At 46.5% G+C, this 242,308-nt stretch overlaps 1 protein-coding gene across 1 annotated transcript; it reads right to left on the bottom strand.

Annotated features, from left to right (window-relative positions):
- Nucleotides 1-61,557: 61,557 nt before the first annotated feature.
- On the bottom strand, nucleotides 61,558-221,345 carry LOC145343339 (growth hormone receptor-like). Its single transcript, XM_080189559.1, has 13 exons — nucleotides 221,324-221,345; nucleotides 212,884-212,971; nucleotides 143,997-144,114; nucleotides 140,717-140,871; nucleotides 136,089-136,267; nucleotides 128,245-128,407; nucleotides 123,580-123,709; nucleotides 107,541-107,710; nucleotides 100,579-100,757; nucleotides 96,543-96,696; nucleotides 92,534-92,624; nucleotides 68,017-68,086; nucleotides 61,558-64,523 (listed from the first exon to the last, which is right to left on the bottom strand). The coding sequence occupies exons 2-13, from the start codon at nucleotides 212,951-212,953 to the stop codon at nucleotides 63,552-63,554; spliced, it is 2,451 nt and encodes an 816-aa protein (XP_080045685.1). The 5' UTR covers nucleotides 212,954-212,971; nucleotides 221,324-221,345; the 3' UTR covers nucleotides 61,558-63,551.
- Nucleotides 221,346-242,308: the final 20,963 nt, after the last annotated feature.

Raw genomic sequence — 242,308 nt, 5'->3', positions numbered from 1 at the left:
TTTGGCCCATATCCCTCAGTACCCATCTTACCCATGTAACTATTTAAATGCTTTTTAAAAGACAAAATTGTACCTGCCTCTACTACTACCTCTGACAGCTTGTTCCAGACACTCACTACTCTCCGTGTTAAAAAATTGTCCCTCTGGACACTTCTGTAGCTCTCCCCTCTCACTTAAACCTATGCCCCCTAGTTTTAAATTCCCCAACTTTTTGGAAAAGATAATGACTATCTAGCTGATCTGTGTCCCTCATTATTTTACAGATCTCTATAAGATCACCTCCCACCTCCTATGCTCCAGAGAAAAAAGTCTCAGCCTATCTGACCTCTCTTTATAACTCAATCCATCAAGTCCTGGTAGCATCCGAGTAAATCTTTTCTGCACTCTTTCTAGTTTAATAATATCCTTTCTATAATAGGGTGACCAGAACTGCACACAGTATTCCAAATGTGGCCTTACCAATGTCATGTACAACTTTAATAAGGCATTCCAACTCCTGTATTCAATGTTCTGACCAATGAAACTAAGCATGCCGAATGCCTTCTTCACCACCCTGTCCACCTATGACTCCACTTTCAAGGAGCTATAAACATGTATCTCTAGACCTCTTTGTTCTGCAATTCTTCCCAATGCCCTACCATTAACTGAGTAAGTCCTGCCCTGGTTCAATCTACCAAAATGCATCACCTCGCATTTGTCTAAATTAAACTCCATCTGCTATTTGTCAGCCCACTGGCCCAACTGATCAAGATCCCGTTGCAATTGGAGATAGCTTTCTTCACTGCCCACTATGCCAATAATCATAGTGTCATCTGCAAACTTACTAACCATGCCTCCTATATTCTCATCCAAATCATTAATATAAATGATAAATAACAGTGGACCCAGCACTGATCCGTGAGGCACACGCTGGTCACAGGCCTCCAGTTTGAAAAACAATTCTCTGCAACCACCCTTTGGCTTCTGTCAAGAATTTGTATCCATTTAGATACCTCACCCTGGATCCCGTGAAATTTAACTTTATGCAACAACCTATGATACGGTACCTTGTCTAAAGTCCATGTAGACAACATCAACCGCACTGCCCTCATCTACCTTCTTGGTTACCCCTTTAAAAACCTCAATCAAATTTGTGAGACATGATTTTCCACTCCATGCTATCCCTAATCTGTACTTGCGTCTCTAAATGCCTGTACATCCTAACTCTCAAAATACCTTCCAACAGTGTACCCACCACATATGTGAGGCTCACTGGCCTGTAGTTCCCAGGCTTTTCCCTGCAGCCCTTTTTAAACAAAGGCACAACATTTGCCGCTCTCCAATCTTCACGCACGTCACCCGTGGCTATAGATGATTCAAATATCTCAGCTAGGGGATCCACAATTTCCTCCCACAATGTCCTGGGATACACTTCATCAGGTCCCAGGGATTTATCTACCTTGATGCGCTTTAATACTTCCAGCATCTCCTTCTCTGTAATATGTACGCTCTTCAGGACATCACTATTTATTTCCCCAAGTTCCCTAACATCCATGCTTTTCTCAACAGTAAATATTGATGAGAAATATTCATTTAGGATCTCACCCATCTCTTGTGGATCTGCACATAGATGACCTTTTTGATCCTCAAAACGCCCTACTCTCTCCCTTATTAGTCTTTTGCCCTTTCTGTATTTGTGGAAGCTCTTTGGATTCTCCTTTGTCTTATCTGCCAAAACAATCTCCTGTCCCCTTTCTGCCCTCCTGATTTCTCTCTTAACTCTACTCCTATAGCCCCTATACTCTTCAAGGGATTCACTTGATTCTGCTGCCTATGCATGTCATGTGCCTCTTTCTTCTTCTTGATAAGGGCCTCTATATCCTGAGTCATCCAGGGTTCCCTACTTCTGCCAGCCTTGCCCTTCACTCTAAGAGGACTGTGCCTATCCCAGGTTTTCTCTTTCCCCCTCTTTCTCTATCCCACCCTATTATAGAAAGGATATTATTAAACTAGAAAGTGTGCAAAAAAGATTTACCGGGACTTGATGGTTTGAATTATGTGAGGCTGGATCGACTGGGACTTTTTCTCTGGAGCGTAGGAGGCTGACGGGTGATCTTATAGAGGTCTATAAAATAATGAGGGGCACAGATCAGCTAGATAGTCAATATATTTTCCCAAAGGTAGGAGAGCTTAAAATTAGAGGCCATTGGTTTAAGGTGAGAGGGGATGGATACAGAAGGGTCCAAAGGGACAATTTTTACACAGAGGGTGGTGAGTGTCTGAACAAGCTGCCAGAGATAGCAGTAGAGGTGGGTACAATTTTGTCTTTTAAAAAGCATTTTGAGTTACATGGGTATAGAGGGATATGGGTCAAATGCAGGCAAGGGGCTATCTTTGGGGTTTAAAAAAAAGGGACATGGACAAGTCGGGCTGAAGGATCTGTTTCCATGCTGTAAAGTTCTACGACTCTATCCCGGGTTTTCTCTCTCTCTAACCCGGGTTTTCTCACTCTCTCTTTATCCCAGGTTTTTTCACTCTCTCTTTCCTGGGTTTTCTCACTCTCTCTCTATTCCAGTTTTTTTTCTCTCTCTCTCTATCCTGGATCTTCTCACTCTCTCTATCCTGGTTTTCTCTCTCTCTCTATCCCAGGTTTTCTCACTCTCTCTCTCTGTCTCAGGTTTTCTCTCTCACTCTCTCTCTATCCTGGGTTTTCTCTCACTCTCTCTATCCTGGGTTTTCTCTCACTCTCTCTATCCTGGGTTTTCTTTCACTCTCTCTCTCTATCCCGGGTTTTCTTTCACTCTCTCTCTCTATCCCGGGTTTTCTCTCTCACTCTTTCTCTATCCTGGGTTTACACTCTCACTCTTTCTCTCTATCCCGGGTTTCCTCTCTCTCTATCCAGGGTTTTCTTTCTCTCACTCTCTCTATCCAAGGTTTTCTCTTACTCTCTCTCTCTATCGCGGGTTTTCTCTCACTCTCTCTATCCTGGGTTTTCTCTCACACTCTCTCTATCCCAGGTTTTCTCTCTCTCTATCCCAGGTTTTCTCTCACACTCTTTCTATCCCGGGTTTTCTCTCACACTCTTTCTCTCTCTATCGCGGGTTTTCTCTCTCTCACTCTCTTTATACCGGGTTTTCTCTCACTCTCTCTATACCAGGTTTTCTCTCTCTATCCTAGGTTTCCTCTTGCTCACTCTGTCTCTCTCTATCCCGGGTTTTCTCTCTCTGTCCCGGGTTTTCTCTCACACTCTTGCTCTATCCCGGGTTCTCTCTCTCTATCCTGGGTTTTCTCACTCTATCCCGGGTTTTCTCTCACTCTATCCCGGGTTTTCTCTCACTCTATCCCGGGTTTTCTCTCACTCTCTATCCTGGGTTTTCTATCACACTTTTGCTCTATCTGGGGTTTTCTCTCTCTATCCCGGGTTTTCTCTCACTCTTTCTCTCTCTATCCCGGGTTTTCTCTCTCTTACTCTCTCTATCCCGGCTTTTCTCTCTCTCTATCCCGGGTTTTCTCTCTCTCTATCCCGGGTTTTCTCTCTCTCTATCCCGGGTTTTCTCTCTCACTCTATCCCGGGTTTTCTCTCTCTCTATCCCGGGTTTTCTCGCTCACTCTCTCTATCCCGGGTTTTCTCTCTCTCTCTCTATCCCGGGTTTTCTCTCTCTATCCCGGGTTTTCTCTCACACTCTCTCTATCCCGGGTTTTCTCTCTCTCTCTATCCCGGCTTTTCTCTCTCACTCTCTCTATCCCGGCTTTTCTCTCTCTCTCTATCCCGGCTTTTCTCTCTCTATCCCGGCTTTTCTCTCTCACTCTCTCTATCCCGGGTTTTCTCTCACACTCTCTCTATCCCGGCTTTTCTCTCTCTATCCCGGGTTTTCTCTCTCACTCTCTCTATCCCGGCTTTTCTCTCTCTCTCTATCCCGGCTTTTCTCTCTCTATCCCGGCTTTTCTCTCTCACTCTCTCTATCCCGGGTTTTTTCTCTCTATCCCGGGTTTTCTCTCTCACTCTCTCTATCCCGGCTTTTCTCTCTCTCTCTATCCCGGCTTTTCTCTCTCACTCTCTCTATCCCGGGTTTTTTCTCTCTATCCCGGGTTTTCTCTCTCACTCTCTCTATCCCGGCTTTTCTCTCTCTCTCTATCCCGGCTTTTCTCTCTCACTCTCTCTATCCCGGGTTTTTTCTCTCTCTCTATCCCGGCTTTTCTCTCTCTCTCTATCCCGGGTTTTTTCTCTCTCTCTATCCCGGCTTTTCTCTCTCTCTCTATCCCGGGTTTTTTCTCTCTCTCTCTATCCCGGCTTTTCTCTCTCACTCTCTCTATCCCGGGTTTTTTCTCTCTCTCTATCCCGGCTTTTCTCGCGTCGTAAAACTCTTCCCGCCAAAAAGTTGACCGTTGGAGCAAACCAAACCGGGAAATGGGGGTGTGCGGAATTGGAATAATATAAGTAAAAACTGTCGGTACGGTTTCTGAGTGATATTAAAACTCATATATGTCTGATTTTATTACATTAATAGAATCTGTTCTGCAGAATGCTTTAAGAAGTCTCACAGCACCAGGTTAAAGTGGGAGAGGTTTATTTAATAATAAACCCCTTAAGGACTTTGTTGGACTTTAACCTGGTGTTGTGAGACTTCTTACTGTGTTTACCCCAGTCCATCGCCGGCATCTCCACACCATCCACTGCAGAATGCTTTCCACATGGGAACATGATCACTTTCCCACACCCTCTACAAGCTCATTTCCCCCCTCCCGGTGAAATGGTGCGAGCCGGATTCAAGGGCGCCTTCAGGCTGAAGGGAATGGCCGCTTCATCTGTTGCTGCTGTCCCCTCCCGGGTGTGAGACACCCCACCCCCAACACCCACTCGCCCCCTAACACCCCCCACCCCCAGCAACCATCCCCAATACCCCCAGCAACCAACCCCAATACTCACCCCCAGCACCCAACTCCAACACCCAGTCACTCCCAACACCCACCTATCCCCCAACACCCACCCAACCCCAACACCCACCCATCCCCAACACCCCACTCACCCAACACCCTCCCACCCCCAGCACCCACCCCCAACCTCAACACCCATCCCCCCAATACCCATCCCCCAAACACCCACCCCCAATACCTACCCCCCAGCACCCACCTCCCCAACACCCACCCCCCCAACACCCATCCCCTACCCCCCAGCACCCACCTCCCCAAACCCAACACCCACTCACCCATTTCCACTGCAGGAAGCATAAATAACATGCTCCTGTCTACATCAACGGGGATGAAGTAGAAAGTATCGAGAGCTTCTGGTTTTTAGATGTCCAGAATATCAACAACCTGTCCTGGTTCCCCCCCCCCCCCATGCCACCACTAAAGTTAAGAAAGCCCCACCAATGCCTCTACTTTCTCAGGAGGGTAAGGAAGTTCGGCATGTCTGCTATGACTCTCACCAACTTTTACAGATGCACCATAGAAAGCATTCTTTCTGGTTGTATCATAGCTTGGTATGACTCCTGCTCTGCCCAAGGCCACAAGGAACTACAAAAGGTCGTGAACGAAGCTCAGTTCATCACTCAAACCAGCCTCCCATCCATTGAGTCTGTCTCCATTTCCCTCTGCCTCGGGAAAAGCAGCCAGCATAATTAAGGACCCTATGCACCCAGGACATTCTCTCTTCCACCTTCCGTCGGGAAAACGATACAAAAGTCAGAGGTCACATACCAACCAACTCAAGAACAGCTTCTTCCCTGCTGTTGTCAGACTTTTGAATGGACCTACCATATATTAATCTGATCTTTTTTCTCATCCTATCGGTAGCTGCAATACTACATTCTACACTCAATTCTTTCCTTATTCCAATGTACTCTGTGAATGGTAAGTTTTATATGTATAGCGTGCAAGAAACAATATTTTTCACTGAATATGAATCAAATGGAGCCAACCTAAGCATGAAGACACCCAGATTGTGGAACAGTTCCTGTTACGTATAACGTCTAATATGGACTAATAAAAGAGCATGAGGTAAGGTTCACCATGGTAGGCTTCTGCAGAAAATGCAGATGTATGGGATTGTGGGTAATCTAGGAAGTTGGATCAGGAATTGGCTATCAGATAGGAGACAGAGGGTGGTGGTGGATGGTACATATTCATCATGGAGTACAGTTACGAGTGGTGTGCCTCAGGGATCTGTTTTGGGGCCACTGTTGTTTGTAATTTTTATTAATGATCTGGATGAGGGTATAGTTGGGTGGATTAGTAAATTTGCTGATGACACCAAAGTTGGAGGTGTGGTAGATTGTGAGGAAGGGTGTCATAGTCTGCAGGGAGACTTAGATAGGTTGCAGAGCTGGGCCGAGAGGTGGCGGATGGAATTTAATGCGGAGAAGTGTGAGGTAATTCACTTTGGTAGGAGCAACAGATGTGTCGAGTATAGGGCTAACGGGAGGACTTTGAATAGTGTGGATGAACAGAGGGATCTAGGTGTGTGTGTACATAGATCCCTGAAAGTTGGGAATCAAGTAGATAAGGTTGTTAAGAAGGCGTACGGTGTCTTGGCGTTTATTGGTAGGGGGATTGAATTTAGGAGTCGCAGTGTAATGTTGCAACTGTACACTACTCTAGTGCGGCCGCACTTGGAGTACTGTGTGCAGTTCTGGTCCCCGCATTACAAGAAGGATGTGGAGGCGTTGGAGAGGGTGCAGAGGAGGTTTACTAGGATGTTGCCTGGTATGGTGGGGAGGTCCTATGAGGAGAGACTGAGGGATTTAGGGTTGTTTTCGTTGGAAAGAAGGCGGCTAAGAGGGGATCTTATTGAAACATATAAGATGATTAGAGGTTTAGATAGGGTGGATAGTGATAGCCTTTTTCCTCGGATGGAGAAAGCTAGCACGAGGGGGCATGGCTTTAAATTAAGGGGGGGTAGCTACAGGACGGATGTCAGGGGTAGGTTCTTTACCCAGCGGGTGGTGAGGGATTGGAATGCCCTGCCTGCTGCAGTTGTAAATGCGTCTAGTTTGGGGGCGTTTAAGAGATCTCTGGATAGGTTTATGGACGAAAAGGGATTGGTATAGGCTAGTGGGTCATTGTTTTTGTAACTGGTCGGCGCAACATCGTGGGCCGAAGGGCCTGTTCTGCGCTGTAATGTTCTATGTTCTATGTTCTATGTAAGTGGATGTAAACAAACTGGAATGTTCATTAACATATCCTTCAGCACAGTCAGCATAAAACTGGCTTGACAAGCATCACACTGGGTAGAGCGTGTGTCTTGGGTCACCTGACCCATTCTATTAAAGGTGCATACCCCAACAAACATAAAGGTTTGCCCCTTCCTGAATTTCTTTGCCTTCCCTCCATTTGGGCCATCAGACTTCATTGGTTATTTGCCACCACTTCTCTCCTCCAGCTGCATCAGGTCAAAAGTGGTCCTCAATCAAACATCAAATATGCTGGGGATCACTGGGCTGTTGCATGAAGTGTGTTACTATGATCGGCCCTAGCACGAAGCAACCTCAGCACAGAGCAACCCCAGCACAGAGCAACCCCAACACGGAGCAACTCCAGCATGGAGCAGCCCCAACACGGAGCAACCGCAGCATGGAACAGCCTCAGCATGGAGCAGCCCCAGCACGGACAGCCCTAGCACAGAGCAACTCCAGCATAGAGCAGCCCCCAGTGAGGAGCAGTCCCCAACGAGGTGCACACCCAGTGAGGAGCAGTCCCCAGCGAGGGGCAGTTTCGAACAAGGAGCAGTCCCCAGTGAGAAGCAGCCCCCAACGAGGAGCAGTCCCCAGTGAGGAGCAGCCCCCAGTGAGGAGCAGCCCACTGCGAGGAGCAGCCCCCAGTGAGGAGCAGCCCACTGCGAGGAGCAGCCCCCAGTGAGGAGCAGCCCACTGCGAGGAGCAGCCCCCAGTGAGGAGCAGCCCACTGCGAGGAGCAGTCTCCAATGAGGAGCAGTCCCCAGCGAGGAGCAGTCCTCAGCATGGAGCTAGATGGGAACTTGACAGGTTGATCAGATTGGAGGGAAGTAAAACTGGTAATAGGAAGTAAAAATGCAAGTGAAATTAGAAGGCAGGTGAATCGAAGTCAAATATGATCAGAATGTGGAATAATGTTAAGCCAACTTTAGGACACACTACCCAAATGCACACTGCATTCACAATAAGGTAGGTGTTTTGAAGGCTCAAATAGAGATAAATGGGCATAGTTTAATAGCCTTTATGGAGGTATATTTTCAGGGTGACAAAAGAGAGGTATTGGAATAGTGGTCTTGTCACTGGACAAGGAATCTAGAGACCCAGTGTAATACCCTGAGGAACCAGGTTCAAATCCCACCATGGCAGATGTTGAAAATGGAAGAAAAGTAGAATTAAAAGTATGAGGATGATCATGAAATTAATATTTTAGTTTCTTAAAAATCCTTTTGTTTAATGAATTTGTTGGATTTCTATGAGGATGTGACTAATGTGGTAGACAGAAGGGAACCAGTGGATGTGTTTTTAGATTTCCAGAAGGCGTTTGATAAAGTGCCTCACAAAAGGTTGCTGCAAAAGGTTAGGGTGCACGGAGTAGGGGGTAAGGTGTTAGTGTGGATTGAGGATTGGTTGTCTAACAGGAAGCAGAGAGTTGGAATCAATGGGTAGTGGAGTGCCACAGGGATCGGTGCTGGGGCCTCAACTGTTTACCATTTACATAGACGGTCTGGAGGAGTGGGCTGAGTGTAGGGTAACAAAGTTTGCTGATGACACGAAGATGAGTGGAATAGTGAATTGCGTGGAAGGTGCGGAAAGTTTGCAGAGAGATCTGGATAGGCTAAGCGAACAAAGAACAACACAGCACGGGAAACAGGCCCTTCGGCCCAACGAGACCGCGCCGCCATCTTAACAATGTGTTTTTCCTCCTCCACCCTTGACCCATGTTTATGCTTATGGTACACCCATTGGAAACCAGATTAAGGGGAGAATAATTTAGGGACAATTTGTTACACCAATCCACCTAAGAGCACATCTTTGGGGTGTGGGAGGAAACCGGAGCACCCAGAGGAAACCCGCGCAACCACAGGGAGAGTGTGCAAATTCCCACAGACACTGGCCCAAATCCATGTATCTGCACAGCAAACAGTGATAGTCACTGAGCTGTCATGGTGCCCATCTGCTGGTCCAGTTTCAAGCGTACACAAACGATGCAAAGTACTAGGCTACTCTTGAAACATCCAAGAGCAGCCCACGCACGACCCACCGTGTGTATGCCCCTCGTTAGACAACAAGGTGGACCGACGCACCTGCGGAGTAAAAGTGAGTGGGAGAGGACCTGGCAGATGGAGTATAACGTTAGCAAATGTGAGGTTATCTACTTTGGTAGAAATAATAGTAGGAGGGATTATTATTTAAAGTGTGAAAAGCTGCAGCATGCTACTGTGTAGAGGGACCTGGGGGTCCTTGTGCACGAATCGCAAAAACCCAGTCTGCAGGTGCAGCAGGTGATCAAGAAGGTGAATGGAATGTTGGCCTTTATAGCGAGAGGGATAGAATATAAGCATAGGGAGGTCTTGCTGCAACTGTACAGGGCACTGGTGAGGCCACAACTGGTGTACTGTGTGCAGTTTTGGTCCCCTTATTTGTGAAAGGATATATTGGCCTTGGAGGGAGTACAGAGAAGGTTCACCAGGCTGATACCGGAGATGAGGGGGTTAGCCTATGAAGAGAGATTGAATAGACTGGGTCTATACTCGTTAGAGTTTAGAAGGCTGAGAGGGGAGCTTATAGACACTTATAAGATAACGAAGGGGCTAAATAGGGTAGAGGTAGAGAGATTCTTCCTGCTTAGAAAGGACAACAGGACTAGAGAGCACAGCCTCAAGATAAGGGCGGGGGCAGTTTAGAACGGAGTTGAGGAGGAACTTCTTCACTCAAAGGGTGGTGAATCTCTGGAATTCTCTGCCCGTTGAAGTGGTGGAGGCTGCCTCGCTAAATATATTTAAGACGCGGGTAGATATGTTTTTGGTAGGCAAGGGGATTAAGGGTTATGGGGAGAAAGCGGGGAAGTGGAACTGATCCACTTCAGATCAGCCATGATCTTATTGAATGGCGGGGCAGGCTCGAAGGGCTAAGTGGCCTACTCCTGCTCCTATTTCTTATGTTCTTTTATGTTCTTGATCTATGGGCACCTTGTGTGGAACAAGTTTATTTGTAGCAAAAGCCTCAAGCTTTCGGGACAGCCTGTCCCTTCGTCAAATGGCTGGGAGTTCTGATCGTAAAAATGACACAAAGACACAAACTCAATTTACATGCATAATGATTGGAATGTGAGTCTTTACAGCTTATCAATTCTTAAAGGTACAGACAATGTGAGTGGAAAGAGCTTTAAGCACAGGTTAAAGAGATATGTATTGTCTCCAGACAGGAAAGTTAGTGAGATTTTGCAAGTCCAGGCAAGTTGTGGGGGTTACAGATAGTGTGACATGAACCCAAGATCCCGGTTGAGGCCGTTCTCATGTGTGTGGAACTTGGCTATCAGTTTCTGTTCAGCAACTCTGCGCTGTCGTGTGTCCTGAAGGCCGCTTTGGAAAACACTTACCCAAAGATCAGAGGCTGAATGCCCATGACCGCTGAAGTGTTCCTCAACAGGAAGAGAACAGTCTTGCCTGGTGATTGTGAATCGGTGTTCATTCATCCGTTGTCTTAACGTCTGCATGCTCTCCCGAATGTACCAAGCCTCGGGACATCCTTTCCTGCAGTGTATCAGGCAGACAACATTGGCCGAGTTGCAAGAGTATGTACCGTGTACCTGGTGGATGGTGTTCTCATGTGAGATGTTGGCATCCTTATCGATGATCTGGCACGTCTTACAGAGGTTGCTGTGGCAGGGTTGTGTGGTGTTGTGGTCATTGTTCTCCTGAAGGCTGGGTAGTTTGCTGCGAACAATGGTCTGTTTGAGGTTGCATGGTTGTTTGAAGGTAAGAAGGGCTGTGGGGTTGGCCTTGGCAAGATGTTTGTCTTCATCAGTGAAATGTTGAAGACTCCGGAGAAGATGTCGTAGCCTGTCCACTCCAGGGAAGTACTGGACGACGAAGGGTACTCTGTCCACCATGTCCCGTGTTCATCTTCTGAGGAGTTTGGTGCGGTTTTTGGCTGTGGCACGTCGGAACTGTCGATTGATGAGTCGAGCACCATATCCTGTTCTTATGAGCGCATCTTTCAGCATCTGGAGGTGTCTGTTGCGATCCTCCTCATCTGAGCAGATCCTGTGTATACGGAGGGCTTGTCCATAGGGGATGGCTTATTTAACGTGTTTAGGGTGGAAGCTGGAGAAGTGGAGCATTGTGAGGTTATCCGTGGGCTTGCAGTACAGTGAGGTGCTGAGGTGACTGTTCTTAATGGAGATGCGTGTGTCCAAGAATGTAACCGATTCCAGAGAGTAGTCCATGGTGAGTCTGATGTTGGGATGGAACTTGTTGATGTCATCATATAGTTGTTTCAGTGGTCGTTCGCCATGACCCAGAGAAAGAAAATGTCATCGATGTATCTAGTGTATAGCATCGGTTGAAGGTCCTGTGCAGTGAAGAAGTCTTGTTCAATCCTGTGCATGAAGATGTTGGCATATTGAGGTGCGAATTTGGTCCCCATGGCTGTTCCATGTGTTTGGATGAAGAACTGGTTGTTGAAGATGAAGACATTGTGGTCCAGGATGATGCGAATGAGTTGTAAAATTGCATCTGGAAACTCGCAGTTGTCGGCATTGAGTACTGAGGTAGTTGCAGGAATGCCATCGTCATGGGGGACGTTCGTGTGGAGAGTCGAGATATCCATTGTGGCGAGGAGTGCTCCTGGTTTAACTGCTCCATATGTGCTGAGTTTATGTAGGAAGTCTGTAGTGTCGTGACAAAAACTGGGGGTTCTTTGAACAATGGGTTTCAGGATGCCCTCGACATAGCCGGATAGGTTCTTGCACAGGGTCCCATTGCCCGATACGATGGTTTATTTGCTTTGTGTATCTTTGGGAGGCAGTAGAGATCTCCAACGCAGGGAGTACGTGGGATGAGAGCATGGAGGGTGCTCTGAAGCTCCAGATCAAAGGTCTTGATCAGAGTGTTGAGTTGACGAGTGTGTTCTTTGGTCAGATCTGCAGGTAACTGTCTGTAGTGTTCCTCGTTGTTCAGCTGTCAGTACACTTCTTTGCAGTAATCCATTCTGTTCAGTATGATGATGGCCCCTCCTTTGTCTGCTGGTTTGATGACAATATCGCGGTGGTCTTGAGAGGGCAGATGGTGTTGCGTTGTGCTTGGGTGATGTTCGGGGTTGTCTTGTGAGTGCGGTTAATGAATCTGGTGTTGATGCACCTCCTGATGGCTTGGGTATACAGGTCAAGTCGAGGGCAGTGGCCTTCCAGAGGAGTCCAATTGGACTCCTTCCTCTTCGGTCGCTGCACTGCAGATCTCTGTGTCAGCTGTTCCAGTTCCGGTTCACTGACTGTCTGATTGTGTTCACTGTTGGCCTCTTGGGGTTTGTGGAAAAATTCCCGCAGCCTCATTGGCCTGATGAATTCCTCTGGGCCTGCTGCAAGACCGATGGGGTCCATTTTTGTGGTGGGGCAGAAATTGAGCCCTCGGCTGAGAACGTCAACTTCATCTGGTTGAAGTGTGTAGTCTGACAAGTTGACAATGGACTTCTCTGCGGTGGTGCTGTTTTCTACTGAAGTACCGGGGGAGGCTTTGTTGTTGCTGATGGTGATGCTGAGTTTCTCAAGTTTCCTGTTTTTGGTGTGCTTTTTGTGTGTTTTTGAGTTTGTGTCTTTGTGTCATTTTTACGATCAGAACTCCCAGCCACCTGACGAAGGAACAGGATGTCCCAAAAGCTTGAGGCTTTTGCTACAAATAAACCTTGTTCGGACTTTAAACTGGTGTTGTAGGATTTCTTTGTGTTTTACCCCAGTCCAACGTCGGCATCTCCACACCTTGTGTGGCACAGGGCAGGGAAGGAGGAGGACCTCCTCATGAACCTGCTCTTGGGATTGCCATTAACAGGTCCAGGCACCAGGCGATCAAGGGGTTCATCTGACCTGCCCCTCTACCGTAGCTAATTCACAGCTGGGTGCCCCTGAAGAGGGAACATGCGTATCCATGGGCACCATCAAGAAACTGAGGTGTGCTATCCATCCTCTTAATCACATTTTGATTTAATGTATTAAATTTCATTTGTGATTTGTATTTGTTTTGGTCAGTTCCTGTTTAAGGGGCTACCTTTCTTGATTTCTCCCACAATTTATTTAGTTTAGTTGAATTGCTTAACTCACAAGAGTTGGAGGTATGGTTTCAGGGTGACAAAGGGAAGGTGATGCTAAAAATGGTCAATGCTGCCTTGACGTCAAGGGTAGTCCTTTCACAGCTTCTCTGACATTCATCTTTTTTTGTCCGTGTTTGAACTATGGCTGTAATGAGGTCAGGAGCTGACTGACACTGGCAGAACCCAAACTGAGCATCTACGAGCAAGCTGTTGTTGAATGAATGCTGCTTGACAGCACTGTTCATGGCCCCTTCCGTCACTTTATTATGAGCAGGAATAGTCTGATGGGGTGATAATTGGCCAGATTGGATTTGTCCTGCTGTTTGCATATATGACATACCTGGGCACAATTCCACAAAGCTGGATTGATGCCACTTTTGTAGCTATACTGCCGCATCTAGCTTAAGGGTGCAGCTAGTTCTGGAGCATAAGTTTCCAGTATTTTTGCTGCAATGATATAAGGGCCCATAGCCTTTTTAGTTTGTTAGAAACCAAACCAGAAACTCCAAGGTATATTATGAATATAGCCTAGACTCTAACTCTTTAAGATTTTGGCATCAGGGATTTTGGCATCTGCTCCAGGTATGATTCAGTTGACCCACTAGGAAGCTTTTATCAAAACAAACTTTTAATAGCATAGGTAAAATGTAACAAAAAATTCATGTAACTTTTACCAATTGGAAATACATTAACATGTAATGGCTAGCACGAGGGGACATAGCTTTAAATTGAGGAGTGATAGATATAGGACAGATGTCAAAGGTAGGTTCTTTACTCAGAGAGTAGTAAGGGCGTGGAATGCTCTGCCTGCAATAGTAGTAGACTCACCAACATTAAGGCTGTTTAAATGATCACTGGATAAACATATGGATGATATTGAAATAGTGTAGGTTAGATGGGCTTTAGATTGGTTTCACAGGCCAGTGCAACATTGAGGGCCGAAAGGTCTGTACTGTGCTGTAATTTTCTATATTCTATGACAAGTTATAATTTTTAACAGCCAGCTATCACATAGTTCTAATGTAAGCAGCCCCAGAGACATAAATCCCTTCTTCAGAACCAGTTAGCACGAAAAAGAGATATACTGATGTGGGTGCTAGATTTCCAATCTTTTAACACCTCTGGACCGAGATCCAGACAGGATCCTGTCTTCTGACTCTCATACAGTCACCCCCAAAACAGCAGCATCTCAGAGAAAAAGACTTATTTCCTGATAGATTCCAGTCTCCAACTCTAGAGAGAGAAAGACATGGTGAAAGCGACCGCTCTCTAAAGATCTCAAGCAGCAGACTGCCCTTGATTTCACTGTATAAGCCTAGCTTCACCCAGTCACCTGATTTTTCTCTGTCAATCAACCTAGTCAACTCCTACACTGTAAATCCCCAGGAGAAAATACTAAAGTAACAGAACAGCTTTAGTTCAGATTAAAACCAACATTCTCGCAATTAGGAACAATTATGCTGCTGCAGTAACTACAGGGCTGCCGGGAACAGATCCAGAGGCATCAGCGTTAATAAAACAAATGACAGAAATAGATCCTTCACATGAAACCTGACTCAAATACATTTCTTAACAACACTGTATCGTGACAAGTACCTTCAACCATTTCTTTATATCACCTGGAGTGAATTGGATTGGCTGAAGACTGATATCTATGGTGCTGCAGACCTCAGGAGGAGGTTGGGATGGATAATCCACTCAGCACTTCTGGCTGAAAATGGCTACAAATGCTTCAGCCTTATTTTTTGCATTGATGTGCTCAGCTCCCCCATCATTGAGGGTGAGGATATTTGTGAAGCCTCCTTCTCTTATTTCTTATTCAATTGGCCACTACTGTTCACAGCTGGATGTGGTAGGACTACAAAGATCAGATCTGATCTGTTGTTTGTTGGATCATTCAACTCTGTCTATTGCATTCTGCTTTCACTGTTTGGCATGTAAGTAGTCCTGTCTTGCAACTTCACCAGGTTGACACCTCATTTTTACATTTGCCTGGTGTTGCTCCTGGCATGTCTTCCTTCACTCTTCATAGCATGGCCAATTAACGCGACTGCACATCTTTGGACAAAAGGTATTTGTTTCAGTATGGTGGTAGTGCCATAACATGGTGGAGAATACCCTTAATATGAATGAGAGCCTTCATCTCTATGCAGTGGTCACTATATTCTTCCTCGCAGGCAGTCCCTTGGAGTCAAGGATGGTTTGTTTCCACACTAAAAATGAGTTCTCAGGTGACTGAAGAGTACGAAGTGACCTACATTCTGGGTCACAGGTGGGGCAGAGGTGGGTGGAGGAGCAGCTGGTTAGGTGCCCGAATTGCCATGCACTCCTTTCGCTGTTGATGCTTGACTTTATCTTGCTGTCGGCGATAAAACTTGAGGTGTTTAGCTCTTTCCCAGATGCTTTCTTTCCACTTTGGGCAATAGAATCCTAGAATCACACAATGCAGAAGATGCCCTTCAAACTGTTAAGTCAGTACCATCGCACAAGAAAACACCTGACTTCCCACCTATCTATTTATTAGCACTTGGCCCATAGCCCTGCATGGTATGACATGCCAAGTGCTTATCCAAATACTTTATAAAGGATGTGAGGCAACTCACCTCTACCACCCTCCCGGGCAGCACATTCCAGTCCGTCACCATCCTCTGGCTAAAAAGGTTTTTCCTCACACCTCTCCGAAACCTCCTGCTCCTCACCTTAAACCTATTTCCCCTTGTGACTGACCCTTCAACTAAGGGGAACAGCTGTTCCCTATCCACACTGTCCATGCCCCTCACAATCTTGTACACCTCAATCAGGTCATCCCTCAGCATTCTCTGCTCAAATAAAAACAACCCAAGCCTATCCAACCTTTCTCCATAACTTAAATGTTCCATCTCAGGCAGCATACTAGTGAATCTCCTCTGCACCCACTCCAGTGCAATCTTGGCCTCGGGATTCCCACAAGTCAGTGAGAATGCACTTTTTTAGAACACTTGGGAGTCTCCTGTCAGGCATGCTTCCACATCCTTCTTATAGTGAGGTGACCAAAACTGAATACAATATTCCAAATGTGGTCTCACCAAGGTCCAGTATCGTTGCAGCATAACCCCACGGCTCCTAAACTCAAATCCCCTGTTAATAAATGCTAACACACCATAAGCCTTCTTCATAGCTCTATCCACTTGAGTGGCAACCTTCAGAGATCTGTGGATATGAACCCGAAGACCTCTTTGCTCCTCCATATTCCTCAGAACTCTGCCATTGACCCTGTAATCTTTATTAATGTTTGTAATCTTTATTAATGATCTGGATGAGGGTATAGTTGGGTGGATTAGTAAGTTTGCTGATGACACCAAAGTCGGAGGTGTGGTAGATTGTGAGGAAGGGTGTCGAAGTTTGCAGGGTGACTTGGACAGGTTGCAGAGCTGGGCCGCGAGGTGGCGGATGGAGTTTAATGCGGAGAAGTGTGAGGTAATCCATTTCGGTAGGAATAACAGATGTGTTGAGTATAGGGCTAACGGGAGGACTTTGAATAGAGTGGAGGAGCAGAGGGATCTAGGTGTATGTGTACATAGATCCCTGAAAGTTGGGAATCAAGTAGATAAGGTTGTTAAGAAGGCGTACAGTGTCTTGGCGTTTATTGGTAGGGGGATTGAATTTAGGAGTCGCAGCGTCATGTTGCAACTGTACACAACTCTGGTGCGGCCGCACTTGGAATACTGTGTGCAGTTCTGGTCCCCACATTACAGGAAGGATGTGGAGGCTTTGGAGAGGGTGCAGAGGAGGTTTACCAGGATGTTGCCTGGTATGCAGGGGAGGTCCTATGAGGAGAGACTGAGGGATTTGGGGTTGTTTTCACTGGAAAGAAGGCGGCTAAGAGGGGATCTTATAGAAACATATAAGATGATTAGAGGTTTAGATAGGGTGGATGGTGATAGCCTGTTTCCTCGGATGGAGAAAGCTAGCACGAGGGGACATGGCTTTAAATTAAGGGGGGGTAGTTATAGGACAGATGTCAGGGGCAGGTTCTTTACCCAGAGGGTGGTGAGGGACTGGAATGCCCTGCCTGCTGCAGTTGTAAATGCGCCTAGTTTGGGGGCGTTTAAGAGATTGGTGGATAGGTTTATGGACGAAAAGGGATTGGTTTAGATTAGTGGGTCAATGTTTTTTTTTAAAAATAAGACTGGTCGGCGCAACATTGTGGGCCGAGGGGCCTGTTCCGCGCTGTGGTGTTCTATGTGGTGTTCTATGTAATCCACATTCAAGTTTGTCCTACCAAAATGAATCACCTCACACTTATCAGGATTAAACTCCATCTGCCAATTTTCTGCCCAGCTCTGCATCCTATCAATGCCTCTTTGCAGCCTGCAAGGGCCCTCCACCAATCTTGGTGTCATGGGCAAATTTACTAATCCACCCTTCAGCCCCCTTTTCCCAGTCATTGATAAAAATCACAAATAGCAGAGGACCCAGCACTGATCCCTGTGGTACACCGCTGGTAACTGGCCTCCAGTATGAAAATTTTCCTTCCACCCCCACCCTCTGTCTTCTATAAGACAGACAGTTACTTATCCAATCGGCCAAATTTCCTTCTATCCCACACCTCCATACCTTCATGAGCCTACCATGGGAAACCTTATCAAACACCATACTAAAATCCATGTATACGACATCAACTGCTCTACCTTCATCTACACACTTAGTTACCTCCTCAAAGAATTCAATCAAATTTGTGAGGCAGGACTTACCCCTCACAAAACTGTGCTGACTATCCCAGATTAAACTCCATCTTTCCAAATCATCATAAATCCGATCTCTCAGGACCCTTTCCATTAACGTACCAACCACCGAAGTAAGACTAACTGGCCTATAATTACCAGGGTCATTCCTATTTCCTTTCTTGAAGAGAGGAACAACTCATGCGATGTGGGTCTTATTGACAAGGTCAACATTTATTGTCTATCCCTTATTGCTCTTCAACCGAGTGGCAGTTAACAGTGAACCACATTGCTGTGCTCTGGAGTCACATTTTGTCCAGGCCAGGGAAGGATAGCAGATTTCCTTCTCTAAACAACATTATGAACCAGATCAGTTTTCACAAAAATCCACAATGCTTTTGTGATCACCATTACTGAGATTCACTTCTAGATCCCATCTTCTAGATGGGCTTTAGATTGGTTTCACAGGTCAGTGCAACATTGAGGGCCGAAAGGTCTGTACTGTGCTGTAATTTTTTATATTCTATGACAAGTTATAATTTTTAACAGCCAGCTATCGCATAGTTCTAATGTAAGCAGCCCCAGAGACATAAATCCCTTCTTCAGAACCAGTTAGCACCAAAAAGAGATATACTGATGTGGGTGCTAGATTTATTAATTGAATTTTTAAGTATCACCTGACTTTCTGAATTACCAGTCCCGTGACATTGCCATTATATCATTGCAATCCCCCCCTTCCCCACCATCCTTTGTTTTGTGTCCTTAGCCCTATAACTCCCTTGCCCTCTCTGTCGATTTTGCTTGTAAGCTCATTCATGAAATCAAGTTTTACCACCTTTTCAGAAAGACCATTCCAGACCCTCAGAAACAAATTTGTTTCATGTCTCCTTCACATTGTTTTCTAATAGTTCTGTATCTATGACCTCCAGTTATTGATCCAGAATGGAGAATAACAATACTTGTTATTCTATCATAACCTCTTATCTTGAAAATCTGTATTAGGTCACGACTACAGTGTCTCTTTGGAGTTTTTTGTGCTATAGTTAAAGTTCTCTGTCTCATCAGACACAATGATAGACAGGAACTAAAAAATGCTATTTCTGAAAATTGAAAGATCTGATATGAAGGTAAGCAGGGAATGTTCTGTCAATGAGGGTTTATTTTACTGGACCTATTATTGTTCCAATCCTAAAAATCCTTACGTTTTATCCAAACTAAGGACTAGTAATTTTAATAGAATTTTTTTTTGGCTCTAGGTTCACTCAACTCATTCCTGGGATGAGGCTCCCATCTTATGAAGAAAAGTTGAACAGGTTGGACCTCTATCCATTGGAGGTGAGCTTACTAAAAAATATAAGAGAGGATTTCATATGGTAGATATCAGGAGGATATTTCCACTTGTGGGAGAGACTGGAATTAGGGGGCACCATTTAAGAATAAGAGATCTACTGTTTGAGATGAAAATGAGGAGAAATTTTTGCTCTCAAAGCGTTGTTAGCATGTGGAATTCTCTTCCCCAGAAAGCAGTGAAGGCTGGGCCATTAAATGTATTCACGGCAGAGTTGGACAGATTATTGATAGACAAGGGAATCGATGGATATATTGAGCAGATGGCAATGATCTTATTAAATGGCAGAGTAGCCCTGAAGGGCTGAACTTTTATTATTCATTCGTGGGACATGGGCCTCACTGACTGGCCAGCATTTATTGCCCATCCCTAGTTCCCGAGGACAATTGAGAGTGTTTTGGCTCTAGAGTCACATGTTGACCAGACCAAATAAGGATGGCACACCTACTCCTACTGCTAAGTCCTATGTTGCCATGGTGAAAACCCATTTCTGTAGTTAACAAGATATCAACTATCATGCCTTCCAAAAGGTGCAGAAATCAATGAGCTTAACTGCTCACAAGATATTCAACCAATATTGTGCGAGAGCCTGTACTTTCAAAGACCTCGCTGGTCACATGAAGACTCTGTCTTGTCGCCCAAAACATAGCTTAATGAGTAAGTTTAAGTAAGTTTCTTTATTTGTCATCCTTGCAATCATTCAACCAATGGAACTCTACCATTAACTGAAACAATAGGACAAACAGTTATTTTTTCAGTTTCTAGACAGGCAGTTGCTGCTGCTGTATGTGATGCCAATCATGTCAGATGAACAAACTGGACCTGCTCAACTATTTTATTGCAGTCACTGATATCTTCCACAAAGATTCGGCTTGTCTGTTTTGGCTGCTAAATTGATGAACGCCTTAAATTTTTTTCTGCTTCTAGAGAGCGTCTTATTTGGATTCTGGACTACAGATGGGCGCCTCCTAAGCCTTTTTCTCTCTGAAGGTGTTTTTGGCATCAACTCAGGTTCTGCACTAAAGTCATTGATGAACATCTTTTTGGCCTCCTCCTGGATTTCTTTCAGCCATATTTCATTTGATTTAAAACCTTCGATGACCATATTGAGTTTCTCACCAAAACACTTCCGCATGTTTTCAGTATCTACTGACATGATTGCTATTCTTGAAATCATGGCATCCTCCTGACTCCCCAAAGCCTGTCCAACCATCTACAAGGCACAGATCAGGAGTGTTGATGCCAAAGATCTGGTATGGAGCTCCAAGCTGCCACGGGGAATCGAGCCTGGGTCCCTGGCACTGTGAGGCAGCAGTGCTAACCACTGTGCCACCACGCTGCCCCTACCGTTTAAGATAAAGAAAATGAGATGAGAATAATGATCTGGGATAAGTTCAGCAGGAGGGACAATTTGAATTGGGGCGGGGGTGGTGGAGTTAGTGTGATGATCAGAATCAACATAGTGGAGATATAACCAAGTGCCCATCAGAAGGCAGTCTCCAGAATGCCATATGCTGCAATCAGTCACTCATGCATTTTGGAGGCTCAAAGGTGTTGGGTCACCTGTTTGCATAGACAAAGATCACAATACCTGAATTTATACTCACGAATCTTCCACCATCCTAAGCTCCCATCTATGTTACAGGTGTATGAATTTTGAGACCATGGATCATGTGAGACGATGTTCTAATTTTGATGGCATTATAAAAATGCCCTAGTATTCTTTGTTTCTGGAGTGAATTTCTCCTGTTCTCTTTTACAGAAACCTTGTTGACGAAGTACCAGTGAAAGTAGGGTACTATAGACCTAGCCACCTGAATGGATATTATGATTCTGTTTTTCTCTAACATTGATCACCCTGCTAATAAGACAGGAACTATAAGTGCTGCCATTGATCTGTAATGAAAATGTGACTTCGGTGTTCATTGGTTTCATTAGGAAGGTTGTTTGTTATTACAGCAAAGTATTTGAAGCACCTTGATCTTCAGTTTGGTTACTCATGGGGCAGAATTTTACAATTTGGAGGTGGACAGATGTCCCTCCTGATTCAACATTAAATCAGATTTGATGACATTGGGTTAGGTTCGTGATGGATTTCGAAGTAATGGGAGACAAATGAGCCCAAAAGTGAAAGCCTTCCCACTTTCTTTTAAGGAAGGTTGACTCAAAGGGATACCGGATGTAATAAAAGCAAGAACAAGTGAGGAGGCCAGTGAGGAATAGGTTGCAGCTGAGTCTGCAGGAGAGTCCAAAATGTGTAAGTTAGGTGGATTAGCCATTCACGGAGTTACGAGGATAGGGTAGAGGGGAGAGCCTGGGTGGGCCTGGGTAAAATGCTCTTTCAGACAGTTGAAGCAGACTTGATGAGCCAACCACCTCCAAAACTGTGGAGAGATCAGTGAATTTATCCACTGTGGTTGATTTTGTTGCTGAGGAAGTAAAGAGAAGTGAGGAAGTGAGAGAACCGCTGAGAAGCGGGGCTTGAACAAGGAAGGTTGATTAGAGGATAGAAACCATGGGAGTACTCCAGAAGAGACCCTACCAGAGGGGGGAAGGAGGAGGGGGAAAAGAGGAGGGGGAAAGGAGCGTTTAAAGTTTTTTAAAGTTAAATTTTTACAATTTTATATTATTGTCACAAGTAGGCTAACATTTACACGGCAATGAAGTTACTGTGAAAATCCCCTAGCCGCAACACTCCAATGCCTATTTAGATACAGTGAGGGAGAATTTAACATGGTCAATGCACCTAACCACCACATTTTTGTAGTGCGGAAGGAAACCAGTGCACCCAGAAGAAACCCACACAGACATGGGGAGAATGTACAGGTTCCGCACAGATAGTGACCTCCTCTTCATGCCCCCCTCCTCCTCATCTGCTTCCCCCTCCTTTTCTTCCCCCGGCTCTTTCCTCCCGTGGCACCTGGCACTGTGGTTAGCACTGCTGCCTCACAGCGCCAGGGACCTGGGTTCAAAGAGGGGGGCAAGAAGAGGAGGAGGGAAAGAGGAGGGCTGCAACCTGGAGGCATCAGCACAAATATCCTGATGATGCTGAAGGCCAGCAAAGGGAGAACAGCAGCTTTGCTTCAAGACAAGAACCTATCCTGAGGACTATCCAATGTATGAGAAATAGGAACAGGAGGAGGCCATTCAGCGCTTTGAGCTCATTCTACCATTTAATAACTTTCTAGCTGATCTATCTCTCCATTTCAACACCATTTTCCTGCATTATCACAGTAATTCTTCATGTTTTTAATATTGTAATAATCTCACAAAGGCCCGTTTTTCTGTCACCAATCACTTGTTTATTTACCGTGGTAATCAAGTGCCTTCAACAGCTGCAGCATTCAGATAAGACCCAAGTCTATCGACTGCCAACAAAGTGGAACTTGCTGGTTTTAAACCCTCCTCACCTCCGCTGCTTCTTCCATTTAGGGTGAGCCTCCACTCATCTAATAGGGTAGCTCATACTCATCGAGGTCCATGGGAAGATGATCCCCCGTGACCAACATAACATATATGCAAAAATTTAATGATCTCTGTCTTGAACATACTCAACAACTGAATCCCCACAGCCATCTGAGACAGAGAATTCCAAAGATTCATCACCATTTGTTCTGAGTGAATAAATTTCTCATTGCAGTCCTCAAGGGCCTTCCCCTTATTCTGCGATGGCCCTCTTGTTTAAGACTTCCTGTAGTCAGGGGAAAGATCTTTCCTGCATCAACCCCTTGAACCGTGTAAGAATTTTAGATGTTTGAATAAAATCATCTTTCATTCTTCTAAACACCAAAGAATAAAAGACCAGTCTCTTCAACCTCACCTCCTAGGACAATTCTGACATTCCTGGAATTAATTTAGTGAACTTCCATTGCACTTGCTCCATGGCAAATATATAATTCCTTCAATAAGGAGTCCAAATCTGCACATAATACTCTAGGTGCTGCCTCACCAAAGCTCTATATATTTGCAGTAAGACATCTTTACTATTGTATTTCTGGCCACAGTATCATACTTTCTGTACCCCCGACAGGTATTGCGTCATGGTGCAGGGGGAGCTTAAAACAACAGACAGGATTCCTTCTGGGATTCTGCCTGTGCTGACCCAGATGCAATTTTATGGTGAGGCAGACAAGATTTCGAAAGGAAGCCCGCCCTTGCCCCTGTTAAGACCGTTGGGTAGTACAGTGCTAGGGACCCAAGTTTGATTCCGGCCTTGGGTAGCTGCCTGTGTGGAGTTTGCATGTTCTGTCTGTGTCTGTGTGGGTTTCCTCTGAGTGCTCCGGTTTCCTCCCACAGTCCAAAGGTGTGTAGGTTAGTCATGGTCCATGTGTAGGAGTGACACAGAGTGGGTAGTGGGGGAGGCGGTAGCAGGGGAGGTGACCCTGGGTGCAGACTCTATGGGCTGCTGGCCTCCTTCTGCACGGTAGGGACTCTAAGAGTACCTTTCCCTGCTTAGCCTCAGTTTTTAGGCTGGCAGGTGTCTGACGACTGAAGATATGAAACTTAAAAAGTCTCACCTTCGATCTTGAGTGGGAATAGAGGATGAGTGCCTCAATCAGAAAACCCCTTTAGACTTGGAGCACCCAGCCCTGAGGGACTGGGATCTCCTCCCCGACCATCTGCACCCTGGCTTACAGTCTCATACCTTGGACCCCAAGAGTTTTGTGACTCCCCAAGGCATCCACTACCTTCCCCTCCAAAGAAAATCCCTACTTACTAGAGGTGTGGTCCTGGGACTTGTACCTCTTCCAACCATTGCAGCACTGTGTCTGGGCTGGCTGGATAGCTGTTGGCCAGTCTGATTGGTTGACAACTCTCTGAGTTGGGACTTTTGTCCGCAGTTGGATGGAAGTCCTGTATGCTGTTAGACAGAGTCAACAGAGTGTGAAATGGCAAGGACCCTATTAGAGTTGGCAGGGAAAAGATCCCCACTCACTCTCAGGATGACAGGCACTGAATGCTCATCATCCTGAACATTCAGCCCTCTGCTTTTCCTACCAAAGTGGATAACCTCACATTTCTCCAAGTTGTATTCTTAGGAGTACAGGGAAAAGATAGATAATCTGGTGAATTGGTGCGACGACAATAATCTCTCCCTCAATGTCAACAAAATAAAGCAGATAGATACCAACTTTAGGAAGGGTAGTGGGGGACTTGCCCTTTCTCCATCAAAAGTTAAAGTATATTTATTAGTCACAAGTAAGGCTTACGTTAACACTGTAATGAAGTTACTGGGAAATTCCTCGAGTTGCCACGCTGTGGTGCCTGTTCGGGTCAATGCGCCCAACCCAAGTCGGTAATTGAACCCAGGTGCCTGGTGCTGCAGTTAGAACTGCTGCCTCACAGCGTCAGGGCCTGGGTTCGATTGGGTCACTGTCTGTGTGGAATCTGCACATTATCCCCGTGTCTGTGCGGGCTTCCTCCAGATGCTCTGGTTTCCTCCCATAGTCCGAAAGACATGCTGGTTAGATACATTGGCCATGCTAAATTCTCCCCCAGTGTACCCGAACAGGTGCCGGAGTATGGAGACTAGGGGATTTTCACAGTAACTTCATTTTAGTGTTAATGTAAGCCTACATGTGACACTAATAAATAAACTAAAACAGATCACCAGCAACGTATCCTAGTCCTTCCACACCAATGCTATAGTTAAGAAAGCCGACCGATGCCTCTACTTTCTCAGAAAACTAAGGAAATTTGGCATGTCTACTATGACTCTCACCAATTTTTACAGAGGCCACATAGAAAGCATCCTTTCACAGCTTAGTACAGCTCCTACTCTGTCCAAGACCTCAAGAAATTACAAAGGGGTGTGAACGTAGCCCAGTTATTCACGGAAACCAGCCTCCCATTCATTGACTGCCTCTACACTTCCTACTGTTTCAGAGAAACAGCCAGCGTAATCAAGAACCTTATGCACACCGGATATACTCTCTTCCATCCTTTTCCATTGGGAAAAATATACAAACGGCTGAGAACAACCGACTCAAGAACAGCTTCTTCCCTGCTGCTATCAGACTTTTGAATAGACCTAAATTGTATTAAATTGATCTTTCTCTTCACTCTCGCTATAACTGTAATACTACATTCTGCAGCCTCTCCTTTCCTTCTCCCCTGTGTACTCTATGAACGGTATGCTTTGTCTATACAGCATGCAGGAGCAATATTTTTCACTGTACCCCAATACAATGATAAATCAAATCAAGTCACTCTATAGTAGTGATCATCATCTGTGCATCCTGCTGCTGGTTGCGCGGTAACCTGGAAGTTATCATGATGACTGTATCCACAGGTACACCCAAATGCCACAGATCTTTTTGCACCCTGCTCAACAGACTGGCTGTTTGATGGGAGACCAGGGATATCTGTTAAAGAGATGTCTTTAGCATCCACAATTAGGTGGAGGAGAGGTACAATGTCAGCCATGCCTCCAACCATAGGTCTGCTCAAGATGTGGTTTTGTTGTCTTAACTTTCCTTTTACAGCCTTGCACTATGCCAAAGATTGTTTTGCTCTGATTACAGCAGCCCTCTTGAATTTAGCTTTCCTTCTGTTAGTGCATCTTTCTTCCCTCTGACCTTCTCCAAAAGTCCCCTTTTGTGCAGACTGACACTGCCAGTGACCCTTCAAACCTCCTGCAAGCAGTATCTTCCTGTCTGGAGCCTACTCCCGTCACTGCCTCCAATTCTGCTCTTGCCTGTCTGCTGCTGTGATTCCTACTGGCTGACCATTAATTGGCCAGTCAGTATGTGATTACAGTTGGAAATTGGGGCTGGAAACAGAAGTTCCATTCTTAACTGTCCATTAGACCTGCACACACATTGCTAAAGCTGCCCATAGAATCATAGAATGGTTACAGAGTAAAAGGAGGTTACTTGATCCATTGTATCCGTGCCAGATCTCAGCGAGTATCACTCCCTCATTCTACCCCCTAACCTTGCAAGCTTTTTCTCTTCAAGTACTTAACCAATTCCCTATTGAAAGCTCGAATTAACTTTGTTTCCACTACCCTCTCAGACAGTACATTCCACATCTCAACTACTCGCTGCATAAAAAGATTTTCCTCATTCACCATTGGCTCTTTAGTGTTTAAAAATTAGGGGTCACCATGATGAGAATTTTCTTTCTCTCTGAGTGTTGTGTGACTTTGGATCACTCTGGGCCCAATTTTACCATCATATTGCACCCGTTGTTGGGCACAAAAACTTGGAAAAATCGGATGTGAGGCGAGTAGCGCGATCCATGCCCGCCGCGGCATCCGTTCTCCCTTTACCAAGGCCCAAAAATGGCCACGATTAGGACCATTCCCAAAATGGGTGTGACAGCCATTTAAATGCATTTGCATGCATTTAAGTTGACTGAATTGCAGGTAATTATAGGCTGGTGAGCCTTACGCCAGTGGTAGGGAAATTATTGGAGAGGATTATGGAACATAGAACGCTACAGCACAGATTCTTCGAGACAGGATTTATTCCCACTTGGAAATATTTCTCATATTAATGAGAAGCAAAATGGTTTTGTGAAGGGGAGGTCACGTCTCACTAATTTAATTGAGTTTTTCAAGGAAGTAACGAAGATGATTGATGAAGGTGGGGCAGTGATGTCGGCTACATGGACTTCAGTAAGGCCTTGACAAGGTCCCTCATGGCTGACTGGTGCAGAAGATGAAATCGCATGGGATCAGAGATGAGCTGGCAATGTGGATACAAAACTGGCTCGGTCAAAGAAGACAGAGAGTAACAGCGGAAGGGTGTGTTTCTAAATGGAGGGCTATGACAAGTAGCGTTCCTCAGGGATCAGTGCTGCGACCTTTGCTGTTTGTAATATATCTAAATGATTTGGAGAAAATGTAACTGGTTTGATTAATAAGTTTGTGGACAACACAAAGTTTGGTAGATTTGCGGATAGTGATGAGGACCATCAAAGGATCCAGTAGGACATAGATAGGTTGGAGGCTTGCTTGTAGAGATGGCAGATGGGGTTTAATCTGGACAAATGTGAGGTAATGCATTTTGGAAGGCCTAATACAGATTGGAAATATACAGTAAATGGCAGAACCCTTAAAAGTATTGATAGGCAGAGGGATCTGGGTGTACATGTACACAGGTCACTGAAAGTGGCAACACGGGTGGAGAAGGTAGTCAAGAAGGCATACGGCATGCTTGCTTCATCGGCCGGGGCACTGAGTTTAAAAATTGGCAAGTCATGTTGCAGTTTTATAGAATCTTAGTTAGGCCACATTTGGAATGTAGTGTTCAATTCTGGTCACCACACTACCAGAAGGATGTGGAGGCTTTGGAGAGGGTACAGAAAAGATTTATCACAATGTTGACTGGTATGGAGGGCATGAGCTATGAAGAGAGGCTGGAGAAACTTGGTTTTTCCCACTGGAATGACGGAGGTTGAGGGCTGACCTGATAGAAGTCTACAAGATTATGAGGAGCATGGACAGAGTGGATAGTTTTTCCCGGGGTGAAAAAGTCAATTACTAGGGTGCATAGATTTAAGATGCGAGGGGCAAGGTTTAAAGGAGATCGATGAGGCAAGTTTTTTACACAGAGGGTGGTGGGTGCCTGGAACTTGCTGCCAGGGGAAGTAGTGGAAGCAGATACGATGATGACTTTTAAGGGGCGTCTGGACAGATACATGAATAGGATGGGAATAAAGGAATATAGTCTCTGGAAGAGTAGGGAGTTTTAGTTCATTCAGGCAGCATTTTTGGTGCAGGCTTGGCGGGCTGAAGGGTCTGTTCCTGTGCTGTAATTTTCTTTGTTCTTTGTTTGAATGGGCTGCACGCCCAAACTTACTGGCACTTGCCCCTTTACCACTGCGATTGCCCATCCAGAATCGGTGCAAAACAGACATGCTCCTTAGAAGTCTGATTCAGATGTTCCAGTTAACAAGTGCTTAGCACCCAATGGCTCTCTGCTTGAGATCATTGGGGAGGGTGGGGGAGATGGTGAGTCCGCTGCCACTCTGCTTGAGATCAATAGGGGGGTGAGGGGGGGGGTCCGCTGCCACTCTGCCTGACATCAGTGGGGGTGAAAGTGGTTCCACTGCCACTCTGCCTGACATCATCTGTGGATCTTTAAGGAGATCTTTCTTGGTGCTCAGCAGAAATTTATTCCGATGGTTAAAAAGGATCGTAGGAGGAGAGATAATCAGCCGTGGATAACAAAGGAGGTAAAGGAGAGTATTAAATTAGAAGCTGATGCGTTTAGAGTGGCTAAGAGTAGTGGGCGAGAAGAGAATTGGGAGAGGTTTAAATATCAACAAAGAATGACAAAGAAGTTGATAAAGGAAGGATAAACTAAGAAGCTGGGCTAGCGCTAAATATAAAAAAGGATAGTAAGAGTTTTTATAAATATATAAAAAGGAGAAGGCTGGCTAGGGTGAATGTTGGACCCTTAGAGGATGAGAGGGGGGATTTAGTGGTGGGGGATGAGGAAATGGCTGAGGCCTTGAACAACTTTTTTGCTTCGGTCTTCACGGAGGAGGACGCGAATAGTTTGCCGGGTGTTAACGATGGAAAGATGGTAGGAGTGGAGGGCCTGAATGAGATCATTGTTACTAGAGAGGCAGTGCTCGACAGACTAGAGGGACTGATGGTGGACAAGTCCCCAGGACCGGATGGAATGCATCCAAGGGTTCTGAAAGAAATGGCGGAGGTGATAGTGGATGCCTTGGTGATTATTTTCCAAACGTCGCTGGATTCCGGGGAAGTGCCGGAAGATTGGAAAACGACTAATGTTACGCCGCTGTTTAAAAAGGATAGCAGACAAAAGGCAGGGAATTATAGGCCGTTCAGTTTAACGTCTGTTGTAGGAAAAATGCTTGAATCCGTAATCAATGAGAAAATTGCGAGGCATCTTGAGAAGAATTGTTTGATAGAGCAGATGCAGCATGGTTTCATTAAGGGGAAGTCGTGTCTGACGAATTTATTGGAATTCTATGAGGATGTGTCTAGAGCGGTAGACAGAAGGGAACCGGTGGATGTGGTGTTTCTCGATTTTCAGAAGGTGTTTGATAAGGTGCCGCACAAAAGGTTGTTACAGAAGGTTAGGGGGCATGGAGTTGGGGGTAGGGTGTTAGCGTGGATAGGGGATTGGCTGTCAAATAGGAGGCAGAGAGTGGGTGTCAATGGATGCTATTCGGATTGGCAGTTGGTGACTAGTGGAGTGCCCCAGGGATCGGTGCTGGGGCCTCAGCTATTTACCATTTATATAGATGATCTGGAGGAGGGAACCGAGTGTAAGGTGTCGAAATTTGCTGATGACACAAAGATTGTGTGGAGGGTGTGGAAAGTCTGCAGAGGGATCTAGATAGGCTGAGCGAGTGGGCGAGGACTTAGCAGATGGAATACAATGTTGGCAAGTGTGAGGTTATCCACTTTGGTAGGAATAATGGTAGGAAGGACTACTACTTACAGGGCGAAAAGCTGCAGCATGCTTCGGTGCAGAGGGACCTGGGGGTCCTTGTGCATGAGTCGCAAAAGCCCAGCCTACAGGTGCAGCAGGTGGTCAGGAAGGCAAATGGGATGCTGGCCTTCATAGCGAGGGGGATTGAATATATAAGTAGGGAGGTCTTGCTGCAACTGTACAGGGCGCTGGTGAGGCTGCAGCTGGAGTACTGTGTGCCGTTTTGGTCGCCGCACCTGCGCAAGGATATTTTGGCCTTGGAGGGAGTGCAGAGGAGGTTCACTAGGCTGATACCAGAGTTGAGGGGGTTTAGCTATGAGGAGAGGCTGAATAGACTGGGCTTGTACTCGTTAGCGTTTAGAAGGATGAGGGGAGATCTCATTGAGACATATAAGATGATGAAAGGGATGGATAGGGTAGAGGTGGAGAGGTTCTTCCCGCTCAGAAAGGACAGCAGGACTAGAGGGCACAGCCTCAAGATAAAGGGGGGACTGTTTAGAACGGAGTTGAGGAGGAACTTCTTCACTCAAAGGGTGGTGAATCTCTGGAATTCTCTGCCCGTTGAAGTGGTTGAGGCTTCCTCGCTAAATATATTTAAGACACGGGCAGATAGGTTTTTGGTAGGCAAGGGGATTAAGGGTTATGGGGAGAAAGCGGGAAAGTGGAACTGAGCCACTTCAGATCAGCCATGATCTTGTTGAATGGCGGAGCAGGCTCGAGGGGCTAGATGGCCTACTCCTGCTCCTATTTCTTATGTTCTTATGTTCTTATTATGAAAGGCGGTCCACTGCCACTCTGCCTGAGATTGGTGGGGGAAAGGGGAGGAGGAGCCCACAATCAGTCTGGGTAGCGGGGGGGGGCGGGGGGATAAGGGGGTCAGTAATTTTGTGGGGGTGGGACAATGTCTGTGGGTGTCAGGGGACAGGCATTATCCAGCCTGGGAGGGACGTGGCAAGGGAACAGAATTCGATCACTTTTTCTCTGCGCGTGCACAGTTGGAGGCACCGATCAGAGCTGCAGGATTTCGGGTGCGTTTAGCCCCACCCACAGGCTTGTGCAATGCGATTCCGAATCGCTGATATTTTTGCAAGAAGAGTGCACATGAGAGCACCTGAGGACAGGTCTAAAAGTCGGATCTGAAACAGTCCCAGTTTTAAGACCGCCCTGCAATTAGAATCAAAATGGTGAAATAGAGCCCTCTGTCTCAGAAGACGGTGGGAGCGGGGTCACTGAATATTTTTCAGGTGGAGGTTGATAGATTCTTATTAGGCTGGGGATCAAAGGTTATCAGGGTTGGATGGGAATATAGAATTCAAAACACTAACAAATCGGCTATGATCTTAATGAATGGCAGAGCACACCCAAGGGGATGGATGGCCAACTTCTGCTCCTCATATGGGGTGGAATAGTCTAGCTCTGCTCCTATTCTTTATATAAGATTCTTTGAATTTATGAAATTTGAGAGCCAAATATGATATGAATATCTAAGGAAAAAGAAAAAAATAGAAACTATCAAAAAGAATAAGAGCGACAAGGGAATCAGGAATTACCAGGGTCACCATGATCTTATTAAATAGTGGAGCAGGCTCAAAGGGCCAAATGGTCTACCACTGATCTCATTTCTAACTTTGTTATGTTCTTATGAGAGGGAAAAAGAAATAGCTGTGGCTTCAATATTGCATTTGATGCATGTAACAGATCAAGATTTCTGCCTCTATGCACAATTAAACACAAGAAGTGTATACCGTCTTGCAAAACAAGTTGCCTCAATTCCTTTTGAAAATTCCAAGTAAGCCAAAGTCCATTGTACACAAGAGAAAAAAGAAGTTAGCTTTGACATGGTGATTAGCTGCTCTTTAAACCTCCTCAAACTAATACTTGCAATGGGGAAAATTCTCAGGAATATCTGTTTGCAAAACATTCTCAATAGTAAGGAGCATAGAGAGTAAAAGGAATGATGTGTTTGAGTGAAGAAAAACATGATTCATAAATCGATCAAATTAATTAAGCATAAGTAAATAATTCCTTTTTTTATCATTAGGATTTAAACACTTAAATCAGGACAACACTAATTCACTATCGAATGTGCAGCTGGTATAGATATAAAACCAGAAAGTCTTCAAAATATATTTGATTGTCCGATCTCAGTGAGCTTGACAAGATGGGAACTTCAGCATCTCTGAACTGAGGAACTGCAGAAATCTAATCAATCCTTATAAATCTCTACTATAAAATGCAGGTATTCATAAATAAGGAGCACAGCAGCTGTGATGTTTCCCAATGTTTAAAGATAATCAGTTGAACAAGAAACATCATTTGGTTACTGGCAATCAAGGTGCTATTTGGAACAAGACTGATGAAAATTGTTCGTGCTGTTGAGCATCACCATGAACCATCATTGAAGTTGAACGTACATTTTCTCATCATTGACAGTCCCTTTTGTTGATGATGATTCTTTCTTGTGGATGACAGGCATAAGCGATATACCAGTCTTAACTGTGGTTAGCTAAAGGTTTACGAGCCCATCTTGATTTTGCAGACTCTCCTACAGTGAGGGCATTATCCGTTGTTGGTCAATAGCAGTGATGGCAGATTTTTGGCTTAAGTAGTTGCCCTCCTGTTCTGACTCCTTCACTGTTTTATCTCAGTGGCTATCTCAGTTTTTGTTGCTATTTATACAATTTTGAAGACAGGTTGCAATTTTCGTCATGAGTGAAGATCTTTTTGCCATGTGTTGATGTTAATGAAGCAGATCTTCATGGAGGCTTTCAGGTTGTTCATTGAATGTTTCCTTTGGGCCCTGTGTGACCAAACTCCCTTGTATGGCCCCAGAGTTGAGCACCAGTCTGGACAGTCTTGAGTCAAGCCTTGTTTTTCTCAGCTGATTAGCAGAGCCTCCTATCCTTACCATTTCTGTACCTTTAAGGATGCAGATGTTTGTTCTTTTGTTTTCCCACTTGATTCATAAGATCCTTCTAAGGACCATTGATGATGTTGTTCTTGGGTCGAGATTTTCTGTCCCCTGCAGCAAGATTTCCAGTGGTGGAAGCAGCTTGTTATTGGCTGACAGTGGGATCTTTAGCCCTGCTGAAGTGAATGCCCATTTGCACTGCTCGCTGACCGTGTTGCCAGGGAACCTGCCACAAGGAGGTCACCCTTGACAGGACCGGAGGATCCCACCAGCAGTGTCTATATGTTTGTCATACTTTCAGCACCTAAGAGAAATGAGAAGAGTACAATTGCCTGAATGAACTTGAGTTCAGTGTTGAGTCAGGAATCATGATTCTCAAAACTTTGAGTATATCATTTACAATTGCTGGAACTAGCACATTGGACTAACCCCATCATCAATGTCAGTAATCAAGATATAGAACAAAGAACAAAGAAAATTACAGCACAGGAACAGACCCTTCAGCCCTCCAAGCCTGCACCGAGCATGCTACCTGACTGAATTAAAACCCCCTACTCTTCCAGGGACCATATCCCTCTATTCCCATCCTTTTCATATATTTGTCAAGACGCTCCTTAAAAGTCACTGCCGTATCTGCTTCCACTACCTTCCCTGGCAATGGGATGAAGGCACCCACCACTCTCTGTGTAAAAAATCTGCCTTGTGCATCTTGTTTAAACCTTGCCCCTTGTACTTTAAACCTGTGGCCCCTAGTAATTGACTCTTCCACCCTGGGAAAAAGCTTCTGACTATCCACTCTGTCCATGCCTCTCATAATCTTGTAGACTTCTATGAAGTTGCCCCTCAACCTCCGTTGTTCTAGTGAGAACAAAGAACCCTACAGTACAGAAAGAGGCCCTTCGGCCCATCGAGTCTGCACCGAACACAATCCCACCCAGGCCTACCCCCATATCCCTACATATTATGCCCACTTATCCCTCTAACCTACGCATCCCTGGGCACTAAGGGGCAATTTCTAACCTGCACATCTTTGGACTGTGGGAGGAAACCGGAGTACCTGGAGGAAACCCACGCAGACACGAGAAGAACGTACAAACTCCACACAGACAGTGACTTGAGCTGGGAATGGAACCCAGGACCCTGGAGCTATGAAGCAGCAATGCTAACCACTGTGCTACCGTGCCGCCAAAGATACCTATAGATATATCTAAATGATAATGCAAATTCTAATTTAAATGTAAATGCAATTTGGTAGCTGTGGATTAGTTGGGAGCACTCCAACTCTGAGTTAGAAGGTTGCGAGTTCAACTTTCTGTGTTTAAAACCCATTCCAGTCCTCAAGCACAGAAATCAAAGTTGATACTCCAGTGGAGTGCTGAACTGTCAGTAGGTCAGTACTGAGGGAGTGCCGCAATGTCAGAGGGTCAGTGCTGAGGGAGTGCTGCACTGCCAGATGGTCAGTGCTGAGGGAGTGCCGCACTGCCAAAGGGTCAGTGCTGAGGGAGTATAGCCCTGTCAGAGGGTCAGTGCTGAGGAAGTGCCGCACTGTCAGAGGGTCAGTACTGAGGGAGTGCTGCACTGTTAGAGGGTCAGTGCTGAGGGGGTGCCGCACTGTCAGAGGGTCAGTGCTGAGGGAGTGCCGCACTGTCAGAGGGTCAGTACTGAGGGAGTGCTGCACTGTCAGAGGGTAAGTACTGACGGAGTGCCGCACTGTTAGAGGGTAAGTACTGAGGGAGTGCCGCACTGTCAGAGGGTCAGTACTGAGGGAGTGCCGCACTGTCAGAGGGTCAATACTGAGGGACTGCTGCACTGTCAGAGGGTCAGTACTGAGGGAGTGCCGCACTGTCAGAGGGTCAGTGCTGAGGGAGTGCCGCACTGTCAGAGGGTCAGTGCTGAGGGAGTGCCACACTGTCAGAGGGTCAGTACTGAGGGAATGCTGCACTGTCAGAGGGTAAGTACTGACGGAGTGCCGCACTGTTAGAGGGTAAGTACTGAGGGAGTGCCGCACTGTCAGAGGGTCAGTACTGAGGGAGTGCCGCACTGTCAGAGGGTCAATACTGAGGGACTGCTGCACTGTCAGAGGGTCAGTACTGAGGGAGTGCCGCACTGTCAGAGGGTCAGTGCTGAGGGAGTGCCGCACTGTCAGAGGGTCAGTGCTGAGGGAGTGCCACACTGTCAGGGGGTCAGTACTGAGGGAGTGCCGCACTGTCAGAGGGTCAGTGCTGAGGGTGTGCTGCACTGTCAGAGGGTCAGTGCTGAGGGAGTGCCGCACTGTCAGAGGGTCAGTGCTGAGGGTGTGCTGTACTGTTTGAGGTCAGTACATTGCTTGAGGGAGTTTGCTATGTTCAGACCGTTGTGTTATAACAGTAATGTCATATCAGAAGTACTCTCTTGGGTGTGAAGCAATTTTGAATGTCTTGAAAACATAAGAGGTGCGATAGAAATGCAAGTTCTTTCTTTGCTCACTCTGCAGTTGAATGAGTAGACTTTCATCATTTAATACATAATGGTATTGAAAAGCTATTCCATGAATATAGGATTTGAAATGTCAGGATGAATGCAAAATTGAAAAGATGAAGAAAAGTGTAATAATAATGTTCTTTGCCATGGAGACAAATTAGAAAAAGAAATCTTTCTGTTCTGACTAGATGTCACTGTAATCTTTGCACACAATTCAACCTTTATACATTGAAACTGATTTCAGCTTGAATTGCAGCTTTGAAATGAGGTAAGGTACATTACGAAGAAAACTGATCCATCTAATGGATCCTTTCTGTGTCAAATCACAAGGGAATTACTTTTCTTGATGGTTTAACTTGATTGCTAGACTCCCACTGAAACACATTTATCCAACCCTGCCACTGTTCAATCAATTTAGAATATGGACCCAGTTGGTTTTTTTATAGGACATTTGTGGGACATGCGTAGTCACTGGTTGGGCAGCACTTATTGCCCATCCCTACTTGCCCTTGAATGGCAGTTGAGAGTCAACCACATTGTTTGGCTCTAGACTCATGTGTGGGCCAGACCAAGTAAGGGCGGCAGATTTCCTTTCCTAAAGGACATTAATGAACCAGATGGAGAAAGAGTTGTTCCCTTGGAAAGTAGAGAGTCGAAAGCTGTGCCCCAGTTCTCTGATACCTCCATGGGGAATGTGAGGACAGGAGATACAGTTCCCGAACAATGTGAGAAAGAAGCTGTCTGAGAAAAGAAAGCCAACAGGGATTTCTCAAGGAAAAATCATAGTTTATTATTTCTGCAATTTTGATGATATGTTTATGACCATGCGGACAAATTGCACTCCAACTCCATTTTCAAGTTTGCTGATGACACTACTGTAGTAAGTTGGATCTCAAACAAGAATAAGACAGAGTACAGAAAGATAGAGAATCTGGTGAAATGCTACGATGGCAATAATCTCTCCCTCAATGCCAATTGGAGATAGTCATCGATTTCAGGATGCATGGTGGAGGACGTACCCCTGTCTACATCAAAAGTGATGAAGAGGAAATGGTCGAGAGTTTCATGTTTCTAGGTGTACAGATCACCAACAACCTGTCCTAGTCCCCCCATGCCGATACCACAGCTAAGAAAGCCCACCAACACCTCAACTTTCTCAGGAGACTAAGGAAATTTGGCATGTCCACGACAACGCTCACCAATTTTTACAGATGCACCTTAGACAGCATCCCTCCCGGATATATCACAGCTTAGTGTCACTCCTGTTCTCACCAAGATAGCAAGAAACTACAAAGCGCTGTGAACATTGACCAGTCCTTGATGCAAACCAGCCTTCCATCCATTGACTCCATCTACACTTTCCGCTGCCTCGGAAAAGCAGCCAGCACAACCAAGGACTCTGCGTACCCCAGACATAATTTTTTCCACCTCTTCCATCAGGAAAAAGATACAAAAGTCTGAGATCATGTACCAACTGACTCAAGAATAACTTCTCCCCAGCTGCCTTCCGACTTACCATACATTAAACTGATCTTTCTCTGCACCCTAAATTTGACTGTAACACTATATTCTGCACCATCTCCTTTTCTTCTCCCCTATGTACTCTATGAATGGTACGTTTTGTATAGGGTGCAAGAAACAGTACTTTTCACTGTATCCCAATATATGTGATAATAAATCAAATCAAAAGGTTAATGAGGGACATGCGGTTGATATGGTATTCATGAACTTCCGAAAGATATTTGATACAGTGCTACACAAAAGCTTTGTGAGCTAAGTCATAGTCATGCAAAAAAGAGTGAGAAGGATGTAGAAGAACAAATCTGCAGGGAAATTACAGAGAGATGCAAACATGATAGAGTAGTTTTAATGGGAGACTAGAATGACCCAAATGTAGACTGGGACAGTGGTAGCGTAAAGGGCGGAGAGAGGTAAAAGTTTCTAGAAACTTTTACCTCTCTCCGCCCTTTACGCTTAGGTTGTCTTCAGGAAAATCTTCTACTTTTATTAGTGTCATAAGTAAGCTTACATTAACACTGCAATGAAATTACTGTGAAAATCCCCTAGTCGCCACACTCTGGTGTCTGTTCGGATACACTGAAGGAGAATTTAGCGTGGCCAATGCGCCTAACCAGCACATTTTTCAGACTGTGGGAGGAAAATGAACACCCAGAGGAAACCCACACAGATACGGGGAGAACGAACAGAGTCCAGACAGGCAATGACCCAAGCCAGGGATTGAGTCCGCATCCCTGGTGCCGTGAGGTAGCAGTACTAATCACTGTGCCACTGTGCTGCCCTACAGTAGTATGTGTCGAGACCAATGAGAAAAGATGCACTGTTGAACCTGATTCTTGGAAATGCGGTGACCCAAGTAGATCAAGGATCAATGGGGGAACATTTAGGAGACAGTGACCATTGTACTGTAAGGTTTAGGATGATGATAGAAAAGGATAATAAGCAATTCAAAGGAAAAGTAATTAATTGGGGGGATCCAACTTCAATGGGGGTTGCATTTCGATTAAGGGGAGTATCATGGCAGTAGTCAGAAATGAAATAACTTAGGGATCGTCCAGTGATGCTTTGTGGGTGGAGCTAAAAACAAGAAGGAGATGGTGACCTCATCAGGGTTGTACTATAGGCCCCCAAATAGTCAACGAGAATTAGAAGAACAAATATGCAGGGAGACTGGGGAGATTTGCAGGAGTAATAGGGTTGTCATAGTTGGAATTTTTAATTTTCCTATCATAGACTGGGACTGCCATAGTGTTAAGGGCTTAGATTGAGTGGAATTTGTTATGGTGTTCAGGAAAATTTCTTCAGGCAGTATGTGGAAGTCCTACTCGGGAAAGGGCAAAACTTGACCTACTCTTGGGAAATAGGGCAGGGCAAGTGACTGAGGTGACGGTGGGGGACTTCTTTGGGACCAGTGACCATAATTCTATTAATGTTAAAATTGTTATAGAAAGGGACAAAACTGGAGCACAGGTGCAATTTCTAAATTGGGGCAAGATTATTTCTGATGGAATTAGGCAGGAGCTTGCAAGGATTGATTGGAGTAGCTTGTTTGAGGGTAAAAGGATCTCCGGCAAGTGGGATGTCTTCAAAAGTGAAATAGCTAGAGTTCAGGGTCTGTATGTTCCTGTTAGAGTGAAGGGCAAAGCTGGCAGGAGTAGGGAACCCTGGTTGGTAAAACATTGAAGTTTTGACCAGGAAATAGAAGGAGGCATGGCTCAGGTGCAAGCAGCTAGGATCAAGGGATTCCCTGGAGGTGTACAGGGGATATAGGAGTTTACTGAAGAAGGAAATTAGGAGGGCAAAAAGGGGGCATGAAATAGCTTTGGCTGAGAGGATTAAGGTGAATCCAAAGGGATTCTTTAAATATATTAAAAGAAAAAGAATAATTAGAGAGAGAATAGGACCCCTCACTTTGAACACACATTTTGTAGAACAGCAGGAGATGGGCGAGGTTCTCAATGAGTATTGTTTACCGTCAAGAAAGACATGAAGACTTGGGAAAGTTAGTGGCAGTATATTGGGACAGTTCACATTACAGTAGAGGAGGTGATGGATGTATTAACATATATGAAGGTGGATAAATCTCCTAGCCCTGTACACGTATATCAAAGAACTCTGCATGAGGCTGGAGAAGAAATTGCGAGAGCCCTGGCTTGAGATATTTGCATCATCTTTAGATGAGGTACCAGGAGACCGGAGGGTAGCAAATGTTGTGCCTTTATTTAAGAAGGGCTGCAAAGAAAAGCCTGGGAATTATAAACCGGTAAGCCTAACATCTGTGGTGGGTAAGTTACTAGAGAGGATTCTGAGGCATAAGATATACAGGCATTTGGAAAGATGGGGTTTGACTAGGAGTAATCAGTATGGCTTTGTGCATGGGAGATCAAATTTGTTAGAGTTCTTTGATGAAGTGACTAGGAAGGTTGATGAGGGCAGGCTGGTAAACGTAGTTTATATGGATTTCAGTAAGTCCTTTGATAATATTCCACATAGTAGGCTGCTCTGGAAGGATAGATCACATGGAATCCAGGGAGAGCTGGCAAATTCGATATACAATTGGCATGATAGCAGGAAGCAGAGGGTTATGGTGGAAGGATGCTTGTTGGACTGGAGGCCTGTGATGCACAGTGTGCCTCAGGAGTCAGTGCTGGGTCCATTGCTGTTTGTTATCTATATCAACGATTTGGAGGAGAATATACAAGGCATGATCAGTAAATTGATTTGATTTGATTTATAATTGTCAGACCTATTAGCAGCCAGTGAAAAGTATTGTTTCTTGCGCTCCATACAGATGAAGCATACCATTCATAGAGAAGAAAAGGAGATTATATTTAAGTCACAGGTAGATAGATTTCTGATAGACAAGGGAATTAAGGGTTATGGGGAGAAAGTGGGAAAGTGGAACTGATTCACTTCAGATCAGCCATGATCTTATTGAATGGTGGGGCAGGCTCGAAGGGCTGGATGGCCTACTGCTGCTCCTATTTCTTATGCTCTTATGTATCTTATGCGAGAGTGCAAAATGTAGTGTAATGGTCATAGCTAGGGTGTAGTGAAAGATCAATTTAATGCAAGGTAGGTCTATTCAAAAGTCTGACAGCAGCAAGGAAGAAGCTGTTCTTGAGTTGGTTGGTATGTGAGCTCAGACTTTTGTATCTTTTTCCTGACGGAAGAAGGTGGAAGAGAGAACGTCCGGGGTGCGTGGGATCCTTAATTATGTTGGCTGCTTTGCCGAGGCAGCAGGAAGTGTAGAATAAATCAATGGATGGGAGGCAGTTTGCGTGAAAGATTGGGCTACATTCACAACCTTTTGTAGTTTCTTGTGGTCTTGGGCAAAGCAGGAGCCATACCAAGCTGTGATACAACCAGAAACAATGCTTTCTATGGTGCATCTGTAAAAATTTGTGAGAGTCGTAGCTGGCATACTAAATTTCCTTTGTCTTCTGAGAAAGTAGAGGTGTTGATACTCAGCTAATGGTAGGATGTTGGGGAGAGTTACAGAACAAAGAGATCTATGGGAGCAGAGTGCTTCAGTACATCAGGAGTGGTGAATGTTACTGAATATTATGCAATCATCAATAAACATACAAACCTCTGACGTTATGAAGGAAGATCATTGGTAAAGATGGTTGGGCTTAGTATGTAGCCTGAGGAACTCTTGCAGTGATATCTTGGCATTGAGATGATTGATCTTCAACAACTACAATTAGAGAAAATGTTGGCTTATTGTAATATCACTGGACAGGTAATCCAGAAATCCAGTTATGAAGTCATTGATTCAAATGGCAGACGGTGGAATTTAAGCTAAATTAATAAAAATCTGGAATTGACAGATAGTGTCAGAGTGATAGTGACCATCCAACTATCATTGATTGTTGTAAAAAAAAATTCATTTATCCCCTTTAGGAAGGAAATCTGTCATCCTTACTTGGTCTGCCCTATATGTGACTCCAGAACCACAGCGAAGAGACTGATTGTTAACCGCCCTCTGAAATGGCTTTGCAAGCCTCTCAGCTCAGGGACAATTGGGGATGGGTAACAGATGCTGGCCTTGTCATGGGATGCCCACATCCCATGAATGAATGAATAAAACATCTTCCCTTGTCCAAGGTGTGACTCCAATATTTGGCGAGTTTGCCTCAATATCCATTAACTCCAGTTTTGCTAGGGCTCCTTGATATCATACTCACTCAAATGCTGCCTTGATGTCAAGGGCTGTCACTCACACCTCAATCTCTTTGTCCATGTTTGGATCAAAACAGTAATCAGGTCTGAAGGTGAGTGGCCCTGACAAGACACAAACTGAAAATAGGTGAGCAGATTACTGCAAAGTGCAACTTGATAGCATTGTCAAGACTCCCATCACTTTGCTGATATTCAAGAATAGACAGGTGGGATAATAATTGATCAGTTGGATTTGTCCTGTTTTTATGTCCACAAGAAATATAGGACCACACGGCTAATTGAGCCTGTTCTGCCATCCTGAGTGATCATGAGTGATCTTGGGCTCCAATTCCACTTTCCTGCCCAGTCCTCATATTCCTTAATTCTTTAAAGTGATCAAAACTCTGTCTTCCCAGCCTTAAATGTATTCAATAATGGAGCATCCACAACCCTCTGGAGTCAGGAATTCCAAAAATTCATTTACATTTGAGTGAAGTAATTTTTTATCTCAGTCCTAAATGATCAGCCCCTTATTTTGAGACTTTTAGATTCTTCAATCAGTGGAACCAATCTCAGCGTTCACCCTATCAAATCCCTTCAGAATTTTATACGTTTCAGTGAGATTGCCCCTCATTCTTCTAAACTCCAGAGATTATAGACCAATCTGCTCAGCCTCTCATCAAAGGCACCAATTTAATGAATTTTCGTTGAACTGCCTCCAATGTAAGTATATCCTTTCTTAAATGTGGAGACCAAAACTGCAAGCAGTATTCAAATGTGGTCTCACCAAACCCGGTAAACTGCAACAAGACTTAATTTTTCCTGCAGTCCAATCCCCTCGCAATCAGGTTAACATGCTATTTCACTTTCTAATTGCTTGCTGCATGTATACGCTAGCTTTTTAAATTTCTTGTGCCAGCACACCCAAGTCTCTCTGCGGCTGTGTTCACTGCTAGGTACACCTGGAAAGACATCATTAAGGCTTTCCATGCCCGATAGGCAACAAAGGGACTGAGGTGTGTTATCACATCTTAATCACATCTTAATTTGTTGTTTTAAGTCTCTTTTGAGATTCTGTTTACTTTGACACAGTAGCCTTTAAGGAATTGCATTTTCTCACCTTTTAAAAAGCGTTCTGCTTTTTTTAAAATTCTTACAAACAAAATGAATAACTTCACATTTCTCTACATTATACTCTGCCAACTTGTTGCCCACTCACTTAACCTATCTCTATCTCTTTGCAGCCTCTCCATTCTCCCACAGCTTACCATTCCACCTAGCTTGACAGCATCAATACAAATTTCAATACATTATTCTCTGTCTCTTCACCTTAGTCATCAATATTGATTATAAATAGCTGAGGCCACAGCACTGATCTTGCAGCACTTCACTAATCACTGTGTACCAACTTGAAAATATCTCATTTATGCCCACCCTCCGCACCCTGTCCATTAACCAATCCTCTATCCATGCTAATAATAATAAGTCCAGGAAGTACTTGTTTGGAAGGTGCTGTCAAAGGAACCTTGGTGAGTTTCTGTAGTACATTTGTTAGACGGTAATATGGCTGCCACTGTGCATCAATGGTGGAGGGCGTGAATGTTTGTGGAAGTGGTGCCAGTCAAGCAGGCTGCTTTATCCTGGCTGGTGTTAAACTTCTTGAGTGTTATTGGAGCTACACTTATTCAGGCAAGCAGTCCATCACACTCCAGACATGGAGACTTTGGGGGAGAAGGGGAGATGGTGGGGGTGTGGTCAGGCGGTGAGTTACATGCCACAAAATTCCTAGCTTCTGACCTGCTCTGGTAACCACAGTATTTATATGGCTAGTTTAGTCTCTGGTCAAGGGTAACCCACCAGATGTTGATAGTGGGGAATTCAGTGAGTGATGGTAATGACATCATGTCAAAGGACAATTGTAGGATTCTCTCTTGTTAGAAGTGGTCGTTGCCTGGCACTTATATTACATGAATGTTACTTGTCACTTATCAGTCTAAGCCTGAATGTTGCCCAGGTCTTGCTGCATTGGGACATGGACTGCTTCAGTATCTAAGGAGTCACAAATGCTTCTGAGTATTGTGCAATCAGTGAACATTTCCACTTCTGACCTTCTGATGGAAGGGAGGTCATTGGTGAAGATGGTTGGGCCTCGGACAGTACCTTCAGGAGCTCCTGCAGTATTATGCTGGAGCTGAGGTGATTGACCTCAAACCACCACAACTATCTTCCTTTGCACCAGGTATGACTCCAGCAAGTTGAGGGTTCCCATTGTCTTCAGTTTTGTTAGGAATCCTTACTTGGTCAAATGCTGGTGATGTGAAGGGCTGTCACTCATCTCACCGCTTCAGTTCAGCTTTTTGATCCATGTTTGGACCATGACTAATGAGTTCAAGAGCTAAGTGGGCCTGGCAGAACCCAAACTGGGCATCAGTGAGCAGATTATTGTTGGCTCCCCGTGTTTGTATTCCACACCTCTATTTATTAAACCAAAGTTTCCAGATGCTTTGCTAAATGCTCACTTAAAAATTGCCACCTCCAAAGGTTGATGCATATGAACCCTCAAGTCCCTCTGTCCCTGCACACTCTTTAGAACATGCCATTTAGTCTATATTGCCCCATAATGGAGGGTAGTCAAGGACCCGGTTTCGATTCCTGGCCTCGGGTCACTGCCTGTGTGGAATTTGCACGTCCTCCCAGTGTCTGCATGGGTTTCCTTCAGGTGCTCCATTTTCCTCTCACAATCCAAGATGTGCAGGTTAAGTGGATTGGCCCACGCTAAATTCTCCCTCGGTGTAACTGAATAGGTGCTGATGTGTGGCAACGAGAGGATTTTCACAGTAATTTCATTGTAGTGTTAATGGAAACCTACTTGTGACTAATAAATAAACTTTGAACTTTAGTTGGATCATTTAATTGGATCATGTGGTAAACACATTGACGAAGGAAGAGCAGTAGATGTGGTTTTTCTGGACTTCAGCAAGGTGTGCGATAAGGTCCCCCATGCAGGGCTTATTGAAAAATTGAGGGGGCATGGGATCCAAGGAGACATTGCCTTGTGGATCCAGAACTAGCTTGCCCACAGAAAGCAGAGAGTGGTTGTAGATGGGTCTTTTTCTGCATGGAGGTCGGTCACCAGTAGAATGCCCCAGGGATCTGTTCTGGGACCCTTGCTCTTTGTGTTTTTTATAAATTACCTGGATGAGGATGTGGAGGGATGGCTTGGTAAGTTTGCCAATGACACAAAGGTTGGAGGTGTTGTGGATAGTTTGGAGGGATGTCAGAAGTTGCAACGCAACATAGATAGGATGCAAGACTGGGCGGAGAAGTGGTAGATGGACTTCAACCCAGACAAGTATGTGGTGGTTCATTTTGGCAGGTCAAATGGGATGACGGAATATAATTTTAGGGGAAGACTCTTGGCAGTGTGGAAGATCAGAAGGATCTTGGGGCCCGGGTTTGTAGGATGCTCAATAGAGATGTGGTTAAGAAGGCATATGGTGTACTGGCCTTCATCAAGCGAGGAATTGAGTATAGGAGTCGGGAGATAATGCTGCAGCTGTATAAGACCCTGGTCAGACCCCACTTGGAGTACTGTGCTCAATTCTGGTCACCTCATTACAGGAAGGATGTGGAAGCCATAGAAAGGATGCAGAGGAGATTTACAAGGATGTTGCCTGGATTATGTGGCATGCCTTATGAGGATAGGTTGAGGGAGCTCAGTCTTTTCTCCTCAGAGAGACGAAGGATGAGAGGTGACCTGATAGAGATGTATAAGATGTTGAGAGGTATTGATCACGTGGATTCTCGAAAGCTTTTTCCCAGGACTGAAATGGCTGCCACAAGAGGACACAGGTTTAGGGTGCTGGGGATTAGGTACAGAGGAGGACAGGGGTAAGTTTTTCACTCAGAGGATGGTAGGTGCGTGGAATCGACTGCTGGCGGTGGTGGTGGAGGTGGATTTGATAGGGTCTTTTAAGAGACTTTTGGATAAGTACATGGGACTTAGTAAGATAGAGGGTTATAGGTAAGCCTAGTAGGTAGGGATATGTTCGGTGCAACTTGTGGGCCGAAGGGCCTGTTTGTGCTGTAGTTTTTCTATGTTCTATTTTTAAATTGCTCTGCTAAAATCTCTGTGCAGGGATGATGGGCAGATGATTTGACTGTTGATTCTTGATTGCTTGTTTTTATTTTCACTTATTATTCTTTATATATGTTATAAAGACTTGTTGGGGTTTTATGAAAGTGATGGACCTGAATTGCTGTTCTGCTTCTAGTTTCTTACCTCACTTTCCAGCTCAGGTTGGGTAAGAACTGTGTAGAACAGTGTGCTCTGGAATCCTTCAGGTGAGGGCTGGAAAGTCAGGTAAGGAAAGCTTGCCCTATCTTCATCACAATAGCTGCCATAAAGCAACTAATTCCAACCACCTTCAGAAGCCAGGGAGAAAGTATGATTGGGGTGTTTGAGAAGTGGGGGACGACATCGTGGGTGGGGGGAAGGGGAGGGGCTGGGAGGGTGTTCAGTCAGTTGGGAAGTCAATGGCAAGATAGTTTGGGGTGGGGTGGTCAGTTGGATGAGAGGGGTGGGGTTCAGTGGTGTGTGTGTGTGTGTGTGTGTGTGTCGGGGTGTGGGGGGTGGGCGTCAGAGTGGGGTTGGGTTCCTCCGTACATCTTTGGGGTGCCACCTCAGTTATGACACCCTGGGTCATGGCAGTAACAGACATTTAAATTTCTTTTCATTTATTCACAGATATGGGTATCGCTGGCTGGGCCAGCATTTGTTGCCCATCCTTAATTGCACTTAAACTGAGTGTTTCACTCAGCCATTTCAGAGGGTATTTAAGAGTTGACCACATTGCTGTGGAACTGGAGTCCGGTGTAGACCAGGCCAGGTAAGGACTGCAGATTTCCTTCCCTAAAGGTCATTAGTGAACCAGATAGGTTTTTACATCAATGGTTTCATGGTCATCATTAGACCTTTTGATTCCAGATTTTTATTGAATTGTGGGATTTGAACCCTTCTCGCTAAAGCATTATCCCAGGTTTCTGAATTAATAGTTCAGTGACGATACCACTACACCACCATCTCTTTCTCATCAATGTGCAATGCGACACACAATTTCAAGTGTGTTGCTTCGTGTCATGTCTACGTGATACAGGTGGTGTAGCAGACACATACTAGAAACTAAATTTTTACCCACATACCATCAAATCCTTATTCCCTGATCACTGTTTATTATGATTATGCAAATACCATAATGCTCAAATGCTACTTTCGGGAAAGACTTCCATTTCAAGAGCACATGTCACAACTTCAGGATTCCCAAAGCCCCTTTCAGCAAATGAAGTAATTTTGAAATGTTGTAATTTAGGAAACACATGGCAATTTGCGCACAGCAAGATCTCACAAACAGCAGGTTTACAATCAATTCATACATTTGCAACCTGTTCAATAAACTGTTCAGATTTGTGTTAAAGTCACTGTGGAAAGCACTGTATCCATTGCCATCACCTCTCTACCCTAAACCTTCACTGCTTGATGCATTCCATTCATTCTTCTTAACCCAAATCTGGATTAGAAAGTGAACTTTGAACTAAAAAACAAACACTGAGCAGGCTGCTTGAAATGTTGATATGACGAGTTGACTGATAATCAGTAAAAACCATGCAAAATTGCCAATGAGCTGCCCGGCCTCTCCTCCCCTGCAGCATAATCCACACACTGGACACTGTAGAGCTTCATTGAACCAGACATACTGAAATGATCTTTTTCCTCAGAATGAGAAAGTAAATGCAAATTTCAGGAACCTGGATCAAATTTGTTGATGTTAAATTTGCTTAAGGATCTCTGGAAACTGCAAATTAAAATAAGCATAAATCATTCCATGCTTCAAACAACAGGATCCACTGGGTTTCTAAAAATGTGAAACTTGGCAGTAGATTGTTAGCACTGATTGCATTCAGAACTGCAATAATAATGTGTGGAACGTTTAGTAACAGGATTTAGTATTTAAGTTATAGATTTGATTCTGGAGATTGCCAGCCAACTAACAAAGACTTTTATTGCTGTAGTGGAAATGAATTCATTGAATTCATTGAAGAACATTGACAGAGATGTTCACGAGGGGACTGGACAGAGTAGATAGGGAGAAGCTGTTCCCAGTCGTAAAAGGGTCAAGAACGAAGTGATTTGCAAAAAAAGCAATACAGTGAGAGAAAAACGTTATTCGCAGTGAATGGTTTGGGTCTGGAATGTTCTGCCTAGAGGTGTAGTGGAAGCAGTTTCAATCGAGGCACTCAAAAGGACATGAGTTGATTATTTAAATAGAAGTCATGATGTGGATATGCCGGCGTTGGACTGGGGTAAACACAGTAAAAAGTCTGACAACACCAGGTTTAAGTCCAACCGATTTATTTGATAGTAAACTCACTAGCTTTCGAGGTTTCCCTCTTCTTCAGGTGAATGGAGAACTCCATTCACCTGAAGAAGAGGGAAACCTCAAAAGCTAGTGAGTTTACTATCAAATAAATCGGTTGGACTTAAACCTGGTGTTGTCAGACTTTTTACTGTATTTGAATAGAAACAGGGGGAAAGGCTGTGGAGTGGAACTAAGTCATGATGCTCCTTTGGAGTGCTTGTAAAGACATGATGGGCTGAATGGTCTTCTTCTGCATCCTAACAATTCTGTGATTTGTGAACATTTAGATTAAATGATATATAAAATAAAAATGAAGCTGTTGTGAAATGTCCTTACTCTTGTGTTTAAAAGCATTTTTCTTCAAGTCAGGCTCCTCAATCATTTGGCATTAAAGGGGCAGTCATGGCCTCAAAATGGGGCCAGTGACCTGGCCACTCCTGCCTTTCTTGGATAATATTTTTGATATCAGTAGCCATCCTGTTTCTACTACTACACAATTGATTTGGAGCCAATTAAAAATGTGTGACAGGTAAAGAGTAGCAGAATGGTTTAGAAGAATGAGGGGAGATCTCATTGAGACGTATAAGATGATGAATGGGATGGATAGGATAGAGGTGGAGAGACTCTTCCCGCTCAAAAAAGACAGTAGGACTAGGGGGCACAGCCTCAAGATAAAGGGGAGGCGGTTTAGAACGGAGTTGAGGAGGAACTTCTTCACTCAAAGGGTGGTGAATCTCTGGAATTCTCTGCCCGTTGAAGTGGTGGAGGCTGCCTCGCTAAATATTTTTAAGAAGCGGGTTGATGGGTTTTTGATAAGAGAAGGGATTGAGGGTTATGGGGAGAGGGCGGGAAAGTGGAACTGAGCCACGACAGATCAGCCATGATCTTATTGAATGGCGGGGCAGGCTCGAAGGGCTAGATGGCCTACTCCTGCTCCTATTTCTTATGTTCTTATAAGGCTTTGCAGCAGGAGCATGTATTAAGGGAAGGCAGAAGGGCCAACATTGACATTGGGTGGCACGGTGACACAGTGGTTAGCGCCGCTGCCTCACAGCGCCAGGGACCTGGGATCAATTCCAACCTTGGGTGACTGTCTATCTGAAGTTTGCAGTTTCTCCCCTTGCCTGCGTGGGTTTCCTCTAGTGCTCTGGTTTCCTTCCACAGTCCAAAGATTTGTGGGTCAGGTTGATTGGCCAAGCTAAATTGCCCCTTGGTGTCAGGGGGATTAGCAGAGTAAATACGTGGGGTCAGGGGATAGGGCCTGGGTGAGATTGTGGTCACTGTAGACTCGATGGGCCAAATGCTCTCCTTCTGCACTGTAGGGATTCTATGATTCTATGACCCCTGCTCTTGTAAGGAGCTTGGGTAAACATAATCAACCTTGGCAGCTTGTAACAACCGTGTTACAGCCACAGAATCCTTGAGCATCAGGTTCCTTGGGAAGTGGCTATTTTGAACCCAAACAGATTATCACTACTGCAATGGGCACAAGAAACTACATTGGAAAGTATGTTAGGCAGATTGTAAAAGATGTGTCTGCCTTTGCTAGGCCATGAAGTCATGTTAAAGTGATGTGCTAAGTGTGATACAGGGGGCTTTATTCACCTGGTTGTACTTGCTCCAGCCAGCAGGAAAACTGGAATGTTTCCCTCTGGCATTATCAGCTCCTGCCAGGTGGGATTCAGCCACCTTTAGCATTTAGAAATACTTGGAACACACTGGCCAGCCCAGCTTGATAGAGATCTCAGCAATGAGAGACAGCCCTCCACACGCTCCCCCCTACAATGGACATGGCCACTGACCGGGGGTGGGGGGGAGGGGGGGGGGGGCACCCCAATACCTTGCAACAGAGGGGCGTCCTTCACCCACCCCACCACTAAAAGTCTGGGTCCACCCACAACACCACATAGGCATGGGGATGACGTTACCCGCGCCCCCCCCACCCCTTCCAGCCAGAGACCTCACCCTGCCACCTCCACAAGTGAGACACTCCGTGATGTGATCCCCTCAGGCCCTCTCTTCATGCCCTGCCAACTTTGCAGTGCCTCTTGGCACCTTGCAGTGACATCTCGATCTGGCACCTTGAACTTGGAGGGAGTGGCAGGGAAGTAAGTGTTGTGCCCTTGTGCCCTCTGCTGCTGCCAGGCTGCAGAGGGAGGGCCCTCCAAGGGACTGGTGGGGGGGGGGGGGGGGGGTGGGTGGTGTGGGGAGGGGGTTGGTGGTTGGGTGAGCTTGGCTTGGAAGAAAGCAGTTGACTTTGGGACTGTCCCCTGTGATGGGGGTCTAGTGGCTGAACATGGAAAGTGGTGTTCACTCTCAGGATGGTGATTTCAAGCATCATCTGGTAACTATATTCATCATTTCTCTGCCCTTGAAAACCTTTGAGGTGCAAGCCAAGAATAGCAGTAGGTTTGCTGTCTGTAGAAGGGGTTCAGAAACCCCTGGAATTTTGAAGACTATTAAAACAAGATATTGTCTGCATAGACACACATATAATCATTGGTAGAGAATTTTGATTAAGTATTGTAGATTTAAAAAGTATTTTGAAATGTCTTATAAACTTGAGCCAAAATGCAGCCTGCCCTAAAGCATAATAGGAACCAAGCAGAACTAGACAGGCCACATTCTTTGGAAACAATAAGGTATAGAATTTATTCTCAATTATCAGTAAGAGACCCTGCAACAATAAGTTGCCACGGTTTTGAAATGAATGGAGGTATTTATCTTCTAATTGCAGTGAAAAGAAGTAGTCAGCTTCGACTGACAAGGTGTATCCAGCAGACTGAGAAATGACTCCCTTTCCGTTTCTATGGTTTGCAGCTGATGAGAGCAATCCTTGAACCTACCGATTTTGCATAGGTAAGGTTGTTAGGCAATGGGGGAAGAACTTCCAGGTCCAGTTACCAATTAATTCCCAATTCTGCTAGAAGATAGAATGCTATTGGCCAAGGTAAATGATGTGTATAAATGCAATTGGAACATCCAGTTTGATGACAGGTTGGACAGAAAAAATGAGCCTTCGAAAAAGTATATCGGTTTTGCACAGGTACGGTAATGTCAGAGAGAAGTTGGATTCTTCTGGCTGTATCTTTCCCAATGCTTCTTGGTCAATAAAAAAATGTCTTTAACTGCATACTGTCTTTTCTAAATCTTTGTATTAGCTGAGTTCAGCTCAATACATGACACCAGAGGGAAGCCCCCAAAAATCCCCTTACCCTGATTTTGCCCTGAAGCCTGACTCAACAGGCTGTTGGAATTTCCTCCAGTGACTGGTGGGTCTAGTGATTCCTAGCCAGGAAGCGTCCAATGATGAATTCCCAAATAAGACCAGTCATATTGGCAGTTTAATCATGGAGGGTTAACTATCTCAGCTCCAACTGTTTTCATATCCCAATCCTGGAGGAACATCAGTGCAAAATGGAAGGAGGATCAGCTTGCTGTTTGTGGGAGTTTGCTGTGCATAAATTGACTGTTTTTGTCCAAGATTACAATCGTCATTACACTTCAAAAGTACTTCATTGGCTGTAAAGCACATTGAGACATCCTGTGGTTGTGAAAAATACTATTATCTATGCAAGTCTTTCCTTTGTTACCCCAAACATGCTGTATCTTCACCTGTTGCCATTTTGATGAGGGCAGATCATGCAAGTGTCAGCCATTTCAGGCCCTATTTTACCGTTTTGATTCTAAGTGCTAAGCGGACTTGAAACTGGGAGTGTTTCAGATCTGACTTTTACACCCATTCTCAGGCACTCCCCCATACATACGCTGCCTGAAAAGATATCAGCAATTCCGAATTGCGCTGCAGAAGCCTGTGGACGGGGCTTAATGCATCCGAAACCTTGCAGCTCCGATCGGCACCTCCAACTGTGCATGCGTAGAAAAGAGATAGAACGCGGCTCCCCGGCCAGTTAATGCCTCCTCCTGACCCCCGCAGACATTGCCCCACCCCCCCCAACAGTAATGACCCCCTTATCCCCCCCCCAACCCCCTGCCAGCCAGACTGATTGCAGCCCCCTTCCCCCTCACTGATCTCAGGCAGAGTGGCAGTGGACCAACCCCCCCCCCCGCCGATCTCAGGCAGAGTGGCAGCTGACCCCCACCACTGCCCCCTCCGGATTTCAAGCAGAAAGCTGTCAGTCAGTCGACACCTACCTCCTCACTAACTGGAAGGCCCAAATCGGACTTTTGTGAAGCATGTCTGCTTTGCGCTGATTCTGGATGGGCGAACACGGTGGTAAAGGGGGAAATGCCGGTAAGGTTAGTGTGCAGCCCATTAAGTCAATTTAAATGCATGCGAATACATTTAAATGGCCATTGTGCCTGTTTTGGGTGCGGTCCTGATTGCAGCTATTTTTGGGCCTTGGTAAATGGGAACCAGCATGGAGGCGAGCGCAGATCGCGCTACTCGCCTCACACCCGACTTTACCAACTTTCTGTGCCTGAAAATGGACTCAACTTGATGATAAAATCGAGCCCTCCCAGTGTCAAGAGCACCCAGCACTGAGAATCAAAATAGTAAAATAGGGCCTTTCATCAACATATTTAAATCAAGCAATGAAGGGCGTAACCAGCATGAGAGCAGCACTCCCTCTGAACCATATAGAGGAGTGCTTCCCCCAGCCCAGCAAGGATCTCTCCAGCCGTCCCTCCTTTGGTTATGGGCTCTCTCTTCCAGCCCCACTCCATATTAACTGCATCCCCCAAAATCCCCTTGATGTCCTCCTTTTCTCCTCCCTGGAGACCAACTCTGAGCATTCCAGCTCATAACTAACTTGGCTGGTCACCTGGCATGAAACTGAATCACAAAACCATAGCATGGACCTCTGGTGAATCTAGAAGGGCCATCAAGTCCCTACAGGTTTAGTCATTTTTTATTATTGCTTTGAGTTTCCCACCTTACATTCCAATAAATCTCAGTGTCATTATACTTGCCAGTTAAATTTATTTGCTTCTCCCTCTGTTTTCTACTCTCCTGAAAGTGCTGACCCATGTTCCTGATGTACCTCATTAAAACAACAACTCTTTCACATATAGCCCTAAACTGTCAATGTTAGTAAGCTCATTATCCAAATATAGGGTAACTGAATCCTTACCTGCCCTTATTCAACAATGGCAAATTTTGAATTACTGGTTGCTGCTTATGAGTGTAAAACCCATACTCAACAGGCACAAAAATGTTAACATTGGATGCCGCTGGCTTTCAGATGAGATTATAAAACATTGGACAGGATTTTCCTCCACCTCCGTGGCACGTTTCACAGCAGCTCACTGGCAGCAGGATCTTATGGTCCTGCTGTTGTCAACAGGGTTTTCCGTTGAACGTACACCTTGCTGCCGGGAAACCCAGGGTGTGGTGTTGGTCAGACTGTTAGATCGTAAACCGCAGCAAGATTTCCGTGTATGTGTGTCAAAGATCACACAGCACTGTTGGGAGAACAGGATGGTCTCAGTAAAACTCCTGCTGCAACCAGCATACTTGTTTGATTGTTTGGGATTTTGTAGTGGACAGATTCAATAGGACCAATGCTCCCCGGGGCAGCATGGTGGCACAGTGATTAGCACTGTTGCCTCATAGCACCAGTGACCTGGTTTAATTCCGTTTGGGTCAATGTCTGCATGGAATCTGCACGCTCTCCCCGTGTCTGCATGGGTTTCCTCCGGTGCTCCGGGTTCCTCCCACATGCTAAAAGACGTGTTGGTTAGGTGCATTGACCCGAACAGGCGCCAGATTGTGGCGACTAGGGGAATTTCACAGTAACTTCATTGCAGTATTAATGTAAGCCTTCAATGTGACCTTAACCTTATCTTCTGTGCTGTAGGGATTCTATGATTCTGAGTTTGTGTTGGGAAGTGGTGCATTTTCATATTAGCTCAGTCATAGCATTTTTGATTAGCACAGTTTTAGTTTTTAATCATCATTTACTTACAGCAAATCAGGGCAATGCAATCCAAGAGTTTTACAAAACCAGAAGCTGTGCATACATAGATTCAGCACTTTTCAAAATAGAACATGCAGCTTTTCTGGATTAGAAACTGGTAATATAATCCATTATATACGTCACAAAATGTTGATATTTGTACTCTTGAATCTTCTTTACATTTACTTATTAAAATACAAAATTAGGATAGAGAAAAACATTCAGATTTCTACTTTGAGCAAACAAGGGCTGATAGTTTGACTTGCTTTAATTTTATCCTCCCCTTGACTTATAAAATTTAGCAGCTGTTGTACTCTGTAAACAAAAGCCTTAAATTGTTTGGTCAAAGAGAGATGGAAATTGGCGAGAATGTAGAAGGTGATGGATGGGTGAAGTAAGGCAGTTGGAAGGAGTCAGATGGTGATAAAAGGAAACACGCAAAAGATCTCCAGCATTAGTGCTGACTGGCTAGTGTAGAATTTGGCTTTAAAGATAAAAACCACACACATCTTAAAAAATCTCCCTCAAATATTTTTCCCATTGTCCAACTTGAAAGAAAACTGTTCATGAGACATAACTTATTTTAGTCTTACAAATCAGTTTATTTTTCAATTCTGTGTGGAGCAATCTCAATATCTGTTGCTAAGATTTACTCAGAATCTAAGATGCCAGAATATTCCAAACCACAAGAATCTATTCTGAACTGTAGGTGAAGCCCTGAGCAGCAAGGTCGTGCTACTGTGTGCAGCTAGCAGAGGCAGTGAGGTTCAGAAATCAGGCCACCATTCATCAAGCATTTTCCACAGCTTATTTTTCCAAATTACACAAAACCTATTGATTTGAAGATGCTATCAGTTATGTTAACTGGAGAGTTTTCTGGTCAGCAATATTGCAGAAGGCAATGGCAAACCACTGTAGTACTTTGTCAAACGTAACCATGGACCAATCCATTATAAGTCCATGTTCACCAATGCCCTCATAGGGCAAGGTCCCTGACGGAGGAAGTTCTGCTATGTTCCCATGGGTTGGGATTAAATTGCTGAGAATTATTTGATATTCTTAATTTCAAACCACGAATAGCAGCATGTTAAACTCCCTCACAGATCAGTTTATTTTCTTTATTTTTGTAAAGGTGAAGGATATTAGTCCTTGGGACAGCACAGTGTCAACATCAAGCATTCCCAGGTGAGGTAAAGCATGAGGAGGTACCAGAAATGTGCCTTTCACAGACCAGACATTTTCCTACTGCTGTAGCTTCTCAGAGTAAAAGTAACAGGTTAGATTCACATTGGGGCAGTTTGTGCTCTGCTCAAGACATTACTTCAAAACTCCAGAATTCTTTCACAGAAGATCCTTACAGCGAGTGGATAAGACCACTACCTCCAGTCTGGAGTGATATAAACTCAGAAGGTCAGAGATCAGTCTAACCCAGAGCATTACCCAAAGCCCTTCTTAAAAATCAGGGGCTTCTCTGATTCCATGTAGATTAGAGGAGAACAAGTTGCTAAATTCTCTGGGCAGCCTTACTATGTCTTATCAACAACATGAGGTACACTTGCTGCAGTAATATAAAAGCAAATACTGTGGATGCTGGAAATCTGAAATAAAAACAAAAAATGCTGAAAAAACTCAGAGCTCCTCTGTAGAAGCATTAACTTGAAACATTAAGTCTGTTTTTCTCTCCACAGATGCTGCCAGACCTAAGGTTTTCCAGCACTTTCTGTTTTTATTACACTTAGTGCAGTTTTCCTTAATCTCAACAAGTTTGCTACAGGATACAAGATAAATCTGAAACATGAGCATGACTTTATTACAAATTGGTGAATTACTGCATACTGAATTAAAAAAAATAAGTTATGTTGCATGAATATATCCCATTTAATGATGGGATGTATTCTATATATAATCTTGTTACCTGTACATCTCTAAAGGCAAAGATAGAAGATTGATTTCACAAAATGTTGAAAATAGAAGATTGATTTTATAAAGTGCTGAAGGTTTTTTAAGACAAAGTGTTCTGTACGCAGCAAAAATAATACTCTCAGCGTTAGAGTCTCTAGACTCAGACATGTGTTGCCATGTTATCATGGAAACAAGGGCACTTCCTGTTACTCAGCAACAAAAAAAGATGCAGTTGATAGCCTTGACTTCCCCTGTATTTTGGAACTGGTGAAGGCTGGAATTCTCCGGTCTTGCACGCCTACAACTGCTGTCAGCGAGAATGGAGAATTTGGCGATTAGCCAAATCTCCATTCACAACAACCAGATCAGAGAATCCCAGCCGCAAACAAGTTCGGAGAATCCAGCCTGTTATTTCTTTGACTGTTCAAAGTCACACTCCATCAAATAAAGATTGTTGCCAGACTCTAGTGGTAGAATTTGGAAGGTAAAGTCACATTGGGAGCGAGCTTCATATTTAGGTTGCAGTTCCTCCATTAGTGATATGATGCAGAATATTAAAGGAACGATCCATTAGAATGGTATAGTGTGGAATGTGTTTGACTATCCTGCTATATGCTATATTGAAACAAAATACCTTAAGGGAGATGGGATATGCCTGAAGCTAGCATTGGCAGTGAGCAATGGGAGACCCAACCTGTCAAGCATAGGATATGTAGGACCTCAGGCAGCCCATAAAGGGGAGATGGTGCAGGAAGAAGACATGGCAGTAATGGATTGAGGCCCTCTAATAAAAAAAAATCTATCTTCATAACAAATGACCCTGAGATTACATTGGAGCTCATGTCTATAGTTTGGGAAAGAATAAATAAATGACTATAGTATGTTTTCAATTCTTGTAAAGTTTGCAGTTACCCTGCACCAATATTCAGCCGGAGGAAAGACTGCAAGACCCACAATTTGGTTCAGTATTTTGCATAGACTATTTTACTCAAAACAGATGGGAAGTGGGTGTCTATCTAGAACACTCTTCAAAAAGCTGAGCTCCCACCATAAAATGAGACAATGCATCTCCTCATCCCCCCAACATTACATTAATAGAAAAGGTACACTGCAATATGAAACAACAATATACACTGCTTCAGCTCCAAAATACTGGGTATGAAGTTCTGGCTATTGTCTACAACCTGTTTTCATAAAGTATCAGTTTCTACAATTCCGTTTTCAAATATAATGATTTCTTGCAACTAAGAACAAGGGCCTAGTGAAACCAGGCCTATTGGCACTCGTGAATAGTTTAATTTTTGAGAACTGAAGAATGGCTTTATGCAAAGAAATGAACTGTCATCCCTCAGAGCAATAACTTGGATGGAAAATAAAACTTGTTTAACCCTTTTAGGATGTTAAACAAATACTGTAAGGTTAATCAGGACCATGGTTATGTACACATTCTATACATGCTCTACATTGTCTGTTTAAACCACACACATTCAGTGGAATTCACAGTATACAACAAAACACAGGTATATATTCATTTTTAAGGTAGTGTTTTCAGTTTGACAAAATGTTGGAATATTTTGTGGAAATTGGCGTTGGATATTATAGAGTCCCTAAGGAGGGGGGAAGTAAAATCAACCTCCCGGTCCTGATTCCTACCTACAGCTGGAATTGCAACAGAAGCGGAAATGGTGGGTTCAGCATGTTCTCTATGTCAAATAACCTGCATTCAGTTTGTACAAATTTTCTTTTGAAGAACAGCCACTTGAATTAGACTGTGAGTCACGTACACCCATGAAACTGTACCCAAGCACAAGTCAGTGAGAGTTGAGTTAGTGAGAGAAATTACACAGTATCTTTTTTCGGTTTAGTGTCACCTAGAACCAATTACTTCAGCAAACAATATAGAAATATAAATTATTTTTTGTCACAGTGGTGTATTAAAATCAGGGTAAGATTGCACCCTCCAATCAATATTAGTCACCTGATTTGAGTGCACAGTTCTTTGCACATTTTTGTAATGAACAATCCCAAAACAGATCAGGCAAACAATCTCCAAGAGATGATCTCACTGCAAAGTATGGAAGTAAAGCCTGATATGAAGCAATAGTTCCCGTCCTTTAAAACGTTCTGAAGCAGCAGGAATGGGGAGACAGAGAAAATCCCCAGAAATACAGCCTCGTAAGAAATGAGAGACTACCAGATGTCTCCAGACCTCCTTAACTTTTAACATTCTACACCATCATCAAATACATTGGAAATATAGCTCATTATCATTCTTTCTTTTATACATGCTAGTTTCAAGCCTCATGTAATATGCTTAGGCATATAGTGTGCATTCTGTGGGTATCAATTTACTGTGTAGCTCTGACTAACATCTTGATGACAATTGAGCAAACGTCTTCACCTCTGATTAAGATAATAAACACGTTATAATTGTACAAACTAACTGAAAACACTTCTGGTATTTAAAGAAAATTAGACACAGAAGACTACCTACTATAACTACCTAGACAATCCGTCATTCTCAATTGTGATAATTTGTCTCCTATCATCCAGAAGGGCATCAGTAATTAGTGTACAATGATAAATACTGAGAAGCTGATAACACAATCGCTGCTGAATGACTGAAGTCAGTATTAAATTGGCACATTCAGATACTAGTTTCATTGTCCTCAGTAATCTAACAATTAGAGACTTATGATTGATTAACTGCAACTAAGTTTGGTTTGTTGGTATTTTTCACTTTGACTGAGATGGCATCTGGTGGCTTCCTGAAACATGTTCACGTTGGTAACACAGTACGCTGGCGTATGTTTTTCTCAATCCATTTGACTGAGAAACAGAATGGACACACATTGACACTGCATTATGCAGGAGTATCCCAGTGAGTGAACACCGTTGAACTTTCTAGTCCCCAGAAGCACTATTACCTACAAAAGCTGTCACAAATCCAAGATGACCAGCAAAAATATCAAGCTGAACTCTGGGCAGGGCTATAAGAAGCATTTCGGCATGTGACAATACGGAGTACCATATGAATTGGTTGTGTTAGGCTGTTGCACATTGTGTTTTTAACATTGATTAATGGGGAATGTCTTCAGCCTGCCATTGTTATAATGTGTATCTCAAATAGAACTATGAAATAGAGTGAGTCAGAAAGCAATCAGTGTCCAAGTCTGTTCAGCTAACTGAAGAAGTGTGCGATCCCAACTGGTACTATCAAACAGAACAAATCAATATGGTTGAATGATGCTGCCCTAGACAGCAGCTATATGTTTAAAAAGAACCAGTCTCCATCGTGTTGTTAGTACTTCTCTACCCTCTAACCATTAAGAACTGATAAAAGGAACATTTTGAGCTATGCTGAAGCATTTCTCATGAGCATTCCTTGTGAGCCATGTGGTTATATGGTGCTCAAGCCTTTGTTTTAAAGTTAGGTGTGCATTTACAAGTTGTATGTTTAAAGTTTTCTGAATTTGTTGTCCTGGTGTGAAGGTTCACCTGCCAGGTGAATCTTTCACCATGGAAGGCTTCTGCAGAAAATGCAGATGTATGGGATTGAGGGTGATTTAGATAATTGGATCAGGAATTGGCTGGCGGATAGGAGACAGAGGGTGGTGGTTGATGGTAAGTATTCGTCATGGAGTTCAGTTACGAGTGGTGTGCCTCAGGGATCTGTTTTGGGGCCACTGCTGTTTGTAATTTTTATAAATGATCTGGATGAGGGTATAGTTGGGTGGATTAGTAAATTTGCTGATGACACCAAAGTCGGAGGTGTGGTAGATAGTGAGGAAGGGTGTCTTAGTTTACAGGGAGACTTGGACAAGTTGCAGAGCTGGGCCGAGAGGTGGCGGATGGAGTTTAATGCAGAAAAGTGTGAGGTAATTCACTTTGACAGGAATAACAGATGTGTAGAGTATAGGGCTAACGGTAGGACTCTGAATAGTGTGGATGAACAGAGGGATCTAGGTGTATGTGTACATAGATCCCTGAAAGTTGGGAATCAAGTAGATAGGGTTGTTAGGAAGGCATACGGCGTCTTGGTGTTTATTGGTAGGGGGATTGAATTTAGGAGCCACAGCGTCATGTTGCAACTGTACAAAACTCTGGTGCGGCCGCACTTGGAGTATTGTGTGCAGTTCTGGTCCCCACATTATAGGAAGGACGTGGAGGCTTTGGAGAGGGTGCAGAGGAGGTTTACCAGGATGTTGCCTGGTATGGAGGGGAGGTCCTATGAGGAGAGACTGAGGGATTTGAGGTTGTTTTCGTTAGAAAGAAGGCGGCTAAGAGGGGACCTTATTGAAACATATAAGATGATTAGAGGTTTAGATAGGGTGGACAGTGATAGCCTTTTTCCTCGGATGGAGAAAGCTAGCACGAGGGGGCATAGCTTTAAATTAAGGGGTGGTAGTTATAGGATGGATGTCAGGGGTAGGTTCTTTACCCAGAGGATGGTGAGGGATTGGAATGCCCTGCCTGCTGCAGTTGTAAATGCGACTAGTTTGGGGGCGTTTAAGAGATCCGTGGATAGGTTTATGGATGGAAAGGGTTTGGTTTAGGTTAGAGGGTCATTGCTTTTTAACTGGTCGGCGCAACATCGTGGGCCGAAGGGCCTGTTCTGCGCTGTAATGTTCTATGTTCTATGTTCTAGGTGCACACATCAAACATACTGCTTACTTTTTAATTACAGGCAGCTGGTAAATTTTTTTATTCATTCGTGGGACATTGCTGGCTGCCCATCCCTATTTGCCTTGAGAAGGTGGTGGTGAGCTGTCTTCTCAAAATGTTAATACAGCTGAGTGGCTTGCTGGGCCATTTCAGAGGGCAGTTGAGTCAACCACATTGCTGTGGCTCTGGAGTCACATGTAGGCCAGATCAGGTAAGATAACAGATTTCCTTCCCTTAAAGACACTAGTGAATCAGGTGGGTTTTTTCAACAATAGTTTCATGGTCATCATTCGATTTTTAATTCCAGATTTCTTTACTTCAAATTCCACCATCTGCCTTGGTGGGATTCTAACCTGGGTCCTCAAAGCATTAGCTGAGTTTCTGGATTAACAGAATAGCGATAATACCACTAGGTCATCGCCTCCCCTATGGGAACATTTTCCAGGATTTTCTGGGGTGGCACGGTGGCACAGTGATTAGCACTGCTACCTCACAGCGCCAGGGACCTGGGTTCGATTCGTAGCTTGGGTGACTAGCTCTGTCAGGTTTGCACATTGTCCCCATGTCTGCATGGGTTTCCTCCGGGTGCTCAGGTTTCCTCCCACAGTCCAAAAGATATGCTGGTTAGGTGCATTGACCCAAAAAGACGCCACACTATGGCGACTAGAGGAACTTTACAGTAACTTCACTGCAGTGTTAATGTAAGCCTTACTTGTGACTAATAAATAAACTTTACTTTTATTTTACTTTAGGTTTACCGGTGAGAGAGTGAGGCACTGTCAAAATCATGTATGCAGAGAGAATGGTTCCTTAGTTTAAGGATCTGAGCATTCATTTAAGATCTGGGGTTTCTTGATTGTCTTGTATCATGCTGGAAGAGAGCTGCTAGTACAGACTCACTTATCTATTGACTTCCCTATACATACTGGGTATGGGTTGGGCAGTTATTTCACACCATGCTGACGTGCTAACAGAATAGTTGGTAATCTCCCAAAAATAATTGTACCTGCCTACATTTCAGTGTGGGCTGTAGGAAATTGGAGAGTAACTTTTCTTTTACATTCATTCATGAGATGTGGGCATCACTGATAGTGTCACTGACAAAGCCAGAATTTATTGTCTGTCTCTAAATCATTATAACCAAGGGTCAGTCTTAATCTTCAGTTTGATTCACATTTTCCAGGGAGATAATTATATGCTACATTTGATTTGGAAAATAAACTTTTATTCAAAGTGTTTCACAATTACTGTACTTCTGAAAAAGCACTTCTTACTGTCCCTGAGGATTGTTTAAGATGAGATATTTAATATTGTATAATATTGTTTCAGCCCTAATGCTTTCTGGTTGGCATAGGGTTACTTAATATAGATATGTGGAATGGAAAGATATATATATATAATAAATATATATTATAGATTCCCTGCAAAAAGATAAAGAAATATTGACTAACATAGTAACTATCAGTAACTAAGATGGGATTGAAGAGTGTAAGTACACGGTGCTTATAATATCACTTCTCTTCAACTGGGCCTGTAACACATTTACTGTTCCCTATGTCTCTGTGTTTGGCAGACTCGGCTGCTGTTTTAATGGTATTTTCCAACTAATATGTCTGAGGTGTGTGGGATTATTCTAAGTTGGGAAGGGTGGGGGCAATGGCACCATCCAGCATCCATTGTGAAGGTGAAAGGATCACTCATCAAAGTAGCATGATCAATGTTGAAAGTTCCCACATGGACCATATTTATTCTGTATGTTAATTCTGTGGTAAGGATGTTGGCAACACTCCTGAAAGTGATGGTCATGCTTTAAAATCTGTCAATGAAATTTCAAGTAACTTTTTTAAAAATCCCTTTCAGGTGCATGTTCATCAAGGTTTTGTTACAAGTCTAAGATTGTTTGTGAGGATTTATGTAAGAGGAATATAAACAAAAAGTGAGTCAGTGATTATACAAGTATTTTCATCTGTGTAAATCCTTTGGGATGTGTAGTTGCTTTGGCTACAGAAATTACAATCAACTTACAACTTCCAGAGAACAAACAACAAATCTCACTACTAACTAGTCTTCCTTATCATCTATTTGCAAAAGTGCATTGTTCACAATTACTATAAAAGAATTTACATTCTGTATATGATTCTAGATTTATATATTCAACTCATCATAAAGATAGTAAAAAATGTTTGATTCAATTTTATGTATTATTAGGCCACGTGATGTCTCCCCCATGAATACTTCCTCATCTGCAGTGACTAACTGAAAAAAATCCAGGGAGTTTAAACAAAATTCTTATCTTACTCCATAAAACTGTTTCTAATTCATCACTTGACTTTCTCTCTGAACTTCTATCAATTTTTAGTGAATTTTACCAATGAGACCACAGTTTAAACTGTGGAATTGATCTGTAACGATCCTCCCTCACCCCCACACCGCAATCCCGCCCCATTAAAATAGAAGTTTCAAATTAATCCCTTAGTTTACAAGCACCCATGGTCTGAGAAAATTTATTTTCACATTATAGTAAAAAAAGTCAGGTTTTTTACCAACACAAAGCACTGTTTGATTGTTCAGCTAAGTGTCTTGTAACCAAAGCAATCCCACAGCAGATAACAATGGGATCAACTTCCAACAAGCCTGTGAACCCACTGCATTGTGTTCCCATTCTGAATCTCCAGTCTCTACATTTAGGATGGAGTTACCTGCCCTGTAGTGTATGTAACTGAGTGTATGTGTGATAAAGTGGGGAGGGAACATAGCCCTCATGAAGGTGAATGCAATGTCCATATTTGTATTTGAGAACCTTTGGTGGGCATCTGTTTTACTTGAATCCCATAGTGATAGGACACAAAGTTTTCTCCTATTGCTTCTCAGTACACAGCATTGGTGGTACATGAGTGACCGTGTCAGACAGGGTTTCTGTGTATTGGAAGTTTAGGTGATGCCAAATTCTGTAACTCTCAGTAGAGACACTCAGAAACTCCCAACTTACCTCTTACACTATGGGCAGGATTTGCTGAGTCCTCCTGTTGGCAGGATCTTCCCGGCCTGTCAAAGTCAACCCCTGCAGCAGGTTCCCCAGTGACTGGACAGGAGAGCTACATAAAAATCCATGGACTTTGGTGGGAGCAAAAGATCTTGCTGACCAATAGCTCACTGTGTCCATCTTGGGAAAAACCACCTTGGGACAATCGGAAAATCCTATGTGGCTTTCTATCATATCGCAGTGAACGAAAGAGTTTTGTCAAATGAATTTCCCCTCTGTGAAATGTTCAGTTCTCCCCTCTAAGGACCCGAATGGTTACACTCATTAAAGGTTTTCACAATAGTGAGATTAGTTTGGTTGCTGAAACCCCCTATTTAAGGCATGACTGCTGTTTGCAATCCTGTCTGACTAAAGTGAGAAGAGTACTGCTGCTCTTCATGAACCTCAGCATCTCCTTTGGTACAAATGGTGATGCAGCCATTGTAAGCGTTCTGGATATTGGCTCTTCCCAATTCTTTTTGGACACAGTTTCGAGGAAGCAAAACAGTTATTGACTCTGGAAATTTGCAGGATTACAGACATTTCCGAGTGTTTCAAAACAATGGGTTATTGAGGAACAGTGTTTCGAGCTTTATCGACAGGGAGCACTTTTCCAATCATATTCACCTCCTTTCAACATGGGTCTGGTTTAACTTTATAAAAATACATGGTTTTGATCTCACTCTAACAAATATAGCTGACATTCTAAAATAATTCTTAGTCTTAATTTATCAATCATAATATTTCATAATGGTTGTACCGTTTTGCATATTTTGGGGAATATAATTCTTAAATCATTGTACGCAAAGTCTATGTGACACCACTGTCAGCAGATCACAATGGTGCAGTCTATACTTCATGGCTAAAGTTAGGGTATGACATTCCCAAGTTGTTCAGGCATCAGGTATCCAGCTAAGGTGGGTTGACTCTTGCTAGGCAGCACATTTGGGTTCAACAGTAGGCTTTGCTGAGAGCCCACAATGTGTATTGAGGTATAGTCTGGAACGGGGATTGTTGGCTGCCTTGTGTTTTCTGTTTGTTTACAAGAACCAACTGTGACATTTGCAAGGCTTTCTGCGGTGAAATAACTGCTTAGATTAAGATTTTCCTCTGTATCTGGTCCGCTCGCTTTGCTCAAGTCGATGGCACAGAACTGCTTTGCATCGACTTCTGATGTGTAGGCATTGTCTGATGGTTTGGTTTTCTGATTTGCCTTTGGGTCCAGTGAGGTTTCTTTGGCCAGGGATACCTGCAGTTTGTTCTGCTGCCCTGGGGAAAGGAGGACACCCCCTGAAGGGGTGATGTCACTTACCTGTGCATAAAAGTCCATTTTCCCAAATGAACTCTGATTGCTGAGTTGACTGTGTAGAGGTGGTTGATTGAGCCCATTTTTAGTTACTGTTGACAATCCTTTGTCTGTGGTACCCAGTTGCATTTTACTGCACTCACAGTCCTCACTGTTTGGTTCCAGGCTCCATTTGGCATCTGTACCTGAAATACTTAAAGGAACTCCAATATCATTCTCGATGTGTTCTTTTCTTTCATTGCCTTCCGGCTGGAGGCTGCTTAATTCACCTTGTCTGCCAATGGTGACTTCCTCAGAACCTTCTGGTTCATAACAACTGTCGCGGCCAGAGTCATCGTCCTTGATACTCAGACAGTTATCAGACTTCAGGTGGTCTTGGCCAAGGAGTCTGTCTGTGTCTGCCACTTCTGCCTTTCCATCTGGATCATCAAGATCTATGTCAATGAATTCTACCCAGGGGTCATCAATATAAGGGTCAGACTTGTAGCTCAGGTGATTTGCAAAAATTGAGTTCACTTCATCTATTTTACCTTTCTGTAATAAAAAATAAATATAATGAAATATCAAGAAATATTCAGAACACATTGATCAAAATAAAAGCAGCAAGGAATAGAAATTTATGGCAGTTCTGTCAGCCTTGGAGAAAGGACAGATAAATGTTTCATATAAAAAAGATTTGTGACAATAGCATTCACCTGAACATTGATGAAGCTATTTTCAGATGCTATTTTACATTACTACTAATATACAATTTCAACAAAACAAATGGTATATTTAATTTTTATCATGTTTTCCTCATCTGGTGCAACACCATGTGTGTTTCTACACTCCCCATGTGCGACAGCGTGTTTCTACACTCCCAGCGTGCCTCACCGTGTTTCTACACTCCCGGCGTGCCTCACCGTGTTTCTACACTCCCGGCGTGCCTCACCGTGTTTCTACACTCCCGGCGTGCCTCACCGTGTTTCTACACTCCCGGCGTGCCTCACCGTGTTTCTACACTCCCGGCGTGCCTCACCGTGTTTCTACACTCCCGGCGTGCCTCACCGTGTTTCTACACTCCCGGCGTGCCTCACCGTGTTTCTACACTCCCGGCGTGCCTCACCGTGTTTCTACACTCCCGGCGTGCCTCACCGTGTTTCTACACTCCCGGCGTGCCTCACCGTGTTTCTACACTCCCGGCGTGCCTCACCGTGTTTCTACACTCCCGGCGTGCCTCACCGTGTTTCTACACTCCCGGCGTGCCTCACCGTGTTTCTACACTCCCGGCGTGCCTCACCGTGTTTCTACACTCCCGGCGTGCGTCACCGTGTTTCTACACTCCCGGCGTGCGTCACCGTGTTTCTACACTCCCGGCGTGCCTCACCGTGTTTCTACACTCCCGGCGTGCGTCACCGTGTTTCTACACTCCCGGCGTGCGTCACCGTGTTTCTACACTCCCGGCGTGCGTCACCGTGTTTCTACACTCCCGGCGTGCGTCACCGTGTTTCTACACTCCCGGCGTGCGTCACCGTGTTTCTACACTCCCGGCGTGCGTCACCGTGTTTCTACACTCCCGGCGTGCCTCACCGTGTTTCTACACTCCCGGCGTGCGTCACCGTGTTTCTACACTCCCGGCGTGCGTCACCGTGTTTCTACACTCCCGGCGTGCGTCACCGTGTTTCTACACTCCCGGCGTGCCTCACCGTGTTTCTACACTCCCGGCGTGCCTCACCGTGTTTCTACACTCCCGGCGTGCCTCACCGTGTTGCTACACTCCCGGCGTGCGTCACCGTGTTTCTACACTCCCGGCGTGCGTCACCGTGTTTCTACACTCCCGGCGTGCCTCACCGTGTTTCTACACTCCCGGCGTGCCTCACCGTGTTTCTACACTCCCGGCGTGCGTCACCGTGTTTCTACACTCCCGGCGTGCGTCACCGTGTTTCTACACTCCCGGCGTGCCTCACCGTGTTTCTACACTCCCGGCGTGCCTCACCGTGTTTCTACACTCCCGGCGTGCGTCACCGTGTTTCTACACTCCCGGCGTGCCTCACCGTGTTTCTACACTCCCGGCGTGCGTCACCGTGTTTCTACACTCCCGGCGTGCATCACCGTGTTTCTACACTCCCAGCGTGCCTCACCATGTTGCTACACTCCCGGCGTGCCTCACCGTGTTTCTACACTCCCAGCGTGCTTCACCGTGTTTCTACACTCCCGGCGTGCGTCACCGTGTTTCTACACTCCCGGCGTGCGTCACCGTGTTTCTACACTCCCGGCGTGCGTCACCGTGTTTCTACACTCCCGGCGTGCCTCACCGTGTTTCTACACTCCCGGCGTGCCTCACCGTGTTTCTACACTCCCGGCGTGCGTCACCGTGTTTCTACACTCCCGGCGTGCCTCACCGTGTTTCTACACTCCCGGCGTGCGTCACCGTGTTTCTACACTCCCGGCGTGCGTCACCGTGTTTCTACACTCCCGGCGTGCCTCACCGTGTTTCTACACTCCCGGCGTGCGTCACCGTGTTTCTACACTCCCGGCGTGCCTCACCGTGTTTCTACACTCCCGGCGTGCCTCACCGTGTTTCTACACTCCCGGCGTGCGTCACCGTGTTTCTACACTCCCGGCGTGCCTCACCGTGTTTCTACACTCCCGGCGTGCTTCACCGTGTTTCTACACTCCCGGCGTGCCTCCCCGTGTTTCTACACTCCCGGCGTGCCTCCCCGTGTTTCTACACTCCCGGCGTGCCTCACCGTGTTTCTACACTCCCGGCGTGCCTCCCCGTGTTTCTACACTCCCGGCGTGCCTCACCGTGTTTCTACACTCCCGGCGTGCCTCACCGTGTTTCTACACTCCCGGCGTGCCTCACCGTGTTTCTACACTCCCGGCGTGCCTCACCGTGTTTCTACACTCCCGGCGTGCCTCACCGTGTTTCTACACTCCCGGCGTGCCTCACCGTGTTTCTACACTCCCGGCGTGCCTCACCGTGTTTCTACACTCCCGGCGTGCGTCACCGTGTTTCTACACTCCCGGCGTGCCTCACCGTGTTTCTACACTCCCGGCGTGCCTCACCGTGTTTCTACACTCCCGGCGTGCTTCACCGTGTTTCTACACTCCCGGCGTGCCTCACCGTGTTTCTACACTCCCGGCGTGCCTCACCGTGTTGCTACACTCCTAGCGTGCCTCACCGTGTTTCTACACTCCCAGCGTGCTTCACCGTGTTTCTACACTCCCAGCGTGCGTCACCGTGTTTCTACACTCCCAGCGTGCGTCACCGTGTTTCTACACTCCCAGCGTGCGTCACCGTGTTTCTACACTCCCAGCGTGCCTCACCGTGTTTCTACACTCCCAGCGTGCTTCACCGTGTTTCTACACTCCCAGCGTGCCTCACCGTATTTCTACACTCCCGGCGTGCCTCACCGTGTTTCTACACTCCCAGCGTGCCTCACCGTGTTTCTACACTCCCAGCGTGCCTCACCGTGTTTCTACACTCCCAGCGTGCATCACCGTGTTTCTATATTCCCAGCGTGTGTCACCGTGTTTCTACACTCCCGGCGTGCCTCACCGTGTTTCTACACTCCCAGCGTGCATCACCGTGTTTCTATATTCCCAGCGTGCCTCACCGTGTTTCTACACTCCCAGCGTGCCTCACCGTGTTTCTACACTCCCAGCGTGCATCACCGTGTTTCTATATTCCCAGCGTGTGTCACCGTGTTTCTACACTCCCGGCGTGCCTCACCGTGTTTCTACACTCCCAGCGTGCATCACCGTGTTTCTATATTCCCAGCGTGTGTCACCACGTGTTTACACACTCATAGCATGCGACACCGTGTTTCTACACTCCCAGTCATGTATCATCTGGTGTATAACGCCCTCTTAGCTGTGTAATTATGACTTACACACTTTAGCCTATTGTTGTGCTTCCCTTGTTTAACTTCCCTTGTTCTTGATGTAATGATTATGATCTGTCTTTTAATGGAAAATGAACAGTTATGGCTCCTTCTTTTTGCTCTGACATAAAAATTATTTTGTGTTCAAAGATTCAGATTACCTTAAGAAGATCCGAATCAATTCCATTGATTTTGGGGACAGGAACTGGAGGCAGAAGGAACAACTTCAATCTGAAAACAAATTTATTTTAGGACATCAATTCCATGTTTAAGGTACATTTTAAGTTTTTTTTCCTCTGTTTAATATCACAGAATCACAGAATTGTAACTGGACAGCAAGACATCATTTGGCTATTGTGTCTATACATAGCATGTAAAGTGAACCCTCCTTTTGGCTACGATGATGTACGTGGGTTTTTGCCTCTGGAGGAGTCACTGATGCTCCCGTATTGTGGCTGAAATTGAGAACTCACTGATCCATGGTACCAAACTTGTGTTAAACTGGCCAGTGGAACAACTGCATGCTGCACCTTAACGGGAAACTCACGGTTAAAGGGAAACATTGTATTACAGGTATACAAGCGACAGGGTCCCCAACACAGAGCTGGAGAATGAACAAGTGACTGGGAGATAGACGAATGTTCACCATGGAATGCTGGGCAGCAGTTCTGATATGACTGAATAATCAACTAGAATGAAGCTCCCCCAACAACTATTGGATAAAAGCAACATATGTCACTCCTAATTGAGGTACACAACTTGATAAGGGGAATGGACAAATAGATGTGGATGTAGTGACTTCAACGAGGTACATGAGGTTGGCCTCTTGGAGTATGAATTCTCTGATTGAAATCATAATTGCCTGTCCAATCAGGGAGCCTCATCTGTATATAAAACTGGAAGTGTCAGGTATTCTGATACTCTGGATTCTGACTGTGTATCTGAAGCACTCTGAATGAAACAGAGTTTGTAAATAAAGACAATCTGGTGAAGGGACACCAGCCTCTGGAGCAGTTATTTCAGTGGAGAGGATGGGGGCGATTCTCCCATCACGACCCACAACTTTTCTGGCAGGTTGGGCTGAGGGATGCATGTTGGCCATTTTGCGGGTTCTCCGCGAGCTTTTATGACCTGCGCACATCTCCCAACCGGAAACAAATGGCGCTGCTGGGAACCTGCAGAAAACCGCCAGGCCACTGATTTGCTTGATTTTACATACCTTAACATGCCATTATCGAGATCCACACAGCAATCTCTGCTCACATTTGTGTTTCCTACCTCTTTGGCGTGCTATAACTTTAGCACTAACCAGAGTAGGTATTTAAAAGTCTCAACCTGGTGTAGTAGCCTTGAACTGGCGTGAGGAGGTAAGCACTGCTAGCCAAGCGTTGCAGGCAGACTCTGTAAATGCCTGGTAGCCTTCCTCCTGTTGCCTTCGGGTGTTGGCCCAGGGCCCATTGATATCTGGGGGTGCGCTTCTATTTCTTCAGAGCACTCTGGGTGAAGTTCCATCTGGAAGTCTCGCTTAATCCCCCCTCCCCCGCTCCCTAGCCCCAGGCAGCGCTGTAGCACAGTATGGGAGGCAGCCGCAAGGCCTCCTGCTTACCCTCCCCCTCCACGGCACTTTGTTTGGCATTCTCCTGCTGTGGAGTGTGGTCAGGGGTAGGGGAGGAGTGCACCATGTGCTAACTGAGGCCTAACCAGATTGTCAGCTGCTGCTTCAGGCTGGGGTGCAGAGGTTCAGACACGGACTGCATGGAATCTGCTGTCACTGGGCACACATATGGTGCTGCTTTACAGTCTGTCCCTGCCCTGTGATACAGACCAGTAACACATGCCTGTAACAGATGCTGCAGTTACACACATAGCAATGGCTCAAGGGTGTGCATTGTCCACAGCTACACACCGACCTGCGTAATCTGTGCTAGCACTTGTCATGATGGGGACTCACACAACCCTAATCCGACCACGCATGGCACCATGGATTGTGTGATGTTGCCAGCTCTCAGTGTAGGTTCTGGCCCAAGTGAGGGATTGGGGTGGTGCTGGATCTATGCAGCCAATGATAATAATCTGTCAAAACTCTTTCCAAACCCCACTGTGCAGACGGATCTTGCTTTGTTCGATCTGAAGCTGGCCACGTTAGAGGCAGCAAGGGCGGAGGAGGAGGAGGAAGAGGCGGTGGCGGCTCAGGTGGTTGCAGGCATGGAGAGACCACTGCAGGAGCAGCCACCACCGGATTGTCAGGAAGGAGGCCAGGGGGCTGCCGCTGAAGGCCAGGAGGTGGGTGGGCAGCCTCCTGAGAGGGTGCACAGAAGCAGAGGGTGCTGAGGGCAAGGAGGTACAGGCCCCACAATTCCTTCAAGGCTGTCTCGGAGGAGATGTGCCACCGCCGGCTGTGCCTGTCCAAGACCACGGTATGGCACATTTGTGAGCTGCTCTCGCACCTCAGGGGAAGATCGGCCACCCACTCCCTATGGACGTGAAGGTGATGGCTACTTTGAATTTTTGTGCCTCTGGACCATTCCAGGCTCCAAGTGGTGACCCAACTGGGATCTCCCAGTACACAGATGTGTGTGGCAGGTCATAGGTGCCCTGTATGCCCAGGCAGGGCAGTTCATTAATTCCGATGTGGGCCATGCACAGCAGGAGTTCCAGGCTCTTGGCTTCGCATCCACCGCCGGGATCTCAAATGTGCAGGGCGCAGTGGATGGCACAGACACAATCACCTTGTGGGTCCCCCATGCAGGGCCACAGCAATTTTTGAACAGGAAGGGGTTTTACTCCTTCCAAATTGTCTGCGACCATCAAATGAAGATCAGGCACAACAATACACGTCACCCAAAGTGTCCATGACAGCTCTGTGCTCCAGCAGTCAGACATCCCTCGGGTCTTTGAAGACCAGCCCAGACTCCAGGGATGGCTTCTGGGTGACAACGGTTACCTGCTAAAGTCATGGCTGATGGCGCCTGTGCGGAGACCTGAGTCCAAGGCGGAGATCCGCAACAACGAAGCCTGTGCAGCCAGCTGGTCCATCGCAGAGTGGTGCATCGGCCTGCGGTTCTACTGCTTGGACTACTCTGGGGGTGCCCTTCAGCATGACAGTGTGTGTGCTTCACACATCATCATCATTTGCTGCACTCTGCACAACATCACCCAGCTGCGGGGAGACCAGCTGGAGCAGGAGGAGGAGTGGCGAGGGGGTGAGGTGGGAGCCCCACCATATGAGGAGCCGGAAGGAAGAGGGCGGGCGGTGATGGCAGGTGTCCAGCAGGGAAGGGCAGCGAGGGATGCCTGGATTGCAGCCCACTTCACCCAGCTGGTGCTGTGCAGTGAGGGGGCTGCAACCACCACACATCCCCCACACCCCACGAGCAAGTGCAGCCGCTATTCCCCCTCCAAACCAACCTGGGCCCTCAACCACGACATCACCCTTCCCCAGCCTCTCATCCCACCACCCTATGCCCCTGTTAATGTGCCAGGGCTGGCAATGGTTGTGAGTCTTAGTTGAAGGCTGGAGGATGATGAGGACTCGCTGTTGTGCAGACTGGGATCCTTCCCCTGGTACAATTCCTGTCTGACTCCTACCTGTACTCTGAATGCATGCTGCCACCCTGGCCCTCGGAGCTCTAGGGCTAGGGACACGTGTTTTTTTTGGGGGGGCATTCATACCAAGAGTGTGGTGGGTGTCGGGGAAGGTAGGGCGGGCACTCTGAAACATGTGGCTGAGTCTGCAAGGCTCAGCAAACAGCACCTCTATGTTTGGGATTGAGCTGTGGACAGAGGCGGTGGGGGAGGGATCAGAGACACATTAGTCAAAGTGTATTTTATTGTATATTTTATTGTAACAGTTTATTGTGCTCTTAACATAAATGATTACCAAACCCGAGCTAATGCTGACCTTCAGTTATAGACAGTAGAGGGAAGTTGTGTGTGGAACCGGAAGAGATTGGAGAGGCATTGAACCAATATTCCTCTTCGGTGTTCACGCAGGGGGACATGAATGTCGCTGTGGAGGACACTGGGGTGCAGGGGTGTAAAATAGAAAGTATTGCAGTTGAAACCAGGGATGTGCTGGATATTCTAGAGGGCTTGAAAATAGATAAGTCCCCTGGTCCGGATGGGATTTACCCTAGGATTCTCTGGGAGGCCAGAGAGGTGATTGCAGAGCCTCTGGCTCTGATCTTCAGGTCATCGTTGGTCTCTGGTATAGTACCGGAAGATTGGAGGACAGCGAATGTTGTCCCATTGTTTAAGAAGGGGAACAGAGACTTCCCCTGGAATTATAGACCGGTGAGTCTTACTTCTGTTGTGGGCAAGGTTTTAGAAAGAATTATTAGGGATAGGATTTATAGTTATTTGGAGAGTAATGAATTGATTAGAGACAGTCAGCATGGTTTTGTAGCAGGTAGGTCGTGCCTTACTAACCTTATTGAGTTCTTTGAGAAAGTGACCAAAGAGGTGGATAGGGGTAAGGCAGTTGACGTGGTATATATGGATTTTAGTAAGGCGTTTGATAAGGTTCACCATGGTGGGCTTCTGCAGAAAATGCAGATGTATGGGATTGGGGGTAATCTAGGTACTTGGATCAGGAATTGGCTAGCAGATAGGAGACAGAGGGTGGTGGTTGATGGTGAATATTCGTCATGGAGTTCGGTTACAAGCGGTGTGCCTCAGGGATCTGTTTTGGGGCCACTGCTGTTTGTAATTTTTATTAATGATCTGGATGAGGGTATAGTTGGGTGGATTAGTAAGTTTGCTGATGACACCAAAGTCGGTGGTGTGGTAGATTGTGAGGAAGGGTGTCATAGTTTGCAGGGTGACTTAGACAGGTTGCAGAGCTGGGCCGCGAGGTGGCGGATGGAGTTTAATGCGGAGAAGTGTGAGGTAATTCATTTCGGTAGGAGTAACAGATGTGTTCAGTATAGGGCTAATGGGAGGACTTTGAATAGTGTGGAGGAGCAGAGGGATCTAGGTGTATGTGTACATAGATCCCTGAAAGTTGGGAATCAAGTAGATAAGGTAGTTAAGAAGGCATACGGTGTCTTGGCATTTATTGGTAGGGGGATTGAATTTAGGAGTCGCAGCATCATGTTGCAACTGTACACAACTCTGGTGCGGCCGCACTTGGAGTACTGTGTGCAGTTCTGGTCCCCACAGTACAGGAAGGACGTGGAGGCTTTGGAGAGGGTGCAGAGGAGGTTTGCCAGGATATTGCCTGGTATGGAGGGGAGGTCATATGAGGAGAGACTGAGGGATTTGGGGTTGTTTTCGCTGGAAAGAAGGAGGCTAAGAGGGGATCTTATTGAAACATATAAGATGATTAGAGGTTTAGATAGGGTGGATAGTGATAGCCTTTTTCCTTGGATGGAGAATGCTAGCACGAGGGGGCATGGCTTTAAATTAAGGGGTGGTAGTTATAGGACGGATGTCAGGGGTAGGTTCTTTACCCAGAGGGTGGTGAGGGATTGGAATGCCCTGCCTGCTGCGGTTGTAAATGCGCCTAGTTTGGGGGCGTTTAAGAGAGCTGTGGATAGGTTTATGGACGAAAAGGGATTGGTTTAGATTAGTGGGTCAGTGTTTTTTTCTAAAAAAAAACTGGTCGGCGCAACATCGTGGGCCGAAGGGCCTGTTCTGCGCTGTAATGTTCTATGTTCTTTGTTGTTCACCCATGCCCTCGAGCCCTTCTAACTTTGTGCTATCCATTGCTTCTCGGTGCTACCTCAGGCGGCACGGTAGCACAGTGGTTAGCACTGCTGCTTCACAGCTCCAGGGACCTGGATTCGATTCCCAGCTCAGGTCACTGTCTGTGTGGAGTTTGCACATTCTCCCCGTGTCTGCGTGAGTTTCCTCCGGGTGCTCCAGTTTCCTCCCACAGACTAAAGATGTGTGGATTAGGTTGATTGGCCATGCTAAAATTGCCCCTTAGTATACCAGGATGCTTAGGTTAGAGGGATTAGTGGGTATAATATGTAGGGATATGGGTGTAGGGCCTGGGTGGGATTGTGGTCGGTGCAGACTCGATGGGCCGAATGGCCTCTTTCTGCACTGTAGGGTTCTATGATTCTGTGATACCCCAGGATGCATATCGGAAGTGGAGGTGTCCAGCTCTGATGCATGTCCCGTTGCCATTGGCATCACAGGCACTCCGCACAGGCGTCCAAAGATGTGCAGGTTAGGTTGATTGGCCATGCTAAATTGCCCCTAGTGTAATCAGATGCGTGGGTTAGAGGGATTAGTGGGTAGATATGTAGGGATATGGGGGTAGGGCCTGGGTGGGATTGTGGTTGGTACAGACTCGATGGGCTGAACAGCTTCTTTCTGCACTGTAGGGTTTCTATGATTTCTATGATGTCCCCTGGGGCAGCCGAGATCTGGAAGGCCCTGGCTGAATTGCGGATGGCATTGTGCCACCTTCTTCATCTCGCTTGCCCTGAGATGTGAGGAAGGAGGGAATCGGAAGGTCTCGGGACATCCGGGATCTCCAGGGTAGAAGACTGGAGCCCTTCCTTCTCCCTTGGGGTGCACTTCATGGAATGCTGGGAGAGCTGGATTGAGTTCCAGAAGCTCTGGTGTCACCTGGCTCTGCCAGTCCTGGAGGCCTAGATGCATCTACCCCATGATGTGTGATCCCTCAGCTCTGACCCTCTGAGACTTGGCCAAGCTCTGGAGCTCCTCCGCTACAGCATTCCTTGAGTGAGCCAGGCTGTAGAGCCCCTCAGCAATAGCCCTCTGAGTCTGGGCTAAGTTGATGAGGCTCACAGCCACGGCCTACTGTGTCTTCAGAATGCCAGTGAGAATCCCAGCCAAGGCCAGCAGTGTCTCTCACATGCCCCCGACACCCATGGCCATCAAACGCTGCACCTCCTCGATGCTGGAAACACACTTGCCCGTGCGACACCGTCCTGTGGCCTATCATGTCTCCAGGATGGTCCAGACCCTGTCACCCATGAGGACAGATCCCTGAGCCAGACTTTCTACTGCGGTCGCCACCCTTGCACCGTTGGCCTAGGTGTCATGCTGTTTCGGCACTACGTCCTACATAAGAACATAAGAAATAGGAGCAGGAGTACGCCATCTAGCCCTTCGAGCCTGCCCCGCCATTCAATGAGATCATGACTGATCTGAAGTGGCTCAGTTCCACTTTCCCGCTTTCTCCCCATAACCCTTAATTCCCTTGTCTGTCAAAAACCTATCTACCCGTGTCTTAAATATATTGAGCGGGGAAGCCTCCACCACTTCAATGGGCAGAGAATTCCAGAGATTCACCACCCTTTGAGTGAAGAAGTTCCTCCTCGACTCTGTTCTAAACTGCTCCCCCCTTATCTTGAGGCTGTGCCCTCTAGTCCTGCTGTCCTTACTGAGCGGAAAGAATCTCTCCACCTCTACCCTATCCATCCCTTTCATTATCTTATACGTCTCTATAAGATCCCCCCTCATCCTTCTAAACTCCAACGAGTACAGACCCAGTCTATTTAGTCTCTCTTCATAGTCTACCCCCCTCATCTATGGTATCAGCCTAGTAAACCTCCTCTGCACTCCCTCCAAGGCCAAAATATCCTTGCACAAGTGCGGCGACCAAAACTGCACACAGTACTCCAGCTGTGGCCTCACCAGTGCCCTGTACAGTTGCAGCAAGACCTCCCTGCTTTTATATTCTATCCCCCTCGCTATAAAGGCCAGCATCCCATTCGCCTTCTTGATCACCTGCTGCACCTGCAGACTGGGTTTTTGCGACTCATGCACAAGGACCCCCAGGTCCCTCTGCACTGTAGCATGCTGCAGCTTTTCGCCATTTAAATAGTAGTCCTTCCTACTATTTATTATTCCTGCCAAAGTGGATAACCTCACAGTTGCTAACATTGTACTCCATCTGCTAGGTCCTCGCCCACTCGCTCAGCCTATCCAGATCCCTCTGCAGACTTTCCACACCCTCAGCACAATTTGCTTTTCCACTCATCTTTGTGTCATCAGCAAATTTTGTCACCCTACACTCAGCCCCCTCCTCCAGATCATGTATATAAATGGCAAATAGCTGACGCCCCAGCACCGATCCCTGCGGCACTCCACTAGTCACCAACCGCCAATCAGAATAGCACCCATTGATACCAACTCTCTGCCTCCTATTAGACAACCAATCCTCTATCCACGCTAACACCTTACCCCCAACGCCATGCCCCCTAACCTTCTGAAGCAACCTTTTGTGCGGCACCTTATCAAACGCCTTTTGAAAATCGAGAAACACCACATCCACCGGTTCCCCTCTGTCTACCGCACTAGTCACATCCTCATAGAAATCCAATAAATTTGTCAAACACGACTTCCCCTTAACGAATCCATGCTGCATCTGCTCTATCAAACCATTCCTTTCCAGGTGCCTCGCTATTTCTTCTTTGAACGTAAGAACATAAGAACATAAGAAATAGGAGCAGGAGTAGGCCATCTAGCCCTTCGAGCCTGCCCGCCATTCAATAAGATCATGGCTGATCTGTTGTGGCTCAGTTCCACTTTCCCGCCCTCTCCCCATAACCCGTAATCCCCTTGCCTATCAAAAACCTATCAACCTGCGTCTTAAATATATTTAGTGAGGCAGCCTCCACCACTTCAACGGGCAGAGAATTCCAGAGATTCACCACCCTTTGAGTGAAGAAGTTCCTCCTCAACTGCGTTCTAAACTGCCCCCCCTTTATCTTGAGGCTGTGCCCTCTAGTCCTACTGTCCTTTCTGAGCGGGAAGAGCCTCTCCACCTCTATCCTATCCATCCCATTCATCATCTTATATGTCTCAATGAGATCTCCCTTCATTCTTCTAAACTCTAACGAGTACAAGCCTAGTTTATTCAGCCTCTCCTCATAGTTCAACCCCCTCAACTCCGGAATCAGCCTAGTAAACCTCCTCTGCACTCCCTCCAAGGCCAAAATATCCTTGCGTAAGTGCGGTGACCAAAACTGCACACAGTACTCCAGCTGCGGCCTCACCAGTGCCCTGTACAGTTGCAGCAAGACATCTCTACTTTTATATTCAACCCCCCTCGCTATGAAGGCCAGCATCCCATTCGCCTTCCTGACCACCTGCTGCACCTGCAGGCTGGGTTTTTGTGACTCATGCACAAGGACCCCGAGGTCCCTCTGCACCGTTGCATGCTGCAGTTTTTCGCCATGTAAGTAATAGTCCTTCCTACCACTATTCCTACCAAAGTGGACAACCTCACATTTGCCAACATTAAATTCCATTTGCCAGTTCCTGGCCCATTCACCCAGCCTATCTAGATCCTTCTGCAGACTTTCCACACCCTCTGCACAATTTGCCGTTCCGCCAATCTTTGATGACGGATTCAAGCATTTTTCCAACAACAGACGTTAAACTAACCGGCCTATAATTCCCTGCCTTTTGCCTGCTACCTTTTTTAAACAGTGGCGTAACATTAGCCGTTTTCCAATCTTCTGGCACTTCCCCGGAATCCAGCGAAGTTTGGTAAATAATCACTAAGGCGTCTACTATCACCTCAGCCATTTCCTTCAGAACCCTGGGATGCATTCCATCCGGTCCTGGGGACTTGTCCACCATCAGTCCCGCTAGTCTATCAAGCACTGCCTCTCTAGTGACAGTAATCGCATTCAGGCCCTCAACACTCACCATCCTTCTATCTTTAACAACAGCTTGTCTCCCCTAAACAGACTTGCAGTCGCAACATGGTTGCTGACGGCTCTTCCACGAATTCCCAGGTTTCCTGATGGATCTCCACCAGCCTTGGGAGGAAAAAAATCCCAGCAACTGGCTTGGGGAACAGCTGAATCCTGACCTCTGGCAGACCTCTGTGTGCCCGAGCCCTCGGATGTGCCTGCCTCCACCCGATGTGCATCGACAGCTATGATATCCTCACCAGTTCGTGAACCAGAAGCCTCAACACTAAAGGTAGCCACCGTGGTGATAGTCTCTGTGTTGGTGGGTTGTGTGGTACGTGATGGTGCTCCTTTAGTAGTGCTGCTTTCGGACGATTCATTGGTGCCTCCCTCCAAGGTGTCATTCAGAGGGTCATGGGCCGCATCACACTTAGTTAGAGGAGTACCTAGGTTGAGGGTGCGCTTCTGCTCACTTGCATGCTGTATGCTGACCTGCTTCTTGGTGACCATACAGGATGGCCCATCACCTCCTGCCAGCTCCATGGACATGCTGTTCAAGGCTGGACTGCTGCCACAGTGTGGAGATACCGGCGTTGGACTGGGGTAAGCACAGGAAGAAGTCTTACAACACCAGGTTAAAGTCCAACAGGCTTATTTGGCAGCACAAGTTTGTAAAAACTTGATTTCTTGCGCTACTAAATAAACCTGTTGGACTTTAACCTGGTGTTGTGAGACTTATTACAGCTGCCGCAGGTCAGGCATACCACCATCAATCTGTGTTGTTTCCCGTGCATTGTGAGTGTTATTTTCCTGTAGGAACATAAGGTGGATAGCAAGCATTAACATATTGCAGAGCGTGGTGCGCAATGCGTGTTGTGCTGACAGCTTTGGGGAAAGCGGTCACCACTGAAGGATGCTCGTTGAGGGGTAGAGGAAGGGGTTAGATTCTGTTCCTGGGAGAAGGGTCACTTCAGGTGTCTAAGAGAGTAGGAGATCCGTGCCAAGCATGTGCGGGGTTCCAAGTGGAATGTTCACTCACCCTTGCTGCTTGCAGAAGGTCGTTCATTTTTTTTGCGACACTGCCTGCCAGAGCGTGGTGTCAGGCTCCTGACATTCACCGCTTCTGCTACCTCCTCCCACAATGCTGTGGCAGATGCCCCTTGGGTGAGGGCCCTGGTCAGGGAAGATCTGCTCACGCCTCTCCTCCATGGCATCTAGCAGGTGCTCCTCATTGCCTCTGAAAATCTGGGAGCAGGTTTCCACACAGAGATCTTTGTGGTGTGACTGGCTGTGTGTCCATTCCTGCAGCTTATATACAGCTCTGGCTTATTAGGGCATTGGGGGGACAGTGAGTGTGGCCAGTCAGGGGAGTGCGGGTGCAGTGAGTGTGTCCAGTCAGGGGAGTGTGGGGGCAGTGAGTGTATCCAGTCAGGGGAGTGTGGGGGCAGTGAGTGTGGTCAGTCAGGGGAGTGTGGGGCAGTGAGTGCAGCCAGTCAGGGGAGTGTGGGGCAGTGAGTGTGGCCAGTCAGGGGAGTGTGGGGGCAGTGAGTGCGGCCAGACAGGGGAGTGCGGGTGCAGTGAGTGCGGCCAGTCAGGGGAGTGTGGGGGCAGTGAGTGCGGCCAGACAGGGGAGTGCGGGTGCAGTGAGTGCGGCCAGTCAGGGGAGTGTGGGGGCAGTGAGTGCGGCCAGACAGGGGAGTGCGGGTGCAGTGAGTGCGGCCAGTCAGGGGAGTGTGGGGGCAGTGAGTGTGGTCAGTCAGGGGAGTGCGGGTGCAGTGAGTGCGGCCAGTCAGGGGAGTGTGGGGGCAGTGAGTGCGGCCAGACAGGGGAGTGCGGGTGCAGTGAGTGCAGCCAGTCAGGGGAGTGTGGGGCAGTGAGTGTATCCAGTCAGGGGAGTGTGGGGCAGTGAGTGTATCCAGTCAGGGGAGTGTGGGGGCAGTGAGTGTGGTCAGTCAGGGGAGTGTGGGGCAGTGAGTGTATCCAGTCAGGGGAGTGTGGGGGCAGTGAGTGTATCCAGTCAGGGCAGTGCGGGTGCAGTGAGTGAGGCCAATCAGGGGAGTGCGGGTGCAGTGAGTGAGGCCAGTCAGGGGAGTGTGGGGCAGTGAGTGTATCCAGTCAGGGGAGTGTGGGGGCAGTGAGTGTATCCAGTCAGGGGAGTGTGGGGGCAGTGAGTGTGGTCAGTCAGGGGAGTGTGGGGCAGTGAGTGCAGCCAGTCAGGGGAGTGTGGGGGCAGTGAGTGTGGTCAGTCAGGGGAGTGTGGGGCGGGGAGTGCAGCCAGTCAGGGGAGTGTGGGGGCAGTGAGTGTGGTCAGTCAGGGGAGTGTGGGGCAGTGAGTGCAGCCAGTCAGGGGAGTGTGGGGCAGTGAGTGTGGCCAGTCAGGGGAGTGTGGGGGCAGTGAGTGCGGCCAGACAGGGGAGTGCGGGTGCAGTGAGTGAGGCCAATCAGGGGAGTGCGGGTGCAGTGAGTGAGGCCAGTCAGGGGAGTGTGGGGGCAGTGAGTGCGGCCAGACAGGGGAGTGCGGGTGCAGTGAGTGAGGCCAATCAGGGGAGTGCGGGTGCAGTGAGTGAGGCCAGTCAGGGGAGTGCGGGTGCAGTGAGTGAGGCCAATCAGGGGAGTGCGGGTGCAGTGAGTGAGGCCAGTCAGGGGAGTGTGGGGGCAGTGAGTGTATCCAGTCAGGGGAGTGCGGGTGCAGTGAGTGTATCCAGTCAGGGGAGTGCGGGTGCAGTGAGTGAGGCCAGTCAGGGGAGTGCGGGTGCAGTGAGTGCGGCCAGTCAGGGGATTGTGGGGGCAGTGACTGTGGGGGCAGTGAGTGCAGCCAGTCAGGGCAGTGCGGGTGCAGTGAGTGTGGCCAGTCAGGGGAGTGTGGATGCAGTGACTGTGGCCAGTCAGGGGAGTGTGGGGGCAGTGAGTGCGGCCAGTCAGGGGAGTGTGGGGGCAGTGAGTGCGGCCAGTCAGGGGAGTGTGGGGGCAGTGAGTGCAGCCAGTTAGGGGAGTGTGGGGGCAGCAAGTGCAGCCAGTCGGAGGAGTGTGGGTGCAGTGAGTGTGGTCAGTCAGGGGAGTGTGGGGGGGCAGTGAGTGTGGCCAGTCAGGGGAGTGTGGATGCAGTGACTGTGGCCAGTCAGGGGAGTGTGGGTGCAGTGAGTGTGGCCAGTCAGGGGAGTGTGGGGCAGTGAGTGCAGCCAGTCAGGGGAGTGTGGGGCAGTGAGTGTGGCCAGTCAGGGGATTGTGGGGGCAGTGAGTGTGTCCAGTCAGAGGAGTGTGGGGGCAGTGAGTGTGGCCAGTCAGAGGAGTGTGGGGGCAGTGAGTGTGGTCAGTCAGGGGAGTGTGGGGCAGTGAGTGCAGCCAGTCAGGGGAGTGTGGGGCAGTGAGTGTGGCCAGTCAGGGGAGTGTGGGGCAGTGAGTGCGGCCAGTCAGAGGAGTGTGGGGGCAGTGAGTGTGGCCAGTCAGGGGAGTGTGGGGGCAGTGAGTGTGGTCAGTCAGGGGGGGTGTGGGGGCAGTGAGTGTGGCCAGTCAGGGCAGTGCGGGTGCAGTGAGTGTGGCCAGTCAGGGGAGTGTGGATGCAGTGACTGTGGCCAGTCAGGGGAGTGTGGGGGCAGTGAGTGCGGCCAGTCAGGGGAGTGTGGGGGCAGTGAGTGTGGCCAGTCAGGGGAGTGTGAGGGCAGCGAGTGCAGCCAGTTAGGGGAGTGTGGGGGCAGCAAGTGCAGCCAGTCGGAGGAGTGTGGGGGCAGTGAGTGTGGCCAGTCAGGGGAGTGTGGGGGCAGTGAGTGTGGTCAGTCAGGGGGGGTGTGGGGGCAGTGAGTGTGGCCAGTCAGAGGAGTGTGGGGGCAGTGAGTGTGGCCAGTCAGGAGAGTGTGGGGGCAGTGAGTGTGGCCAGTCAGAGGAGTGTGGGGGCAGTGAGTGTGGTCAGTCAGGGGAGTGTGGGGCAGTGAGTGTATCCAGTCAGGGGAGTGTGGGGGCAGTGAGTGTATCCAGTCAGGGCAGTGCGGGTGCAGTGAGTGAGGCCAATCAGGGGAGTGCGGGTGCAGTGAGTGAGGCCAGTCAGGGGAGTGTGGGGCAGTGAGTGTATCCAGTCAGGGGAGTGTGGGGGCAGTGAGTGTATCCAGTCAGGGGAGTGTGGGGGCAGTGAGTGTGGTCAGTCAGGGGAGTGTGGGGCAGTGAGTGCAGCCAGTCAGGGGAGTGTGGGGGCAGTGAGTGTGGTCAGTCAGGGGAGTGTGGGGCGGGGAGTGCAGCCAGTCAGGGGAGTGTGGGGGCAGTGAGTGTGGTCAGTCAGGGGAGTGTGGGGCAGTGAGTGCAGCCAGTCAGGGGAGTGTGGGGCAGTGAGTGTGGCCAGTCAGGGGAGTGTGGGGGCAGTGAGTGCGGCCAGACAGGGGAGTGCGGGTGCAGTGAGTGAGGCCAATCAGGGGAGTGCGGGTGCAGTGAGTGAGGCCAGTCAGGGGAGTGTGGGGGCAGTGAGTGCGGCCAGACAGGGGAGTGCGGGTGCAGTGAGTGAGGCCAATCAGGGGAGTGCGGGTGCAGTGAGTGAGGCCAGTCAGGGGAGTGCGGGTGCAGTGAGTGAGGCCAATCAGGGGAGTGCGGGTGCAGCGAGTGAGGCCAGTCAGGGGAGTGTGGGGGCAGTGAGTGTATCCAGTCAGGGGAGTGCGGGTGCAGTGAGTGTATCCAGTCAGGGGAGTGCGGGTGCAGTGAGTGAGGCCAGTCAGGGGAGTGCGGGTGCAGTGAGTGCGGCCAGTCAGGGGATTGTGGGGGCAGTGACTGTGGGGGCAGTGAGTGCAGCCAGTCAGGGCAGTGCGGGTGCAGTGAGTGTGGCCAGTCAGGGGAGTGTGGATGCAGTGACTGTGGCCAGTCAGGGGAGTGTGGGGGCAGTGAGTGCGGCCAGTCAGGGGAGTGTGGGGGCAGTGAGTGCGGCCAGTTAGGGGAGTGTGGGGGCAGCAAGTGCAGCCAGTCGGAGGAGTGTGGGTGCAGTGAGTGTGGTCAGTCAGGGGAGTGTGGGGGGGCAGTGAGTGTGGCCAGTCAGGGGAGTGTGGATGCAGTGACTGTGGCCAGTCAGGGGAGTGTGGGTGCAGTGAGTGTGGCCAGTCAGGGGAGTGTGGGGCAGTGAGTGCAGCCAGTCAGGGGAGTGTGGGGCAGTGAGTGTGGCCAGTCAGGGGATTGTGGGGGCAGTGAGTGTGTCCAGTCAGAGGAGTGTGGGGGCAGTGAGTGTGGCCAGTCAGAGGAGTGTGGGGGCAGTGAGTGTGGTCAGTCAGGGGAGTGTGGGGCAGTGAGTGCAGCCAGTCAGGGGAGTGTGGGGCAGTGAGTGTGGCCAGTCAGGGGAGTGTGGGGCAGTGAGTGCGGCCAGTCAGAGGAGTGTGGGGGCAGTGAGTGTGGCCAGTCAGGGGAGTGTGGGGGCAGTGAGTGTGGTCAGTCAGGGGGGGTGTGGGGGCAGTGAGTGTGGCCAGTCAGGGCAGTGCGGGTGCAGTGAGTGTGGCCAGTCAGGGGAGTGTGGATGCAGTGACTGTGGCCAGTCAGGGGAGTGTGGGGGCAGTGAGTGCGGCCAGTCAGGGGAGTGTGGGGGCAGTGAGTGTGGCCAGTCAGGGGAGTGTGAGGGCAGCGAGTGCAGCCAGTTAGGGGAGTGTGGGGGCAGCAAGTGCAGCCAGTCGGAGGAGTGTGGGGGCAGTGAGTGTGGCCAGTCAGGGGAGTGTGGGGGCAGTGAGTGTGGTCAGTCAGGGGGGGTGTGGGGGCAGTGAGTGTGGCCAGTCAGAGGAGTGTGGGGGCAGTGAGTGTGGCCAGTCAGGGGAGTGTGGGGGCAGTGAGTGTGGCCAGTCAGAGGAGTGTGGGGGCAGTGAGTGTGGTCAGTCAGGGGAGTGTGGGGCAGTGAGTGCAGCCAGTCAGGGGAGTGTGGGGCAGTGAGTGTGGCCAGTCAGGGGAGTGTGGGGCAGTGAGTGTGGCCAGACAGGGGAGTGCGGGTGCAGTGAGTGCGGCCAGTCAGGGGAGTGTGGGGGCAGTGAGTGTATCCAGTCAGGGCAGTGCGGGTGCAGTGAGTGCGGCCAGTCAGAGGAGTGTGGGGGCAGTGACTGTGGGGGCAGTGAGTGCAGCCAGTCAGGGCAGTGCGGGTGCAGTGAGTGTGGCCAGTCAGGGGAGTGTGGATGCAGTGACTGTGGCCAGTCAGGGGAGTGTGGGGGCAGTGAGTGCGGCCAGTCAGGGGAGTGTGGGGGCAGTGAGTGTGGCCAGTCAGGGGAGTGTGGATGCAGTGAGAGCGGCCAGTCAGGGGAGTGTGGGGGCAGTGAGTGTGGCCAGTCAGGGGAGTGTGGGGGCAGTGAGTGAGGCCAGTCAGGGGAGTGTGGGGGCAGTGAGTGCAGCCAGTTAGGGGAGTGTGGGGCAGTGAGTGTGGCCAGTCAGGGGAGTGTGGATGCAGTGAGAGCGGCCAGTCAGGGGAGTGTGGGGGCAGTGAGTGTGGCCAGTCAGGGGAGTGTGGGGGCAGCGAGTGCAGCCAGTTAGGGGAGTGTGGGGGCAGTTGGGTGTATCTAGTCAGGGGAGTGTGGGGGCAGTGAGTGCAGCCAGTCAGGGGAGTGTGGACGCAGTGAGTGTGGCCAGTCAGGGCAGTGCGGGTGCAGTGAGTGAGGCCAGTCAGGGGAGTGTGGGGGCAGTGAGTGTATCCAGTCAGGGGAGTGTGGGGGCAGTGAGTGCAACCAGTCAGGGGAGTGTGGACGCAGTGAGTGTGGCCAGTCAGGGGAGTGTGGGGGCAGTGAGTGTGGCCAGTCAGGGGAGTGTGGAGGCAGCAAGTGCAGCCAGTCAGGGGAGTGTGGGGGCAGTTGAGTGTATCCAGTCAGGGGAGTGTGGGGGCAGTGATTGCGGCCAGTTAGGGGCCCATTGGCAACAGATACTTGTGAGAAATTTTGAAAGCTGCATTCAGGTGAGTGTCTTTCAGCTCTCAGGGTGTTGATTGGCTGCCATTCAATCGGCTGTTGTGTCTTTGGGGGGCGGGGGGTGATGCAATTTTCTGCACCCACTCCAATGCCTTCACATCTTTCCTGTAGTGTGGCGACCAGATTGAATACATTGCTCCAGCTGAAGACAAATTACTGTCTTTTACAAGTTCAACATGACCTCTTTGTTCTTTGAGTCGTTGCTCCTTTGAATAAAACCTAGGTTAGAGTATACTTTATTAATCATTCTCTCAGTCTGTTCGGCCACCTTCACTGACTTATAGAGATGTACTTTTTATTTTATATTGCATCTCCATGTTCTTCCTATCGAAAGAAATCATTTTTTGCACGCAAAGAGCCACATTTCTCTGCATTGAACTTCATCTACCACCCGTCCACCCATTCCACCAACTTATGTTCTTCTGAAGCTCTGTCTCTTCATAGCTTACAATGCTTCCAAGTTTCATATTTTGAAATTGTGCCCTGTACACCAAAGTCTAGGTCATTAATTTAAATCAAGAAAAACAAATGTCCAAACGCTGACCCCTGAAGAACTCCATGACGCAGTGGTTAGCACTGCTGCCTCACAGTGCTAGGGACCCGAGTTCGATTCCTGGCTAGGGTCACTGTGTGGAGTTTGCATGTTCTCCCTATGTCTGTGTGGGTTTCCTCTGGGTGCTCCAGTTTTGTCCCACAGTCTGAAAGACATGCTGGTGAGGTATATTGACCTGAACAGGTGCCAGAGTGTTGGCAATCAATAACTAGTGGTGTCCCTGGGACTGCAATTGTTTATGATTTATATAAATGATTTGGAGTTAGGGACCAAGTGTAGTGTGTCAAAATCCGCAGATGATACTAAGATGCGTGGCAGAGCAAAGAGTGCAGAGGACGCTGAAAGTATACAAAGGGATTATAGATAGTCTAAGTGAATGGGCGAGGGTCTGGCAGATGGAGTACAATGTTGGTAAATGTGAGGTCATCTATTTTGGCGGCAATAACAGCAAAATGGACTATTATTTAAATGGTAAAAAACTGCAGCATGTTGCTGTGCAGAGGGACCTGGGTGTCCTTGTGCAGGAATCTCAAGGAGTTGGTTTGCAGGTACAGCAGGTAATTAAGAAGGCAAATGGAATTTTGTCCCTCATTGTGAGAGGGATGGAGTTTAAAAACAGTGAGGTTATGTTGCAGCTGTGTAAGGTGCTGGTGAGATCACACCTGGAGTACTGTGCACAGTTTTGGTCTCCTTATTGAGAAAGGATATACTGGCACTGGAGAGGGTGTATAGGAGATTCATTCGGTTGATTCCGGAGTTGAGAGGGTTGGCTTATGAGGAGAGACTGAGTAGACTGGGGCTATACTCATTGGAATTCAGAAGAATGAGGGGAGAGCTTATAGAAACATATAAGATTATGAAGGGAATAGACAAGACAGAAGCAGGGAAGTTGTTTCCACTGGCAGGTGAAACTAGAACTAGGGAACATAGCCTCAAAATAAGGGGAAGCAGATTTAGGACTGAGTTGAGGAGGAACTTCTTCACACAAAGGGTTGTGAATCTGTGGAATTCCCTGCCCAGTGAAGCAGTTGAGGCTACCTCATTGAATGTTTTTAAAGCAAGGACAGATAAATCTTTGAACAGTAAAGGAATTAAGAGTTATGGTGAGTGGGCGGGTAAGTGGAGCTGAGTCCATGAAAAGATCAGCCATGATCGTATTGAATGGCGGAGCAGGTTCGAGGGGCGGGATGACCAACTCCTGCTCCTAGTTCTTGTAACTAGGGGAATTTCACAGTAACTTCATTGTAGTGTTATTGTAAACCTACTTGTGACTAATAAAATAAACTTTAATTTATGTCTTCCTCTAGTCTCGCCATTATATTCATTCAATAAGCTATAACTTTGCTCACAAGTCGGTTATGTGGCACTATATAAAATGCCTTGTGGAAATCAGTTTATGCTACACCAAAAGTACTACCCTCACCAATCTTATCTGTTACCTGTTCAAAAAAACTCCATCAAATTAACTAAACATGATTGTCCCCATGTGAATCCCTGCTGGCTTTCATTAATTAATCTGCATTTGTCCATGTGGCTACTTTTGTCTTGAATTATTGGCTGTAATTTTCCAGCCGTTCCTGCGGGCAGGATTTTCCAGTCCTGCTGAAGTCAATGGACATTTGAATGACTTACAGCATCTGCTGCAGGGGAACCTACTACAGCAAGACTGGAAAGTCCCAGCCATTTTTTCTTGGAGATTCCCCACCACCAAAGTTAAACTGATTGACCTGCAGTTCCTTGGCTTACCTTTAACTCTTTCTTCAACAAGGTGTGAAGTATGAATCACGAAATGTTAGTACACAGGTGCAGAAAGTAATTTGGGAAGTAACTAGCATGTTATCATTTATTTTGAGGGGAATTTATTACAAGAATAGGGGAGTGTGGATGCAGTGAGAGCGGCCAGTCAGGGGAGTGTGGGGGCAGTGAGTGTGGCCAGTCAGGGGAGTGTGGGGGCAGTGAGTGAGGCCAGTCAGGGGAGTGTGGGGGCAGTGAGTGCAGCCAGTTAGGGGAGTGTGGGGCAGTGAGTGTGGCCAGTCAGGGGAGTGTGGATGCAGTGAGAGCGGCCAGTCAGGGGAGTGTGGGGGCAGTGAGTGTGGCCAGTCAGGGGAGTGTGGGGGCAGCGAGTGCAGCCAGTTAGGGGAGTGTGGGGGCAGTTGGGTGTATCTAGTCAGGGGAGTGTGGGGGCAGTGAGTGCAGCCAGTCAGGGGAGTGTGGACGCAGTGAGTGTGGCCAGTCAGGGCAGTGCGGGTGCAGTGAGTGAGGCCAGTCAGGGGAGTGTGGGGGCAGTGAGTGTATCCAGTCAGGGGAGTGTGGGGGCAGTGAGTGCAACCAGTCAGGGGAGTGTGGACGCAGTGAGTGTGGCCAGTCAGGGGAGTGTGGGGGCAGTGAGTGTGGCCAGTCAGGGGAGTGTGGAGGCAGCAAGTGCAGCCAGTCAGGGGAGTGTGGGGGCAGTTGAGTGTATCCAGTCAGGGGAGTGTGGGGGCAGTGATTGCGGCCAGTTAGGGGCCCATTGGCAACAGATACTTGTGAGAAATTTTGAAAGCTGCATTCAGGTGAGTGTCTTTCAGCTCTCAGGGTGTTGATTGGCTGCCATTCAATCGGCTGTTGTGTCTTTGGGGGGCGGGGGGTGATGCAATTTTCTGCACCCACTCCAATGCCTTCACATCTTTCCTGTAGTGTGGCGACCAGATTGAATACATTGCTCCAGCTGAAGACAAATTACTGTCTTTTACAAGTTCAACATGACCTCTTTGTTCTTTGAGTCGTTGCTCCTTTGAATAAAACCTAGGTTAGAGTATACTTTATTAATCATTCTCTCAGTCTGTTCGGCCACCTTCACTGACTTATAGAGATGTACTTTTTATTTTATATTGCATCTCCATGTTCTTCCTATCGAAAGAAATCATTTTTTGCACGCAAAGAGCCACATTTCTCTGCATTGAACTTCATCTACCACCCGTCCACCCATTCCACCAACTTATGTTCTTCTGAAGCTCTGTCTCTTCATAGCTTACAATGCTTCCAAGTTTCATATTTTGAAATTGTGCCCTGTACACCAAAGTCTAGGTCATTAATTTAAATCAAGAAAAACAAATGTCCAAACGCTGACCCCTGAAGAACTCCATGACGCAGTGGTTAGCACTGCTGCCTCACAGTGCTAGGGACCCGAGTTCGATTCCTGGCTAGGGTCACTGTGTGGAGTTTGCATGTTCTCCCTATGTCTGTGTGGGTTTCCTCTGGGTGCTCCAGTTTTGTCCCACAGTCTGAAAGACATGCTGGTGAGGTATATTGACCTGAACAGGTGCCAGAGTGTTGGCAATCAATAACTAGTGGTGTCCCTGGGACTGCAATTGTTTATGATTTATATAAATGATTTGGAGTTAGGGACCAAGTGTAGTGTGTCAAAATCCGCAGATGATACTAAGATGCGTGGCAGAGCAAAGAGTGCAGAGGACGCTGAAAGTATACAAAGGGATTATAGATAGTCTAAGTGAATGGGCGAGGGTCTGGCAGATGGAGTACAATGTTGGTAAATGTGAGGTCATCTATTTTGGCGGCAATAACAGCAAAATGGACTATTATTTAAATGGTAAAAAACTGCAGCATGTTGCTGTGCAGAGGGACCTGGGTGTCCTTGTGCAGGAATCTCAAGGAGTTGGTTTGCAGGTACAGCAGGTAATTAAGAAGGCAAATGGAATTTTGTCCCTCATTGTGAGAGGGATGGAGTTTAAAAACAGTGAGGTTATGTTGCAGCTGTGTAAGGTGCTGGTGAGATCACACCTGGAGTACTGTGCACAGTTTTGGTCTCCTTATTGAGAAAGGATATACTGGCACTGGAGAGGGTGTATAGGAGATTCATTCGGTTGATTCCGGAGTTGAGAGGGTTGGCTTATGAGGAGAGACTGAGTAGACTGGGGCTATACTCATTGGAATTCAGAAGAATGAGGGGAGAGCTTATAGAAACATATAAGATTATGAAGGGAATAGACAAGACAGAAGCAGGGAAGTTGTTTCCACTGGCAGGTGAAACTAGAACTAGGGAACATAGCCTCAAAATAAGGGGAAGCAGATTTAGGACTGAGTTGAGGAGGAACTTCTTCACACAAAGGGTTGTGAATCTGTGGAATTCCCTGCCCAGTGAAGCAGTTGAGGCTACCTCATTGAATGTTTTTAAAGCAAGGACAGATAAATCTTTGAACAGTAAAGGAATTAAGAGTTATGGTGAGTGGGCGGGTAAGTGGAGCTGAGTCCATGAAAAGATCAGCCATGATCGTATTGAATGGCGGAGCAGGTTCGAGGGGCGGGATGACCAACTCCTGCTCCTAGTTCTTGTAACTAGGGGAATTTCACAGTAACTTCATTGTAGTGTTATTGTAAACCTACTTGTGACTAATAAAATAAACTTTAATTTATGTCTTCCTCTAGTCTCGCCATTATATTCATTCAATAAGCTATAACTTTGCTCACAAGTCGGTTATGTGGCACTATATAAAATGCCTTGTGGAAATCAGTTTATGCTACACCAAAAGTACTACCCTCACCAATCTTATCTGTTACCTGTTCAAAAAAACTCCATCAAATTAACTAAACATGATTGTCCCCATGTGAATCCCTGCTGGCTTTCATTAATTAATCTGCATTTGTCCATGTGGCTACTTTTGTCTTGAATTATTGGCTGTAATTTTCCAGCCGTTCCTGCGGGCAGGATTTTCCAGTCCTGCTGAAGTCAATGGACATTTGAATGACTTACAGCATCTGCTGCAGGGGAACCTACTACAGCAAGACTGGAAAGTCCCAGCCATTTTTTCTTGGAGATTCCCCACCACCAAAGTTAAACTGATTGACCTGCAGTTCCTTGGCTTACCTTTAACTCTTTCTTCAACAAGGTGTGAAGTATGAATCACGAAATGTTAGTACACAGGTGCAGAAAGTAATTTGGGAAGTAACTAGCATGTTATCATTTATTTTGAGGGGAATTTATTACAAGAATAGGGAGAGGTTACGTTTCAGTTGTACAGGCCATTGGAGAGACCACATCTGAAACACTACGTAGGTCACCTTTTTTAAGGAAAAATGTAAATGCATTGGAAGTTCCGAGAAGGTTTATCAGACTAATACCTGAAATAGGCAGGTTATTTGAGGAGAAAAGATTGGACAGAATAGGCTTGTACCCACTGGAATTTAGAAGAGTAAGAGGTGATTTAATTGAAACATATAAGATCATGAGGGTATTGACAAGCTGGATGTAGAGAGAAGATTTCCTCTTGTGGGAGAATCTAGAACTAAGGATAACTGTTTAGAAACAGGGATTGCCTATTTAATGCAGAGATGAGGCAATTTTTTTTTCCCTGTGAGTCTTGGAACTCTTCCTGAAAAGGCAGTGAAATCATAGAATGGGCAAAAGGAGGTCATTTCGACCCATTGAGTCTGCATCGGCTCTCTGAAGAGCATTTTACCCAGGTCCACCACCACCCTATCCTCATAACCCCACACTTTTAGCATGGCCACTCCACCTAACCTGCACATCTTTGGAGTGTAGGAGGAAACAGGAGCATCTGGAGGAAACAGACACAGGGAGAACATGCAAACTCCCCACAGACTATCATTGAAGGCCGGAATTGAACCTGGGTCCCTGATGCTGCAAGGCAGCAGTACTAACCACTGTGCCACCGTGCCATCTAGAAGCAGAGTCTTATAATAATTTTAGGCAGAGGTAGATAAATTCTTGTTAAGTAAGAGGGCGATAGGTTTTTGGGGGTAGGAGGGATACAGATTTGCAGTTACTATCAGATTAACCATGATTTTATTAAATAGTGGAGCGAACTCGCGGGGCTGAATGGCCTACAACTCCTCCTTGTTCCTATGTTGTACTTATTTATGTCATAATTTTATACAAATGGGTGTTTGCTGGTAGAGAATTTATAATTGGACCTACCTATTTATGGTACTCCTTATACACCTATGACTGTGTGGCCAAATTCCCCTCCAATTTGCTTTTCAAGTTTGCTGACAACACCACCGTTGTGGATTGGATCTCAAACAATGATGAGAGAATACAGAAATGAGACAGAGAATCTGGTGAACTGGTGCGGCGACAATAATCTCTCCCTCAATATCAACAAAACGAAGGAGATAGTCATCGACTTCAGGAAGCATAAAGGAGAACATGCCCCTGTCTACATCAACAGGGACAAAGTAGAAAGGGTTGAGAGCTTTCAGCTTTTAGGTGTCCAGATCACCAACAACCTGTCCTGGTCTCCCCATGCTGACACTTTATTTAAGAAAGCCCGCCAATGCCTCTACTTTGTCAGAAGACTAAAGAAATTTGGTATGTCAGCTTTTACAGCTTTTACCAACTTTTACAGATGCCCCATAGAAAGCATTCTTTCTGGTTGGATCACAGCTTGGTCTGGGCTCCTGCTCTGCCCAAGACCGCAAGAAACTACAAAAGGTCATGAATGTAGCCCAATCCATTGAGTCTGTCTACACATCCTGCTGCCTAGGCAAAGCAGCCAGCATAATTAAGGACCCCGGACATTCTCTCTTCCACCTTCTTCCTTCAGAAAAAGATACAAAAGTCTGAGGTCACGTACCAACTGACTCAAGAACAACTTCTTCCCTGCTGTTGTCAGATTTTTGAATGTACTTACCTTGCATTAAGTTGATCTTTCTCTGCACCGTAGCTATGACTGTAACACTACATTCTGCACTCTCTCAATTCAAAGAACAAGGAAAATTCCAGCACAGGAACAGGCCCTTCGGCCCTCCAAGCCTGCACCGACCATGCTGCCCGACTTAATTAAAACCCCCTAGCCTTCCAGGGACCATATCCCTCTATTCCCATCCTATTCATGTACTTGTCAAGACGCCTGTTAAAAGTCACTACTGTATGCGCTTCCACCACCTCCCCCAGCAGTGAGTTCCAGGCACCCACCACTGTCTGTGTAAAAAATCTGCCTCGTACATCTCCTTTAAACCTTGTTTCCTTCTCTATGAACAGTATGTTTTGTTTGTACAGCTTGCAAGAAACAACACTTTTCACTCTACGTTAATACATGTGACAATAGTAAATCAAATCAAATCAAATACATACTGGGGTGAAGAAACAGAAGTTCCATTTCCTGCACTTAAATTGCAGGGCCTGAGTCCTCATTTCAATACTCCAAATTTACTCTGTTTTGAAGAGACAGGGGAGTAATTCAGGATTAGGGCACTGATACCTTAATTCAGAGGCTGCAATGTCCTACCAGAAGCCAGGGTAACCTTAAAAATATAACTGGATAAATATTTGTAAAAGCTGACAGGAATAGGACAGAAGAATGGATTAACTGGAGATCTGCTTCAGTCAGTAAGGGCACATAGTTCAAATGGAAAAAGGTAGGGAATGGAAAACTCAGAGAATCAGTGAGGCTGCAACCGTGATCTAATTGAATTGCGGAGCAGGCTTGAGGCACCAAATCACCCACTCCCGCTTCTAATTTGTATGTTCGTAGCACATACATAGACAATGGACCAAAAGGCCATACTGTAAGATTCTGAGTGGAGAGGTTGAACAGGAAGGTACGATCTGGTATATCATTTGTGATGTTTAAGTTACACCTACCTCTGGCTCTTGGTAAACAGGGTCAACAGCAGCACCAAGGACATGCCGAGTAACACAAAAACCAGGATAAGTCGGAACAAGAGTCCTGCTTCTGTAAGAAACATAATGCAACTTTATAAAACTATGTGGAGCCATATGAGAGGACCCATGAACAATACTGGGGGACATTTTCACTAACTTCTGATTTAACAAATTATTAAATCTTCTGTAGTGATAATACTGTTATAAAAACACGCTTCTATTCTAAGTAGCTTTATCAAGAAAACATATTTATTAGCAATGCAGTGGCCTGAATGAGCAATAGAAACAAATTCAATAGAAAACTGGATAAATATATGAGCAGTTGAAATTTGGGGGTTATGGGGAATAGACTGAGGGGTGCGATTAATTAATAAATTTCTTCAATGAGGCGGCATTGTCAGAAGAACCCAAATGGCATCCTTTTGTGCTGTACCATTCTCCAATGGCAGAGATGGGATGGAGTCGCAGCAGTAACTAGCATTTTGAAGTGGGTCCAGACAGTCAAATCTGTTCTTTGGGAAGACAATCCTGAAACGTGGATGTGGGGTCGGCATTTGGAAAAGAGGAACAGATGCCACTTGGACTGAAAAGGTGGCTGAGGACTTTTTACTGGGCACAGTCTGATGAATTAAAAGTTGCTTGGTTCTTGTACAGGATATACAACCTAGCAGTCTTGAGGAGATGAACAACAGGGAAACTGATTTCAAACTTCCATTTGCTTTTAGTTATTCTTTCATGGGATGTGGGCATTACAGCATTTTTGCCCATCCCTAAATGCCCTTTAAGTGGTGATGAGCAGTGAGCTGCCTTCTTGAACTGTTGCTAATACAGGTATGAACATGGGCTGCTTCAGTATCTGTGGAGTTGCGAATGCTGGTGAACATTTGCAGTCATCAGTGAACATCCCCACTTCTGACTTTATGATGGGAGGAAGGTCACTGATGAAGCAGTTGAAGATGGTTGGGCCGAGGACACTACCTTGAGGGACTCCTGCAGCAATGTCCTGCAGCTGAAATCACTGATCTCAAACCATCACAACCATCTTCTTTGTGCCAGGTATGACTCCAGAGAGTTTTACTCCAGATTCCCATTGACCCCAATTTTGCTAGGGCTCCTTGATATCTTACTTGGTCAAATTCTGCTTTGGTATTAAGGGCAGTCACTCTCGCCTCACCTCGCACATTCAGCTCTTTTCCCTGTGTTTGAACCAAGGTTTGAACAAAGGTTAAAGGTGAAAGAACCTGGTAGAATCCAAACTGGGCATCAGTGAGCAGATTATTGCTGAGTAAGTGCCACTTTATAGCACTGTCAAGGACATTTTCCATCACTTTGCTGACTGATTGACCACATTGTATTGTCATGCTTCTTGTGGAGACGATATACATGGCTAATTTTCCACATTGCTCGTTAGATGCTGAAGGAGGCATTTGGCCCATCGAGTCTGCATAGACCACAATCCCACTCAGGCCCTATCCCCATAACCCCATGCGTTTATCCTAGCTGGTCCTCCCAACACTAAGGGACAATTTAGCACAGCCAATCCACCTAATCCACACATCTTTGGACTTTGGAGTGTGGGAGGAAACCGGAGCACCCAGAGGAAACCCACGCAGATGTGGAGAGAATGTGCAAACTCCACACAGACAGTGACCCAAGCTGGGAATTGAAACTGGCTCCCTGTTGACTCCTTTGACTCCAGCAGGCTCCTAGCTTACAGTTCAGACCAACTTCAATCCCACTTCAGATGTACCCAGTTCCTTTACATTGTCAGGCAACCCACATTGTCAGTCAATTCCTGAATTTACATTCAACCATAACGTTGATGTACCATCAATACATTTAATTATATGCTCTTTAATAAACAAAAGTTATCTCATAAACGTATTAGCTTACTGTTTATTGTTTTTTAAATGCAAACTGATGTATATCAGCATCCTATAATAGTTTAGAAATAAAAGAGTTCTGAAATGAAATTCTAACATTCAATAAAAGCAAAAGAAATGGTTTTGCAGTAAGCACGCCACTAAACATGCTGACTTGGAAATGTATCGCCGTTCCTTCGCTGTCACTGGGTCACAATCCTGGAACTCCATCCCTAACAGCATTGTGGCTGTCCCTATGCCCAGAAATTTTTTCTGAAGGAAATGGCAGAGGTGATAGTAGATGCCTTACTGATCATTTATCAAACTTCGCTGGATTCCGGGGAAGTGCCGGAAGATTGGAAAATGGCTAATGTTACGCCGCTGTTCAAAAAAGGTAGCAGGCAAAAGGCAGGGAATTATAGGCCGGTTAGTTTAACGTCTGTAGTTGGAAAAATGCTTGAATCTGTCATCAAAGAAGAAATAGCGAAGCACCTAGAAAAGAATGGTTTGATAGAGCAGACGCAGCATGGATTCGTTAAGGGGAAGTCGTGTTTGACAAATTTATTGGATTTCTATGAGGATGTGATGAGTGTGGTAGACAGAGGGGAACCGATGGATGTGGTGTTTCTCGATTTTCAAAAGGCGTTTGATAAGATGCCGCACAAAAGGTTGCTTCAGAAGGTTAGGGGGCATGGAGTTGGGGGTAAGGTGTTAGCGTGGATAGAGGATTGGTTGTCTAATAGGAGGCAGAGAGTTGGTATCAATGGGTGCTATTCTGATTGGCGGTTGGTGACGAGTGGAGTGCCGCAGGGATCGGTGCTGGGGCCTCAGCTATTTACCATTTATATAGATGATCTGGAGGAGGGGGCTGAGTGTAGGGTAACGAAATTTGCTGATGACACAAAGATGAGTGGAAAAGCAAATTGTGTGGAGGGTGTGGAAAGTCTGCAGAGGGATCTGGATAGGCTAAGCGAGTGGGCGAGGACCTGGCAGATGGAGTATAATGTTAGCAAGTGTGAGGTTATCCACTTTGGCAGAAATAATAGTAGGAGGGACTACTATTTAAAGGGCGAAAAGCTGCAGCATGCTACGGTGCAGAGGGACCTGGGGGTCTTTGTGCATGAGTCGCAAAAACCCAGTCTGCAGGTGCAGCAGGTGATCAAGAAGGCGAATGGGATGTTGGCCTTTATAGCGAGGGGGATAGAATATAAAAGCAGGGAGTTCTTGCTGCAACTGTACAGGGCACTGGTGAGGCCGCAGCTGGAGTACTGTGTGCAGTTTTGGTCGCCGCACTTGCGCAAGGATATTTTGGCCTTGGAGGGAGTGCAGAGGAGGTTTACTAGGCTGATACAGGAGATGAGGGGGTTGGACTATGAAGAGAGATTAAATAGGCTGGGTCTGTGCTTGTTGGAGTTTAGAAGGAAGAGGGGGGATCTTGTAGAGACATATAAGATAATGAAAGGGATGGATAGGGTAGAGGTAGAGAGATTCTTCCCGCTCAGAATTGACAGCAGGACTAGCGGGCACAGCCTCAAGATAAGGCGGGGGGGGCAGTTTAGAACGGAGTTGAGGAGGAACTTCTTCACTCAAAGCGTGGTGAATCTCTGGAATTCTCTGCCCATTGAAGTGGTGGAGGCTACCCCGCTAAATATATTTAAGTTACGCGTAGATAGGTTTTTGACAGACAAGGGAATTAAGGGTTATGGGGAGAAAGCGGGAAAGTGGAACTGAGCCACTTCAGATCAGCCATGGTCTTATTGAATGGCGGGGCAGGCTCGAAGGGCTAGATGGCCTACTCCTGCTCCTATTTCTTATGTTCTTACCACATGAACTGCAGTGGATTCAAGAAGGCAGCTCACCACTGCCTTCTCAAGCAGCAATTAGGGATGGACAATAAATGCTGGATTAGCCAGCAACACCCACATCCCATGAATGGATAAGGAAAATGATTGCTGATTGAAAAACAGAAATCATGTTGCACACTTTGCCCTTGTATTGCACCCAGCAAAATCTTTAGAAGGTGTAATTTGTTGACAGTTTGATTTCATTTAGTAATGAATGCATTAATTGTTTAGCTTGGCTGTCAAAGAACACGGACAGTTTTTTTCACACTTTGTTCCTCTTACCTTGTGTTAAGCGTGCTGCAGGAATGAAGATGTACAGTGAGTCAGTGAACTCACTAAAATCCCCATTGGCAATCTGTTTACATCGGAGCCTGATCTCATAACTCTTGCCTGTACTAAGTGCATAAACTGGATGCGAGGTTGAAAAAGCCTCAACCTATCAAGTGAAGGAGAAGAAATTCAAATTAAAGATGATCCATTAAAAATATCAAAAAGATCATGTGGCATTGTGCAGGACAGTGAGCAGGCACATCAGTCTGCTAGGAAGGTAAATGCAGATTACAGAATAAAACCCCCACAACAACATTAAAATGCTCCTAGGACAGCTGCAGCACGGGGTTAGATACACAGTAAAATTCCCTCTACACTGCCCCACCAAGCACTGTAAGAAGTCTCACATCATCAGGTTAAAATCCAACAGGTTTATTTGATAGCACAAGCCACTAGCTTTTGGAGCGCTGCTCCTTCATCAGACGAGTGGGATTTCAGTTCACAAACAGGGCATATAAAGACACAAACTCAATTTACAAAATATTGGTTGCTGTGCAGACACATGGATTTTGGGCCAGTGTCTGTGGGAGTTTGCGCATTCTCCCCGTGCTTGCGTGGGTTTTCTCCGGATGCTCCAGTTTCCTCCCACACCCCAAAGATGTGCTATTAGGCTAATTGGTGGTAATAACTTGTCCCTAAATTAGATTTCCCTCAATGTGAAATGCCATAAGCATAGATAAGGGTCATGGGTGGAGGGGGGACGCGTAATGTTAAAATGGTGGCGTGGGCTTGTTGGGCCGAAGGGCTTGTTTCCCCGGGCTGTTTTTGTTCTTTGAATGTGAGTCTTTACAGGTAATCAAGTCTTAAAGATACAGACAATGTGAGTGGAGAGAGGGTTAAGCACAGGTTAAAGAGATGTGTATTGTCTCCAGACAAGACAGTTAGTGAGATTTTGCAAGCCCAGGCAAGTCATGGGTGTTACAGATAGTGTGACATGAACCCAAGATTCCGGTCAAGGCCATCCTCATGTGTGCGGAACTTGGCTATCATAGCCAATGTCATAGCTAACACTGATAGCCAAGTTCTGCACACATGAAGACGGCCTCACCATTACCCTGGATGTCTAGATTAGTTGTTCAGTGAGAACATCACAATGCCATCACCTCCGCAAATATTCTGCTGGTGAATGGGTGAAGTTGCCTGGGATCAGAGGTGAGCTGGCAAGGTGGATACAAAACTGGCTTGGTCAAAGAAGACAGAGGGTAGCAGTGGAAGGATGTGTTTCTGAATGGGGGACTGTGACAAGTGGCGTTCCTCAGGAATCAGTGCTGGGACCTTTGCTGTTTGTAATATATATAAACGATTTGGAGGAAAATATAACTGGATTGATTAGTAAGGTTGGTGGACTTGCGGATAGCGATGAGGACCATCAGATGATACAGCAGGATATAGATCAGTTAGAGACTTGGGCGGAGAGATGGCAGATGGAGTTTAATCTGGACAAATGTGAGGTAATGCATTTTGAAAGGTCTAATACAGATAGGAAATATACAGTAAATGGCAAAACCCTTAAGAGTATTGATAGGCAAAGGGATCTGGGTGCACAGGTACACAGGTCACTGAAAGTGGCAACGCAGGTGGAGAAGGTAGTCAAGAAGGCATACGGCATGGTGACTAGTGGAGTGCCGCAGGGGTCGGTGCTGGGGCCTCAGCTTTTTACCATTTATATAGATGATCTGGAGGAGGGAACCGAGTGTAGGGTGTTGAAATTTGCTGATGACACCAAGATTGGGGGAACGGCAAATTGTGCGGAGGGTGTGGAGAGTCTGCAGAAGGTTCTAGATAGGCTGGGCGAATGGGCCAGGAAATGGCAAATGGAATTTAATGTTGGCAAGTGTAAGGTGGTCCACTTTGGTAGGAAGAATGGTAGGAAGGACTATTACTTACGGGGCAAAAAACTGCAGCAGGCGGCGGTGCAGAGGGACCTCGGGGTCCTTGTGCATGAGTTGCAAAAACCCAGCTTGCAGGTGCAGCAGGTGGTCAGGAAGGCAAATGGGATGCTGGCCTTCATAGCGAGGGGGATTGAATATAAAAGTAGGGAGGTCTTGCTGCAGCTGTATAGGGCATTGGTGAGGCCGCAGCTGGAGTACTGTGTGCAGTTTTGGGCGCCGCACCTGCGCAAAGATATTTTGGCCTTGGAGGGAGTGCAGAGGAGGTTTACTAGGCTGATACCGGAGTTGAGGGGGTTGAGCTATGAGGAGAGGCTGAATAAACTAGGCTTGTACTCGTTAGAGTTTAGAAGAATGAGGGGAGATCTCATTGAGACGTATAAGATGATGAATGGGATGGATAGGATAGAGGTGGAGAGACTCTTCCCGCTCAAAAAAGACAGTAGGACTAGGGGGCACAGCCTCAAGATAAAAGGGGGGCGGTTTAGAACGGAGTTGAGGAGGAACTTCTTCACTCAAAGGGTGGTGAATCTCTGGAATTCTCTGCCCGTTGAAGTGGTGGAGGCTGCCTCGCTAAATATTTTTAAGACGCGGGTTGATGGGTTTTTGATAAGAGAGGGGATTAAGGGTTATGGGGAGAGGGCGGGAAAGTGGAACTGAGTAGCGACAGATCAGCCATGATCTTACTGAATGGCGGGGCAGGCTCGAAGGGCTGGATGGCCTACTCCTGCTCCTATTTCTTATGTTCTTATGCTTGCCTTAATCGGTCGGGGCACTGAGTTTAAAAATTGACAAGTCATGTTGCAGCTTTATAGAACCTTAGTTAGGCTGCACTTGGAATATAGTGTTCAATTCTGGTTGCCACACTACCAGAAGGCTGTGGAGGCTTTGAGGAGGTACAGAAAAGATTTACCAGGATGTTGCCTGGTATGGAGGGCATTAGCTATGAGGAGAGGTTGGTGAAACTTGGTTTCTTCTCACTGGAGCGATGGAGGTTGAGGGGAGACCTAATAGAAATCTACAAGATTATGACAGATATGTTTAGAGTGGACAGTCAGAAGCTTTTTCCCAGGGTCGAAGAGTCAATTTCTAGGGGTCACAGGTTTAAGGTGTGAAGGGCAAGGTTTAAAAGAGATGTATGAGGCATATTTTTTATACAGAGGGTGGTGGGTGCCTGGAACTCGTTGCCAGGGGAGGTAGAGAAATAGATGTGGTAGTGGCTATTAAGGGGCGTCTTGACAAATAAATAAATAGGATTGGAATAGAGGGATATGGTCTCCGGAAGGGTAGGGGGTTTTAGTTCAGTCAGGCAGCATGGTCGGTGCAGGCTTGGAGGGCCGAAGGGCCTGTTCCTGTGCTGGAATTTTCTTTGTTCTTGGTCTTTGAACGCAACAACAATTCAGCACAAGCCAGGAGTCTGCAAACACCAATCAACTAAATGATCCTGGTTGCTGGATAAATGTTGGAAAATGATTCACAGAATTCCCCTGATCCACTTGAAATTGTGCTATTGAACGTTTTGCATTCACTGGAATGAGGGAGTTCGCCATTCTAAAGATACTGATGGAGTGTCAGCATAGATTCTCAATTTATTGCCAAAGTTGGGTTAAAAGGCATGGGCCGGAATTTTACCGGCATGCCTGCTCCGATTCCGGGATAGGTGAGACTTGGAAAATGACATTCTGTGTTGGCCTCGGGCAGAATCGTACGAAACTCAGGCAAACATGCCGGTAAAATACCACCCATGATCTTTTGACTTTGTAAGAATAATACTAGAAAATGTGCCAAGATGACACATCCAGCAATGAGGAAAGTTGTTCATCCTGTCACTCCGAGATGTGTTTGACGCTTGGACACCTGTTAATAAAAACAGCCAACTTTAATGTTCTCTATCGATTATGGCTGGGAACTTTCATCACTATGGGCAAACAAAGCCCCTCCACAACAAAAGTGCTACTTTTTTTTACCTGAAATGCATCAACTGTTCTGAAGCAACAGTTCTTATCACATGTTAATCACACGACTCACTCAGCTTTACAAGGAAAGTGATACTTTGTCGAGCTTCAAAGAAAAGACAATTGCTGAACTTGTTTACGTACCAAATCCCAGTGGTTACTGTCACTGGCTTTGTACTGGATCTCGTACTTAAGAGATATCCATCCATTTTTGATGTCAGCAGTAGGTGGCGCTTCCCACAGCACCTGGATGTCAGCAAGCAGACCTGACTGACTGATATTCAGCAACGTCCAGTTCAGCGCGATTGGAGGATCTGGTTTCACTGTGATAAGCAAAAAGAAAAAGCTGAAGAACAGAGAGTCCAGCGACGACAGAATTAACTGGAACTAGGAGCCACCAAGGATTTCTAGAAGAGAAATCATGTTTATCTAATTAAATTGAGTTGTTGATGAAGTAACGGAGACTGGTGATGGAAGTGTCGATGCTGTCTGTATGGATTTTAACAAAATATTTGATAAAGTACAACATGGGGAACTGGGGAACAAATTGAGGTTCATGGGATAGAAGGTTTAGTCTCAACTTGGTGAAGAGAGACAGTGTGGGGGTCTTGCCACAAAAATTCTAAGTGCTGAATGAGCGTGAAAATGGGAGAGAATCGTGCCTGTCTTTTGGGTGAGCTCCCAGACACAATTGTACAGCACTTAGGAAAACAGATCCCAAATGTGATTCTCACCAGCAGGGGAGGTGGCTTGACGCCATTGCGCCGGTACCCCAATCTCCCAGTGCACTGTGTACTGGGAGATCTGTCGTTCCCACCTGAGCCCTTGACATCAACACCCGCGCCCGCACTGAACGCCACCCCAGCTGATCCCCACACACAAGATCACTATCCTAGCCGATACCCACACACCCCCCAATGCAGAGTGCCCCCCTTCCTTCCCCTCATGGAGTTCCCCCTGCCACCCCATCATTGTCCCAGACTCGCATCTTGGACCCACCCTTTTAAGTCCCACACCTCCCCCTCCAGGCCCTGCTCCTTGGCACTATCTTGTGCCTATTGGGCAATGCCATGGTGCAAGGCTGGCAGTGCCAGGCTGGCACTACCCACGGGACAATGCTCAGCTTTGCTTCCAGCCAACTGGGGTGGCTTCAACAGCCTCTGGTCCCACTGGTGAGGCCATCATGCCAGGTGATCCTCACCGGTGAGAACCTCCATTGATGAGCAGGTAAGGACAAGAGAGCCCGGATAGACTCACTAATTATATTTCAATTACCTGATGAATATTGAAGGCGCAAAACCAGTTTTCCTGGCAAAATGGGGTTGGTAACATTGTGAGATGGAAGAAATTAAGCACAAACTCGATTTTTCGCCTCTCATCCAATCTTAACAGCTTGCCTCACCAATCGACCTGTGTGACAAGCTACCTGTGTTTCTTTCCTAAAGGACATTAAGAAATCCATCAGGTTTTTACAACAATCAAACAGCTTCATGATGTCTTGAATCCGTCATCAAAGAGGAAATAGCGAGGCATCTTGAGAAGAATTGTTTGATAGAGCAGACGCAGCACGGTTTCGTTAAGGGGAAGTCATGTCTGACAAATTTATTGGAATTCTATGAGGATGTGTCTAGTGCGGTGGATAGCGGGCAACCGGTGGATGTGGTGTTTCTCGATTTTCAGAAGGTGTTTGATAAGGTGCCACACAAAAGGTTGTTACAGAAGGTTAGGGGGCATGGAGTTGGGGGTAAGGTGTTAGCGTGGATAGGGGATTGGCTGTCAAATAAGAGGCAGAGAGTGGCTGTCAATGGGTGCGATTCGGACTGACGGTTGGTGACTAGTGGAGTGCCCCAGGGGTCGGTGTTGGGGCCTCAGCTATTTAGCATTTATATAGATGATCCGGAGGAGGAAGCTGAGTGTAAGGTGTCGAAATTTGCTGATGACACAAAGATAAGTGGAACAGCAAATTGTGCGGAGGGTGTAGAAGTTCTGCAGAGGGATCTAGATAGGCTGAGCGAGTGGGCGAGGACCTGGCAGATGGAATACAATGTTGGCAAGTGTGAGGTTATCCACTTTGGTAGGAATAATAGTAGGAAGGAGTACTACTTACAGGGCGAAAAGCTGCAGCATGCTACGGTGCAGAGGGACCTGGGGGTCCTTGTGCATGAGTCGCAAAAACCCAGCCGACAGGTGCAGCAGGTGGTCAGGAAGGCTGGCCTTCATAGCGAGGGGGATTGAATATAAAAGTAAGTGTACAGGGCACTGGTGAGGCCGCAGCTGGAGTACTGTGTGCAGTTTTGGTCGCCACACTTGCACAAGGATATTTTGGCCTTGGAGGGAGTGCAGAGGAGGTTCACTAGGCTGATACCAGAGTTGAGGGGGTTGAGCTGTGAAGGGAGGCTGAATAGACTGGGCTTGTACTTGTTAGAGTTTAGAAGGATGAGGGGGGATCTTATTGAGACGTATAAGATGATGAAAGGGATGGATAGGGTAGAGGTGGAGAGGTTCTTTCCGCTCAGAAAGGACAGCAGGACTAGAGGGCACAGCCTCAAGATAAGGGGGATGCAGTTTAGAACAGAGTTGAGGAGGAACTTCTTCACTCAAAGGGTGGTGAATCTCTGGAATTCTCTGCCCGTTGAAGTGGTGGAGGCTACCTCGCTAAATATATTTAAAACGCGGGTAGATAGGTTTTTGGTAGGCAAGGGGATTAAGGGTTATGGGGAGAAAGTGGGAAAGTGGAACTGAGCCACTTCAGATCAGCCATGATCTTATTGAATGGCGGGGCAGGCTCAAAGGGCTAGATGGCCTACTCCTGCTCCTATTTCTTATGTTCTTTTGCTGACACTAAGATCTGGGTTTAATCAGTCTTCTCTGGATGGGCTGGTAGGCGGGGTGCAGGAATGCAGGGGTTGCAGTGTTAGAACGTAACCGGTGACAACTTGGCACTGGATGTAATGTGACCAATGGTAAGAAGATGTAAGGGTCAGCTGACCCAGTAAACCATGGACCCAATGATAGAATGATGTGATGGTCAGCTGATCAGCTGACTCACTATAAATAAGTATCTGTTGGGAATTGTGAGGAACTTGGATTGACCCAAGGCGAGGCCCCAAGTTTGGAGTAATGAAGTTTCTTTATTAAATCCTTTATTTGATTTATAAGTTGAAGGAAGTTTTGTTATATTTTTATTCTCTGCATTTGAAGAAATCCTTCCAAAGAAACATGCAGTGCTCATCATCCTCCTGTCACCACACCATCTTGTTAACAGTGGAGAAGGTGAAGGACGCCTTTCTGATCAAAACACAATTGAACGGTTGAAGTAGTCAATGAAGGGCCTCCTCCCACCTCATGTCTGTGTCTCTGGATTAAAGGGAGGGGTGATAAGGGCTCTAACAGGCACATCAGCCAGAGCACAAAGCTACTAGCACATGAAAAGGTGAGCACAATAAGAAGACTCACAACACCAGGTTAAAGTCCAACAGGTTTATTTGGAATTACAAGCTTTCGGAGCACTGGTCCTTCATCAGGCGAATGAGTGAAGGGGCAGTGCTTCAAAAGCCCGTGATTCCAAATAAACCTTTTGGGCATTAACATTGTGTTGCGAGACTTCTTACTGTGCCCACCCCAGTCTAACACCGGCATCTCCACATCATCAAAAGGTGGAGCTTAGGGTGTGGCTCAGAGCATCAGATAGATTTTAAAATGTGGCTAATTGCAGGTCCAGGCTTCACTAGATAGTTGAGACTTTGAATGTGTAGCTGAAAGTGAACTAGGCGATATTCATAACCTCATTTATCTAAGTGTATTCCTTATCTAAAGTCCTTTTTATATCAAATTTGGATACTGCTAAACTCTTTCATATATCATGGATCTGATATGGAAATTGACATAATTCAGATGCAAATTCTTTTTAAGTAGAAGTGGCAGCCACACAGTATGGAGGAAGCCACTACATTCATTTATTAAAGTTGGCAAACTGGAAGATACCTATTGTTTCCCTGTGTCTCTGTTAAACTTCAAAGGGTATGAGAGATAAATCCAATGAGTGCGCTCCAAGCTGGTCATTACTGAATTGTGGACATGTCATGTTGATGTCTTGGAACTCCCTTAATATCCATGTACACATGGTATCTGAGTCACAGCCCAGATGTTAGTTCAGGTTTAATATTGTCAGAATTTGTGAAGGACTACACTAGGCTTGTTGACCATGTAGCCTGTGGGCCAGATGTGGCCTGTCAGTACCCCAGTCTGGCCCCTGGAGGCAGTTTTCAAAATGCCAAGAAATGGAGTAGAAGATTCTGAAAGAAGCTGCTCTTCCAATCACAGGCAGGTCCTCTCCTGCTTTTGCTCATGATAGGCTCTCTCACAAACCTGTGGGAGAAAAGCATTCTGTGATTGGAAGAGCAGCAACACTGGAGGAGCCAACAAGAGGTATTGGCAGGAAGAGAGAAAGAGAGAGGGAGGCTGTCGGGCTGGGTGGGGGATGGGAGACACTGTTGGGCTGGAAGAGGATAAATATGATGGTGCAGGTGGTAGTGGTGAGAGTGAAAGAGTGAATGATTGTGGAGAGAGAGTGTGGCTGAGACTCCATTATCCTGCTCTCCATTGTATCAGAGTGGGTGAGGGACAGACAACGGGAAGTCCGTTGACCTTGGGCAGGATTTTCCAGTCTCGGATTGATCAAGGCTGTAAAATCCCAACCACTGTGTGTGAGAGGGAGTGTATGTGTGGAAGAAAGAGTGTGAGGGAGTGTGTGAGACAGTGAGTCTACAGAAAATGGGGAATTAATAATGGAAAACAAGGAGATGGAAGCTGAATTAAACAGCTATTTTGCATCAGCCTTCACCATAAAGGACATAAGTAACATATCTGTAAATCAAAGAGGGGGTGAAACTCAGGAAAATCACCATCACCAGAGAAGAGGCGCTGAGCAAATTGTGGGAAATGCAGCTGACGGATTCTCCAGGTCCTGATAGACTTCATCCAGGGGTTTGAAAGAAGTGGCTATTGAGATATTTGATGCATCTCAACTTCCCCAGGGAAGGTTCCATTAGCTTGGAAAATAGTGAATGTAACTCCTTTGTTCAAAAAGGGAGCGACAGAGAGAGACAGAAATAAAAAGGAGACTACAGGCTACTTAGCTTAACATCGATCATAGGGAAAATGTTAGAAGCCATCATTAAAGATGTCACAACAGGACACTTGGAAGAATTCAGGGTAATCAGGCAGAGTTAACATGGTTTTGTGAAAGGGAAATCATGTTTAACCATTTGATTGAAGTTCTTTGAAGGAGTCACATGTTGTAATTAAAGGGGACATACTGTACTTCGATTTCCAAAAACATTTGATAAGGTGAAACATCAAAGGTTACTGCGAGAAATGAAAGTGCATGGTGTCGGGAGCAACAAATTGGCATGGATTGAAGATCGGCTAGTTACCAGAAAGTAGAGTCAGCAGAGATGGGTGATTTTCTGGTTAGCAAGTTGTAACAAGTGGTGTGCCACAGCTGGGACCTTAAATTGTTAGAGTTTGTATAAATGACTTCGATGAAAAGATTAACAGTGTAGTTGATAAATTTTCTGATGACACAATGATAGGTAGGAAAGTAAGATGTGAGGAGGCTACAAAGGAATACGGATAGGTTAAGTCAGTGGGCAAAGGTCTGGCAAGTGGAGCATAATGTGGGAAAATGTGAAATTGTCCATTTTGGCAGGAAAGGGTAATACGTGTATTATCAAAATGGTGAGAGATTGCAGAGCTCTGAGATTCAGAGGAATCTGGGTGTCCAAATGCATGAATCATAAAAGGCTGGTATATAGGTGCAGCAAATAATTAGGAAAGCTAATAGAATGTTGTTGTTCATTGTGAGGGGAATTGATTACAAAAATAAGAAGATAAAAGCAAATTACTGCAATGCTGGAATCTGAAACTAAAATAGAGAATACTGGAAAATCTTGGCAGGTCTGACACATAAGAACATAAGAACATAAGAAATAGGAGCAGGAGTCGGCCATCTGGCCCTTCGAGCCTGCCCCGCCATTCAATAAGATCATGGCTGATCTGTCGTGGCTCAGTTCCACATTCCCGCCCTCTCCCCATAACCCTTAATCCCCTCTCTCATCAAAAACCCATCAACCCGCGTCTTAAAAATATTTAGTGAGGCAGCCTCCACCACCTCAACGGGCAGAGAATTCCAGAGATTCACCACCCTTTGAGTGAAGAAGTTCCTCCTCAACTCCGTTCTAAACCGCCCCCCCTTTAACTTGAGGCTGTGCCCCCTAGTCCTACTGTCCTTTCTGACACATCTGTGTAGAGAGCAAATAGAGCTAACATTTCGACCCTTGGTCAGTTCCTTCATCTCATCCTATTTTCTTTACTTTCAGCTCTGATTTTAACCTGGTTTTAACCCGAGGATCACCACACTTCAAAGGGCAACATTGAGAAGTTGAATAACCGCAGTCAGTACACTAATTGAACCAATGCTGTTGGTGTTACTTTGCATCACTAACCAACTGTCCCGCTAACTGAGCTGGACCAGTTCCATCACCTTTCTCCCACTTTGTGACACATTTCTGTAGCACAGCATCAGGGTCTAGATACACAGGACACATCAACAACTGACATTTGTAGCTGACACTGAGTTTAATGAATCCCTGGAAACCAGACAAATGAATCTGTATTGGATAAACAAAGAAACTGTTTAGCATTAAAGATTAAATCACAACCCCAGTCCCTTTATCTTGTTGAGGCTGTTGAATTCAAATTATTCCATGTGGTGAAGGGTACAATTTCAAGGGACTAGAACTTAAAAATTAAGTTAGGAACAATAAGAGGGAACCTTTTCACCCAAAGGCTTTGAAATTGTGGACTAAATAACAAGGAAATGACACTGAAGTGAACAATGTTAATGGGTTCAAGAGATAATTTGTGAACTTTCTGGAGAGAGAAGGGATTGAGGGATATGGTGAGAATGTTTGTAAGTGAGACTGATCTCTGACATCTCACATTTCTGGAGATGTTTGTGTTCTGTATTCAGACTCTGTTGATGTAATTATCCTAATCTGTTCTCTCATTACTCTCCCAACGAACAAGAAGTAAATTGTTTTTACCGATGTTATCGATGGAGAAGCAGCGCTTATCGAATGTGATGTTCTGATCCTGAAAGTCGGATTTCAGCTGGACACAGTATGAAATCCAGATGGAGGTGTAGGTTTGGTTGAAGTAGCAGGAATTTTCGTTGTGTATGTATTTGGGACACTCCTTCCAGTCAGCATTATTCCTGAAGGAACATTAATCCGTTAGTGTCTTTGATAAGCAGGAGTCATTCCAAAACATTACACAGCTTAGCATGAACCAAGTTCAAGTGTGGACCTGGCTGATCACTGATTACATTCTCTTAAAACACTGACCTTGTACTGAAAGTTTCTGTTTCAACTATTAATGCAAACATCAGTTTCAGAGCAATCAGCCAGCACCAAAGCATAGCTCCCTTGATAAACTGCCAACCAAAGATAAAACTGCCACTTGTGCTCTAATCTGCCAGACTTAACATTCAATCCTTCCTTCTCCCTATCTAATTCTAAATGTTATAGGAACTGTTGCTTGGATTCACTGGTTATCAAGATTGTCTTACTTTGAAGTAATGTTTTGGATTTGCCTAATGTATACACCTAGCCAAGCTGTTCCACTACAGCCAGCATACTGGCACCGACCCAGCAATGTGGAAAATCTCCCACGTCTGTCTTGTACACAAGAAACAAGACAAATCCAATCTGGCCAATTACCACCCAATCAGTCTACTCTTGATCATCAATAAAGTGGTGGAAGATGTCATCGATGGTGCTATCAAGCGGCACTTACTCAGCAATAATCTGCTCACTGACACTCAATGTAGGATGCTGCAGGGTCATTCAACTCCTGACCTCAGTTCAAACATGGACAAAGGAGCTGAACCCCAGAGGAGAGATGAGAGTGACTGTCCTTGATATCAAGGAAGAATTTGACTGAGTGTGGCATCAAGGAACCCAAGCAAAACTGGAGTCAATGAGAATCGGAGAAAACCAACCGTTGGTTGGAGTCATCTCTGACACAAAGGAAGACACTTGTGGTTGTTGGAGACCAAACATCTCACTCCAGGACATCACTACAAGAGGTCTTCAGAGTACTGACCTTGGCCTATCCATTTTCAGCTGCCTCACCAATGACCTTCCTTTCATTATTTTGATTTGATTTATTATTGTCACACGTATTAACATACAGTGAAAAGTATTGTTTCTTGTGCACTATACAGACAAAACATACCATTCATAGAGAAGTAAACGACAAAGTACAAAATGTAGTCATAGCTAGGGTGTAGAGAAAAATAAATTTAATACAAGGTTAGTCCATTCAAAAGTCTGACAGCAGCAGGGAAGAAGCTGTTCTTGAGTCGGTTGGTATATGACCTCAGACTTTTATATCTTTTTCCCAATGGAAGGAGGCAGAAGAGAGAATGTCCGGGGTGTGTGGGGTCCTTAATTATGCTGGCTGTTTTGCCGAGGCAGCAGGAAATAAAGACAGAATCAATGGATGGTCACAAGGACACAAAGATGAGTGGAAAAGCAAATTGTGCAGAGGGTGTGGAAAGTCTGCAGTGGGATCTGGATAGGCTGAGCGAGTGGGCGAGGACCTGGCAGATGGAGTACAATGTTAGCAAGTGTGAGGTTATCCACTTTGGCAGGAATAATAGTAGGAGGGACTACTATTTAAAGGGTGAAAAGCTGCAGCATGCTACGGTGCAGAGGGACCTGGGGGTCCTTGTGCATGAGTCGCAAAAACCCAGCCTACAGGTGCAGCAGGTGATCAAGAAGGCGAATGGGATGCTGGCCTTTATAGCGAGGGGGATAGAATATAAAAGCAGCGAGGTCTTGCTGCAACTGTATAGGGCACTGGTGAGGCCGCAGCTGGAGTACTGTGTGCAGTTTTGGTCGCCGCACTTGCGCAAGGATATTTTGGCCTTGGAGGGAGTGCAGAGGAGGTTCACTAGGCTGATACCGGAGATGAGGGGGTTGGCCTCTGAAGAGAGACTAAATAGACGGAGTCTGTACTCGTTGGAGTTTAGAAGGATGAGGGGGGATCTTATTGAGACGTATAAGATAATGAAAGGGATGGATAGGGTAGAGGTAGAGAGATTCTTCCCGCTCAAAAGGACAGCAGGACTAGAGGGCACAGCTTCAAGATAAGGGGGGGCAGTTTAGAACAGAGTTGAGGAGGAATTTCTTAACTCAAAGGGTGGTGAATCTCTGGAATTCTCTGCCCGTTGAAGTGGTGGAGGCTACCTCGCTAAATATATTTAAGACACAGGTAGATAGGTTTTTGACAGACAAGGGAATTAAGGGTTATGGGGAGAAAGCAGGAAAGTGGAACTGAGCCACTTCAGATCAGCCATGATCTTATTGAATAGCGGGGCAGGCTCGAAGGGCTAGATGGCCTACTCCTGCTCCTATTTCTTATGTTCTTATGGTCAGAAGTAGGGATGTTCGCTGATGACTGCACAATGTTCAATACCATTTGTGACTCCTCAAATACTGCAGCAGTCCATGTCCAAATACAGCAAGACCAGGACAATATCCAGCCTTGGACTTTTTAAAAATTTATTTACAGGATATGGGTGTCGCTGGTTGGGGTTGCAGATATATAAAATCTTGGTTAGGCCATATTTGGAGTATTGCGTGTAGTTCTGGTCGGCAGACTACCAGAAGGAGGTGGAAGCTTTGGAGAGAGTGCAAAGAAGATTCACCAGGATGTTCCCTGGTCTCGAGGGTGTTGGCTATGAGGAGAGGTTGAATAAACTAAAATTGTTCTCACTGAAAGACAGAGGCTGAGGGGAGACCTGATAGATGTCTACAAAATTATGAGAGTCATAGACAGGGTGGATAGTCAGAGGGTTTTTCCCAGGTGTAAGTGTCAATTACTAAGAGGCACAGGTTCAAGGTGAGGGGGGAAAAGTTTAAGGGAGAATGTGCAGGAGAAGTTTTTCAAGCAGAGAGTGGTGGGTGTCTGGAATGGACTGCCAGAGAAGATGGTGGAAACAGACATATTAGCAACATTTAAAAGACATCTGGATGGGTACATGAACAGGGAGGGAATGAGGGATATGGACCAAGTAAGGTTTTTATTAAATTTAGTTAGGGCATCATGATTTGGCACAAGCTTGGAGGGCCAAAGGGCCTGTTCCTGTCTGTACTTTTCTTTGTATTTAGTTCCCATTCCTAGTTCCCTCTAAGAAGGTGGTGGTGAGCTGCCTTCTTGAACTGCTGAAGTTCCTGAGGTGTAGGTACTGTCTGAGAGAGATAGTGGCAAGTAACATTCATATAAATCAGTGCCAGGTAATGACCATCTCCAACAAGAGAGGATCTAACCATTGCTCTTTGATATTCAGTGGCATTACTATTTCTGAATCCCCCACTATCAAAATCATGGGGGTTACCATTGACCAGAGACTAAACTGAACCAATCATATAAATACTGTGGCTACAAGAGCAGGTTAGACACTGGTTACTCTGTGACAAGTAACTCACCCTCTGACTCCCCAAAGCCTATCCACCATCTACAAGGCACAAGTCAGGAGTGTGATGGAATACTCTCCACTTGCCTGGATGGATGCAGCTCCAACAACACCCAAGAAGCTTGACACCATCCAGAACAAAGCAGCCCCACTTGATTGGCACCACATCCACAAACATTCTTTCCCTCCATCACTGACACTCAGTATCAGCAGTGTATACTAACTACAAGATGCATTGCAACAGCTCACAAGGTGCCTTCAAGAGCACCTTGTAAATTTGTGACTTCTACATTCTCGAAGGACAAAGGCAGCAAATGCCTCAGAACACCACCACCTGCAAGTTCTCCTCCAAGTCACTTACCATCCTGACTTGGAAGTATATCGCTGTTCCTTCACTATCACTGAGTCAAAATCCTGGCACTTCACCACCTTCTCAAGGGTAATGAAAGATTACAGAGGACGCTGAAAGTTTGCAAAGGGATACAGATAACCTAAGTGAGTGGGCGAGGGTCTGGCAGATGGAGTACAATGTTGGTAAATGTGAGGTCATCCATTCTGGTAGCAATAACAGCAAAATGGACTATTATTTAAATGGTAAAAAATTGCAGCATGCTGCTGTGCAGAGGGACCTGGGTGTCCTTGTGCAGGAATCTCAAGGAGTTGGTTTGCAGGTACAGCAGGTAATTAAGAAGGCAAATGGAATTTTGTCCCTCATTGTGAGAGGGATGGAGTTTAAAAACAGCGAGGTTATGTTGCAGCTGTATAAGGTGCTGGTGAGACCACACCTGGAGTACTGTGTACAGTTTTGGTCTCCTTACTTGAGAAAGAATATATTGGCACTGGAGGGGGTGCAGAGGAGATTCTCATGGTTGATTCTGGAGTTGAGAGGGTTGGCTTATGAGGAGAGATTGAGTAGACTGGGGCTATACTCAGTGGAATCCAGAAGAATGAGAAGAGATCTTATAGAAACATATAAGATTATGAAGGGAATAGATAAGATAGAAGCAGGGAAGTTGTTTCCACTGGCGGGTGAAACTAGAACTAGGGGGCATAGCCTCAAAATAAGGGGAAGCAGATTTAGGACTGAGTTGAGGATGAACTTCTTCACACAAAGGGTTGTGAATCTGTGGAATTCCCTGCCCAGTGAAGCAGCTGAGGCTACCTCATTGAATATTTTTAAGGCAAGGATAGATAAATTTTTGAACAGTAATGGAATTAAGGGTTATGGTGAGCGGATGGCTAAGTGGAGCTGAGTCCACAAAAAGATAAGCCATGATCTTATTGAACAGCGGACCAGGCTTAAGGGGCCAGATGGCCTACTCCTGTTCCTAGTTCTTATGTTCTTATATTCAATGCCCTGTGCACTGTCTTAGAAACATGGTTCTGTGCAGCACAGGTTTGATAGAGTTCAGTTCCCTTTACACTGTCACATCAAACACTCCCACATTAAATAACGGGTTAGGGCACGATAAAGCTCTCATTGTGCATCCAGCAATGTACTCTCAGAGATACTCTTTGCTCCAATGTTTTAGATGACATTGTCAGTTATCCTTCCAGTCTTTCTGAAGAATTGTCCACATGTGAGATTTCTATTTGCATCAACAAGTAATTCAAAGTTGTTGACTTAGAAAATAAATTTTATCTTATTTGGTAATGGCCCCAGGTCTAGATTTGAAAAGACACTCTAACACAAAAGTGTTCCTCATCCCCTAATAGTACCAGCTATATTCTGTGGTAATGATTAAATCACTCTTTATAAGGTTGTACATTTTGTTCACCTATGCTACACAGCATTTAGAGAAATTACATATATTAGTACTTTCTTGCTGCTATTCATAGCTGCAAAGGCAGAATAAGAACTGGCAATTGGATGGAGATATTATAAACCACAGATTATTCTTGTAGCTAAGGATTTGATTTTATCTAATACAATGGAGGCAGTAGATAAAGGTGCTTTTCACTGGATGAGAAATAAACTGTCATTCACAGAAAAAAAACAGCTCGATTAGGGAGCCAGGAAGGGAGTGAAGTGATAGGGACCATGGTAACATCAACTTACTATTAGACTTGGTTAATTAATTGTTTTTTTAAAAATGAAATCAACACACTCCTCCTTTCAGAAAGGAGTATTGTCTCCAAGAATCTATCTAGCTCTGCCTTAAAAATATTCAAAGACTTTGCTTCCACTGCATTTTGAGGAAGAGTTCCAAAAACTCACAACACTCTCAGATAAAACATTTCTCCTCATCTCTGCTTTCAATGGGCAATCCCTTATTTTTTGAATAGTGACCCCTACTTCTAGATTCTCCCACAACAGGAAACTCTCCACATCAACCCTGTCAATACCTCGCAGGATCTTACATGTTTCAATCAAGTTGTCTCTTACTCTTCTGAACTCCAGCAGATACAAGCCCAGTCTGTCCAACCTTTCCTCTCAAGACAACGTAGGTATTAGTCTAGCAAAGCTTCTCTGAACTGCTTCCATCGCATTTGCACCTTACTTTAAACAAGGAGACCAATACTGTACACACAGTACTCCAGATGTGCTTTCACCAGTGCTCTGTATAACTGAAGCATAACCTCCCTACTTTTGTAATCAATCCACCTTACAATAAACTCTAACACTCTATTAGCTTTCCTCATTACTTGCTGTACCTATATACTAATCTTTTGTGATTCATACATAAGGACACCCAGATCCCTCTGCATTTCAGAGCTCTGCAATTTCACTATTTATATAATATGTTTATTTCTATTCTTCCTTCCAAATGGACAATTTCATATTCTCTCACATAATATTCCATTTGCCAGAGCTTTATCCACTCACTCTATATAATAACACTCTCTTCACAGCTTACTTTTCTATCTATCTATGAAACATTAACAGATTCAGCAGCCAAACCTTTGGTTCTTTCATCCAAGTCATTGAAATAAATTATAAAAGGTTGAGGACCCAGCACTGATCCTTGTGGCACACTACCTTGCCATATCCTGCCAACTCGAAAATGACCCATTTCTGCCTCCTCTCTGCCCCTTACCTCAGACAATAAATTATCTGAACATCTTCATAACCAACTGTCCTGTACCTTCAAGGGTTGTGTTGCTCTGTTGTTTCACACTTCTCAGTCTCCTACCACTTATTGTGTGTTCTCTTGTTTTTTCTCCCCAAATGTATTCCATCACACTTCCCTGATTCATTCCCATTTGCCACTTATCTGCCCAAGACCAGTCCATTGCTATCTTTCTGCCTCAAATCAACCACTCAGCCAATTAGAGTTATAGAGTCTGAGAGGTTTACAGCATGGAAACAGGCACTTTGGCCCAATTCTCATATCTTCAAACTTAAGTCTAAGTCATTGATAGAAAACACAAGGAGCAAGGGAATCAGAAGTTAGGCTTGCAGAACATAAGAACATAAGAAATAGGAGCAGGAGTAGGCCAACTAGCCCTTCGAGCCTGCCCTGCCATTCAATAAGATCATGGCTGATCTGTCGTGGCTCAGTTCCACACTCCCGCCCTCTCCCCATAACCCTTAATCCCCTCTCTCATCAAAAACCCATCAACCCGCGTCTTAAAAATATTTAGCGAGGCAGCCTCCACCACTTCAACGGGCAGAGAATTCCAGAGATTCACCACCCTTTGAGTGAAGACTTCCCTTTAATGAAACCGTGCTGCGTCTGCTCTATCAAGCAATTCCCTTCAAGATGCCTCGCAATTTCCTCCTTAATGACAGATTCTAACATTTTACCTACCACAGACGTTAAACTAACCGGCCTATAATTCCCCGCCTTTTGCCTGGCACCCTTCTTAAACAACGGCGTAACATTAGCCGTTTTCCAATCATCCGGCACTTCCCCGGAATCCAGCGACGTCTGGAAAATAACCACCAAGGCATCCACTATCACCTCCGCCATTTCTTTCAGAACCCTCGGATGCATTCCATCCGGTCCTGGGGACTTGTCCACAATCAGCCCCTCCAGTCTGTCGAGCACCGCCTCTCTAGTAACAGTAATGTCATTAAGACCCTCCAGTCCTACCACCTTTCCATCGCTAACATCCGGCAAATTATTCACGTCCTCCTCCGTGAAGACAGAAACAAAAAAGTTATTCAATACCTTAGCCATATCCTCATCCCCTACCACTAGGTCCCCTTTCTCACAAATTTACTGGAGTTCTATGAGGATGTGTCTAGGGCGGTGGATAGAGGAGAGCCGGTGGATGTGGTCTTTCTAGATTTTCAGAAGGCGTTTGACAAAGTACCTCACAAGAGGTTATTGCAAAAGGTCGAGGGACATGGAGTTGGGGGTAGGGTGTTAGCGTGGATAGAGGATTGGTTGTCAAATAGGAGGCAGAGAGTGGGGGTCAACGGGTGCTATTCGGATTGGCGGATGGTGACTAGTGGAGTGCCCCAGGGGTCGGTGCTGGGGCCTCAGCTTTTTACCATTTATATAGATGATCTGGAGGAGGGAACTGAGTGTAGGGTGTTGAAATTTGCTGATGACACCAAGATTGGGGGAACGGCAAATTGTGCGGAGGGTGTGGAGAGTCTACAGAAGGATCTAGATAGGCTGGGCGAATGGGCCAGGAAATGGCAAATGGAATTTAATGTTGGCAAGTGTGAGGTGGTCCACTTTGGTAGGAAGAATGGTAGAAAGGACTATTACTTACGGGGCGAAAAACTGCAGCAGGCGACGGTGCAGAGGGACCTCGGGGTCCTTGTGCATGAGTTGCAAAAACCCAGCTTGCAGGTGCAGCAGGTGGTCAGGAAGGCGAATGGGATGCTGGCCTTCATAGCGAGGGGGATTGAATATAAAAGTAGGGAGGTCTTGCTGCAGCTGTATAGGGCATTGGTGAGGCCGCAGCTGGAGTACTGTGTGCAGTTTTGGGCACCGCACCTGCGCAAAGATATTTTGGCCTTGGAGGGAGTGCAGAGGAGGTTTACTAGGCTGATACCGGAGTTGAGGGGGTTGAACTATGAGGAGAGGCTGAATAAACTGGGCTTGTACTCGTTAGAGTTTAGAAGAATGAGGGGAGATCTCATTGAGACGTATAAGATGATGAATGGGATGGACAGGATAGAGGTGGAGAGACTCTTCCCGCTCAAAAATGACAGTAGGACTAGGGGGCACAGCCTCAAGATAAAAGGGGGGTGGTTTAGAATGGAGTTGAGGAGGAACTTCTTCACTCAAAGGGTGGTGAATCTCTGGAATTCTCTGCCCGTTGAAGTGGTGGAGGCTGCCTCGCTAAATATTTTTAAGACGCGGGTTGATGGGTTTTTGATAAGAGAGGGGATTAAGGGTTATGGGGAGAAAGCGGGAAAGTGGAACTGAGCAGCGACAGATCAGCCATGATCTTATTGAATGGCGGGGCAGGCTCGAAGAGCTAGATGGCCTACTCCTGCTCCTATTTCTTATGTTCTTATGTTCTTATGTAAGTTCCTCCTCAACTCTGTTCTAAACCGCCCCTCCTTTATCTTGAGGCTATGCCCCCTGGTCCTACTATCCTTTCTGAGCAGGAAGAGTCTCTCCACCTCTATCCTATCCATCCCATTCATCATCTTATACGTCTCAATGAGATCTCCCCTCATTCTTCTAAACTCTAACAAGTACAAGCCTAATCTATTCAGCCTCTCCTCATAGCTCAACCCCCTCAACTCCGGCATCAGCCTAGTAAACCTCCTCTGCACTCCCTCCAAGGCCAAAATATCCTTGCGTAAGTACGGCGCCCAAAACTGCACACAGTACTCCAGCTGCGGCCTCACCAATGCCCTATACAGCCGCAGCAAGACCTCCCTACTTTTATATTCAATCCCCCTCGCGATGAAGGCCAGCATCCCATTCGCCTTCCTGACCACCTGCTGCACCTGCAGGCTGGGTTTTTGCAACTCATGCACAAGGACCCTGAGGTCCCTCTGCACCGTCGCCTGCTGCAGTTTTTCTCCACGTAAGTAATAATCCTTCCTACCATTATTCCTACCAAAGTGGACCACCTCGCACTTGCCAACATTAAATTCCATTTGCCATTTCCTGGCCCATTCGCCCAGCCTATCTAGATCCTTCTGTAGACTCTCCCCACCCTCCGCACAATTTGCCTTTCCACCAATTTTGGTGTCATCAGCAAATTTCGACACCCTACACTCGGTTCCCTCCTCCAGATCATCTATATAAATGGTAAATAGCTGAGGCCCCAGCACCGACCCCTGGGGCACTCCACTAGTCACCATCCGCCAATCCGAATAGCACCCATTCACCCCCACTCTCTGCCTCCTATTTGACAACCAGTCCTCTATCCACGCTAACACCCTACCCCCAACTCCATGCCCCCTGACCTTCTGTAATAACCTCTTGAGAGGTACCTTGTCAAACACCTTCTGAAAATCCAGAAAGACCACATCCACCGGCTCTCCTCTATCCACCGCCCTAGACACATCCTCATAGAACGCCAATAAATTTGTCAGACACGACTTCCCCTTAAGGAAGCCGTGCTGCGTCTGCTCTATGAAGCAGTTCCCCTCAAGATGCCTCGCTATTTCCTCCTTGATGACGGATTCTAACATTTTACCTACAACAGACGTTGAACTAACCGGCCTATAATTCCCCGCTTTTTGCCTGGCACCCTTCTTAAACAACGGTGTAACATTAGCCATTTTCCAATCTTCCAGCACTTCCCCGGAATCCAGCGACGTCTGGAAAATAACCACCAAGGCATCCACTATCACCTCCGCCATTTCTTTCAGGACCCTCAGATGCATTCCATCCGGTCCTGGGGACTTGTCCACAATCAGCCCCTACAGTCTGTCGAGCACCACCTCTCTAGTAACAGTAATGTCATCGAGACCCTCCAGTCCTACCACCTTTCCATCTCTAACATCCGGCAAATTATTCACGTCCTCCTCCGTGAAGACCGAAACAAAAAAATTATTCAAGACCTCCGCCATATCCCCATCCCCTACCACTAAGTCCCCCTTCTCATCCTCTAAGGGACCAACGTTCACCCTAGCCAGCCTCTTCCTTTTTACATATTTATAAAAACTCTCGCTATCCTTTTTTATATTAAGCGCTAGCCCAGCTTCATAGTTTCTCCTACCCTCCTTTATCAACTTCTTTGTCAATCTTTGTTGACATTTAAACCTCTCCCAATCCTCTTCTCGCCCACTACTCTTAGCTACTCTAAACGCCTCCGCTTTTAATTTAACACTTTCCTTCACCTCCTTCGTTATCCACGGCTTATTACCTCTCCTCCTACAGTCCTTTTTGACCATCGGAATAAATTTCCGCTGAGCACCAAGAAAGATCTCCTTAAAGATCCTCCACTGCTCCTCAGCAGACCTACCTTCCAACGCGCTCCCCCAGTCCACATTCGCCAATTCTTCTCTCATCCTACCGTACTCCCCTCTGTTCAAACAAAGGACGCGTGTCCGGGAACCCACTTTCTCCTCCTCCATCTGCATCAGAAACTCCACCATACAATGATCACTCTCCCCAAGAGGATCCTTCACCGCAAGTTCCCTAATTCTACCCGCCTCATTACATAGCACCAGATCCAAGATAGCTCGCTCCCTTGTCGGCTCCAACACACACTGTTCCAGGAAACTATCCTGGCAGCATTCCAAGAACTCCTCCTCAAGCCCACCGAGTCCAACATGGGTCGACCAATCAATATGCAGATTGAAATCCCCCATAACTACGGCCGTCCCTTTCCTGCACGCCGCCCTTATTTGCGCGTTAACAGCCCGCCCCACCTCCAGATCATTATTGGGGGGCCTATAGACGACACCCACCAGCATCTTTTCCCTTTGTTGTTCCTAATCTCTACCCACAACGATTCCACCTTCTGCTCCTTGGCTCCAATATCATCCCTCGCTACCACCCTGATGCTATCCTTAATCAGCAGAGCTACGCCCCCCCCTTTTCCCTCCTGCCTATCCTTCCTAAACACTTGATACCCCTGGACATTCAGCTCCCAGTTCCTGTCACCTTGCAGCCACGTCTCTGTAATGGCCACCAGATCATATCCATTTGTGTCGATCTGCGCCACCAACTCATCCACTTTATTCCGAATGCTTCGCGCATTCAGATAAAGCACCTTCATCCCAGCCTTCACCTGGACCTTATTTGCTGGAACGCCACCAACCATACTCACGCCCCTTACTCCCTCTATTATTGGGACATCCTTGGCCTCTATCCTTACCTGTACCCTCTCCTTAACTTTAGACCCCGTAATGTCACCTACCCTCACACCCTCCCCCCCCCAATTAGTTTAAAGCCCTGTCTACTGCAAACAGATTTCCAGTCAAAAGGCATCCATCGACCTTTAACTTCCTGCTAATGAGTCAATTTTGAATTTAAGACTCAACAAAACACCATCAGGATTTGCTAAGAACGTCTTCTGCTCCAGAATTATCCTTGGATGGAAAGATATCTCTGCTTCTTTTCCTGCCTGATCTGGAGATGCCGGCGTTGGACTGGGGTAAACACAGTAAGAAGTCTCACAACACCAGGGTAAAGTCCATCAAGTTTATTTGATAGTAAACCCACAAGCTTTCGGGGTTTGCCCTTTCTTCAGGTGAGTGGAGAGTTCTGGTCTCAAACAGAGCATATAACAGCACACACAGTTTACAGAATACTGATTAGAATGCCATCTAATCACTGATTACTGATGCATTTTAATCAATATTTTGTAAACTGTGTGTGCCTTTATATGCTGTTTGAGACCAGAACTCTCCACTCACTTGACGAAGGGGCAAACCCCGAAAGCTTGTGGGTTTACTATCAAATAAACTTGTTGGACTTTAACCTGGTGTTGTGAGATTTCTTACTGTCTTTTCCTGCCTACCAACTGTTTCTTTACCTACCTCTCCCCTACCCCAGAACCCTTATTTCCAACAAGAGGTGTGAAGAACTTATAGACTCCACTAAGATTGTGACCAGCTCAGTTGCCTCTCGAACATGCCCTATAGTACAGCTCTGTCCAAAATGCTCCAGGACCAGACCCCTCCCTCAATCCACATCTTTCACTAGTTTCTCTCTTATTTTCCTTTATTTATGAAAGCTTAGTCTGTCAAACAAAATGCACCTTCTGTTCTCTCGACCCCATTTTTACAAAACTGCTGGACTGTAAATGGATTCTCGTGTCAATTTGACGGATGAGGCTCAGCAAGTTAAATAAAAGAGCTGCTAACATTCTAGGTCAATGTGTCTCAAGTGACATCACCCATTGCAAATACTGCATCTACAGTCAGTGTTAGAGGGATGGAAGAGGGCAATGACATTGTGCTGAGCTCACTTATCCTGAAGACACTTGACTGTTCTCTTCAAATGTGCAAATTACTTGGTGACAAACACTTATTCACTGGGTCGACTGGAGATTTACTTTTCCTGTATATCCAGTTTGCAACCTCTGAGGTTGGCTTTCAAGTTGATTTCATGTGGTTTTGGTACATCCTCAGCACTGTGGGTGTACCTACACCACAGGGACTGCAGCAGTTCAAGAAGACAGCTCACCACCGCCTTCTCAAAAGCAATTAGGGACGGGCAATAAATGCTGGTGTAGCCAGTGATGCCCATATGTCAAAAATGAACAAAAAACACCAAAGGTATAGGTGTAAAGTAATTTATAGAATAAATAAAGGGATGTTGACGAGAAATTCTTGCACTCAGAGCTTGTCTGAAGGGTAGTGGAGTTTGAAACCCTCATAACATTTAAAAAATACTTTGATATGAGATGCCAGAACCTACAGACCTGCAAACCATGTGCTTGAAATTGTATAAGTATGGATAAGAGGTATAAGTTGCAACAGGCTTTGGAGTCTCCATGTATGTGCAGATATGGGAGTGGATGGCGTATGGTCAGCACAGCATTCACAGTTCATCAGGCTGAGGACAAGGGCCCAGTGTGTCTGCATTGAAAAGAAGACAGTGCAGGTCCCAAGAGCAGACTGCCAGACAGGGGACAGGAAGAGATCCCAAAGTGGGAACGCAGAGAGAGAATCTAGGGAGAGGGACCAATGAGAAGGAGCGAGGGAACTAGGGAAGGAGCCATCGGGAAGAAAGAAACAAAAGAGACACAGAGCAGTAAAGATGCTGCTGTTGGCAGATTGAAATAATGAGGGCTCAGGGAGGGCCCTGGAGATCCAAGAAGGCAGCAGAAGGTTGGTGTTTTCACGCTGCAGGTCACTGAGGCAAAGATAACCCTTTGGAGTAGTGTTGTGCTTGGTGAGGCCAAAAATCCAATGCTGTTGTTTGGAATCATAGAATCCCTGCAGCACAGGAAAAGGCCATTTGGCCCATTGGATCTGTACCGACCACAATCCCACCCAGGCCCTATTCCCATAACCTCACACATTTACCCTGCTAATTCCCCTTCCACTAGGGTCAATTTGCATGGCCAATCAACCTAACCCACACATCTTTGAACTGAGGGAGGAAATCGGAACACCCAGAGGAAACCCATGCAGACATGGGGAGAATGTGCAAATTCCACACAGATAATGACCCGAGGCTGGAATTGAACCTGGGTCTCTAGTGCTGTGAGGCAGCAGCGCTAACCACTGTGCCACCATGTCACCAGTTATATATACAAATGACTTGGAAAAAAACATAGCTGGTCTGATTAGCAAGTTTGCAGATGATACTAAGTTTGCTGGAGTTGCGGATAGTGATGAAGATTGTTAGAGAATACAGCAGGATTAATCCAGTCAAATGTGGGTGATGCACTTTGGTAGATCCAATTCAAGTGGAAGCTATAAAATGAATGACAGAACCATCAGGAACATAGACACACACAGATCTGGGAGCACAGGTCCACAGATCCTTAAAAAAGGCAGCACAGGTGGAAAAGGCAGTGAAGAAAGCATATGGTATACTTGCCTTCATCAGATGGGGCATCGAGTATAAAAGTTGGCAAATTATGTTCTAGTTATATCCAAAGATCTGCGGGTTAGGTGGATTGGCCATGCTAAATTGCCCCTTAGTATCAGGGGGACTAGCTAGAGTAAATGCATGGGATTATGGGAATAGGGCCTGGATGGGACTATGGTCGGTACAGATTTGATGGGCCTAATGGCCTCTTTCTGCGCTGTATGATTCTATATAAAACGTTGGTTAGGCCACATTTGGAATACTGTGTCCAATTCTAGTCACCATACGACCAGAAGGATGTGATGGCTTTGGAGTGAGTACAGAAAAGGTTTACCAGGATATTGCCTGGTATGGAGGTATTAGGTACGAGGAGAGATTGAATAAACGTGGATTGTTCTCCCTGGAAAGATGAAGGCTGAGGGATGACCTGATGGAAGTTTATAAAATTATGAGGAGCATAGATAAGGTGAGCAGTTGGAAGCTTTTTCCCAGGGCAGAAGTGACAAACGCAAGGGGGCACAAGTTCAAGATAAGAGGTGAAAGGTTCAGTGGAGATGTGCGGGTTGTTTTTACACAGAGGGTGGTGGGGCCTGGAATGCACTGCCAAGTGAGGTAGTTGAGGCAGATACGTTAGCCACATTTAGGACTTATCTGGATAGACACATGAACAGATGGAGAATAGAGGGATACTGGCAGCTGATCTAAGTAGGCCAAGCGATCGGTGCAGGCTTGATGAGCTGGAGGGCCTGTTCCTGTGCTGTACTCTTCTGTGTCTGAGAGTTGGCACTGGAATGCAGACAATGGGCCTGACTTTACCATTGCGTCGTGCCCATTTTCAGGCAGGAAAACTTGGCAAAGACAGGCGTGAGGCGATTAACGCAATCCGCGTCCACGTAGTTGCCCAGTTTACCAAGGCCCGAAAACGGCTGCGACCAGAACTGCACCCGAAACGGGCGCAACGGCGGCTTAAATACATTTGCGTACGCCTGTCCAGACTCGGTGCAAAACAGACATCCTCGGCAAAGGTCTCTTTTGGGCTCTTCACCTTCTGAAGAGGTGAGTTCAGAGCTTCCAATGGCTCTCTAACTCAGATCAGTGGTGGAGGGAGGAGGAGGGCCCGATCATTCTCTGGTGTGTGGGGGGGGGGGGGGGGGGGACCGCTGCCACTCTGTGAGCCATCAGTGCGGAAGAAAAGGGGCTAGGGATTGCGATCAGTCTTGGTAGCGGGAGAGGAGGGTGGATAAGGGGTAAAGTTATGTTGTGGGGGGTGGGGTGATGTCTGTGGGTCCATCGCTCCTGCTTTTTGCTCCTGAGCCGCTTTATCCGCTTTTTGTGGCCTGGGAGCGATGTGACAGGGGAGTGTTTTCATGTTGTTTTTCATTGCGCATACACAATTGAAGGCTCCGACTGGAGCAGCAGCGTTTCGGGTGCAATAAGCCCCGGCCACAGCACGATGCAGGCCCACAATTTTTTTTTCAGGCAAAGCGTGTATGGGGGCACCTGAGAACAGGTTTCCAAGTTGGATCTGAATTGTGCCCAGATTCAGCACTTAGAATCAAAATGGTAAAATCAGGCCCAGTGAGACCGAAACCTGTGAAATGGCACAAAGTTGAGGGAGTCTGAGTTGAAACGACTTTTGTTAAGGTGCCTAGACATAACCAAATCAGGAACACAAAACGTCACCAATACAGAAAAATTAAATACAACGAGATACAGAAATACATCATCATTATTAAACCTTACCCCTTTGTGTAAAAGAACCTCAGCTGCTTTCGTTCTGTCAGGTTCTGATAGTTTCCAACACTCCAACTGCACGTGAAGGTCTCTTGCTCTGGTGAGCGGCATTCTGTGATCCGTGGTCTTTCCAAAGGAGCTGCAGCAGAGAAGAGAGATATACCGGCAGTATTGAAATACATTGCATTGCACTGTAACCTTTTCCCAGAAAATCAAATGAAAATGAAATGCTGTGGATTCTGGAATCTGAAATTGAAACAGAAAATGCTGGATAGACTCAACAGGTCCACAGCATCTATGGAGAGAAAAACATACCTAACATTCAAGTCAATATGACTGTGGTAGGGTAGACAATCTGTAGAAGGGTCATATGGACTCGAAATATTAATTGTATTTCTCTCTTCACAAATGCTGCCAGACCTGCTGAGTTTATCCAGTATTTTCTATTTTTATCCCAGGAAGTCAATCTGTTTAATCTGTTTTTCTGAAACATGCAACATAAGAACAAAAGAACATAAGAAATAGGAGCAGGAGTAGGCCATCTAGCCCTTCGAGCCTGCCCCGCCATTCAATAAGATCATGGCTGATCTGTCATGTCTCCGTTCCACCTTCCCGCCCTCTCCCCATAACCCTTAATCCCCTCGCTTATCAAAAACCTATCAACCCGCGTCTTAAATATATTTAGCGAGGCAGCCTCCACCACTTCAACGGGCAGAGAATTCCAGAGATTCACCACCCTTTGAGTGAAAAAGTTCCTCCTCAACTCCGTTCTAAACCTTTATCTTGAGGCTGTGCCCTCTAGTCCTACTGTCCTTTCTGAGCGGGAAGAGCCTCTCCACCTCTATCCTATCCATCCCATTCATCATCTTATATGTCTCAATGAGATCTCCCCTCATTCTTCTAAACTCTAACGAGTACAAGCCTAGTTTATTCAGCCTCTCCTCATAGTTCAACCCCCTCAACTCCGGTATCAGCCTAGTAAACCTCCTCTGCACTCCCTCCAAGGCCAAAATATCCTTGCGTAAGTGCGGCGACCAAAACTGCACACAGTACTCCAGCTGCGGCCTCACCAGTGCCCTATACAGCCGCAGCAAGACCTCCCTACTTTTATATTCAATCCCCCTCGCTATGAAGGCCAGCATCCCATTCACCTTCCTGACCACCTGCTGCACCTGCAGGCTGGGTTTTTGCGACTCATGCATAAGACCCGGAGGTCCCTCTGCACCGTTGCATGCTGCAGTTTTTCGCCACGTAAGTAATAGTCCTTCCTACCATTATTCCTACCAAAGTGGACAACTTCACACTTGCCAACATTAAATTCCATTTGCCAGTTCCTGGCCCATTCGCCCAGCCTATCTAGATCCTTCTGCAGACTCTCCACACCCTCCGCGCAATTTGCCGTTCCACCAATCTTGTGTCATCAGCAAATTTCGACACCATACATTCGGTTCCCTCCTCCAGATCATCTATATAAATGGTAAATAGCTGAGGCCCCAGCACCGACCCCTAGGGCATTCCACTAGTCACCAACCGCCAATCCAAATAGCACCCATTGACCCCCACTCTCTGCCTCCTATTTGACGTCTTCTGAAAATCAAGAAGACCACATCCCCGGCTCTCCTCTATCCACCGCCCTAGACACATCCTCATAGAACTCCAATAAATTTGTCAGACACGACTTCCCCTTAACGAAACCATGCTGCGTCTGCTCTATCAAACAATTCTCCTCAGGATGCCTCGCTATTTTCTCCTTGATCACGGATTCTAACATTTGACCTACAACAGACGTTAGACTAACTGGCCTATAATTCCCTGCCTTTTGCCTGCCACCCTTCTTAAACAACGGTGTAACATTAGCCGTTTTCCAATCTTCCGGCACTTCCCCGGAATCCAGCGATGTTTGGAAAATGATCACCAAGGCATCAACTATCCCCTCCGCCATTTCTTTCAGAACCCTTGGATACATTCCATCTGGTCCTGGGGCTTGTCCACAATCAGTCCCTCCAGTCTTTCAAGCACTGCCTCTCTAGTAACAATAATGTCATTCAGGCCCTCCACTCCTACCATCTTTCCATCGCTAACACCCGGCAAATTATTCACGTCCTCCTCCGTGAAGACCATGGATACATGGAACATGGATACAAGCATTCATCCTTGGGATGGGCAGGGATACAGGAGGAAGAGGTTGCCTTGTCCAGCTGCTCTTTCCTTCTGAAAGCTGGGTGCTAACTTGAGACAGGCTCACCAACCCCGGAAAGAGATTGGAGGTAAATACAGGAGCGGCCAGGTCTCCGCCTTGATGCACCCCAGTCACAATAAAACAACAAAACCAAAAGCAGCCCTCACATCCACTCTCACTTCCCATGCCCAGTTTATATCTTCTCCTGTCACTCTGCTATGCCCCCATATTCCCTTGTGCTCTCCTTGCCAACCATGGCCCCACTCATTCCCATAGCCCTTATGCCAACTTAATGTCAACTGTTACGATCCCAGATGATGTTAACATCAAATGAATCAGATCCCCAGAGTGCAATCTGGCTTGATAGATCCTAACTTTGCTTTTCTTTGAAATCGGAGGTCAGTTACTGAACACATTCACAAGAGTCTGCCAATGCCACTTTTAACACAAAGAATAAAACATATATTAAACAAGAAAAATGAACAAACACCAAAAAAAGACACAAACTCATACTGTTCACTTTATCCCAATAATATTCTTAAAACCCCATCTCGGCACCAAGGCTTCTTGCTTGGACAGACTCAGTTATGAACAGATTTCTTCCAGCGGATTTCTGAGGGTTCAACAGCTGCTCTTCCCAGCTCGTATCTTTTCCTGAGATAGCAATAAACTGCAATCTAAACTCATCATGACTTCAACTTCAGAGCAAATACAGGAGTTCCCTAAACTCAGTTCCCCAGCAGTCTTGCAGGATGTCTTACTGGATTTAGAATTCCTGTCTTCACTCTCTGGTGTATACACATTGATGGAACTGCCCTTTTTTCTCTCTGGGTGTCAATAGACACCTGTCACTAGGCAACAGCAGAATGTTTCTCATTCATGATTTTTTCAGAATTCGCTATCGTCTCACTTCTAGGATTCGAAAACTTTATTAAGTATGTGTGTATACAAACAGGGCCAAATAGACTTCCCAGCACCAAGCTCACAAAATCCTCTAAATGAAACTAGAGGCATGTTCCACTTTTTTAACAGAAAAATTTCAATTAAACATAGGTTTGGATTTTTCACCTCTCATGCACACAGACTTGGTGAGCCTGGAACTGGGTGCAAAACTCTGGCCAATTAATGGCCATCAGCATGAAACAGGTTTTGCAAAAGGCTGAGCGCACCCAGGGAGGGTGGGAGAAGGGCAGGTGCTGAGGAGGGGAGGTTGAGGGCTGGCATTTCTAATGTGCTCTCTCAGGGGGACAGCCACTGTGAGCTGTCTCAGGGAGCTGCTGGGAGCCATGGAAGCATAGCAGTTAGCATTGCTGCCTCCAGGGACTCCGGTTCACTTCCTGGCTTAGGTAGCTGTGTGAAGTCTGCACGTTCTCCCTGTGTCTGCTTGGGTTTCCTCCCATGGTCTGAAAGATGTGCTGGTTAGGTGTATTGCCTATGCTAAATTCTCCCTTACTGTACTCAAACGGACGCCGGAATGTGATGATTAGGGGATTTTCACAGCAACTTCATTGTGGTGTTAATGTAAGCCTATTTGTGACTAATAAATAACCTTTAACTTTAAATTTAACCTCTGAAAACTAAGTATCAATGTTAAAACTATACCCTGAGTGTCTACACAGCTCAAACATACAGAGACCTTGGTCCTCAGGTACATTTGTTCATTTTAGTTCAACCTTGACCTTTCATCCTGCCCTGGATTGAGGTTGCAACTAGACGGTAAAGGCCGCCTGGCCAATCAGCCCATCCGCCTACCATAAAGACAGATAGGAAAGGTAAAATTCCAGTCAACTGGTGTTTAATTTAAATGGGCTTTTTGATTCCTCATCTGCTGGCCAAAATATTGTGCAAGGGTGCAATGACATCAGGATGTGTGCCCAATATCATCTCACATGACGTTACACGCTTCCAGATTGGGACGACGGCGCGGGCTCGTTGGGCCGAAGGACCTGTTTCCCGTGCTGTGTGTTGTGTTGTTCTTTGTTGTTTCTTTGTTGTTTCTTTGTTGTATACCTAAACTTCGCACATAAAATTCTGGCCTTAAAGTTATACATTGTTCCTACACAACTCATGCCAGCTGTGTTTCCCTATCAATCATCCTTTGATCTTACACCCTCTGTGCCAACTCTCCCAGTATCCATTACGGGGAGACCTCAGGTCACAGTGAGACAAAATAAAGTTCCAATTGCAGACTTCACTATACTATAAAAACACTCTCACTGATAGCATTTAAGTTCCTTCAAATACTTAATCCTTTATAAAAACAAAATTTTCTTCAAATACTTAATTCTTTATGGCCCCTCAAAGACGGCTAGTATCTTTATAAGCACTTGGAGCTGTCCATAAACCCATGCCCCCAGATCATTAGCCTGAGCCTCTGCATTATCAGGCATTACAACCATCTCCCCCTGAACTTGCTGTTTGAGGAGTGTCTCAGAATACTATATTGCTCTCTCACATTATCAGTTATCATGTTTTATTTTTAAAACACAACTCACCTTCTACTGATTGTGACATTGGAAGGAATACTTTTAAAACATCGCTGAAATCACTGAAATTGCCAATGTTAGGATATGTACATCGTATACGAACCACATACTCCTTTCCTGTTGCAAAGTTGTAGAGTGGCTGCGGTGGATGTTGGTTTGGCAAGGTTTCAATCTGTGAAGAATGGAGAATTCAGCAAAGGGCACAGTCACAGATTCATTGCAGACAACAGGGTGAACAACCAGACAACAAGGACAAAAATTTTAAAAACTGTGTTCAAAGATGAGCCCTATCATCACTCATTTCATTTTATTGACCCTTGGCAGACCCCACTTGGAGTACTGTGCGCAGTTCTGGTCGCCTCACTACAGGAAGGATGTGGAAGCTATTGAGAGGGTGCAGAGGAGATTTACAAGGATGTTGCCTGGATTAGGAGGCATGCCTTATGAGGATAGGTTGAGGGAGCTAGGTCTCTTCTCCCTGGAGAGACGAAGGTTGAGAGGCGACCTGATAGAGGTTTATAAAACGTTGAGAGGTATAGATAGGGTGGATTCTTGGAGGCTATTTCCCAGGGCTGAAATGGTCGCTATGAGAGGACACAGGTTTAAGGTGCTGGGGAGCAAGTACAGAGAAGATGTCAGGGGTAAGTTTTTCACTCAGAGGGTGGTGAGTGAGTGGAATCGGCTGCCGTCGGTGGTGGTAGAGGCGAACTCGCTGGGGTCTTTTAAGAGACTTCTGGATGAGTACATGGGATTTAATGGGATTGAGAGTTATAGATAGGCCTGATAGGTCGGGATATGATCGGCGCAACTTGTGGGCTGTAGGGCCTGTTTGTGCTGTAGTGTTCTATGTTCTACGCTCTAAAATGTCAAATGGAATTTAATGTTGGCAAGTGCGAGGTGGTCCACTTTGGTAGGAATAATGGTAGGAAGGATTATTACTTACGTGGTGAAAAACTGCAGCATGCGACAGTGCAGAGGGACCTCGGGGTCCTTGTGCATGAGTCACAAAAACCCAGCTTGCAGGTGCAGCAGGTGGTCAGGAAGGCGAATGGGATGCTGGCCTTCATAGCGAGGGGGATTGAATATAAAAGTAGGGAGGTCTTGCTGCGGCTGTATAGGGCATTGGTGAGGCCGCAGCTGGAGTACTGTGTGCAGTTTTGGGCGCCGCACTTACACAAGGATATTTTGGCCTTGGAGGGAGTGCAGAGGAGGTTTACTAGGCTGATACCGGAGTTGAGGGGGTTGAGCTATGAGGAGAGGCTGAATAAACTAGGCTTGTACTCGTTAGAGTTTAGAAGAATGAGGGGAGATCTCATTGAGACGTATAAGATGATGAATGGGATGGATAGGATAGAGGTGGAGAGACTCTTCCCGCTCAGAAAGGATAGTAGGACTAGGGGGCACAGCCTCAAGATAAAGGGGGGGCGGTTTAGAACGGAGTTGAAGAGGAACTTCTTCACTCAAAGGGTGGTGAATCTCTGGAATTCTCTGCCCGTTGAAGTGGTGGAGGCTGCCTCGCTAAATATTTTTAAGACGCGGGTTGATGGGTTTTTGATAAGAGAGGGGATTAAGGGTTATGGGGAGAGGGCGGGAATGTGGAACTGAGCCACGACAGATCAGCCATGATCTTATTGAATGGCGGGGCAGGCTCGAAGGGCTAGATGGCCTACTCCTGCTCCTATTTCTTATGTTCTTATGTAAAACAAATTGTAAATGATTAAATATCCACCATATATGATACACACACTGGATTATTTATGGTTATAGATTGCTGCTGATTCAGTGAGGAATGATCTAGCCACTGCGAGACATTAAATGAAATGAGAAAGTGCCATTCGGCCCATCACATCTCATCCATCTTTCAACAATCCAAGTGGAATTTCCATATTGACCCCCTCAATCTATTTAATCTCCCCAGAGATTATTCTGAATAAAGTGACATACCCTAAAATTAAATCTGAAATTACATCTTAGCTCTTCCCAGTCAACCAAAATTAAAAATGAAAAGTTGACATTATAATTGGTCCTTTTGCAGGATCTCAGCCTGATCTGACTTGCTGTGTGGTTCCAACATTTATAATGCTTTTCTCGAAAATGAGAACCTACACCCCTCACCGATATCCTGGAAAATTCTACACATCTCAAGCTGAATTTACCCAGAGCCTTGAGAAATGTCCCAAGCTGTCTTCACAGACCAAAATGGAAAACATGTGAAGGACAAAGTGAACAAAAGCTCAGTTTGAAGAAGCGGAGGAGGTGTGATGTTTTCAGGAGGGAATTTCAGAATATCAGTCCAAAATGACACAGTGCCAAAGTGAGATGAGCAGAGAATTTGGGGAAAGTGGAGAGGGTACAGTAAAGGAGGAGGTTAGAGAAGGAGAATGTCAGTGCCATGAGTGGAATCCGTGAAATTTTAGATTCAATGCACTGTGTGATTGAGAATCAATATAATCGAGTAGAAAGTAGAATATGGGTAAACCAATTACATTTACAGAGGGTGGGGTAGTGTGAGGCCTAAAAATATCCGGAATTAAAAGCTGGAAGCCATTACTAATTGTAAAAAAAAATCACCTGGTTCACTAATGTAAGGAAATCTACTGTCCTTACATGATCTTTACCTAGATGTGACTCCAGATGCTCCAGTTTCCTCCCACAGTCCAAAGATGTGCAGGTGAGGTTCATTGGCCATGCTAAATTACCCCCAAATGTCCCAAGATATGCAGGTTATAGGGGGATTAGCGGAGCAAATACATGGAGTTATGGGGATAGGGCCTGGGCACAATGCTCTATTGGAGAGTCGGTGCATACCTAATGGGCCAAGTGGTCTCTTTCTGCACTGTAGGGACTCTATATTAAGTCTCGGTCATCTGAAATTATAATATTACGAATCACCATGTCCCAAAGAGCTGACACCATCTTGCAAATTATGATCCATTGTCTCAGGGAACTGGTACTGGAATATTAAAGGTTACTACACCAAAAGCAGAATTTCTAGATTATCACCAAAAACCAATCAATAGCTGATGGGAAAGCAGCATTCAAACCATTGGCAGCGATTCTCTGCAGTAATCACTGGGAACAATGAAAACAGAAATGGCAAGGAACAGGTCCCACGCTCGGGGGGGGGAAATGAGGGGAGTGTGAGGGGGTGGGGGGGGGGGGGCGGGGGGGCGGCTCTGATTGAGTCTGCCCTGCCAGCAACTTACTCTTTTACAGATCAGGGCACCATTTTTAAACACTGTCCCAGCGCACATAAATTCATATGGAACTCCCACGATTACAGAGCCCCAACCCGCACCACCCCCCCCCCCCCCCCCCCCACCTACCCCTGATCACGCAGCACCCCGCCCCCGCACCTACCCCGATCAAGCAGCCCCCTCCCAACCTACCCTGATCAAGCAGCGCCCCCCCGCACCTACCCCTGATCAAGCAGCCCCCTCCCAACCTACCCTGATCAAGCATCCACCGCCCCCCACCCCCCCTTCCACCTATCCCTGATCATGCAATTCCCCCTCCCCACTGCCCTGGCAGTGCCAGAGGACATGTCAACTTGGCAATCTCCCTGAGCCTTTCAAACACCCTATGGTATGTTACTGAATCATACAAACAGAATTCTGTATGTAATTTTTAGCAGACGGAACTTAGAATTGGCTTCAGTTTGCTTTTGTCTAGCTGGCAAGGAGAAGCCGGAGTTTCCTCTAAAGAGTGCATTCCAGTGTTTGGAAAGCACTGACGTTAAACAAATAGAAAATTAGATTCAATTATTTTACAATGAACCTATTAACCATCATCATCAAGGTCTGAAGAATGGTAGCGATTCAAGCCCGTTACCAAAAGACTGTTAGTGCCTCAGCACATCAGAGGGAGAGAAACAAAAACACAGAATAAAAAGAATACCCTTCCTTTTAAACAAGTCCCCTCAGCTGGATGAGGACCAGGGACTGGGGTTCGATTCCCAGCTTGGGTGATTGTGTGGAGTCTGCATGTTCTCCCTGGATCTGCATGTGTTTCCCCTGGGTGCTCTCATTTCCTCCCACAGTCTGAAAGACATGCTAGTTAGGGTGCATTGACCCGAACAGGCGCTGGAGTATGGCAACTAGGCAGAATTTCACAGTAACTTCATTGCAGTGTGAATGTAAGTCTTACTTGTGACTAATAAATAAACTTTACTTTATTCATTCAGTGCCATAGCTTGGTACAAGAGGTACGAGGAACATAAGGATTGGATGGGGGGTCCACTTTGGCATAGGTTACAAGAAAAATCATGGAAAAGTGGTGAGGGCATAGAGTGACAAAATGAGCATGGAGGATGAGAGACTGTGAAGAATGAGGGATGGAAGGTCTTTGTGTTTCCTTTCAACTGGGATGATGTTGAACAGCACCAAGGCAGGTCTTTTAAAAAGACCATCTTTGCACCCAGTACTTCTTAGCTGCCTCCACACTTCTTCTTGGGTCAGCTGGCCCAACTCTGATCACACCCAAGCCCCAGCAATGAAGATGTTGTCTCTGTATGCACTTTCTCCTCAGACAGACGAGCCAAACTAGGAACTTTCTGATTCTCCCTGCCCGCCTCCAGAATGAAATTCTAGTCCAGTGGTTTCTGCATGTTATTTTTAAACCACTTTCCCAATCTGTTCTGACACTTTCAATGGTGTATGCACATATACATCCAGGTCCCTCTGCTCCTGCACCCACTTTGAAGTACTCCCCTTTATTTTATATTGTCTCATCATCTTTAAATCTGACCAGATGTGTCTTTTCACAGTTTTCTGCATCAAATTTTGCCCGTCACATGTTCACCATTCCACCATCTTGTCTATATCCTCTCTTATTGTCTGCCTCACAGTTCACAACACTTCCAAGTTTGATGCAGGTTTTGAAGTGGTGTCTGTACACCCAAATCTTAGTAGTAAATTCCAAACTTCCTAAGGCAGATTTTTGTCTGTTTCCATAGCTACTAATTTCGGGAATGGGTCGCTAGGCTATCGCTGGGAGCTTATAGCTTGAGGGATGCCATTCCACAACAGTGGCTGACATTGAGTCTTTCCAGTCTTACTGCCAGTCACGAGTGTGTTGGGAAGGATTTGCTGGTTGATACTCAACCTGTCTGGCTACATTATGAACACATTTTCTTTGATCATCAAGTTCTGAGGTGGGATTCGAACAGGAAGTTTCTGGCTCAGAGGCAGTGACACAATCCATTGCACCACCAGACCTCCTATAAGTAATTAGTACAGACCAAGAAGAACAACACCAACTCCAGACAAACCCCAGTATAAACTTTCCTGCAGCCCAAGAAACAGCTGTTCAACATTGAGAGTAATGGCCCTTGACATCAAGGCAGCAGTTAACCAAGTGTGACATCAAGGAGCCCCAGCAAAACGAGTCAGTGGAAATCAGTTGGGTGGACTCGGATCTGGCACAAAAGAAGATGGTTGTGGTGGTTGGAGATCAATCGTCTCAGCCTCATGACTACAGGAATTCCTCAGGGTAGTGTTCTAGGCCGAATCACCTTAAACTGATTCATCCATGACCTTCCTTCCATCATAAGATCTGAACTGGAGATGTTCGCTGATCTTTGCACACATGTTAGGCACCTTTCGAGACTCGTCAGTTACTGAAGCAGTCTGTGTGCAAATGCTTCAAGACCTGGACAATATCCAGGCTTGGGATGTTAAGTAAAATTTGCGCTTGCCACACAAGTGCCAATGAACATCTCCAACAAGAAAGGATCTAACAAATCTTTACGCAGAGAGTTGTGGGGGTATGGAACGCGCTACCGAGTGGGGTGGTGGAGGCAGGAATGTTGGACTCATTTAAGGTTCAGTTAGATAGACACATGAGTGAAACGAGGATGGAGGGTTATGGTAGGGGCTATTAAATAAGGTTAGAACCTCGGGAGACACCGGAAAAGCAGGCTTGTAAGATTAACGTTTTTGTCTTTTTATTCCGCAGGTGGAGGTCCACCTCGTGTCAAACGAGGGGCTTGCACATGGTGGGTCGTGCGTGGGCTGCTCTTGGAAGTTCCGGGAGTGGCCTAGTACTTCGTGTCGGTGTGTGTGCTTGATCCTGGACCGGTAGATGGGCGCCGCAACAGCTCGGTTACTAGCACTGCTAGCTGTGCAGATACATGGATTTGGGCCTGTGTCTGTGGGAGTTTGCGCATTCTCCCTGTGGTTGCGTGGGTTTCCTCCGGGCGCTCCGGTTTCCTCCCACACCCCAAAGATGTGCTCTTAGGCTGATTGGTTTTACCAAATTGACACTATTCTCCCCTGAATCTGGCTAAGTTAGGGGTTCCATTCGTAGACATGCAGGGTAGAATAGGTGTAGGGTGATGCAGCGGCGCGGGCTCGTTGGGCCGAAGGGCCTGTTTCCCGTGCTGGGTTGTTCTTTGTTCTTTGTAAATCAGTCCCTTGACACTCAATAACATTACCATCACTGAATCCCCCACTATCAACATCCTGGAGGTTAACATTGACCAGGAACTGAACTGGGGTACCCATATAAATATTGCGGCTACGAGAGCAGGTCAAAGGCTCAGCATCCTGTGGTAACTCACTTCCTGACTCCCAAAGCCTGTCCACCACCTACAAGGCACAAGTCAGGAGCATGATGGAATACTCTCCACTTGCCTGCATGGGTGCAGCTCCAATAACATTCAAGAAACTCAACACCATCCAGGACAAAACAGCACCCTTGATTGGCACCCCCTCCACAAACATTCAATCCCTCCACACTGACAAACAGTGGCAGCCATGTGTACCATCTGCAAGATGCACTGCAGAAACTCAGTAAGGAACTCACTGACCATCGCCTCTCCATATTTGCAATTCTCCAATCCTCTGGCACCACCTCTGTTCAAAGGAAGATTGGAAGATTAAGGCCAGTGCCTCTGAAACTTCCAATTTCACTTCTCTCAGAATCCTCAGCTATACCTTGTCTTGATCAACTGGCATCTCCACTTCAAGTGGAACCAACTTTTCTAATACCTCTTTTTTCTTTCTGTTTTCCCATTGAATATCTCTGGCATTTATTGCAAAGGGTTTTGAGTATAAAAATAGAGAAGAGTTGTTACAATGGTATAAGGCATTGGTGAGACCACACTTGGAGTATTGTGTTCAGTTTTGGTCATCTTCTTTGAGGAAGGGTGCAGTGGCACTGGAGGCGGTTCAGAAGAGGTTCATTAGATTGATTCCAGGTTTGAAGGGGCTGTCACATGAGGAGTGCGTGAGTAGCTTGGGCTTGTACTCGCTGGAGTACAGAAGACTGAGGGGGGATTTGATTGAGCTATATAAAATACTCAACGGGATTGATAAAGTAAATGTTAACCCAATGTTGCCCCTTCTGGAACAGTCTAGAACAAGAGATCATAGTTGTAGAGTAAGAGGGGGAAGGTTCCAGACAGAGATAAGGAGAAGCTGTTTCTGACAGAGGGTTGTGAGTCTGTGGAACTCACTGCCCCAGAGAGCAGTGGATGCAGAATCAATCAGTGGATTCAAGGAAGAGATAAATAAATATTTGATCAAAAGCAGGATGAAGGGCAATGGGGAAAGGCAGGGAAGTGGATTTAGGATGAGATGGAGATTAGCCGTGATCATATAGAATGGCAGAGTGGGTTCGAAGGGCTGAATTACCGACTCTCGCTCCTAATTCCTATGTTCCTGTATGTTCCTCTCCTGCCTGCTGTGTTATTGTGTCTTTAGGCGTGCACTCTCCCAGTAAAGGCAGGTGCTCAGTACTTGTCTGATTGTCACTGCACAGCTCTCAGATTGTGGATCTCTGTCAAAAGGAAGGCAATCTGCAATCTCACAAAAGGAGATCCATTATCTGTTACCGGCATCTGCAGAACCTACCGATTGCCAGTGCTCAGCATCTTGGGGTTTGTACTGAATTTCATATTTGCGTGGGTTCCATCCGGAGCTGCTGTCAGAACTGACCGGCTCTTCCCACCACAACTGAACATCCATCAATAATCCCGAATGGCTGATATTCATGAGAGCCCAGTTCAAGGAGATTGGAGCATCTGGTTTCACTGACAAAAGGGAAAAAGAGATTAAAGGAACAGAAACAGGATAGGGGGGTGAGAGCTGACACAGCGAGGAGGGGGGGACAGACACAGCGAGGTGGGGGGAACAGACACAGCGAGGGGGGGGACAGACACAGCGAGGAGGGGGGAACAGACACAGCGAGGGGGGGGGCAGACACAGCGAGGTGGGGGGCAGACACAGCGAGGGGGGTGAGAGCTGACACAGCGAGGAGGGGGGGACAGACACAGCGAGGTGGGGGGAACAGACACAGCGAGGTGGGGGACAGACACAGCGAGGTGGGGGGGACAGACACAGCGAGGGGGGGGGCAGACACAGCGAGGTGGGGGGCAGACACAGCGAGGGGGGGGGGACAGACACAGCGAGGTGGGGGACAGACACAGCGAGGGGGGGGGCAGACACAGCGAGGTGGGGGGGACAGACACAGCGAGGTGGGGGAACAGACACAGCGAGGGGGGGGGGGGAACAGACACAGTGAGGGGGGGGACAGACACAGCGAGGTGGGGGAACAGACACAGCGAGGGGGGGGGGGAACAGACACAGTGAGGGGGGGGACAGACACAGCGAGGGGGGGGACAGACACAGCGAGGGGGGGGGAACAGACACAGCGAGGTGGGGGAACAGACACAGCGAGGGGGGGGGAACAGACACAGCGAGGTGGGGGACAGACACAGCGAGGGGGGGGACAGACACAGCGAGGAGGGGGGAACAGACACAGCGAGGTGGGGGAACAGACACAGCGAGGGGGGGGGAACAGACACAGCGAGGGGGGGGGGGGAACAGACACAGCGAGGGGGGGGAACAGACACAGCGAGGGGGGGGGGGAACAGACACAGCGAGGTGGGGACAGACACAGCGAGGTGGGGGGGGACAGACACAGCGAGGTGGGGGGAACAGACACAGCGAGGGGGGGGGGGGAACAGACACAGTGAGGGGGGGGACAGACACAGCGAGGTGGGGGGGGACAGACACAGCGAGGTGGGGGACAGACACAGCGAGGTGGGGGGGGACAGACACAGCGAGGTGGGGGACAGACACAGCGAGGTGGGGGGAACAGACACAGCGAGGGGGGGGGGGGAACAGACACAGTGAGGGGGGGGACAGACACAGCGAGGTGGGGGGGGACAGACACAGCGAGGGGGGGGGACAGACACAGCGAGGTGGGGGGGGACAGACACAGCGAGGTGGGGGACAGACACAGCGAGGTGGGGGGACAGACACAGCGAGGGGGGGGGGGACAGACACAGCGAGGTGGGGGGGGACAGACACAGCGAGGTGGGGGGGGACAGACACAGCGAGGGGGGGGGAACAGACACAGTGAGGGGGGGGACAGACACAGCGAGGTGGGGGGGGAACAGACACAGTGAGGTGGGGGGACAGACACAGCGAGGTGGGGGGGGAACAGACACAGCGAGGTGGGGGACAGACACAGCGAGGGGGGGGACAGACACAGCGAGGGGGGGGACAGACACAGCGAGGGGGGGGACAGACACAGCGAGGTGGGGGGGGAACAGACACAGCGAGGTGGGGGACAGACACAGCGAGGGGGGGGACAGACACAGCGAGGTGGGGGGGGAACAGACACAGCGAGGTGGGGGACAGACACAGCGAGGGGGGGGACAGACACAGCGAGGGGGGGGACAGACACAGCGAGGGGGGGGGCAGACACAGCGAGGGGGGGGGAACAGACACAGTGAGGGGGGGGACAGACACAGCGAGGTGGGGGGGGAACAGACACAGCGAGGTGGGGGACAGACACAGCGAGGGGGGGGACAGACACAGCGAGGGGGGGGACAGACACAGCGAGGGGGGGGACAGACACAGCGAGGGGGGGGACAGACACAGCGAGGGGGGGGACAGACACAGCGAGGGGGGGGACAGACACAGCAAGGGGGGGAAGCAGACATAGCGAGGGGGGGGACAGACACAGCGAGGGGGGGGACAGACACAGCAAGGGGGGGAAGCAGACATAGCGAGGGGGGGGACAGACACAGCGAGGGGGGGGACAGACACAGCGAGGGGGGGGACAGACACAGCAAGGGGGGGAAGCAGACATAGCGAGGGGGGTTGCTGACACAGCAAATAGGGGCGCTGACACAGCGAGGGGGGGAGCTGACACAGCGAGGGGGGGGCTGACACAGCGAGGTGGGGGCTGACACAGCGAGGGGGGGGACAGACACAGCGAGGGGGGGCTGACACAGCGAGGGGGGGGACAGACACAGCGAGGTGGGGGCTGACACAGCGAGGGGGGGGCTGACACAGCGAGGGGGGGCTGACACAGCGAGGTGGGGGCTGACACAGCGAGGGGGGGCTGACACAGCGAGGGGGGGGCTGACACAGCGAGAGGGGGAGCTGACACAGCGAGGGGGGGAGCTGACACAGCGAGAGGGGGAGCTGACACAGCGAGGGGGGGAGCTGACACAGCGAGAGGGGGAGCTGACACAGCGAGAGGGGGAGCTGACACAGCGAGGGGGGGGCTGACACAGCGAGGGGGGGCTGACACAGCGAGAGGGGGAGCTGACACAGCGAGGGGGGGGCTGACACAGCGAGGGGGGGCTGACACAGCGAGAGGGGGAGCTGACACAGCGAGAGGGGGAGCTGACACAGCGAGGTGGGGGCTGACACAGCGAGGGGGGTGCTGACACAGCGAGGGGGGTGCTGACACAGCGAGGTGGGGGCTGACACAGCGAGGTGGGGGCTGACACAGCGAGGGGGGTGCTGACACAGCGAGGGGGGTGCTGACACAGCGAGGGGGGTGCTGACACAGCGAGGTGGGGGCTGACACAGCGAGGGGGGGGCTGACACAGCGAGAGGGGGAGCTGACACAGCGAGGGGGGGGCTGACACAGCGAGGTGGGGGCTGACACAGCGAGGGGGGGGCTGACACAGCGAGAGGGGGAGCTGACACAGCGAGGGGGGGGGCTGACACAGCGAGGTGGGGGCTGACACAGCGAGAGGGGGAGCTGACACAGCGAGAGGGGGAGCTGACACAGCGAGAGGGGCAGCTGACACAGCGAGAGGGGCAGCTGACACAGCGAGAGGGGCAGCTGACACAGCGAGAGGGGCAGCTGACACAGCGAGAGGGGGAGCTGACACAGCGAGAGGGGCAGCTGACACAGCGAGAGGGGGAGCTGACACAGCGAGGGGGGGAGCTGACACAGCGAGGGGGGGGCTGACACAGCGAGGTGGGGGCTGACACAGCGAGGGGGGGGACAGACACAGCGAGGGGGGGCTGACACAGCGAGGGGGGGGACAGACACAGCGAGGTGGGGGCTGACACAGCGAGGGGGGGGCTGACACAGCGAGGGGGGCTGACACAGCGAGGTGGGGGCTGACACAGCGAGAGGGGGAGCTGACACAGCGAGGGGGGGAGCTGACACAGCGAGAGGGGGAGCTGACACAGCGAGGGGGGGAGCTGACACAGCGAGAGGGGGAGCTGACACAGCGAGAGGGGGAGCTGACACAGCGAGGGGGGGGCTGACACAGCGAGGGGGGGCTGACACAGCGAGAGGGGGAGCTGACACAGCGAGAGGGGGAGCTGACACAGCGAGGTGGGGGCTGACACAGCGAGGGGGGTGCTGACACAGCGAGGGGGGTGCTGACACAGCGAGGGGGGTGCTGACACAGCGAGGTGGGGGCTGACACAGCGAGGTGGGGGCTGACACAGCGAGGGGGGGGCTGACACAGCGAGGGGGGGGCTGACACAGCGAGAGGGGGAGCTGACACAGCGAGGGGGGGGCTGACACAGCGAGAGGGGGAGCTGACACAGCGAGGGGGGGGGCTGACACAGCGAGAGGGGGAGCTGACACAGCGAGGGGGGGGGCTGACACAGCGAGGTGGGGGCTGACACAGCGAGAGGGGGAGCTGACACAGCGAGAGGGGGAGCTGACACAGCGAGAGGGGCAGCTGACACAGCGAGAGGGGGAGCTGACACAGCGAGGGGGGGGCTGACACAGCGAGAGGGGGAGCTGACACAGCGAGGGGGGGGGCTGACACAGCGAGGTGGGGGCTGACACAGCGAGAGGGGGAGCTGACACAGCGAGAGGGGGAGCTGACACAGCGAGAGGGGCAGCTGACACAGCGAGAGGGGGAGCTGACACAGCGAGGGGGGGGGCTGACACAGCGAGGGGGGGAGCTGACACAGCGAGAGGGGCAGCTGACACAGCGAGAGGGGGAGCTGACACAGCGAGAGGGGGAGCTGACACAGCGAGGGGGGGGCTGACACAGCGAGAGGGGGAGCTGACACAGCGAGAGGGGGAGCTGACACAGCGAGAGGGGGAGCTGACACAGCGAGGGGGGGGCTGACACAGCGAGGGGGGGGCTGACACAGCGAGGTGGGGGCTGACACAGCGAGGTGGGGGCTGACACAGCGAGGGGGGGGCTGACACAGCGAGGTGGGGGCTGACACAGCGAGGTGGGGGGTTGCTGTTTACTTACCGATATCATCGAGTGTAAAGCATCGTTGCTGATGTGTGATGTTGCTGGATTTGAGCTGTACACAATACTCTGTGTCCGCCGTGTCTGACTGATTCAAGAAACAGGTGCTTTCTCCTCTCAGATATGTTGGACATTCCCTCCAATTGGGACTTTTTCTGGACAGAAACAGCAATCGTTCAATAATGTCATACAAATGAACACAGTGTGGCTTCGATAGAAACCAGGAGTTATAGTTAGTTAGGGCAGTGCGTTAAAAACCCTAAGAACTCTGTGGGAGCAATCTTACCAAAGAAATTCGAAGTGCTGCATGAACGTGAAAATGGGAGAGTTTCAGACCTGTTTTTTTCAACGAGAGAAAACTTCAAATCTCTCGGAAATGAGAAAAGAAAGTGTGATTGTCAACATTAAGGGCGTTTAAATGGTCATTGGATAAACATACGGATGGTATTGGAATAGTGTAGGTTAGATGGACTTTAGATTGGTTTCGCAAGTCGCGCAACATTGAGGGCCGAAGGGTCTGTACTGTGCTGTAATGTTTGATGTTCTATGTCGCCAGTAGGTGAGTGGACAAAGTCTATTCATGCTGAGAAGCCAGGTGCTGACTGCTAGAGGGTGTCATTGTATGAGGGCCTGATCTCCCAATGCCCTCCACTCAATCATATCCACCCCCCCCCCACCAATCACACCCAGCCCCCCCATTCCCTCCAGCCAATTGCATCCCCCAATCACCCTACACCCCAGCCAATCACCATTCATGCCCCACCTCCCTTCAGCCAATAGCTACCCCTGTTCACTCTCCTCCCAGTTGCAAAGTGTGCAGCTCCCCAGATGTTGCCTCACATATGTTTGTGCAGAGGGGCCTGGGTGTCCTTGTGCAAGAATCACAAGGAGTTGGTTTGCAGGTACAGCAAGAAATTAAGAAGGCAAAAGGACATTTTGTCCTTCATTGCTAGAGGGATGGAGTTTAAAAACAGTGAGATTATTTTGCAGCTGTATAAGGTGCTGGTGAGGCCACACCTGGAGTACTGTGTACAGTTTTGGTCTCCTTACTTGAGAAAGGATATACTGGCACTGGAGGGGGGGCAGAGGAGATTCACTAGGTTGATTCCGGAGTTGAGAGGTTGGCTTATGAGGACAGACTGAGTAGACTGGGGCTATACTCACTGGAATTTAGAAGAATGAGGGGAGATCTTTTAGAAATGTATAAGATTATGAAGGGAATAGATAAGATAGAAGCAGGGAAGTTGTTTCCGTTGGTGGATGAAACGAGAACTAAGGGGCACAGCCTCAAAATAAGGACAAGCAGATTTAGGATTGAGTTGAGGAGGAACTTCTTCACACAAAGGGTTGTGGAATTCCCTGCCCAGTGAAGCAGTTGAGGCTACCTCATTGAATGATTTTAAGGTAAGGACAGGTAAATTTTTGAACAGTAAAGGAATTAAGGGTTATGGTGAGTGGGCGGATAAGTGGAGCTGAGTCCATAAAAAGATCAGCCATGATCTTATTGAATGGCAGAGCAGGCTCAAGGAGCCAGATGACGATCTAGGGTTCTGAGGAATGTGGAGGAACACAGAGATCTTGGGGTTCATATCCACAGATCTCTGAAGGTTGCCACTTAAGTGGATAGAGCTATGAAGAAGGCTTATAGTGTGTCAACGTTTATTAACAGGGGGTTTGAGTTTAAGGGCCGTGGGGTTATACTGCAACTATACAGGACGTTGGTAAGACCACATTTGGAATATTGTGTTCAGTTCTGGTCACCTCACTATAAGAAGGGTGTGGAAGCATTGGAGAGAGTGCAGAGGAGGTTTACCAGGATGCTGCCTGGTTTGGAGGGTAGGTCTCATGAGGAAAGGTTGAGGGAGCTGGGGCTTTTCTCTTTAGAGCAGAGGAGGATGAGAGGTGACTTAATAGAGGTTTATAAGATAATGAGGGGGATTGATAGAGTGGACGTTCAGAGACTATTTCTTTGGGTGGATGTAACTGCTACTGGGGGACATAACTATAAGGTTCATGGAGGGAGATATTGAAGGGATATCCAAAGTAGATTCTTTACTCAGAGTGGTTGGGGTGTGGAAAACACTGCCTGCTGTGATAGTGGAGTCAGACACTTTAGGAACTTTCATGCAGTTATTGGATAGGCACATGGAGCACACCAGAATGATAGGGAGTGGGGTGGCTTGATCTTGGGTTTGGACAAAGCTCAGCACAACTTCGAGGGCCGAAGTGCCTGTACTGTGCTGATCTGTTCTACATTTCTATGTTTCTATGACCTATTCCTGCTCCTAGTTCTTATGTTCCCATGTTCGCCTTTGGGTCCTGTTCCCCCTCCCCCCTTAGGCCCTGACCCTTGACAATGCCAGAGTGCCATGCTAGTAGTGCCAGGGTGCTCAGTGGGCAGAGCCAAGGTGCAAGGTTGGCACTGCCAGGGTGGCACTGCCCACCCATACCCCTGACCACCCAGGAGCCCACGGTTATGACCCAGGCTCACTAATAATACTTAAATTATAAAATTATTTAAATCCACTTTATGCCCAGAAATTATGCTGGCATTCAGTGTCACTCTCATCACAAGAGGCAAGACCGCCCAGCTTTTTACCTCTCTCACGATGTTACTGGCTCACTATGCCAATCAACTAGCATGACAAGCCAGTAAAATTGCCCCCACTTTATTAAACAAAAATTCCCTATGTTGCCTCTTTTGCCAATTAACTTGAGTCATTGGTTCATGGATTGATAACCAATGGAAAGAGCTTTTTCTTAATGATCTTTGTATAAGCCCTTCATTATTTTGATCAACTCTTATAAATCATGTCAACCTCAACGCCAGAACATTCAGGTCAATCTCTTCTCTGTCCTCTCCAAAGTCTGCACATCCTTCCTGAAAGTCTGTTGCCCCAGATTTAGTCACAACATTCTCAGCTGTTCTCAGCACCCAACCTGGGCTACAAGACTCAGTACCCTGTCTCATGCTGGATTCTCACAGCAGAGGGGAATACTACAAAGCTGAAGATTGGCTCAATGTTGACAAAGTGGGAAGTCTGTTGGAATTGTGAATACAAGAACTTTCTGCGTAAAGGTCAATGGCCCTGACAGATTTAATTAACATAACTGCTGAAAATAATGGGCTGTGCTTTGAAACTAATTTAATTGTTGGATATTTTGGAATTCCAGTTCTCTGTTAATGTGGAGGAGACTGTGTAAAACATAGACACATCATTGCTTTAAAATAGATAATGAAGACTGAGCAAGACTAAAATTGGTCAGTTTTAAACCTTACCCCTTTGTATACAATAACTTTAGTTGGCTATGTTGTGTCAAGTTCTGGTTGTTTCCCTCATTCCAGCGACATGTGAACGTTTCCTGCTCCAGTGAGCGACACTCTGTAATTGTAGGCCCTTCAAGAGGAAGCAGAAGATGAAAGATTTACAGCATTGAGATTCACAGTATCCCTGCTTTTCTCCAGATTATAGTGATTGTTGTAAACAAAACCAATTTCAGTGGAGTTGCAGGAACACACAGTCTGTTTTCAATGAATTCAGCATAGCGTGTGTGCAGTTGCTAAAGGATTAACAAGTACCAACAATGATCTCATGGGACTGCTTCATCCAATGATGCTGCCAGTCTCTCTCAGCCCATAATACTGGACCTCATCAAAATCTTACTCGTCTTAACAGGATATAAATTGGTTGGAGACTTGGGCAGAGAGATGGCAGATGGAGTTTAATCCAGACAAATGTAAGGTAATGCATTTTGGAAGGTCCAATACAGATAGAAAATATACAGTAATTGGCAGAACCCTTCGGAATACTGATAGGCAATGGGATCTGGATGTACAGGTACACAGGTCACTGAAAGTGACAATGCCGCTGGAGAAGATAGCTAAGGAGACACATGGCATGCTTGCCTTCATCAACCAGGGTAGTGAGTTTAAAAATTGGCAAGTCATGTTGAGGGGTTGAGGGGGTTGAACTATGAGGCCGGAGTTGAGGGGGTTGAGCTATGAGGAGAGGCTGAATAAACTAGGCTTGTACTCGTTAGAGTTTAGAAGAATAAGGGGAGATCTCATTGAGACATATAAGATGATGAATGGGATGGATAGGATAGAGGTGGAGAGACTCTTCCCGCTCAGGAAGGACAGTAGGACTAGGGGGTACAGCCTCAAGATAAAGGGGGGGCGGTTTAGAACGGAGTTGAGGAGGAACTTCTTCACTCAAAGGGTGGTGAATCTCTGGAATTCTCTGCCCGTTGAAGTGGTGGAGGCTGCCTCGCTAAATATTTTTAAGACGCGGGTTGATAGGTTTTTGATAGGCAAGGGGATTAACGGTTATGGGGAGAGGGCGGGAATGTGGAACTGAGCCACGACAGATCAACCATGATCTTATTGAATGGCAGGGCAGGCTCGAAGGGCTAGATGGCCTACTCCTGCTCCTATTTCTTATGTTGCAGCTTTATAGAACCTTAGGCCACACTTGGAATATAACGTTCAATTCTGGTTGCCACACTACCAGAAGGATGTGGAGGCTTTGGAAAGGGTACAGAAAAGATTTACCAGGATGTTGCCCTGGTATGGAGGGCATTAGCTATGAGGAGAGGTTGGAGAAACTTGGTTTGTTCTCACTGAAGCGACGGAGGTTGAGGGGAGACCTGATAGAAGTCTACAAGATTATGAGGCATGGACAGAGTGGATAGTCAGAAGCTTTTTCCCAGCGTGGAAGAGTCAGTTACTAGGGGACATAGGTTTAAAGTGCGAGGGGCAAGGTTTAAAGGAGATATACGAGGCAAGTTTTTAACAGAGAGGAATGGTGGGTGCCTGGAACTCGTTGCCGAGGGAGGTAGTGGAAGTCGATACAGTAGTGACTTTTAAGGGGCGTCTTGACAAATAAATGAATAGAATGTGAATAGAAGGATATGGTCCCCGGAAGGGTAGGGGTTTTAGTTTAGTTGGGCAGTATGGTCGGTAGAGGCTTGGAGGGCTGAAAGGCCTGTTCTTGTGCTGTAATTTTCTTTATTTTTTGTTCTTAACAAAACCTCATCACCTACATAAGGACATAAGAAATAGGAGCAGGAGTAGGCCATCTAGCCCTTCGAGCCTGCCCCGCCATTCAATAAGATCATGGCTGATCTGTCGTGGCTCAGTTCCACTTTCCCGCCGTCTCCCCATAACCCTTAATCCCCTCGCTTATCAAAAACCCATCAACCCGTGTCTTAAAAATATTTAGCGAGGTAGCCTCCACCACTTCAACGGGCAGAGAATTCCAGAGATTCACCACCCTTTGAGTGAAGAAGTTCCTCCTCAACTCTGTTCTAAACCGCCCCCCCTTTATCTTGAGGCTATGCCCCCTAGTCCTACTGTCCTTTCTGAGCAGGAAGAGTCTCTCCACCTCTATCCTATCCATCCCATTCATCATCTTATATGTCTCAATGAGATCTCCCCTCATTCTTCTAAACTCTAACGAGTACAAGCCCAGTTTATTCAGCCTCTCCTCATAGCTCAACCCCCTCAACTCCGGTATCAGCCTAGTAAACCTCCTCTGCACTCCCTCCAAGGCCAAAATATCCTCGCGTAAGTGCAGCACCCAAAACTGCACACAGTACTCCAGCTGCGGCCTCACCAATGCCCTACACAGCTGCAGCAAGAACTCCCTACTTTTATATTCAATCCCCCTCGCTATGAAAGCCAGCATCCCATTTGCCTTCCTGACCACCTGCTGCACCTGCAGGCTGGGTTTTTGCGACTCATGCACAAGGACCCCGAGGTCCCTCTGCACCGTCACCTGCTGCAGTTTTTCGCCACGTAAGTAATAGTCCTTCCTACCATTATTCCTACCAAAGTGGACCACCTCGCACTTGCCAACATTAAATTCCATTTGCCAGTTCCTGGCCCATTCGCCCAGCCTATCTAGATCCTTCTGCAGACTCTCCACGCCCTCCGCGCAATTTGCTGTTCCACCAGTCTTGGTGTCATCAGCAAATTTCAACACCCTACACTCGGTTCCCTCCTCCAGATCATCTATATAAATGGTAAATGGCTGAGGCCCCAGCATCGACCCCTGGGGCACTCCACTAGTCACCAACCGCCAATCCGAATAGCACCCATCAACCCCCACTCTCTGCCTCCTATTTGACAACCAATCCTCTATCCACGCTAACACCCTACCCCCAACTCCATGCCCCCTGACCTTATGTAATAACCTCTTGTGAGGTACCTTGTCAAACGCCTTCTGAAAATCAAGAAAGACCACATCCACCGGCTCTCCTCTATCCACCGCCCTAGACACATAAGAACATAAGAACATCCTCATAGAACTCCAATAAATTTGTCAGACACAACTTCCCCTGAACGAAACCGTGCTGCGTCTGCTCTATCAAGCAATTCCCCTCAAGATGCCTCGCTATTTCCTCCTTGATGACGGATTCTAACATTTTACCTGCAACAGACGTTAAACTAACCGGCCTATAATTCCCTGCCTTTTGCCTGGCACCCTTCTTAAACAACGGCGTAACATTAGCCGTTTTCCAATCTTCCGGCACTTCCCCGGAATCCAGCGACGTCTGGAAAATAACCACCAAGGCATCCACTATCACCTCCACCATTTCTTTCAGAACCCTCGGATGCATTCCATCCGGTCCTGGGGACTTGTCCACAATCAGTTCCCTCCAGTCTGTCGAGCACCGCCTCTCTAGTAACAGTAATGTCATTGAGACCCTCCAGTCCTACCAGCTTTCCATCGCTAACACCCGGCAAATTATTCACGTCCTCCTCCGTGAAGACAGAAACAAAAAAGTTATTCAAGACCTCAGCCATTTCCCCATCCCCCCCCTCATCCTCTAAGGGTCCAACGTTCACCCTAGCCAGCCGCTTCCTTTTTATATATTTATAAAAACTCTTGCTATCCTTTTTTATATTAAGCGCTAGCCCAGCTTCATAGTTTCTCCTACCCTTCTTTATTAACTTCTTTGTCAATCTTTGTTGACATTTAAACCTCTCCCAATCCTCTTCTCGCCCACTACTCTTAGCTACTCTAAATTCCTCCGCTTTTAATTTAACACTTTCCTTCACCTCCTTCGTTATCCACGGCTGATTACCTCTCCTCCTACGATCCTTTTTAACCAACGGAATAAATTTCTGCTGAGCACCAAGAAAGATCTCCTTAAAGATCCTCCACTGCTCCTCAGCAGACCTACGTATGTCTGTAGCACCAGCTTCAGTTTTTCTTTATTCTTTCATGGAATGTGGGTGTCACTGGCCGGGCCAGCATTTATTACCCATCCCTAATTGCCTCTGAACTGAGTGTCTCACCCACCATTTCAGAGGGTAGTTAAGAATCAACCACATTGCTCTGGGTCTGGAGTCACATGTAGGCCCGACCAGGTAAGGATGGCTGATTTTTTTCCGTAAAGCCATTAATTTTTAATTCTTTCATATTGCTGGCCCATCATTTATTTCCCACCCTAATTGGCCTTGAGGGGGCATTTAAGAGTCAACCACATTATTGTGCGTCTGGAGTCACATGTCGGCTAGACCAGGTAAGGATGGCAGGTTTCCAAAAGGACATTAGGAAACTAGATGGGTTTTTCTGACAATTGACAATAGTTTCATGGTCATCAGTAGATTCTTAATTCCAGATTTTTTTTTTAATGAATTCAAATTCCACCACCTGCCGTGGTAGGATTCAAATCCAGGTCCCCAGAGCATTAGCTGAGTTTCTGGATTAATGGTCTAGCAATAACACCAATAGGCCATCACCTCCCATGTCACCAGAGTATTAACCTGGACCTCTGGATACTGGCCTAGTGACATTACCACTCTGTCATTATCATTCCCCCTTCAGTGTTGCTCTCAGTGGATATGGGAAATGGGAGCAGGCCTTCCATGTCCAGGGCCTGCCCATCATTTTCAAAGGTTCGTGAAATCTCCAGGAACATCCAGCCCATAAGAGCAGGTTTCATCTCAGAAGGACAAATACAAATGAAGCTGCAACACTGATTCTACTTTCCATCAAGTCTTTATCGCCATGCCTGAAGACTCAGTGTGTGCATTTAACCACATTAGAGGGAGCCTGAAGAGTTTTGGGAATCTCGGCCCAAAAAGGAGGCATCTAAGAAGTGATTTTTCACAGGGATATAAGAAAGTAAGGAGAGGTTAACTAGGATTACTACTTTAAAATGTGGGAATTGAGCTTGACATAGGTTCAAGTTAATGAGGGGTAACTTTAGAACTGTTCACGGAGGTCCCAAGAAGCAGCGATTAGCGGTGAGGTGAGGGTGTCTCTCTCAGGTTGGAGGGCAGTGACCAGTGCCGCAGGGGTCAGTGATGGGACCGCAGCTCCTCACAATATCTATTAATGATTTGGAGGAAGGAAAGGAGTGTACCCTGGCCAAATTTACAGATGATGCAAAGATGGGAGGGGAGGCAGGTTTACAAGGATTTAAATAGTTCACAGAGATAGTAACAGGTTAAATGAGGAGACAGGAAATGTGAGATTGTTCATCTTGGAAGAAAGGAGAGGGTGGATTATTATTTAAATGGAGAGAGACTGCAGAAAGCTGTGGCACAAAGACGCTGGGGAGCGGGAGGAGTCCCTCTTCGTGAAACTGAGAAAGCAAGCATACAAGTGTAGAAGGTAACTGGGAAGGCAAATAGCAAAAGGCTTTTATTTCAGGGGGGCTGGAATAAGGGAGCTAATGTTGCAATTGTACAAGGTACTAATGGGGTTATGTGTAAAATACTATGTACAGTTTTGGTCCCCCTTATAAAGGAAAGATTTATTATCATTAGACGCAGTACAGAGGAGTTTAGTAGGATGATCCCTGGGATGGAGGGAGTGCCAGATGAGGAATGATTAAACAGGTTAGCTCTGTACACCTTGGATTTCAGAAGAAGATATTATTGAAACAAACAAGATCCTGAGGTTAAATGTTGGGAGAATATTTCCACTCATTGGAGTGTGTAGGACCAGTCGTAGAATTAGGAGGCATTCATTTAAGACGGATTTGTGGAAATCGAGTCCTCGAACATTTCCGAGGCTGAGATTGTTAGGTTTTAATCAGTCGGGGAATTAAGGGTTATAGAGAGAAGGCAGAAACGTGGACTTCGTGGGTGTCAGATCAGCTATGATCCTATTAAATGATGGTACAGCCTTGAATGGCCTACTCCTGTTCCTATTTCCTCTGGAGAGGGGTCAACATTCGGAATGCATCTGGATAGTGGAATTATTGAAGAAACTCTCAGATGCAAAAATGAGTGTAGGGTTAATCTGATTGGATAAGTCAAGACGGCCAAATGACCTTCCCTCCACTGTGAATTGCTTTAGATCTTGTGACAAGACTGCTTGCCGTTGGCCCTTGAACAGGCCTTGGATCAATTTCTGCTATAGTTCACTTGTTGATCAGGGTGTCACTGTCGAGCAGTGTAGACAGATCAGAGTCTGTAAAGCTGTGAAATGAGCTGGCTCACATCTCCGTATGTGATTGCATATATAATCAACTGTAGTTTACACACACTTATTCAACATATCCAAAATTCTGCTTGCCAAAAGGATTGGCCTTCATTATAAGGGATTGGAGTGCAAAGAAGTCAAGGATAATATCAAGTCTTGCTACAATTTCAGGGTTTCGATGAGACCACATCTGGAATACTGTGTGCAGTTTTGGCCTCTACATTTCAGAAAGGATAGATTTGTATTGGAGACGGTACAGCGAAGGATTGGGCCCTGGGATGAGAGGGTTTGTCTGTGATGAGAGGCTGGGTTTGTAATCTCTAGAGTTTAGAAGGATGAGAGGTGATCTCAATGAAACCTATCAGATTCTGAAGGGGTTTGACAGGATGGGACACTAAGAGATTGTCCCCACTGGTCAGGGAATCTAAAACCTGGGGCACAGTCTCAGGATAAGGGGCCGATTATTTGGGACTCAGATGAGGAGACATTTCTTCACTCAGAGGGTTGTGAATCTTTAGAACTATCTCTCCTCCAGCGCATTGTGGGGGCTCCATTGTTGAATATATTTAAGGCCGGAGAGACTGGTTTCTGGTCTCTCCGGAATAAAGGGATTTGGGGAATGGGCAGGAAATGGAGTTGAAACCCAGAATCAGCCCTGATTATATTGAATGGTGAAGCAGGCTCAATGGAGACTTCATAACATATAGGAACAGAATTAGGCCATTCGGCCCATCGAGCCCTCTCTGCCATTCAATACTACTCATCCCCCTTTTCCCGCCTTCTCCTCATAATCCTTCAACCCATTCCCAATTAAAAATCTAACTCCTCCTTAAATTTATTCACTGTCCCAGCATCCACCACACTTTGGGGTAGCGAATTCCACAGATTCACAACCCTTTGGGAGAAGTAGTTTCTCCTCAACTCTGTTTTAAATTTGCTCTCCCTTATCCTAAGACTCTGGCCTCTTGTCCTGAAATGTCCCACAAGAGGAAGCATCTGCTCTGTCTAATTTATCCATTCCTTTTATCATCTTGTATACCTCAATTTGATCTCACCTCATTCTTCTAAATTCCAGAGAGTATCGGCCTAAACTGTTCAATCTCTCTTCATACAACACACCCATCTCTGCAATCAATCGAGTGAACCTCCTCTGAACTGCCTCCAATGCCACTACATCTTTCCTCAAATAAGGGAACCAAAACTGCACAATACTCCAGGTGAGGCCTCACCAATGCCTTGTATAATTGCAGCAATACTTCCTTACCTTTATATTCTATTCCTTTAGCTATAAATGCCCACATTTCATTCGCTTATAATGAAGACCAATCCATTTCTTTCTTTATTATCTACTGTATTTGCATGCTAGTTTTCTGTGACTCATGAACAAGGACACCCAGATCCTTCTGCACTGGAGCACCCTGAAGTATCCCCATTTAGATAATAGTCGCCTTCCCATTTTTGCAATCAAAATGCATGACCTCACACTTATCCGCATTAAACTCCATCTGCCACATTTTGGCCCACTCTCCAAACCTATCCATATCCATTCGTGAGGTTCTTATTTCCTCATTGCAACTTACTGTCCCACCTAAATGATCCAACACTCTTCCTGTTTCTTGTGTTAAGTTGAAGCATTTTCCCATTTATTTATAAACGCCACAATGTAATAATGACAATGCATCATCCACTCAAGGTACTTTTTGGAATTTTTAAGGTAAATTTTAAGATAAATAGGCAGAAAGGTTGACTACAAACCGACTGCAGTAATATATATTTCATAGTGCACTGATCAGTCCCACTTGGTGTGACATGAGCAGTTCTGATCATAATGCAACAAAAGAATGAACCTATTGTTGGCTATATTGGGGTTGTTTTGCTTGGAGCAAAGAAGGTTGAGGAGGGAAATGATTGAGATAATAAGTGCACGCCGCAAATAAGTGCGGCGTGCAGGAATGGGACGGCCGTAGTTATGGGGGATTTCAATCTACATATAGATTGGTCGACCCAGGTTGGACGCGGTGGGCTCGAGGAGGAGTTCTTGGAATGCTGCCGGGATAGTTTCCTTGAACAGTGTATGTTGGAGCCGACGAGGGAGCGCGCTATCTTGGATCTGGTGCTATGTAATGAGGTGGGTAGAATTAGGGACCTTGCGGTGAAGGATCCTCTTGGGGAGAGTGATCATTGTATGGTGCAGTTTCTGGTGCAGATGGAGGAGGACAAAGTGGTTTCCCGGACGTGCGTCCTTTGTTTGAACAGAGGGGAGTACGGTAGGATGAGAGAAGAATTGGCGAATGTGGACTGGGGGAGCGCGTTGGAAGGTAGGTCTGCTGAGGAGCAGTGGAGGATCTTTAAGGAGATCTTTCTTAATAGAACATAGAACATAGAACATTACAGCGCAGAACAGGCCCTTCGGCCCACGATGTTGCGCCGACCAATTACAAAAACAATGACCCACTAGCCTATACCAATCCCTTTTCGTCCATAAACCTATCCATAGATCTCTTAAACACCCCCAAACTAGGCGCATTTACAACTGCAGCAGGCAGGGCATTCCAATCCCTCACCACCCGCTGGGTAAAGAACCTACCCCTGACATCCGTCCTGTAGCTACCCCCCCTTAATTTAAAGCCATGCCCCCTCGTGCTAGCTTTCTCCATCCGAGGAAAAAGGCTATCACTATCCACCCTATCTAAACCTCTAATCATCTTATATGTTTCAATAAGATCCCCTCTTAGCCGCCTTCTTTCCAACGAAAACAACCCTAAATCCCTCAGTCTCTCCTCATAGGACCTCCCCACCATACCAGGCAACATCCTAGTAAACCTCCTCTGCACCCTCTCCAAAGCCTCCACATCCTTCTTGTAATGTGGGGACCAGAACTGCACACAGTACTCCAAGTGCGGCCGCACCAGAGTAGTGTACAGTTGCAACATGACGCTGCGACTCCTAAATTCAATCCCCCTACCAATAAATGCCAAGACACCGTACGCCTTCTTAACAACCTTATCTACTTGATTCCCAACTTTCAGGGATCTATGTACACATACACCTAGATCCCTCTGTTCATCCACACTATTCAAAGTCCTCCCGTTAGCCCTATACTCGACACATCTGTTGCTCCTACCAAAGTGAATTACCTCACACTTCTCCGCATTAAATTCCATCCGCCACCTCTCGGCCCAGCTCTGCAACCTATCTAAGTCTCCCTGCAGACTATGACACCCTTCCTCACAATCTACCACACCTCTGACTTTGGTGTCATCAGCAAATTTACTAATCCACCCAACTATACCCTCATCCAGATCATTAATAAAGATTACAAACAACAGTGGCCCCAAAACAGATCCCTGAGGCACACCACTCGTAACCGAACTCCATGATGAATATTTACCATCAACCACCACCCTCTGTCTCCTATCTGATAGCCAATTCCTGATCCAACTTCCTAGATTACCCACAATCCCAATTCTTGGTGCTCAGCAGAAATTTATTCCGATGGTCAAAAAGGACCGTAGGAGGAGAGGTAATAAGCCGTGGATAACGAAGGAGGTGAAGGAAAGTGTTAAATTAAAAGCAGAGGCGTTTAGAGTAGCTAAGAGTAGTGGGCGAGAAGAGGATTGGGAGAGGTTTAAATGTCAACAAAGATTGACAAAGAAGTTGATAAAGAAGGGTAGGAGAAACTATGAAGCTGGGCTAGTGCTTAATATAAAAAAGGATAGCAAGAGTTTTTATAAATATATAAAAAGGAAGAGGCTGGCTAGGGTGAACGTTGGTCCCTTAGAGGATGAGAAGGGGGACTTAGTGGTAGGGGATGGGGATATGGCTGAGGTCTTGAATAACTTTTTTGTTTCTGTCTTCACGGAGGAGGACGTGAATAATTTGCCGGGTGTTAGAGATGGAAAGGTGGTAGGACTGGAGGGTCTCAATGACATTACTGTTACTAGAGAGGCAGTGCTCGACAGACTGTAGGGGCTGATTGTGGACAAGTCCCCAGGACCGGATGGAATGCATCCGAGGGTTCTGAAAGAAATGGCAGAGGTGATAGTGGATGCCTTGTTGGTTATTTTCCAGACATCGCTGGATTCCGGGGAAGTGCTGGAAGATTGGAAAACGGCTAATGTTACGCCGTTATTTAAGAAGGGTGCCAGGCAAAAGGCAGGGAATTATAGGCCGGTTAGTTTAACGTCTGTTGTAGGTAAAATGTTAGAATCCGTCATCAAGGAGGAAATAGCATGGCATCTTGAGGGCAATTGCTTGATAGAGCAGACGCAGCACGGTTTCGTTAAAGGGAAGTCGTGTCTGACAAATTTACTGGAGTTCTATGAGGATGTGTCTAGGGCGGTGGATAGAGGAGAGCCGGTGGATGTGGTCTTTCTTGATTTTCAGAAGGCGTTTGACAAGGTACCTCACAAGAGGTTATTGCAGAAGGTCAGGGGACATGGAGTTGGGGGTAGGGTGTTAGCGTGGATAGAGGATTAGTTGTCAAATAGGAGGCTGAGAGTGGGGGTCTATTCGGATTGGCGGATGGTGACTAGTGGAGTGCCCCAGGGGTCGGTGCTGGGGCCTCAGCTATTTACCATTTATATAGATGATCTGGAGGAGGGAACCGAGTGTAGGGTGTCGAAATTTGCTGATGACACCTAGATTGGTGGAACGGCAAATTGTGCGGAGGGTGGGGAGAGTCTACAGAAGGATCTAGATAGGCTGGGCGAATGGGCCATGAACTGGCAAATGGAATTTAATGTTGGCAAGTGCGAGGTGGTCCACTTTGGTAGGAATAATGGTAGGAAGGATTATTACTTACGTGGCGAAAAACTGCAGCAGGCGACGGTGCAGAGGGACCTCGGGGTCCTTGTGCATGAGTCGCAAAAACCCAGCTTGCAGGTGCAGCAGGTGGTCAGGAAGGCGAATGGGATGCTGGCCTTCATAGCGAGGGGGATTGAATATAAAAGTAGGGAGGTCTTGCTGCGGCTGTATAGGGCATTGGTGAGGCCACAGCTGGAGTACTGTGTACAGTTTTGGGCGCCGTACTTACACAAGGATATTTTGGCCTTGGAGGGAGTGCAGAGGAGGTTTACTAGGCTGATACCGGAGTTGAGGGGGTTGAGCTATGAGGAGAGGCTGAATAAACTAGGCTTGTACTCGTTAGAGTTTAGAAGAATGAGGGGAGATCTCATTGAGACATACAAGATGATGAATGGGATGGATAGGATAGAGGTGGAGAGACTCTTCCCGTTCAGGAGGGATAGTAGGACTAGGGGGCATAGCCTCAAGATAAAGGGGGGGCGGTTTAGAACGGAGTTGAGGAGGAACTTCTTCACTCAAAGGGTGGTGAAACTCTGGAATTCTCTGCCCATTGAAGTGGTGGAGGCTGCCTCGCTAAATATTTTTAAGACGCAGGTTGATGGATTTTTGATAAGAGAGGGGATTAAGGGTTATGGGGAGAGGGCAGGAATGTGGAACTGAGCCACGACAGATCAGCCATGATCTTATTGAATGGCGGGGCAGGCTCGAAGGGCTAGATGGCCAACTCCTGCTCCTATTTCTTATGTTCTTATGAGATGTGTAAAATTGAGGGGCATAGATAGACAGGAAGGAACTTCTCCCTTGGTGGAGGGATCAGTGGCCAGGAAGTATAAGTTTAAAGTAATGGGCAGGAGATTTGGAGAGGCTGTGAGGGAAAAGTCAGAGGAGTCTGGAGCTCACTGCCTGAAAGGGTGGTGAAGACAGACAGACCTTCACAACATTTAAGAAGTATTTAGATGTGCACTTGTGATGCCGAGGCATACACAACTATGGACCAAGTGCTGGAGCATGGAATTAGAATAATTAGGTGGTTTACCTTTGACAGGCACAGGTGCGATGGGCTGAAGGGCCTTTTTTCTGTGCTGTATAGATAGATTCCTGGATACTCATGAATCGAGGGATTCATTAGTTCAGGGAAAATGCGTAAAGGGTAGATAATTAGACATGATCTCTTTGAATATATGGAAGGATATTAAAGAAACCTGATGCCTATTCCTGCTTCTATTTCCTAGGTTTCCTTCCTGATCTCCATGACAACTGATATTGTTGACAGTTCCCTCTCTTCAGGTACTGTCCCTTTCCCCTTCACTCACCTCAAAAATCCCACCCTTGATCTCCTGTGTCCGGCCATCTCACCTTCAACCTCCAGTTCCCCCCCAAACTCCCCCCAATGTTTTTCTGGACCTTTGTGTTTGAATTCTTTCTGTTAGTTTTCTGCATTGCCACAGCATTGAAATGGTCTTATCAAAGTTACTATGGCAAAGGTAATCAATCCTATTTCACCTACGTCAACTGGCTTGCAGTTATTGACAGGGTTCCTTCCCCCAAACACCACTGTGCAGCTGGGTGGCATGTACCTGGTACCAATCTTGCCTCCTAGGTGTAGCCACTTGCAATGGTTTCTCTTCCTGCTCCCATTACATCTGGTGTCACCCAAGGATCGATCCTTGGCCTCTTCTTATTCCTAATCTACACATTGTCCCTCAGTGACACCATCCCAAAAATACAAAGCAGCTAAATCACACAGGCTCTCTACACCTTTGCTGATCAGTGTGTGGAGCAAATCTGAAAGTAGTGATAAGAATACAGAAAGAAGTTTTAAGAGTTCTTGTAATGTGTAGAATTTGTCAGGGAACAGACCATCAGACTTTTCTTTTAGAGCTTCACTCTAGGCGCAGTTCCTTGAATTTGTGAATTAAAATACAAAATTAACCTGAACCCAAAAACCTGACAAACCAGTCTCTGCAATTTACCGATAATGATATGCTGCATGTGTCAGATTTAGTTATCTTATTGGCTGTGTGGGCTGTTCTGTTTGCCTCTCCTTACCTAGCCACTCTTAACTCCAATAAAATTGATAACATTCCTGTGAAGTGCGTGGAGATGTTGAACGGCCAGAAAGGCAATTTAAAATGCCTGATTTCCCCTCTGTCTTGTAGTTCTGCAGGATCAATCTCCTGAGATTCCAGAATTCTGCTCTTTCCAAATTGTTCTCAATTGTGGTTCTTAATGACCTTTATTTGCCTGCTCTCCAGCTAGTGCTGCAGAGTTACAGAACAGTCTGTACCCAGCTGTGATCAATGGCTAACTGGAGAAATTGAGACAAATTAGTTGCTCTGTTGCGTCATGTCGATCCAGTCAAGGGTAAGATCATCGAGAAGCTTTGAGCTCCCATGGTTCTGTAATTATGCTCCTGCAAATCAAGGAATTTGACCACTGCCCAGGGCTCTGTAACTACACAGTCCAATGATAACTGAGGAGTCTCAGAGTTCTGGGTTTCAGCCCTGCTGCCATGCTAATCATTAAAATGAAAGTACCTTGTTAGGCAGAAAATGGAGGAGGCACATTGTAGCAGCACAATCACAATCATGTCACTGCTGCCTAACCTGTAACCCTACTGAGAAAGAAGAACTATAGAAAAGATACTGTGCAGAAAGAGGCCATTCAGCCCATCCTGTCTGCGTTGGCAAAAAAAAGTAAACTAGCTGCTCATTATAATCCCATTCCCCAGCACCTGGTCTGTAGCCTCACAGCTTCCAGTGCTTCAGACACAGACCCAGCTGCCTTTTAAATGAAGTGAGTGTTTCAGCCTCAACCACCAAGTTAGGCAGTGAATTCCACACACCCACCACCCTCTGTCTTTCCTCCTGTCCCCTCGAACCCTTCTACCAATCACCTTCAATCTGTGACCCGTGGTAATTGACCCGACAGCTAGGGGGTAACAAGTCTTTCTTGTCCACACCCCTCATCATTTTATACACCTTAATTAGGTCATCCTTTAACCTCCCCTGTTCTGAGGAAAACAACCCCAGCCTATCCAATCTCTTCTCATAACTGCAGTTTTCATCCCCTGACAACATTCTTGTGAATCTCCTCTGAACTCTCTCCAGAGAAACTGTGTTCTTGCTGCAATGTGGTGACCAGAACTGTACACAAATTCCAGCTATGGCCTAATCAATGTTTTATGCAGTTCCATCATTACATCCCTGCTTTTGTATTCAATACCTCGTCCAATAAAGGAAAGCAATCCAGATGTTTTCTTGACCACCTGTCCTGCCATCTTCAGAGACCTGTAAACACGCACTACAAGGTCTCTCACTTCCTCAACCCCTCTCAATATCTTCCCATTTATTCATAATTCTCTTTCTTTGGTTGCCTTTCCCAAATGTATTACCTCACACTTTTCCACACAGAATTCCGTTTAACCCTATTGATAACCATTGATATCACTCTGGAATCGACAGCTATCCTCTTCTACTGTCAGTTCCATGGGCAATCTTTGTGTCATTAGCAAATTTCCCAATCATGCCACCCATGTTTGAGTCTAAATCATTAACATAAACAATACGGACCCCAACACTGAACCCTGTGGAATGCCACTGAAACTGTTCCCCATTCACAGTAACATCCATTGACCTTTACTCTTTCGGTCCTGTCACTTATTTATTAGTCACAAGTAAGACTTCCATTAACACTGCAGTGAAGTTACTGTGAAATTCCCCACACTCCGGTGCCTATTCGGGTCAATGCACCCTAACCAGCACATCTTTCAGAATGTGGGAGGAAACCGGAGCACCCGGAGGAAACCCACGCAGACACGGTGAGAATGTGCAAACTCCACGCTGACAGTGACCCAAGGCTGGAATCATAAGAACATAAGAAATAGGAGCAGGAGTAGGCCATCTAGCCCTTCGAGCCTGCCCCGCCATTCAATAAGATCATGGCTGATCTGTCGTGGCTCAGTTCCACTTTCCTGCCCTCTCCCCATAACCCTTAATCCCCTCTCTTATCAAAAACCCATCAACCTGCGTCTTAAAAATATTTAGCGAGGCAGCCTCCACCACTTCAACGGGTAGAGAATTCCAGAGATTCACCACCCTTTGCATGAAGAAGTTCCTCCTCAACTCCGTTCTAAACTGCCCCCCCTTTATCTTGAGGCTGTGCCCCCTAGTCCTACTGTCTTTTTTGAGCGGGAAGTCTCTCTCCACCTCTATCCTATCCATCCCATTCATCATCTTATACATCTCAATGAGATCTCCCCTCATTCTTCTAAACTCTAACGAGTACAAGCCTAGTTTATTCAGCCTCTCCTCATAGCTCAACCCCCTCAACTCCGGTATCAGCCTAGTAAACCTCCTCTGCACTCCCTCCAAGGCCAAAATATCTTTGCGCAGGTGCGGTGCCCAAAACTGCACACAGTACTCCAGCTGCGGCCTCACCAATGCCCTATACAGCTGCAGCAAGACCTCCAATCAAACCTGGGTATCTTCAAGAGAAGTTCAAATATTCAGTCGATTAAAAAAAAAACTGCATGAGAAAGGAATCTGATTTCTATTTCAACTGAACAGGACAAGGATTTGGTAATTTGTTTTTACTTCTGCAGCTCAAGCTGGAAATTTACAAAAATTTACATCAGTGAAATAAAAGTAAAATACTGCGGATGCTGGAAATCTGAAATTAAACGGAAAACGCTGGATAAACTTAGCAGGGCTGGCAGTGTCTGTGGACCAAGAATCAGAGTTAACGTTTCGAGTCCGTGTGACCCTTCTACAGAACTGAGTTTACACCAGTGTTGAGTTTAACCAATTAACCCTCTGCTGGCCAACTCAAATGTGTGTCCTGAGTCTCACAATTTAGATTGAGAGAGGGCAGAGTTGAAATGTTGAGGTGGTAAATTTCCTCATGTCCGGGTCTGCTGCCATCCCACGACATCATCTAATAGGTGAGGCCACAGGGAAAGATTGGCTACCAAGAAATTGAAGGAATTTCTCCTTACTTACTCAATCCAGCATGGACAGCACAGTGGTTAGCACTGCTGCCTCACAGTGCCAGGGACCTAGGCACAGTGGCACAGTGGTGAGCACTGCTGCTTCACAGCGCCAGGGACCTGAGTTCAATTTCTGGCTTGGGTCTCTGTCTGTGTGGTGTTTGCATTACCTCCCCCCCATGTCTGCGTGGGTTTCCTCTGGGTGCTCCGATTTCCTCACACAGTCCGAAAGATGTGCGGATTAGTGTATATTCGCCATGCCAGGTTCTCCCTCATTGCAGTGTTAACGTAAGCCTTCTTGTGACACTAATAAATAAACTTTACTTTTACTTTACTTTATCCAAAACCCTTTATGATGTTGAACACCTTAAATCTCAACACTATATCTTTCCGGCTGCTACAAGTAAACTCACCCATCACACTTCCAGTCTTTTTAGTTTAGTTAAATGCAATCAAATGGATCGTAAGAATATAAAACAACTCAAAGGGCAACTTTAAATGTACTTTAGGATCTAGCTGAGATTGGAAAAGAGGTGGACATAAGACTGGTTGCAGTAATCAAATCTCCTCTTGGCTTCTCTATGGGTTTTCTGTTAAAACTTGCCAATAAAAGATTTGTGTGTGGCTAGTTTGCCAATCTCATGTGGACATATTCCAGCATCAATTATTCATTGTTTAAACAGGGCCACATTGCAAAATGTAGTTGTATATCTTTTAAAGGTTTTCCTTCCATTTTTTTCATCTCTGAGGCAGTCTCTATACGTCCACCGCCACTAAAGCTGTATGCTGAGTTAGTGCCAAGATGTGTCTACTGGATACCACACACACACCCCCACACACACACACAGGCACACACACACCCTCACACACAGACACTCACGCCCCTCTCTCTCACACACACACACACACACACCCTCACACACAGACAGTTACCCTCTCACACACAGACACTCACCCTCTCTCTCACACACACACACACACACACACACACAGGCACTAACCCCCTCACACACACCCTTACACACACACACACACACACGACAGTCACCCCCTCACACACAGACACTCACACACACATATGCACACACACACACACACACAGAGTGACTGATGTTACAAAGTATTGTCTGCCATGCTCCATAGGGGCTTCATCTTATAATTTAATGTCAAGCTCTGGAGGTGCCCTCCCACATGGGCCAGGAATCTATTCTCAACATAAAAACCATTCCAATCCATTTTCAGGAGATGGGAATTCAATGAAATCTGAAGCTTGTTTAGAGAAAAATCTACAACATTAATCTGCAAAAGATCAGCTGTGAAGCTTGTGGTAATAGTAATTATTTCAGCATATTTTAACATTGGATTTATGCTCAGTTGTTATCTGCTGGGTCAAAGTCTTTTAGATTGCTAAGCAACCAGGGCGATCAGATTACAGTGTGTGTTATATGGTGTTTGTGTACAGTTCATATTGTGGCCACAGTCTGTGGGCTGCCGTCGCTCTCTACTTTGTACTTTTATACACCTCGTCTTTTAGTCACACACATGCACACAGGCACTCACCCACTCACACACATACAAACACACACTCACCCACTCTCTCTCTCTCACACACACACACACACACACACACGCGCACAGGCACCAGCTCCAGTTGAAGAAATCCCTGGAGGTTTCTTTGTTTAGCCCCATAGCCTATTCTCACCACCACAAGTATCTTTATAACAAATACATTTTCAAAGAATATGAAGACCTTTCAGAGTTAACCACATGCTGTGGCTCTAGAGTCACATGTAGGCCAGACCGGGTAAGGACAGCAAATTTCCTTCCCCGAAAGAGCTTGGTGAACCAGATGAGTTTTTACAACAATCAACTTCGGAAAAGATTTTTATTTAATTCAAATTTTACCATCCACTATGGTGGGATTCAAGCCCAACCCCAGATTCAAGGGTCCCCAGAGCAGCTCTGCCGAAGGGTCACCCAGCCTCGAAATATTGGCTCCATTCTCTCTCCGCAGATACTGAGATCTGCTGAAACTTTCCAGCATTTTCTACTTTTGCCCCCAGATCATTATCCAGGATTATTAGGCAATTTACAAAACCACTATGCCACCACCTCCCCTGACTAGTGAGCCCAAGGCTAATGCTGGTTCAAATCCCACCATAGCAGCTGGTGAAATTTAAATCCAATTGAAAAATCTGGAATATGAAGCTAATGGTAAAGCTATAAAATAATAGTGACCATGAAAAAAATCATTTATTGTTGTAAAAAGCCATCTGGGTCACCGATGTCCTTCAGGGAAGGAAATCTGCCATCCTTCCCCAGCCTGGCCTACATGTGACTCCAGAGCCACAGCAATGTGGCTGACTCTCAAATGTCGTCTGAAATGGCCAAGTAAGTTCAAGGAGATGGACAACAAGTACCAGCCTTGCCAGGGATGCCCATGTCCCATGAACACATTTTTAAAAATTAAGATCACTGGAGAGTCGATGAAAGTAAGAAGGTCAGTTTTTTTTTTACACACCTCTCTGACCCAGTAAAAGGGAATACTGACAACGAGCTGTGTACATTTCTTACACTGGTTACCATGACAGTTGAAATGTTATGTACTACCTGGTGACAGTTAGAAAAGCAAAGCACAGTTGCTAACCATATGCTTTTTAAATGGACCTCAGCTTTTTACTCCAAGATAGCTTTGTTTTGTCTTGTCTGCATACACTCCCCTGTTCACACGCACCACTTGAAAGTTGATATAGCAAACTGACAAACTGAACGGGTGGTCCCCTTCTTGTTCCAAAGATTTAACTCGGGTGGATTCTCAGAGGCTATTTCCCAGGGCTGAAATGGTTGTCACAAGAGGTTTAAGGTGCTGGGCAGTAGGTACGGAGGAGATGTCAGGGGTAAGTTTTTCACTCAGAGGGTGGTGAGTGAGTGGAATCAGCTGCCGTCGGTGGTGGTAGAGGCAAATTCGCTGGGGTCTTTTAAAAGACTTCTCGATGAGTACATGGGACTTAATAGGATTGAGGGTTATAGGTAAGCCTAGTAGGTAGAGATATGACTGGTGCAACTTGTGAGCCGAAGGGCCTGTTTGTGCTGTAGTTTTCTATGTTCTATGTTTTTTGTTCCTCCATCAGGGTCTTGTAGATAAGTTGAAGCATAATACAGAATGGAGTGAACTGGTGCGATGACAATAATCTCTCCCTTAATGTCAACAAAACAAAGGAGATAGTCATCGACTTCAGGAAGTGTTGTGGAGGAGATGCTCCTGGCTACATCAACAGGGCAAAGTGGAAATGACAGAGAACTTGAAGTTTCTAGGTGTTCAGATCATCAGCAACCTGTTCTGGTTGCTTCACGCTGATGCTATTAGATAAGAAAGCCCCACCAATGCCTCTACTTTCTCAGGAGGCTAAAGAAATTTGGAATGTTAGCTACGACTCGCACCAACTTTTACACATGCACCATAGAAAGCATTGTTTCTGGTTGTATCACCCCTTGGTATGGCTCCTGCTCTGCCCAAGACCATAAAAAAACTACAAAGGAATGATCTACAAAGCTATGAACGAAGCCCAGTCCATCACACAAACCAGCCTCCCATCCACTGACTCTGTCTACACTTCCCACAGCCTTGGAAAAGCAGCCAGCATAATTAAGGACCCCACGCACCCCGGACAATCTCTCTTCCACCTTCTTCTGTTGGGAAAAAGATATAAAAGTCTGAGGTCACGTACCAACCGACTCAAGAACAGCTTCTTCCCTGCTGCTGTCAGGCTTTCGAATGGACCAACCTCGCATTAAGTTGATCTTTTACTACACCCTAGCTATGACTGTAACACTACATTCTGTACTCTCTCCTTTCCTTCTCTATGAACAGTATGCTTTGTCTGTATAGAGCACAAGAAACAATACGTTTCACTGTATTCACTGTACACTAATACGTGTGACAATAATAAATCACACCACCAGGTACACAGGTCACTGGAAGTGACAATGCAGGTGGAGAAGGTAGTCAGGAAGGCATACGGCATGCTTGCCTTCATTGGCCGGGGCACTGAATTTAAAAATTGGCAAGTCATGTTGCAGCTTTATAGAACGTAACTTAGGCCGTACTTGGAATATAGTGTTCAATTCTGGTCGCCACACTACCAGAAGGATGTGGAGGCTTTGGAGAGGGTACAGAAAAGATTTACCAGGATGTTGTCTGGTATGGAGGGTATTCGCTATGAGAAGAGGTTGGAGAAACTTTGTTTGTTCTCACTGGAGCGACGGAGGTTGAAGGGCGACCTGATAGAAGTCCACAAGATTATGAGAGGCATGGACAGAGTGGATAGTCAGAAGCTTTTTCCCAGGGTGGAAGAGTCAATTATCAGGGGGCATAGGTTTAAGGTGCGAGGGGCAAGGTTTAAGGGAGATATACCTAGCAATTTATTTACACAGAGAGTAGTGGGTGCCTGGAACTCATTGCTGGAGGAGGTAGTGGAAGCGGATGCGATAGTGACTTTTAAGGGGTGTCTTGACAAATACGTGAACAGGATGGGAATAGAGGGATATGGTCCCCAGAAGGGTCGGGGATTTTAATTAAGTCAGGCAGCATGGTCGGTGCGGGCTTGGAGGGCCGAAGGGCCTGTTCCTGTGCTATAATTTTCTTTGTTCTTGTTCTTTGTAATATCACTGAAACTTCCTCTCCTCACTGCCCGCTTACCCTGTCACTGCCAGTTCAAAGGCCTCTCCACCCCCTCCCCACCATGTATCACAGGAACCCTCTCTCCCAGCTGGGTTCCTCATAGGGCCTATCCCTGGCAATGCCTCCAGTACAGTTTCTGCTGGGGAGCAGTGCCCAGACATATCCTGGGGGGCTCTTATACCTTGGTGGCCTGGCAGCATCCCCTAGACTGCTCCACATTCTTAAATTGCTGTTGTGAACCTGGCTGATGTGACAATATTCAAAGAGGGTAGAACACATGGCGAGGAAGCCCTTCAGACATTTAAATTTAGTGAAATTTATTAAAATGAGGATCCCGCACTTTCTGGGTGGGAACTCCATTATGTCACCGGCGAAGGGTAGGGAAATTCGGGAAACAAGGTCTCACCGATGAGAATCTCATTTCCTGACTCTCATGGTATTTTGCGCCCACATCATCCTTCTCCCTGATGCCAAACATGAGCACCAAATCAACCCTACAGGGTTCATTGGAAATCACTCCAAAAATAAGCAGCCACACCAGCTCCATTCCAACTCCCAAATCCCCAACTGCTCTGCGTTTTTTGAGACGGTTAATGTACGCATTTGACTCAGGTGGAAGCCTTAATCATACATGCAAATTAGGACCCCGAATATGATTAGGCTCACTACCCAGGCACCGACTCAATGAAGTCTGCTCTGCTGGAAGAAGAGGCTTTCTCAATTAAACTTTTCTTTCTGGGGTCGCAGGATCAGAGTGCTTTTCCGAGTCCCCCAGGCACGCTCGCTTTCTTCTGTCCATTCCCACCCACCTTCTGAAACACCACCCCACCCCCCACTGCGATATCGGAGTACAGTTAGTGTGGGGGGGGTGAAGGATGTGAGGATCAGGGTAGTGAATTATCCACACATTGCCTTTCCATTGCATCCTGCCTGTCATTTTCACCCCGTCCACGACCTTCACCATCTCTGCTTCAAGGAATATTTTATCAGATTTCTCTTCCTTAGTAAACACTGATGCAAAATACTCACTGCAAATTCTATTTTCTATGTGCCTATGTTTCTATTCTAGCTTTGTCCTGTGCCTCTATGCATATATTACCTTCTTTCTCCTAATAGGACCAACTCTGCCTCTGATTATCCATCTACTAGTGGAAGCTTTTGGGTTCCTTTTATGTTAATTTCCATTCTGTTTTTCCTTTGTCTCTCATTTCCATCTCAATCTCTTTGACCTGGCTCTTACATGAGGAATTCATCTGACATGCTGCAGATGTCCTTTATTTTGGTTTTTGCCATTTTCACCATCTTCCTCATCATCCAAGGAGCTCCAGCTTTGCTTCCCTTACCTTTTCTCTTGTTACAGTGCTCTTAACTTGTCCCTGAAGTATCTCCTTCCCAAGGATCACCCACTGTTCCATTACAGTTCTTCCTGGCAGTTTATGATTCTATTTTACCTTGACCATAAGAACATAAGAACATAAGAAATAGGAGCAGGAGTAGGCCATCTAGCCCTTCGAGCCTGCCCCGCCATTCAATAAGATCATGGCTGATCTGTCGTGGCTCAGTTCCACTTTCCCGCCCTCTCCCCATAACCCTTAATCCCTTCTCTTATCAAAAACCCATCAACCCGCTTCTTAAAAATATTTAGCGAGGCAGCCTCCACCACTTCAACGGGCAGAGAATTCCAGAGATTCACCACCCTTTGAGTGAAGAAGTTCCTCCTCAACTCCGTTCTAAACCGCCTCCCCTTTATCTTGAGGCTGTGCCCCCTAGTCCTACTGTCTTTTTTGAGCGGGAAGAGTCTCTCCACCTCTATCCTATCCATCCCATTCATCATCTTATACGTCTCAATGAGATCTCCCCTCATTCTTCTAAACTCTAACGAGTACAAGCCTAGTTTATTCAGCCTCTCCTCATAGCTCAATCCCCTCAACTCCGGTATCAGCCTAGTAAACCTCCTCTGCACTCCCTCCAGGGCCAAAATATCCTTGCGCAGGTGCGGCGCCCAAAACTGCACACAGTACTCCAGCTGCGGCCTCACCAATGCCCTATACAGCTGCAGCAAGACCTCCCTACTTTTATATTCAATCCCCCTCGCTATGAAGGCCAGCATCCCATTCGCCTTCCTGACCACCTGCTGCACCTGCAAGCTGGGTTTTTGCGATTCATGCACAAGGACCCCGAGGTCCCTCTGCACCGTCGCCTGCTGCAGTTTTTCGCCACATAAGTAATAGTCCTTCCTACCATTCTTCCTACCAAAGTCCCTTCTCATCCCATTGAAGTTAGTCTTCTTTCAATTTAGATATTCTATTTTAGATTGTTCCTTGTTCTTTTGTAAAGAAGTCTAATGATGCAATGATTATATTTACAGCAGTGTTCCCACAGGTATTCTATACCCAACTGAGGGTAGAATGTGATCCACGGGACACATCCCATTTTTCCCAGCATCAGATCAAACAATGCCTCTTTTTTGAGTTGGACCAAGAATGTTTCGGTCAAGGAAGTTCTCCTGAATATATTTCGGAAATTCCTCCCCCTCCTTAACCTTCAATACTATCTCAATTCATAGCTGGATAAATACAATCCTTCAATATCTCTAACTCAAAATCTCATGCACATTTCTGTAATTTTTTTTATTCGTGGAACATGGGCGTCGCTGGCTGGCCAGCATTTATTGCCCATCTCTAGCTGCCCTTGGAGGGCAATTGAGAGTCACCCACATTGCTGTGGCTCTGGAGTCATATGTAGGCCAGACCAGGTAAGGACAGCAGATTTTCTTCCTTAAAGGACATCAGTGAACCAGATGGATTTTTCTGACAATCGCTAATGGTTTCACGGTCATCACCCATGGGTGGCACAGTAGCACAGTGGTTAGCACTGCTGCCTTTCAGTGCCAGGGACTAGAGTTTGATTCCGGCCTCCTGTGTGGAATCTGCACATTCTCCCAGTGTCTGCGTGGGTTTCCTCCGTGAGCTCTGGTTTCCTCCCACAGTCCAAAGATGTGCGGGTTAGGTTGATTGACTATGCTAAATTGCCCCTCAGTGTTAGAGTGACTAGAAGGGTAAATATGTGGAGTTATGGGATAGGGCCTGGATGGGATTGTTATCAATGCAGGCTCAATGGACGAAATGGCCTCTTCCTGGACTGTGGATTCTATGATTCTATGAATAGATCCTTAATTCCAGATTTTTGCTGTGGTGGGATTCAAACCCAAGTCCCCAGAACATTAGCTGAGTTTCTGGATTAATAGTCCAGTGATAAAACCACTTTCTCTCTCTCTCTTTTTCACACTTTCATTTGGAAGCTGATAGAATACCCCCAGAAACGTGAACACCATAGGGCCCAATTTTACCATTTTGATTCTAAGTGCTGAATCTGGGCACAATTCAGATCCGACTTGGAAACCTGTTCTCAGGCGCCCCCATACGCACGTTGCCTGAAAAAAGAATCACGGGTCTGAATTGAGCTGTGGGCAGGGTTTATCAGCCTGAAAGGCTGCTGCTCCGATCGGAGATCTGAACTGCGCTTGCACAGTGAAAAAAAAATTGAAAAACGCGCCCTATCGCATCGCTCCCAGGCCGCAAAAAGCAGATAGAGTGGCCCGGGAGGAATGGCCCCCACAGACATTGTCCCACCCCCCACAACATAACTGTCCCCATTATCCACGCACTCACCAACCCCTCCCACTACCCAGATCGATTGCGACCTTCTGCCCCCCTTTCCACCCACCGATCGCCCTCAGAGCGGCAGCGGACCTCCCCTGCTCCTGCCCTGCCCCCCCCCGCCAGACATCCATCTGGTCTCCCTTCCTCTCACCGGAGAATGATCGGGCCTCTCTCCCCCCACCCGCCGTCCGCCCCCCAATCAGAGATCAGAGTGTGATTGGGCCTCCTCCTCCTCCCTCCCACTAGAGATACATCTGACCCACCTCCCTCCTCCCTACCAGAGAACGATTGGGCCTCCCTCTTCCTCCCCGCTCACCAGAGAATGATCTAGCCCCACCTTCCAAGCGCTTGTCCCCACCTCCCCCACTCAACAACGCCCCCCCCCGTCCCCCCCGTCCCCCCTCGCCACAACCTGAGTCAGGGAGCCATTGGAAGCTCTGAATGTACCTCTTCAGAAGCTGGAGCACCTAAAACAGACCTTTGCCGAGCATGTGTGTTTCATAGCGAATCTGGACAGGTGAATATGATGGTAAAGGGGGAAATAGTGGTAAAGTTGGGTGGGCAGCCCATTAATTCAATTTAAATGTATGCAAATGCATTTAAATCGCCGCTGTGCCTGTTTCGGGCACAGTTCAGATCACGGCCATTTTCAGGCCTTGGTAAAGTGGGCAGATGCAGATGTGGGTGTGGATCGTGCTGATTACCTCACACCCGACTTTACCAAGTTTTCGCAATGATAAAATCGGACCTACTGTGTTCTTAAATGAAACCAAATGGATTCTGTCCTTCCCCTCAAGGACATCCTCTCAGTACTGATACCTTATTTTCCCTTTCTCCTTCCCTGGGCAACATGTGGCACAGTGGTTAGCACTGCTGCCTCACAGCGCCAGGGACCTGGGTTCAATTCCAGATGTGGGTGACTGTAGAATTTGCACATTCTCACCGTGTCTGCGTGGATTTCCTCCGGGTGATCCTATTTCCACCCACAATGCAAAGATGTGCGGGTTAGGTGGATTGGCCATGGTAAATGCTTGGGTTACAGCGATAGGGTGGAGAGGAGGACCTGGGTGGGATATGCTTTCGGGGAGTTGGTGCAGACTTGATGGGCCAAACGGCCTTCCTTCTGCAGTGTAGGGAATCTATGGTTCTATCTCTGAATGACTTGATTATTAAGCACCCATTTTAAAGTCATGTTGCACTTATTGACACTACATCATCCCCACATGGCTATTCCCTAATCCTTATTTATGGCTATTCCAGAATGTGTAAGGGCACTGAATAACTCCACAAATCACATGTGTTTTCACTTATCAGCGTCCTCTATGCTTTTTTTTAATGATTCTTACACTGGGCCTACAGGGTCTGAGGAGAATCTGTGACCCATGCTGTCCCTGTGCTACTATTAGATTTTGTGAATCAATTACTACATTGGAAAAAGTAACACAAACAGCTTTTTGTTGGGAGAGTTTGAAGCAGCTGTGTCTTGGAGTTGTAAATCCTTTCCTCCAAGCTGGCAGATACACAATAAATGACACAATCCTCAAAAATGTGCAGAATGAGCCAAAACCTGCATATTGCTCCCTGCTGTGATACTCTCCTCGCCTGGAAAAAGATTGGGGATTTGACATTTTTGAATTTTTCCAGCTCTGAATTTTTTTTTTAATTAAAAAGACAATGCGATTGGAGTGAATTGGGTGATTCAAGATTGTGACAGGGTTAACTGGACAGTGAACTGCCTAACATATCCCCATGACCTCCAGTTCAGTCAACTGTTCAGTCGAAAGATCAGGCTCACCATTCCAGTTGCTCAGAGTGCTGGAAGCTCTGCTCCAAGATTTGGTAAACATACTTGTGCTGAGAAGTCAGAGTGCTCAGGAACTCGAAAGTCTATTTCATTGCTCTTACAGCTGACACTGCTGGAAACTTGCAGCCCAGTCTGATAGCCAAGAGGAGCACTGTGCTGGGGGGAGGAAACCCTTCCAGTGCCTGTAACCCATAGCAGCTTGAACTAGAGTTGGTTAAAGGGGCCTGTCCTGGGCTACAATTCACCACTTCCTATGATGGCAGAAGCCTGTGCTGTTTCAAATTATATCCACCACAGGATTGTTATTAAGCACTTCACAGGCTAATACCAGGGGTAACTGCAGCATTTCTGGGTCACTAATGTCCTTTAGGGAAGGAAATCTGTCGTCTTTACCCAGTCTGGCCTACATGTGACTCTAGACCCAAAGCAATGTGGTTGACCCTTAACTGCTTCCAAGGGCAAGTAGGGATGGGCAATAAATCTTGGCCTTATTAACAACACCCACATCCAATGAAAAAATAAAAATAAGGGTATTTTTGAAGAATAGTGAAATGTCTGATCAAAACATTTGAAAAATCAGTGTGCTGTTTACCACTTTCAACCCAATGAAATTGAACAAAGTGTTGGTAATGTGCACAAGGGGGTGGGGGCAACTCCTTCACCGAAAGGACAATGTACAGAGATTGGGAAAGGTCAACTTTGCAGTGACAGCAACTGAGTAGCCTGTTGATGGACTACGTAACCCTCGCCCTGTTATGAATTCAATTTATTATGTTTCTGGGTACTGAATTAGTTATCTTCTGTGGAGATCATAAGTTTAAGTTTCAGGTTGTTTCAATACTTGTTACATTGGTTCCTGTCTGATAACAAGGACGGGAGAGTTTTGATAGGTCCCCAGATGGGTTCAAAGTTCTGTCAACAGTATATTGGCAGTCAGTCGGTTTCAGGGCAGTCAGGGACAGGGGAATAAGCACCATGCAGCCAAAGTCTGCTATCAGCTCTGAGGAGCTGAGAAGATAGTTCAAGGGAATCCCTGGCACTCGAACAGAAGGAGCCCAGAATATCCAAGACCACAGTCTGTCTGTCTGCCAACAAATGACGTTGAGACAAAAGGAACAGAAAGAGGTCCAAATTAAGTTAAAGAAAGAACTGTGGAGAACAGACTTTAAATAAAGAGGGCTTTTGAGGCAAAGGTACCCCTTTGGATCAGCAGTGGTCTGCTTGGTATGATGTGGAGATGACGACGTTGGACTGGGGTAAACACAGTAAGAAGTCGCACAACACCAGGTTAAAGTCCAACAGGTTTATTTGGTAGCACAAGCCACTAGGTTTTGGAGCACTGCCCCTTCATCAGGTAAGTGGGAGTTCTGTTCACAAACAGGGCATACAAAGACACAAACTCAATTTATAAAATAATGGTTGGAATGTGAGTATTTACAGGTCATCAAGTCTTAAGGGTACAGACGATGTGAGTGGAGAGAGGGTTAAGCACAGATTAAAGAGATGTGTTATCGTCTCCAGACAGGACTGTTCGTGAGATTTTGTAAGCCCAGGTAAGTCATGGGGGTTACAGATAGTGTAACATTAACCCAAAATCCCGGTTGTGTGCGGAACTTGGCTATCAGTCTCTGCTCAGCATCTCTGTGTCGTGAAGGCCGCCTTGGAGAACGCTTACCTGAAGATAGAGGCCGAATGCCCATGACTGCTGAAGTGCTCCCCACAGGAGGAGAATACTCTTGCCTAGTGATTGTCAAACGATGATCATTCATCCGTTGTAGCATCTACATGGTCTCCCCAATGTACCTTGCCTTGGGACATCCTTTCCTGCAGCATATCAGGTTCACACCTCAACATGCCAACAGCTTCATGAACAGGCTCGAATAAGACTTCTTCACCACACAGGATTTTCAACAGTTGCAATACACTAGATACATTGATGACATTTTCTTCCTTTGGACTCATGGTGAACACTCACTGAAACAACTATACGATGACATCAACAAGTTCCATCCCACCATCAGACTCAACACGGACTACTGTCCGGAATCGGCTGCATTCTTGGACACACGCATCTCCATCAAGGACGGTCAACCTCAACACTTCATTGTACCACGAGTCCCCAGATAACCTCACGATGCTCCACTTCTCCAGCTTCCACCCTAAACACGTTAAAGAAGCCATCCCCTACGGACAATTCCTCTGTATACACAGGATCTGCTCAGATGAGGAGGATTGTGACAGACACCTCCAGACGCTGAAAGATGCCCTCATAAGAACAGGATATGGCGCTCGACTCATAGATCAACAGTTCCGATGCGCCACAGCGAGAAACCGCACTGACCTCCTCAGAAGACAAACATGGGACACGGTGGACTTAGTACACTGCATTGTCCAGTACTTCCCTGGAGCGGAGAAGCTACGACATCTTGTTGGCATTTTGAGGTGCAAATTTGATCCTCATGGCTGTTCCATGTGTCTGGATGAAGAACTGGTTGTTGAAGGTGAAGACGTTGTGGTCCAGGATGAAACGGGTGAATTGTAAAATTGCATCTGGAGATTGGCAGCTGTTGGCATTGAGTACTGAAGCAGTTGTAGCAATACCATCGTCGTGGGGGGTACTGGTGTAGAGCGCCGAGACATCCATTGTGACGAGGAGTGCTCCTGGTTCAACAGCTCCATGTGTGCTGAGTTTCTATAGGAAGTCCGTAGTGTCGTGACAAAAGCTGGGGATTCTTTGTACGATGGATTTCAGGATGCTCTCGACATAGCCGGAGAGGTTCTCGCACAGGGTCCCATTGCCCGATACGATGGGACAGCCAGGTATGTTTGCTTTGTGTATCTTCGGGAGGCAGTAGAGATCTCCAAGCAGGGAGTACATGGGATGAGAGCACGGAGGGTGCTCTGAAGCTCCGGATCAAAGGTCTTGACCAGAGTGCTGAGTTGACGGGTGTGTTCATTGCTTGGATCTGCGGGTAACTGACTGTAGTGTTCCTCTTTGTTCAGTTCTCGGTACACTTCTTTGCAGTGATCCATTCTGTTCAGTATGAAGATGGCCCCTCTGTCTGCTGGTTTGATGACAATGTCACGGTTGATCTTGAGAGGGCAGATGGTGTTGCGTTGTGCTTGGGTGATGTTCGGGGCTGTCTTGAGTGCAGTTAACGAATCTGGCATTGACGCACCTCCTGATGGCTTGAGCATACATGTCCAGACGAGGACAGTGGCCTTCCGGAGGAGTTCAATCGGACTCTTTCCTCTTCAGTTGCTGCACCGCTGATCTCTCTGTTGGCTGCTCTGGTTCATTGGCTGTCTCACTGTGTTTGCTGTTGGCCTCTTGGGGTTTGTGAAAGAATTCCCGCAGCCTCATTCGCCTGATGAATTCCTCTATGCCTGCTGCGAGTCTGATGGAGTCTATTTTGGTGCTGGGGCAGAAAATTGAGCCCTTGGCTGAGAACTTCGATTTCATCTGGTTGAAGTGTGTAGTCCGACAAGTTGACAATGGACCTCCCTACGGTGGTACTGTTTTCTACTGTGGTGCCGGGAAAGGGTTGGTTGCTGTTGGTGGTGATGCCGAGTTTCTCAAGTTTCCTGTTTTTGGTGTGCATGTAGATGGTGTAGTTCCTTTGTCTCGTCTGCTTGGCAGAGTTTCGCAGCTGGTCTGTGGCCTGAGCATAAGTTGAGAATATGAATCCTATCTTGGTTTCCAGGATACGGCGTTTGCTGTGGTGAATGAGGTGGTGGAGGAGTGAGAGAGAGGTGAGACGGCAAAGTCTCTCAGCGTAGTCTGTGTTATAGGTTGACCTGAGCGGGTTCATGATCTGTAGTCCTTTCAGTATCTTGTCTGCTTTCTTGCATCTTTGTAGAAACTTGATGTCTATGTCGATATGCGCGATTTTCTTGGAGATTCTCTCCACTTGGAGCCGACAGTTTGTGGTGTTGATTGTAGTCATGAAGTGGCGATGCCGGTGTTGGACTGGGGTAAACATAGTAAGAAGTCTCACAATGCTGGAGACAATACATATCTCTTTTACTTGTGCTTAACCCTCTCTCCACTCATATTGTCTATATCCTTAAGATTGATTACCTGTAAAGACTCGCATTCCAACCATTATTTTGTAAATTGAGTGTATGTCTTTATATGCCCTGCTTGTGAACAGAACTCCCACTCACCTGATGAAGAAGCAGTGAGCACTCCGAAAGCTAGTGGTTTTTTGCTACCAAATAAACCTGATGGGCTTTAACCTGGTGTTGTGAGACTTTTTACTCTGCTTGGTATGACCACAGATCTGAAAGTGTGCTCGTAAGCTAGTGTTGAATGTACTCAGGATTTCAGGAAGTGGGAACCCTGAAATTTGTAACTGAAACCCTTTGTGCTTGGGCCATTGTTAAAACCACCTGAGTGAGAGTGACTTTTGGACAGAGTTCCAAGGAGAGATCTTCAAAGGTGAAGCTGGGAATCGCTCAAGAGTTTCAATAAGATTGTTTGGCTTGGTATTTACCGACATCTGGGTGGGTTCTTGAGAAATCCATGGATTCTGTCTTAGTTGTATCTGCTGTTTACTCTCTAGTGTGGTATATTTAACCACAATTGGCCTGTTAATTCGCATGTGCCTCGTGCTTAGCCTGAATGCCAGAGTAAAAGATAAATATTTGTAAATTGTTTTATCTTCCTGAACTTTTGCAGTAAATTTTGCTTCAGTTTGTTCAATAGAGTCCGATCACTTTATTCCAAAATGAAGTGTCTCGAGTTCTCATCCATTATCCACTTTAAATAAAATGTTATTGGTCCCTAACTAGCTTTCACCCCCACATTCTGGGGTCTGGCCAATGGACATATTAAACCACAGAGCTTTAATGTTCTGGGGGCAGATCACACTTTGTGGAAAGGAGCATGTTAGAAATTAACAGAGTGATACAATAGGGCAATCCATAACCACAGGAACACACATGCTGATAAAACCACAGACACCAAAATACTTCAGCCACCACAACATTCACAGACCGTTTCCATGGTCAAACACTTGGCAAATAATTAATTTCCCAGTACTCTATCTATATTTTTTATCTTTTGTAAGGTCATCCTTTCTAATCTCTGTTCAGGGGGTGACACATGAACTCGTGCAGTTCCATTTTTTAATTAGCACCACATGCAGTGGTGTGAAAGAATGGAGTTTTGAGTTGAGTTGATTCAGAAATATCTTTGATTAATGATGAAAAATGTATTTGAGTATTACTGAAGAAAGAGGCATGTTGTCAAAGCTTTTCACCTTGCACTCAACTGGACAGATATAAAATACCAAATTCAAAGGGTGCAAAAATGTACACTGCTAATTTGTCAGCAAATTTGAATGGTCGCTATGTCGGCATGGAGGATCATAAAATATTGAATTCTTACAGTGCAGAAGAGGCCATTCGGCCCATTGAGTGTGTGCCGACTCTTTGATAGAGTAACTTACACAGGTCCTTATCCCTGCCCCCCTAACCTCACACATTTCCCATGGCTAATCTTTCTAACCTACATATCTTGGGACACTAAGGGGCAACTTAGCATGGCCAATCCACCATATGTGGGTTTCCTCTCACACTCCAAAGGTGTGTGGGAGGAAACCCATGCAGACACAGGGAGAATGTGCAAACACCACACAGTTAACCGTGAGCAGAATTGTACTTGGGTCCTTGGCGCTGTGATGCAGCAGTGCTAACCACTGTGCCACCATGCCACCCTTACTGTTGTGGCCAAAGTTTAAAAATGTATTTGTTGCTTTGACAATGGTTAGCACCATTATCCTCTCACCAGGAAGACTGTTCTGGTTAGAATGGTAAACTTTGCAATTTAAACTATACATTCAGCATTTCAGTACACTGCACTTTATGAGTATTGTAATAAACTAACTTTGTAATGTGTAGACTGAAAGGATCTTTCACCAGCACGTTTGGTGTTAGAACCATCATCGATGCTGTTTGCAGCAACAAACTCAACTATTCCAATGCTCCCTGTTCAATCTTCCACTCTCCGCAGATTGCATTAAAAACCACTGTCTGTATCTGAACTCATATCATCGCTCCCTGTCCTTGCTGATGTACACTGTTCCAGAAATATCATGGTTTTAAAATTTTGCACAACAGGGATGAGCTTTAAAATTTGAACCTGTTGTTTTGAGCAAAGTTTTGGGGATTAAACTGAAAAGGAAGACAGGCCTAATTCGCTCTCTCCCTCCTTTCCCTGAAATTCTGTATGTGCTGATCAAGAATCCTCATCTGAGTGCAACTTGTCTGCATTTGGAAACCCAAAAAGCTAAAACAGGAACTAATCTACATTCTTCTCCACGCCAAAGATCCATTGGCAAAAACCTCCAACCATCGACTGGGACCAACATCCTCTCTTCACACAAGCAAGCTCCAGAACAACAGCATCGAAACCCTGAGAACTTTACTTTCCAAACTCCTATCCTCTAAGGCCCATCTCTGATTGTCGTGTGTCTGTGTTAACCAGATTTTGCAACTGAACATAGAACATTACAGCGCAGTACAGGCCCTTCGGCCCTCGATGTTGCGCCGACCAGTGGAACCAATCTAATGACCCTCTAACCTAAACTATTCCAATGTTATCCATATGCCTATCCACTGACCATTTGAACGCCCTTAACGTTGGCGAGTCCACAACTGCTGCAGACAGGACATTCCACGCCCTTACTACCCTCTGAGTAAAAAACCTACCTCTGACATCTGTCCTATAATTACTACTTTAATTTAAAAATACATTAACTAACTTGAGCTTATTGAAATGGTTGCCTCCCAGCGTCAGGCACCCAGGTTCGATTCCAGCCTCAAGTCACTGTATGTATAGAGTCTGCACATTCTCCCTGTGTCTGCTTGGGTTTCTTCCAGGTGTTCTGGTTTCCTCCACACTCCAAAGATGTGTAGGTTAGATGGATTGGCCATGCTAAATTGTCCTTCGTGTCAGGGGAATTAGCAGGATAAATGAGGGTCACGGGAGTTGGGCCTATGTGGGATTGTGGGCTGCACAGACTCGATAGGTTAAATGGTCTCTTATAATTACTACTAAGAAAAAGGCTCTCACTGTCCACCCTATCTAACCCTCTGATCATCTTGTATGCCTCAATTTGGTCACCTCTTAACCTTCTTCTTTCTAACAAAAATAACCTCAAGTCCCTCAGCCTTTCCTCATAAGACCTTCCCACCATACCAGGCAACATCCTAGTAAACCTCCTCTGCACCCTTTCCAATGCCTCCACATCTTTCTTATAATGCGGCGACCAGAACTGTACGCAATATTCCAAGTGCGGCCGCACCAGAGTTTTGTACAGTTGCAACATGATCTCACAAAATTCAATCCCTCTACCAATAAAAACTGCTCTTTTAAAGTGTTTTTTTTTTAAAATACATTAACTAACTTGAGCTTATTGAAATGGTTGCCTCCCAGCGTCAGGCACCCAGGTTCGATTCCAGCCTCAAGTCACTGTATGTATAGAGTCTGCACATTCTCCCTGTGTCTGCTTGGGTTTCTTCCAGGTGTTCTGGTTTCCTCCACACTCCAAAGATGTGTAGGTTAGATGGATTGGCCATGCTAAATTGTCCTTCGTGTCAGGGGAATTAGCAGGATAAATGAGGGTCACAGGAGTTGGGCCTATGTGGGATTGTGGGCTGCACAGACTCGATAGGTTAAATGGTCTCCTTCTATACTGTAGGACTTCTATAAACTTTTATGATCTATGCAAGAAGCCTCACAAAATGTTGCTGCAGAAGGTTAGGGTACACGGAGTTGGGGGTAAAGTGTTAGCATGGATTGAGGATTGGCTATCTAACAGGAAGCAGAGAGCTGGAATAAAAGGGTGCTTTTCTGGTTGGCAGTTGGTGACTAGTGGTGTGCTGCAGGGATCGGTGCTGGGGCCTCAACTGTTTACCATATACATAGACGATCTGGAGGAGGGGGCTGAGTGTAGGGTAATAAAATTCGCTGATGACACGAAGATGAGTGGAAAAGCGAATTGCGCCGAGGAAGCGGAAAGTCTGCAGAGAGATCTGGATAGGCTGAGTGAGTGGGCGAGGACCTGGCAGATGGAGTATAACGTTAGCAAATGTGAGGTTATCCACTTTGGAAGAATTAATAGTAGGATGGAATATTATTTAAATGGTGAAAAGCTGCAGCATGCTACTGTGCAGAGGGACCTGGGGGTCCTTGTGCACGAATTTCAAAACCCAGTCTGCAGGTGCAGTAGGTGATCAAGAAGGCGAATGGGATGTTGGCCTTTATAGTGAGGGGGATAGAATATAAAAGCAGGGAGGTCTTGCTGCAACTGTACAGGGCACTGGTGAGGCCGCAGCTGGAGTACTGTGTGCAGTTTTGGTCCCCTTATTTGCTAAAGGATATATTGGCCTTGGAGGGAATGCAGAGAAGGTTCACCAGGCTGATACTGGAGATGAGGGGGTTAGCTTATGAGGAGAGATTGAATAGACTGGGTCTGTACTCATTGGAGTTTAGAAGGCTGAGGGGGGAATCTTATAGAGACATATAAGATAATGAAGGGGCTAGATAGGGTAGAGGCAGTTTAGAACAGAGTTGAGGAAGAACTTCTTCTCTCAGACGGTGATGAATCTCTGGAATTCTCTGCCAGTTGAAGTGGTGGAGGCTACCTCGCTGAATATACTTAAGTCACGGGTAGATAGATTTCTGATCAATAAGGGAATTAAGGGTTATGGGGAGCAAGCGGGGAAGTGGAACTGATCCACTTCAGATTAGCCATGATCTTATTGAATGGCGGGGCAGGCTCGAAGGGCTAGATGGCCTACTCCTGCTCCTATTTCTTATGTTCTTATGTTCTAAGTCTGTTTTATTCTGGCTAACAGTAGTGAAGATAAGCAATTGGCCATTTTGATGAGCGAATTAAATTATTAAATTATTTTATTTTATTTATTATTGTCACATGTATTCACATACAGTGAAAAGTATTGTTTCTTGCGCGCTATACAGACAAAGCACACCGTTCATAGAGATGGAAAGGAGAGAGTGCAGAATGTAGTGTTACAGTCATAGCTAGGGTGTAGAGAAAGATCAACTTAATGCAAGATAGATCCATTCAAAAGTCTAATGCAGCAGAGAAGAAGCTGTTCTTGAGTCGGTTGGTACATGATCTCAGGCTTTTGTATCTTTTCCCCAAAGGAAGAAGGTGGAAGAGAGAATGTCCGGGGTGCGTTGGATCCTTAATTATGCTGGCTGCTTTGCCGAGGCAGTGGGAAGTGTAGACAGAGTCAATGGATGGGAGGCTGGTTTAATGGTGGGACGTGTGGAGCAGTGGAGCGAAATAAACCACATACTCCTCCCATCCTGGTCATAACACCCTAGAAAAGCGAACTCTTATTGTTATTAATAATCCTCTCTGCCTCAGTAATGACAACAACAAGTCCACAGTAACTGCAGCCGAATGATAGCATAAAAAATACTTCATAAACATGTTCACCTTTTAGATGTAAATGTTTTGTCAGCACTGGGAGCTCTGCATGTGTCTTTCCAATGAATCTACAAGCTCAGTGCTTTTTAGCCCTTTAAAATAGCCTGTTCATGGTAAATTAGATCCATAAACTCCACACTGTGATAATAGCACTCAAACTGCTGATTGCTCCACACACCCCGGTCCATTTTTATTTAACCCTACTTTCTCCATTTTCAATCAGGAGGAAAGATTTACACTCAGAACATTTTCTGATTCTTCATCTTCAAAAAGTGCTGATGGACTTAAAAGTGTATTTCCAGCGTTTTCTGTCCATAAAGAAAGATTATCCCCGATGCAGACAGTGAAGAAAGCTGGTTTGTAAACAAGGTTTGGATGCCCTCGAGAGCAGCTGGAACACGACAGTTTAGGAAAACAAGCCTGAAAGCTAACACTGAAAGAGTTTCATAGCTTGCTTTATACTTGAAGAGAAAATGGTGACCACAGTTCTCTTGCAAGAGAATAAACTAAACTGCAGTCCTGTTTCAAAGATGCTGCCACGTTTATGAAATGGTTCCTATGTTTTCTGCTTTGGAGTCATAGAGTCAACGAGGTTTACAACATAGAGTCATGCCCTTTGGCCCAACTTGTCCGTGCCACTCAGTTTTTAACCATTAAGCTAGTCCCAATTGCCCGTGTTTGGCCCATATCCTTTATATTTGCAACTTTATAAGACCCTTGTCAGACCCCACTTGGAGTACTGTGCGCAGTTCTGGTCGCCTCACTATAGGAAGGACGTGGAAGCTATTGAAAGGGTGCAGAGGAGATTTACAAGGATGTTGCCTGGATTGGGAGGCATGCCTTATGAGGATAGGTTGAGGGAGCTGGGATTCTTCTCCCTGGAGAGACGAAGGTTGAGAGGCGACCTGATAGAGGTTTATAAGATGTTGAGAGAATAGATAGGGTGGATTCTCAGAGGCTATTTCCCCGGGTTGAAATGGTCACTACGAGAGGACACAGATTTAAGGTGCAGGGAAGCAAGTACAGAGGAGATGTTAGGGGTAAGTTTTTCACTCAGAGGGTGATGAGTGAATGGAATTGACTGCCATCGGTGGTGGTAGAGGCGGCGAACTCGCTGGGGTGTTTTAAAAGACTTCTGGATGAGTACATGGGATCTAATGGGATTGGGGGTTATAGATAGCTTCTACGGCTTAGTAGGTATAGAAGTGATCGGCGCAACTAGTGGGCCGAAGGGCCTGTTTGTGCTGTAGTGTTCTATGTTCTATCCCTTTATACCCATCTTACCCGTGTCACTGTCTAAATGCTTTTTAAAAGACAAAATTATACCCACCTCTACTACTGCCTCTGACAGCTTGTTACAGACACTCACCACCCTCTGTGTGAAAAAATTGCCCCTCTGAACACTTTTGTATCTCTCCCCTTTCACCTTAAACCTATGCCCTCTAGTTTTAGACTCCCCTACCTTTGGGAAAAGATATTGACTATCTAGCAGATCTATGCCCCCCCATTATTTTGTAGACCTCTATAAGATCACTATTATTTTATAGATCTCTGTAAGATCACCCCTAAGCCTCCGATGCTCCAGGGAAAAAGGTCCCAGTGTATCCAGCCTGTCCTTATAACTCAAAGAACAAAGAACAGCACAGCACAGGAAACAGGCCCTTTGGCCCTACAAGCCCGTGCCGCCCATTTTAACACTCAGTAAGTGCCTTATTCAAGTCTTTCGTCGCTCGTTGACGTTTTTGTCTACCTCTAGTGGAACTCAAAACTAAAGGGGGTAGAAATTTAGGGAATTATATGTACGCCAGATTAAGGGAGATCCAATTCAGGGACAATTTATTGACGCCAATTAGTCTAAAAATTCAAACCATCAAGTCCCGATAACATCCCAATAAATCTTTTCTGCACTCTGCAGAACTGTACCCAGTATTCCAAGTGTGGCCTTACCAATGTCTTGTACAACTTCAACAAAATGCCACAACTCCTATGTTCAATGTTCTGACCAATGAAACCAAGCATGCTGAATGCCTTCATCATCACTCTGTCCATCTGTGACTCCACTTTCAAGGAGCTATGAACATGTAGACCTAGATCTCTTTGTTCTATAACTCTGCCCTGCTCTCTACCATTAACTCAATGTCAACAAAACAAAGGAGATTGTCATCGACTTCAGGAAGCGTAAAGGAGAACATGCCCCTGTCTACATCAATGGGGACGAAATGTTTCGGTGTCCAGATCACCAATAACCTGTCCTGGTCCCCCCATGCCGACACTATAGTTAAGAAAGCTCACCACCTCTACTTTCTCAGAAGACTAAGGAATATTTGGCAAGTCAGCTACGACTCTCATCAACTTTTACAGACGCACCATAGAAAGCATTCTTTCTGGATATATCACTGCTTGTTATAGCTCCTGCTCAGCCCAAGACCGCAAGGAGCTACAAAATGTTGTGAATGTAGCCCAATCCATCACACAAACCAGCCTCCCATCCATTGACTCTGTCTACATTTCTTGCTGCCTTGGCAAAGCAGCCAGCATAATTAAAGACTCCACGCACCCCGGACATTCTCTCTTCCACCTTCTTCTGTCGGGAAAAAGATACAAATGTCTGAGGTCATATACCAACCGACTGAAGAACAGCTTCTACCCTGCTGCCGTCAGACGTTTGAATGGACTTACCTTGCATTAAGTTGATCTTTCTGTACACCCTAGCTATGACCGTAACACTGCACTCTGCACTCTCTCCTTTCCTTCTCTATGAACGGTGTGCTCTGTCTGTATCACGCGCAAGAAACAATACTTTTCACTATATACTAATGTGACAATAATAAATCAAATCAAACTTGCATTTTCAAGATAAATGCTGCGTCAGTGAAATGTCAGTCCCTGCCCTTTTCTCTGTACAGTAAATTAGGTCAAACTCAGGTCCTAGCCCTTTGTTCTTTCAAAGTTTATTTATTAGTGTCGCAAGAAGGCTTACATTAATACTGCACTTAAGTTACTGTGAAAATACCCTAGTCGCCACACTCCGGTGTCTGTTCAGGTACACTGAGGGAGAATTTAGCACGGCCAAGGTACCTAACCAACACGTCTCTCGGACCGTGGGAGAAAATCAGAGCACCCAGAGGAAACCTACACAGACACAGGTGACCCAAGCCATGAATCAAACCCAGGTCTTTGCCGCTGTGAGGCAGCAGTGTTACCCATTGTGCCACCATGTCCTTGTACCAGAGTACAATGTTGGTAAATGTGAGGTCATCCATTTTGGTAGGAGTAACAACCAAATGGACTATTATTTAAATGGTAAAAAATTGCAGCATGCTGCTGTGCAGAGGGACCTGAGTGTCCTTGTGCAGGAATCTCAAGGAGTTGGTTTGCAGGTACAGCAGGTAATTAAGAAGGCAAATGGAATTTTGTCCTTCATTGCCAGAGGGATGGAGTTTAAAAACAGCGAGGTTATGTTGCAGCTGTATAAGGTGCTGGTGAGGCCACACCTGGAGTACTGTGTACAGTTTTGGTCTCCTTACTTGAGAAAGGATATGCTGGCACTAGAGGGGGTGCAGAGGAGATTCACTAGGTTGATTCCAGAGTTGAGAGGGTTGGCTTATGAGGAGAGACTGAATAGACTGGGGCTATACTCATTGGAATTCAGGAGAATGAGGGGAGATCTTATAGAAACATATAAGACGTATAAGCATATAACATTTATGGACGAAAAGGGATTGGTTTAGGTTAGTGGGTCATTGTTTTTTAACTGGTCGGCGCAACATCGTAGGCCGAAGGGCCTGTTCTGCGCTGTAGTGTTCTATGTTCTATGTTCTAAGATTATGAAGGGAATAGATAAGATAGAAGCAGGGAAGTTGTTTCCACTGGCGGGTGAAACTAGAACCAGGGGGCATAGCCTCAAAATAAAGGAAGCAGATTTAGGACTGAGTTGAGGAGGAACTTCTTCACACAAAGGGTTGTGAATCTGTGGAATTCCCTGCCCAGTGAAGCAGTTGAGGCTCCCTCACTGAATGTTTTTAAAGCAAGGATAGATAAATCTTTGAACAGTAATGGAATTAAGGGTTATGGTGAGCAGGTGGGTAAGTGGAGCTGAGTCCACGAAAAGATCAGCCATGATCTTATTGAATGGCGGAGGAGGCTTGAGGAACCAGATAGCCGACTCCTGCTCCTAGTTTTTATGTTCTTATATACTGATCTAGTCTCTGTTGGTTGTCCTGTCACTTGTGGTTTCTTTCTAGAACTTCTGTTTCTGCGACATTTTAAGGCTTTTGGCCTTACCACCTACTGTCTGTTCGCTGTAATGGTCTCTGTCTGTCTCTTCCACCTTCTGTTGGGAAAAAGATAGGTCACGTACCAATCGACACAAGAACAGCTTCTTCCCTGCTGCCGTCAGACTTTTGAATGGACCTACCTTGCATTAAGTTGATCTTTCTCTACACCATAGCTATGATTATAACACTACATTCTTCACTCTCTTGCTTATTTCTCTATGAATGGTATGCTTTGTCTATATAGCATGCAAGAAATAATATTTTTCCACTGTATCTCAATACGTGACAATAATAAATCAAATCAAATCAAAATCATTAGCTGAGTAAGTCCTGCCCTGGTTCAATCTACCAAAATGCATCAAGTCACATTTATCTAAATTAAACTCCATCTGCCATTCGTCAGCCCACTGGCCCAATTGATCAAGATCCCATTGCAATCCTAGATAACTTTCTTCACTGTCCACTATGCCACCAATCTTGGTGTCATCTGCAAACTTACTAACCATGCCTCCTATATTCTCATCCAAATCATTAATATAAATGACAAATAACAGTGGACCCAACACTGATTCTTGAGGCACACCGCTGGTCACAGGCCTCCAGTTTGAAAAACAACTCTCTACAACCACCCTCTGGCTTCTGTCATCAAGCTAATTTTATACCAATTGGATACCTCATCCTGGATCATGTGAGATTTAACCTTATGTAACAATCTACCATGTGGTACCTTGTCAAAGGCCTTGCTAAAGTCCATATAAACAACATCAACTGCACTGCCCTCATCTACCTTCTTGGTTACCCCTTCAAAAAACTCAATCAAATTTGTGAGACATGATTTTCCACTCACAAAGCCATGCTGACTGTCCCTAATCAATCCTTGCGTCTCTAAATGCCTCAGAATACCTTCCAAAAACTTACTCACTAGAGATGTGAGGCTCACTGGCCTGTACTTCCCAGGCTTTTCCCTGCAGCCCTTCTTCAATAAAGGCACAACATTTGCCATCCTCCAATCTTCAGGCACTCCACTTGTGGTTGTCAATGGTTCAAATATATCTGCGAGGAGACCCGCAATTTCCTTTCTAGCCTCCCACAATGTCCAGGATCAGGTCCATCATCAAGTCCCAGGGATTTATCTACCTTGATGCACTTTAAGATTTCCAGCACTTCCTTCTCTGTATTGTGTACACTCCTCCAGACATCACTATTTATTTCCAAGTTTTTTTAAACAAGAGATCCGTTCCGACACTCAATTTGAGCTTAAGACCAAATGCAGCTTTCCTGTCCATTAGGAGAGAGGGTGGTGTAGTGGTATTGTTGCTGGACTAATAATCCAAAGACCCAGAGTAATGCTTTGGAGACCTGGTTCCAAATCCCACCAGGGTCGATGGTGAAATTTGAGGTCAATTAAACCCTCTCCTTTTCTTCTTCCCTTTACACTCTATGAACGGTATGCTTTGTCTGTATGGCATGCAAGAAACAATACTTTTCACTGTATCCCAATACATGTAACTATAGTTTAATGATGACCATAAAACTATTGTTGATTGTCATAAAAAATCTATCTGGTTCATTAATGAAAGGGTCATCCTGACCTACATGTGACTCCAGACCCACAGCAACGTGGTTGACTCTTAAGTGGCCCAGCAAGCCACTCAATTGTATTCAACAACATAAACACAAAGGGATGAAACTGAACAGACCACGTCCAGCATCAATCTAGGCAGCAGAAACGACAATGGCAAACCCCAATCTAGACACCAGAAACAACAATGGCAAACCCAGCTTTAATCGACTCTGCAAAATCCTCCTAACATCCGGAAGGCTTGTGCCAAGACTGGGAGAGTTGTCTCACAGACTGGTCAAGCAACAGCCTGACGTGGTCACCCTCACAGAATCATACCTTATAGATAATGTGCCAGACATCACCATTACCATCCCTGGGTATGTCCTGTCCCTCCACGAGGACAGACCCAGCACAAAGTGGCAGCACAATGATATACAGTTGGGAGGCACTTGCCCTGGGAATCCCATGAAGTCTCATGGCACCAGGTCAAACATGGGCAAGGAAACTTCCTGCTGATTACCATGTCCCATCCCTCCTTAGCTGATGCATCCTTTCTCTTCCATATTGAACACCACTTGCAGGAAGCACTGAGGGTGGCAAGGGCACAGACGTCCTCTGGATGGGGGGGCTTCAATATCCATCACCAAGAGTGGCTTGGTAGCACCATAACAGGTCGAGCTGGCCAGGTCCTAAAGGACACAGCTGCCAAACTGGAACTGCGACAGACAGTGAGGGAACTAACAAGAGAGAAAAGCATACTTGACCTCATCCTCACCAACCTGCCTGCCACAGGTGCATCCATTCCTTGACAATATCGGTAAGAGTGACCACTGCACAGTCCCTGTGGAGACAAAGTCCCACCTTCACAATGAGAATAATGTCCATCGTGTTGTGGGGCACTATCACCGTGCTAAATGGGATAGACTTCAAACTGATCCAGCAAGTCAAGACTAGGCATCCATGAGGCGCTGTGGGCCATCAACAGCAGTGGAATTGTACTCGTGTAATCAGTAGGTAACCTCATGACCCGGCATATCCTCCACTCTACCATTACTACCAAGCCAGCTAATCAACCCTGGTTCAACAGAGAATGCAGGAGGGTATGCCAGGAGCAGCACCGGGCATATCTAAAAGTGAGGTGTCAACCTATTCAAGTTCCAACACAGGACTATTTCCATACCAAATAGTATATGCAGCACCCAAAGAGAGAAAAACCAAAAGAGAAAATGCTGGAAAATCTCAGCAGGTCTGGCAGCATCTGTTAAGGAGAGAAAAGAGCTGATGTTTCCAGTCCAGACGACCCTTTGACAAAGTTCCCCAGTTTTGACAAAGGGTCATCCAGACTCGAAATACCAGCTCTTTTCCCTGCTTACAGATGTTGAGATTTTCCAGCATTTTATCTTCTGGTTTCAGATTCCAGCATCCGCAGTAATTTGCTTTTATCCAGTATATGCAGCAAGTAATAGACAGAACTAAGTGATCGCACAACCACCACTCGACAATCACCAGGCAAAAGTGTTCTCTTCCTGTTGGGGAACACTTCAGCAGTCACGGGCATTCGGCCTCTGATCTTCGGGTAAACGTTCTCCAAGGCGGCCTTCACAACACACGACAACACAGAGTCACTGAGCAGAGACTGATAGCCAAGCCACTCACCACCCTGACTTGGATACATATCACTGTTTCTTCACTATCGCTGAGTCAACATTCTGGAACTCCCTCCCTAACAGCACTGTGGGTGTACCTACACCTCAGGGACTGCAGCAATTCAAGAAGGCAGCTCGCCAACACCTTCTTAGGGGAAACTAGGGATGGGCAATAAATGCTCGCTTAGCCAGCAACGCCCACGTCCATAAAATTGAATCTTTAAAAACTGCGAGTAAAGATAACGGGGGTTTCGAGAAACCTGAATTATATCAATAATAACAGCTGCCAGTCTCTTGGCAATTTTATATCGATGGAGTGCCACACAAAGCTCATGAATAAAACCTTCAACGCCCACACACATTAGCATGAGAAGGGAATGTTGTGCCAGTCATAGCCATGTCCTGAAAATACCTACCTGCCAACTGCAGACACTGGAGCCAAAACAGAAAATGCTGGAAAATCTCTGCAGGTTTGGCAGCATCTGTAAGGAGAGAAAGGAGCTGACGTTTCGATCCCAGATGACCCTTTGTTAAAGCTGCACTGGAACCACCTTCTTTGTTAACAGGGGGTTATGGAGTTAGAAAAGAAAAAAAAAATCTCCTGGCCTTTATTCCAATGTCTCCATGTTATTATCAACCTAACAATGTCCTTAATTCCCTTTCCAGCACACTTCATGAACTATGCAACCCACGTAAGTGGCTCTCCGCCAGCTACGATGTAGATCATACCCACACACTAGCTTTAGTATGTGGAGTGACTGCTTTCAGCCAGCTGATTGCAGTTCACTACCAGTGCTGTTCCCAACTGGGCATTTCTCAATCCCAAGTTGGTAGCCTGCTGCTGGTTATGTGGGTAGCACACACAGAAAACCGAGGAATACAAAGGAGAGGCCAACCAGATAAAACAACTCTGACGAAGAGTCATCCTGACTCAAAACGTTGGCTCTATTCTCCCTCCACAGGTGCTGACAGACCTACTGAGTTTTTCCAGCATTTTCTATTTTTACATAAAAACTTGATGCAGGAGAGGCCATTCGGCCCTTCGAGCCTGCTCCGCCATTCATTTTGATTATGGCTGATCATCAAATTCAATATCCTGATCCCCCTTTCCTCCCATATCCCTCAATCCCTTTAGCCCCAAGAGCTACATCCAATTTCTTCTTGAAATCAGACAACATTTTGGCCTCAGCTACTTTCTGTGGGAGTGAATTCCACACATTCCCCACCCTCTGGGTGAAGACATTTCTCCTCACCTCAGTTCTAAAAGGTTTACCCCTTATCCTCAAACTATGACCCTACCATTGGGAACATTCTTTCTGAATCTACCTTGTCTGAGCCTGTTAGAATTTTATCAGTTTCCATGAGATTCCCCCCTCACTCTTCTAAACTCCAGTGAATACAACCCTTATGACTCAGCCTTTCCTCACAGTTGTTTTATCTGTATGTGGCTAAAAAATGTCATCTTGCATCATTAGGACAGAATCGCAAGGATATCAGATCTCAAAGAGGAACCATTCATACTGCATGAGAAGAAGTTGCTGATTGATTGGCAAGTGGACACTGATTAGTAGAGGTGTTGCTATGGACAATGCATTAGGGAACAGTTAACTACCAAGCTTCGGTTCAAATCCAAATCAGGTAGGTCGATTGTGATTGGTCAAGGCATTGCCATGAGGAATAAATCAGGGGATGGCTGTCCCCAAAGATTTTCTTCAGTTAAAAGCAACACAATATGTGGACATGTTCTTTCTATTTGCAAAGGATAGGGTTCTGTGTGTGAACACATGTAGTTTTTGGCTCGCGTTAGTGTGTCACACTACAAGACAGACTGATAATATTAACTTGGTCATTAGCGTAATCTCAAGGATAATTTAGGCAATAAATTTCAGCCTCGCCAATGATTCCATATCCTATGTCAAAATAAAGAAAGATGCAGGTCATCTACACCTGAAATGGACTGAGTGTGAGGAGTTGAACAGATGGGAGCACTGAAACAATGAGTGGGGTGCAGTTAACTTGTACCATTTAAGCTCCTTTGATCCATCAATCCTGCCCTACACTGACCCTAGCTCATTATTTTCAAATCCCAGCACGGTCTTGCCACCCTCCCGAACTTTGTCATGCCACAGTGCTACAATCCCAAGGAGATCTCGGTTTTCCTTCCCCAGGAGATCTCTATACTCACTCAATCATAGCCTCTTGTACATGCCGCAGTTTTCACTGCCTCTCCATTGACAGCCATGCCAATAGCTGTCCACACCTGAAGATATAAAATTCCTTCCCAAATCTTCCGGCTTCCCTTATCTTTTAAAATGCTCTGGAGAATCTCCATCTGTAACCAAGCTGTCCTGATACAGCCTTATGTCGCTTAGTAACAAGTTCTATTTGGCAATGTTCTTGTTCAGCATGAAGATATTAACAGTTAAAGGTGTTATATCAAATTTAAAAATAATAATAAACACAAAAAGCGCAGCTTTCCTGATCACAAGAGTGCAAGTAAAGCAAAGTTGTTTCTCATTGAGGAACATAGATTTTTGCAGCTGACAATAACTGCAGGTCTTTTGGCATTTCTACACAGATGACACATCACGGACTGCACATGAATGGAATTTTAAATGCCCACTGCACGTATGCATAAAGGAGGCGGATATGTCAACCATACAAAACTGGCCGAATATTAGGAAGCAAAGAGTTATAGTCAATGGTTATCTTTGGACTGAATAAAGAACATAAGAACATAAGAACATAAGAAATAGGAGCAGGAGTAGACCATCTAGCCCTTCGAGCCTGCCCCGCCATTCAATAAGATCATGGCTGATCTGTTGTGGCTCAGTTCCACTTTCCCGCCCTCTCCCCATAACCCTTAATCCCCTCTCTTATCAAGAACCCATCAACCCGCTTCTTAAAAATATTTAGCGAGGCAGCCTCCACCACTTCAACGGGCAGAGAATTCCAGAGATTCACCACCCTTTGAGTGAAGAAGTTCCTCCTCAACTCCGTTCTAAACCGCCCCCCCCTTTATCTTGAGGCTGTGCCCCCTAGTCCTACTATCCTTCCTGAGCGGGAAGAGTCTCTCCACCTCTATCCTATCCATCCCATTCATCATCTTATACGTCTCAATGAGATCTCCCCTCATTCTTCTAAACTCTAACGAGTACAAGCCTAATTTATTCAGCCTCTCCTCATAGCTCAACCCCCTCAACTCCAGTATCAGCCTAGTAAACCTCCTCTGCACTCCCTCCAAGGCCAAAATATCTTTGCGCAGGTTTGTACTGGAGGTCCACAGAGGTTGATTTAGGGATCCTTGCTTTCCCTGACTAATGATCTAGATCTTGGTGCGCAGGGGACAGTTCCAAAGATTGCAGATCACACAAATCCTGGAAGTGTTGTAAACTGTGAAGAGGACAGTGTAGACCTTCAGAAGGACTTAAACAAGTTGATGGACTGGGCAAACAGGTGGCAGATGAAGTTCAATGGGAAAAGGAAGAACATGGAGAGACAATATAAAATAAGGAGTAAAATTTTCAAAAGGTGCAGGAGCAGAGGGACCTGGGTGTATTTGTGCAGAGATTATTGATGGAGGCAGGATAGGGTGAAGAGAACATTGAATAAAGCATATAGTTTTCTGTGCTTTATTAATAAGGCCACAGAGTACAGGAGCAAGGAGATCTAGCTGATCTTACACAGGTACTAGTTAGACCTCAGCTGGAATCTTGTGCACAGTTCTGGGCACCACACTATAGGAAAGATGTGAACGCATTGAAGAGAGCACAGAAGAGATTGAATTGCCATTGCATTTAAGGATAAGGACCAAATGCTGGAAATTTTCCTGCCCACTCTACGCTACTGACCAGTGCAGAGGGTCACAAAGATCTCACTCCACATTTCAAAGCTGTCGATTTTCTTTTCTTCCTTTTTCTCAATGCTCCAAGGTGGTGAATGGAAAAGTTACATTCTCTTCTGCAGAAAGCTCCCAGACTAGATCCTGAGATGATTAGAGGTTTAGATAGGGTGGATGGTGATAGCCTGTTTCCTCGGATGGAGAAAGCTAGCACGAGGGGGCATGGCTTTAAATTAAGGGGGGGTAGTTATAGGACGGATGTCAGGGGCAGGTTCTTTACCCAGAGGGTGGTGAGGGACTGGAATGCCCTGCCTGCTGCAGTTGTAAATGCGCCTAGTTTGGGGGCGTTTAAGAGATTGGTGGATAGGTTTATGGACGAAAAGGGATTGGTTTAGATTAGTGGGTCAATGTTTTTTTTTAAAAATAAGACTGGTCGGCGCAACATTGTGGGCCGAAGGGCCTGTTCCGCGCTGTAATGTTCTATGTTCTATGTTCTATGAACGGTGAACTAGGGGTCACAATGTAACAGAATGCCCTATCAAGTTTTTAAATTTATTTTTTCACAGGACGTAGGTGTTACTGGCATTTATTGTTCAAGCCTAATTGAACTGTCTCGCTTGACCATTTCAGAGAGAGTTAAGAGTCAACTGTGGCTCTGGAGTCACATGTAGGCCAGACCAGGAAAAGACAGCAGATTTCCTTCCCCAAAGGACATAAGTGACCCAGATGGGTTTTTACAACAATTAATGATAGTTTCATGGTCATCATAATTAAGACTAGTTTTAATATTCCAGATTTATTAATTGAATTACAATTTCATTGGCTATCGTGGTGGGATTTAAAGCCTTATCCCTAGGGCATTGGTGGGGCCTCTGGATTACTATCTCCTTCCTTAAGCAAAGGTCAAAAATGACATTCTTCCACTACGGATAGTGGATCCTGAGGTGACTAAACGAATCCAATACTGGATCCTCGCACTCTGCCACAGTGTAGTGTTCGGTTTGATGGGTGAATTAAATGCTTGGATTTTGGGTCAGCTCCTTTCTCTGTTTGAACTCAGGTCTCCACCTGAGTTCAAATAACTGACACTTTTGCGGTTGTTTCTTCTCCAGTTTGAGCAGTTTAGAGCAAGAGATTCCCACAGATCAGTGGAAATGCTCCATGTTTTCAGGGACATATTAAAGGACACCCCAAAACTTTTCCAACTTTACCTACTTCATCATCTCCCCTAAAGTGTGTGATCATCACTTTTATAGTTAATCCCCAAACAATGTAAAAAAATCAGTACCAGGTTACATAAGAACATAAGAAATAGGAGCAGGAGTAGGCCATCTAGCCCTTCGAGCCTGCCCCGCCATTCAATAAGATCATGGCTGATCTGAAGTGGCTCAGTTCCACTTTCCCGCCCTCTCCCCATAACCCTTAATCCCCTTGCCTGCCAAAAACCTATCTACCCGCGTCTTAAATATATTTAGCGAGGCAGCCTCCACCACTTCAATGGGCAGAGAATTCCAGAGATTCACCACCCTTTGAGTGAAGAAGTTCCTCCTCAACTCCGTTCTGAACTGCCCTCCCCTTATCTTGAGGCTGTGCCCTCTAGTCCTGCTGTCCTTTCTGAGCGGGAAGCACCTCTCCACCTCTACCCTATCCATCCCATTCATCATCTTATACGTCTCAATAAGTTCCCCCCTCATCCTTCTAAACTCTAATGAGTACAAGCCCAGTCTATTCAGCCTCTCCTCATAGCTCAACCCCCTCAACTCCGGTATCAGCCTAGTAAACCTCCTCTGCACTCCCTCCAAGGCCAAAATATCCTTGCGCAAGTGCGGCGACCAAAACTGCACACAGTACTCCAGCTGCAGCCTCACCAATGCCCTGTACAGTTCCAGCAAGACCTCCCTACTTTTATATTCAATCCCCCTCGCTATGAAGGCCAGCATCCCATTCGCCTTCCTGACCACCTACTGCACCTGTAGGCTGGGTTTTTGCGACTCACGCACAAGGACCCCCAGGTCCCTCTGCACCGTAGCATGCTGCAGCTTTTCGCCCTGTAAGTAGTAGTCCTTCCTACTATGATTCCCACCAAAGTGGATAACCTCACACTTGCAAATCTCAGTACAGCATTAATCTTTTCCAGTAACTGTACCCAGTGAGAGGAAACAAGTCACCTACTCCATCATAGCCGCAAGTCAAATGACCAAGTTCAATGAGGAGCCTAGCAGAGGATGCAAGGCGCCAATCTGGTAAAGCTACAACACAGGTTCCATTCATGCTAACCAGGGGAAGGAGCATGTGATAGAAAGAGCTCAGGTCAGAGCTCTGCATGCCTGTCAAATCCAGTTGTGAATAGTGCTGGGTAATCAAATATTGAAAAGGCTCCATGAACATTCCTGCTCCTAATGATGGCAACTCCCAGCATCAGCATTTCCAGAGGAGGTTGAATTATTTACAATCATTGTCAGGTAGAACTGAGTAATGGTGGCACAGTGGTACAATGTTTAGCACTGCTGCCTCACAGCGCCTGGAGCCCAGGTGCGATTCCCAGCTTGAGTCACTGTCTGTGTGGAGTTTGCACGTTCCCCCCGTGTCTGCGTAGGTTTCCTCCGGGTGCTCCGGTTTCCTCCCACAGTCTGAAAAATGTGCTGCTTAGGTACATTGATCCGAACAGGCACCGTAGTGTGGCGACTAGGGTATTTCAAATTAACTTCATTTCTGTGTTAATGTAAGCCTGAGGTGTGATTAATAAATAAACTTAATTATGCTATTACATAGAAACTAGGAGCAGAGTAGGCATTCAGCCCTTTGAGCCTGTTCTGACATTCATTTTGCTCATGGCTGATCATCAAACTCAATAGCCTGATCACACCTTCCTCCCATATCCTTTGATCCCTTTCACCCTAAGTGCTTTATCTAATTCTCTCTTTGAAACGTACAATGTTTTCACCTCAACTACTTTCTATAGTAGCAAATTTCACAAGTTGCCCACTCTCTGGGCAAAGAAAGTTCTCTTCATCTCAATCTTAAGGTGGTGTACCTTGAATCCTCAGACTGTGACCTCTGGTTCTAGACTCCCCCACCAATGGGAACATCCTCCCTACATCTACCCTGTCCAGTCTTGTTAGAATTTTATAAGTTTCTATGTGATCTCCCCTCATTCTTCTGAAATCCAGCGAATATAATGCTAATGGACTTAATCTCTCCACATATGACAATCCTGCCAGAAGAACACAAGAACATAAGAACTAGGAGCAGGAGTAGGCCATCTGGTTCCTCAAGCTTGCTCCGTAATTCAATAAGATCAGGGCTGATCTTTTCATGGACTCAGCTCCACTTACCCGCCTACTCACCATAACCCTTAATTCCTTTACTGTTCAAAAATGTATCTATCCTTGCCTTAAAAACATTCAATGAGGTAGCCTCAACTGCTTCACTGGGCAGGGAATTCCACAGATTCACAACCCTTTGTGTGAAGAAGTTCCTCCTCAACTCAGTCCTAAATCTGCTCCCCCTTATTTTGAGGCTATGCCCCCGAGTTCTAGTTTCACCCACCAGTGGAAACAACTTCCTGCTTCTATCTTATCTATTCCCTTCATAATCTTATATGTTTCTATAAGATCTCCCCTCATTCTTTTAATTCCAATGAGTATAGCCCCAGTCTACTCAGTCTCTCCTCATAAGCCAACCCTCTCAACTCTGGAATCAACCTAGTGAATCTCCTCTGCACCCCCTCCAGTGCCAGTATATCCTTTCTCAAGTAAGGAGATCAAAACTGTACACAGTACTCCAGGTGTGGCCTCACCAGCACTATCCCAGGAATCAGTCTGGTCAGCCTTTGCTGCACTCTCTCTCTACAGCAAGAACATCCTTCATCGGGGGAAGGAGACCAAAACTGCGTACAATATTCCAGGTATTATAAAGAACAACACAGCACGGGAAACAGGCCCTTCGGCCCAACGAGCCCGCGCCGCCGTCCCACTGTCTCAGTGTCCTATTCGTGATTTTAGTCTACGCCTAATGTGCGAGGATCAGGGAGGTCCAATTTAGGGACAATTTAGTACCCAATCAATCAGCCTAAAAGCACATCTTTGGGGATGTGGGAGGAAACCGGAGCACCCGGAGGAAACCCACGCAACCACGGGGAGAACGTGCAAACTCCCACAGACACAGGCCCAAATCCATGTGTCCGCACAGCAACAGAGATAGTCTCTGAGCTGTCATGTTGCCCTCGAGATGGTCCAGTTTAAGCACACTAACGACATGAAGCAATAGGCAACTCCCGAAGCAACGTCCAAGAGCAGCCCACTACAACCTGCCTCATGCATGCCCCTTGCTGGACTTTAATGCCTGTGGAGACAAAAAAATTCATTATTAAACAGGCAAAGACTGTAACATCCTGAGGCAAAACGTATTCCCAAGCCTACAATGTTTAGTACGGCCTACTATATCCCCCTATATGTAGCCCGCTCATGTGGCTGTCTAAGTGACTCTTAAACAACCCTAGCGTGCCTGCTTCCACCACCTTACTCGGCAGTGCATTCCACACCCCCACTACCCTTTGCGTGAAAAACTGCCCTCTAATATTTGTCTTATACCTAGCCCCCCTCACCCTAAGCCCGTGACCCCTCGTTCTATCCATTTCTAATAGCGGAAAAAGCTTACCACCATTTACTCTATCTATCCCCTTCATAATCTTATAAACCTCTATTAGATCCCCCCTCAGCCGACGTCTCTCAAGGGAAAACAGCCCAAGTTCGTTCAATCTTTCCTCGTAAGACAGCCCTTCCATACCAGGCAGCATCCTGGTAAATCTCCTCTGCACTCTCTCCAGGATCTCTACATCCTTCCGGTAGTACGGCGACCAGAACTGGACGCAGTACTCCAAGTGAGGCCTAACCAACGTTCTATACAACTGCAACATCAGACTCCTACTCTTATATTCTATACCTCTTCCTATGAAGGCTAACATACCATACGCTTTCCTCATCACATTCTGCACCTGCACCGACACCTTCAGGGACTTGTGCACTTGCACCCCCAGGTCTCTCTGCGTATCTATACTCCGGATAGTTCTACCTTTTATCGTATAACTCCCCTCCACATTATTCCGGCCAAAGTGCATCACCTCGCATTTCTCCGGATTAAATTCCATTTGCCATCTATCTGCCCAATCTACCAGCCTGTCTATGTCCTGTTGCATTGCCAGGCACTGCTCCTCAGTACCTGCCAATCCAACCATCTTAGTGTCATCAGCAAATTTGCTGATCACACCACCTACCCCCTCTTCCAAGTCATTACTATATACCACAAATAGAAGAGGTCCTAGTACCGAGCCCTGCGGCACACCACTGGTGACAGGCCTCCAATTGGAAAAGGAGCCTTCCACTACTACCCGCTGTCTCCTCCTCCCAAGCCAGTTCTCCACCCATCTACATACTTGGCCTTGTATCCCATGAGCCTTCACCTTTTCTATCAGCCTACCATGAGGGACCTTGTCAAACGCCTTACTGAAATCCATATAGACGACATCAACGGCTTGTCCTTCGTCAACCGTATTCTCTTTCATCACTTACACTACATGCAATAAAAACTGAAATTCACTTTTCAACACCCACCATCATTCCCACATTCTGATAAACATCTGCTGTCTGCTCCACTCACTCAGCCAGCAATCACCTTCTATGTCAAAGCAAGCACACATTACTCAAGAGGAAGCGATAAAGCAGCACTCCACAGTGCTACCGGCCTTCACCCCAACAGCCCCACTGGGAAACAGAATCAACCAGTTAGCTGAATTCAGACACTTATCAGTAACTGGCAATGGAGCCAGTTTGCTCTGTACTGAGTCTGTTAATTATTAAAAAGGCGGTTGCTCCACAAGAATTCTGTCGATCAGCTCGATCGCAGTTTACTTATTGCTGAGTGGTCCAGCTGAAATCCTGAAGGACATTCCCAATGGACTGGCTAAGATTTAGGCAGGAGGGACAGTGTGGCAGGGAGTGGGGGGGCCAGGAGGGACAGTGTGGCAGGGAGTGGGGGGGCCAGGAGGGACAGTGTGGCAGGGAGTGGGGGGGGGCCAGGAGGGACTGTGTGGCAGGGAGTGGGGGGGGTCCAGGAGGGAAAGTGTGGCAGGGGGGTGGGAGGTCCAGGAGGGTCAGTGTGGCCAAGGGTAGGGGGCAGGAGGGTCAGTGTGGCGGGAGGGGGGGGTAGGGGGCAGGAGGGTCAGTGTGGCGGGAGGGGGGGGTAGGGGGCAGGAGGGTCAGTGTGGCAGGGGTAGGGGGGGCAGGAGGGACAGTGTGGGGGGTGGGGGGTAGGAGGTAGGAGGGACAGTGTGGTTGGGTGGGGTGTAGGAGGGGCAGTGTGGCAGGGGGGTGGGGGGGGCAGGAGTGACGAAACCAGTCTCGGGGGATTTCTCAGGGCAACATCCATGCAAATAGCAAGAGTGACAGAGCCAACTTCACTGCTCAGTGATCTTCCACATCACTTTCCCAAATGGACAAAACCCATCTTAAATGGCAGCCCGATGCAAACTTTCTAAAATTCAGCTTTGTGACGTGGCCTTTAATCGAGAGGACAATACTGATCACTATCCTTAGCTGGGCCTGAGCAGGAGCTGGTGAGGACCTCTTCAACACAATCAAAGCTTGTTAGATCTTCTTCAGTCAGATCAGCCATGATCTTATTGAACGGTGGGGTAGGTTCAAGGGGCCGAGTGGCCTTCTCCAGCTCCCAATTTCTATGTTTGTATTTTCTTGGTCCAGTTAACAGGCAGCCACATTGAATCACATACCAGGCCAGTGTGGACATTATTGAACCAGATGAAACATTATTCTATATTTTCATTGTCACCCAGATTTATTGAAATAACGAGATTTAAATCTCCCAGCGGATGGGTTTTGAGCTTATGTCTGCCAACTGTTAGTCTAGACACTCCCTCTGTGGCTGTAACATGATGTTTGTTTGAAGTGTGTGTTTTATTTTGTGTCTGCAATACTGCCTGGCCGACTGAATGTTTTCAGAATTCCAGCAACTCGGGATGTTTTTGTCCGTTGGAGTAAAGTAGGTGGTGTCAGATCAGAAACAAAACAGTACATCCCCAAGGAGCGGGAAAAAACAGGACAGGGGGTACTGAGTCCCGAGGCTTTTGAACACATACTCTCACTGCACCATGTCCACTCAGAGGGCAGGAGCTGAGAGAGTCACAGAGTCCGGGCCTGTACTCATTGGAGTTTAGAAGGCTGAGGGGGATCTTATAGAGACATATAAGATAATGAAGGGGCTAGATAGGGTAGAGGTAGAGAGATTCTTTCCACTTAGAAAGAAAACCAGAACTAGGGGGCACAGCCTCAAAATAAGGAGTGGGGGTGCAGTTTAGAACGGAGTTGAGGAGGAACTTCTTCACTCAAAGGGTGATAAATCTCTGGAATTCTCTGCCCGTTGAAGTGGTGGAGGTTACCTCGCTAAATATATTTAAGACACGGGTAGATAGGTTTCTGATAGACAAGGGAATTAAGGGTTATGGGGAGAAAGCGAGAAAGTGGAAGTGATCCACTTCAGATCAGCCATGATCTTATTGAATGGCGGGGCAGGCTCGAAGGGCTGGATGGCCTACTCCTGCTCCTATTTCTTATATTTTTATGTCTCGTCAACACTAGCGACGCACCGAAGCTGCCTTTTATAGGAACCCGGGGGGACAGTCTCACCGACCGGGAGCTGCTGGCCAGTCAGAGGCCAGCATTTCTTGTATTCAGCAAAGTCACTGGGGAGGTTGTGGTTACTGTCAGAAGCAAAGGCACCAGGGACCTGGGTTCGGGGTAAGTAATGGGGGAGAGGGGGGTCAGTGTGCCCCCCCTTCCCAATGTCCAGGTCCTTAATCAGGCACTGATTGCCTTTAATTGATGCTCCTCCCCAGATGAAAAGTGACCCACACAGGTTCACCTGCTGTGCATCCCTCATGGCCACAGTCCCACCAGCAGCTGGGTTGATACTAGCGATGATGGGATTAGGCTTTTATCAATTGGCCATTGAAGGGCCTCCACTGGCCGTGAGGGCAGGAGGGTCAACCATGCGCCTTCCTGGGGGCTAAAGCAGTGGGACTGAGGTTCCTCACTGCATCACGTAAGTAAATGCCTTTCCCTGTCCACCAGAGAGCAGAGGATTCTGCTCCAGAACTCTGAACTTTTACCCCAGGGAGGGTGTGGGCTACTCTGTCAGAGTATCAGTGCAGACCCGGTGGTCGGAATGACCTCTTTCTGCACAGATGCTGCCCCCCACCATTCCTGTCCCTGGGGTCCTGAATCACAGGGGAGGTATGACAGTAGCCACATAATCACAGAACTGTTATAGTGCCAAAGGAGGCCATTCAGACCATCGTATCTGTACTGGCTATCCAAACAAGCATCATGACCAAATGCCATCCTCCTGCCTTCTCCTCATTTCCCTGCACATTGTTCTTATTCAAATAATTGAAGAATGTTCTCTCGAATGCCTCGATTAAAGCTGCGTCCAGCACACTTCCAGGCAGAACATTTCACACCCCAACCACTTGTGTTTATCTCACATTGGGAGGTGATGGTCAAGCGGTATAATCAGTAGACTCTGCAGAAACTCAGCTAATATTCTGGAGGTCTGGGTTCGAATTTCACCACAGTAATTAGTGATATTTCAATTCAATAAAAAATATCAGGAATAAAGAATATACTGATGACCCTGAAACCATTGTCAATTGTTAGAAAAACCCATCTGGTTCACTTATGTCCTTTAGGGAAGGAAATCTGCCATCCTTACCTGATCTGACCTATATGTGACTCCAGACCCACAGCAATGTGGTTGACTTTCAACTACCCTCTGAAATGGCTGAGTGAGACACACAGTTTCAAGGGCAACTTGGGATGGGCAATAAATGCTGGCCCAGCATCAATCGTGATGCCCAATCCCCACAAACAAGTTCTTAAAAATCACATTTGCTTCTTTTACAAACCATTTTAAATCTGTGCCCTCTCATTTCCGATCCTATTACGAGCGGGAACAGTTTCTCCCTGTCCAGTCCCTCCTCATGATTTTGAAAGCTCTATCACTTCTCCTCTTAGCCTTCTCCTGTCCAAGAGGAGAGTCTCCAATCTATCCTCATCACTGAAGTTCCCCATCCCTGGAACCATTCCTGTAAACCTCTTCTGCTCTCTCTCCAATGAGTTCACATTCTTCCTATAGTGTGGCACCTAAATCCATACTCACTGAGATCTAGCTTGTGTTATATGAGGGGAGATCTCATTGAGACGTATAAGATGATGAATGGGATGGATAGGATAGAGGTGGAGAGATTCTTCCCGCTCAGAAAGGATAATAGGACTAGGGGGCACAGCCTCAAGATAAAGGGGGGGCGGTTTAGAACGGAGTTGAGGAGGAACTTCTTCACTCAAAGGGTGGTGAATCTCTGGAATTCTCTGCCCGTTGAAGTGGTGGAGGCTACCTCGCTAAATATTTTTAAGACGCGGGTTGATGGGTTTTTGATAAGAGAGGGGATTAAGGGTTATGGGGAGAGGGCGGGAATGTGGAACTGAGCCACGACAGATCAGCCATGATCTTATTGAATGGCGGGGCAGGCTCGAAGGGCTAGATGGCCTACCCCTGCTCCTATTTCTTATGTTCTTATAGCACATGGAACAGTACAGTACATGAACAGCTGCTTCAGCCCATGATGTAGGGCTGAACATGACGTCAAATTAAACTAATCCCTCCTGCCTGACCTTGCTCCCTATCCCTCTATTCCTTGCATATTCATGTGCTTATCTAAAAACCCCTTAAACGCTTCTATTGTATCTGCCTGCACCACCACCCCACATAAAATATATAAAACCCCTGTATAAAATGTGTGCCCCTCACATCTCCTTTGAACTTTCCCCCTCTCTGCTTAAGTGCATGTCCTCTAGTATTAAACCTCTGGGGAAGATTCTGGCCCTATCTCTGCCTCTCATTATTTTATAGATTTCTATCAGGTCTCCTCTCAGCCTCTGCCACTCCAGAGAAAACAACCCTAGTTTGTCCAGCCTCTCCTTATAGCTCATTGCCTCTAATCCAGGCAGCATCCTGGTAAACCTCTTCTGCACCCTGTCCAAAGCCTCCACATTCTTCCTGTAATGTGGCAACTAGAATTGAACGCAATTCTCTAAGTGAGTCCGAACCAAAGTTTTATAAAGCTGCAATATGACATCCTGACTCTTGTACTCAGTGCCCTGACCAATAAAGGCAAGCGTGCCATACGCCTTCTTTACCACCCTGTCTACCTGTGTGGACACTTTCAGGGACTCGAACCCTAAGATCCCTCTGTACATCAGTGCTGTTCAGGGTCCTGCCATTAACTGTATACTTACCCTTAACACTGATCTCCCAAAGTGCAGCACCTCACACTTGCCCGGATTAAACTCCATCTGCCATTTCTCCACCTGTAACTGCAACTGATCGATATCCTGCTGTATCCTTTAACAACCTTCTACTCTATTCACAACTTGAGTGTGGGAGGAAACCCATGCAGACACAGGGAGAACGTGCAGACTCCACAGACAGTCACCCAAGGCTGGAATCAAACCTGGATCCTTATCACTGTGTGGGAATCAATGCTAATCACTGAGCCACCATGTGGCCATAATTAGGCCATGCTTTTCCAAATGCATGTAAATCTTTTCCCTAATGTCTTGTATAAGTTCACAATAACTTCCCTGCTCTTGTATGGTATGCTCCTATTAATAAAGCCCAAAATACTATGTGCTTTATTAATTGCTCTCTCCATCAGTATGCCCCATTCAATGATCTAGGCACATATAAATCAAGATCCCTCTGCTCCTGCACCCACTTTAGAATTTTACCCCCGTATCTTACATTGTTTCTCCATGTTCTTCCAACCAAAATGCATCATCTCACACTTTTCTGCATTGAACTTCATCAGCCACCTATCTGTCCACTCCACCAACTTGTCTGTGTCCTTTTTAAGTTCTGCTCTGTCCTCTTCACAAAAAGTGCCAGACTCCCACTTAACATGGTGGGCAATCCCCAAAGAAGCCAACATGGGCCTCTCGCCAGCTCTCAAAGCACAACAAGTCGCCCCATCACCCAGAATAAAATTTTGCTTTAGAAAAATTGTTGGAAAGAGAGTGAGAAAAAGAAAAAGGGGCAGAAGAGAGGGAAGGAGAGAGAGAATCAGGAGAGAGAGAAAAAGAGAGTGAGAGGGGCAGAGAGCATCAGAGGGAAAGAGAATCATCAGAGCTCTCTGGTGATAGAATAAAGTTGCGTTTTGGTACTGTCTTTCTGGATGTTGAAATACTGGATGCTCCAAAGCATTGCAGAGCCAATGAACAGCTTCGCAAGTGCAGCCAGTTATTTTTATATATTGGGAATCTATAGGACTGAAGGCCACAGCAAAGTCAAACAAAAAACAATGATTTGTTATTCTGTTTTAATGATCTTGTTTTGAGGAATTGCCTGGACACTAGGGAGAGGTCTCCATTATTCCTTCTGAACAAATCTCAGAAGTCTTTGTGCCCAGCCTCATTTATACAGGACCTCGTTTTAATAACTCCCTCAGTACTTCACTAAAAAGGTCCCGTGAGTGTGTGCTGAGTACAGCGTGAGTGCTGGGCTCTCAGAGCTGGAGGTGGGACTGTCACCACTGAATCAAAGGTGATACTTTAGCCACAGAGACAGCTGCTGTTGATGGAAAAACTCAGCAACTCCAGCTCACGGCAAAAACAAAACTGTCAAGGAGGCGGATCAGATCGCCCCTCCTGTCTCAAAGCAATTAGAGATCAGTAAGAATTGCCAACTTGTTGGTGAAGCCCACATTCCAGCAACTAATTGAAGTGCCAGATCCATGAAGCAATATCGGAGACAAGCCAGGCCATTCTAGCACTATCCATCCTACAGGAGTATTGCAAAATCTTTCCCAGGAGCTCTGTCACATGAAGCTAACTTTTATTGACATAGCTTTGGAGGAGTGGTGTTTGTTGCTACTGCCGGATTTGCAACCAAGATCCACAGTGTCGACAGTTCCCATGGGTTGTAGCAGGCTGCACATTCCATCAACACGCCTGTCATTTGCACATGTCACGTGGAGGTTGGTTTTGGCATCTCTCATCTGTCTGATGCTTTGCTAGCAACCATTCTTCGTGGCAATGGTTATGTGCTCTGCAGTTAGGGTCGTGTACATTTTATACTTTCTCCAAATTAAGGTTTATGGTTTCTCCTTTACATCCTCTCTTTTGGCTGGCTGGATATAAAGCCAGTACCCTGCTTCTCACAGGAATTGTGCTGCACCAATATTATCATACAATCACACATAGAACATGGAACACTACAGCACAAATAGGCCCTTCGGCCCACAAGTTGCACCAATCATATCCCTACCTACCAGGCCTATCTATAACTCTCAATCCCATTAAATCCCATGTACTCATCCAGAAGTCTTTTAAAACACCCCAGCGAGTTCACCTCTACCACCACTGACGGCAGCCGATTCCACTCACTCGCCACCCTCTGAGTGAAAAACTTACCCCTAACATCTCCTCTGTACTTGCTCCCCAGCACCTTAAACCTGTGTCCTCTCGTAGCGACCATTTCAGCCCTGGGAAATAGCCTCCGAGAATCTACCCTATCTATACCTCTCAACATCTTATAAACCTCTATCAGGTCGCCTCTCAACCTTCGTCTCTCCAGGGAGAAGAGTCCCAGCTCCCTCAACCTATCCTCATAAGGCATTCCTCCCAATCCAGGCAACATCCTTGTAAATCTCTTCTGCACCCTCTCAACAGCTTCCACATCCTTCCTGTAGTGAGGCGACCAGAACTGCGCACAGTACTCCAAGTGGGGTCTGACAAGGGTCTTATAAAGTTGCAGCATTACCTCCCAACTCCTAAACTCAATCCCTCGATTAATACAGTGCAGAAGAAGCCCTTCGACCTGGACTTCAGTCAGGCTTTTGACAAGGTCTCAGCTGGGAGATGCTCAAGAAGGTAAGAGCCCCTGGACAATTTGGCAAATTGGATCAAAAATTGACTTATCAGCAGAGGGTTGTTTTTGTGACTGGAAGCCTGTGTCCAGTGGTTTATCACAGTGTTCAGTGATGGATCCCTTGCTGTTTGCATGGTATGTTAATATGTGAGAGGTATGATCAGTAAGTTCACAGGTGACACGAAAATTGATGGTGCAATTAATTGCTTAGATTATTAATGGGCTGGTCAGGTGGACAGAACAGCAGCAAATGAAACTTAATCCTGAAACGTGTGAGGTAATGCATTTTGGAAGGACTAACAAGGCAAGGGGATACACAATGAATGGTGGAATGCTGGGAAGTACAGAGGGACCTTGGGGTGCATGTCCATAAATCATAGAAACCCCAAAAGGGCAGAAGGAGGCCATTTGGCCCATTGAGTCTGGACTGTCTGAAAGAGTATCTTGCCCAGCTCCCTTCCCCCAGCTGATCTGTCTGTGTTTCTAACTCCACATTCCCATCAACCCTAATAACCTCTGATTCCCTTGCCTAATAAGAATCTATCTAGCTCCACTTAAACTACCCAATGATCCTGTCTCCAACGCCTTCTGAGGCAGAGAGTTCAAAACTCACACAACCCTCAGAGAAACAAAATTCTTCTCATCTCAGTCTTAAAAGGGCGACCCCAGTCCTGGACTCACTCACAAGAGCAAACATCCTTTCCATGTCCACCTTGTCATTACCATTCAGGATCTTCTATACCGCAATCAACACTCACATGTAGTTTAATCAGGTAGAGATACCAGATTTTTATTCATTCACAGAATTTAGGCAACGCTGGCTAGACCAGTATTTATTACCCATCCCTATTTGTCCTTGAGAGGTGAGTGCCTTTTTGAACAGCTGCAGTCCATGTGGTGTAGGTACACCCACAGTGCTGGTAGGGAGGGAATTCCAGTATTTTGACCCAGTGACAGTGAAGGGACAGTGATATATTCCCAAGTCAGGGTGGTAAGTGTTTGGGAGGGAAACCTCCAGGGGCTGGTGTTCCCATGTATCTGCTGCCCTTGTTCTTCGAGGTGCTGAGGTTATGTCTGTATAGCGCGCAAAAAACAATACTTTTCTCTGTATGTTAATACATGTCACAATAATAAATTAAACCAAATCAAACCAATTCAAATCACATCAAACCCATGCAGACACAGGGAGAACGTGCAACCTTACACAGTCGCCCAAGGCTGGGAGTGAACAGGGTCCCTGGCGCTGTGAAACAGCAGTGCTAACCACTGTGCTACCGTGCTGCCCATTACACAGGAAGGGGGGAGTATACCAACACTTTCACTGCAAGTATTTGATCGACATGTTATCGATACGCATGGAAAGGACGGTGAAACAAGAACAATTTAAAATATATACTATTTTCAGAAAAACCATATTTGGACCAGCCACACATTTTTTTCAGAGACTGATCTCATCTTCTCCAGCTAGGTCCATGTCCAACCATCTCTGATTCTGTCCTCTTCAATAGCTCTCTGAATAAAACTGCCCAACTCACTTACTATGTGGGTGGGAACAGTTCTTTGCCAATTGTCCGTCTCTCTGAAAATCCCTGCTGATTAAATATGGCCTTGAGAATTCAACAGATTGCTGGGTTTAGTTCCATCAATCAAGGTTTTCTCTGGTTAGGGCATCATGATCAAAGTTTAAAGTTTACTTATTAATATCACAAGTAGGCAGAGAGTGGGGGGTCAATGGGCGCTATTCGGATTGGCGGTTGGTGACTAGTGGAGTGCCCCAGGGATTGGTGCTGGGGCCTCAGCTATTTACCATTTATATAGATGATCTGGAGGAGGGAACCGAGTGTAGGGTGTCGAAATTTGCTGATGACACCAAGATTGGGGGAACGGCAAATTGTGCGGAGGGTGTGGAAAGTCTGCAGAGGGATCTAGATAGGCTGGGCGAATGGGCCAGGAACTGGCAAATGGAATTTAATGTTGGCAAGTGTGAGGTGGTCCACTTTGGTAGGAAGAATGGTAGGAAGGACTATTACTTACATGGCGAAAAACTGCAGCATGTTACGGTGCAGAGGGACCTCGGGGTCCTTGTGCATGAGTCGCAAAAACCCAGCCTGCAGGTGCAGCAGGTGGTCAGGAAGGCAAATAGGATGCTGGCCTTCATAGCGAGGGGGATTGAATATAAAAGTAGGGAGGTCTTGCTGCAACTGTACAGGGCACTGGTGAGGCTGCAGCTGGAGTACTGTGTGCAGTTTTGGTCGCCGCACTTACGCAAGGATATTTTGGCCTTGGAGGGAGTGCAGAGGAAGTTTACTAGGCTGATACCAGAGTTGAGGGGGTTGAGCTATGAGGAGAGGCTGAATAAACTAGGCTTGTACTCGTTAGAGTTTAGAAGAATGAGGGGAGATCTCATTGAGACGTATAAGATGATGAATGGGATGGATAGGATAGAGGTGGAGAGGTGCTTCCCGCTCAGAAAGGGCAGTAGGACTAGAGGGCACAGCCTCAAGATAAGGGAGGGGCAGTTTAGAACGGAGTTGAGGAGGAACTTCTTCACTCAAAAAGTGGTGAATCTCTGGAATTCTCTGCCCGTTGAAGTGGTGGAGGCTGCCTCGCTAAATATATTTAAGACGCGGGTAGATAGGTTTTTGATAGTCAAGGGGATTAAGGGTTATGGGGAGAAGGCAGGAAAGTGGAACTGAGCCACGACAGATCAACCATGATCTTATTGAATGGCGGGGCAGGCTCGAAGGGCTAGATGGCCTACTCCTGCTCCTATTTCTTATGTTCTTAAGTAGGCTTACGTTAACACTGCAATGAAGTTATTGTGAAAATCCCCTAGTCGCCACACTCCGGGTATACTGAGGGAGAATTTAGCACGGCCAATGCACCTAACCTGCACATCTTTCAGACTGTGGGAGGTAACTGGAGCACCCGGAGGAAACCCATACAGACACAGGGAGAACATGCAGACTCCACACAGACAGTGACCCAAGCTGGGAATCTGGCGCTGTGAGGCAGCAATGCCAACCAGTTTTAAATTTTTTTGTTAGTGTTACAAATAGGCTTACATTAACACTGCAATGAAGTTACCGCATAATCTCCAACATAATCTAGCATAATCTGGTCTGGTCTACATGTGATTCCAGAGTCACAGCAATGTGGTTGACTCTGAACTGCCCTCAGGCAACTAGGGATGGGCAATAAATACTGGCCCAGCCAGCAACGCCCATGTCCCACGAATGAATAAAATTAAATTCAATGAGATCAGCTGAAATTGTCTTTTCTGGAGAAATCTAGCTCAACTCCCTCAACAATTCCATGTAACTAAATTCCTGAAACTGGGAGTGATCTTTGTTACTTTCCTGTGCAGTTAAGGTGAACAAAAATCTCAGTGTAAGCTGGAATTCACTGGGTGTGTTAACATTCACACCATACCTCAGCGATATGCTTGATCTTTGACCTTCAGTGTTTCTCATTTGTCTCTTTGTTATTTTCTACAATTATATCCGGCCTGCTTCATTGTATTGTTTATTTCTCAGAATTCAAATCTTTAATTACATACCAACATTTCAAGGGGATAGCAGAAAGAAAGAAACAATGAGGAATACCAACGAGTTACTTATGAAGGAAATAGATTACACTTTGCAATTGCCATGTCAGTTTTGTGCAGTTAGGTCTCTGCAGAGACTGATAGCAAAGTTCTGTACACATGGGGACGGCCTCAACCGGGATCTTAGGTTCATGTCACACTGTCTGTAACCCCCACAACTTGCCTGGGCTTGCAAAATCTCACTAACTGTCCTGTCTGGAGAAAATACACATCTCTTTTAACTTGTGCTTAACCCTCTCTCCACTCACATTGTCTGTGCCTTAAAGACTCGCATTCCAACCATTAATTTGTAAATTGAGTTTGCATCTTTACATACCCTGTTTGTGAACACAACTCCCACTTAACTGATGAAGGGGCAGCGCTCCAAAAGCTAGTGGCTTTTGCTACCAAATAAACCTGATGGACTTTAACCTGGTGTTGTGAGATTTCTTACTGTGTTTACCCCAGTCCAACACCACATCAGATTACAGTGGCCAGAGCAACACCCAGCACCTGAACCTACTTTTATACGGTCACACAGAGTAAACTTGGACCTGCAAAGTGTACTTCGGAGGTCAGAGAAAGGTGGTTTGCCCAGCAATTCGGAGCAGAATAACAGCTCACTCATCTTTTAAATCTTTGTCTCCCTTCGTTCTTTCATTGATGAAAAACAAATGAATTCATTTAGAAACGCATTTCAGGAGTTGAGGGGGTTGAGCTATGAGGAGAGGCTGAATAAACTAGGCTTGTACTCGTTAGAGTTTAGAAGAATGAGGGGAGATCTCATTGAGACGTATAAGATGATGAATGGGATGGATAGGATAGAGGTGGAAAGACTCTTCCCGCTCAAAAAAGACAGTAGGACTAGGGGGCACAGCCTCAAGATAAAGGGGGGGCGGTTCAGAACGGAGTTGAGGAGGAACTTCTTCACTCAAAGGGTGGTGAATCTCTGGAATTCTCTGCCCGTTGAAGTGGTGGAGGCTGCCTCGCTAAATATTTTTAAGAAGCGGGTTGATGGGTTTTTGATAAGAGAGGGGATTAAGGGTTATGGGGAGAGGGCGGGAAAGTGGAACTGAGCCACGACAGATCAGCCATGATCTTATTGAATGGCGGGGCAGGCTCGAAGGGCCAGATGGCCTACTCCTGCTCCTATTTCTTATGTTCTTATAATATCCCAAATCATATTCCACACTTAGTGGTTCTCATATGGGTGGCACGGTGGCACAGTGGTTAGCACTGCAGACTCACAGCGCCAGGGACTCGGGTTCAATTTCAGCCTTGGGTCACTGTCTGTGCGGATTCTGCACAGACTCTCCATGTCTGCATGGGTTTCCTCCAGATGCTTTGGTTTATTCCCATACTCCAAAGATGTGTGGGTTAGGTCAGAGGATATGGGCCAAATGCAGGCAATTGGGATTACAGTCAGTGGATTACAGCATGGAAACAGGCCCTTCGGCCCACCTTCTCCATGCCGCCTTTTTTTAAAATCCTAAACTAATCCCAAGTCCTTGAAAGTGATGCAGTTGATGTTGTCTACATGAACCTCAGCAAAGCCTTTGACAGGGTACCACATGGTAGGTTGTTGCATAAGGTTAAATCTCATGGGATCCAGGGTGAGGTATCTAAATGGATACAAAATTGGCTTCTTGACACGGTGGTTTAGAGAGTTGTTTTTCAAACTGGAGGCCTGTGACCAATGGTGTGCCTCAGGGATCAGTGCTGGGTCCACTGTTATTTGTCATTTATATTAATGATTTGGATGAGAATATCGGAGGCATGATTAGTAAATTTGCAGTTGACACTAAGATTGGTGGCATAGTGGACAGTGAAGAAAGTTATCTCCAATTGCAACGGGATCTTGATCAATTGGGCCAGTGGGCTGACGAATGGCAGATGGAGTTTAATTTAGACAAATGCAAAGTGATGCATTTTGGTAGATTGAACCAGGGCAGGGCTTACTTATGGTTAATGGTAGGGTGTTGGGGAGTGATACAGAAAAAAGAGATCTAGGGGTACATGTTCATAACTCCTTGAAAGTGGAGTCACAGGTGGACAGAGTGGTGAAGAAGGCATTCGGCATGCTTGGTTTCATCGGTCAGAACATTGAATACAGGAGTTTGGACGTCTTGTTGAAGTTGTACAAGACATTGGTAAGGCCACACTTGGAATACTGTGTACAGTTCTGGTCACCCTATTATAGAAAGGATATTATTAAACTAGAAAGAGTGCAGAAAAGATTTACTAGGATGCTACTGGGACTTGATGGATTGAGTTACAACGAGAGGCTGAATAGACTGAGACCTTTTTCTCTGGAGCATAGGAGGCTGAGGGGTGATCTTATAGAGGTCTATAAAATAATGAGGGGCACAGATCAGCGAGATAGTCAATATCTTTTCCCAAAGGTAGGGGAGTCTAAAACTAGAGGGTATAGGTTTAAGGTGAGAGGGGAGAGATACAGAAGGGTCCAGAGGGGCAATTTTTTCACACAGAGGGTGGTGAGTGTCTGGAACAGGCTGCCAGAGGCAGTAGTAGAGGCGGGTACAATTTTGTCTTTTAAAAAGCATTTAGACAGTTACATGGGTAAGATGGGTATAGAGGGATATGGGGCAAATGCGGACAACTGGGTTAAAAAAAAAGCATGGACAAGTTGGGCCGAAAGGCCTGTTTCCATGCTGTAAACCTCTGTGACTCTATGGCACATTTGGAATGATGATGTGGTTATTCAGAACTGCAATTTGACCATTTCTGTCCTTATATCATTCAGCCTCATCCCTGACCAACTCCTATTAGTATCTGATCAACAGCACTGCCATCATCAGAGAGTTGACATGGTGCAGATTCTGGGATATAAATTAACCCAAGCTGACAAGGAACCCTGATATTTCGTTCCTTCAACTCCAAGTAGAATTGACAGCACAGGCCCTTTGGCTCAATCGGTCTATTCTGGTGTTTGTGTTCCACACAAGCTGCCTCACCCCTTCTTCATCTCACCCAAACGCTATATCGTTATAGAACGATGAAGGCCACAGGACACCATTCTGTGAAAGGCTGAGTGCTGCCGGGGAGGGTGGGAGAAGGGCCAGCACTGAGGAAAGGGATGGTGAGGGCTGGCAGTTTCCAATGCGCACCCTCAGGGACAGCCACTGTGATCTGTCTCAGGGAGCTGCCACCCCTGAAAATAAATCTCAGTGTCTAAACTATACCCGAGTGTCTACACAGCACACACACCTCTGTCTCCAGACACATTGGTTCATTCTATTCCAGCCCTGACCTTTCATCCTGCCCTGGATCAAAGTTCCAGCTAAAAACCAGCTTTCCACCAAGACAGATGGACAATGCAAAATCCTATTTTTATTAATTATTTTAATTGACTTCCTTGATTATCCCGAATGGAATATCGCATGGAGGGCCACGCACCTGAGGCCTTCTCGCCTGATTTTACACACTTCCTGCTCAGACACATGCCCCTCCCAGCTATATAAAATTCTGACCATAACGTCTTTAAGGATAATGTCCCTTGGCCATTTATATCACTCTTATTCCTCTCCTTAGCTTGACCTGTCCCCTCTCCTCCTGTTTCCACCACTTGCAGAATTGTTGGTTCTATCTGAAGGGTTAATCAGAGGCAAAAACAAACAAGGAACAAAAAAACTCGGATGTGTGGATAGCATTGAGGTGAGATTGAAGAAAACAAGTGAAAAAGCAGAATGATCCAATGGATCACCACCAACATGCTGGTAACAGCAACAAATGAAATTTATTTCTTTGGGTTCCCTCTCCAAATCCCCTGCTTTACTTGATTAAGTAAGAAGTCTCACAACACCAGGTTAAAGTCCAACAAGTTTATTTGATAGTAAACTCACAAGCTTTCGGAACACTGTTCCTTCGTCAGGTGTGTGGAAAGTTCTGATCAGAAACAGGGTATATAAAGGCACACACAGTTTACAGAATACTGATTAGAATGCGAGTTTTAAGTCTTGTTCCAAAAGCTTGTAGGTTTAAGAAAATACATAAGAACATAAGAAATAGGAGCAGGAGTAGGCCATCTAGCCCTTCGAGCCTGCCCCGCCATTCAATAAGATCATGGCTGATCTGAAGTGGATCAGTTCCACTTTCCCGCTTTCTCCCCATAACCCTTAATCCCCTTGTCTATCAGAAACCTATCTACCCGTGACTTAAATATATTCAGCGAGGCAGCCTCCACCACTTCAATGGGCAGAGAATTCCAGAGACTCACCACCCTTTGAGTGAAGAAGTTCCTCCTCAACTCTGATCTAAACTGCCCCCCCAATATTTTGAGACTGTGCCCTCTAGTTTTGCTATCCTTTCTAAGCAGGAAGAATCTCTCTACCTCTACCCGATCTATCCCCTTCATTATCTTATATGTCTCTGTAAGATCCCCCCTCAGCCTTCTAAACTCCAACGAGTACAGGCCCAGTCTATTCAATCGCTCTTCAAAAGCTAACCCCCTCATCTCCGGTATCAGCCTGGTGAACCTCCTCTGCACTCCCTCCAAGGCCAATATATCCTTCCGCAAATGCGGCGACCAAAACTGCACACAGTACTCCAGCTGCGGCCTCACCAGTGCCCTGTACAGTTGCAGCAAGACCTCCCTGCTTTTATATTCTATCCCCCTCGCTATAAAGGCCAGCATCCCATTCGCCTTCTTGATCACCTGCTGCACCTGCAGACTGGGTTTTTGTGATTCATGCACAAGGACCCCCAGGTCCCTCTGCACCGTAGCATGCTGCAGCTTTTCGCCTTTTAAATAATAATCCCGCCTACTATTATTTCTGCCAAAGTGGTTAACCTCACATTTGCTAACATTATACTCCATCTGCCAAGTCCTTGCCCACTCGCTCAGCCTATCCAGATCTCTCTGCAGACTTTCCGCGCCTTCCACGCAATTTGCTTTTCCACTCATCTTCGTGTCATCAGCAAATTTCGTCACCCTACACTCAGCCCCCTCCTCCAGATCATCTATGTAAATAGTAAACAGTTGAGACCCCAGCACCGATCCCTGCGGCACTCCACTAGTCACCAACTGCCAACCAGAATAGCACCCATTGATTCCAACTCTCTGCTTCCCATTAGACAACCAATCCTCTATCCACGCTGACACCTTACCCCCAACTCCATGCACCCTAACCTTTTGCAGCAACCTTTTGTGAGGCACCTTATCAAATGCCTTTTGGAAATCTAAAAACACCACAAACTCCGGTTCCCCTCTGTCTACTATCAAATAAACCTGTTGGACTTTAACCTGGTGTTGTGAGACTTCTTACTGTGTTTACCCCAGTCCAACGCCGGCATCTCCACATCATCAGTCGATTCTCAACCAATCTCCTTCCAGTCCTCACTCTTTTCATCATATACCTGCAGCAGACACTGACATAAACTAACTTACCGTCTGAGGAGTAAACTGAGTGAATGAAAGCCACAGTCAGTGAAAACCAGATGACCCAGAGCACAGCCATAATTCAATCCAGAATGATCTGTAAGTAGAAAGAAATTTAATCATTTACATTCCAGTTTCCTTCTCGTCTTTTCTGAACTAGATGCTCTTTCTTGTGCGATGGACCCAAGGACCCACCCAAGTTCCAATTCAGTTTGGACCCCGTGCAGAGTGTGGACAGGCTTTTTTATTAGAGGGATCTCATGGCTAAGGCCCATTATGTTATCACCAACATTTATATATCTATAGGTCGTTCAGTCACTGGACTGGAGCAGAACCTTTTGGCATTTCCAATTCCTGAAGCCCTTCAGCCCAAACAGGCCATGCCGACCAGCCAGAACCAATTGCCCGCCTGTAGCCCCTATCCCTCTAATCCTTTCCCATCCATGTATTTATTCAAATGCTTTTTAAATGTTACTATTGTATCTGCCTCACCCACTTTCTCTGGCAGCTCATTCCATGCACATACCACTTCTGTGAGAAGAAGTTGCCCCTCCAGGTTCCTTTTAAATTTTCCCTCTCTCACCTGAAACCTATGCCCTCTCGTTTTCAATTTCCCTAATTCAGCATCAACTGCAAAATTTACTAACCATGCTTCATACATTCACATCCACATCATTTATTTAAATAACGCATAACAAGGGGCCCAACACCCATCCCTGAGGCACACCATATATGTGATAGGTCTCAAATTCAACAACCAACCATCGACCATTCATTCCCTGCTTCCTATCAGCGAGCCAATTTTAAATCCAATGAGCCCAGCTCTCCCTGGATCTCATGCAACCTAACTTTCCAGACTAGCCTGCCATGCAGGACCTTGACAAAGCCCTTGCTAAAGTCATAGACTTTTACTGCATGGAAACAGGCCCTTCAGCCCAACTTGTTCATGCCGCTTCTTTTTTTAACCCCTAAGCTAATCTCAATTGCCCACATTTGGCCCATATTTCTCTATACCCATCTTACCCATGTAAGCAAAATGCTTTTTAAAAGAGAAAATTGTACCCGCCTCTACTACTATCTCTGGTCCCTCATTCCACACACTCACCACTCTCTGTATGAAAAAGATCAGACCCTCTGGACCCTTTGGTATCTCTCCATTCTCACCTTAAACCTATGCCCTCTAGTTTTAGACTCCCCTACCTTTGGGGAAAAGATACTGACTATCTAGCTGATCTGTGCCCCTCATTATTTTATAGACCTCTATAAGATCACCCCTCAGCCTCCTACGCTCCAGAGAAAAAAGTCCCAGTCTATCCAGCCTCTCCTTATAACTCAATCCATCAAGCCCTGGAAGCATCCTAGTAAATTTTTCTGCATTCTTTCTAGTTTAATAATATCCTTTCTATAATCGGGTGATCAGAACTGTACACAGTATTCCAAGTGTGGCCTTACCAATGTCTTGTACAACTTCAACAAGACGTCCCAACTCGTGTTCAATGTTCTGATCAATGAAATCATGCATGCCAAATGCCTTTTCCACCACTCTGTCCACCTGTGACTCCACTTTCAAGGAGCTATGAACCTGTACCCCTGGATATCTTTGTTCTGTAACTCTCCCCAATGCCCTACCATTAACTGAGTAAGTCCTGCCCTGGTTCAATCTACCAAAATGCATCACCTCGCATTTATCGAAATTAAACTCCATTTGCCATTCATCAACCCACACCCCCAGTTGATCAAGATCCGTTGCAATCCTAGATAACCTTCTTCACTGTCCACTATGCCACCAATCTTGGTGTCATCTACAAACTTACGAACCATGACTTCTAAATTCTCAGCCAAATCATTAATATAAGTGACAAATAACAGTGGACCCAACACTGATCCCTGAGGCACATCATGGTCACAGACTCCGGTTTGAAAAACAACTCTCTACAACAACCCTCTGTCTTCTGGCAAGAAGCCAATTTTGTATCTATTTAGATACCTCACTCTGAATCCCGTGAAATTTAACTTTATGCAACAACCTACCATGTGGTACCTTGTCAAAGGCCTTGCTAAAGTCCATGTAGACAATATCAACTGCACTGCCCTCATCTACCTTGTTGGTTATCCTTTCAAAGGATTCAATTAAGTTTGTGAGACATGATTTTCTACTCACAAAGCTATGCTGACTGTCCCTAATCAGCCCTTGCATCTCTAAATACCTGTAGATCCTGGTTCTCAGAATATCTTTCGACAACTTACTCACTACAGCCGTTAGGCTCACCAGTCTGCACTTCCCAGGCTTTTCCCTGCAGCTGTTCTTAAACAAAGGCACAACATTTGCCACCCTCCAATCTTCAGGCATCTTATTCTTGGCAGTCGATTCAAATATCTCTGCTAGGGGACCCGCAGTTTCCTCCCTTGCAACTCATAACATCCAGGGATGCACTTCATCAGGTCCCAGGGATTTATCTACCTTGAAGCTTTAATACTTCCAGCATCTCCTTCTCTGTAATGTGTACACTCCTCAAGACATCACTATTTATTTCCCCAAGTTCCCTAATATCCATTCTTTTCTCAACAGTAAATATTGATGAGAAATATTCATTTAGGATCTCACCCATCTCTTGTGGATCCGCACATAGATGACCTTGTTGATCCTTAAGAGGCCCTACTCTCTCCCCTGTTACTCTTTTGTTCTTTATGTATTTGTGGAAGTGCTTTGGATTCTCCTTTGCCTTATCTGACAAAACAATCTTGTGTCCCCTTTCTGCCCTCCTGATTTCTCCCTTAACTCTACTCCTACACCCCCTATACTCTTCGGGGAGAACCATAGGGGAGGCAATGGCCTAGTGGTATTATTGCTAGACTACTAATCTAGAAACTCAGCTCATGTGCTGCGGACCCAGGTTCAAATCCCGCCACAGCAGATGGTGGAATTTGAATTCATTAAAAATATCTGGGATTAAAAATTCCACTGATGGCCATGAAACCATTGTCGATTATCAGAAAAACCCATCTGGTTCACTAATCTGCTGTCCTCACCTGACCTAGCCAACATGTGACTCCAGAGCCACAGCAATGTGGTTGACTCACAATTACCACTGGGCAAAATTAGGGATGGGTAATAAATGCTGGCCGGCCAGCGATGCCCATGTCTCACGAATAAATAACAAAAAAATTCTGAACGATGTTTGTGGATGGGGTGCCAATCAAGCGAGGCTGCTTTGGCTTGGATGATGTCAAGCTTCTTGAGTGTTGTTAGAGTTGTACCCATCCAGGCAAGTGAAGTGTATTCCATTCCACCTCCTTGTAGATGGTGGCTGACCCAGTAACTGCCCAGGTAGTGGGATATTCAGTGGTATTAACACTGTTGAACGACATGGGGAGATGGTTGGTCACTCGGCCCCTCAAGCCATTCAATATGATCGTGGCAACCTGATTGTTACCTTAACTCTCCTTTCCGGCCTGATCCCCACAACTCTCAACTCTCCTGTCTCCATCTTGGACATATTCACTCAGCCCTCAGTCCCCGACCTATTCCTGCCACACTCGCACCCCACTGGGGTTTGTTATTCACAGTGATGTTCAGGCCTGGCTCCTTGATCGGAAAATTCCTCAATCTCAGAGCAGCTGATTTGAATATTTCCACATCTAAATCAGGCACTAAACCTTATATAAACAAACTGTGAAAATGCCAGCAAGAACTCACCCACACCATACGAAATCCACACACAGCTTTGTCCCGTCCCTCAGGTGACAAACGCACACACTCATTCACGTTCTCTCTCTCTCACGCGTGTGCACACATGCTCGCTCTCACGCACACACGTGCGCATACTGTCTCTCTCTTACGCATGCACACACACACACTCTCTCTCTCTTATGCGCACACTCTCTCTCACACACACACGCGCACACTCTCTCTCACACACACACACACTCACTCTCTCTCACACACACACGCGCACACTCTCTCTCACACACACACACACTCACTCTCTCTCACACACACTCTCTCTTACACACACTCTCTCTTACACACACTCTGTCTCACATACACTCTCTCTCACACACACACTCACACTCACACACACACTCACACACTCTCTCTCTCACACACTCTCTCTCACACACACATTCTCTCTTACACACACACTCTCTCTTACACACACACTCTCTCTTACACACACACTCTCTCTTACACACACACTCACACACACACTCTCTCTTACACACACACACACTCTCTCTTACACACACACACTCTTTCTCACACACACACACGCGCACACACTCTCACACACACACTCTCTCTCACACACACACTCTCTCTCACACACACACTCTCTCTCACACACACACTCTCTCTCACACACTCACACACACACTCTCTCACACACACACACTCTCACACACACACACGCGCACACTCTCTCTCACACACACACACGCGCACACTCTCACACACACACACGCGCACACTCACACACACACACGCGCACACTCACACACACACGCGCACACTCTCTCACACACACGCGCACACTCTCTCACACACACGCGCACACTCTCTCACACACACGCGCACACTCTCTCACACACACGCGCACACTCTCTCACACACACGCGCACACTCTCTCACACACACGCGCACACTCTCACACACACGCACACACTCTCTCACACACACGCGCACACTCTCTCACACACACACACGCGCACACTCTCTCTGACACACACACACGCGCACACTCTCTCACACACACACATGCGCACACTCTCTCACACACACACACGCGCACACTCTCTCTCACACACACACATGCGCACACTCTCTCACACACACACACGCGCACACTCTCTCTCACACACACACACGCGCACACTCTCTCACACACACACACGCGCACACTCTCTCACACACACACACGCGCACACTCTCTCACACACACACACGCACACTCTCTCTCACACACACACACGCGCACACTCTCTCTCACACACACATGCGCACACTCTCTCTCACACACACATGCGCACACTCTCTCTCACACACACACACTCACACACACACACACTCTCACACACACACACGCGCACACTCTCTCTCACACACACACACGCGCACACTCTCACACACACACACGCGCACACTCACACACACACACGCGCACACTCACACACACACGCGCACACTCTCTCACACACACGCGCACACTCTCTCACACACACGCGCACACTCTCTCACACACACGCGCACACTCTCTCACACACACGCGCACACTCTCTCACACACACGCGCACACTCTCTCACACACACGCGCACACTCTCACACACACGCACACACTCTCTCACACACACGCGCACACTCTCTCACACACACACACGCGCACACTCTCTCACACACACACATGCGCACACTCTCTCACACACACACACGCGCACACTCTCTCTCACACACACACATGCGCACACTCTCTCACACACACACACGCGCACACTCTCTCTCACACACACACACGCGCACACTCTCTCACACACACACACGCGCACACTCTCTCACACACACACACGCACACTCTCTCTCACACACACACACGCGCACACTCTCTCTCACACACACATGCGCACACTCTCTCTCACACACACACACTCACACACACACACACGCGCACACTCTCTCTCTCACACACACACGCGCACACTCTCTCTCTCACACACACACGCGCACACTCTCTCTCTCACACACACACGCGCACACTCTCTCTCTCACACACACACGCGCACACTCTCTCACACACACACACACGCGCACACTCTCTCTCTCACACACACACACACACACACACACACGCGCACACTCTCTCACACACACACACACGCGCACACTCTCTCTCTCTCACACACACACACACTCACACGCGCACACTCTCTCTCACACACACACATGCGCACACTCTCTCACACACACACATGCGCACACTCTCTCACACACACACATGCGCACACTCTCTCACACACACACACGCGCACACTGTCTCTCACACACACACATGCGCACACTCTCTCACACACACACGCGCACACTCTCTCTCTCACACACACACACACGCGCACACTCTCACACACACACACACGCGCACACTCTCTCTCACACACACACACACACGCGCACACTCTCTCTCACACACACACACGCGCGCACACTCTCTCTCTCACACACACACACGTGCACACTCTCTCTCACACACACACGCGCACACTCTCTCTCACACACACACACACGCGCACACTCTCTCTCACACACACACACACGTGCACACTCTCTCTCTCACACACACACACGCGCACACTCTCTCTCTCACACACACACACGCGCACACTCTCTCTCTCACACACACACACGCGCACACTCTCTCTCTCACACACACACACGCGCACACTCTCTCTCTCACACACACACACGCGCACACTCTCTCTCTCACACACACACACGCGCACACTCTCTCTCACACACGCATTAACTCACAACGAGCAACCCCCTCCGCTTAACATGCAGCACCTCCCCCTAACCACGTAAAACATGACAGAAGCAGACCATCACACTTCTTTTCCCCCACACACCGCCCCACACAAGAAAAAACTAAGATGGATAATAATATATAATATATAAGAAGAGAAAGGCCCGGGAGGCAAGAAGACAACAAGTCACATGTTAAAGGCATCACGAGGATCAACAAGGGCTGGACGTTAGCCGAAAGAAATGTGGCAGAGCATGAAGAAAAGGGGACACATCGTCTCTCCGTCCCACCCCAAATATCACTCTCTCAATCCCAGTCTCTCTCTCTCTCACACACATTGAATGCAGCAAGTTAAAATCCAATCCCAGATTGTCATAAATTCCTCCACCGTCTGTCCAACACAGTCAGATTGACAGATAGACTCACACCCTCAAAGAAATGCATATTTATATCCTCAGATACAGGTGTACAGAATCAAATATCTCACTGCCACCAGCACTGTCGTTACACCGAGGTGTAACTTTTTCATATTTTTAATTTGGGCCGTACGTCCCAACGACTGGCTAATTGTAACAAACTTCACTGCTCACAACAGGCAAATTATTAACCAGTCAGAGCTGGCAAAACTCAACTCACAGGGTCCAACATTAGATGTGACTGCAATGGTGTAACTCTAGCTAAACAATCCTGATTGTGATAAGAATTATACTGAAAAAGCAACTTCAGATCATCAGCATTTCTCAATTGCATTCGCTAGAAGCTACGTATGTTCACACATAACACCCCATCCTTTGTAGGCTCAAGGAGCATTGTGATAAGGATAGGCAAAAATGCCTCCTCCATGATCATCCTCAACACCGGTGCCCCACAAGGCTGTGTTCTCAGCCCCCTGCTATACTCCTTATGCACCTATGACCGTGTGGCCAAATTCCTCTTCAACTTGACTTTCAAATTTACTGACGACACCACCATAGTGGGTTGGATCTCAAACAATGATGAGACAGAGTACAGGAATGAGACAGAGAATCTGGTGAACTGGTGCGGCAACAATAATCTCTCCCTCAATGTCAACAAAACAAAGGAAATTGTCATCGATTTCAGGAAGTGTCGTGGAGGAAATCCCCCTGTCTACATCAATGGGGATGAAGTGGAAATGGTCAAGAACTTCGGATTTCTCAGCATCCAAATCATCAACAGCCTGTCCTGGTCCCTCTACACTGACGCTATAGTTAAGAAAGCCCACCATGCCTCTATTTTCTCAGGAGGCTAAGGAAATTTGGCATGTCAGCTACAACTCTCACCAATCTTTACAGATGCCCCATAGAAAGAATCCTTTCCAGATGCATCACAGCATCCTGAATCGCTGCAGTCCATGTGCTATGGGTTGACCGACAATGCCATTAGGGAGGGAATTCCAGGATTTTGACCCAGCGACTGTGAAGGAACAGCGATGTATTTCTAAGTCAAGGTGGTGAGTGATTGGGAGAGGACCCTTGCAGGCGGTGGTATCTGCTGCCCTTGTCCTTCTAGGTGGTAGTGGTGCTGTGTCTGGTAGTGGAGTGAGTGAATATTTAAAGTGGTGGATGGGGTGCCAAATCAAGTGGGCTGTTTTGTCCTGCAATGTTGTGTCGCATTATTGAAATTAATCCCAGTTATACCAAAAAAAATCAGAACGTCAAACTAATACATCCATTAGCATCCCACAATATTCTGATCTGTATTTCACACTGTCAGTCAGGACGAGTTATTAACCTCCTGTTGTGTTACACTCGAACCTTAGTCCTTCATTTTACTTATTTAAAAAAAATCTTTACATAACAGATTTATCACTGGGCAAATTCAGCAGCTATATAAATTTCAGGCTCCTTTTGAATGCTGCCTGTGCTGTTTACAGGGAGCGCTGCCAGCAATGCATTGATTTATTACCATATTGACTTACATTTAACAGCTGATCCCAGACCAGTTCAACTCTCTCAAAGTCAAACTCAGCGTAAAGCCTTTTTGTACTGGTCTCAAACACAGCACAATTTGATACAAGTTAAACACGTATGAACTCCTTCCTTCATACCCACTCTTCACTGGTGTAAATGCTATCCCGAACGAAGACTTGTATTTTCACATTAGATTTCACCGTGTTGGAATATGTGGCTCTTAGAGAGAGGCAGAAAGAAGCTCTGTCTGAACTCTTGAATCTCACTCCTCATTCCCACCAGCTCCTTCAACAACCACTGGAGAATAACCGTGCGATGCAATTAAGGAAGATACCATTCTGATATAGAACGAATGGACAACAAGAAGCTCAATCCTCTTCCTTCTTTCATTCATAGATAGCATGTACGTGATGGGGAATTTTATTCTCTGAAGCTGATGAGATACGGGGCAGGACTCCACACCCCCTCCCCCACCCAGCGCTATGTTTTATGGTGGTGGGGGTGACCCACTATTGGCTGGTGGCAGGATCTTCCAGTTGTGGCACTGTCAGCCGGTTTTCACTTTGTTCACACCCTCCGTTGCCAGGGTGCCCACGGTGGGATGTCACCATCAGCGGGACAGGAAAATCCTGCCAGTGGGAACAGCTGGAAAATCCCACCCATGATCCACTGACTGGAATATAAAATGTAGATAGCTGCAGACCTCGAAATCTTATTCTGTAAACTCCCAATTTACAATATATTGAAATTATTTGTTCACTGAAGTGCACATGACTGTGGAACCCTCTTCTTATTTCAGACTTCATTTTTATTTTAATGGCTGCTTTAATTATGTGATGGATTATTTATATCACCAGTCACCATGATAAATTTTCAATAAACCAATTATTGACCCAATTATATCCTATCTTTAAAAGTTTTAATGTTAATTTATTAGTGTCACAAGTAATGCCCTAGTCATCACATTCCAGTTATCTGTTCAGTTACACTGAGGGAGAATTTAGCACGGCCAATGCACCTTAACCAGCATGTCTTTTAGACCATGGAGCACCCAGAGGAAACCCAGGGGGATAACGTGCAGATTCCACACAGATAGTGACCCAAGCTGGGAATCGAACCTGGGTCCCTGGCACTGTGAAGCAGCAGTGCTAACCACTGTGCCACCGTGCTACCCTTGTTATAATTTGGACAGAGAATTCCTGGGTGTTTGCTCTGGCTCCATGGATAGCATTCCCCTTCCCATTGTGACTTCCCATTCAAGCACAGGTGATATAACACCTGCACCACACTGCCTGTGTCCCAAAAACTCCTTCCAGGCTAACGGAGCGAGTCTTTTGATTTATTTATCGCTCATGGTGGGGTCTCCTTCACATTGGGAGGATTAGCTGTTCACCTCCATTCATTCCACGTTTCCAGTCATTTATCTCAATATCAATTGCTCTTTGCCTCACAACATCAACCCCGCTGTGATTTCATCACTCCTGCCTCCCATCCAATCACAGACTTTCCCTTCCATCCCCTCCCATCCTGCCATTGTACATATACAAAACCTGTCAAAGCTGGAACTCTTTCCAACACTGATGAAAGGTCATCAACATTTCTACGTCTCCACAGAAGCTGCCAGAGCTGCTGCGCATTACCAGAATTTCCCACGCTCATTTCACGTTTCCAGCATACACGGTATTCTGCTCGACATTCTCTGACATGCCAGACTCCTGTGATGTAGGAAATGCGGCAACATGATGGGTGGTACAGTGGTTAGCACTGCTGCCTCACAGCGCTAGGGAACTGAGTTCAATTCCGGCCTCAGGTCACTATGCAAACTCCATACATTCTCCCTGTGTCTATGTGGTTTTCCTCCAGGGCTCCGGTTTCCTCCCACAGTCCGAAAGGCGTGCTGGTTAGGGTGCATTGGCCGTGCTAAATGCTCCCTCAGTGTACCCGAACAGGCGCGGGAGTGTGGCGGCTAGGGGAATTTCACAGTAACTTCATTGCAGTGTTAATGTAAGCATATTTGTGACACTAATACATAAACTTTTTTTAAAAAGCTAATCTGTGCACAGCAAGATCCCACAAAGCAAAAATGATGATGATGATCCGATGCATTTTAGTGAGTTAAGGAATAAATATTGGCCCGGCACGCAACAGGAGTATTCTGTCGGTCTGAGTGGCACGGGGTTTTTTTATAAATGATGTGGAGATGCCAGCATTGGACTGGGGTAAGCACAGAAAGAAGTCTCACAACACCAGGTTAAAGTCCAACAGGTCTGTTTGGCACCATGAGCTTTAGGAGTCTCAGGCTTCTTCATCAGGCGAGTGAAGAGCTGTGTTCACAAACAGGACATATTTTATATGTCCTTTTACGAGATAATAGTTGGAATGTGAGTCTTTACAGTAATCAAGTCTTAAAGGTGCAGACAATGTGAGTGGAGATAGCATTAAGCACAGGTTAAAGAGATGTGTATTGTCTATAGACAGGACGGTTAGTGAGATTTTGCAAGCCCAGGCAAGTTGTGGGGGTTACAGATAGTGTGATATGAATCCAAGATCCCAGTTGAGGCCATCCTCGTGTCTCTCTGCGCTATCGTGTGTTGTAAAGCCTGCCTTGGAGAATGCTTACTCGAAGGTCAGGGGCCAAATGCCCGTGACCGTGAAGTGTTCCCCAACTGGAAGGTAACACTGTTGCCTGGTGATTGTCGAGCGGTGTTCATTCATCCATTGTTGTAGTGTCTGCATGGTCTCCCCAATGTACCATGCCTCAGGACATCCTTTCCTGCAGCGTATCAGGTAGACAACATTGGCCAAGTTGCAAGTGTATGTACCGTGTACCTGGTGGATGGTGTTCTCACGTGTGATGATGGCATCCGTGTCGATGATCCGGCATGTCTTGCAGAGGTTGCTATGGCAGGGTTGTGTGGTATCGTGGTCACTGTTCTCTTGAATACTGTTCTCGCCAGGGCCATCCCCACACCCCCACTTCTTGCCTTCAAACAACTGCACAACCTGAAACAGACCATTGTCCGCAGCAAACTACCCAGCCTTCAGGAGAACAGTGACCACAACACCACACAACCCTGCCACAGCAACCTCTGTAAGACATGCCGGATCATCGACACGGATGCCGTCATCTCACTGAGAACACCATCCACCAGGTACACGGTACATACCCTTGCAACTCAGCTAACGTTGTCTACCTGATACGCTGCAGGAAAGGATGTCCTGAGGCATGGTACGTTGGGGAGACCATGCAGACGCTATGACAACAGATGAATGAACACTGCTCGACAATTACCAGGCAGGAGTGTTCTCTACCTGTTGGCAAACATTTCAGCGGTGATGGGCATTCGGCCTCTGATCTTCGGGTAAATGTTCTCCAAGGCAGCCTTCATGACACACGACAGCACAGAGTCGCCGAGCAGAGACCGATAGCCAAGTTCCACACACATGAGGACGGCCTCAACCGGGATCTTGGGTTCATGTCACGCTAACTGTAACCCCCATGACTTGCAAAATATCACTGTCCTGTCTGGGTACAATACACATCTCTTTAACCTGTGCTTAACCCTCTCTCCACTCACACTGTCTGTACCTTTAAGACCTGATTACCTGTAAAGACTCGCATTCCAGCCATTATTTTGTAAACTGAGTTGTGTCTTTATATGCCCTGTTTGTGAACACAATTCCCACTCACCTGATGAAGGAGCGAGACTCCGAAAGCTCGTGCTACCAAATAAACCTGTTGGACTTTAGCCTGGTGTGGTGAGACTTCTTACTGTTTTTTTATAAAGCCACCTGAAAGGACAAACAGGTCTCCGGTTTTGTGTCTCAAGGCAGCACCTGCAACAGCGCAGAACTGTCTCCGAGTTCCCTGCACTCAGAGTGTCTGTCCGGGTTTCATATTCAAAGGTTCTCCACCCCAGAGTCGTCAGAGGTGACTCATTGAGCTGCAACTGATACTGAGCAAACTTTTTGTGAAGTTATAAAGGGCAGAGAGATAAGTGGCAAATCACTGTGTCACTCTTTACCCTGCACACCCGAGGAAGATGCTGTGCAGGACAGTCGGTGCAGACACGATGGTCAAATGGCCTCCTTCCGCTCTCTCGGGGTTCTATGATACTCTACGACCAGGGAAACTGCATTCTGCATTTTAAATAACCTTGGAGCTGATAATTAGCTAGAGTCAGGGTACATTCTGCAGTGGGTGGAATTTAGTCTGCAACTTCTCAAGATTGCCCCGAGATTTTTTTAAGGCTGAATTCTAGACTCATGCAAAGGATGTGGAAGAATAAACCCTCGGTTTTCAATTGCCTTTTAATCGTTTGTTCAGATTTGAGTGGCTACGTTTTACACAAGCTAAAGTGGACTCACTCCCGTGTACAGACTTGTTTTTTAATCCTGTCCCATCACTGGCTGGTCCAGAGTAGACACAAAGCAAATGGTCAATCTCAGCCTCCTCCAGCACCCCAGTGGATTTGGTTAGCATGTGACAGTCACATATACTGGGGAGGGTCAATAATTTTGTTATTAGGCATTACAGAGTTAAAATCCTGAATGTCAAGGTGATATGAGCATTGTTAATAAACAGCGAGGAGTTTTCATTCACAGCTAACAGGATCATTACCAGCTGCCCCAGGACATGGTCATGCACAAGGTACAAGGTTACTCCTGTAATGTTAATAATGTCAAGCTCAGCAACCTGCAGCTAATGGTTGTGTCCAAAACCCTTCACTGTCCAAAGCTAACACAAAACACTCAGTACCCATTAATCAGCCCTTACAGAAATGCTGAACTGTATTACAGGCCTGAAAAGAGCTACCCATGTGGAACCAACCAGCGGTGGAGAAATGAATTATTCTGCATTTTTATCAGTTCATGCTGGATTCACGCTGTACAGGTTTCCTGCACCGGATCTCACAATAACTGCAGCAACACTGGGTAACAATGAACTCACCAAGGCCAGAGGCTGAATATGTCTTCAATCTTGATTTGCATATCATTCTGTCACACACCAATACAAAGCTGAAACTGAAAGTCACCTTCTTTAGGCCTGTTTTTCAGGCAGCTACCTGTCCAGTCACTGTCCGATCAGCCTCCTCCCATTAGCAACAAAGAACAAATCATTCCAGAACCAATCTTGATCAATTGGGCCAGTGGGCTGACAAATGGCAGATGGAGTTTAATTTGGATAAATGCAAAGTGATGCATTTTGGTAGACTGAACCAGGGTAGGATTTATTCAGTTAATGGTAAGACGTTAGGGAAAGTAACAGAACAAAGCGATTTCAGGGTACAGGTTCATAGCTCCTTGAAAGTGGGAGTCACAGCTAGACAGAGTGGCAAAGAAGGCATTCAGCATACTTGGTTTCATTAGTCAGAACACTGAATACAGGAGTTGGGACTCTTGGTGAAGTTGTACAAGACATTGGTAAGGCCGCACTTGGAAAACTGTGCACAGTTCTGGTCACCCTATTATAGAAAGGATATTATTAAACTAGAAAGAGTGCAGAAGAGATTTACTAGGATGCTACTAGAACTTGATGGTTTGAGTTATAAGGAGAGGCTGGACAGACTGGGGATTTTTTCTACAGAGTGTAAAAGGCTGAGGGGTGATCTTATAGAGGTCTATAAAATAATGAGGGGCACAGATCAGCTAGATAGTCAATATCTTTTCCCAAAGGTAGGGGAGTCTAAAACTAGAGGGCATAGGTTTAAGGTGAGAGGGAAGAGATACAAAAGTGTCCAGAGGGGCAATTTTTTTCACACAGATGGTGGTGAGTGTCTGGAACGAGCTGCCAGAGGTAGTAATAGAGACAGGTACAATTTTAACTTAAGACATGGATAAGATGAGCGTAGAGGGATATGGGCCAAATGCAGGCAATTGGGGCTAGCTTAGGGATTTTTTAAAAAAGGCGACATGGACAGGTTGATCTGAAGGACCTGTTTCCATGGTGTAAACCTCTATGACTCCAACATACCCACCACAGATGTGAGGCTCACTGGCCTGTAGTTCCCAGGCTTTTCCCTGCAGCCCTTTTTAAACAAAGGCACAACATTTGCCACCCTCCAATCTTCAGTCACCTCACCTGTGGCTGTCGATGATTCAAATATCTCTGCTAGGGAACCCGCAATTTCCTCCCTAGCCTCCCACAACATTCTGGGATACACTTCATCAGGTCCCAGGGATTTATCTACCTTGATGCATTTGAGCACTTCCTTCTTTATAATATGTACACTCCTCAAAACATCACTATTTATTTCCCTAAGTCCCCTAACATTCTTGTTTTTCTGAACAGTAAATACTGATGAAAAATATTCATTTAGGATTTCAAAACGTTACCTGCAATCCCATGTGTTTTCACTTTATACAGTAGTGGTGGTTGACGTTGAAGTAGGAGAGCAGGTGGCTAACAGTGACCACAACTCTGTCTGGTTTAAGATATTAATGGATAAAGATGAAGCCTGTCCTAAGGGGAGGGTGTTAAGCTGGGGGAGGGCTAGATACAACCGGATTAGACAGGATCTTAAAGATACGGACTGGGGTAAGCTGTTTGATGGCAGGTCGACGCTGGGTATGTGGGAGTCTCTCAAGGGAAAACTAAAATCTTTGCAGGAAAGGCACGTGCCGGTCAAGAGGAAGGATGGGAAGGGTAGGATTAGAGAGCCGTGGGTAACTAGGGATATTGAGGACCTGGTCAGGAGGAAGGGGGAGGCGTACATTAGATCTAGGCATTTGAGGACAGAGATAGCGTTAGAAGAATACAGAGAATGTAGGAGAGAACTTAAAAGGGGCATCAGAAAGGCAAAAAGGGGCCACGAAATGGCTTTGGCGGGTAGGATTAAAGAAAATCCTAAGGCATTTTACTCCTATGTTAGAAATAAAAGGATGGTTAGAGGGAAGATTGGTCCTCTCAGGGACAGAGGAGGGGAACTATGCTTGGAGCCTGGGGGAATGGGGGAGATCCTGAATGAATACTTTGCGTCGGTATTCACGCAGGAGAGGGGCCGGATGTCTGGTGCTGTGCTTGAGGAGTTTGAGGATCCGTTGAGGGAAATAGTCATCACGAGGGAAGAGGTGTTGGGACTTTTAGACAGTATAAAGACGGATAAATCTCCGGGGCCTGATGGCATCTATCCCAGGCTGCTAAGGGAGGTGAGGGATGAAATTGCTGGGCCTCTGACGCAAATCTTTGTCTCTTCTTTGGACACAGGTGAGGTCCCAGAGGATTGGCGGATTGCAAATGTAGTACCGTTGTTTAAGAAGGGTCAGAGGGATAACCCAGGGAATTATAGGCCAGTGAGCTTGACTTCAGTTATAGGCAAGCTAATGGAGAGGATCCTCAAGGATAGGATGTATGAACATCTGGAGCGCTGCAATCTGATCAGGGATACGCAGCATGGCTTCGTTACAGGGAGGTCGTGCCTTACGAATCTAGTGGAATTTTTTGAAGAGGTGACAAAAACGGTTGACGAAGGACAAGCCGTTGATGTTGTCTATATGGATTTCAGTAAGGCGTTTGACAAGGTCCCTCATGGTAGGCTGATAGAAAAGGTGAAGGCTCATGGGATACAAGGCCAGGTATGTAGATGGGTGGAGAACTGGCTTGGGAGGAGGAGACAGCGAGTAGTAGTGGAAGGCTCCTTTTCCAATTGGAGGCCTGTCACCAGTGGTGTGCCGCAGGGCTCGGTACTTGGACCTCTTCTATTTGTGGTATATATTAATGACTTGGAAGAGGGGGTAGGTGGTGTGATCAGCAAATTTGCTGATGACACTAAGATGGTTGGATTGGCAGGTACTGAGGAGCAGTGCCTGGCAATGCAACAGGACATAGACAGGCTGGTAGATTGGGCAGATAGATGGCAAATGGAATTTAATCCGGAGAAATGCGAGGTGATGCACTTTGGCCGGAATAATGTGGAGGGGAGTTATACGATAAAAGGTAGAACTATCCGGAGTATAGATACGCAGAGAGACCTGGGGGTGCAAGTGCACAAGTCCCTGAAGGTGTCGGTGCAGGTGCAGAATGTGATGAGGAAAGCGTATGGTATGTTAGCCTTCATAGGAAGAGGTATAGAATATAAGAGTAGGAGTCTGATGTTGCAGTTGTATAGAACGTTGGTTAGGCCGCACTTGGAGTACTGCGTCCAGTTCTGGTCGCCGTACTACCGGAAGGATGTAGAGATCCTGGAGAGAGTGCAGAGGAGATTTACCAGGATGTTGCCTGGTATGGAAGGGCTGTCTTACGAGGAAAGATTGAATGAACTTGGGCTGTTTTCCCTTGAGAGACGTCGGCTGAGGGGGGATCTAATAGAGGTTTATAAGATTATGAAGGGGATAGATAGAGTAAATGGTGGTAAGCTTTTTCCGCTATTAGAAATGGATAGAACGAGGGGTCACGGGCTTAGGGTGAGGGGGGCTAGGTATAAGACAAATATTAGAGGGCAGTTTTTCACGCAAAGGGTAGTGGGGGTGTGGAATGCACTGCCGAGTAAGGTGGTGGAAGCAGGCACGCTAGGGTTGTTTAAGAGTCACTTAGACAGCCATATGAGCGGGCTACATATAGGGGGATATAGTAGGCCTTACTAAACATTGTAGGCTTGGGAATACGTTTTGCCTCAGGGATGTTACAGTCTTTGCCTGTTTAATAATGAATGTTTTTGTCTCCACAGGCATTTAAGTCCAGCAAGGGGCATGCATGCGGCAGGTTGTAGTGGGCTGCTCTTGGACGTTGCTTCGGGAGTTGCCTATTGCTTCATGTCGTTAGTGTGCTTAAACTGGACCATCTCGAGGGCAACATGACAGCTCAGAGACTATCTCTGTTGCTGTGCGGACACATGAATTTGGGCCTGTGTCTGTGGGAGTTTGCACGTTCTCCCCGTGGTTGCGTGGGTTTCCTCCGGGTGCTCCGGTTTCCTCCCACATCCCCCAAAGATGTGCTTTTAGGCTGATTGATTGGGTACTAAAATTGTCCCTAAATTGGACCTCCCTGATCCTCGCACGTTAGGCGTAGACTAAAATCATGAATAGGTCACAGACAGTGGGACGGCGGCGTGGGCTCGTTGGGCCGAAGGGCCTGTTTCCCGTGCTGTATTGTTCTTTGTTCTTTGTTTAGTCTGTTATGTGAGACCTTGTTGAAAGCTTTCTGAAAGTCTAAATAAGCCACATCCACTGGTTCTCCACAGTTAATTCCATGGCCCCTGCCTTCCAAATGCTGAGTTATGAAATCCTTGAAAATGGATTCTAGCAACTTCCCCAGTAACAACTTGATTAGCTTCCCTCCAATGTACAGGAACCAGTCCAGAGTCCAAAGAATTTTGGAAAATAACCACCAATGGATCTACTATTTCCAGAGCCACTTCCTTCAGTACTCTGGGATGAAGATTATCAGGACCTGGAGATTTATCTACCTTCAATCCCATCAATTTCTCCAGTAACGCTGATTTCCTTCAGCTCCTTACTAATGCTCTCAGCATTTCTGGTACATTATTCATGTCTTCCTTTGTGAAGACCATTTAATTCCCTGTTATGAATTCTCCCGTTTCTGACTGTAAGGGGCCTACATTTGTTTTTAGCAATCTTTTTCTTTTTATATATCTATAGAAACTTTTACACTCATTTTTTTATGTTCCTAGCTTACTTTCATAGTCTCAGCAGCCCGGTGAATTTGTATAACTGCCACTTGTCTCAGTATCCAGCTGTCTCTTCCTGGCTTATTGAAGTTTGGCAACATGGAAACTGGATGTTTGGACAAATCACAATTTGCAAAAAGTTAGAGTCTGGTGAAGAGAAGGTGAGTGGGATTGAGAAGTGGAGAAGAGGGTGTGAAAATGGGAAATAAGTTCCAGATAGAGAAGGGAACTTTGAAGTTTAAAGTCAACCATTTGATCAGACAGTCCTTGCTTGTGGCCATCCCAAGTTCTATGAGTGAAGATTTGTCCAGTGATTTACTTTCCTCCTGCTTGCACCCCACTGGCTAAGTTTAACCTCACATTTGTTCAACAGAACTGAAATTTAGCCCCGGTCTGACAGACTTCGCAGTTGGAACTTTCTTTAAAGAGTGATCCTCCCCTTCAGCTTACATACCAAACCAGGGCGGGTGTGTGCAAATGGAGCAATCAAGAAATTAAAAGAAATGGGAATAAAATAATTTTAAAAGATGCAATTTTCTTCCTAAATAACAGCAAGCTTTCTTTAATTTAAATAGAGCTGTGTAAGGGAAGCAGAGCAGTCAGGTTTGAGGCAGTACTAAGCAATCTCTAAAGGGAAGTATGGAGTCTAAAAGCTGTGTTGTTTGCTGAGTTATGCAAGTGTTTAATGAATGAGTCATTGATACCTCAGAGATGTCAAAGAGTTCGCTTTTAAAAAAAAACAGAAAGACCTGTGTACGGTTAAAGGAACACACCTTCTTTCAGCTTCTCCCATTTTACTTCAGGTTATCACTCTGCATCACCTCCTGTCAGTCACCCATTCCTCTTCCAATCCTGCTGCATTAACTGTCTCGCCAATGATTTGATTTGATTTATTATTGTCACATGTATTAACATACAGTGAAAAGTATTGCTTCTTGCGCACTATACAGACAAAGCATACCGTTCATAGAGAAGGAAAGGAGAGGGTGCAGAATGTAGTGTTACAGTCACAGCGAGGGTGTGGAGAAAGATCAACTTAATGCGAGGTAGGTCCATTCAAAAGTCTGACGGCAGCAGGGAAGAAGCTGTTCTTGAGTCAGTTAGTACATGACCACAATCCCACCCAAGCCTGATCCCCTTTTGTATCTTTTTCCTGAAGGAAGAAGGTGGAAGAGAGAATGTCCGGGGTGTGTGGGGTCCCTAATTCTACTGGCTGCTTTGCTGAGGCAGCGGGAAGTGTAGACAGAGTCAATGGATGGGAGGCTGATTTGTGTGATGGATTGGGCTACATTCACAACCTTTTGTAGTTTCTTGCGGTTTTGGGCAGAGCAAGACCCTGTACCAAGCTGTGATACAACCAGAAAGAATGCTTTCTATGGTGCACTGGGTGAGATTTAGTGCACCTGTTCAGTACAGGCACAAATCCCACTATAGCTACAAGGGGCAGTGCCAAAGAGCTCTGAGGTGGGCATTAGCATTGCCGGGTGGGTGGGTTAAACTCCTGTTCCTCCATTGTGGGAGGGGGCCTTTATGTGTAGTGATGGGGGAGAAGAAAGGGGGAGAGTGCCCCCTTATAAATCCTTGGTGTGACAGTGGTTCGTCTCAAAGCTTGTTTGGGGGTTCCTCAGTGGTCATAGGAGGGAGTCCTTTTTTTCTGCAAATATGGGTATGCACACCCACACATGCACATGCCCTGTCCCTCATTTTCTTTTGGCAGAGTGTCAGAAAATTTGGTCAGAAAACCTTGCTACATTTCTGGGGAGGAACACGCCAGTTTCCAGTCAGAACCTAACACCCCACATCTTTCCACCTGGCCTTCGGCCTTTTCTTCCTAGCAGTCCATCCCCAACATTCCTCCCTCACCACATTCCCTCTCTTTCTCTCTGCAACACTTTCCATATCTATTTGTCTATTTTCTCCCACAATCTTCACTCACCCTCTGATGTGCTAGTTCCTGTGTTTTTTTTCTCATTACTCCATACATCCATCTCAGCATCTAAATCTCATTAGTATCCACTGTTCCTCTGTTGCAGAGCTTAAACCCAGGTTCGTGCTCTATGTAACTAGGCCCATCTCACAATTGTCTTAGACACCTAAAGGGCCAAGTCATTCTAAATCAAGAGTCAATAAATTGCCATTCTGTAATAAAAGCATTATGTAGAATCATAGAACCCCCACAGTGCAGAAGGAGGTCACTGGGTCTAGACAGACCACAATCCCACCTAGACCCTATCCCCTTTACCTCAAGTAATTCCAAACCAGTCCCCCTGACACTAAGTGACACGATGTAAAGATGCTGGCCTTGGACTGGGGTGAACACAATAAGAAGTCTCACAACACCAGGTTAAAGTCCAACAGGTTTACTTAGTAGCAAAAGCCACTAGCTTTCAGAGCGCTCTCTGCCCCTTCAACCAGCACATCTTTCAGACTGTGGGAGGAAACTGGAACACCTGGAGGAAACCCACGCAGACACGGGGAGAATGTGCAAACTCCACACAGGCAATGACCCAAGCTGGGAATCAAACCACGGTCCTTGGCACTGTGAAGTTGGATGTCAGCTTAAATCATCTACGGTCCTTCGCTCTACCAGCTGAGCTATCGAAGAGGAGTACCATATCTCTGAGTTATTAAAGAACAGAAGGACGCCATTCGGCCTGTATGGCTGTACTGGCTCTCCATAGAACCGTAGAACCATAGAACATTACAGCTCAGAAACAGGCCTTTTGGCCCTTTTTGGCTATGCTGAACCATTTTTCTGCCCAGTCCCACTGACCTGCACCAAATCCCTCCACACCCCTCTCATCCAAGTACCTGTACAAGTTTTTCTTCAATGTTAAAAGTGAGCCCGCATTTACCACTTTATCCGGCAGCTCATTCTACTCTCTGTGTGAAGAAGCCCCCCCTAATATTCCCTTTAAACTTCTCCCCTTCACCCTTAACCCATGTCCTCTAGTTTTTTCTTCCCTAGCCTCAGTGGAAAAAGCCTGCTTGCATTCACTCTATCTATACCCATCATAATTTTATATACCTCTATCAAATCTCCCCTCATTCTTCTACGCTCCAGGGAATGAACTGATTCAACCTTTCTCTGTAACTCAGTTTCTCAATTCCCAGCAACATCCTTGTAAACATTCTCTGCACTCTTTCAACCTTATTAATATCCTTCCTGCAATTAGGTGACCAAAACTGCACACAATACTCTATATTCAGCCTCACCAATGTCTTATACAACCTCGTAAGAAGTCTGACAACACCAGGTTTAAGTCCAACCGATTTATTTGATAGTAAACTCACTAGCTTTCGGGTTAGCCCCTTCGTCAGGTGAATGGAGAGTTCTGGCCTCAGACAGAGCATATAAAGCACAGACAGTTTACAGATTACTGATTAGAATGAGAATCTTTACACCTAACCTGCTGTTCAAGCCCTAAAGTGGCTGACAATGTGTGTGGAAGGAGCACTGATCACAGGTTAAAGAGATGTGTTTTGTCTCCAGACAGTACAGTAAGTGAGGTTTTGCAAACCCAGGCAAGTCACGGGGGTTACAGATAGTGCGACATGGACCCAAGATCCCTGTTGAGACCGTCCTCATGTGTGCGGAACTTGGCTATCAGTCTCTGCTCAGCGACTCTGCGCTGTCGTGTGTCGTGAAGGCTGCCTTGGAGAATGCTTACCCGAAGATCAGAGGCTGAATGCCCGTGACCACTGAAGTGTTCACCAACAGGAAGGGAACAGTCTTGCCTGGTGATTGTAGAGCGATTTTCATTCATCCATTGTCGTTATACAACCTCACCATAACATTCCAACTCTTATACTCAATACTTTGATTTGTAAAGGCCAATGTTCCAAAAGCACTCCTTATGACCCTATCCACTTGTGTCGCCACTTTTAGGGAATTAAGTATCTGTATTCCTAGATCCCTCTGTTCTACTACACTCTTCATGTCCTACCATTTACCTTGTATGTTCTACCTTGGTTTGTCCTTCCAAAGTGCAATACCTCATACTTGTCTGCATTAAACTCCATCTGCCATTTTTCAGCCCATTTTCTAGCTGGTCCAAATCCCTCTGCAAGCTTTGAAAACCTTCCTCACTGTCCACTACACCTCCAATCTTTGTATCATCAGCAAATTTGCTGATCCAATTTACCACATTATCATCCAGATCATTGATGTAGATGACAAACAACAACGGACCCAGCACTGATCCCCATGGCACACCACTAGTCACAGGCCTCCACTCAGAGAAGCAATCCTCCACCACCACTCTCTGGCTTCTTCCACTGAGCCAGTGTCTAATCCAATTTACTACCTCTCGATGTATACCTAGCGATTGAACCTAGCGAGTAACGCGGAGAGAAAAGCTGCACCAACAGAAATGTCTCGCTGTCCCAGCCCTTCGCCTCGGGCCTTAGTGTTGGGGGATTGCACTGAGTCACGTTCACAAGGGCAAGGCCTGAGCCTTCCCACCACTCCCCTCCCCAGGAGGCCGAGGGTGCTGACTGAGACACATGTGTGTTTGTTTAAAGTTGACTCTGGAAGTTGGCCCCTACATCCTGCCAGTTACAACTTCATAAACCTCCAAACGGATTTGTTCAACACTATTTCCCTTGCATAAATCCGTATTTACTCTGCCTAATTATATTTTATTTTCTAAGTGCCCTGTCAGCATATCCCCAATCATAGATTCTAGCATTTTCCCTTCTGTAGGTTAATTGAGCTGGAGTTCCCTTTTCTCTCTCTGTTTTTTGAATAGTGTCATTACACTTGCTACTTTCTAATCTATGGGGACTATTCCAAATATCAAGCAAATTCTAAAAGATTAAAACCATTACATCCACTATCTCTTTTAAAATTGTAGAATGTATGTAATTCAATCTTGGGGATTTGTCAACTTTTTAGATTAACGGTGAGATAAAGAAGTTTGAGTTCTTTGCAGGAGGAAGGTTGACCAGGATGTTAATGAAATGTTGTCGATGGTATTTCCTGACAGAGTCATGTGACACAGTGGGCAGCATCCCTGCCGCTGGGCCAATGTTCCAGGTTCAAATCCCGCTCCAGGGCCTGATGGTCACAAAAGCTGCGTTCTTAACCTGGCCTGACAGGTTGATTATCCTTCCAACATGTCTGATGGCAGATAGGAAGAGTGGGAGAGTATGTCAGCAATACTCCAGAAGGTAACAGAAAACTACCACAGTACACAGTGGGACGATGGCACAGTGGTTAGCACTGCTGATTCACACCGCCAGGGTCCTGGGATCAGAGAGAGAGTGTGTGTGTGTGTGTGTGTGTGTGTGTGTGTGTGTGTGTGTGTGTGTAGTTTGCACATTCTCCCCGTGTCTGCGTGGGTTTCCTCCCACAGTCCAAAGGTGTGCAAGTTAGGTGGATTGGTCGGGCTAAATTGCCCCTTAGCGTCAGGGAGACTAGCTAGGGTAAATGCACGGGGCTACGGGGATAGGGCCTGGAAGAGATTGTGGTCGTTGCAGACTCGATGGGCCGAACGGCCTCCTTTTGCACTGTAGGGATTGTATGATTCTGCGAGGTCCATGGTTGCCATAGCCCTCTTATGGCATGATACGTGGAGGAGGAGGAGGTTCAGAGTGTAGCTCCTTGGGATCTTTGACAAAGAGTTCACAGCAAAGACAATGCTGCACGTGTGTTACCCACATTCTACACTCAAACCCCCAGCTCTCCACACATGAGTCAGATTCAGAGTCGGGAGATTTCCCACACTCTTATGCCTCCATGCCAACTCATTCCACCCTATCCCAGTCACCCGTCACTCTTACCCATATCGACTGAACTTGTATTCTTTGCCAGTTCCTGAGTGGCTCTTTGACAGTTCCAATGAATTTGTTTAAATGATGCATAATCACGTTCAATTCCAACAATCCCAGACAGGGTTTTATATATTCACAAAGCCAGGGATCAAAGGTCAGAGGTTAGTGAATGCAGCCGGTGATTGGCCAGCTAATCCACAAACCCAACATGGACGAATCCCAGTCCACCTCCAATGGAGATGGGAAATGCTAAGTTCAGAGATGATTTGAAAAGTTCATCATTTTGGGGATTTCAGCCAGGACAGAGAATCTCTCCGTCATGATGAAAATCTAGCAAATTAGGGCTTTTACCAACAGCTTTATGACATAAAGTGGAGTCAAATTTAAACTCATAGAAACCCTACAGTGCAAAAGGAGGCCATTTGGCCCATCAAGTCTGTACTGATGCTCCAAGAGAGCATCTTATCCAAGCCTACCTCCCACGCTATCTCCACAATCCCCTTAATCTGCACATCTTGGAACAGTAAGGGGCAATTTAGCCTGGCCAATCCACCACTTGCATATCTTTGGACTGTGGGAGGAAACTGGAGCACCCGGAGGAAACCCACGCAGACATGGGGACAATGTGCAAACTCCACACAGCCAGTGACCCAAGCCAGGAATCAAACCCTGGTCCCTGGCACTGTGAGGCAGTTGTGCTAACCACTGTGCCCCGTACTCTTGCAAAACTTTCAAACCAATGAAACACGTTATAGCTACATTAGAGAGGGACGCGTCGGGGATACAGGGGGACGCAGTTGTGATGCAAAGTTTGAAAAGAAAATTAAAGAAAAATAACATTTTCAAATAATTTGAGGAAAGGAGAACCAAAAATTAAAGCAAGAGACAGGGAATGAAAGGAAAATGAGACAGCACACAGAGCAGTCAGGCTGGATGGGTGACAAGTATATGTTTGGCTGATTTGATCAATTTGCATTTTCAGTTTGAAGTTTTGCATGCTGAGCATTTTGATGTGGAGATGTCGGTGTTGGACTGGAGAAGTCTCACAACACCAGGTTAAAGTCCGACAGGTTTATTTGATAGCACAGGCGCTTGCAGCACTGCCCCTTCATCAGGTGAGTTCACAAACAGGGCAGATATAGACACAGACTCAATTACAAGATAGTGGTTGCAATGCGAGTCTTAGCAGGTAATCAAGTCTTTACCTTGCAAAATCTCACTAATTGCCCTTCTGGTGACAATACACATCTCTTTAACCTGTGCTTAACCCTCTCTCCGCTCACATTGTCTGTACCTGTAAAGACTTGATTCCCTGTAAAGACTCACATTCCAACCACTATCCTGTAAATTGAGTCTGTCTTTATAATCTCCTGTCTTTGAATCCAATTCTCCACTCACCTGATGAAGGGGCAGCGCTCCGAAAGCTTGTGCTACCAAATAAACCTGTTGGACTTCAACCTGATGTTGTGAGACTTCTAACTGAGCAATGTGAAGATAGAGATTAGTGAGTCTTGATGGTTTGTTTATCCATGGATATTAACTAATTATTAGTACAAAATTGTAACTTCTGTGCTATTGCATAAAGTTGAGAACATCAGGAAGTGGTTTGCAAAGAGGCAATTTGATATAAACATCCTTTGAAATGTGGAAAGTGGAAAGAAAGAGGGTTAGAATGGGTCAGAAAATGTGTATTTATTCAATTACTTTATTTTATAGTTAGTACTTTTTGGGTTCACCCAGAAGTGGAAATATTGGCCAACCTGGCAGTGAAGGAATGGTGCTCGCTGTTCACTGGACCTCAAGGAAGTTTTGTGCTTGGTGATTGGGAGCTGAAACTGCGCACGTCCGCTCCAAGCACCTAAGTCAAAGTGAGCAGACAGCAGGGGGGGGATCTCTTCAACCAGACTGACAAGTGTTTTCCTGGACAAAGTGGGAGATGCTGATCAGAATCAAACATGGGCAGAAAAATACCAAGAGGGAGTGACAGGTAAGATTTAGAGAGGGAAATGTCAAAGAAAAAGTATTCCTTTTAAAATCCCCAACGATAGTTAAAATCTGAAGGAATAAGAGTCAACACTTGCAGATGACTCCTCTTCAAGTACACAATGTTCCTACGGAATCAGCTCCTTCAGGCAATATATTCCAGAAATTGACAACCTCCTGTTCAAACAAAATTCTCATTTCCCCCTTGATTCTTTGGTTAGATATTTTCAAATCTCTGATTTCCAGTTGCCAGCTCACTTCCCGGTGGAAACAGTTTTGCTGCTCTATCTAAGCAGCCGGTTATTTTGGTATCATCCTTCTCTGTACCCTCCCCTGGAGCCCTTCACATTCTGAAATGAACACAATCCTCCAGCTGAGACCTAACCAGCCATTAGTTGGTGTTGCTTTCTCGGGTTTGCGTGCAATGCCGCTCCCCCAGCACCCACTGTACCGGGCACTGCTGAGGCCTCGGGTGGGATTCCCTAGCCGCGCTCGCCCCAAGGCCAGCAGACCTCAGCATGATCCTGCCCAGATTCCCATGGCAGGCAGGGTGGGGGAATTCCACCCCACATCTGGAAGGTTAGGAATGGGTTAACTGCAACCTTCCACTTTAGACCAACTGAGAGGCTTAACACAGAGTACTGTGTACAGCTTGGGTCTCCTTATTTAAGGATGTAATTTCATTTAATTTCATGGCTGACTTGATTGGAACCTCAATCCACATTCCTGCCTATTCCTGATAATGTTTCACCTCCCCAACCTTGTTAAACAAGAATCCATCTAGCTCTGCCTGAAAACATTCAAAGACTCAACTTCCACTGCTGTTTGAGATCCAGAAAGTCAACACCCTCCGAGAGGAAATAACTCTCTTTGTTTTGTGTGAGGAAATGTTGGTCAGGTCAGGCCTGTATCCACTGGAGTTCAGAAGAACAAGGGAAGATTATAAGATCCCGAGGGGATTTGGCAGGGTGGGTGCCAGGAGGATGTTGGACGGGTGTTTTCCCTAGTGAGGGAAACTAGAACACAGGACAGCACAGTGGCACGCGTGGGTAGCACTGCTGTCTCACAGCACCAGGAACCCGGATTCGATTCCCGTCTTGGATCACTGTCTGTGAGGTGTCTGCACATTCTCCCCATGTCTGCATGGGTTCCCTCCGGTTGCTCCGGTTTCTTCCCACAATCTGAAAGCCGTGCTGATTAGGATGCATTGGCCATGCTAAATTCTCCCTCAGTGTACCTGAACAGGTGCCTGAGTGTGGCGACTAGGGGATTTTCACAATAACTTCATGGCAACCTTACTTGTGACAATAATAAATAAACTTGAAACAGTTTAAAAATAAAGAATATCCATTTCAGGTGGAGAAGACTTTTCTCCGAGGGTCATTGTTGTGTGAAATTCCATTTATGATGTGGAGATGCCGGCTTTGGACTGGGGTAAACACAGCAAGAAGTCTCACAACACCAGGTTAAAGTCCAACAGGTTTATTTGGTAGTAAGTGCCACTAGCTTTTGGAACGCTGCTCCTTCGTCAGGTGAGTGGGGAGTTCTGTTCACAAACAGGGCATATAAAGACACACAGTTTACAGAATACTGATTATAATGCGAGTCTTTACAACTAATCAAGGTGTAGGTGTAAAGTGATTAGGTGTGTGTCTGTTTGTGATCAGAACTCCCCACTCACCTGACGAAGGAGCAGCGCTCCAAAAGCTAGTGGCTTGTGCTACCAAATAAACCTGTCGGACTTTAACCTGTTGTTGTGAGACTTCTTACTGAAATTCTATTTCCCACAGAGCAATGAGGCTGGGCCACAGAAACTGGCAGCAGGAGTAGGCCATTCAGCCCTTCAAGCCTGCTCCGTCATTTATTTTGATTATGGCTGATCATCAAATTCAATATCCCGATCTGCCCTCCCCCCCATATCCCTCAATCCCTTTAAACCCAAGAACTATATCTAATTTCTTCTTGAAATCAGACATTTTGTCCTCAGCTACTTTCTGTGGGAGTGAATTCCACACATTCCCCACCCTCTGGGTGAAGAAATTTCTCCTCACCTCAGTTCTAAAACCCTTATCCTCAAACTGTGACCCCTAGTTCTGGACTTCTTCACCACTGAGTATTTTTTCTTAGCCTGAGTTTGACAGATTCTTAACTGTGAAGGGAGTTAAAGTGTATCGGGGTAGACAGGAAAGTAGAACTGAGGTCACAATCAGATCAGTTTCAAGTTCATTAGTGTCACAAGTAGGCTTACATTAACACCGCAATGAAGTTACTATGAAAGTCCCCTAGTCATCACACTCCAGCGAGGCAGCAGTGCTAACCACCGTGGATATGCACTTAACAAATGTGAAGAAAGCTCAAGGGACTGAACAGTCTAACTCTGTTCCCAATTCATATAATTGTGTGTTTTTACAAAGCCAAGGGTCCTCAACCACCACATTAACTTCCCTTGTCACCTTCAATGATTTTTAACATTCACCCCCAGTCTCTCTGTTCTTGCTCTCTTTCCAAACAGTACCACTGAGATTATACCATCTCTCCTTGTTGCTAGCTTGCCAAGTGAATTATTTCACATTCCGTTCCTGTACAGACTGTAACACTGTCGCTCAGTGCCGACGGAACAATCCAGCAATCCTGCTCAAGTCACACAGTTTCTCAGCTGTGAAATTTAATTCCGTTAACCTTGTCATTTGTGACCAGTCAGGAAAAAAATGAAAGAAGCCCAGCTGGGTCAGACTCCTACACTTACTGCTGGTCGTGGCTCTGTGGTCACACTCTCAAATACCCACCAGCAAACCACAGCTTCAAGTAGCACACCAGGAAACTGAACACACAATGCAAACACTCCAGTGCGGCATTGAGGGAATACCACATTGTCAGGAATGCTGACTTTTACTTGCAATAAGACGCTGCTTATTTGCTCAGGGGTCACTTTAAAAACTCCCACACTGGCTAATATTTATCCCTCACATCACACATCATCCTGTTACTGTTTGTGGCCTCTTCCTGTGCACGCAATGATTACAAAAAGGGAAGTACTTCATTGACTGGGTGGTGTTTTTGGAATGTTTCACAGTGAGACGCACAGTATTATCTTGGTTCTTTGTCCTTTTGCCTTCTGTATACTCTAAGCCAGGCTTGTGTTATATGACCAAGAAGATTCCCAATTACACACTAAACAAGATGATGGCCCATCACCACTTTCTCTGAACAATCTACATGAGTAATAGTTACAGTCTCAGCAGCGTTGACCACGGGGTAGCATGCTGGCACAGTGGTTAGCCCTGCTACCTCACAGCACTAGGGACATGGGTTCAATTCCCAGCTTGGGTCACTGTCTATATGGAGTCTACACATTGGCTCTGTGTCTGCGTGGGTTTCCTCCGGGTGCTCCGGTTTCCTCCCAAACTCCAAAGATGTACGGGTTAGGTGGATTGGCCATGCTAAATTGCCACTTGGTGTCAGGGGGACAAGCCAGGGCAAATGTATGGGGATAGAGCCTGGGTGGGATTGTGATAGGTGCAAACTCAATGAGTCAAATGGCCTTTTTTTGCACTGTAGGATTCTCTGATTCTATATAGAATAGCAGCACGGGCTTGAAGGGCTGAATTG

The sequence above is a fragment of the Carcharhinus amblyrhynchos genome, chromosome 5 (assembly GCF_965287045.1).
Source record: "Carcharhinus amblyrhynchos chromosome 5, sCarAmb.v2.hapA, whole genome shotgun sequence".
Classification (NCBI taxonomy): Eukaryota; Metazoa; Chordata; class Chondrichthyes; order Carcharhiniformes; family Carcharhinidae; genus Carcharhinus; species Carcharhinus amblyrhynchos.
Note: the sequence above shows the minus strand (reverse complement) of the source record. Positions and strands in the feature narration are given on the sequence as shown.

Coding starts and splice junctions, on each gene's coding strand:
- LOC145343339 (XM_080189559.1), bottom strand. CDS start 212,953: ATGGCTGTGCTCTGGGTCATCTGGTTTTCACTGACTGTGGCTTTCATT. Junction 144,115..212,883: donor CTCAGTTTACTCCTCAGACG/GTAAGTTAGTTT, acceptor TTCCTCTTGAAG/GGCCTACAATTACAGAGTGT. Junction 136,268..140,716: donor CTTTACACTCGATGATATCG/GTAAGTAAACAG, acceptor CCCTTTTGTCAG/TGAAACCAGATGCTCCAATC.